Source organism: Cynocephalus volans, chromosome 6, assembly GCF_027409185.1.
Source record: "Cynocephalus volans isolate mCynVol1 chromosome 6, mCynVol1.pri, whole genome shotgun sequence".
Lineage (NCBI taxonomy): Eukaryota > Metazoa > Chordata > Mammalia > Dermoptera > Cynocephalidae > Cynocephalus > Cynocephalus volans.
The window spans coordinates 17,973,630-18,224,219 of record NC_084465.1 but is presented as its reverse complement, the minus strand read 5'-3'; the positions used below and the strand labels follow the sequence as shown (position 1 = coordinate 18,224,219).

The following is a 250,590-nucleotide window of genomic DNA, read 5'->3' as shown; positions in this document are numbered from 1 at the left end:
AGTTTCTTCCCCTGCTGTTTATGAGGTGTGTGGCTTTGAGGAATTTACCCTTTGCACGCCTGCGTTTCTTCATCTCTAAAATGGGGATAATATTATAACTGCACCTAACTCTCAAGGGTATTGTGGGGATTAAATGAGTTAGTTCATAGAAAGTGCTTAACCCGTGCCTGGCATGCACGGCAGTACTCTTAATGGGAGCTAGTATTATTATGATTACTGTTTATTGAGATGCCAATCATTGTGCTGAGCACTTAGCATATATGGATTATCTCCTTTAATCTTCACAGAAAACCTATGAGGTAGGTATTATAATTACAAATTAGCCTATGAGGAACCGAAGACATGGAGAGGTTAAATGACCAAATTAGACAATTGGTCCTCTGTGGCTAGTGACCACCCCACATGCAGGTCTTGATAATTTGACCAGTAGCATCCTCTGACAGAGTAAAGATGGCCTTTGCTACAGAAAAATGGTCACAATCGCCAGCACTTCCCACTCCCACAGATCCTGTGTTTACAGTGTGCTTTCTCATGTATTGGTTTTATTTTCATTCTGACAGAAACCCATGGAGTCCTTCCTTTTATTCCCCCCCGTTTGCATTTAACCCTAAAAAAGGATTCTTAACCTTGCAAACCAAGAGAAAAATAAAACAAAGAAATATAGGTATTAAATTAGTGGCTTAACCACCAGAATTTTTTTTCAAATGACTTTAATGCACAGTAATTTACTTATATATCCCTAGTGGAATAAACAAAAATCCTGTGTGTTCTCAGTAATTATATTGTTAGAAATAATATTGGTATTGATACGACAAGCAAACAGAAAGGACATTGTTGGGGGGGGAGGGAGAAGGGAGAGAGGTTTTGGTGATGGGGAGCAATAATCAGCCACAATGTATATCGACAAAATAAAATTTAAAATAATAATAATAATAATAATATTGGTATCATTATTTTGATACTAGTACATATGGTAGGATAAAGCAAGTAAGTAAGTATGTTAATATTAGCAATCAATATTTTCAGTGTAAGGGGCCGGCCCGTGGCTCACTCGGGAGAGTGCGGTGCTGATAACACCAAGGCCCCGGGTTCGGATCCCATATACGGATGGCCGGTTCGCTCACTGGCTGAGCGTGGTGCTGACAACACCAAGTCAAGGGTTAAGATCCCCTTACCGGTCATCTTAAAAAAAAAAAAAAAAAAAAAAATATTTTCAGTGTAAGAGGAAAAAGATATAAATATAAATCAAAGAAGTTATGTAAAAAACCTATAGTCCTAATTTTGAATTGGAAATATCAATACGAATCATTATGTATCTTACTATATGTAGTAAATATATAATAACCATAAGTAAACAAACAAACCCAAATGCCTTAGATAAATGGCTGATTCTGGTTTGGGAGCAGGAAATGTACAAATTAAGCCTGGAACATCTTGTCACATGATGCAGCGTGGAAGATATCAAAGCTGCTGGGATTGTTACAAAAAATTACAAGATTCATATTGAAAAGACTCCTACTGGCCAAAGATGGGACAATTTGAACATCAAAAAGAATAATGACTGCAAAAAAATTGAAACACATCAAAGATATTAAAATCCATTTGTTCATAATAATAGTAAAATGAAAACCTCATTGATCACCTTAGGTGAATGCTAAGAAACAAACTCATTATTCTGAAAACTAGTAAAATATCTTGACTTTCTTGTACACATTGTCTGCACATCAGGGTGACCAAATAGTTGATGAAAGAAAATTATTCTTGAATTGTAGCTAATACATGCAGAAATAAAGATGGAATTAAATTATCACCATTTTCCAACTCCTAATGAAATAATAGATGTAGGCAATAATCATCAATGGCTGATACACTATTAGGTGAACGGCTGGTGGAGAACTTTGCTCTGAGATGGATAGGCTGTTAACAAATGAACCCACTGAAAACTCCTAATGCCACTGAAAGGGAAACAGGTAGGTATTACTCACATGTGGCTCATGATAAGATGCGACAGGAAGTACACAATATTCCCTGTGAGCTATTCTCATAAAAAGAAATTGAAGCTGCATCCAATTAAGCCTCTAGCTCCATCTACCAGTTTATACAGAAAGATGAAGAAATACGTTAAACTATGCCATGTGGACGCAATAAGAAAAATCCAGAATGCAGGAAGTTCTATAGGATAAATAATCCAGCTTCTTCCATAAATAAATGGCAAGAATGAAAGAGGGAAGGGGGACCTATAGACTAAAGTAAAAGAGACACATCAACCAAATACTTGAGTGGATTTTGTCTGGACACTCATTCAAACAAATCAACTACTAAAAAATTAAAAACAAAAAAACAATAGAGAGAGAAAAATCAGTGAAATTTAAGCAAGTTTAGAAGTTTGATGATATTAAGGAATTATTGATGACATCATTAGTTGTGATGATGATACAGCTATGGTAGAAGAAAGAATTCTTATGTTTTAGAGATACGTACTAAAATATTTACCAATGAAATAGTGATGTCTGGGATCAGTTTTAAAATAATTAAATGGTGGGGTGGGAACTGTGCATGGGAAGTAGATGGGTGTATAAATGAAAAAGAAAATGGCCATATGTTGCAAATTATTGAAAGAGGATGACGGGGACATTGGGGTTCATTTTGCTATACTCCGCTTTTGAATATGTGTAATATTTTTCAAAATAATGGTTCAAAGAGTGAGGTTCCGAGATTCTTATGTAACCTTTCCCACGTCAGACCACTAGTAAGTAGTAGAACCAGAACTCATAAGGGGTTAATATACAAAATATAAAAGAGGCTCCTACAACTCACTAGTAAGAAAACAAATAACCTGATTAAATAGCAAAGAACTTGAATAGACAGTTTTCAAAAGAAGACATACAAACGGCCAGTCGGTACATGAAAGGTTTTCAACATAACTAATCATCAGGGAAATGCAAACCCAAACCACAATGAGACATTACCTCATACCTGTTAGGATAGCAATTATCAAAGAAACAAGAGAGAGAAGTGTTGGTGAGAATGTGGGAAAAAAGGAACAAACACTTGCATGTCGTTGGTGGGAATGCAGATTGGCGCAGCCACCGTGGAAAATAGTATAGAGGTTCCTAAAAAAATTTAAAATAGAACTGCCGTATGAACCAACAGTCCCACTTCCGGATATCTCAAAAGGAATTGAAAACCATTATCTCAAAGAGATATCTGTGCTGTCATGTTCATTGTAGCATTATTTACAACAGCCAAGACATGGAAGCAACCTCAGTGTCCATCAACAAATATATGCATAAAGAAAATGTGGTATGTACATACAATGGAATATTATTCAGCCATAAAAAAAGAAGGAAATCTTGCCTTCATTTGCAACAACATGGACGAAACTGGAGGACATGATGCTAAGTGAAATAAGCCAGACACAGGTAGACAAATACTACATTTTGTCACTTATATGATGAATCTAAAATAGTCAAACTCATAGAAGCATTGAAAGTGAAGTGACAGTTGTCAGGTGCTGGAGGGAAGGGCAAATGGAGAGGTATTAGTCAAAAGGTACAAAGTTGTGGTTATACACGATGAACAAGTCCTAGAAATCTTCTGTACAGCATAGTGCCTACAGTTAACAATACTGTATTATATACTTAAAATTTTGCCAGAAGGGTAGATCTTATGTTAAATGTTCTTCTCACAATAATAATGATAATAAATAAGAAGGTGGGAGGAAACTTTTGGAGCTGATGGATAGGTTTATGGCATAGACTGTGTTGGTAGTTTTATGGGTGTATACTTATCTCCAAATTCTAAGTTTGTATACATTAAATATGTACAGCTTTTTGTGCCTCAATAAAGTATTTAAAAAAAAAAAAAACTCAAACAAAAGTCTCCTTTTCCCAGAACATAAAAATAGTCACAGAGCAGTTACACAGTAGAACATCATGGTCATTAATGTTTGTCAAGTGCCAGCTCTGTATCTGGTGCTGTGCGGGCTTCTGTGAAGACTTCAAAGGAGGGTCTGTCATGTTCCCTGACCTAAGGAGCTTTTAAGCTAGGTGAGGACACAAAAAATACACATAAAAACAATTACACTACAGTGTATATATTTTTTGTTTCTTAAAACACTGTCACAGAGACACAAATATTCCCAGATGGAGAGAGATCAATAATGCTTAGAAATAACTCATGAAATCCTCTTTCCTAAGGGAGACCATGAAAAATATGAAAAGTTGTTATTTTGACATAGTAGAAAAAGTCAAAAGAATTGGCCTCTTGGCCCAGTTGAGAGCCTGAAAGTTATAAGGACAGACAATTTTTAAATTACTGCTCTCTTTCCAGACATTGTTGAAATACCCTTCTGAGGGGTGTTCTTTATTGGGTAACTTTTTATAAATAAAGTAGTTAGCAGGACAATCACCTTCTTTTGATTATGAAATGGACTTCAGTACACATTAAACATTAGCTATGACTAAACATATCCTAGATGGGAAGACAAACTATTAATGCAGACTTAATCAATATCTGAAAACAAGACCATTCAATGGGGAAAGGATAATCTTTTCAACAAATAGTTCTGGGAAAACTGGATATTCACAAGCATACATAAAAATTAACTCAAAGTGGATCAAAGACCTAAATTTAAGAGCTAAAACTATAAAACTCTTTGAAGAAAGCATAATTGAAAATCTTCATTATCTTGGATCAGGCAACGATTCTTAAGTATGATACCAAAACACAGATAATAAAAAAAAGATAAATTGGACTTGATCAAAATTTAAAACTTTTGTGCATAAAAGGTCACTGTCAAGAAAGTAAAAAAACCTACACAATGGGAAAAAAACATTTGCAAATCATATGTCTGGTAAGAATCTAGTATCCAGAATATATAAAGAACTCTCAAAACTTAACCATTAAAAGATAACTTTATTTTTTAAATGGGCAAATTATTTAATTGGACATTTCTCCAAAGAAGATATACAAATAGCCAATAAGCATATGAAAAGAAGTTCAACATCATTAGTCATTAGGAAAATGCAAATCAAAACCACGATGTAATACCACTTCCCACTCACCAGGATGGTTAGAATTAAAAAGGCAGACAATAACAAGTGTGTACATTCTTGGTGAGAATTTAAAATCATGCAGCCACAGTGGAAAATGGTCTGCCCATTACTCAAAAGGTAAACATACAATATTATTACATATTACTGTATGTACTGTACTACTCTAAAGTGTATATTCGTTTTTTTTTTTTGACATATGCATGGTTTTTAAAAAAATTTTTATTGAATCAAAATTGATTATACATATTTTGGGGGTTGAACATTGAGATATGTTGATCAAATCAATATTACTAACATATATATTGTTACAAATTGTAATTATTCTTTATGCCCTTTGACCAATCCCTCCCCATCTCCCTTTCCCTCCTCCTCCCCCTCTAATCACCCTAGATTTCTTCTCTCCTTCTGAAAGAATAATGGTTACTCTACTGATTTGCTGCCCAAATGATCTGCCCAATGCTGAGAGGGGTGATCGGGTCCCCCAATACTATCATACTTCCATCACTATGAAATGGGCTCGGTGGAGAGACATCCTCCTCCTTTCTTAATCTCTGCTGGTGACTCTCCTTGTGTCAACTCACTCCAGTGCCTGGCGGGCCATCTGCATGGTGGTTGTGGCATCTAGCTGCCTTTTTTTGTGGCAGCCATGGTTATCGTGGTGGCTGAGGTGTTCCGCCCACATGGAGGAGATATTTTTGGCCTGCTTCGTGGTGCTGGCAGTGTGCCTGGTTGTGGAGAGTGTCTGATCTCTGGTTCCATTCCCCAGTCCCCAAGTGGGTCCTGAGGAACTGGCACCGTGTGTCTGGTTGTGGGAGAGGGTCTGGTCCCCTTCTCCATGCCCCGGATCCCCAGGTGGGCCCCAAGGTGCTGGCAAGGTGTGCCTGGTTGTGGGAGGGAGGTCTGGTCCTTTCTCCATGCCCCGGGTCCCAGGGCAGGCCTGATGCACTGGCACGGGGTGCCTGGTATAGAAGGGGGGTCCAGTCCCCAGCTCCTTACCCTGGGTCCTTGAGTGGGCCCCAAGGAGCTGGTGCAGTGTTTCTGGTTGTGGGAGGGGGATCTGGTCCCCTTCTCAATACCCCAGATCCCTGGGTCGGCCCCGAGGTGCTGGCATGGTGTGCTTGGTTGTGGGAGGGGGGTCCAGTCCTCTTCTCCATGCCCCGGGTCCCAGGGCAGGCCCCAAGACACTGGTCTAAGCATATATTCAAGATAATTTAAGACATTCCTATGGGCTGAGTTGTGTACCCCCAAAATTCATATGTTGAGGACCTAGTTCCTAGTACCTCTGAATGTGACCTTATTTGGAATTAGGGTCATTGCAGATGTGATTAGTTAAGATGAGGTCACTGAATGTGACCTTATTTGGAATTAGGGTCATTGCAGATGTGATTAGTTAAGATGAGGTCATCCTGGAGTAGGGTGGGCTCCTCATCCAGTATGATTGGTGTGTTTATAAAAGGGGGGAATTTGGACACAGACACATACACAGAGAATGTCATGTGAACATGAAGGCAGAGGTCGGGTGATGCTTCGACAAGCTAAGGAACCCCAAAGACTGCCTGCAAACTGCCAGAAGCTAAGGGAGAGGCATAGAACAGATTCTCCCACAGCCCTCAGAAAGAACCAATCCCACCAACACCTTCATCCCAGACTTCTAGTTTCCAGAACCATGAAATGATAAATTTCTCCGGTGTAAGTCACTCTGTTTATGGTACTTTGTGATGGCAGCCTTAGGAAACTAATACCCGTATGTCCACACAGAAACCAGCACATGAATGTTCATAGATGCATTATTCATAATAGCCAAAAAGTGGGAACAATCCAGATGTCTATCAACTGACGAATGCTTAAATTAAATGTGGCATATCATACAATGGAATATTATTCAGCAATAAAAAGAAATGAAGTACTGACACATGCTACAACATAGATAAACCCAGAAAAATTATGCTGAGCAAAAGAAGCCAGACACAAAAGACCACATGTCATATGATTCCATTGATATGAAATCTCGAGGAAAATGACAGGAAAATCCATAGAGATCGAAGATAGATTAGTGGTTGCCAGGGGAAAAGAGAAGGAGTGACTGCTGATGGGTATGGGGTTTCTTCTGAGGGTGACGTTCTGGAGTTATATAGTGGTGATGGTTGCACAACCTTGTGAACATACAAAAGATCACTGAACTATACAACTGAAAGCGGTGTATCAATGATATATTTATTCCTATTTATCAATTATATATTTATTCCTTTTTTTTAAAAAAAAAGGAAAAATAAAAAGTAATGCAAATCACAGCAGCAGACTTCAAAGTCAAAACTGATGCCAGCCATTTACAGTGTTAGGGAATAAAACAATTCAGTTTGGTGGGAAAATAATTTTTTTTTATATCCCAATAAGTTCATTTTAAGTTCAGTTACAATCAAAATGCTTAATAGTAAGTTCAGTCTTCAATTAACATTCAGTCTCTTCTACCAGTCATGTTTTATTGCGTCTCATAACCATTGAAACATGTTTTACAATTTTAACAATCATAAAGGTTTACATTTTAGAGGGATCATAAAACCATTTCCAGCAACTCTCCTTGCTTTCTGTACTGAGCAGCAAGAAACCCAGGGAACCTGCCACTTCCTATTGAACAGAACGAGTTTTAATTTGATGTAAGTGTGTGTTTAACCTGGTTAGGTAGTTCCATGGGTCATAAATATTCGACATACTTCCCTTCTCTCATCAGCAAAGAGAAGTGATTTGTCACATAGGGCCTGGCAAAAGGTGGTAGGTCCAAGATATTTGCTTCACAGTTGCTCTTGAACTAAAGCTGGTCTGTAAAGGCAGAGACACATTTGTGATTTCATATTTTTTCTGGATTGAAGAGGAGATTCATAATACTTTGTTTCCATAATAGGAAGAAAACCCAAATGTGGCATGCTTCTAGACAATTGACAAGATAAAAGAAAAGAGAATTCCTTTTGGTCCTGACATTAGACCTCTAGACAAATAAAAGTAATCTTCACATACGACACTTGGTCCTAGATTAAGCAATATTTGCATGGTCATTTAAAAAAATTATTCCTTTTCAGGCTTCTTTTATTTTTTATTTTTCTTTCTTTTGTTTGTTTTTTGTCTTCAGGTTTATAGTCAACATTTGAATACAACACATAGACATGGTTGGGGTTGCAGAACTGAATGAAAATGTTAAGATCTTTGACAAGGGAAAAGGAAATCACACCTCACAAGGGTGAGAGTAGGGATCAGTAACGAAAGATGAGGGATAGTGTAAGGAAAGTAGAAAAAGTTTAGTCAGGATCTCTCACCTTTCATCTGTTACAAATGGGCAAGATTCAGCACATTCAAGAGAAACAAGTTATAAAGGTATTGTAACTGCACGTGTGCCCATTTACTGATTCAGCATGATTGTTGTAATTATGTAATGCTTGGCCTGTGGCCACTATTGTGTACTAAGAGTATAGAGGTAACTGCTCTGAACTGCTAGTCAGCAGAGCATGGAGGGTCAGTGCAGTAGAACTTGAGCTTGTGTCTAATAATAAAGCATGTCTGTGAGTCTCACATCTGAAGAATAAAGTATGTCTATCTTGCATAAAGCTGCCAGGTATCTTCTTTCAATTACCTGACTCACAACCTGCACAGGAAGTGGCAGAAGGATCTGAGATTCCTGCCCGACAGAGGGGCAGGCATCCTACCTAAAGGATCAATAGACTGACTAAAGCTTACAACATAAGAACTAGAGCTATAATTATACCATTTATAATTACCAAAATAGCTAACAGAATAACTAAAACTAAGATATGTATGAAATATTGGAAGAGTGGCAAAAAAGAAAGGCTATTATGTCCTAAATCATCATTGTTGTTAGTAATAGGCTGATACTGTCTTAAGTTGATAAGTCAGGAAATATAGTTGTGTTGTTTTAATTATAAAGGTAATCACCAGGAAAACTAAAAACAAGCACTAAAATAAATTTTTCTGGGGATGGGGAAAGTTGAAGCAGGAGATTGTTAACTTCTGTTTATGAACTCATCCATTTGATTTGTGGCCATGTGTACTTATTACTTCTATTAAAAAGTTACAAATTTATAGAAAGGTAAACAAAAAACAGAATAGGTAAAACATGTTTAACCAAAGCTCTTGTAGGTCAGGAAGAAAAAGATGGAGAGGCCAATGGCATGAAGTACCAACCCAGAAGAACAAACACAGTGGTTGCTCAATCTATGAAATCAAGTTCAACCTAGCTTGTAACCATACCTTCAGATTAGAATGAGTTGTGACTTCCTTCTGTCAAATTTGCAAAAAAGTTTAAAGAATGATTAAAACAAGTGTAAGGGAAATAGGCACTCCCGCTACTGGTGGGAGTGTAAATTGGTACAATCTTTCTAGAAGGCGATTGGGAAACAAATGACAGAATGTTGTCTGAACCGTTTCACTCCTAGGACCCATCCTAATGAGATAGTCAAATAGGTGGACAAAGATGTAGGTATGAGAAAGGTCACCACACTGTTGTTTTAGCAACAACAAAAGAATTGGGTACAACCTACATGCCCACGGGTAGAGAAACAGCCAAACAAATGATACTATATTCCTATAACAGAATACCGTTTAAATGCTCTTAAGTGTAAGGCTATTGAATGTTGAAAAGCATTTTCCTATATGTGTCTATATAACGATCCCAATTTATAAAACTTTATTTGAATACATTCCTTTATTAATGGAGAGATTTTAGATGAGATGCTGTCCAAAACTAAGTCTTTCAACAAATATTTGCTGAACACTGCTATGCCTCAGACAACAAAATATAATGAAAAGGTTCCTGCCCCCAAAGAACTGACAGTCTACTGAGGAATAGAGGCAGCAGTGGGTGTGGTAAACATGGCTACAGGGTGACATGGAGGGTGTGCTGGCATCAGAAGGTAGGTCCTTTGCTTCTGGGCGGTGTCTGGAGGCAAGTCTAAATGGAGACCTAGAAGATGGGGGAAAGGTGGCCGAGAGAAGGGTAGGGTAAGAACTACCTATGGGGGGGTTGAATGTAAGGTTTTTGTTTTCTTTTTTTTCTTTATACTTTTCCATATTGTCTACATTTTTAGAAAGACTATTTTCTTTTACCGTAAGGAAATTTTGGGGGGGAAAATCAACCAATGAGGATATGTAGTTGACATGTTTCTCATGGAGCTCCCTGTGCCAGGCAGGCCTACGTTGTTGCCCCACATGTCCCACCTGCCCTGCGTCACTGGCCAGGAACAGGCACTTGACCCACAGACGATCACCTCATTGACTGGCCAGAAGTCCACAAGGTGGCCTGGCACAGGAGGCCCTGTTTGACAGTGGTATGATTGCACAATATTGTGAATGTGCTAAATGCCACCGAATTGTACACCTTAAAATTGTTACAGTGGTCAATTTTATGTTATGTGTATTTTACCACATTTCAAAAATTAAAACAAGAAAAAATTTCCAAAAGAAAGAAATGATAGGCACCCCATAAATGTATGTAGCAGATATAAACCACAAATTACAAGAAAAAAATATTAAGATCTTAATAGAGTCACAGGCAAATGATATGAACAGACAGTTCACAAGAGGATATACACATTGTGAACGAAACTGGGAAATTGCTTCTTCTTCTGTCATCACTGACAAAATTGTAATAAAAAAAACTTTAGGTATCATTTCATACCATCTAAATTAAAAACATGGGAAGAAAGGAAGGAAGGAAAAACAGAGAGGGAGGGAAGAAGGAGATAAGGGCAGGAGGGCAGGGCAGGGTAAGGAAAAGGTGGGGAAGGTAGGAGGCTCGGGGAGAGACAGAGGGGACAGGAGGGACAGGAGGAAGGAAGTCAGCAGGCACGGCAAGACTGAGACTTAACCGATTCGGTTTCTTCTGTCTCAGTTTCCTGGTCTGGAAATAAAAATGACACTGGCTACCTGTGGGCGACATAGCTGACTGCCTGACCAGTAACAGGTCTTCCTTGCCCCTGGCTGATGGTGGTGGCCACTGAGATGCAGCTGGAGGTTTACTGGGGGACTTCTGGGAAAGCCCTTTTCTGTCCCAAACCTCTTCCTTCGGTTAGGCAGTTAGTCATGAGCAGGTAGAGGTAAATGGAAAATAAAACTTCCTCATTATTACACCCAGGCCTGGCCCCTTTGGGTAACTTAGCGGAAGCACCACCCAGAATCCAACCCTTTTGTGGGCAACTTGATAAAGAAAAAGTCACAACATGATCACAAAGGCCTGCTAGGGACTTTCCAGGTGTAAGAACATGCGCAGAAGGAACTTGAGACCTTAGGTGACCTTTGAACATGCTGATACTCATTAGGTGCTTACAAATATACAATCCACAAATACATGTCATTATAACAGACTGGATTATGGATAAGAACATGCACAGTAGGAAAAGATTATATAACCCTGTCCTGCCAATCAAAATGTCATGTACAAAATTAGTAAGATAAAAAACCCTAAACTTGTATGTAAGGGCCATTCTCTGCTCAGGGATTTGGCCCACTTCTCCTTTGAAGTGTACTTTCCTTTATGCTCTTTAAAACTTTGCTGTTGCTTTTGACTTGGGTCTCTGATTCTTCATTGACTTGGGGAAAGGACCGAGGCAAACGGGACCCTTATCCCTGGTAATATTTCTAACTCCTCCCTGCTCTAGAGATAGGGTGGCTGGCATTCCTCCTCTTGAGCAGTGACACCAAGAGAAAGATGCAAAGATGGAAAGGTGGAAACTTTGGGCTAAGTCTGGCAAGGCATAAAACAGGAAGAGGCCGGAACCACAGGGCGGCGGAGGCCTCCTGCAGCCCTGGACTGCTGCCTCCAGACATCTCGTAGGTGGGAAGACAATAAGCCCTCTCCAGTTTAAGCCACTATTCCTTCTGCTCTCTGTTACTTGCAGTTTTGTGCAACTGCCAACTGATAACCCTCTCTTACGTGTGTTATAAGAATTAAATGAGATGATGTTGGTAAAATACGGTACCGTCCTCTTTGTATTGTTAGCTCTCATGGTAGTACAGTTTCTCACCTCTGAATAAGGAAATCAAAGAAACTTCTATGATTTCACTACAATCACAAATCACTCACTCAGGGAAAGTGTTTAAATATCTACAGAGTTAGCAGATGTATGTATCTCCCAAAGGCATTTATTGCTAATATTCCACTAACATTAAAACACACATTACAACTAACATTAGAACACACTGGGCTCTAATGAAAAACTACCAAAAAGGGTAAAAAAGTTACTTGTTTTCTAAAATAGGTTGATTTTATTTCAAGGATAAACTTAAGTGGTGCTGGGAAACCCTCACTTGTGCTGCATCCTATCGGAAAATAAGACCTCAAAACCTCTCCCAAACCAGTCAATTCATCGTACTTAAGAGAACACAGCAAAATGAATGCTTTTCACTGCAAATGCTCCTGTTGTTCTACGTTGGTTTACATTGCAAAATTTTAGAGGAAGAAAAAGCTTCCAAAACTTCAGTTCTTCCAAAGGCCTACTTGGTGCAGAAAAGGGTTGGCAGTGAGGTGAGACTCACCCAAACCCCATCAGAGGAGCAGGCCCGGCCCTTGCCCCACCACTGAGGCAGTGCTCAGAGCCTGCCAGCTGTCACATCGATCCTCTTAGTGCACAGCCCTCGAGGATAGTCAGGCCTGGGTGGGTTCCCAGTGTCAGGGGAGGTTGCCAAGAGAAGGAAAAAACAAATGTCCAAATTACCTGCAACAGAGAAAGTTCTCATTCCTGCCTGATTAGGGTATGCAGGGTTTCCAACAACACGACTCCTTTGGTGGAGCATGTTGGAAAGGGGTGAGGATGGTAACAAGAGAACATCAGTATCATCTGCACATTGTGAAGGGGCTTGTGTTCCTTGTCATGAAGAGGACACTCAAACACTAACTCAAAGTTGGCGAGCATATATGGAAAATATTTTCTTAATATTTTCTAGAGTTTTAGTCAAAGTTTCATAAAGAAGAGGACACAATGTTTCAGAGATGGCTATGAGGAACATGACTGAGAGATCGACTTTGTGATTTTAACTTTGAAATGGAATGCTGGAAAGGCTGAGCGGACATCTCTGTTCCCTAAGTCATTCTAAATCCCTTCTAACCTAGGCAGAGGATGGATGCATGGATGAACAATTGGTCAGAACAACAGGGAATGACATGGGGAAGAACGCATTACATCTGTCACCAGCAGTTCCTAAAAACCACAGGGGAAAGTAATCCATGACCTACCTTCAAAAAACCTGATGAGAAACTGACCGATTGGAGATTTACTCTGAAACTCAAAGGCTCGGATGGAGTTCAAGCTTCACTAAAACTAATTCTAAGGGACTGGTTTTGCTCCACTGAATTTTTTAGCCAGAAATCATTGGGCCATTGCAGAACTTTTTAAAACTGAATTGCATGTGTGTGATGTAGTTTGTTCTGCAATGTCATCAATAAAAGAATGAAATGTTCATGTTCCATCCGCCGTCAGCCACAAATTGACTGAGTCAGAGTCAACTCCCTACCCCCTCCAACCGTCGACAGCAGCAGGAAAATTAAATCCAGATCTATGCTGCCCACAAGAGTTTCTTACCTCTGTATATTCCTTGGAAAGCTTTCCAGTTTCGGGCCCTTTTGTTCCCTCTTACCGCAGCAATGTCATGGAATTTTGACCATTGGTGGTTTCTCGGAGGCTTCCGAACTTGCCTTCCCAAGAAGCCTGGCCCCCTGGTCTTATCCTACACTTTCAGTTCAGTTCTCCAAACAGGGCTCTTTCAGGAACAAACTTGTATCCTGGGCAAGTGAGAGAGACTTAGGGAACACCTCCTTCTCAGTAGCCCTGCACCTGATCCCTTTTTAAAGGGGCAGTTACATCTCTGTGGGAGACAGAAAGTGGCTGTGAACCCTTGAAGGAAATTAGTATGTTGTTCTCAGGAAGGCTGGAGGGATTTCTGAAAGAGTAGGTCTAGGCAAGTGGCAGAGAAAGTGTTGCCATTGCAAACATTTTTACGTTGCTATTTAAAATTAAAGAACAAAAGGCTGGCGAGCCATCTGAGCACAGCACATTTGCAGACGGTTGTTGAGAAGGGCAGTAGTGAGCTGAGAACCTTGAAACTGTCCAGGGATCATGGCGGCATGGGGATTTACAGACTTATACCCACCACTGACATATTGCTTTAGTCTGTTCTTTCCTTCCGGCCATCACTGACTGAGCATCTCCTACATGCTCAGTGCTTTACAATCCAGAGACGTGCAGATTATCCGCACTTGGCAATGAGGGGAACAACTCCATTACTTGCCCAAGAGCACACATGATAGAGTAAGAGTTGGAAGTCAAACACATACATCTTCTGACCCCAACTATCATTCTTTGCTCAACTCCATTAAATATTTATTGAGCATCTAATATGTGCCCTAAACTGTGTTGGACAAGTCATGACATCGACGAGGAAGGTGACACAGAAGTTCCTTTTAGGTATGAGCAATACGACTTCCATGAGCAGCGGTCAATCCTACCACACCAAGGGCAGGCAGGGGCTAAAAACTAGAGTCCCATCCAAAAGGCAATTTTGAATTTGATCAGCTCCTTTGGAACTTTATTTACTAATGATGAAAACTTAGAGCTAAGTAGGATACTGTGTGAAAATACTTCAGAAACTGTAAAGCATGACAAAAATGTTAATTATACTTAATTCTACGAGTTTGGTTACCACAGATTATAATTCACTTGCACAAAGGCCATTCAGACAAAAAAGTTAATGAAATGAATCTTATGGGGGTCTTAGGAGTTTGCTGGTCCATGTACCCTAAGAAATGACCTTGGGACCCACAGACCTAGAGAGTAATGAGCCAGACTGTAAGGGGTTCCCTTCCCAGCCCATCATTTTCCAGAACTCGCCCAAGCCCATGCATCTCTTTCTCCAGTTACTCCAGCGTAATGTGCACTGACAGTGAACAAAGTCGCCTATAATAGGTTGTCAACGCTTCATTTCACAGGATTTAGCAAATGTAGAGAGCCACGCCGGGGGCAGCTCTCCCTCCAGAGAACGTTATCTGTTCTTCCTCATCTGGAGTGGAAATTCATGAGAAAGTTTCTAAGCTTGTAAGCTAAGCCCTAGACAAGAAAAAAAGGTGTTCGAGGAAGGGGGAAATGAGGGGATAAAACAAACACGATCCTTCTCTGGGATTAGATTGTGTAACTCTATTGTTCAGCATTGGCCGGTAATTGTCAATGTTAAGTGTTATGAAATAATTTTGAATAAAGACATCTTAAAGAGAAAGTGCATGACCCAGATGTTTATTTCTTTGAATATAATGTTGAAAATATTACAAGAAAACATCAGTTTGGTACTGCCCCTCACTTCCCAATCACGTTACTTGAAAATTAAGACCCCACATGAAAGAAAAATGTCTTGCCCACGTAATTCCTCTACAACGTGGTTAAGTCTTATCAAATCCCGAGGCTTGTAACCAAATACTACAGAGCTTCATGCTTCAGGTTAGCCACCGTGCCACTGGTCGCCCTGCACGGGCCGACAGCAAAGACGAGACAGCTTCTACTGGTGCAGACGCCCAGGCAGGAGGACAGACAGCACCTACTCCTCGGCTGTCCCATCCAGGATGTGTTTAAAGGAGAACGGAGAAAACTTGTAACCAGCCCCAATGTAGAACTTGTTCTGAAACTCCACCCTGTTGTTGGGGGTTGGTAAGAAAAATGAGGTTAAACACATCAGTGAAGGCTGGCAGGTGAAGAAAAGAAACAGAACATTTGTAAAATCAACACAGGGGCAGCCAAGGAAGGCACCCAGGTCTGCTGGCTGCTGTGGGAATCCTCTGAGGATGTTTTCAACCCTCCTCTCACCTCCCTCTTACCACCGTCCCCTGCCCTGCCCACCAGGCCTCACCTCCACCAGGCCCCTGCCAGTGGCCTCACACACTACAGCCTGACGCCTCTTCGCCACACAGTGACCTTTCCCAGCCCCCATCATAAGCAGAGACCCCCTCCCTGTGCAGCACTATCTGACATGGGCCCTGCAGGAGGTTATGCCTGGTTTCCATCTCCAGCCCGATTGCAGACGGTGGGGCTCACGCTACTGCAGAACAAACAGAGCCTTGACTCATTATTACGACTTACTTAACCGATGCCGTGTACGATCATTTACATGTCATTATGCTACAGAGTCCATGTCCTCAATGACATGGAGGGGAATGATGTCACCGTCAAGGCAGGGGATGCGGTGACTCTCTCCACTCCACACATCGAGTGTGAAAACAATTCCCTATGAATAGCGACCTGGAGGCAGGTGGAAAACAGCAGTGAAAGCTGAGGACAGCCCGGATGGCTCGAGGGCAGGCACAGCACACCCAAAATGCTTGGCTGAAATGTGACTTGGGAGAGGACCAGAAGCCTCAACAAATGTTTTCACAGTCATCAACCTAGTGACGGCCGATAGTCTCTGGACACGTCTGTAAATGTCAAGGGCTTCCTGTGAGCACCTTCCTCCCTGTTTCCGCTTTTGAGGGTTAGTAGCTTGTCTATTGTTCTAACTCCTGCACTCAGCAACATAAGCCACACATCCCAGATTTACTCATCACGCCCTGTAGGAACCTATTTCAGATCTCACCAGTACTTGGAGGTGGCACTTATTTTAAAGCTGATTATAATAACAAATGAACATTTGACATTTAAAAGAGAATAAATGAAAACCAACATTTATTCCAGGGCAGCTATTATGTATATATGTACACATCTATTACATCATTTAATGTTACTCCAACGGATGACCAAACTGAGATTCCAAAAAGGTACGTAGGTTGCTAATGTCATGCAACAGGTCAGGATTTGAATCCAGTCAGCTGGCCCTACAGCCCATCCTCTTTCCCTACACCATCCCGAGCTTCTGTGGGCCAGCTGTCCTTACCAGTGCAGTCGCAGGGCGTGCAGGAAAGCGGAGAGGCCCTCCATGATCAGAAGGATGGCTACCGTCAGAACAGCAAATACGGCAAAAATGATAAAAACCCCAATGAGTCCTCCCCAGCCTCGCAGGTGGAGGCCAATGTTCATCACCATGGTCCAGAGCACTTCAGACAGTTCTGTGAGATGCAAGACAAACATTCTCAACCACAGGGTCTATCTTGTAAACGCAGGTTATTTTTACACTGTCATCCTGAACCTGCTCACCCTGTAATTTAGCCACTGCCCTCTGAGGTGGAGAGTGCAGGCACGTGTGCCCCAGGGCGTGTGCACGAGATTGGCTACAGGAGCTTCGTTCACAGTGGTGGAATTTCCACAACAGGAAACCAGACAAACTTGGTGGCCTATTACTCGCCAATGAAAGTGAGAAAACTATAGGTACCAGCAGACACATGAATAAATCTGAGTAACAATATTACTCAAAAAAAAGCAAGATACATATAATATGATGTGTTATGGACTGAATGTTGGTGTCTCCCCAAAATCCACATATTAAAGCCCTAGCCCCCAATGTGATGGTATTTGGAGATGGGGATTTTAGGAAGTAGTTAGGGTTAGTTGAGGTTGTTAGGAGGCCCCATTATGGGATCAGTGACCTCATAAGAAAGGACATCAGGGAGCTTGCTCTCTCTCTTTCTTCCCGCATGTGAGGGCATAGCTAGAAGGCAGCCGACTATAAGCAAGGAAGAGAGCCCTCACCAGAACCCAACCAGGCTGGCATCCTCATCTTGGACTTCCAGCCTCCACAACCGTGAGAAATAAATTTCTGCTGCTTAAGCCACCCAATCTATAGCATTTTATTATAGCAACCCACGCTAAGACATGAGTCTATTCATATAAAATCAAAAACATGCAAAACTAGATTGCTTAGGGATGCATAGTGCATGGTAATACCACATTAAAATAGCATGAAAATTTTTATCCTAGGAGTCAGGAGTGTGGTTACTTCAAAGGAAGAAGGTTGGGTTTGGGAGGAGCACACAGGGGGCTGGCTTCACTCTCTCCTGACCGAGTGGTTACATGGGTATTTCTTTTACAAAAACTCATTAGACTGTATATATATTTTATGCATTTTTGTGAATATACTATATTTCACAATTAACAATGTTTTTTTAAAAATTAGGATCCTAATCATATTTCAAAAATGTTTTAGCAACATTTATTCATTTACTGTGATGTACGAGGCCCACGCTAGGTACTGAGAGCACAGGAGGGTTTAGTCCCACTCTCGAAAGCGTTGGCTGTTTCCTCTCACTGGGGGTCACGGATCCCTTTGAAAGTCCCCTTTCTTTTGTTTTGCTTTTTTCGTGTAACATTATGTTACTCAGATTTATTCATGTGTCTGCCGGTAACTATAGTTTTCTCACTTTCATTGCTGAGTAATAGGCCACCGTGTTTGTCTGGTTTCTTCTTGTGAAATTTCCACCACTGTGAACAAAGCTCCTGCAGACAATCTCGTGCACACGCCCTGGGGCACACGTGCCTGCACTCTCCACCTCAGAGGGCAGTTGCTGAATCATAGGGTGTGCAGGTTCAGGGTTACAGGGTAAAAATAATCTGCATTTACAGATCAGATTGAAAATCTGAAGAAAACTATGAATGCTTTCCCCAGAAAAATCCACACACAGATAACTAACACTTTGTATATAGTTCCAGGGGATTTACAGACTCCAGATTAAGGACTGCAAGTCTAGCGGAACACAAAGTAGTTTAATGTATTATCTCACGATTCCTCACTACAACCCTAAGAATTAGGTTTTATCATACCCACTCTCTAGATAAGGAAACTAAGACTCAAAGAAGCTGCAGAAGAAACATCACAGCCTCACCTGGCCTCTTTCTATCATGCCATCACCCCTCACTCACCTTCTCACCCCTCACGCCCTCAACTGTGTCTCATTCCCCATCGTTAAAGATCCTCTCTATACATTTCTTACTTATCTGCTCCATGGAGTCTCTCACAAGATGACAGGTAAAGGACATTCGAAATGTTCCCGAGAGGACTGAAATCCAGGAGGCAGCATGTCATGGAAGGGTACAAGAAAAACCTGGACTTGCAGCTGGGTTCCCACCCCCAACTACCCTGGGAGGGTTCTCACCCCCATGAGCTGCCTCTTAGACTTCCCCAGGGTCACTGCTTAGGTGTGCCGGGGCATGGAGCAAGTATGCATGTCTCTTCTCCAGTTATGATGTCCGACAGACTGGTAAGTGCACCTTCCAGAAAGATATTATCCTTACATCGTTGAGTGAAGACTTGAGGACCCCCATCTGAAAGGTCACAATGACCTGGCCCAGAGAGATAAAGACCTGCCACTTGCAAGTGGCCATCAGGACATGGTGAGGGCAGAGACATGGACACAAGGAAATACCCATGTTTGCTCTGTGCCTCCCGAGCTCTGGCTTTCTGACTGCTGGGTGATCCTTCACCCTTGGAAATAGCTTCACCCCTGTGTGGTTACACCTGCACCTGAGATTTAGGGGGTTAGTTGTTACTGCAACATATTTTAGCCTAGACTGACCATTGGTCACAGTAGGCTAGCTGCTGGAACCACAGATGAAAGTCACAGACAAAGTTACTCAGCCAAAAGTGGTAGAACAGGAACTAGAATTTAAGTTACTGTTTTTATTTTTCCTTGACTCTACCAAATTACCTCTTTAGGCAAGTTTGTTAATATAAAGTGAGAGGTACCTATGGGAGCCATAGCTGGCAGGAACTTCCAGAGTGACCCAATGGGTGAAACATGCCAGGCAGCCAGGAGCCATGTGGGCTCTCAGGAGTGAAATGTCACCCTCAGTGGGCATGGGCTGACCAGAGGGTACCCCAACACACAGTGCTAAATTCTGGCCCAGGCACTGAAAGTGCCAAAACTCCTCCTCCTGTCTATCTAGACTCAGTCCTATTTTGACCCAAGTCTTCCAACCCCCACTGAGTTGGAACTGAGGCTGATATTAACAGTCCTGATGACACAAAGCTCTGAGATCCACTCTGGGGAGAAGTGACAGTCCTGGCTAACCACTTCACATGAGTGCACATCCATGCACACAAGTAAATGTACACAGGTGCTCGTGAGTGTCTTTGCTGCAGGCTGAGTGTACGCATCTAAGCACTCATGTCCACGTGGAAGCGTGAGTGTGTGAGGGAAGCATGCACATTCAAGTGTTAGTTTGTGCAAGGAAACGAACCCAGCCTGAGCAGTGAAGATCACACTAATGCTAAGCACTGCGGTTCCTACTGTAAATCAATATCCAGGCACACTTTTATTGCTTTGGTTTCTTTTTTTGGCAGCTTCTTTTTTGGTGGATGGCTGCCAGTATGGAGATCCAAACCCTTGACCTTGGTGTTATCAGCACCATGCCCTACCAATGGAGCTTCTGTCTGTTGAGCTCACACCTTGGCCTGGCTTCTCTGTTCAGGCATTATGCTCAGTTCTGGGAATGCAGTGATAAAAATCAGTGTCTTTGCCTTAAAGGAGCTCACAGACTAGTAGGGAGACAGGCTAATCAAGACAGAATTACAATCAGTGCTAGGACTGGGGTGCCTCAGGATCAAGGGAAGGCACTCTCCATGCTGGGGGTCTAGGGAGGAAGATTTCTAGAGTTGCCACCATCTGAGCTGGGTCCTGAAGGCGGAATTAAATATCAGGTAGGGAGAGAGTTAAAGAAGGGAAGAATATTTCAGGCAAGAGAGCCACAGAGGCAAACAGAGACAGTGGCACCTTCAGAGACCCTGCGTGGTTCCTCACAAGCCACTGCATATGGGATGGGTGGGTCTAGGTGTTGGCGGGGCACTGAGGAAAACTGGCAAGAGATGGGACTGCAGGAGTGGGCAAAGAGCAAGACGGGTCTTACAAAGGGAGTCAGTGAGTCAGGATTCCTGACTTCAGTCAATGCCAGGGCTTGAGTCGATATTGGATTTCTGGGCCTGCCGGACCCTGTACTGCTATGAATTCATCAAAGTGGTGAGTACCCTCTGGGAGTCAGTTCAGAGGGCAGCCGAGTGGTCCCCACCAACACTACAATCAAGGCAGGCCTCTCTCAAAGGTCAGCACCTTGTAGGAGGGTGTGATCACCTGAAAAATGTACCTTTCACCCCCCCCAAATGGCCACATCCCCCCAAATGGCCACATCCTAACCCTGAGAACCAGTAAATGTTACATTATATGGTGAAAGGGGCTTTGCAGATGGGATTGAGTTAGGAGTGCTGAGAGAGGGAGAGGACCCAGGTTACCTGGCATACCCAGTGCATCACCAGGGTCCATGTAGAGGAAGACAGGACAGTCAGTGTCAGAGAAAAAGGAGACACAGAGATGGCAGCAAAGAGTGGAGCACTGCAGGGAGGGGTCACAACCGAGGGATGCAGGTGGCCTCCAGAAGCTGAGAAAGCCAAGGAAACAGGTTCTCCCCTAGGTTCCACAAGGAACACAGCCCTGCTGACACCTGGAGATTAGGACTTCTGGCTTCAAGAACTGTAAGACAGTAAGTCTGTTTTAAGCCACTTAGTTTGTGGCAATTTGTTACAGTAGCAATAGGAAACTAATACAGGGGGTAGCAATATCAAGCCAGACCTACTGGAAAAAGTCACCTCTTCCTGAGAAAGAAGAGCTACTCTTCTGCCAGACACACCACAAATAACCCAGAGAAGGCACTTTTGCCACAAATCATTGCCTCTGGCTCCCAGGGCAGATGTGACATGTGAGCCTGACGGACTGCTAACTTACGTGCGTGTGCCAGGCTGAGGGCCCAGAGCCGGAGGTAGGAGGCTGTGTTGGAAATGCAACCCAGGCAGTACTCGATGGTGTGGATGGCCTGATGGACAAAGACATCTCCGAAGTTGAACTGAAAGAGAGAATTCGCCATTTTACCCCATGAAGTACTTTCTACATGAAAGGCATTACAAATGATACACGGATGAGTGAGACAGGGGCCTTGCTGTTAAGACTTTTCCCGGCTAATGAGGGAAAATAATTACATACTTGGAGAAATATAATTAGCAGCACAAAGTAGGGTATGGTATGTGTGGAGGAACATTTTCCAGCAGTAGCTGAAAGCAGATCAGTCTGTAAAGGGAGACAGGATATGTGCTGTGCCATGACGGATGGGAAAGATCCGGCAGTAAGAGAAGCAAAGGGCTCCTGATGAGGAAAGTGGCCCCTGGTAAGGAAAAGGCAGTGGCTGGGAATATCATTAAGCCAAGTCAGGGAGAAAACAATTTGGCTGGAACTGGGAGCTTGTTTAGGTGAGGAACACAGGACAGTGCTCAGGTGTTAAAGTTTCTGGATAGACAAGCTCTGGGGATGGTTGAGAAAATAACCCAGAGTCTATGAGGAGCCATAAGAGGTATCTGAGTTGAAAGGAGCAGAGGGAATAACGAAACATTTGGGAGATTAATCTGGTAGCTTAATGGATTAGAGAAGGGACAGCCTATAAGCAGAAAAGCCAATTTGGTGTTTAGCTCAGTAATACAGGAATGAGGTGATGAGAAATGGCACAAAGACAGCCATAGCTCATTTTTCCTTCTGCACCTGATGGTGCAGGGGAAACTGTTTGACTGGTACTGTCCCTGCCCTTGAGTAGCTCACAGCCTAGCAGGGAGAATAGGCAAACAGAGAGCTACCTGGCACAGTATGGGAAGTGCAATATCACGACATGTGGTGGCACTGCGGGACACAGAGGAGGACCCCTTACCCAGATAGAGCCTGGGTCATGCAGGGCTCTGGGGCTCTTGCACCTGAGTAGCTAGAAGGATGGCATTGACAGAAATGGATACACTGGAGGGGGAGGTGAGTAGTTGACTCTCACACATGTTGAGTTTCTGGTGACAATAGGCCATACAAGTACTAGAACCTTCTGGTACATAGTAGTAGAGGTGGGACTGGTGCTCAGAAGAAAAGTTCAGGCTGGACAGGTATAGCTGGGACCTCATCTGCAGGAGGACTGAGAATATCCACAAGGGGACAATCACAGAGCTCCCAGCTTTGGGAAACATCTTCATCCACAAATAAGAAAAAAAGAATCTGATGAGGAAAAGAAAAGTTCCAAGAAGCTGGAAATATCACAGCTGCAGTCAAGGATATCAAAGATGGAGAGAGATCAGGAGGAATGAGGTTGCGGTCAAGCAAGTCAGAGGTTATGGAGAAAAGAAAAATCAGTGCCCTGTAAGTCAACAGTGCAACCTGCTGTGAGCAATTGAGGGCTGGACAGGGATGGAGTGAGCAGGCAGAGAGTCAAGGCAAAGGAGCAGAGGGTAGCGAAGGATTAATTTCACCCAGAGAGAAATCTGGCTTTGTCCTTGCTCCTGGAGATAACCTCTAAACTCTTGGCATTTCCCAGGTGAAAGTGTCTTTGTAATGCATGGTGGGCCCTGGGACCACACCTGGTAGCTTTTGCTAATGAGGTGACACTTGATGGGGCCCTGATGGTACAGGGGGCAAGGAGCTGGCCACACTAGGAAGACTGACCACGTGATTAGAGAGTTGGGACCAATCTCCAGGGATGGGAGGGAGCTGGAGGTTGAGGGCAGCACCACCTGGGCTGGGCTCAATCATTCCTGCCTATCAAATGAAACCCCAACAGAACTCTGGACACCAAAGCTCGGGCGAGCTTCCCGGGCTGGCAGTACTCTGGCCACACACTGCCACACAGCACTGCTGGGGGAGTAATGCGTCCCTAAGGACACAGAAGCTTCACATCTGAAACCCTCCCAGTCCCAGATTCTGCCCGATGCCTTTGACTGGTTCTGATTTGTATCCTTTTGCTGTAATAAAACTGTAATTTTAAGTATAGCACTTTCCTGAGTTCTGTGAGTCACTCTATGAATTATTGAATCTGAAGGAGTCTGAGGGGGTCCCCCAAATTTGCAGTCAGCTCATCTGAAGTGAAAGTGGCCCTGGGAACCCCCAAACTTGCAGCTGGCATCAAATGTCTTGAGCAGACTTGGCAGTCTGGGGGACTTGCCCTTAGCCTTGGGTTTGGCTAAGTCCTGGTGAGAAGTGGGATAGGAACTTGAGAGGGGAGCAGGGTGAAGCCTACATTTGCCTGGAGATGGGGGACCCATGCATGATTGTACCAGGGAAAGGGAGACTGAAGTTGCCCAGACAAGGGCGGCCAGGTCACGGAGGAGACAGCAGGTGGAAATCGCTGGAATGTACACTGAGGGCATGAGGAGATAGATGAGGGAGGCTGTACTGACTGGCAAAGACGTGATGAGCCAGAAGACGTGTGGGTTGGATTCTAAAACATTCCAGCAGGTCTGACGGACTTGGTAATATCAACAGCCGCTATTGCTGGTTACTCTCTGAACCTGGAATCTCATTGGAAAAAATTTTCATGATCCAGATTTTTTATGAATTCCAGTTGACCGTCCGTTAGTTCAAATGAATACTTTTTTTAGTAACTCACACCACTAATGGGGCCATTGATAGCATCTGTGGCCCTCGTGGGAACCCATTCCCCAGTCTAGAATTAGAAGAGAGCTCCAGAGAAAGCCTCCAGCCTGGGACTCAGGATTGCAGCTGACTTCAGTCATCATGTGAAAACAGCCAGCTGCCTTCATCTGGGAAAATGTGGCCCACATTCCTGGGGCGTGGGGAGGCAGGGAGTGGCTGCCCTTGGACAGACAGGCGGGAGGGAAGAGAAAGCAAAACCCCTGATGAATTCACGAGAGGCAGATAACATGGCAGAGATAAGTGAACAAAGCCAAGACAGAACAAAGGAGAGGCTGCAGCAGCCGCGCACGCTTATGGTGGAAAGGAGGCTGGGAGTAAAGAATCCATGTTTTGCTTCAATACCTAGGGCTAGATGTGGCTCTGCTTTCATGGTTCGAGGGGCACTGATGGGGTCGGTCATAATAAATGCAGCGGACTCCGAGGGGCATGGTTCTGCACCAAGGAGGCCTCAGTAGCATGCAGGGCCTTCCATGCCGCTAGATCTGAGGCTGGTATCAGTACAGATATAGCAGTACTTGGGCTAAAATGTTAGTCTTCCAGATTGGTCGGTAAATAGCTGTTCCGATTCTCTTAGATGTTTCTCCTTCCATAGGGCCTTCCTGAACTCCCACGACTCAGGAGCTACAGGGCTGCCACCCACTAGTGTCCTCCAGGGCCTCCCAGTGTAGACTCCAGGGCCTCCCTGTGTCCATGCTGATGGGTTGGTGCCCACACCCTAGAGGCTAAGGCAAGATCCCACTTCTAGAATCTGTGCAAACTGGGAAGTCTTCCTCGGGTGATCTAGTCCCAGATACCTCTTCCTTGTGGTCGTCCTGGGACCCGTGGGCACCTGCTGAAGTACTTTGACCAGAAGTGCTGGAAGGGCCAGAGGTGTGACCTTCAATGTCTTCCGCAGCATCTGCTTGGCTCATGGATAACTGCAGCTGTCAGCAAGCAAGGAAATGAAGAGAACAAAGGGTCTCATTACATATTGGCTACAGGTGCTGTTCTAAACTCTCCCTCTGTGATCTCATTTATCCTTCATAACAACTATTTTACATAACCACAGTGATCAGCCCATTTTACAGAGAAGTAAACTGCAGCACAGAGAGGTTAGGAAATGAGCCCAAGATCACACAGCTGGTAAGTCTAGTAAGAGGCAGGGCCAGGATTCAAATCCAGCCAGTCTGATTCCAGAGCATGTACTTTTCTCCACAGCGTCCAGAATGTGCCAAATTATGCACAGTCTTTACAGTAAACCAATGCATGTACGAAAGTGCCTTTCTATTGTTAAAAGAAATACACAGTCAGAAATTGTCAGTTGTGCCTTCGACATCATAGACTTCTGATCTTTAACAGCCAGATTTCTATGAGCAAAATTAACTAAGAGATTAATGACTTTTCCAACACAAATATATTTTTTAAATAAAAGCATCACTTTTTGTAAAAATAGCTTAGAGAAAAATTCAAGAAAAAAAATCTAGTATAGTCACCATTCAATTAGGCCTGGTTTTATCCCTCAGTTTGAATGGAATACTGTATTTCTTTCAATTCATTGCTAAGCTTACTGTCCCACATCTAAAGTTTTTCCTAGAATAATTTCATGGAAGTAATTTTGTAAATTAGGCATTAAAATGTCTTTACTTTTCTTTCTTTAGCAGGTCTGCACCTAATATTTGCAAGGCTCTGGGCAAGGGTAAAAATGGAAGCCCATACGCCATAAATTTAAATATTTTAAAGTTATAAATAAATCCAGCTGGTCCTAAATAAAATATGCTCTAGCCTCCTAGCTTGAGAAATAAATCCTCATAAGAACTTGGAAGGCCAGGTTCAAATTCAGTGTCCCATGCCATGCCACAGCAGCAAGGGGCAGCTGGCCCTGGAGCATAACACCCTCTCTTCTTCTCACTTGTGGTTTCATGTGTATTTCACACGACACCCCAGCCCACAGTGTCCAAGTGCCACCCACATCCCCCCAAACAGCCACCCCGTGGTCACCCCAGGGTCTAGTGATACCCATGCCAGTGGCATGTTCTGCCCTCAGAAAACCAAGGGAAAAGGCCTTTGTAGGACCGAGAAGTGGGCACAGATCCTTTGGACAGGAAGACTAGGGTGCCAGGTACTAAGAGGGGGCTCTGGGTGCGCCTTTCCCCCTGGCTTCGTGGTCCCTTCCCCATGGTGAGGGACATAGCTCAACTTGACATTATGTATGTTTGTCTTCTTGAAATCCTATTTTCTCTCTCCTTCAAATTAAAGAAGAAAATATCAAGAAGAGACAGAAAGTAGTTTCTTTATCTCCAAACCTGGTGTTTTTTGGAGGGGGCAGGCAGCTGGCCGGTACAGAGATCTGAACCCTTGACCTTGGTGTTACAATACCACGCTCTAACCAACCGAGCTAACTGGCCAGCCCTATCTCCAACTCTCAACTCTAGTCTTTTCTGCTCATCATCCTTGAATTGCTTTAAGTGAACATGAACAATTTGGTAGAAGTGTGATATTGGACTTTGTGAGTCCTAGTAACTATCTTCTTTCCAGACAAGATGAACTTGTAGTCCCCTTACCAAACATCTCACAATGCTTAAGCTGGGTGCCGTGTGAAATAAAATGTATAGCAATCAATTTTAAATTAGCTACTTTCTAAAAACACATGTGCCAAAAGATATATATACAAGGATGTTTATAGCATCACTGTCTATAATTACTAAAACTGGAAACAAGCCAAATAACTCTCAATATATGAATGGTGCGGTATTGAATATTCAATTATTGTGGCATGGGATGCTCGATGCTACATAGTATCTACACAGCAGGTAGCATCTATGCAGCAAACACACACATGCACAGAAAAATCTCTCAAATATAACATTGCACGAGAGAGGTCAGATCCAAAAGAGGACATTCTGGATGATTCCATTTCCATAAAGTTCAAGAACAGGTGAAATGAACATACAGTGTTTGAAGTCAGGACAACAGTTGCCCTTGGAGCGAGAGAATGAAAGGAAGGAGGCGCAAGGGGACTTTTGGGTTCTGATAATGATCTGTGTCTTGATTTGAGTGCTGGTGACATGAATGTGTTCACACTGTGGTTCTTCACTGATCTGTGTCCTCATTATCGGTGCACTTTCTGTATGTGCTCGTATGTTATATTTCAACGAAGTTTATCATAAAAAATGCACATGTCAACGTAAAGATTTAACTAGAAACACAAAGGCACTTCACTGTGACCTGAGATGCAGGAGTGTGAGGGGACCCAGGTCCACGGCAGCAAGTCAGAGGGGGAGGCCAAATGTGGGGTCGCATGAGGTCCAAGGGGCTGGCCTCTAGCGGCTCTCAGGAGAGGTGTCCTCACTGCTGCCTACTGGGCATAAGCCACAAGGCCACACCACAGGTGGCCCCCTCTAGTGACCACATTCTGCAAGGACCCAGGACTCTAGGGTTATAGCGGAGGCTGAATAGGTGGGATCTCTGCTCATATCCCCTGAGGTCCATCAGAACAAATTCATTTACAACCTCTGTGTATCGGGCTTCTAAGATTCCATTGGGGGAGGAGGTAGGAGCGGGACAAATAATGCCGTTACAGAATCATCTCTTAAATGGAGATGGTAATGCCTCTAATATGAGAAAGAACCACCAGGACCCTGCTGAGCAGCCTCAGGAGCCAACCACCAGCAAGCAAAGCATCTGTAGGGCCAAAGAGACAGGCCTCCAAGCAGTCTTCAGGGACATCACCCACAGTGCAGACCAGGTGAACCTCCCCACTTCCTTCCCTCCTGCTCAAGTCACCCCCGTGGGGAAAAGGAGAAATCGTCCAATTTGAGGTCAACAACTGTTTAAGCAGCTCTTGTGGTGCAAAGAAAGACAAGCTATGAGTTTAGAGTCCTGGGACTCAGGGAAGCCAGCAATTATCTGACCCTCAGCTTCTGAACACATTGAGTTTTTAGGAAAAAGAACCACATCTACTTCTCCACACAAATATCTGTCCCCTTCCTTTGAAACACCTGGTCACCTGTTTGGACAAGCATCCACGTCAACCACCTTTCACCACCTCGGTCTCTCACCAGTTAACCAAACAGTAAACAAGCATTCTTTGCTCTGTCTTCCTCTTGATGCACATGGCACATAAATTGTGTTTCAGCTGAGCTTTGGAACTAGTCAAGACTGGCAGGAAATAAAGAGACAGAGGGAAGAGAGGCAGGTTATAGAAAAAGAGGGTACCGTATCTTGTCACGACTAGGTCCCCAACTCTACCAGTAAGTTTCCAACAAAAATTTTAGAATGATAGAAGTTAATTGGAACATATCTACAACCACTTTAAACAATGGATCTCAGCACATTCCGCTTAATCCTTTGCACTAATGAAGGAAAGCAGATCATCTCCAGCAGCCTTTGTGTGTCATAGCTAGACTCAGATGTCCCCTGGAAGGTTCATCTTCCAACATCCTATTTGATTCGGGCTGACAGTAAATTCTTCCTCATTCCCTGAGTCAGTCTGAGGCTGAGGAGCAGTTTTAAACAAAAGGAAGAAACTGGTATTTGACAATAGGGGAAAAGTCACAAATAATCTCACACAGTCTGTAACATAACATAGTAAAATCTTACAACTTTAGAATACTAATGGAAAACAACTTTTAATATTCATTTAAAAAGACAATAGTAAAATACTCTTAATTTTCAACTAATAAAACAACCACATTCATTAACTACCACTAGACTCCGCACACACACACACACTGAGCAAAGTTTGAGGATTTAAGATTTAACTGATAGGCTGGCCGATGAGCTCAGTGGCTCAGTTGGTTACAGCGCAGCCTTATAACACAAAGGTCACGGGTTCAGATCCCCATACTGGCCAGGTGCCAAAAACAAAATTAAAATAAACCAAGAAGATTTAACTGTACTTGCCCTTAATAGAGCACTAAGCTGGAAATAAGAGGGCCAAGGGGGAAAGTCTAGCTTTACAGAAGGAAACAGACTTGGGACAGGCCAGTTCCTAACACCTCCCCACTGTCCTTCAGGCTCTGGAAGATCAGCATTCTCTCTAAACCCCAGATTTCTATCTGCAGGAACCCACATTTCTACCCACAGTGGGGGAATTGAAATGAACAGCCATACCTGGGATTTCCGATGATTGGCTCTAAGAACAAATGGCTTAATCAGAAGCATCCATGGCACAGAAATCAAAGCCATAATGACAAAGAAACTTTGGACTTCTTGCTGCAAAACCAGAAGGGTGAGATGAGATCCCATCATTTTAACATGACCACTTGGCATACTTTATATGACCACAATGATAAGGATGGGTTATTTCAGTAGCATTTTATTTTGAGAGCTCTAAAGCGTTTCAGTGACTCGATTCACCTTCACATCTGGAATATTCTCATTGCAGATAGAGAACATCAGTTCGGTGGTGCCCAGTGTCCCATGCAGGGTGGACACTGGAAACTTAATCTCTTTATTCCTACTCCCTAAATGGCCTCTAACTGCAAACTCATCTCACATGTAACCAGTCTTCAGAACAAAAAGTCCTCATGAGACACATTGTAAGGGCAACTTTATGCCTCCCTGGCTCCTTTCATTCTGTTTCATCCCCCGAGTCTGGATGACAACCGTGGCAGGTCCCATGACCTCCCTGGACACTCAGTAGCAACCAAAATCCTTAGGTCTCTATTAGTAACAAACATTGTTCCATCGGTATTTTATATTTCTGTACTAGACAATTACGTGAGCTCTCTTGCTCGCCTTTTCTCTCTTAAAAATAGAGTTCTTCACAATCTCCACCTGACTTTCATACCCTCAGGGCGGGCGGGTTGCCTAACAGGTCTGGGATACCCACTTTGAGCTCTTTCATGGTCCCTCTCACAGCTCACCCTGGAACTAGCTTCATGGCTCTGCTGAAACCCAGAAGGAGTCCCATTTTATCATCCTGCTAGGAAGGAAGAAATTAGCTCAGGACAATCTAAGAAATGCAAGTTCTGCTAAATTTCTCAGGCCCAGAAAGATATGAACATAGGGCCTCGGTCACATCCCCTCACCCTTATCTGAGATCATTGCTAAAAAGCACATTCTAGTGGCAGTTTCCAGACTAGGTGACGCCACTGCAGGTAGAGATTACCCTAATGTTATCACTAATTGTACAACGTGACCCGCACTTTTTTAGTTGCAATGTTCCTGGAATTTATGACGCAAAGAACAATGTATAGAAAATCAGTAGGGCCGGCTCGTGGCTCACTTGGGAGAGTGCAGTGCTAATAACACCAAGGCCCCGGGTTCGGATCCCATATACGGATGGCCGGTTCGCTCACTGGCTGAGCGTGGTGCTGACAACACCAAGTCAAGGGTTAAGATCCCCTTACCGGTCATCTTTAAAAAAAAAAAGAAAGAAAGAAAGAAAATCAGTAACTTATGTTATTTTGGGAAAAAAAAGGTAAGTCCTTAGAAAACAACTTGGGAACGTCTCCTTTTTCCTCTGAATATTAGACCTCTCTTTGTCCTCCAGAGCACAATTCCAGGCAACCTGAATTTGTGTTGCCCATGTTGCAATCCTTAAATTTGGCCCAAATAAAACTCTTTGTTTTATCTTTTTGCCTCAGTTTCTTCTTTTAGGTTTCCATTACATATTTCCTTCCACATCCTCATGCCCCAACCTCTTTTTTTTATACACTCCCCAGTTCCCAGTTTTGAGGAGGGACTCAGAGTTACTACTGTCTAAAGAACCAGAAAGCCTCAGAGGGCTCAATCAGAGCTACTGAAAAGGAGTGGAAACCAGGTGCTCGAAGGAAAAGGAGAAACATTTCTGGAAGCCTTGACATTGCAACTGTTCTGACCAAGCACTCAGGGAAAGCCGGGAGACAATTTATTATCCCGATTGTAACAAGATTTACTCCATAACAGTGAGGACATCTTATCTGTTCCATCTTCTATCCCCACTCCACTTTGTTTTCTTTTTGCCACCATGCTGATGAGAACATTCCACTGTTAAATGCTCAGAAGAGGGGGGAGACCAGGTGAAGGTGCACTGAACCTGTCCATCCTAGTCCCCTGCACACGATGCCACCTCACTGCCATTTGTCCGTTTTTATACAACAAGGCTTTTGTCCCCCGATAATGTACAAAGCAACCAGCGATATGTACACGTACATATTTCTGTTGCTATCCTTCCTTGATACAAGGTACTCAAAAAGTTTGTGGAAAAACAGAATTCAAAGATAGCACGAATCTTTCCCTGAGCTTTTCTGAAGACAGCCACGTCTGTGCTGAGAAGGGAATTTGCTAACTTCCTTTGTCTCTTACAGCTGCATGACCCCAGAATGAGGTGACAGAAACTTCAAACTGTGTCGAGAAAATTAATCTTCATACTGGGAGTGGGGAAACCAGCCAACTCCAAATAATGTTTCTGAATAATCTCCAGCAGGAGCAATCACTGGCAGGTAACGTTGGCACTGAGGGGCACCTGCCGTTGCCAAACTAGCCATTGAGCTTGATCCAGAGGAATCAGAGCGCATATAAGTGGGTCCTTCTTGAGTGAAAATGTACCCTCAAACAATATGATCAGGGAGAGGCCAGTGGAAAAGAACTATTTTTGTTATCAATGAACTACTCAGTGCATTATTTTTATATCCAGCTCCAATGGGACATTTATACTTTTTTTGAAATAAAATATTAAGTTGCAAAAGAGGCTGAAAGAAATGAAAGAAGTCAAAATGGTAATAAAGTCTAGCCTTTAGGATGTACTGTCCATGGAAGAAGAGCAAAAACTAAACAAAAAAAAAAAAAAGCATCTCTGCCTAGTTGTGCAAGCTCGCAGGACAGCATGAGTTTGGTTCATAGTCTTTCAGAACCTCATTGCCCATGTGTGAGGGATTCCTCTTCTTGATTCTATTTCAATTTTCATTCTTGTAAACCTTGGCTAGAGTTTACTTTTTGAATAAAAGACTATTAAACTTTAAGGTGCTACTCAGAGCATTTTACAGTTTCAGGCCAATCAGTTTGAAGGATTATTTTTTTCTTTCTTCATTGCCAATGTACAGCCCATTTTAAATTGTCCGCAAAAAGCTCTCTCGTGTTCTCCAATACGAGTGCTGGGGCCACATCATAACCGTCAGTACCTGTGCATCCATTGAATAAGAACCCTTTGCAATTGTGGGGGTGTAGAAAGCTACTACCCCAAAATACGGTGCTTTGACATACTTGAGTAAAGAAGCAGCCTCAAGGTCACTCTGACCTTCATCTCCCCTCCCATCTCTCAATTCTCTGTCTCTCTCCAAAGCACAGGATGAAACTGGTCCTTTATCTGCCTAAAGTCTCTACCCACCAAGGAAGACAACAATTACCTCTGGTCTTTTCCCTGAGTTCTCATTAACTTAATTCATATCACAGGAAGAAAGACTGAAGTGTGTGTCAACATTTTTTTGTTTTGTCACAGACTGTTGTCTTATATTTCAGACCCATTCAGTATTCTAAAGAAAATCATATACCAGTCATTACCTGCTCTGCAGGCCAAACAGACTTCGTCCCAGGCCACTGTATGTTCTCCAGGCCCACTAAACCCCCTGAGAACCATTTAGTCCTATACCCCATCTCCCCTTTCCCTATGGAGATGGGGAAAGTAGCTCGGTACCCCACTGGAAAATTGGGATATTGCTGTCTTGTGATTCTCCTATGCTTTGCCCCTTCCCATCATGTTAAATAATAAAATTTTTTATGCTTTTTCTTCATATTGCTCTAAATTTGTCAGTGATTTTTTTATTAATGAACCTTCAGGGGTAAAGAGAAAGTTTCCTCTTGGCCCCTGCAGAAAAAAAATTTTTTTTTTTTTAAAGATGACTGGTAAGGGGATCTTAACCTTTGACTTGGTGTTGTCAGCACCACGCTCTCCCAAGTGAGCCAACCGGCCATCCCTAAATAGGATCCGAACCCGTGGCCTTGGTGTTATCAGCACCACACTCTCCCAAGTGAGCCACACGCTGGCCCCTGGCCCCTGCAAAATTTAAGGAACTTAACACCCTTCACTGGGTGCTAAGGTGGCTGTCTTGCAAATAACTAATCTCTGCAGTCTCAAAGAGTATGAGAGAGATTTGACATAATCAAATGGATTAAAGAAGAATTTTAAAACAGAAATACCTGGTGTTTGTAGAGCGCTGCATTCGAAGCGTCCTCGTAGTTAAACAGAAACATGTTGATGAAGTGGACCAGGATGCTCGGAGCACGCTGGGACACGTGGGCGTCATAGTGGCACCATTTAAAAACGATCATGAACACCAGGTATCCAAACAGACACAGGATAAAAATCATCTCAGGGATAAATTGCAGAACGATGTTGACAGTTTTTCTGAAGTATCTGTGGGTGGAAAACACACACGCGCACACACACGAGATAGAACCCTGAGGGAACGTTAGGTTGTAATTATTCTCCCCAAAGCACAAAATGTTCATTTTTTAAAACAGTGCTGGCCAACAGCAGCACTCCCCTGATAAACCACAATCTCGCATGGATAGAAACGAAAAGAGAGGAAATACCAGAAAGTGCTTTTGCACAAATGACTCCAAGAGAGCCACGGTCTAGAAGGTAACTCTAAAGCAAAGGTCATACCCACATGGAGAGTTGGTGATTTGGCCACAGCTTCACAGACAGACTCAGCTCACATTTAAAAGCAAAAGGACTTACAATGGGGACTTGGAAGCTTTCCTCCTAAGCATGCTCCAAGACAGGGGTCGGCAAACTCTGGCCCGAAGGCCAAATAGAGCCCATTACCTGTTTTGGTACAGCCTGGAAGTTAAGAATGGTTTTCACATGTTTAAAGAGTCAGAGGCAAAAAAAAAAAAAAAGCAATATTTTATGATACGTGAAAATTATATGAAATTTGAATTTCGATGTTCATAAATGATGTTTTATCAGAACACAGCCATGCACGCTCATTTATGTATTGTCTGTGGCTGCTTTTGCGCTACGAGACCAGAATTGAGGAGGCACTGCAGAGACTGTGTGGCCTGCAAAGCCTGCAATACTTACTACCTGGCCCTTTACAAAGAAAGTGTGCCAATTCCTGCTCTAGCTTACAGAGTCCCAAGGCTAAGAAGGCTTCCAAGTGAGAATGTCACCTAGAAGGCCTTCACATCCCTTGTTAATTGCAAGAGTTATCTGAGAGAAAAGAGAAAATCCCATGACAAAACAGGACTCCTAGGGACAGTTGAGGCCAGCCTGACACATAATGATGCCAGTGATGGTCTAGTCCCCAAAGCACTTTCCAGTATTATCTTTCATTTAATTCTCATAGCACTTTCAAGTAGGCCATAGTAACAAGGTGCTTGAACGTTTGCTCACTAAATAATTTCTGGTTTTCCAAGTGCAATCATACTTCTATGGCCTCTCAAGTCAGAGGTCACCATGTGACTGGCTCTGGCCAAAGAAATGAAAATGGAAATGGCATGTGTCACTTCTGGATGGAGGTCTTGAAAGTTAATGCATAATTCACCACCCTCCTTCTGCCATGGCAACTGGCAGTGTTCCAGGTGGTGGCTGCCCATCAGCCCGGGTTCCAGGGTAAGGATGACAGAAGCAGAGCCCCAGTGGACCCATAGGGACATGTGTCATGGTCTTAAGCCACTGAGATATAGAGGCTGATTGTTATTACACAATAATCTAACCCATTCTGACTATGTAGTTCCATTCTATAAAATAATAATAATAATCTCAAAGATGTTAAGCAATGAGTCTACGACCGCACAGCTAGAGTCAGGACCAGGACTTACACTTCTGATTCTAAACCCTGCCTCTTTTCCATGGCACCGTGCCACACCTACTCACTCCTAACCTACCTGGCGGGTGGGACTTCGGCAACACCTGTAAGTCAGCTGCCATGACCGCACAGGCCCATGTGCACAGGCATAGTGGAAGCTGTTTTCAAACATCTATACATTTAGCATAAAAAAGTATAAGAAGGAAGCTTTCCAGTGACAGATCTCAATAGAAAAAAAAGGAACAGACCGGCCAACATCAATAGCCAAAGAAGTGACAGAGGCTGCTGCCAGTAGGAAGAAAGGACACCAAGTGGAATGCAGAATCGAAGGGCACCTTGGCCACAATTCACTCGTGTCCCCCTTTGCCCATTTGGTGGGAGCTAAGTCTGGATACAGCATCAACCCAGGCCTTTCAGGCTGGGGGATACAAGGTGTTATGGGCTTTCCAGTCTCTTTCTGAACCCTCAAATTCTTTTGAGGTGACAGGTGCACTTACCTTAGGGAGACTCTGCTCAGGAGAGACAGAGGTGCCACCCTTTCAGGCCAACTAGCTTGTTCTGGCTCAAGCCAGGAAACACAGGGAAGCACCCCTCCCCCCTCCATAGGAAGGAACCTTGTACAGAGGGATGCACGTCTGAACTGGTGGCTCCGTCCCTACTCATCATCAGTGTAATCAGACCGACAGGCAGAGAGTGAAGCAGGAAACTTACATGTGATTGAAAAGGCTGAGAATAACACCGAAAACCATCTGGACAATTCCCAGGATAACCGACATCTTCATTTTATAGGAGTTCAAAAATGTGAGTTTGTTCGAAGCCAAGTTCCAGATCTGGATGGGAAAGTGACAAGATGCACATGAGACAGAGTCTAGAAGTTCTGCTGGATTTGGGGGCTACAGCACCATTTCCCCTGAAGAAGTGGCTCTGGGAAGTGCATTTTCAAATTTCGGTCCAGTTCAGTGGGTGCATTTTAGGCTCAGAAAAGGGAAAGGCCCTTTATAGATGCAACTTTAATGACAGAAAGTGTCAGAACCATTAGTGCCATTACCGAGTTGCTGGAAGAAAACTGGGGAATCCTACGTGATTCTTCCTCTGTACGAAATGAAAATATAATCTGAAGTGTTATGGAGAGATCTCAAACTTGCTTCAGTTCCCTTAATAATGGCGGTAGATCGCCAGCCCATACATGTACTCAATCCCTTTGTAACAATACCACCTTTGAATTTCTGTGGCGCTTCACACTGCAAAGTAGTCCCCAGTAGTCTCCTTGAGAAGGGCCACTCCATCGCCAATAATTATGAGCACAGGGTAAGACATGGCCCCTGCCTTCTACATAGTCCCTATTCTAAACAGTCCCTATGGCTGCCAGGTTTGCACGGTGGAGGACACGTGTACCTGACCTGTCCCAAATGAAACTGACGCACAGAGCAAGCACACAGGGAGGTTGGGGGGCTCAACAGGGTCTCATGCTGGTAAATGACTCCATCACTAGTGTTCCTCTTCTGCACAAATGTAGAGGATATTGACTAAGAAGTTATTAATGAGATAGTATTAAGATACCTAAATTTTACAGGACCAAAGTCCTTAGTTTAGGAGACCAAAGTCTATAGTTAGGGGGCCAAAGCCCAACCTTTTAGGAAAGAATGTAGGAATGTTAAGATTGAGAAAGACCAGAAAGCTTACACCGGACTGAAGCCTTTGATGTAGATAAGAGAACTGAAGCAGAGCAGGAATGGTTCTGGGGGCAGGTGCCCTTCGTTCAGCTAACCCTAAACGATGGGAAAGTATGTGAGTTAAAATCTTCAAGGATGTTCTATTAGACTAGTTAGTGCCCGGGGGACGTTCCACATCTCGCCCTAGGCTGTTTCTTTGAATTTCTTAGGGAGTTAGGTGCTTTGGTGATTATCTAATTGTTTTTCTTTGTATGTCACATAGCTTAGTTCTAGGACTCCTTTTGATGGTAAATTGCTTGAAATATTTTAAGCTATACATGCTTAAGTGAAGTTTGCTAGGTAGCCAAGTTTACGTTTTCACTATGATTGATTAAACATTTGTTTTTCTTCTGTAACTTTCTTGTCTTTACAATAAAAGCTGAAGCAAAAACTGACTCAGGACTATGCCCAGGCTCTCCTCTCTTGGAGGAATTTCCTGGGTGCAGTCCCTTCGGGCTTCAAATTGCTCTTCATATTTAGGCTCTGAGTCATCTTTCACATCTCCATCACTCTGTGAGAGGTGACACACAAAAACCTGAACATCCCACGATCTCCACTCCCACACCCTTGCAAATGATATCAAGTTCTTGCTCCTACCCCTGAGCCCACATGAGCTTTAGGCACATCCCATACTACCTGCTAGACACGTCTTCAGAATTTGCTATGCAGCATCTCAAGGCGAACTAAGCCACAATGGCCTTCTCACCTTCCCTCCTCAATGACTTCTTCCTCCAGACTTCTTTGCCTCTATGAAGGGGCCAACATGCACCTTGGCACAGCTTCAATACCTAATTATCTTGGCCGCCGCCAAGTGTATATGCACACGAACACACATGCAGTCATGAACTACTTCTCACTGGTTCTTTTTTCACAACGTCCTGAGCAGCTACCAGCCAGGCAACCACTAAGGAGGGTGCTGGGAAGGTGGGAGAAGGGACTCCAGTACCAGGTGCCCAGACACCAGAGCTGCCTCCTCCACCCACCCATCTGCCCTGGCATCTACACCACACCAGACTTGCCCTCTGCCCTTGCCCTCTGCCTTTCCTTTGCCCACCTGCATGGCCAGTTCCTACAGGATCACTCAACATGATGTGGGCAGGGTTACCAGCATGCATAGCCCCAGCCAAATCTGATAAACTACAAATGTGAATAGTTATGTACCAGGCACATACCAAGCTCTTTACATATCTTCATCTCATTTAATTATTAAAAAAACTCTATGAGATTCATAGAATTATTTCCATTTTACAGATAAGGGAATTGATCATAATCTTGGAAAGATTAAGTTACTTACACACCTAGGAAAAAATAATGGCAACTAACATTCATGGAGGATTTACCATATTTAATGCACCCAACTCTGTTGTAGTGGCTTTACAAAAATTATTTCATATGCTGAGCAGCCCGAGGACTTAGGGCTGTTATTATATCCATTTTACAGGTAAGGAAACAGACATGGAGATGTTAACTTGCTCAAAATCACAGAGTAGGTAAATAGAAATGCATAGAAGAAATTTACATTATGTAAAAATTAAATCCTTCATTAATATACAGGACACAAGTACTAATATAGGCATAGAAATGTTGTGTTAAAGTAGTTATCTCTGAGGAGCAGGATTGCAGGAACAGGAGAGGTAGGAAAGGCTACTCCTGCTTTTCTTTTTTTATATAATATTCTGTATTATATAGATTTTTACCACATATGCATTATTTTATGATAAAAAGACCAGAAATTTTCAAAATTCTAAATATTACTAGGAAAAAATTTCATTATTTTCAACATCCCACCTTCTCTTTTACCCTGACATTCTTTCTGTCTTTTCTAACTTGTAGGCAGGTGGCAGAGCTGCACACAGAGTAGAAACTGGACCACGCAGTTCTGAAATGGGAAATACCAAGCCCCCACTCTGTCTGAGGAGCAGAACTGGGCAGACAGGATTTGCTGATGAATTCTCTGTGGGCTGTGAAGGGAAGAAAGTGGAAGGCAGGAGCAAGAAGAGTCAAAGCAAAAGGACATCAACCAGCCCCTAAAATTACCCCCCCCCCCCCCCCCGCCTGTACTCCACTTCTACCTGCTTACTGATCATGAAATTCCCTTGACCAAGGATAAAGCCTCCCAGTCTACAAAAATAACAATGCACATTTGGGTTTGTTTGTTTTTTTTTAACACTTTGCAGCTTACAAACCAGCTTTCAAGGACTTTACCTCTTTTGATAAAACTTGGAATGCAACTGCCCCTGGGTGGCACAGATAAACAAATTCTGGGCAAAGCTTTCTGATTTTACAAGGGGGGAGCGGGGAGCGGGAAGATAGTGGGAGAACCAAGGAAAACTAGAGATGATCCGCAAGACGGCAGAGACCAAAGAACAAATTTTAGGGCCAGTATTGTTCACTCTCAACTGTCAGCAAGTAAAACTGAGGTCTCTTCCAGAAAGAGAGAGCTTAGAAGAAACATTTATGGGCAGCATTTGCCAGGTTCAGTTCTAAACCACTCACGCGCATTTAGGGCACAAGGCCGCCACCTAGTGGCAGTAGGCGCTGGGCCATCACGTGTGCACGGCTTTAATGAATGGGCACCTGTATTTGCTCAAAAGCCCTTTATATCTAAAGGCTGCGCAAAGAAGCACCTTTGTTTTGCTTGGCTCAAATCTAGTTGACTGGGATAGAAATAACAAATACCGACAATACCAGGTCCAGAGTTCAATCCCTGTACCAGCCAGCCACCAAAAAACAAAACAAAACAAAACAAAAACAAATAAAAGGAAGCATACACCCTTAAAAACTTTTTTAAAAACCTTGTATCAATTCTATGCAGTAAAATAAAGCAAAAAAAAAAAAGCAAACCCGTACTTTTGTCAGGAAAAAGGAGATGTTACCCACAGCAAAAAAAAAAAAAAAAAATGCCAAAGTACAGAACTTGGCTAGGATGCTAAGTGCTGAATGCTTTCCAGGTAACCAAGGCCTTTTAAAAAACACTCATTAACCACCAAGGGTGTCATTGACGGAGGAAGAGGCAGATATTAGAGGACTGTATGGAAAATGACCCAGGCACTGGGTAGAGAGTGCAGGTAGGATATTTACTTAAATCCAGCTCTGTGTGTTTCACAAAAATCTCCAGTACAAGTTATTCTATCCCAAGAATAACTTTGCTGATTTGACAGGTTTGGGCATTTTCTTCTCCCCTATCCAGAGATCTCCTCAACAAGACATTTTACATAGTAAACACTTAACCCAAGAAGTCATTATTACCGGATCAATCCCAAATGGGTATGGATTTCCAGAATACACTCCTGGCATGGCTGGGTCCAGCTGTAAATATGGACTTGTCTCCATTACCTGAGTACTTCAGAGGGAGAAAGGGGAGAAAAACAAAAAACAATGATCAAACAGAGACAGAAAAAATACTATAGGGCCATCAGTCATAAATTTGCAGGCCAATCAAAGCCCAACAGCTGCTACAACTCATCAATTTGGTTCATTTAATTACTCCCTGGATGAGTATCAAATATCTACTATGTACCAAGTATTGTCCTAGGTGCAGAGGCTACAAAAATTACCATCTGGCCCTCAAGAAGTTCACAATCTGAGTTCCCAAAGAGCTCTCAGCCTGATGGGGAACAGCAAAGAAAATCAGAAGTAAAAAGAAAATCAGTTGTGTATCAGAAAAGAGATAGGGGGCAGGGATGACAGAAGTGTTCAGGGAAGAAATAACACCTAGCCCAGGGGCAAGGCTGACAAGTATCCCCGGGAACACATGGCTGATCCTGAATATTGAATTGACTTTTTACACATAGACCTCGATCTCTGTGAAACTTAGCCCTAAAAAATTGTAGTCTGCTGAATATTTTTAAATCTGTGTCCCATTTTCACCCAGAAGCATGGATGTCAATGGGAAGGAATCTCTTACTCTCTGCCTCTGAAAGCCTTCATTAAGGGATAACGTGGAAAAATAGTGCAAATAGAAAAATAAAATAAAAATATAAAAATAAAAATTTTAAAAAGGGTAGATAAGAATATTAGAGGATATATATATTTTGTTTGTTTGTTTGTTTGTTTGTTTGTGTACAAGCACACAGCTGTGGAAGGGCCCAAGGCATGAGTATTTGACATGATGAAGAACAGAGTTCTGGCAACCGTGACAGGCTGCCCAGAGGTACACGCCTTTCCTCTGCAACAAAGAGCCAGAGGTCTCAGGTAGGAGCTGAGAGATTCAGGACGCCCGATCATGCTGGCCAGGCCCTCAGTACACAGTGGAAACAGCTGGCCCTGACTGACTACCCCAGACACAGCCCTCTGTCCTACTGGTACGCTCAGTGCAGATGGCTGGATTTCATTCACAGAGAGGTGTTTGTGTGTTAACCAAAAGGAAAGCCATCCCCGACAGGGGGGACCCAGCCTAGCACCACAGCTAAGCGGTAGTGTCTCCTGCTGAGCATAAACAACTTCACAGAACAGCATCGGACAAGACCACCTTGGGACTATGGTGGAGCAAGAAAAAACAAGCTCATCCACAGTCATACACAAATACAGGCACAAGGAAGGACATTGTCCAAACCACAAAAATAACCAAACATCCCCCCATCCTCACACAGGCCAAATCCTTTCTAACACCCTCCTACTGAGATGCCTGTGGTTCCCAATACTGCACCATCTCCACCGTTGTCAATCAACACAACTTGGGTGACTATAGACAGGCTTCCTGTGGTCTTTGGCTGAAGAACACTGTCAATATCAGTGACAGCAGGCCCAAGACCCAGGTTGCGGCTGGTGACCAAAGTCAGCTTGCTGTGGACTTCAGCTCTGATGGACGACTGTCATTTCCTTCTGCCTCACTGAAAATGAGGTTCTGCTTTACTCTCTGGACGCTTGGGCATGTGGCTGAGCGTCTCTCAGGCCCCAGGCGCCAGCATCACTGAAGAGTCTCAAACTGGGGAAGAGGTCATTTGCCCGTGCACCAGGGGACAACATTCCTACCCACGTCCTCAGGCAAGACTTTCACAATCATACTCTGGAGGAAATGAAACTTCATGTTGGTGGTTTCATGAAGTGTGGATTTAACACATTTCCAAGCTCATCTCTATGCTTGTGAGTTTAAATCTCGAGGGCAGAACTAAGTAATTTGTCTTTACATTCAGAAGTTTTATTCTTCTAGGCATCTCTTCAGGATACTAATTGCAAAGTGAAAAAAAAAAAAAAAGAATCACAGATATAGCCATCTGCGTGCAATTCTGGAAATATTTTATCCTTGATTTTTCTTCATTTGTTTTAACATTCCCGTCCTCTACTGCAGGGAACTCAGGCCTAGCAGAGAAACTAAAGGGAATGCACTAGAACCTCCATGACCCACACTAAAAATTGTCACAATCCCTGAGATTCTACCTGTGCCTTCCATCAACAAAAGTCCTTAAAATGCCTCAGGGAAAGCTCCCAGCCAAAAGGAACCCTGGACTGAACCTTTTCTAAGTGAAAAATCTTTGGGTGAAATTGATTATTTTCTCCTCCCATTTACGATGTTTACTACAGATTTTGGTGAGCAAGTAAAACCCTTGGAGTTCCTTTTTTTTTTTTTTTCGGTGGAATAGGAAGGCAGCTTTTATTCAGGAATACCAGTGACCTGAGGAGCGATGTTGGGCTAACCCATCTCTCCAGTAAACCTGGAGAATGGCCAGACTAAAGCCATCTCAGAAACTCAGAGGGGTTTTTACTGAGGGGACTGAGGGAATGGAATGTGGAATGTGGGAAATGAAAAGCAGGAGGGAGGGGGACGTGAGCTGGGGGGGGCTCTGTGCAAGGAGCCAGGTGCGGGGTGTCACCAAGGCTCCGTCTGGTTTCTGCTCCCATCCTTGGTGTGTTTCCTTCTGGATGACCATTTGTCTGATTACCCGCATAGGAGAATTGCGGAGTGCATACAGCAGGCGTGGGTTGTGGGGATTTAGAGAGCTTCTGGACCTCTTCTTTCTGCAGCCCCCACATCTCTCACCAGCTGCTCCCCACCCCCCACCCCCCATGCTGTCAGCCACGGGGCAGATACAGGGAGCAGACATTGCAAAACTAGCCATCTCCTTTGCTTTTAATGTCAAAATCAAGCTGCCCTGAACAGCCAAAGAAAATGCCTTTCTGGAAAGTCTGGGGCCTTGAATACTGGAAATGGAAAATCTATATAGTTCCACATCTGCATTGGCCTTTGTTTTTTTGTTTATTTGTTTTTGTTTTTTGCTGCTGGCCTGTACAGGAATACGAACCCTTGTCCTTGGTTAACACCACACTCCAAACAACTGAGCATCGGTCGGCCTTTCTTAAAGCAAGGCCTCTGTCCTAAATGAGTGGATGTGTAATTTCACTCCATCTCTACTTCCCTGCCAGAGCAAAGTGTGCTTCAAATGCCACTTTCTGCTGCATGAAGCCTTTGCTCCTGCGATGCCAGATATGATGCCATTTACACCTGCGCTACCTCCTGTTTTCACAAGAGCGCTGGGCACGTGGTGTGTACTCCACAGCACAGATTCCACGGAGCTGGAACCTTGGAAATGATCTCCGTGCATGACAGTTACCAGCACAGGGACCGAAGAAGAGGCACAAGGTCTCACACACGGTAGATACAATGGAATTATTTGTTAAATCTACAGGTGCACCTCTGAGCAGAGCCGGTCATACACCCCCCCCCCAACTAAGAAAACAGTCATGAGGCCACCTGAATGGCCAACAAGTGAGCCATCTGTCTGTAAACTTACTTCCACGTGCCATTTCTGAACATGGGTTGGACACTCCAGGAAGAGCCAAAGATGTTGAAAGACTTGGAGAAGCAGTCGTTGTAGATCAGGCCCGTGTAGATGGAGAAGACGCCCATGAGTAAGATCAGGTAGCGCCCGTGGAAGAAGGTGTTCCAGATCTGGCCTCGGGAGACACAGAGACGATCATCAGGAGGCTCTGGACCAGACCCCAGAGGGACGTGTGTTATAGGCTGTCTCCAGCATCACTGGTGCAGACACCTTACAGAGGGGCCACGTGACCACGGCAGACATCAATAATCCAATGTGATGATTTTCCTGGACTTACCCAGGTCAATCAGGGAAGTCCTGGGCTGGAATTTGTTATCGTGGAAACAAAAACATATAAGCCCCACAGCCTTTCACTCAGCCTCGTTAGAAAATGAACTAAAGCCTAAGCCGAGGCCTCACCTGCTGAGGGACTTGACAGTGGGTGTCTGTTGTCTGTGGGTGTCTGTTGTCTCAGGGGCTTCCAGGAGACAGGCCCTGAGCTGGTCTCATTTGGCGGCTACATTTATGGCAAGTCAAATCTATTGACTCATTTGGGGTCTTGTCATTATGAAGTTGAGTCTGTCTCACTACATCTGCTAAGAGTAAAAGTGTTTTCCCGTAATACTGGGTGATATATGTCAATCATTCCAAGAAGTGCTGACATGTAACTATGAGACTTTGAGTGTTTACCATAGAAAACTACATCTGTTAAGCTTGTCGTGGAAAACTCTGTTGGTCACAGGTTGATTCTGCCCACTAACCTTGCTTATGATTAACTTATAATGACATCATCGAACTAGTTCTAATTAATGCAACCTGTAAAAAAAGAGATTGCAGATATTCTTAAAGTTCAGAACATAGCTGAAGGCATGTTTTTGCTTTGTAAAATGTATTACCGTGAACATAAAGTGATTAACTTAATTAACTGATAAACTGTGAACGAATGCAGACCCTCAGGTTGTCTCAGCCTTCACAGCACACTGTGAAGGGACCTCGAGGAAGGTGGGGAGACTGTAAGTGTAAAGAATGGGGACATGAAATTCAGGATTTCTCAGTGTTTCCCAAGAACACTGGTCACAGGCTTGTGGGAAAAGGGCTTTGCCACGAACAAATATTCATGATATTTTAAGCAAAAATAAATAAGTACATAAGGGAGGCCACAAACAATATAGACATTATTTGATGCCAATTTTTGAAAATTATATATTTGCATATAAGCACAAAAAAAAATTGGTAAGATATCCAAAAGCATTAATGGTGATTTTTCTCTAGGTGGTTAGATTGTTGTATTCTCCTCATTTTTACAATATTGCTTTTATAATCAGAGGGGAAAAAAATCAATGTTAGAAAAAAAAATAAAGGAAAAAATCAATGCCTTGTCAAGCCACAGACCAAAGACAAAACGCTGAAAGGAACTGCACCCAACATCCCCAGGAATTCTCCTCGGCCAGGAGTTTCGTGTTGAATTTTGGCTCTTTTTTTACTTTCCATCTTTGCCTTAATTTCATAAAAATGTGTTATTTCTATGGTGAAACCCCCCCACACACATTGTAATATTGTCTCAAGGAAATGAGATGAGACCGTCAGCGGACACCCACCTCATTGTCCGACTTCTGGGACAGCAAGCGTCGCTCATTAAGGACCATCCAGAGGGCTCCCAGGAGCATCACAATTCCATGCCCGCAGTCCCCGAACATCACAGCGAACAGGAAGGGGAAGGTGATGATGGTGTAGGGAGCTGCGGAGGCGAGACCCACGGCAGCCTGAGGCCTCTGAACATCCTTTGCCGCCCCCGCCCTCCTGTCACAGCTCCACAATCTCATGCTGGTTTCCCTGCGTCTTTCTGATTGTCCTGCTTCACCATCCCCACCCCCACCTGACACTTGCTCAGCTCCCGTGTACGAGCTCATCTGCAAGTGTTCCCCACCTTATAGAGGCACTAACTGGGTCTTAGAGAGGTAAAGAGACGAGTGCAGGGTCACAAAGTTTGATGGGAATTAAAACCAGTTTTCTATTTGGTTTTGGCAGCTGGCCGGTAGGGGATCCGAACCCTTGGCCTTGGTGTTATAACACTTCATTCCAACCAACGGAACTAGCTCTCAGTTTTCTATTTTTAAGTGCTTCCTAGGCTCTTTCCGCCACCTTCTTGTGTCTGTTTCTCCAGCACTGACATGCACCACACACCACCAGCAAACACTCACAGTGATCCTCAGCCTGCGAGGCCCCTGCGTTACAGGTCACAAGTTAGACTGAATCTTAAGCTAGAGAAAAGCACTATGCACCACTTGGCTATAGGACTTCTGGTCTACCCCTTTATTTTTTATCAATTAGGCCACCAAGATTCCACAGCTTAGGACACTAAGAATCCAGTCTTCTGACTCCAAGTTCTGTGTGTTCCTGTCTTTCCCACACGATAACTACATGATTGTCAAGATGCCCAGAGATGACCCCCATTGAATTGGTGAAGGAAACAAGAACAGGATTTGGTTGCCTGATGAGGCTGCAGTTTAAGGAAGAAAGTAAAGACAGAGAACGATTCTTGCACCAATCACCATTTATAGAGGATGACTCAGGGCATTAGGAGACTAAATAATGTTTTAGGAATGTCAAAGTTTTAACAAGTTCACCCCCTAGGTCACCTCAGTGCATCTCATCCAATTTTTCCTTTCAAGCTGTCCAGCTGTGCAACATTAGGTCTTTACCTGGGTTTATCTCCCGGTAACTGCCTACGCCATACGCGTCAACAATATTCTGGAAGCCAGCTGTGAATTTATTGGTCCTGTTAAACGTGGGAGGGGGTGTCTTAGATTGCACTGTGGTCATGATGGGGACCATGGAGGAGCCACTAAGTTCCTGCAAAAAGAACATGTGACAAAAATGTGAAGAAGAGAGTCACAGGCTGGATGTCAATACAGGGATCACAGTCCCAGCTCCTGCTGTAACTCTCTGAGTGAACTTGGGACAATCTCTTGACCTGTCTGAGACTCATAACCTAATTTTTATTCTTTTTTTTTTTTTTTTTTTTAAAGATAACCGGTAAGGGGATCTTCACCCTTGACTTGGTGATGTCAGCACCATGCTCAGTCAGTGAGCTAACCGGCCATCCCTACATGGGATCCGAACCCGTGGCCTTGGTGTTATCAGCACCGCACTCTCCCGAGTGACCCATGGGCCGGCCCCATAACCTCATTCTTAAAAAGGTAATACCCTTCTAACACTTATCTAATTCATGCTGCAGGAGAGCCATCAAGAGAACAGAGTCTCTCCTGATTTTCTGGCGATTTCCATTCTTCTGCTTCTGTAAATGTGTTCTTCAGGCCTCCGTTCTAAGCCCTCTACTCTTCCCTTTCTCTGTACTTTCTCCCTCAAGTGCTCATCCACGTTCCTCATTCATCCCTGTCTTCCAAATGGCCCTCCCCCAATCTCAACGCTTTTCTACCTGCATGCTTGGGCTTTCAAACGCCAGTGTCTCACCAATCCCACCAAACCCAGGAGCCTGGAACTGAACTCGACGACTCATCCCTGACCTCCCTGCTTCTTCATCAGAGCCTCCATTCTCCCAGATTCCTGATATTCATCATTACCAGGGTTTCCCCTCCCCTGACTCAGTCAATCGGCCATCAAAGCTTGCTGATTCTCCCTTCTGAATCCCTTCCTGTTCCCGCAGCTGCCCGCCCAGCTCAAGCCTCACCATCATCTCCAGCCTCCTTCCCTTCCATTTATCTTACACTCCAGACTACGTAATCACTCTTTTAACAAAACAGGCTGAAAGGACTACTTGATTCACATTACCCTCCTGCTTTAAAATCTTCTAAGGCTTCCTTAATCGTCCCTTTGCACCTTGACCCCCCCAACCCCCACTTCCCCATGGAAATCAGCCAAGTCTGCTGCCACCTTCTTCTCCACTTGCCTGAGTCTTAACAGTTCTCCAGGCTCCCTGCTCCAGGAGCCTTCCAGCCACTCCAAACCCTACAGCACCTGCTGTCTGCACGCTCGGTGGGACTTAGCGCCAGCTGAATGGGTGCTCATGGTTCTCGGCCTTTTCTAGGCATCAGTCCTCCTCACAATGCCATGAGGTGGGTATCACAACAAGTCCCATTTCAGAGATAAAGAAGCCAGGGCACAGGGAGGTTAAGTAACTCCCCCAAAGTCACAAAGCAAGTGCAGGAGTTCCTCACACCTTGTTACATCTTTTCATATGTGTGATTCTGACCTTGTAGTGCCTTTTTCTTTTTTCTTTCTTTCTTTTTTTTTTTTTTTTACATGACCTCAGCAGCTGCACAATGCCTGGCACAGGCAACAAGGCAACAATTGCTTATTGTTGATGACGATGCAACCAATCATGCTGCTGTCCCTTCACACTCTTTCTCCCCATCTCCTACCCACACAGGGCCTTCTACTTCTGGGGAAATTCCTTTGTTCTTTCAGGGGATGGAAGAAATTGTAAAGCCAGTCCTATGTAGTCTTGTAGGAAGTTTGACTCCTTCATGATCACTGCTGGGCTCCATGCAATTCAAAGCCCTGCATTCGGTCACCACCTCCCCAATGGCCCTGCTGTCTTCACACTGCAGCAAAGTATTTCTAAAATGCAAACTGGACCATGTCTCTCCAGCATGGGAGTAAAGGCAGCCCCCTTACACCACTGCAAGCCTCTCCCTGAGCCGCCTCCTGTTCTGTGAAATTGCCGCCCCCATGCTCCTCCCCACCTCTCTTCACCTGCGCACTGGCCAGTCCTCCATGGCTCAGCTCATGTACCGCTTCCTGCAGGAAGCACCTCTGCCCTCCCCGGTCTGGGTGGAATGCTCTTTTTAAGTGCCCCAGGAATTTGGGCAGTTTTTGGACCATGATGTGGGAACACAGTAGGGTATGGGGGTTAAGAGAAACACGTCTGCTTTCAAATCCTGTGTCCCATCTGCAGGACTGTGGTCAAGTTACTTGTACTCTCTGTGCCTCAGTTTCTTCATCTGTACAAAGGGAATAAAGATAGCTTCTACCTCCTAGTCCATTCACACCTCAAGGCCTTTACCTTCAGATGCCTCAGCCTGAAAGCCCTTCCTCCCACCCCACCCCCAGTCCTCCCATGGCCTTCAGGGAGGTCTGCTCCAATGGCACCTGCTCAGAGGGGCCTTCTCTGGCAACAGATGCCATGAGTTCCCCCGCTCTCACCAGATATGCCCCACCTCGCAGGAAAAGCTTCCTGCCCAGATATTCCTCTGGGAATATTACAGATATTTGGCCCAGCAGCACGCCACCCAGTCGTCACCCTGATGGGTTTCACCTCCCTGCCACCCTGGGAGATTAGTCAAACCAGCTAATCACATCCTCCTGCAGGAACCAAAGGTCACCCTGCCGTCTTGTCACTACAAAGCCTTCCCACATGCCTTGCTGGTTCACTGTGCTCCCAAGGTCCTGAGTGCAACCCCCTGTGGCCCTGCATGGCATGTGGTATCCACTCCCCCAGGCTATGAGTACATGTGACTGAAAAACAGCTGTCAATCTCATTTGTCTCGTGTTGGTGACATGTGCTCCCCCATCTTGTACTATTTAGGGCAGGGCATCCCTCCTTCATTAATGGGGTGATCAGGACAAGTCCCTACTCCCCACTCCAGCCCTCCCCATCCTCCTGCTTGAGTCCCTGCCCTCCCCTCATCACTGCCTGAAATCACATTAGTCAGGGACATGCTTACTGTCTGTCTCCCTTTCCTCGACAGTCTATCAGGACAGGGTCTTGGTCTGCCATTGTGCCCCTAGATCAGTTTCTGGTGCACAGTGAACGTCTAAGAGGAATGAAGACGGCTGTGAGAATTAAATAGGATGCATCGTGCTTAGCACATGGGCCCACAGCAAGCAGTGCGCGCATTTTAGCTACTGTTACAGGTGCTTGGTGATGTGTCTTTCCAGCTGGACTGTAACCTCTGTGAGGTCCTGGATGCTATCCATGGCTGTCCCGTGTATCTGCAGTCATAACCAGCCCAGTGGCTGGCACATTAGCGCTCCCTATATAGTCACTGAAGATCAAAGAAATGTTGAATATTTAGCAAATACCGGGGGGAAAAAAGGAGTTTCTTCTATGTGTCCTAGCACTGGGTTAAAAACTGAAGGTACAAAAATGGAGACAATCCTACCACCCAGTCACTTGGAAGTTCATGTGACTTAGGAGACTGTCAACCTTCAAGAGCCCCCGCAGAGGGGCTGACAAGGCCAGTTTGACTCCACCAGCCACTCACCACGCCTTGCTCCAATGCCCTCTGGATGCGTCCAGTGTCTGCCAGTGGGAACCAGATCTCGGCGATGACACACTGCTGGGTGACGTCAATGTTGCACATGTTCAGGATGTGGTAGATGGCCTTTATCTTCTGCACTTTGCTGACCCAGGTGTGCCAGTGGGCAGCTGCTTCCTGCAGCAGGCGCTGGCGATGCGACTCCGTTTGTGTTATGACCTAGACAAAAAACAACACACAGAAAACACGGAGCATTCACTGAGGTGTTTGACAATGTGGCAAAAATGGAGGTACATGAGCCATAATGGCTTCCTCTGCTCTGGGCTCCCTCCTGGCCTGCATCTCTCACCCAGCCTTTTACCCTCAGAACGGTTTATCTCCCCTAATAGAGGTTAAAACCCTTAGGCTTATATTATACCTTATGTTTCTTCTAAATTCCTTATAGTACCATTGTTATGGTTTAATTTGTTGAAGTCCTAACCCCCGGTACCTGTGAATATGACTTTATTTGGAATCCAGTTAAGATAAGGTCATATTGGACTAGGGTGGGCCCTAATCCCATACGCCTCATGTCCTTATAAGAAATTTGGACATGGAAGCACACAGGGGAGGCCATGTGACAATGGAGGCAGGACAGGAGTGATGCATCTACAAGCCGAGGAACACCGAGGGTTGCCAACAACCACCAGAAGCTGGAAGAGGCCAGGAAGGATCCTCCCTGAGCATCTTCAGAAGCAGCGTGGCTCTGCTAGCACCTTGATTTCAGACTTCCAGCCTCCACAACTGTGAGAGAATAAGTTTCTGTTGTTTTAAGCCACCCCGTTTGTGGTAATTTATTAGAGTAGCCTTAAGAAATTAATACACCTACCAAAATGCTTTACATACATAAGCTCTCCAATAAATGACAAGTGAATGAATGAAGGAAGGAATAAATGAATGATTTGGCCCACATAGAATTTACTTAATGGAAGTAGTTTTTGTTTTGATGATACAACAAACAGGGTAAACTTTTTCAGTAACTTTTATTTGTGGCTACTGTGGTACACTATGTTAACCTACAATAACTATGTTAGAGAAAAATATCCCCAAATGTGTTGAATGTATTCAGGAATAGAAATAAGATTATAATCTGGAATGCAGACTGTGGCAAGCCACAAATTCATTCACTGAAGGAAGGAAAGAGAAAGCTTCTATTGGCAAAAAGGGAGCAGTTCATGTAGTCTGCTTGGAAACAGAGTTCACTGGTGCTATAGGTTAAATGTGCCCCCCTAAGGTTCATGCACTGGAAACTTAATTCCCACTGTAACGATGTTAAGAGGGTGGGAATTGCTATTAAGGTAATTGAAAGATGAGCCCTTTAAGAGGTGTTTAGATTGTGAGGAGACTGTGCCCTTGTGAATAGATTAATCTATTGATGGCTTACTGGGTACTCATGGGCATGGTTCTGATGGCTTTAAAAGGAGAGGAAGTCCAGAGGTTAGCTTTCTTGCTTGCCATTTACCATGTGACAGACACCCTGCATTGCCAAAGAGCTGTCACCAGGAAAAGGCCTTCACCAGATGTGTTCCCTGGACTTTCAAATTCCCAGCTTCCAAAATTGGAAGAAATAAATTTATTTCTTACAAATTACTCAGTTTCAGGTATTCTGTTATAAGCAACAGAAACAGGCTAATACAACTGGTTTCAGAGGCTCAAAGTCAGAATTGTCATCAGTTCATTGATTGAGATGCTTTCACTGGGCAGTTTCTTCTTGGACCATCTTATCTGAATTACTGCAGTTCTAAAGAACATCTAATGATGAGCTTTATCTCAGAAAAGTGCATACACAAAAAAGAGGAGATGCATGAAGAATGTGAAAGATGTGAAGTGGATTCCTAATGGGTTTTTAGAAGGTCCTTGGAAATAGTTCTTATCTCAGAAAAGCAAGCATGAGCCCCCTTCCTTCATGCCTTTCCTAGTTCTGTTTTGTCTGGGTCTGACAGAAAGTGATTTCATCAAGTTTCACAACTGGAAGAGACATGTCATGGCTGTAGATTAATGGTAGCCATAAGTCCCACGTAAGCACCTTGAAGGACCAACACTACAAGTCATTTAGCAGCATGATGTGACCTGGCCCAGTGGTTTCCAGGAGGCAAGGCCACCTCAGCACAATGTAACTTTCAGCACAGATGAAACCTTAAAACAAAGCTTAACCTTCAATAGCTTAAATTAACAGACATGGACTAAACACTGGTATACAAAAGTAGAAGGATTTCCCAAACTTTGGGAATAATCTGTGGACGCAGACTCTCCTGGTCAGTCAGTCATCTGACCTCCAGCTGTATCTGGCCCATGACACTGGCTCACCATGGCTACCCGTCTTGGAAGAGTGCTGCCAGAATAAACTGCCTGAGCATCGAGCAGTGGCTAAGACCCATCACTGGCAGAGGCTGAACCGAAGGAGAGAAGCTAGGACCTGCTGGGGAAATCGGTCAACTAGGACCACCCAAAACCTCCAAATAGCTATGCAAGTTATTCTAACTGTAAGCATAAGTTTAACATATTTCTTTTCCATTCTTCTCTTGAGATTTTCATAAAATATAGCATGGAGTATTTGGGAAAAGGAGTACAAGGATAATGGCTTAAGGGAAACACAGTCTTCTTGACAAGTGACAAAGAATAGAGAGGATTAAAGAAGTTAAACACCGATTTTTCTGGGAAGGTGAACGTGTCTGCCAGCCTAAAGGTTGTGAATCACACACACCCCCATAATTTCTAAACACACTCCTTGAGGGTCTAAAACTGTGCTGACCTATATGGTAGCCACATGCAGCTACTAAAATTTAAATTTAATTAAAATTAAATAAAAATAAAAATTCAGTTCCCTGGTGGCACCAGCCATGTTTCAAGTGCGTAATAGCCATGTGGCTCATGACCACGGCATTGGACCGCGCAGGCTGCATAACATCCCCATCACCACAGACAGTTCCACGGACGGTGCTGATGGAGAATATACCATCCATCTGGTCAGGGCCCAGGTGATTTCAGGGATTACTTTCAATGCTGCTGTGATTGGAGAAAATGGTTTTGTTCATTTGTTTTTGTTTTGGTGGCTGGCTAGTAAGGGGATCCAAACCCTCGACCCTGTTATATAACACCATGCTGTACCCAACTGAGCTCACTGGCCAGCCTGAAGAAAGAGTTTTCATCATAAATGTATTCAGTGTCACCCTGGATGATGACAGACTTTACAAGGGAAATGAATTTGGAATGAATGTGTCCATGCGGTGAAACTAGACTCCCTGTTTTTACAAAATTAATTGATCGGCTTACACAACCAGGCAATTCAGTGGGAAGAGAATTGGTGAAACTGGTTGTTTGACTTAATTGGCTGGTTAGTTGTATCTTGGATTCATTCCTGCTAGGCCAGGGCTGGCAATAAAGGGCTTCTTTTATAAGATCGGAGCGGCGGCCTAAAGGCTGACTAGGACTGTGGTCAATTCTAAATTCGGGCAAAGCATTACTGACATGTAGAATCATCGCCTCTGGCTTATCGAACATTGTTTGCTAATTGTGAAATCTTCTGCAGCCCCAGCCAGAAGAGCATAGCAAGCATTCCAGCCAGCCTTCCAGCAAGGGCCCTGGGGGCAGGACTTAGAGGGAAGTGGGAGAGGCAGCCTCTCTGTAGCCCCGTCACTCACAGTGATTAAATCTTCTAGCCGCATGTTGACACCAGCCAACATCTCTCTGCGTTCCGCCGCAGGCTCTGGGCAGGGGTATACGGTGGCTCGAAACCTGTGTTGAAGACATTCCAAAGGACACACATGGGTTAGTGGTGAAATGCATTCTGCTAAGCCATCATTGGCTGACTTCACTCAGAGGGCCACCCTTTCCTCGAATAACTGAGTCCCAGTCATAAGGATTCCCAACACATCACTTAAACTGGGAACTGAAGCTGCGGTTCTGTTATATGATGTTATATGAATGAGCTTCATTCAAACCGTAAAACCTGTGAGCTGTTATATAAATAATTCTGCAGGCTTGACTTGTCTGTTTTTCCCACCAGAATCTGTTAATGCATTCATGTCCTGTACTGAGTAATTTCTGCGTCTAAGGGACTGCATATCAGACGATTCTGTAAAATCAGAAACAACTTAGCTGTGCATTTTGTCTACTTTTTTTTTTTAGGGGCTGGCTGGTATAGGAATCGAACCCTAGATCTTGGTGTTATAAGCACCAAGCTCTAACCAAGTGAGCCAACTGGCCAGCACTATTTGTCTACCCTTTAGCAGCTGATAGAGTGTAAGAAGGAATAAAATGAAATGGTTAACATGTCTATTTTTTGTTACCTTTAAATTTTGTCTATTCAAGTTTTCTCTGTTCATATTCCCACAACTATTAAAAGTCAGCTGCATTTTTAACTCCATCTTGTCAAGTGCGGGAAAGTTATTTTAAACCCTAAATGATGTCAAAGGAGCCCCAGTCGTGTGTATTTTGCATCGCAGATCCTTAATCCTGACCCAAATCACTGAGGAAAGAGCCATGAACCGTCTCGCTTACCCATCACAGATCTTCTTGATTTTCTGCCTGAGCTGCTCTCCTTGATAAAATATGATGAATATATTCTTTTTAATTTCTTCTTTCTGGAAAATCAGAACAAAGTTTTTTTTTAAAAAAAAGTTTTTCTTTCTGGTTAGAATGTAATAGGGAGAAATGTAAAGTCCTGTTTTTACGTTTTAAAAATGTACAAATTTAGAATTGGAAAACTTTAACTTTCCCCAGTTCATCCAAGTTCATAGTTGAGGACAAGACCAATGAGGCAGCTGTGCCTGGAACTCAGGGAGGCCGACGTGTCCGTAAAGTGACAGCCTCACTGTTCGCTAAACTGGCTGGACCACAGCTGGGCCTTGTGTACAGCTCTAAATACTGTACTACAGAGATGAGCTAATAAACAAGAAAACCTCCAGAGGGAACCAGGATATTGCAAGGTTTCAAACGAAAATAGCTGGCCTGGCTCCCCAGAGTTAACTCATACACAACATCCACATTTCAAAGATGACTGGGTGTTTGGTATTTAATCAAGGTAAAGCCACATCCAATTTTTGACTCACACAGCTCTTGCTGTGTACCCATAAGAACACTGTTTAAATTGCATTTTTCAAGTCTAAGTTGGACAAGTCACAGGAAAGGGAGAATGCATGTTCCACAGGCATATATAAAAATGTTCAGCTCTTCCTGTAAGCAAAGAAATATGAACAGAAAGAATGTGTTCTTTCACTCATTTAGTTTCAGGGGATCAACATAAAATTATAAAACTCATTGTTGGAAAAGTTATAACAAATCCAATGAACTCATCACAGACCCCTCCGGGCATTGGAACCAGGTCCAACCCCACTAAAAAGCCATTTATCAGGACCCATTAAGTGTCATAAAAATGCCCACACTCTCTAAGCCAGCAATCCTATTTCCCTCGAATTCGTATTACAGAAATAAGCCAAAAGAAAATAAAAATCCACATGCATGAAGATGTCTATATTCCAGAGAAAAATTGGAAATAAAGTGTTCAAAACTACATAGTTAGTACCACATCAACTCAATGGAAATATTAGGCATCCACGAAAATAACATCAGGTCTCAGTTCTTTGTGATTAAGACACAGCTCCTGCCTAGTGTGGCACTAGTATAGCCACGTTTCTAGAAATAATTATTGCTAAGTTTCTTGGAGGAATGAACTACCTAGGAAGTGTTAACAAAAATCAGTCCTTGAACTGACTTTTCAAATGTATTTTAAAGCAAGGAGACAAGTAAAAGAAAAGAAAGGAGGAAGGGGGCCAGCCCGTGGCTCACTCGGGAGAGTGCGGTGCTGATAACACCAGGGCCACGGGTTCGGATCCTATATAGGGATGGCCGGTTGGCTCACTGGCTGAGCGCGGTGCTGACAACACCAAGTCAAGGGTTAAGATCCCCTTACCGGTCATCTTTAAAAAAAAAAAAAAAAAAAGAAAGGAGGAAGGAACTACGAGATTTGTCGAACTAGAGACTTGGTGTTTTGAGAGAACGAAACTCTTCTGGTGAGGCCTATAGGAGAACTCAGAGAAAGTTCTCTGCAGCCTGAGACTCCCACCGTGACGGGATCCTCCAGAGCTGTGTCCATCTCACTGAACTTCAAGTAGACGTTTCCTCGGCAAACTCGCCACATCAGCCGTTCAAAGGAAGCCATCCTCTCCCTGTTTATCACACCGGCTGTGAACCTGGGGATTGGGGTGCAGAGAGAAGGCTCTGTAGGATGTGAAGACAGGCAACCATGAAACAAAGGACCGGGAGGTCCCTAGACACGGCTCTACGGACAGGGTCACAAGGCCACCCACCATCCCAGCCCCAACTTGCCCCGAGTCCTTTCTGACCTTCTGTCATCTTTAAAATTTTTGTTTCCTTAATCACCCCAACGCTATCTATTTACTTATCCTAATTAAAAATATGATAGACCATTCATTATAGCTTTGCAACTCATAGAAGCATACGTTCAACAATGGTCTTCTTGCATTTTTACAAAAAAATCTCAACAAACTAAGAGGGAAACGTATACATTGATTTCTATACATCTCTATTTTTCCCATCATCTAGGTACTTAGATAATTGCTGACCCAAACGTTTCATAATGAGAAGCCTCAAAATCGTGACTCATGATTGTTTTACTTTAAATGTACATTGATCTTGTATTGTCTTCTGATCCAATACTTTCAATAAATATTTTTGCTTTCCATTTCAAATTCAAGGCCTAGTGACTTAAAAGAGCAGGCTCTCAAATATCTATTGAATTAAAAATTAGAAATGCCAAACTCACAACTTTCAGAAATGCTTTAAAATTCATCAGTTTCACTTAGATCCTGAATAAAATCCCACCATTTTGAGTCGACACATATTTTCTTGTGCATAACACATCATATTACTGCTGCTTGGGGATGACTTGATGGCATAACTATCCCATTTCTAATCACATTTAAAAACTCAAACTCTAAATGCATTTTATTATGAAAGTAATACTTTATTTATTTATCTATTTATTTTTTATTTATTTTTTTTTTTTTAAGATAACCCTTGACTCGGTGTTGTCAGCACCACGCTCTACCAAGTGAGCCACAGGCCGGCCCTAAAAGTAGTATTTTAAAGATAAGGAAAATAACATGTCCTGTAGCCTTGTTCCAAAACAAGGGAAGAGTTGAGAAAACCCACCTAAACAATTATCCCCACATCCTTCCCGTGTGGGTGCAACACAAGCTTACTTCAAAACGTTTGTGGAAAAATAGAATTAAAAAATAATCCGAATCTTTTCATGAACTTTTTGAAGCCCCTCATTGAAACATTTGCACTCTTCAGGCTGAAGAACGTTAGTGTCACTGTTAACCAAAAGGTAACACTACTTCCAACTCCACCACCAACCTAACGAGGTTACACTTGGGGTTATTGCTGTGCCGAGGCCTTAGATTCACAGGAAACGGTCCTCATTCTAGCGGCTATTTGTTCTCCATTCATTCACTCAAACACTCAGGGAAATGTACTAGGGCACTCCAGAAAGTTCGTCGAAAAATAGAATGAAAAGATAATACAGATCTTTCCATGAACTTTTCAAAGTACCCTCACTTTTCAAGGTCGAGCTAAGGACCAGAGACCCATCTACACTAACCATCAGGACACGGGGTTCCACTTACCCCAACTTTCCAGACATGTACGCAGGCACAGCTTTCAACTCCAGAAGACCAGAAGTGTCTTCAGTAAAGAAATCGTCAGCTAAATTCGTTTCCGTCTGAAAGTCAAAGCACCTCTCCTTTCATTTCAATGTATTTAAAATAACTTAAAAAGCACCCCACACCTCAAGGGTTTGTCTGGTTTCAGTGAAGTTTTAATTTTCCACAAATAGTTAACGGAATTTTAAAAACAGAGTGTTCCTTACCTGATCAAAAACTTCCCCAGTCTCTTCCCACCCAAACCCTCTAAACCTGCTCAAACTACCTGCTCTGCTTTCTTCTGACTCCCCTTCTGTCTGGGCCATTTCGAGCACATACTTTTTAGTGAGCACCGTAATGTTTCTGCCTTCAATTCCTCCAGCACTACAGTTTCTCCACCTGGCTGCTCTCCCCTCACCAACAGCCTCACCACTGGACAGACACAGAGAGATTTATTCATATTCCAAACCCTCCAGTGTCCAAAATGGAAGATTGAGGCTCTGAGGAAAGAACTCTTCAATAAATAGTCCCTAAATAACGACCTCAAAGAAATCCTGGGTTTTCTTCAGGAGGTATTTGAGTTCTGTCAGCTCTAGGAAGCTTTTCTTCAAAGCTTGTTGGTTCTGGTTGGCTTCCTGTAACTCTCCTTCCAGTTTTTCCAGAATAGTCTATGCAGGAGGAAAAAAGAAAGTAAGCCAATCAGAAAGTGCTATGACATTCCTACTGTACATTAACCACAACAGACAGCTAAAAATCAGAGAAGCATTCGTGCTTCGTAATATAACTTGAAGTTGAGTGGCCTGTTCAGTCATAAACTCAGTGTAATCACAGAGCGTAAGGTACAGCCAGGGACACACACACCCAGGATTTCCATCTTCCAGTGGAGAGGATCAGGAGATACTCTAGGGAATGGAAGGCCACTTCAGGAAGAATCGAGGCATTTTGACAAATCGCATGTCTGTCCCCCATTTAAAACATGAAATAGTATAATAGTATGGGGTACTTCCAAAAGTTCATGGAAAAATAAAATTAAAAGATAATACAAATCATTCCACAAACTTTTGGAAGTACCTGCATATAATACAATAATATATAATAATATAATATAACGATGTATATAATATAAAAAGAGAAACCCAGTATCACTGCCAAACCATGACCAGTTCTAGGTCAGGGTCTGGAGAGCAGGTACAAGCAAGTAAAAAAAGGCTACGTAGAGAAGGGGGGAGCACAGAAGGGAAGAAGACGCACACACACAAAAATTCCCCCTTCCAAAACGAGTGTGCAAAGAGAGAAAGGCTCGTGAAGAAATCTAATGATGAGAAAAATCACTGACAAAATCCACAGTCAAACACAAAATCACATTGGGTGAAATTATGTTTACAGAATATTTTGAAAAAGTTTTGAAAGTTTTTGTTTGTTTTCTTGTGTTTTTTTGTAGAATGTTCAAAGAGATCAATGAAGGTATTACTTCCACTAAAAAGAAAAATAAGAAACTGTTAAACAAACATGTTCTAAAATAAAAGAACAGGTAGATATAAAAAGAAAACTATTTAGGGCCGACCCAGTGGCTCCCTCCGGAGAGTGCGGCGCTGGGAGCGCAGTGACGCTCCCGCCGCGGGTTCGGATCCTATATAGGGATGGCCGGTTCGCTCACTGGCTGAGCACGGTCACAAAAAAAAAAAAAAAAAAAGAAAAGAAAACTATTTAGAAATCTTGAAAATGTAAAATATAGCTATTGAAATTCAAAACCCGGGGCCGGCCCGTGGCTCACTCGGGAGAGTGTGGTGCTGAGAACACCAAGGCCCCGGGTTCGGATCCCATATACAGATGGCCGGTTCGCTCACTGGCTGAGCGTGGTGCTCACAACACCAAGTCAAGGGTTAAGATCCCCTTACCGGTTTAAAAAAAAAAAAAAGAAAGAAAAAAAGAAATTCAAAACCCAATAGATGAGATCAGCTCTATACTGGACACAATTTGTGAATGCAATACTGAGATTTCACAAATAACTTAAAAATATGAAAGATCACTTATCCAATGGTCCATCAGTAACACAGTGGACAAAATATGTTACATTCAATAAAAAGAATACTACACAGCAGGGAAAAGTAAATGTCAGAAACATAAAATAATATGGAGTCTTAAAATAAAATGATAACAGAAAATAGCAAGATGCAGAAAATAAACAATATGGTTATTTATATAAAATTTTTTAAATGTGTAAAGCTAAATCATATGCTATTTAGAAGAACAACTATGTGCTAAAACTATGCAGAAATAAGGAGAAAAAAATACAGAGTTCTGGATAGTGATTATTTTGGAGAGAAGAGAGTGCAGGTGAGGAAGGGCTCATGGAGGACTTTGTGGGCATCACTGTGGGTACATTTTATCTTACACAAGGCGATGGGCACTTGGTCTTTGCTGATTGTTGTTCTCTGTTTGTTTTTGTTTCTGTTTTGTTTTGTTTTGTTTTGTTTTGTTTTGGCGGCAGCCCAGTGCAGTGTTCAAACCCTGGACCTTGGCATTATCAGCCACATGCTCTAACCACTGAGCTGACCAGCCAGCCCTGATGGTTATGCTTTATACCTTACACATAGTTTATAAAAATTCTACTATATCTATTCAATATTTAATAAAAACAATAACAAATTCATATTTAAACACATTGTAGTGAAACAATAAAACCTTAAAGACTATCAGGAAAAAAAGAGACATATCATCCACAAACTAGTGGCAGGTTTTAAGATCAAAAGTTACTCTGTATGTGACTTGAAATGTTAAGTGTAACAGTGATCTATAGTTTTCAAACCAAGAGGGGCAGTGAGATGAGGGTGGGGGGTTGTGGGTGTGGGAGGGGAGTATTACAGAAAGTCAAGAAAGGAAAGAAAAAAACAAAGGGAATAGTAAACCAAAAAACCAGTGAAATCAGTAATCACAAGAAATGGAAATGGATTAAGGTCACCTACTAAAAAACAGAGATTATCATGCTAGATATTTTTTTAATCCATCTAAGAGACACCATTACTGCAGAGATAAAAAAATAAACAATAAGGATATCCATGCAAATGCTAGCCTTCCTCCCTAAAAAAGCTTATTAATATCAGACAAAACTGAATATTTTAAACTTTCCATTATGGGAAATTTCAAACACACGTAAGCCGAAAGAACTGCATGGGAACCCCATACACCCCTCAGCCAGCTCCAACCCCACTCTGTTCTCCCCTTCTCAGAGATCATCACTACCCTGAGTTTTGAACACTGGGAGAAAAATTAAATCCTCATTTCTTAATCATTTGCTCTATCCACTTAATGATTCCATTAAAAATAAAGTTGCCATTAAAAAATATTTTGGAGAAGGATGCAATAGCTAAGAAATGGTTTACAATATGATAGCTAATGTAAAAAGTAGGAAACTATAAGGCATATTATGGATATAATATTATATAAAAATATAACTGCATAAGAATAAAACCTGATAACAATGAAAAGTTGGGGCAGTTTTCACTGGGATGATTTTTTTTTTTTCCTGAATTAATATTTCCTCTAGGACTGTTTATAAAGTCTCTTTATAAATTCTACAAGGTAGGAGCCCAAAGGTAGCCCAAGGTAGGTATACTCTCGCCAGAATTCCCTCTCTAACAAGGCTGGAGGAACACTCAATAACTGCCAGACAAGCTGAATCGATCAATAATCAATCAATCCCAGTAATCAATGGCAAACCAGATATTACACTTACAATTCCATGCTGTTTTAATTTCATTTTTACAGCAAACAATATTCAGAAGAAAAACACTAAGGAAAGACTGTTGGCATACACATCTGATTGCCTCTTATCTAACCAGTTATTACTACAAATGTATGGGAGTATCGTGCTTCAGAAACTTAACTCAAAAGAGCATGCTAGTCATTTTTTTAATCCAGCTAAGATACATTCTTATCAGAGATAAAAAAATAAACAATAAAAAGGATACCCACACAAGCATTAGCTACGCCCCCTAAAAAATAAAACAACGCTTATGAATATTCAGACAAAATTAAATATTTTAAACTCGGAATGGTGAAATTTGGAAGGTGTGAGCCTTGGCATAGCTGGAGAAGGCTTTATAGAATAGGGAATTAAACCAGTCAGCCAATACTAAACTCAGTTGGATGAATTGCTTTTTTAAGGTAGTACCTGAAACAGACAACCAACTCAATTTGGAAACCAAAACACTTGTGGCTTGTTTAACAAAATCAGGAAAGTCTCCATGCTTGTCAAAGTAACATCAAAGAAGTATACCACAATTATTTGAAAAGGCTATTAAAATACTCCTCCCTTTTCCACTACATAAGGAAAGGATTATCTGTGTAAGGCTGCGTAAGGCTGGATTATCTTCATTTACTGTACTTAATGAAAGCAACATATTGTTAACAGATTCAAAGTGGAAGTAGACTAGTTTTTTATTTAGAGAATGTTAACATGTGATGAGATATTTTCAAATTAATTTTAAAATATTTTCCATTTTTTTCCACTTTAGTTCCTGATATCAATAAATATAGCCCACATAAATAAAGCTTTCTGCGATCCACAATACTAGTTGAGTATAAAGGAGCCTGACACCAAGATGCTTGAGAACTGCTGAATCAGAGGATAAATTATGAAAATGTAATATTGATCAGAGGCCCAATAGAAGTTCTGAGAAAGTGGAATGCGTGTGCTTTGGCATAGTCAGAGAAGGCAGTATGGAAGAGGTGGGATCTAACCTGAGTCTGGAGGCATGGCTGGACTTGCAAGTAGTGGTGGTGCACAGGCAAAGCACTCCAGGCATGAGGCGCTGCAGGAGCAAGAGCTTGGAGTTGAGAAATGAATAAGAGCAGAGAACAATCAAGGGACAAGCCCAGACAGGGCCGGGGGACAGCAGGCTTTGATGGTCAGAGAGGTGGTCGAGCCTGACCTGGTAAGAAGGGAGTCATGGTACATTCTTGAGCAGGGAGTGGCGAGATAGAGCATGACCAAAATTAATCTGGTGGTAGCAAGCAGGAGTGATTGGCGTGGTTAAGAAAACTAGAAAGCCTAGAAAACTTCCGCCCTAACTCAGAAGAGTAAAAGCATAAACCAGAACGTGTCTCACCGTCTGCATGAACAGGTGTATGTGCTCCTGCAGGTGAAGGGATAGAGGTGCGGGGAGCTGTTGCATCAACAGGGCAGGTATTAGAAGACAAGGGATAAGACAGAAACTGGAGGTGACTGGGGGATCCTATTCATATTGGTTAAAAGCTTTCTCTCCAAATATCCAGATTTTAATATGACAAGACCCAAAATATTTTCTAGGAGAGTTGGCAGTGTCTTATCTCTATTAGAGTATCAAGATTTATACTACTGATAGTGTCAACAATTTCAAGAATTTTGAGTTAACTTCAAGGAAAACAAAAAAACTGAGCCAGAGAAAAGTCTCAGCTCGGTGACGCCCTCCCCTACCTGCCACCCCCCTTAGTGAGCCCTTCCTCCTTCGAGGACAAAATATCCAGCTTTTTATCAAGACCCCATAGTCCTCCATGGTCTGGCTTTGACTTCCTCTCCCACCCGGCCTCTCACTCCTGTCCCCACTACCTGCTCTTCAAGCTCTCGGAAGGGCACGACCATGTTTATTTCTCTTGAAGGTGCCTTGCACATGGTAGGTACTCACTGCTTTATAAAAGACAGAGGGGGAGGAAGTAAGCAGAAGGGAAGGACAGGGAGGGCCCCACAGCCATAACATCCCTGGCTAAAGAAAAATGCTGTCTTCTCCCAGTTGGCCTACAGAGGTCAGTCTGCAAAGAGGCCTCCACCCAGAATGGATCCAACTCATTAGCTGCTTCCTACCAGAGAGGTAATTAGAAAACATCCCATTATGCCCACATTTGGCCTGTTCAGTGGCACTATATAGACAAGACTTCACTGCCTGTAAGAACCTTATGCCCACCAAGAAAATCACTCCTCAAGTAGGCGGAGCTTCCCTAGGGCCATGTTGAGAAAGGAAAACAGCTCTCCCCTGCAGCAGGAGTGGCTCTAAAAAGCGCACAGTAGGATTTTCCTGGCATAATAGTACTGAAAAGTGGTCAGCTACATAAATCTGCATCCACGCCTTCAGCAACTGCGTAAGGGACCCATGAGTGGCTCTCGGAGCTCCCAAGGAGACAAGCTTCAGGACTGTCTTTAGCTGGGGTGGCCAGCACAGTGGAGAGGAACTTACCTCCAGGGTGATCATTTCCCGTGGGAGAGGCGTCGGTGGGTACTTCTCAGGTAATTGAACCGCAATCTCATTTTTAATCTCATCTTCCAGAAAACCTGAGGGATGAAACCCCACCAGAGAGCCCAAGGTGACTGTGTTTTCTCCTGAGAAACGGGGTCAAGCAGGACAGCTGCCTTTCAGCCAGATCAGCTACCTGAATTGACCGAGGACCTGCCACCTGGATCCCACCCCCAACTTCCTCCATCCCATCTCCATGATCACCTCAAAAATTATTACAAATAGGGGGGCTGGCTGGTTAGCTCGGTTTGTTAGAGCATGGTGTTATAACACCAAGGTCAAGGGTTTGGATCCCCTAATCTGCCAGCAACCAATAAAAAATAGGGATGCATTTGTTAACTGAGTCCTGCAAACTATTTACCTCCTTGCCAGTTCACATTTAGACGGTGAGCAAAAAATTTACTTACGGAGGATTCTCTCCAGTGACTCACACCTTCTGACTTCATTCACAAATTTCCTTTGGAAGCTATTCACGTTTGCATTTAACTAGGGGGAAAAACACAAGGCACACATTTGTAGCAACAGCTTCCAACATATCCCTTTTGGTTATTGTACTATCTTTTTAATGCTGGAGAATATTGCTGGAATTGTCTTTCCATGCACAAGACATGTAAGTCACAGGCAAAACACACCAAGGTGGGGCCGGCCCGTGGCTCACTCGGGAGAGTGCGGTGCTGATAACACCAAGGCCCCGGGTTCGGATCCCATATATGGATGGCCGGTTTGCTCACTGGCTGAGTGTGGTGCTGACAACACCAAGTCAAGGGTTGAGATCCCCTTACCGGTCATCTTTTAAAAAAAAAAAAAAAAAAAAAAACACACCAAGGTGTTGTTAATACTCAATCCCCCAAATGCCTCAGCTTTGGCCCTCCCATTTCTAAGAGAAACAAAGTCCTCCAACATCTAAGGTTTCCTTATTTTTAGCCACATTGGCTATCCAAATGAGCCTCAAAATGCTCAGTGGGGTCACGAATATGACCAGACCTTGAAACTTCACAGCTCCATGCAACATATCACAGTCATCAACAAAAATTCAACTCTCGTGCTGGTGCCCTCAGCTCAGCCCAGTAAACTTTACTGAGGATCTGTCTCATGTCGGGTCCTGTGCTAGGGACTCGGCATGCAAAGGACAAGACATGATACTTTTTTGCAGGAGCTTAGCTTTGACCTTGACCTTGGTGAGGAAGTAAAGATGGATTGACTTTCTAATTGGGCTCAATAGGAGCTTGGTGAGGATCTAAACCACCCCAGGGAAATGATACCCTGACATCACACTCCAGAGTCTACCCCTAGGATGTCACTCTGGAACTCAGTCCTGGGTATCACAACCAACTGTGGACTCCAGAATACTTTGTCCTTAGTCAATCTAGTCAGGAAAAACAGGTTTTTGGTTTTGTTGTTGTTGTTGTTTGGGGGGTTTTTTGTTTGTTTTTGTTTTTTGTGTGTGTGTGACCGGTAAGGGGATCACAACCCTTGGCGTGGTGTCTCCCGCACTGCGCTCAGCCATTGAGCGCACCAGCCACCCCTATATGGGATCTGAACCTGTGGCCTCAGCACCAGTGCCACATTCTCCTGAGTGAGCCACAGGGTCGGCCCCAAAACAGGTTTTTGTCCACAGAACAAGATCTGGTAATCCATACACCCATTGGATATATCCAATGCTTTGAAGATGCTACACAGGAAATAAAATACAATGACATCCAACATACAGAGACTGCGTTAAAGCCTCAAACCACTCCTATACAGGAGACAGATATAGAGGGTGGGAGGACATGTTTGTGAATGAGTTGCCCAACGTCATTGCAAATGCTAGCCAGAAGGAAGAGGCACAGAATCCCATCTATTTTGTTTTAGCTCAGGGCTCCTCTCCCTACAGAATACATTTTGCTCCCTACAAGGAAGTGTTGTGAAAGGCCTGTCTACTCCCACCCCACCTTCCTCTTATCTCCAAAGAATGCGGTACCTACATCTTTGAACTGAACCAATCCGAGCTCTCCGAGCTCAGCTACACAGCAATACGCAGCCTCCACCTGCAGAAACAGCTGTGACAAACACATCTCCTCACTTCGAAACACGGACGCCATCGTGGCCTAGTCTTGGTCTGCAGCAGAAAAAGAGAAAGATATTTAAGGTAATAAATGGGTGAAAACTTTAGGATGAAAAACTTTTTTAATTAAATTAAAATTCAACAGGAAAGAAAAAAACCCAACAGGAATCACCCCTGATTTTAAAAATAGAAGCAAACACAAGATAGCACTTTTCACCGTCTATCAAATTCACAAAAGATTTAAAAATATGATGAAAGATGTGAGTTGGGAAGAGTATGAAGAAGCAGGCCTTTTCATACACTTAGTAGTTCAAGTATAAATTCTTGATTGCTTTTTCAGAGAGCAATTTGTCAATATCTATCAAATTTTCTATTACTCATACCCACAACCCAAGATTTTCACTGCTATTTATTCAGATAAACCTGTATATGTATCGAAAGATAAATCTGTATATGTACAGATGTTTCTTATAACATTGCATGTAATAATTATAATGAATGGCTCTAACTTACATGTCCATCAACGGAATGATTAAATAAACTGTGGTACAACAGAACCCTGTGGAGTCATCAGGGATGAAGTAAATCTGTACGTCCTGCATATGGAAGAAGATATTCATCCAGAGGGGGAAATAACCCCTGTGAGTTAGTTCAGCCTACCTGTAAGTTGCAGTTCCACCACGTATTCACAAGTAGGTGTTGACACTGCTGGTTTTTAAGAAATGAGTAAAACAACACACACCAAGAGGGGGTCATAGACATATAGAGTCAAATATAATAAAACATCCGACATGCTCTAACAGATGTATGTACAAAGCTTAACTGTGAAGCAGGCGGGAGAGCCACAAACACCACAGGCCTCAAAGCAATTGCCATCTGCCCCCACACAGCCAGGGAACAGAGCTCAGAGCGGTCAGAGGCCTCCTAGCAGATAAAATGCAGTCCAAACTAGGGGGCGTCACGGTTTGTGACTCCTGATAGACCCCCTCCCCAAATAGACCATCAAAGTCATACTGCCAATTGGACTGCTTTTAGGTCTGTTAGAACAGATGCCAAGGAGGGACATCTCCCAGGGGCCGGAGACAGTGAAGACCCTTCAATGTAAAATTGAAGACCATGGGAAAGCAAGTGGGAGGGGGTGGCTACAGCACCCATTCCCATCGAAGACCCTCTAGATGGCCCTCCTGCTGCCAAACTAAATTGTTTTCCGCCCAGTCAACCTTCTAGAAGAACTATCATGCCCCAGAGTGGCTTGCATTCTGTACAGTATAGAGTGTTTGTTATTTGACAGACATTGGGCCTTTCCATTGTCCCAATTTCTGGCAGGACAATCTAAAGCCCTTGAGCTGGTCAACAAAGGCTGCAGGACCTGGCCCATGTCTCCTGCGGCTTTGTCTGGCTTGACACTGCTGTCCAGATACCCTGCATTCCTCCCCAGACCCTGGCCACCTCAGGGCCTTTGCTCGTGCTTTTCCTGGATTTGGAGCCTCAACCTCTCCCTGCCCACCCTCCATCCCCATGTCCCACATAATCCTGCCATCCTTCCAGTCTCGGTCTCCTCTTCCACCACAAGCCTTCCCTGACCACCACCAACCCCTCTCCTCCGGTGAACTAAGCTCTGTCCTACATGCTCCCAGAATACCAATCATTTGTGATGACCTGTGTCATGCCTACCTGTGTACCCCCCAGCCAGCAAAATCCATGAGGTTAGAACTATGTCATGCTGCTCACTCTAGCACCAGGTTAGCTCAATACTGACCACAAAGTAGGTACTCAAAAAATATTTCCCAATTTATTGCCTAGAGGATAAACATCATCCCCACCCTCAGGGAGTGCTTAAGTCTGGACCTTTATGTTTGCCTTTTGACACCAAGTTGAATCAAACCTTTTCATACTGTCCTTTCTGATAAATAAGGCAACATGTTCATAGGTAAGCAACGTAAGACATTAGCTTCATGCAGACCAAAAGGCACAGTATAGAGACCCTGCTTACCCCAGCTTTGTCCAAGCCTGTCCCAAGCGAGGGTCTGGAGCTGACCCAAGGGCTGCGGCTCTGCAGTGGCCTCCTCCACCCGATGCACCGAGCAGGGAGCCCTGCAGTGGCCAAGCCTCAGCTGTGGCTTCAAAGTGGCCCAGGGCCCAAATAGGACGGGTCTGGCTGGTGGATTTGCAGGTGTCCTCCCTGCGGCAGGGCGCCCCTCCCGGCTCTTTCTCCTCCGAGGGAGGCGCCCGCCCGCAGGGACAGGAGGCAGCTCTGTTGTATCAACACCGCCTGTTGTGGGTGAGGACAAACCTGCCACACCGGCCAGCCCTGCTCAACCCCCGCCCCACCTGTGCCCTCTGCCATGACCTTGAGTCCCCACCAGGAAGCAGTGACTTCATTTTCCAATGAAAGTAAATTGCCCTTCAGTGAGCTGAGGGTTGGGGACAAGGTCTCTTGAGGGCTTAGAAGGGCCCTCTAGGCAACATTCCCATGTATCTACTAACACTCCTTCAAACTGTAAAAATGAAATAACATTAAAAAATAGCTTTGGAAAAGAAAAAGGTATCACACTCACCATCCTATCAACAACTATTTTCCAAAATACTTTCAAAGTTGAATAGACAGAGGAATCCTTCTAAATATCCAATGGCTAAAATTCAGCTTCTGATGTGGCCCAGGTAAAGAGAGACAGGGTCAAATGTGATATGCACCCCTTTCTTACTGAGGACTATTGTCTTTTCTATCTTTTTGGCACTGGGGGTGAGGGGCAGGAGAGCCATGATTAGATGCTACTCTCTCAGCTCAGGTCCACCCTGCAGCAGCCACCTGCACTTCCACCAACGAGCTTTCCAGAGCAGTTTCTCCAGACAGAGTGCATGGATTCCCCGCATGCACCCACTTAAGGGTGCCTGTAAAATGTACCCCAGAGTGAGGGGGGTGCTTTTATTTCCTTTTCATTATGGAAAAATCAAAACAATCTGCTAAAATACAAAGAACAGTATAAGGAACCTGCATGTACACATCACCCTACTTCAACAACTGTTGAATTTGTGTAATGTACACCCCCACCCACTTCCCCTACGCACCTGTGATTTTTTTTTCTTTTTTTTTTTTTTTGGCAGCTGGCCAGTACAGGGATCAAACCCCGGACCTTGATGTTATCATCACCACACTCTAACCAACTGAGCTAACCAGCCAACCCTCACCTGGTTACTTTAAAGCAAATCCCATGTATCATGCTATCTCTTCCAAAATATTTCAGCATGTGTCTCTCAAAGATTAGGATTCTTTCATCTACATACACACCCACATACATATAAAAAACACCATGGTCACTCCTAAAATTCAACAATAATTTCTTTTTTTTTTTTTTTTTAATAAAAAAGATGACCGGTAAGGGGATCTCAACCCTTGGCTTGGTGTTGTCAGCACCACGCTCAGCCAGTGAGCAAACCGGCCATCCCTATATAGGATCCGAACCCGTGGCCTTGGTGTTATCAGCACCGCACTCTACCGAGTGAGCCACGGGCCGGCCCTAACAATAATTTCATAATATCAAATATCCCATCAGGGTTCAAATTTCCTAAGTCGTCTGAGATTTGCATTTTATAAATCCCTCAGTAATCCTTGTGCATGATTAAATGAGAACCATAGCTTTTGAGAACACAGGGTGGAAAAGCAAACTTTGAGCTTGGGAGGCAGCAGAGAGGGGCAGGATATAGGCATTTGGGAAGGATCAGCTGAGAAGCTGCAGCCATTTGGGCCTGCGGCAGTGGAGGCAGGGGCCTCGGAGGGAGCAGGTGGTCTCTACCTAGGCCCGGCAGGAAAGGCGCTGCTTGGGCTTCTGGAGAAGCAGAGCTTGGCCACACCCACCCACCCACACAGGGCAGATCTGCCCAAGAGTCCAGACTCACCTGGACAAAGTTCCGAAGGCTGAACTCAGGATGTGCAAAGCAAAGCAGGAAGATAAGGGAAAACTGTGAAAGGAGTTACCACTGTGGATTCTGCCTCTCCAGAGGCAAAAGGAGCCCCTGCCCCAATTAGTGCCTCCTTTTGTCTCCCCTTCCCCTCCCACCTCTCATGCTGCTCTTCACCCTAGCAGGGGTTTGCTGGAATAGTTCTCAAGGAACAGTAGTGCCCAGGAACCCCTGAGGAGCACAGAGAGAAAAAGGTACATGTTAATGGTTAACAGCAGAGGCTGGAGCCGAAATCTGCCATTTACCACGTGTGACCTTGAAGAAGCTATTTAACCCCAAGGCCTCAGTGTCCTTATCCGTGCTTCTTTTTTGGGGGGGAAGGGAGGATGGTTGGCCAGTTCGGGGATCCAAACCCTCGACCTTGGTGTTACGACACCACGCTCTAATCAACTGAGCCAGACCCTCAGTGTCCTTGTCTGCAAAGTATAATAGGATATGAGATACTTATTGAGAATGTGGAGTATAGGAGAGGATATTTTAAGGTTGTTTTTCTCCTCCTAAAGCCCCACGTCAAACTTGCAGAAAGCTCGGTAGGTGCAGCTTTGGCCAGGAGGCTATTGGAGAATGTCGGCCCCATTTGAGAAATGCAGTGGGGTAGTTCCTTGCAGGACCCAGTGGAGCCAGTGGTACCAGACCTTGGTGGAGATGTTCATTGAGGTTCAAGTGCCACCAGGGACTCATGCACAGGACATCCAGTGTGGCCTGCAGAGCCAGCATGTGGTGCAGGCTGTGGATGGCCACAAGATCCTCAAGGTAGCGGTAAGGCAACTCTCTTTGATTCTTACTACAGCTGATGAGGGAACATGGACTTTGGAGGACAGAAAAATGGTTCATTGTTCTTACAAAGACAAAGAGAGATGAAGCAAATTGTTAGACTTCTCTTCTAGAATCCAGACTTGCAGCTGATCCTTGAGTGCAAGACCAAATGCAGAAAAAGCTTACATTATAGAAACTCCAGAAAGAAAATCCTGGTTTTGACCTCAGTGGAGCAGAAATCTCAGGAAAATACACTAAAAGTGGACCAGATTTCTCAAACTTGAGAAATAACTTCTATTTGGTTTTTGCTGCATTCTGGGGATCCTAGCAGATGTTGCCAACTTAATCAAAGGAACAGATTATGTGGTGGAAGAAAAATGCCAATGCCTGCAGTTAAAAAATTGCAAAATAAGGCTGGTGGGTTAGCTCAGTAGGTTAGAGCATGGTGGTGATAACACCTAGATCCAGGGTTCTATCCCTGCATCAGCCAGCTGCCAAAGCAAACAAGCAAAAACAAAAACAAAAACATTTGCAAAATATATTTAAATATAGTTCTAAAAATTTCATTCAAGGATGAATTACATAAAAAATATGTACAATGGGAACTATTCTATTGATATATGGTGAGCATTTTTTTTGGACTTGCTTTTGCCCAGCATGAAGTTTTATATGCTGCATTTTACTAATTTTATATTTAACCATATTTTTAATACAAAAACATTAGGGTATAGATCATGTCAAATGAAAGGGTGCCTGCAGGGAAAATTAAGTTTTTCTTTTGATAAATATGATGCAGAAATAAAGTTCAATAAACTTTTCTAAACAGGAAAAAAAAAAAAAAAGATGCAGAAAGCCAACACACTCACTGAAGCTGTCAGGACTGAAAATAATGCAATTTGTCTGAAAGGCAATGTGCATATCCTTTGATCCAACAGCCCCACTTTAGGAAGTTTATCCTAAAAAGAATTAAGGATGTAAACCAAAGTGTAACTACAGTCATGTCTATTGCAGCACTGTTTGTAATAAGTGCATAATTGAAAACCACCTACTTTCATCCATTCCATAAACCTTTATCGAGAACCTAGTATGTGCCCGCCCTGTTCTGGACTCTGTGGATAAGGCAATAAATTAGAGACATGGTCCCTCCCCTCTTGAAGTTTATGCCCGAGGGGAAGCAGAAAAACAGTAATCAGGTAATCAATCATCAGGGTATTGCAGATTATGGAAAGTGCAATAGGAGAATGGCAAGCTTTAGAGAAAGGAAGAGAGACTACTTTAGATAAATGGTCAGGGAAGTCCTCTCTTAGGAGGTGGCATTTACGTTAGGCTTGGAAGATTAAAAGGAGCAGGACTTGCAAAAAGAATCTGGGGGAAGGCTATCCCAGGTAGCAGGGCAGCAAAGCAGAGGCAGGGGTGTGAAAGCATCACAGCAGCTCACACGTCTCATCGTGTGCCCAGCATTGTTCCTGGTGACTTTAGAACTCGTTGTGATATGTGTATCCATCTGTTTAATCTTCTTAACAACTGTATAAGGTGAGGTAGGTACTATTCTTATTCTCATGTTACAGATGAGGAAACAGAGACACAAGAGGCTCAATAATTTGCCCAAGGTCACTCAGTCACACAATAGACCATTTGACACCAGGGTTCTTGCTCACAACCACGTATTGTCTTATTGTCTGAAAAAGCTGAACATGTTCAAGAAGCAGAAAGGAGGCCAAGGTGTCTGGGGCTCAGAGAGCGGTGGGAAGAGGTATGCATGAGGTGTGGCAGAGTGGCAGGATGAGTGGCAGGGCAAGGGCCATGGCCATGCCATGTGAGGTCTGATGGGCCAATAAGAAATTTGCATTTTATTCCAATAGCATTGGGAAGCCCTTAGAAAATTTTAAGCAGGGGAATGGCATTACTTGCTTCTCATTTAAAAAAATAATATTTTGGCTTCTGCTTCTGGAAAGATAGAGTAGAAATATTTTTCTTCCCAATAAATAAGAATAAAAACCCTGGACATTATATATACAGCAAACATAAGAAGTCTCTGAAAGATGGTGAGAAGAAAATCAACCTTCTAGGGACTTCGGGACCTGAGGAACAACACAGAGGTTCTCCCTGGACTTTCTTCTTCCCTCAGATATTTCAGACTTGGTGTTCCAGAAGCCAGTAACATATGCAGACAAATATGTTCCAGAGAAAGCCTGCTACCTCTAGCCAAAGGACCAGGAAAGAGGCAGCCTGGCAGGAAAGGAAAACTTTTAGACAACAGTCACTCTAATCCAGCCGAATACCATAGGGCAACAATGTCCATACTCATGCCTGCGAACCCAAGTGGGGAACCTAGACATCTACCCTCACCTATCTGTAACAAGGCGACACCCCCCAATGTGGTATCAGAGAAAGCCAGTGGGGAGCCAGGACTTCCAGCCCCACCCTGTGGTAACAAGGCCCCCCTCACACACCCCTGTTGGGAGATGACAGGAGAGACCTAATTAGAACTCTGCCACTGCCCATTGGTCATGAGGCCACCCCCTCACTGGAGGTTGGAGGTCACGTGGGGAGCAGCGGAGGTCAGCAGTGCAGGTCACTTAGGGAGCAGGAAGGAGGCGTTATTTTCCCCCCAGCCAGGGGGTATCAGCAGAGGTCCAGTAAATAGAAGGACACAGTGGAGGAAACCATTCTACCCACTTTGAGGCTTCCTGTACAGCTACAGTAACCAAGACTGTGGTACTGGTGGACAGACAGACACATAGAGGAATAGAAGAGAACAGAGAACCCAGAAATAGCCCCACACATCCAACCAACTGATTTTTAACAAAGGTGAGAAGGAAATTCAGTGAAGAGAGGCCAGTCTTTTCAACATGTGGTGCTGGGAACAATTGGATATCCACAGGCCAAAAACTGAACCGTGGCCTAATCCTCACGTTTTATACAAAACTTAACTCAAAATAGATCCTAGGTCAATTTTAAATGTAAAACTATAAAACTTTTAGAAGAAACATGTAGACCATTTTCAGAACCAAGGGCTTCGTGAAGAGTTCCTAGACATGACACCAAAAGTACCATTCATAAAAGGAAAAAATTGATTTAAAAAATAACACTTTTGCTGTGAAAAGATCCTGTTAGGAGGATTTTAAAAAATAATAATAAGCTAAAGACTGGAAGAAAACATTTGCAAGCCACATATTTGATAAATGACTCATATCTAGAATGTATAGAGTCCACAAACTTCAAAAGTATAAAATCAAACTATACAATTAGAAAATGGGCCAAAGTCATAAGTCCACAAACTTCAAAAGTATAAAATCAAACAATACAATTAGAAAATGGGCCAAAGTCATAAAGAGCCATTTTACCCAAGAGGACATAGAAATGGCAGAGGTATTAGTCAGGGTTCTCCAGAGAAGCAGAACAAATAGAATAGATGTATTAGTTCATTTCCATTGCTTATAACAAAATACTTGGAACTGGGTGATTGATAAAGAAAACAAAATTTAGGGCCAAGCCCGTGGCGCACTCGGTAGAGTGCTGCGCTGGGAGCACGGCGACGCTCCCGCCGCGGGTTCGGATCCTATATAAGAATGACCAGTGCACTCACTTGCTGAGTGCCGGTCACGAAAAAACGACAAAAAAAAAAAAAAAAAGAAAAGAAAATTTATTGTTTACAGTTTCCGAGGCTGGGAAGTCCATAGTCCAGGGAACATATTTGGTGAAGGCCTTGGTGGTGGCAACAGTGACAGTAGAGTATCACATTGCAAAATGGCAGAGCACAAACAGAGAAACTAACCTCTTATGCACTCTTCTTTTAAAGCCCTCAGAACCACACCCATGACCACCATTTTTAATCCATTCCCTACAGCATGATCTTATATTCTAATCACCTCTTCCAAGTCCCACCTTTCGATTACCATAATAGGATTTCCCACCCTCCCAACAGTCACAGTGGAGGCCAAGTTTCTAATACATAAAACTTAGGGGACACAATTCAAGTTTCAATGAGTTTGGGGAGACATTCAATCCACTACAATAGATACATTTGTAGGTAAAGACATAGATATAGATACACGAGGATTTATTACAGAAATTAGTGTGCACAATTACAGACCAAGAAGTCCCATGATAGACAGAAGTCTGCAAGCTGGAGAGCTGGAGGCGCTGGTCGTGTAATGCAGTCCAAGTCCAAAGGCCTGAGAACCAGGAGCACTGACGTCCAAGGGCAGGAAAAGAGGACATCCTGGCTCAAACAGGAAGCAAACTCCCTTTCCTTCCCCTTTTTGTTCTATTCAGTCCCTAATAGATGGTTAGATGGTCCCCATCCGCGTTGGTGAGGGAGATCTTCTTTACTCAATCTACCAGTTCAAATGCTAATCTCTTCCAGAAACACCCTCACAGACACACACAGAAATAATGTTTTACCAGCTACATGGGAATCCCTCAGCCCATTCAAGTAGACACATAAAATTAACCATCACGAGTCCACCCCTTGTCAACTTGGCACCCATACTTATCTCTTTAAACCATACTTAATCTCCAGATAAAGCCAATAACAGGGTCATAGTTCCACCTAATACAACATAACTAAAAATTCACTAATCCCTTCCCCAGAAGAGGAAGTAAACTCCTTGAGTGATAGTTACTCTTCTTCTGATATCCCATAATGTAAATACTATGATGTAAAATTAACAATACTTAAATACTGATATAAAATCAATACCTCTTATGTCACATGAGAAGGGAATAAAGGAGGAAAGAAAACAAATGTATTTGCTAATCTATGTATATATACACACAAATGTATTCATATCAAAATAAGGAGGAAATATTCATTGACAATTACAGTACTCTTTTCTGTAACTGGTCATGTGGTTGTAGCTGGTATGTACAACTACTTTCTTCTACTACCCATCCTGTACTCCCTTGCCTTCAGCAAGCACCTCAGCTAGTCATGGTTCCTCACCTGGCGGGGTAATCATTCTGAAGGGTTTGGATGATTAATAATCCTGCCTGAATTGAGTTGTACTTTCCCATTGACCTTAATCACAGGACACAGTAATACTGAAAGTTGGCCTAAGGGATCTCCTGCATTCCAGACATAATCTTCCTTACCTCCAATGTGCAGTAGTAGTCCAATTTTCCCTCGGTAGTCTGGCTCTGTCACCCCACTCAAGACCATAATTCCCTTCTTAGCCTGTTCACTCAGAGGTACGAGGAGCCCAAAGTGGCCAGGTGGCAGCCTTAAGTTCCAGTTCAATGCAATTACTGTTGTGTTTCCTTATGGAAGCATTCTTCCCTATGGAACTAAGACCTCTAGGCCAGCAGAACATAAAATTGCAGGACCAAAAAGCAAAAATTTTGCTAGTGGGTCACTAGAAGTAATAGCGAGTGTTCCCTCTCCTTTTTTCACCCCTTGATTCCTGGGCCTGTGAATGCTTGCTATGGGAGAAATAATATCATATATTGATCACGCTGATTCAGACAATATTCAGCCTTCTGGAAAACCTTGTCTTAAGCCTGCTAGGTACTACCACCTAGATGAATCTGTAACTCAGTCTTCAAAAGGCTATTCCACCTTTCAATCGAGCCAGCTGATTCAGGATTGTGGGGAACATGGTAAGACCATTGAATTCCATGAGCATGGACCCACTGCTCCTCTTATCTGCTGTGAAGTGAGTTCCTTGGTCAGAAGCAATGCTGTGTGGAATACTATGATGGTGGATTAGCCATTCTATAAGTCCACAGATGGTAGTTTTGGCAGAAGCATTGCACACAGGGAAGGCAAATTTGTATCCAGAGTATCTGTTCCAGTAAGAGCAAAATGCTGCCCCTTCCACGATGGAAACAGCCCAGTGTAATCATCCTGACACTAGGCAGCTGGCTTATCACTCTGGGCAATGGTGCCATATCAGGGGCTCAGTGTTGACCTCTGCTGCTGGCAGATTGGGCACCCGGCAGTGGCCGTAGCAAGCCTTGGTGAGTGGAAGTCCTTGGTGAGCTAAGTCCATGTATAACATCCATCGCTGCCACCACGGCCACTTTGTTCATAAGCCCATTGGCCAATGACAGGGGTGGCTGGGGAAAGACGCTGACTAGTATCCACAGACGAGTCGTCCTAACCATTTCATCATTAGAATCCTCCTGTACTGAGGTCACCCTTTGGTGAGCATTCACATGGAGCACAAATACCTTCAAGGTTTTTTTGCCCATTCAGACAGTTCCATCCACATGTTTCTTCTCTAAATTTATCACCAATTTTCTAATCATGTTCTTTTCAACTCCTTGACCATCAGCCAAATCTTTGGCCCCAGTATATAATCGCACATCTGGCCATTTCTCCTTCCTAGCAAAGTGCACAGCCAGGTGCATTACATGAAGCTCTGCCCACTGGGAGGACTTTCCTTTACCACTGCCCTACAAGGGTGTCTCAGAGAAGGACTGTAGTGCTACACGGTCCACTTCTGTGTGGTTCCTATACATTGTACAGAAGCATCTGTAAACCAGGCCCAAGTCTTCTCTTCTTCTGTCACCTGATGAGAGAGAACTCCCCATGAAGCCATAGGTACAGGCTGAGAGACAGAAGGCAATGTAGTAGCAGTGGGGACCATGGGCATTTGGGCCACTTCTTCATGTAACTTACTTGTGGCTTCAGGGCCTGCTCAGACCCAATCACATGCATACCACTTCCATTTGATGATGGAGTCTGGCTGTGCACACCCAACCTATGACTTGGTTAGTAAGATAACATCCAGTTCACGATGAGCAGCTCAGGCCACATGGTAACTTGACGGACCATGGTTAAGTATTTGATCTCTACCAAGACCCAGTGGCAGGCCAAGAACTGTTTCTCAAAAGTGAAGTGGTTCTCTGCAGAGGATGGCAGTGCTTTGTCCCAAAATCCTAAGGGCCTGTGCTGCAATTCACCTGTAGGAGCCTGCCAAGATCTCCATCCCTATCTGCCACTGACACCTCAGGCACCATTGAAATTGCAGGATCATATGGCCCAAGTGGCAGAGCAGATGGCAGAGCAGCCTAGACCTGTTGCAGAGCCTTCCATTCTGAGCCCCACTCAAAACTAGCAGTTTTTCGGGTCACTCAGTAAGCGGGCTGGTGTAACACACCCAAAGGAGAAATATATTGCCTCCAAAATCCAAAGAAGCCCACTAGGCATTGTGCCTCTTTTTTTTTTTGGTGATAGGAGAGATCAGATACAACAACTTGTCTTTCACCTTAGAAGGGATATTTCAACATGTCTTTTACCATTAGAACCCTCGAAATTTCACTGAAGTAGAAGGTCCCTGAGTTTTAGTCTGATTTATTTCCCAACCTCGGACATGCAACAGTTGCTTCTTCTTGCTCACTAGGTCCAGTCAGCATAATCTCATCAGTGTAAGGGACCAGCACGATCTCCTAGGGAAGGGAAAGGTGATCAAGGTCCTTGCAAACTAAATGATGACACAGGGCTGGAGAGGTGCTGTTCCCCTCAGGTAGGGCCACGAAGGTGCACCACTGGCCTTGCCAGCTAAATGCAAACCGCTTCTCATAGGCCTTGTGGACGTGGATGGAGAAAAGGGAATTTGCTATACAAAACCTCATTAGCTCCAGGAGTGTTTCGTTGATTCCTTCAGATTTTCTATATAGACAATTAAGTCATCTGTGAACAAAGGCAGTTTTATTTCTTCCTTCCCAATCAGTATTCATTTAATTTCCTTTTCTTATCCTATGGCTTTAGCTAGGACTTCAGTAGGATGTTGAAAAGGAGTGGTGAGAGGGGACATCCTTGTCTTGTTTCTAATCTGCTCAAAAATTTTTAAGAGTGTAAAGAGGCCCTGAGACCAAAACATTAGAGAACCACTTACCTGGAGAAAGTAGAAGGGTGCCTTCTTTGGCTAGGGCTGCCATAGCAAAGTAGTGCAAACTGGGGCCTTAAACGATAGAAATGTGCTGTCTCACAGTTCCGGAGGCCAGAAGTCTGAGATCAGGGGTCAGCAGGGTTGGTTCTTTTGAGGGCTGTGAGGAAGGATCTGTTCCTCGTCTCCTGTGTAGTTTCTGGAGGTTTGCTGGCCATCTTCAGCAATCCTTGGCTTGTAGAAGCATCACTCCAATCTCTTCCTTCGTCTTCACATGTGTATATCTGTGTCCGAATCTCTCCTTTTTGTAAGGACACCCGTGGATTAGGGTCCACTCTACTACAGTATGAACTCATTTTAACTAATTGTCTCTACAAAGATCCTGTTTCCAAATAAGGCCACATTCTGAGGTGCTGGGAATTAGGATTCAATATATGAATATTGACACAATTCAACCCATAACAAGGGGGGAGCAATGGAGATCCAGATCTAAAGATGGGGAACTCAGAGATTTCAAGGCCGGACAGAGGAAATGGACAAGGGACAGAGCAAGGAGGATAATCAGGAGGATGAGAACTCAAGAGCTGAAAGTCTCCGGAATCATGGAGTGGTCATAAAAAAGGAGGACTGAGAAGCATCTGGGGGTTACCAGGGACCCAATGGGCCTGCTTCAATGGAGTGAAGGGGACAGAATCCAAAGTAAGAGCTGGAAAATGCGGAAGTCAGTGGCTGGTGAAGAAAAGATAGGTACAGAAACCAAGTACAGGAAATTCTTTCAAAATATCAGGCAGTGAAGGGAAAGGAGGGAGCCAGGAAATAGCTGAAGAGAAAATGAAACATCATGGAAAGTTTTATTTTTATTTTTATTTTTTATTTTTTGAGCGAAGAGAGTTGATTAGCCCCAAAATTCCATGAGTTCTAGTTGCATAGCTCACCTAGAAAATGGGAATTTCTTCTTTTCCTTACCCATTAGGTACATTTGTGACAGTCCCTTTGAATCATGCAAAGACGTCTTTTACATTTCTCTGCAAGTTTCCTGTGTTTATGTGCAGCATTTCATAACATTGCTGATTCACGGGAGGTGGCGGCAGGGAACGTGTCAGCAACCACAGTCTAGTTTGTCCACAACCAAAGTAAATGTCTTAAGTACTCTCCTGTCAATCTCAAAGGTAAAGAGAGAGTGAACAACCAGACACGGCTCTGGCCCCCAAAAGGGTTTCCGGTGACTAGTGGGAAATAAAAAAAGACTTAGTTCAACCCACCCTTTTGCAGAAAAGTGAAGCACAGTGAAGCTAAATGAGGTGCCCAAAGCCAGATAGTACACTCTTATTTCCTTGATTATTCGCGTAACTCATTTTTTTAAGTGCAAGTGATTCGTCTATTAATCATTAAATATATGTGTCTATTTTTATGTACTCTCAAGATTCTCAACTCAATCAATACTTTGAAGGAAAATAACAGTTGCATTGGGTGTTAGGTCTTGAGAGAAACAACTTCCTTAGAGCAGAATCGATCTTCTATATTATTCAAAAGAACATTATTGTTGACATTTAGGGCTTAACACACTGTTTTCATTCTGCAGACAAGTCTGGGGCACAGTGCAAGTTGCAACCACTTTATACTTGTGCTGGAAGGTCTCTGGCAAGGCACTCTCATGCCCTGAGAACCTTCTATGAAATGGCTCTTAGGTTGCTGAGAGAGGAGCATTCCACTTACACCCCTTTAAAGTGAGCATTCCTTTAAACACAGGGCCTCCTGTGTTCTCATATCCTTGTACCCAGAACCAGGAAGAAACAGCACACAATCACATGTTCACTGGTACAAGATCAATTTACAGGAGATCATAACTTAGAAAATGAAAAGGGATGAGTAGAGAGCAAGCTAAAATGCTTACAAGGAATTTAATCCAAAAATAATCATCTAGGGCTGGCCGGTTAGCTCAGTCAGTTAGAGCACAGCCTTACAACATCAGCGTTATGGGTTTGGATCCCCATATTGGCCAGCCACCAAAAGAAAAAACCAAAAACAAAGACAAAAATAAGAGTCTAGCTGGAAAAGTAACAATCTGGCTTTTCTAAAAACAGCCTCTAATTTTTCTGAACTGAATTACAGCCAGATCACCTTTCTTCAAATAGTTGATTTTACTGTCCACTCAAGCCTAACACGTCCTCACCATTGGCCAGGCACTGACCCCACCATCCACAATCCTTTAAAATATGCACTAATAGAGAAAGTGCTCAAGACAGAAGACAATGACTTGAGGTTGCCAAAAAGAAAAAAAATGCCATTCACCTTCCTCCACCACACACACACACACACACACACACACACACACACACACACACACACACACACACTTACACTTAAATGCAATCCACTGACAGTAATGTCCAAGAGTTGGTTTATCAGCACACTGAGATCAAATTTATGTTTGCTGGAACCAGGATCATCCCTGCCGTGTGCAGTCCCACTTCCTCCTGGCCATGGACTTTCTCCAGCAATATGACTCTGTGCATTGGTGCCATCCAACTTCGGTGCAGCCCTCACTGTTGTCCTGCAGCTTTCTGTCCTCTAGATCACGCCTTGGGACACAGAACTCTCCCAGTAGCTCTCACAGATGCAACGTTCTCCTCCAGTCTCCATCTCATCCCACCTCCTCCCCTCGGTGCACGACCACCTCATTCCGTAGGAGGATCCTCCATCGTGGAGCACTTCAGCTTCCCTCTTCTCCACCTCAACATACCTTGGTCGTGTCTCTGTTTCTCTTCCTCTCTTCAGAGCGGAGCTGCTTTACATCCCTTCTATTCTTGTCTTCACTCGCCACATCAATTTCATCATAAGGAGAACAGAATGCCCCAGAGTTTGTCATGGATGGATTTTTACCTACAGCGCCTCTAAGTTTTCACTTGGGAGTATCTCCCCAGTTATTTGCCTTTTTTATAATAATATTTAGTCTAAACTACACTGGTGAGTTAATTTTTATAATTTCCAGCTCACTCCACTTGCTAAAAAAAAAAAAAAAAGAATTTAAATCTACTAGCTTGTTTCTCTTCTTTCTCCATTTAATATTCTGCACTGAGCACAGAGTCAAAGAATTGCACCACTGGAAGAAAACTTAGAGATCATCTCATCCAATCCTTTTACTTTAGAGGTGAGAAAACCAAACCCTATGGAGGTAAAGTGATTTGCCTGAGGCCCTGCAGTTAATGGGGGCAGTGCCGAAAACAGAACACAGGGCTCCTGACCCTGGGTCTTTTCACTTCTTCACTGCAACTTTCCAGCTGGCTTCACACAGGTCTTAACATGCCTTTGTGTTAGGCACAACACACAGCAGAACTCCTGGGGAACATCTATCTCCTCCACGGAGTCCCTAACTCTAGGCTTCCCACAAAGGACTGAAGGCACCATTGCCCTTGATTTTTCCCCTTGCATCCTCCTCTGCTGTCGATAGAATGTCCCCCCCACCAAATTCACCGAAGCTTAAATTGTGTTCCCCAAAGTTCCAGGTATTAGAAACTTGGCCCCCACTGTGACAGTATTGAGAGGGTGGGAAATCCTATTATGATGATTGAAAGGTGGGACCTTGGGGAGGTGACTGGATTGCAAGGGCTATGCCCTATTCATGGGTATGGTTCTGAGGGCTTTAAAAAGAGAGCACATGAGAGTCTCTCTCTGCTCCACCATTTTCTGCCATGTGAGACCCCTGCATTGCTGTAAAGCCACCACCAAAGAAGACCCTCACCAGATGTGTTCCCTGCACTTTGGACTTCCCAGCCTCTGAAACTGTAAGCAATAAATTTCATTTTCTTAAAAATTACTCAGTTCCATGTATTTTATTATAAGCAACAGAAATGGACTAATACAACCTCCTAGAGATTCGTCCCCATATGTCTTGTGTAGCATCAACACCAAGGTTATATAACTTCTCCAAGGTCACAGAAGTGACAATATGAAAACTGGAATCCAAGATTCCTGACTCAGGATTATGTTCCCAACCAACCAACCAACCTATGGGCAGCCTGGACAAGGAAAGTTATAGAAGAGGCCAGAAGGACATAGGAGGGAAGAAGGTGGTGTTGGTAAGACATGGCCAACAATCTCTGGCTTGACTATCTGGTCCCATTCACTTTTATGTGAGCAGAACTGGAAAAGAAAAACACGCTGAGTGTTTATCACCAACATGCAGCTTATTTCCTGAAAACCTTAGCTTAAAGTTTCTCTTTAAGAACACACATCTCTGTTTATTAAACAAAAAAAAATTCTGGCCATAAGCATTGTTGTGCCAACAGAAATATTTTGCACAAACTGTAAGACTGGGAACTATAGAGAGCCAGAAATTGCCAATCGGAGAGTTGCAGAGCTGAAAAGGCCATTCCCTCTAATTGTTCATTAACTTTACCTTAGAATGTTCTTACCTGTTTGATGCTAGTTACTCACTTTTCTAATGCTTAGACTATCTCACAGACGAACTGGCTGCCTTCAAGACTGGTGAAAAAATGGTCATCAGAGGCATTTAAGCAGGAGTCCAAGTAACAGCCTTGAGAGGCAGGAGAGGTTAAATGCAGCCAAACCAAACTCTATAACATACTACTTTCTTTTAGGCGGGCATTCTCACTAGGTTAAGGATTGGGCCAGATGGCCTCTGAGGTCCCTTTCCAACACCCAGATTGTAACTGAGATGCTAAGGTTTTTTGTGTTTTGTTTCTACTCTTTTTTAAGTCCTAAATATTCCTGGGTGTGTCTGTACATTCTGCTGTAGACTTTGAGCACCCCAAGAGCAACATATGAAACTTGAAACTTAGGACATACGGGTTAGTCATAAAAGTGGATTAGACATGGATGACAAGAGATTTAATAAAAGACAGGGCAGAAGAAAATATCCAGAACAAAGCACAGGAAAACAAAGAGATGGAGGATAAAGAAGAGGGTAGGAGAATTAGAGGACACGGTGGAAAGGTCTAACCCACGTGTAACTGTAGTCCCCAAGAAAGAGCAGAGAATGGGACAGAAGAAGTATTTGATGGTTGAGAACTTTTCAAAACTCATGGAAGACATCAAACTCCATATTCAATTGCCTACAAACCCCAAGCAGGACAAATAAAAAGAAACCCTTCTCTGTGCACATTAGAGTAAAACTGCTGAAAACTAAAGACAAAGCAAAAATCTTTAAAAAACCAAAGGAAAAAAAGGACAAATTGCCTACAAGGGACCACCAATTAGGAGGATAGTTCTCAAGAGAAACAACGGAAGTTGAAAGAAATAGAATTTTATCTTTAAAGCTCTGAAAGAAAAGATCTGCCCATCTTGAATACAACACCCAATGAAAATATTTTTCAAGAATGAAGGAAGAATAAAAACATCCAGACAAACAAAATCTGAGAGCATTGATCACTCCACTGAGGGAATATTAAAAAGTGTTCTGCAAGGAGACGAATGATCTCAGAGGGAAGCCCAGACAAGCAGAAAGGAATCTTGGTAAACGTGGATAAATTTAAATAAATATTCACTTACAAAATAATAAGAAGAAAGACTTATTGAGTTAAAAACAAGTACATACCTGACTACAATGACATAAAAATCAGGAGTGGATAAAGAGTTTTAAAGTTCCAGTGTCTTCACATTATCTGTGAAGATAGCAAAAGTATCGATTTATATTAGACTTTGATATGTCACAAATGCATGTTGTAAGCTCTAAAACATGGAATACCAAAAAACTCTCTCCAAAAGCAGAGAGGAAAAAGAAAATAGGAACATAAGACAGATGGTAATGCTAGAGAGCACTTGGTGAGATGATAGTTTTACTATCTTTGCAGATAATGTGAAGGCGCTGGAACTTTAGAACTCTTTATCCACTCCTGATTTTTATGTCATTGAAGTCATGAATGTTAGCAATGTACCTATGTTTAACTCAATATGTACCTATTTTTAAACCTAAACACGTCAGTAAATACATTCAATGTAAATAGATTAAATGGCAAAATTAAAGACAAAAATTGATTTTCAGATGGGGTTTTTTAAAAATCCAATACTTTTTTTTTTTTATAGGATGCACATGTGAAACATAACCTAAGGATTTAGGAAAGTTGAAACTAAAATGATGGGATATGATTTAGCATGAAAAACAAAGCAAAAAGGGCTGGTGTAGGTATAGCAACATCAGACAAAGTAAACTTTATGGCAAAAAAAATTACTAGAGATAAAGAGGGATATGACAGGGATTTTTTTCTTTTAAAGAAGGTTCAATTCACCAAGAAGGTGCCACAATTCTATATTTGCACCTACCTCAATTACAACCTCAAATATTTAATGGAAAAATTGACATAGCTACAGGGAAGAGAAACCCACAATTGTTTGTCTCAGTAGTTAATAGAATAAGCAGACCAGATTTAAACCAGGAAAAACAAAGAAGTTCTGAACCTCACAATTAGCACTCTTGATCTAGTGGACTCACCTGAACCGCGTGACATATTCTTTTCAAGCACGGCCAAACCTTTATAAAAAGTGGCATATGACGGCTCTTAAGGAACATCAAAAACTAGAAGTTATCCAAGTATATTCGCAGATCGCAGCACAATTAGGCTAGAAATCAGTAACAAAAAGATAACTAGCAAATTTCCATATGTTTGGAAATTAAGAAATACAGTTCAGAGACGATGGAAGGGAATGGGACCCCGGGCGCAGGTGGAAGGTGGCCTTAGTCAAGGGGAAAGCCGCATTCAGCCTGGGCCTGGGCCATGGTCCTACCGCCTCCTACAGCAATTATGGATTAAGAACAAGCTGAATGAGCTGGCGGCTTAGCTCAGTTGGTCAGAGCGTGGTGTTGATGGCACCAAGGTCCAGGGTTTGATCCCTGCACCAGACAGCCACCCACAAAAAAGAACAAGCTGAATGATTTACCCTGGGAGTTGTTCAAAGGAGTTCCAAATGGTGAGCTGCAGGCCCTGCTGACTTTTTTTGCTTTGATTGACTCTATGGCATGACCTCAAGGCTGGACTCCATTTTTCTTAAAAGGGCATTTCTCATTTTCTCCAAATTATAGACTCATCACCGAGGCACTGAGTGAAGTTCAGCTCCTCCACAAACTGAGTGCTGCTCAGGTTCAGGTCTAGATGTTTCAGTCTCATGAGCTCCCAGAGCATGACATTTTTTGTGAAAACAGATCCTGACAAAGCTACACGTAGGAAGAGCCATCAATCCCATCCCTGCTCAGAAGTTAGAGAATAGCAGAAACAGTCGTGTTTAGGGCCATGATTCTTCTCAGAGTGGATTTTGGGCTGACTGGCGATGGAAACCCCAAGTTCAAGGCCAGTGGTCTTCTCCCAGGGATGGACAGGTGGCAGAAGGGCCTATTGGAATCACAAAGGAGGCCTCTTCATAAAACATTCTTCCCACGGACTTCTGCTATTCCAGGCCACAGATGGCTGGCTTTCAATCTTTTAGCACAAAAAATACTGTCACCTCCTTTTTTTTTCAAATGAAAACTTATCAGGGACAACAGGTAAAATTGGAGGCAGTGAGGGCACTGGAACCCCACCCTCTTGGCCACCTCCACCCCAGCCACCATCATGAAGCCTGGCCACAGACATTTTAACCTGGGCTTTTTTTTACTATATGTGTAATCAAATACCTAGCTCAACCATTAAAAAAAAAAAAATCTTGAGAAAGTTCCCACAGAATGTCTAGCTCTGAGCAATGCAACTTCCTGGTACACCCTCCAAAGTAAACCTGATGTAAACTGTATGACAGAGGTAGAGTGAGGTAACCAGCCACATGGAGTTATTAGTTGTGGACCTGTTAAGAACAGCTAATACTGTGACACTCATGCAAGAGTCACCTTGCAGCCCTTTCCTTGGGAATTGATAAGTGACCAGTGACCATCCTAGTTTAGAATAACAAATCTATCCTACTTTAGGATAACAAAATTCTTTAATCTGTTGATAAGAGAATGGTTGTCTTTTAATTGTCTTGCAAACAGCTAATCTGAAACAGTCCCAGATCAAATGACAATGACAAAAGGAAAGACAGAACACTATCCTTCCCCTCCACATCCACTGCTTCCCAGAAAAGCTTTCACTGATATGATCTGATAGGATGCTGACTGTTTAGGTCTGTAGATGCTATAAAATCTGCCACTACCACGCCCCAGGCAGGGCCATTTTAAATCTTTGTGTGTCCCAGCTCTCGTTTTGGAGGGACACACTCTGCTCACATCAAACATGTTAAAATGCACCCAGCATCTTACATTAAATTGTTTCTCTTTAAACGTTTCAAATGAATTGTATACACTTGTTTTTGAAATAATTATTTGTTTGCCCAGTTTTTTGTTATTGTTCTTATTTTCGATCTGAGAACATTTTCTCAGGTCTCAAACAGTTTTGGATCCTTGAAAATCTTGTAGATTCCACACACTGCTGTTATCTGCAGTGACCATTAGATAAACCAGCCCTGGCCCATGAAGCTCACTGCAGGGTTTACTGTGAAGAAAATGTTGCCAACAGTGTTTGTTCTATGAGGGATCCTCAAAAAGTTCGTGGAAGGACTCGTATTATCTTTCACTTCTATTTTTTCCATGAATATTTTGAAGTATCCTCGTATTAAGCAATGTCCTCTCGGTGGGGATGTCACAGGGAAAATTCTTCTCTGGTTTTGGTATCAGGAGCAGTTGTGCTTCTATTGTTTTTATCTTGGGAGCCCATGAACCACGTACGTGATCAGGTTACCCTCTTCACACTGGCCACCAGAAAGCTCAGAAAACATGCATAGCATTTTGTGCTTTGAACTCACTCATGACCCATCTTTCCTACCCTAAATTTCTCTTTGCCTTGTTTCTTCTCATTTATTTTAAATTCATTTTATCTAGATCAATTAATTGTAGTTAGGCTTCCTTAAATCCTTTGTGGACCAAGGCAGGATATAAATAAACCAATATGAGGGGTGGCCGCTTAGCTCACTTGGTCAGAACATGGTGCTGATAACACTAAGGCCCAGGGATCGATCCCTGTACTGGCCAGTTGCTAAGTAAACACATACACACATAAATAACATTATTTTTCCCTAGAACTGGCTTTCTCCCACTTCTCTGGTATTTCCTATTTATGATGACCCTCTATTAAAATGGTAGTTTACGGGCCAACCCCGTGGCGCACTCGGGAGAGTGCGGCGCTGGGAGCGCAGCAGTGCTCCCGCCGCGGGTTGGGATCCTATATAAGGATCCTATATAGGGATCCTATATAAGCTGGTGTGCTCACTAGCTGAGCGTGATACAGCCGGTCACAAAAAGACAAAAAAAAAAAAAAATGGTAGTTTACATTTACTGAGTACTCCCCAACTGCTTGCACTGTGCTAAATGCTTTTTTTTTCTTTTCTTTTGCATGTTTTTATTTTTAATTGACATGTAATAACTGTACATGCTTATGGGGTGCAGAGTTATATTTTAATACATGTATACAATGTGTATCCATGCTTTATGTGGATCATTTCATTGAGTCACAACAACTCCCGAGATAAGTGCTATCATCCTATTACTTTTCAGATAGAGAAACTGAGGCATTGAGTTACTTGCCAGGGCCTGCCAACCAATGAGAGGTGGGACTGGAATCCATCACCGGCTGGCCCCACGGCCACCCCCTCATCCCAGACAAAACTGCCTTCCTTGTGGGTGCCTTTTTCTGGATTCCCTTCTGTTGATTTGGTCTCCTAAATTTAGCCTCTTCTGTTCCTCTCCTCTCCGTCCTTGGTTCAACTCATTTCAGGGCCCTGGTGATCTCTGGTGGGACTTCCACGGAAGCTTCTTAGGTGATCTCCCTGAATCCAGTCCTGTCCTCCTCAGATCTAACCTTCATGTTTCTGATATTCGAATTCATCCACATCTAGAAGCTCCACATCTAGATGCACTCAGGACCATTGTGATCTGTCCTTAGCCTACCTAGACAAACTGTGACCCCACCCATGCCCCCAGGACAACAAATTATTCACTCCCCAAAACAAGGAGCACGTGCGACGCCTTGGAGGCCATGCACGTACTGTTCCTTCCTTCTGTACCTGGTGAACCACACGTCTTTTATGTTGCAGGTCAAAACACCATCTCCATTGTGAAATGTTCTCTGACTCCTGAGGCTCAACCCTCTTCCCTCGGTAGAGACCTCCTCGGCACACTTCTCTCACTGTATGGTCACTATTGACTTGTCCTTCTCCTTGTGCTGGACCCTGAGCTCCTTAAGGACAAAGGGCTGTGTTGTCCTACTCACTTTGGAGTCCCTATCCCAAGGGTCCCCTTCCAGCAGCTATTTGCTAATTGTTGGCTGTTCAACCAGTGATGATCCTGAATAGGACTGTCACCCACTGCCTGAAGATTACCCTTCCTAAGGCACTTCAGTCCCCATCCCCAAATCCTTTTGGCAAATTAGAAAAAAGTGTCCCTCTGGGCTGCAGTAATGGCTTATGTGTCTGTCCCCATGGCTTTGCAGGAGCTGGTTGCCACCGCCCACCCTCTTCCCAGGCCATACCCATGCGGGACACAGTGCACGACCCACACCGCAGGGCTGCGTGCACAGACGGTGTCCCACCCATGTACGTGCTGTTCCTTTTCCTTGAAAGGCCCACCAGCTCCCACCGCACAGGCCATCTTCAACACCAGCCCAAATGTCGTTTCCTCTGTGAGTCCTTCCCCTGTACCTCTCAGGTAGATTTACTCACTCCCTCCTCTGTATTCCCGTGTGTGCAGAAGATGCCCATATGTGAGTTTTGACCTGTGACATTACAACCCTTTCTTTGCTGCTGGACTGTGCTTTGCTCAAGGGCAGGGACCATGTCTCAGTCATCCCGAGTCTCAAAGGCCTAGGATGATGCTTTTCATATATGGGTTGGGCATTCAATAAATGTCTTAGACCAAAGGCAGAGCTCTAATCAAGTTATTTCTCAGCTCAAAATCTTCACAAAACCTCCCCTTTTGCCTCCTGAGTCAAACTGCCTGCCTGGCACACAGCAGCTCAGCCTCGGGGCTCTGCAAGGCTGTCCTTTCTCCTCCCCCACTCCACCCTCCTCCGCTCACCTGCACCTGCCTGCGCTGCGGTCACAGTGTACCTCTGAGCACCAGCTTACCTCTGGGCCCTTGCTCACCTGTCCCTTCTACCTCCAATGCCCATTCTGGTCTCCACCTGTCAAAATTCTATCCACACTTCAAAGCCCGATTCAAATGCCATTTTCTTCGTAAAGCATCCCATCAGCAGATGTGGCTTTTTGCTGCTGAGAGCCAAAGTACTTGGTCCTTCTCAAGTCATTCCTGAAACACTCTGCTGGGTTTCAATGGTGTGTGTGTGTGTGTGTGTGTGTGTGTGTGTGTGTGTGTGTGTGTGTGTGTGTGTGTGTGTGATTAAAGTATTTTGAGGGCAGGTATTCCCAGACTTTGTCATCGTGCAGTGCATGCAGTAGGCGCTCAGTAAATATTGGACTAAATGGAATAGGGAATCCATGCTTCACCTGCGGATGGAAAAGGCAGTAAACTGATCTCCAAGGAAGCAGCAGGACACAAATATCCTCTCCTGTCCTCTTTTTTCTCAATAGGGACAAAATCTGAGCCTGAGGAAGACTGGCACAAATTGCCCCTCCTTTCCTCCCCCGGACAACATAGTTCAGCTTCCTTTCTAGGGAGGTGAGAGCAGGTGTGACCGGTGAGGCCTCCTTTGCTCCACCCCACGCTTTCCCCCAACACAGAGCAACGTTCACCTCTGGCAGAGTCGCCTTCCAGCTCCTGCAGGAGCGGCGCTGGCTCCGCACTCGGCCGGATGGTGCGGGCAGGGGCCCGGCCCTCGGGCATGCGGCGCCTGGCCTCTGCCACCCGGGCTGCCCTGGTCCTCAGCCTGCTCGCTGCCTCCTTCCACTCAGCCTGCCGGGCAGGTAGAACTGTGAGCTTTATTCTTGGCCACACTGGGAAGAAGGAGGGAGGGAGGGACGGTAGGAGGAAGGGGAGGGGGCGGGCGAGGATTCCTTGGCCAGGGTTGGTCCGGCACCAAAGGAAAGAGGAAAGGGGACCTTCTCATCGGAAGGACTAGGCAGGGAATGGGGACTGGGAGCGGGGTGGGGTGTCTTAGCTTTGCCCCAAACCGAGATCGAATACCCAACTCCTCAGCTAGGACAGGAGCAGCCACCTGTGTTGGCCTCTGCCACAAAGAAAGAGGAAAAGGCACTTTGCCTGAGTGCCATCCATCAGAGGGCCAGACTGGCCGGAGACGCCACCACAGCGTGTGCTGTTTCCCAGCGGCTCCTTCTCAGCTGCCCTGGCCGTCGTGAGCAGCAATCCTGCCTTTGCACCTCTGTGTCTAACCTTCCCTTACCTAAGGTCCTCCGTCCCTCCTGCCCCCTGCACTTTCTCTGCAACTTTCCCAAAACCCAACCCCGTGGAAGCTGCCGTTCCCTGCTGTCCTCTACTCTCCTGCCTCCCCGGGCTCTGGAAGTGTGGGGCCACCACCCCACTTTCCCGTGGAGGCCTGAGCATTGACTGGCATCCCCAGCCTCGCTCTGCAGGGCTAGGCTCTGCCTCTCACGGCACAGGCACCTCGGTCACACTCTGGTGCTCCTGGCCTCTGCCTCTGGCTTGGATCTTGTCCTCAGCTCCCTCAGAACACTGTCCACCCTGCTCCCTGACGGACTCTCCCCAGCTCAACCCCGTCCCCCGAGTGTGCATCTGTCTCTCTCATCATAGTCTCACCTCTAGCCACTGCCAGGTGACTCAGTGTGGCGGTTCAGAGCGTGGGCTCTCGGAGCCACCAGGCCTCAACCCAGCTCCAGCTTCCACAACTTACTAGCTGTATGACCTTGAGCAAATGACTTCACCTCTCTGTCCAGTGTCCTCATTTGTAAGGTGGAGATAACCATAGTGCTTATTTACAGGGATGTTGTAAAGAGGAAACGAGATGACGGCCTGTAAGGAACTTACGGTGAAATAGCACGTGGTAAACATGCAACGAATGTTAGCAACTATGGTCAGCGTGCTCGGTTTGATTGTCCAATTCCACCCCTCCCCAAATAAAAGTGTTTAATTTCTTTCTGTTTACGCTCACGGTGCCTAGCTTATGACAGTGGCTCTAAAAAAATTGAATTGACCAATTTAGCAGCACTGAATTGTTGAGTCTTCTCAGAAGCCTTCACTTTGGGAGTGATCCCAAGTGCGACCAGTCCCTGACTGGCTCTGCTTACAAGGGAGAAGGGTGATGTTTAAAATTCTTAGGAGTTTTCACCTGGGCTATCCCATTTGAACCATATAAAATTGATGGTATTGAGCAATTTTTGACCTTAAAAAAATGGCAATTATGTATGGTTTAACCTAATACTAGTATCCAGGGCCAAGGAAGTTATTTGTGTTATAAGGAAATTTTAAATGTTGAGGAATCAATTTCTCCAAAACAAATAAAGACCAAGCTCTAAGTCATTTAGTTGTAAATAATTTACAGTAATAATCAGATTGCATCAAGGTAATTACTATACTTTAAGCAGGACATTGGAGTGGTTTGGGGGTTGGGTGGTATAAAATTAGCCTGGGCAGCAACAATTTCATAGCTTTGGCTAAACAAGTTTCCTCCTAACTTGTCCTGCCCATGTGACAACAAGCACCTTTGAAGGACAGGCCGACCTACAGTCAGTGGGGCCTTGAGAGTTTCAGACTTTTTTTTTGCATTGCCAAAGAAGTAGATAGAACAGCAATATAATCGTCAGAAAGATCCTTCAAAATCAATCTTTTGGTTTTGATCTACCTAGATTAGTGTTAGCACTGACAGTCCTTTCTTTGATGGTGAAAATTTCCATATTTGCCCCATGCTTCCACTGTGGTAGCCACTGGCCAAATGTGGCGATTGAAAGCTTGAAATGTGGCTAATGTGACCGAGAAGCTGAATTTTTAACTTAATTTAATTTTAATGAATTTAAATAGCCACAAGTGGCTACTGGCTGCTGTATTGGATAGTGTGGACCTTGACCCTCTATGTTCCTATACTCAGTTAAGGAGGGCACATGCAGAACGGCCTTTGTTGCTGGCATCCTTAACCCAAACCCCACCCCTACCCCCTCTAACTCTGAGAGAGCTTTAAGAATTCCTGCTAAAGTTCTTTTTTATCTTTCTGCTCTTTGTTTATGAATCAAGGGACAATTCTAAGCACTGCATATTCCAGCAAACTCTGGACCTGTTTGTATGATGTTTCATACAGATGGTTTTTTGACAACCATCTGCCTGGGTAACAACATCACAACCATCCCAAATAAAGAATCAGGGTCAGATTTCAATGTCTAGTTGTTCAAGTTTTTGAAGGGAAGTGAAGATAGTTATGAAAAGACATTCCAGATTTTTCAGTGATTGTTTTAATATGTACTGAGAAAGCAATATTAGAGCTCTATCTGTCTGCATAGAAAACAGCTAAAATAGTGTGTTTGGAAAGCTACGTACGAGGGTACTTCAAAAAGTTAGTGGGAAAATAGAATTCAAAAATGATACAAATCTTTCGATGAGCTTTAGAGTACCCTCATAGAGCAGGCCCTTCGTCACTGGATGGCAATGAGAAATGAAGATACAGGGTCTCTGAATGAGAATGAAGTGACAGGAAAAAGGGAGTGTGTTAGTTTGTTCAGGCTGCCTTAATAGATACCAACCAAGTGGCTTAAACAACAGAAATTTATTTTCTCACAGTTCTGGAGGCTAGAAGACCAAGGTCAAGGTGTTGGCAGGTTTGATTTTTCTCAAGGTCTGTCTCCTTGGGTTGGGCGTCTCCCTTCTCACAAGGGCTCCACCCATATGACTTCATTTAACCTTAATTACCTCTTTAAAGGTCCCATCTCCAAATACAGTCACATTGGGGGTTAGGACTTCAATATACAAAGCTGGAGGTCATAGTTCTGTCCATAACAGGGAGTTGGCTTTGTTGAATAAAGCTTCCACATACCTATTGTTAACTTAGGAAAAATGCATTAGAGAAAAATGTCTCCAAATGTGTTGAGTTTATTTGGGAATAGAAATAGGATGATAATCTGGAATGCAGACCATGGCAAGCCACAGTTGCATTTGGTGAGGGAAGGTAAGAGAAAGCTGTTATTGGCAAAAAGGGAGCAGTTCACGTGGGCTGCTTGGAAACAGTTCATTGGTCTCAGAGGCTCCAAGTTTCAGATTTGTCATCAGTTCATCGGTTGACATGGCATCACAGGGCACGTTCTTCTCGGAGCATCTTATGTGAATTATTGCAGTTGTAAAGAACGTCTAATGATGAACTTTGTCACAGAAACGTGTTCATATGTGCAGAGCCAGAGATATGTGAAAGGATTTCCGGTGGATTTTTAGAAAGTCCTTGGAAATAGTTCTTAGCCCAGACAAGCAAGCATGAGCCCCCCTCCTTCCTGCCTTTCCTGGCTCTATTTTGTCTGGGTCTGACAGAAAGTGATTCCATCAAATTTTACATTATAAAGGAATTTTTTTTTCTGGACTTATTTAGGTATTTACAACTAGAAAACTTGTTTGGAATTCTTTTTTTTTTTTAATTAAATTGGATTGAGGATTGATTATACATATTTGTGGGGTACAGAATCATATTTCAATACATGTATATAATGTATGATGATCAAATCAGGATAATTAGCATATTCAGCATTATGAAACTTAATCATTTCTTTGTGATGAGGACATTCGATCCCTCTCTTCTAGCCATTTGATAATATGTAAATTATTATTAATTATAGATGCCTAGTTCGATGGTACACCAATAGAACTTATTTTTCCTATCTAGTCATTTTGTGTCCATGAACCAAGCTCTCACTATCTCTCTCCCCTTCCCCTTTCCTGCCTCCAGTAACCACAGCTCTGCTCTCTTCTTCTGAAAGCTCGAGTTAGTATACGATGGAACTTTTATAACACTTCCATAATACTGACTACCAATTTACAAAAAGGATTTCAAACTCTATGCCTGGGAATGGCTTTTCCTACTGCCTAAGACTACCTCCTGTCTTTTCTTCCAGAAGCAAGCAACAGCAACAACTCAGCCTTGACTGCCCACCACCCAGACCTCGGGACCCTGGAACAGTGCCCCAGTAAGCTTCACCTGACGATGGCCCTAACCCCAGAGCTGGCCCTGGATCTGGGAGGAAACTTAAGCCTCTGTGCTTTCTGTTGGTCAGCATCAGGTGGCCAGGGGTCTTCCTGACCTTCCTGTGCACCAGTGTGGTTTGTCCCAGAACTGTATGCAGAGTTGGCTTTGATCCTGAGCTAGGCTCACAATCTTTGGTACAAGTGGCTTTAATGACCCGTCCCCCAGGTCAGCAACCAAAGATGCCCTGGGTTCAAATGCTTTTAGTTTGAGGTGGAGAAGCCATTAAAACCACCTAGTCCACTTCTACCCAATGCAGGAGCTTGGTCTTGGTACTCTTAGCATTTTTTTCCTTCTTTTTTATTTTTGCGGCTGGCAGGTAAGAGGATCTGAACCTTTGCATATTTCTGTTCAGCCTCTATTTGAATACTTCCAGTGGCAAAGAGCTCAGTAATTCATAAAGGAACCACTGTTATGCATGCCTAATTAATAGAAGGTTTTGCTTTATTTTAAGTCTGGCTCCTTTATCCTGCCCTCATTGAATGACCGTATATGTTTACTTCTGGGAACTGGCAGAGGAGGATACCAGGCAATATTATGCAGAGGTTAAGCACATGGTTTTGGAGTCCTACGGACTTGGGTTTGACTTCTACTTCTGCCATCTTGTGACCGGGGGCAGCCTCAGAGTCTTCATGTAAAATGAGAATAATCATTGTACCTATCACTTTGTAAAGAATGGGTAATGCAATGTGTGCAAGCACGTAGCACAGCACCTGGCACATAGTGGGTGCTGATAAATGTTAGCTCCGGCATGGTTGTTGCTGTGGTCATAATACTGGAGGAAGAGCCGGGCAGGCTGATGTGATGTCCCCTGTCCTTCTTGCTTCCTTCCCCGCCAGATGTGGACTTCTGCCCGCAGGCAGCCCGGTGCTGCCACGCTGGGGTGGACGAGTACGGCTGGGTGGCTGCGGCTGTGGGCTGGAGCCTGTGGTTTCTCACCCTCATTCTGCTCTGCGTGAACAAGCTGATGACACTGACACCAGAGGAGCCCAAGGACTTGCCGGCGTGAGCCACAGGAGCAGCCCCGAGAGGGGCGTCACCACCATCCGTGGATGAGGGGCGGGGAGGAGGGCTGAAGCCCGTTGTTACTTTAAGTCATTTCACCTTAAAGCTGCAGTAACTTCTACAAGGGAAGGAAGGAAAAAAGGACAACCAGGGGAGGCAAGGCCAGTGCTGCCTTCACGCCTAAGGGCAAAAGTGCCCGGGCCTTGCATCTGGCGAACCCCTTTCCCACGCTGGTCCCCACGGGCACTGCCCCTGTTTCAACCCTCTCCTTCCTCCCAGCACCAGGGGGTGAATAAGAAGCATAGGGCTTAGTCTTATAGTCAACACGTTCAAAACCAAGCTCAGAACCGTCTCACCGAACACCGGTCACTGTCTCTTCCTTTACTCCAGTCCAGGGTGTCACTGTCATTTCAAAGTGGGGGACTCACTGTGGCACTCCCACCTTCTTCGTCCCCCCTGCTCTCCGCCTTCATACCTTCCACGGCTCTCCTGTCCCACTCACTGTCCCTGTCAGCAGCACCCTGATACTGGCCCTCACTGCATGACCCTGGGCTAGTGGGGGACATCTCACTCTGTTTGCGCTGCCTTTACAAGCTTCCTCCCTGGCTCCTGCTGTCACCCCCCTGCTGACAACTGTCATTAGCTCCTAATGGTGAAAACTTTTCAGCCTGTCATTCAGTTCTCTGTGTGAATCCGCCCATCTTTCCAGGTCTGTCCCCCAGCACATCTGGGAATGAGGGCTGTGACTGGCTCACTCCTCATCCTGGTGTCTTCGATTTCTTTGCTGACGTTTCCTCTGCTGGGATGACAGCCTTCCAACTCCACCTCAGAATGACGGCCATGCCCCAAAGCCTAGCTCAAATACCTGATCTGCTGGAGTCTCCCCTAGTCATCCTCGGGTGACCTGGAGCTGGTCCTCTTCATAATCAGTTTATACTTACTTGCACACCTAGGGCACAGTACACTCTGCATATGTGTGTCCAATGGATGGAAAGATGGACAGATGGATGGGTGGATGGATGGATGGATGGATGGATGGATGGATGGATGGATGGACAAGTGGATGGATGGATGGATGGATGGATGGATGGATGGATGGATGGATGGATGGATGGATGAACAAGTGGATGGATGGATGGATGGATAGATGAACAAGTGGATGGATGGATGGATAGATGAACAAGTGGATGGATGGATGGATGGATGGATGGATGGATGGATGGATGGATGGATGGATGGATGGATGAACAAGTGGATGGATGGATGGATGGGTAAACGGATGGATGGATGGATGGATGGATGGATGGATGGATGGATGGATGGATGGATGGATGGATGAAAGGATGGATGGAAGGATGGACAGATGGACGGGTGGATGGGTGGATGGATGGATGGATGGATGGGTAAACAAATGGATGGATGGATGGATGGATGGATGGATGGATGGATGGATGAAAGGATGGATGGAAGGATGGACAGATGGACGGGTGGATGGGTGGATGGATGGATGGATAGATGAGCAAGTGGATGGATGGATGGATGGATGGATGGATAGATGGATGGAAGGATGGACAGATGGATGGATGGATGGATGAATGGACAAATGGGTCCTTGCCCTAGACGACTTATGATCATCGCTCTGTACTCAGAACCTCCATTTTTCTCCAAATGGTTGAAATAACCAACTTCTGAAGAAGCGAATGATTTGGTCACTGCTCTCTCAGCAGATGACAGACATCATCACCAAGCATGGAGGGTGGACATTTCATGTCACTGTGAACTCTTCCAGTGGAGGTTGAGAGGAAGGAAGGGTGGGTGAATCAGAGGGAAGAAAGGACAAAATGACTTTTTATGAAATAATTTCTTCCCTTTGTGAGAAAACATGTATTTAGATTAGATAAACTCTAATTAGTCAAAATACAAAAAGAAAAATGAGAGGGCTCTGAAACAGGAAGAAATATATTCTAGAGGTGACAAATAACTCAAAGCTGCTCAACTGCTTTTCCAGAAAATCAAAATAAATTTCCTGACCATGAGAACTGAAGGGATCACTGGCTCATCCTGCCATCTTCTAAAAAGCCAGATAATTCTGAATCTCCAGTGTTTAATCAGCACAGTGGGATGAGTTGATCGTTCCTAAGTGTTAAAAGATCTCCTGAGTGTATAAATGCCTGCATAATTCCCGCTGCATTGTTGTGGACATACATGCAAGGACGTGTTCCATTCTTTTAGAAATTCAAGGAAGGAGTTTCTACAATATGTGATGGTTTATTTCCTAAGAGATTAAAAGATTCCTTAAGAATCACACTTTGATTTAATATCTGTAAACATTTAAAAAATAAAACAGTATGGGACATAGCAGTAAGAGTACTCATTTTAAAATAAGGGACATTAACATTTCTGGCTAATGCAACAGAAATAAGTCACTTTGTCTTGTTGGGCATCAATTTTCCAGGTAGAAAATGCGAAAATTGGACCACATCAGTGGTTTTAAGCTCAGTTGCAAAAGCTCATGGAACTATTTGAGCAGCTTCGTGGAAAGGGGGTGGACATGAGACCCGTTGTCCTTTCAACCTGAGCAGTGGGGCTCCCACCTCTTATATATCACACCTCCCTGGTAAGATTGCATTTGTGCTTTAACGAGTCAGAGCACCCGTGGATGTCGGAGATCCCCTCCAGTCTGGGACGACAGGTAGAGTCTTAGACTATACTGAAGCGAAGCATGTATAGTCACTGCCATGTCACATTGAAACATAGGGATTTTGTGAATTCCGCTGCTTTCACCTGCACAAGAGGAAGGATAGACTGAATCTAAACAACCACACCCTGCTTTGAGACTGGAAAAAAAGACGATCATCTAGTTAGATGGTTCTACTTCCCAGATGCTACATCTCAGATTTATTCTTGGCATGGAATCTCTTAATTATAGAGGAGCAAAGATCTGTCAGTGAGTTAAAAAAGACGATCTGAGAGGGGAAAACAAGCATCAATTTCCAGAGATCTAAGAGCTTCCTGGTTAGACAATAGGAATTGCCTAGCAGCAGGTGGAATGTTCATTTTAAAATTTTGCCATTAGTAGTCAACATTGTCCTCAGTAGCTTGCAGACTATGTGACACAGAGCTGCAGACTATGTGACACAGAGTCGATACAGTACAGGGCATTTCTCTATCAAAATGTCAGGTGCAGAAATAAAATGCTAAACATTAAGGTGTGGCACAATTATCTGACTTGTAAGTATGCATGGTACCCAAGAACGAATAAACCAAATACATAATTTTCTATTAAAAATTAAATGGTATAGCATGTAAGAGTAATAGAAAACAAGTCTTAGGATAGCTTGGGCCTTGTCTTAGTTTGGACTGCTATAACAAATTATCAAAGATTGGGTGGCTTATAAACAAGGGACCTTTATTCCTTGCAGTTCTGGAGGCTGGAAGTCTAAGACCAGGGTGCCAGCAGAGTTGAGTTCTGGTGACAGCCTTCTTCCTGGTTCACAGACAGCCATCTTCTCACTGTGTCCCGATGTGCTGGAAGGAACCAAGGAGCTCTCAGGGGTGTCTGTTATAAGGGCACTAATCCCATTCATGAGGGCTCCACCCTCATGGAACGAATCACCTCCCAAAGGACCCATCTCTTAATTCCCTCACCGTGAGGGTTAGGATTTAACATGAGTTTTGGGGGACACATTTCCACAAAGATATATGTAAGCATATTTTTAAACTTAGAGAAATAATCTAGAAGTTTTTGATGAAGAAACTGCTCTCTCTGGACTCTGGCATTTGTTTTGAAGTCATGTATAAACATACAGCGTGACTGCATGGGTTGTCGCTGGTGTGTGGCTGAAGTGCCTCGTAGACAACCTCTACCTGGTATCTACTTCCAGCCCCACCTGGCTCCATGTCATCCTCCTCACTTCTTCCAGAGTGATCTTCCTAATTCAGTACTCCCCTTGTACCATGGGGATGTGTTCCAAGACTTCCAATGGATACCTGAAACCGTGAATAGTACTGAACCCCATGTATACTGTGTTTTTTCCTATAGATACCTACTTATGATAAAGTTTAATTTATAAATTAGGCACAGCATTCTTGTGCTTTGAGGCCATTATTAGGTAAAATAACAGTGACGTGGACAAAAGTAGTGAGATGCCAAAGACAGCTAGTACATGACTCCCAGGCTGGTATCATACACGGTGTGGATACACTGGACAGAGGGATGGTTCATGTCCTGGGTGGGGTGGAACTGGATGGCACAAGATTTCATCACATTATTCAGAACAGCGCACAACTTAAAAATTACAAGTTGTTTATGTCTAGAATTTTCCATTTAATATTTTTCGATCTTGTTTGACCACAGAAAATTGAAACCATGGAAAGCAAAACCGTGGATAAGGAGGACTACTGTATAAGTGGCTCCTTTGCTCTTTTATTTTAGAAAAATGTATGACAGACTGCCAATGTCAGACCCAGCTCTTCTTCACGTGAAGTTTTATTCATTTATAAACGGTACTTCCCTCTGGGGTTTTCTGAATGTGCGTGCAGAGGAGATCATCATACCTCGAGTTCATGTTCCTCTGTCACCACTGTCTCTGCCAGTTCCACTCATTTTACTCTTTATTCCCTTTTATCCCCATTCCCCTCTCTCAGTCCCCTGCTGCCACTCCCTAAGGCAACCATATGGTCCCTGTACATGCTCTTATAAAAAGTGAATATCATTATAAGTTCAGGCATTTGACTTCGCATTAGCTCTCGTCCTGTTTTGCTCACTCGGTAGTAGTGTTTGCAGCATCTGCGTGCACGGCCACGTACAATTGTGCACAGGGTTCTATGGAGTGGGCACACCATGGTTCACTTCTCCATTTCCTGGGAGATGGATTCCTCCCAGCTTGTCTGCAAATCCCATTTCCACATCAAAGTGGGGCGAAAATCCTCATTCTCTCCTTTCAGGGGCCTGTGATTATACATCACTGGAAAATATTGCCAGGTGCAGTATTGCTGCATCACAGAAGCAAAACTTTTTTTTTTTTTTTTTTGGCAGCTGGCCAGTACAGAGATTGAACCCTAGACCTTGATGTTATCAGCACTATGCTCTAACCAACTGAGCTAACTGGCCAGACAGAGAAACACATTCTTAATTAAACTAGACACTACACTACAAGATAACCTGTTTCTCAAATTGGCATATCGATATTTCATTCAGTTAACCCAAAAGTTGAAATTGGCTTTTCATTGTTTCTTTCTATTTCCCTATTTCAAGATAGACATCAATCATGTCCATGCCTCCACCTAGGAATAATACGCACAGCATTCCCACTGTTAGACATTGAATTTGATACACTAAATTAAATTTTATTTTGAATCTGAAGTCAGCATTCATATTGATTTGCAGCAGAGGTAGCATTTTTCTTTTAATGCAATTTTCTTTTCAAGATGGCTATAAATGAAATTCTAGGGAGTGTACATTTTGGCTGAATTAAAAAATAAAATTTAATCCTCCTTTACTATATTTTTGGCTATGGGTAGAATTTTATACCTGCAGGTATGCCAGGGTCATTCCAGGTTTGGGGAGATGCAAAGAAAGGAAATGAGTTCAAGAGATCAACTTTATGATTGACTTTTTTGAAACTATGAGTGAGACCGCAGTGTATTTTTCCCAAGTATAAACCAAAATGTACAGACTACCATTCAGTCCAAAAAATCCATCCTAGGGCCGAGCCCGTGGCGCACTTGGTAGAGTGCTGCGCTGGGAGCGCGGCGACGCTCCCGCCGCGGGTTCGGATCCTATATAGGACTGACCGGTGCACTCACTGGCTGAGTGCCGGTCATGAAAAAACGACAAAAAAACAAACAAACAAACAACAACAAAAAAAATCCATCCTAGCAATGAGAACAAACAACAGAACCAGGTTATGAGGCTGGATAACAGCACGTTATGCATCAAGCTGGTGAGAAAAACCCCTAACATTGTGCCCTATAGGATTTTACCGAAGATATTTTGTACCATTCTTATTTTATAAAACACTAGAATGGACATGCCAGGTAGGTAGGGGTTTTTAATAATCTTTAAGTTACTTTAAATATTTTAAAATAATTGCACAGACTTGATATGCCGTTACAAAAGCTGAATTTTTCGGGAGATGAACAGAACCTCCCATCGTCTCCCAGCATCTCCCATGTGCGCTCAGAGATGGCAGGTTTCCAACCACCTCTGGATGGAAGGCACAGCCCACCTGGAAGACAGCCAGATCAATAGGAGCAAACAAACCTCTCACCCCCCAACTTTCTCAGGGTGATTTCCTTTGGAAAATCCTGGGGTGAAGGTGGCGATGAGAGAGGTGGTCACAAAAGGTCATCTGGATGAGATGTGTATGACGGGAGGAATTTGCATGGAAGGCAAATTAGAATTCAGCGATGGTCTAAGGTTAATAACATTTTAAAATCTTTTGCCCAGAAATGTTTAGCTGAATATTTAATGTTATTTACATAAATTATTTTTACTTGCAACTATGGGTTTACATGAAACCCAAGGAGATAATATGAGTTGGCCAAATTTCACATCAGATTAAGCAGATCAGCTTGGATTTATTTTTTTTTTTTTATTTTTTTTTTTTTTAAAGATGACCGGTAAGGGGATCTTAACCCTTGACTTGGTGTTGGCAGCACCACGCTCAGCCAGTGAGTGAACCGGCCATCCGTATATGGGATCCGAACCCGTGGCCTTGGTGTTATCAGCACCGCACTCTCCCGAGTGAGCCACGGGCCGGCCCCGATCAGCTTGGATTTAAACACAAAAGCTGATCCTCTCTAGGCTAGAAATTTTCTGCTTTAAATCATTATCAGCAAGACCCCCTTGGACAGTCAGTGAGTACAGAATCGAAGTAGAAAGGGACCTCAGAGGTGTAGAAGGACAAAACTATAACAATTTAAAGATCTCAATTGGCTTTAGTTGTGATTCTAGAATCGGGCAACACTTCATTCCACAAAACAGAATAAATGCTCCAATGAGCTGAGCAAAAGAGGTTGGCCTTATAGACAGAAAAAGGGCTGAAGAAAGCAGAAAAAACAAAAAGCGGATTGGTCATTTCAAAGTTTTTTCCTTGTCAGGTGGAAAGAGGGAGACAGAACAATGGAAAAATAACTGATGGGTTAATGTCAGGTTACTTCTTGTGTATAAGGATTAAAGCAGAAGGAACTTCATTATCATGCCTATTGAAGATTTAAACTGGCCTGTTTGGGAAATTGACTGTTATTTCTCTCTACTGATTTCTCATAAGGTCAAAAAAAACTTAGTTTGGATTTGGTGACGTGGAACTTTAGCTGGGGTGGTTCCATTTTGACTTTAGTCTTGTCTGTTGAGGCCTTCTGTAGAAACTTAGTCCAAAACAATGGCCTCCTATAATTTTTATTTAACAGGCCAATGAGTTCCATCTCCTCTCTCTCACACACACACACACACACAGACATACATCTCCATTTAACCATACCTCAAAAAGGATGACCTGTCTCTGCTTAGAGACCAATGAATGTTGCTCGTTACGCTGAGAGGGCCTCTTAAAATTCATATATCCTGAAAATGTACACATCTTATGACCTATTTCTGATAATTTGCCTAATGGAAAAATAATGCAATGGGGAAAAAAAGCTAGGAAGGTAGTCTGGAAAAATAATAGTTGTTTCCAATAATTTGCTATTCTAGATAGTGCAACATATTGGGGGGAAAAACCTAAATATCAAACAATAAGGTAATGGTAAAATAATATTTCTATGAGATATTATATAGCTGTAAAAGATAACTGTGAAACTAAGTAGAAACTTTTATTGGTCAAATTATTAGTTATTTAAAAATATATAAGTATAGTCCTAATGCTGGTGAAGGTACAATGAGTTGTATTCTCAAATATGGACATTCAGGGTATAAATTTAACCAAGATCTCTCAAAAATAATGGAAAACACGGAATAAAACCCTTTAAATCTGTTCAGACCATTTGCCTCAGTAATTTCACCTCTAGAAATTTATTCTAAAGAAATAATCTGAAAACTAGACAATTTATACGGAGGTCTTTAGCACACCATTATTTACAATAGCAAAACATTAGAAACACCCAAATGTTTAATATTAGAGGAATGATTAAATTATAGTAGATCCATAGAAAGGAATATTATGCAGAAAAAAATAGAGGGAGATCTATAGCTATAGTTTTATGGATATCTACGTAGGCATAAAACGACAGATACAAATGGGTCTTTTTTATTTCTTTAAAAAGCTATTTGTTAGATTTAATGAACCTCCCTCCATGTAATTTCAAGCCACCAGGACACAGGGCCCCCTCCCTGACACACACACCCTTAATCTCCTCAGTTCTTCTGCTGAAGAATTTAGCCTTCATAATGACAGGCTGCTTTGGGAGCTTTCCCTTCCCCAGAACTTTGTAGTAGCCCGATCGCACCACATCAATGACTAGAGCCGCTCCAGTCTTGTTTTTAGCAGCATTTACCCATGTCTGTTCACTAACCAAGGTCCACAATTTATCAAGGTTGACAGTTGGGCAGAAACTCTGCTTCCTCTTTAAGTGGTAATGCCTCATACCAACTTTCCCAAAGTAACCTGGGTGATATTTGTCGAAGTTGATCCTGTGATGATGCATGCCACCAGTAATGCATGCATGCATGCATTACTGCATGCATTACCCTGGCCTCCCGGATGCTTCCAGTGCTTGCTGATAAGGCCATGGCCGTGGTTCACATGGCCCCTTAGTTTCCAGGTTTTCCTCAGTCTGGATGGCATGGCGGTGGCCGAGACGAAATACCAAATGGGTCTTCAATAACATGAGAAAATGTTTATGACAATGCTAAAGAAAAAAAATAGGATAGAAGATTGAATCTATAATATGTCCTTCAATTAGGTAAGATAAAATGCATAGGAAAAAAGCCTGGAAGGGATTTCACCAAAATGTTGAGGGCTGTTTCAAATGGTTAGTTAACCCAGGGATTTTTTTTTTTTTTTTTTCTGTACTTGAATGTACTTTCCAAGATCTCTACATATCATGACTTCATAATAAAACCATATTTTTAAGAAAACAAAATAGAGGAGACAAAATGACCCTCTGGGATATTCTAAGACCTCAGAAAGCAAACACCAATTTCTGAGATACTGTCTTTGCCTATAAAGGTCCACAGGATTCCTCCTAAGATCCATCCTCCAGTTATGGCAATGGAGGTTGAAAGAGGTTAAATAACTTACCCAAGGTCATATATACAGTAAGAAGCAAAGGTGGATCCAAGTTCAGGTGCTGTGACTACAAAGTTAATGCCTGATTCTCCTATTGTATACTTTGTTATTATTACCATTACTACTATTACTGCCACTACTGGTACTACTACTATTATTATTAGGATGTAACATATTGTAATACATTTTAACAATTATTTAAAAATCATTCTAACAAAATCAGCCACTCAATTTTATTTCTTAATGTTTTTGTTTTTAATCAAATCTCAAGTTACCCAAGGTCATGTATATAATAAGAAGCATAGGCAAATGTAAACTCAGGTGTTGTGACTGCAAAGTTAATGCCTGATTCGACTATTCCATACTTTATTATTTTTACCATTACTAATACTACCACTACTACTGCTGTTATTATTAGGGTGTACCATACCATAATACACTTTAACATTTATTTTTAAAGCATTCTAACAAAACCACACCACTCAATTTTATTTCTCTATAAGTCTGTGTTTTTAATCAACTCTTGAGCTTTGACCCTTAAGGAAAAAGTGTTTTCAATTATAAAGCATTTAGGTTACACAGCCCATTGGTTTGAGTAAGTTGTGCAACAACCTGGGGCAACACTATGTGGGAATGAGTATGTCTGGGTGGGTACGTGTGTGTGATTAATTGTGAGTTGTGACTGGGTTTCAGTCTGACATGTAAAGAGCTTGGAACTCTGTTATAAGGGATTTGCACTAACCCATGAAGCAGTATAATGCTATCTGCAAGTGGACTTAGATTAGTCATAAATGTATATTGCAAACTCTAGGGCAATCACTAAAAAAAGTAATATGCTAAGAGAGGGGAGAAAACGAAATGATATAAAATGTTCATAAAATCAGAGAAGGCAGAAAATGAGGGGAAGGGGAAAAAAAGAAATGAAAAGAAAGGATAATGAATAGAAAACAGGAACAAACATGGTAGACATTAATCCAACCAAATAAAAATCACTTTAAATGTGAATGGTTTAAATACACCAGTTAAAAGACAGAGACTATCCAAATGGATTAAAAAAATAAGACAATTATATGTTGTCCATAAGAAACCCACTTTAAATATAAAGATACAGGTAGATTAAAAGTAAAGGGATGGAGAAATATATACCATACTAACACTAAGCAAAAGAAAGCTGGAGTAGCTAGATTAATTTCAGACAAAGTAGACTTCAGAGCAAGGAAATTTATCAGGGATAAAGAGGGGTATTACATAATGTTAAAGGGGCCAATTCTCCAAGAAGACATAACAATCCTCAATGTGTATTTATCAAAATACGAGAGGCAAAAACTGATAGAACTCTAAGGAAAATAGATGAATCCACTATTGTGGTTGAAAACTTCAACACCCCTGTATCAGTGACTGACAGATCCAGCAGGCAGAAAATCAGAAAGGACATAGTTGAACTGAAGAGCAATATCAATCACCTGGATTTAATTGACATTTATAGAACATTTCATTCAACAACAGCAAAATACACATTCTTCTCAAGCTCACATTCATAAAGATAGACCACATTCTGAACCATAAAATACACCTTAATACATTTAAAAGGATAAATAGTGTCATTTCACTAAGTCATTATCTTACAATAAACAACAGACACCATTAATCTGATTGTGTCTTACTAACCATGGAAAATGAAGCAGAGTCCGTCTTTTAAAAAGCACACAATTAGACAATTCACTGTGAAATAATGTTTTTGTTGCCTATTAAAAAAGAAAGAAAACAAACAAACAAACAAAAAAAACACCCAGAACTTATAAGGCTGAAGAAATGGTAACATATTCACTTGGAATTACTTTGTTCAGAATTGAAAAGGCTGTTGGTTTTTGCATATCAACAGACTGATCTGAATCTTTGCTGGTGTTTTATGTTTTCTCTCCTTTGAGCAATGGGAAAATATCCCTGTTCCACTGAATAGGCCAGTTTCCCTATTATGCTCTGAATCCAAGCCCCTCCTTTCTTCTCTGTCTTCTGCATTATCCATAAGCTCCCCTGCTCCATGGATTATCCCCATCAGCACATGAAAATCTGGTATCTATTATTTTAAGGTTGCCAGATTTTGCAGATAAAAATACAGATGCGTAGGTAAACTTGAATTTCAGATAAATGACAAATATTTTGGTATTTGCGCCCCATGCAATATTTGGGACATACTTAAAATTTAAAAAGTACTCCTTGTTTATCTGAAACTCAAATTTAACTGGTGACCTGTATCTTATCCGGCAACCCTAGTCTTTTACCCTCTATCCTACCTTCCAGTTACCACCCATTTGTTTCCTTTCTCAGTAAAACTTCTGAAATCGTTGTCTCAGCTCACTTCTCTCTGTCCTCACCCCCTAGTCCTTCATCCCTGGTCCACGCTGGCTTCTTTCTCCAGCACTCCACTGACTTGCTCTCATCAAGGTCACTGGTGTGGGGCTGGCTAGTAGCTCAGTTGGTTAGAGTGCAGCCTTATAACCCCAAGGTCATGGGTTTGGATCCCCGGATTGGCCAGCCTCCAAAAAAATAAAAGTCACTGATGGCCTCCACATTTAGTCTACAGCCCAACCCCCATCCCACCCCCAGCTGGAACAGGAGCTTTGTCTGTCTTATACCCCAGTATATTCCAAATCCCCAGTGCTTACAACAGTATCTATCATATTGCTGGTACTCCACAAATATTTGTTTACCGAATGCATTCATGTATCAGTAGTGTTACCAAATCATCTAGTGAGTTTTTAGTGAATTTATTTGCTGGAATTATTTCCATGAGATTCTCAGCATTCGAACTGAGATCATTTGCTCTTATGTATAAGCAACATCATGTTGTTCTAACTGTAGAAACACATTTAAAGATCATTCATCTTTATTCCTAGCTACTTTTGAAGACATACCAAGAATACTTTTTATCACCCTTTATTTTATGGCATAGTTAGGCATAATGGGGTGGGGGGATTGACTATTTCCCCATTGTACTGACTTGGTGGACAGCCTGAGCTGACTTTGTTCAGTCCCACCCATAGCATCATCTCCCCTCTAGGTGTTCCAGTACTCACCTTTCACCTGACAGGTTCGTGAGAGTCTTGGAAAAGAAACAGGTAAGGATGGGAGGTCTCGGGCCTGGGTAGGCAGCCCTTCTGGTGGAGGATATGCAAGTGACAAGCTTAGTGCCATGGCAGGGAAGTCCTCACCGGAGGACTTCCAGGGAATGGCTTTTCTGTGTTGAACTGCTGAGATAATTGTTAACTTTAAAAAACTGGGCAAAACCTGCTTTCTATGAGGTATTAGCTCTGTCCTCCAGAGTACCATAAAGGAGGTCAACCCCCTTTGTCATGGCAACACTTCAGATATTTGAAGACAACTTTGTCTCCTTCAGACCTTTATTCCTTACAGCAAAGACCTGGATTCTCAGTTTCTTCCTCAAGTGCAATGGTTCCCAGTCCTGCCGTGCTGGCTCCCTTTCTCTCAGTCAATCCTTCCAAGTCACAACACTCTTTTTAAATGTGGAATCCAAATTCTTCATTAACCAATAGGAGAGATAGAAATTCTTATATCCCCTCGCTGGGGCACTATATTTTTCCTAAGCCTGGTTGATCTTTTAAATACCCCCAATGGTCCTAATGATCCCCAGCACATCGGTTAACATCCTCAAATCTTTTCTTATAAAGTCCTCTTAGGACATATTCCCTTTATCCTGTATGCATATTATAGATTTTTTTTTTTTACCTTGGACTTTAAATTTAATAGAAATAAGTGCAATTTTGTTGATTTTTGACCCTGTGTTTTAACCTGTCAATATTTTGAATTCAGATTTTGTCACTCATCACAATACCATCTATCTAAAATTGTGACGCATCTGCAAACTCAGTAACTCTGAACCCATTGATGTGACAAGCATATAAATACTTAGCCCAACTTCTGACGTCCAGGGGCCGGTAACCTCTGATGGTGAAACCTTAATTATCCGGAAAGGGGTTGAGGCATGGAGGACTTTGTCACAGGCCAGAGCATACTTTTGGCCCTACAGAAACAGCTGGGATGCTACTCCTGGTTCATCCTGTCCGGTCAATGGATGGGGGAGTCGGAGGGGGCCAGGCCTGAGCAGGAAATGCATCATGAGCTGTTGTTATGTCTGTCCAGTCAGCAGTTAAGGAAAGCCACACAGTCAAGGAAAGGACATGGAGGCAGACATTTTTCACAAGGGTCCTTCAAGGCAGCTTGTGAGCTGAAGTCTCACGGTTGCCTAGCATTAAAAACAAAGACTAGATGCTGGACCTGGCCTCCCTTGCCACCAAGTCTTTTACAGCAGCTACAAACACTGGGAAGTCCCTGTCAAGTCCCACCACTCGTCAGGAGGTCAGTTGGGCATTGCCCCCCAGTGGGGTGCAGAATTAGACACAAAGGGACAGGCCTCTCAAGATGACGGTAGAACTAGAGCTACCAGGTGCCACCTTGCTCCAGTAGTTAGAAAAATTGCTGCTGGGGGTTCTCAAGAATATCTGATCCTTTCTTGCAGATTAAATCTCATGTAAATTCTAATCCTTTTGCTCCCCCTGCCTCCTGTAGGCTCTGGAATCCAAATCGATAGTTTACTGTGAGTTCAATTAGAAAGTAAATCATCCCAATCAGTCCCAATCGCCAAACAAGATTAGATGAGCTGAGATTTATTTTTTTTTTTTTTAATCAAAATTTACTAAATTTTGATGCCTGTATCTCTGGTGGGAGAACGATACTGGTTTTTATTTCCTTCAGCTTTGCTAATCTGCATTTTGTCCAGGAAAGGTAGAACAAAAAGGTGAAAGTTAATAGGTTACTATGGAATGTTCTGATTTAAGTTTGGCTGTGTCTTTCTTAAACTTTACTCCTAATTTGTGGAGCAAATTTGTCTCACAAGGAATCCAGAAAGAACAATATTTGGGAAAAGTATCTGAGATCTAAACACACTGGTTCTCGGACTTCAAACCGAGGTGGCGATAACTTCTTTTTCACTTACCGCTTCAGGAGGCTCCAAGGGGAGTAGCTACTTTTGGATTCTACTAAAAATAGAACATGCCTGCTGTTCTTCAAAAGCAGCCACAGTACAAAACTACTGTTGGAAAAAAGACCAACACTCATTTGTACTGAAATGCAGCAACCTGATTTTAGATTTTAAGCCCTTTGTTATTTAACCCTTTGTACTAATGTTTTCTTTAAAATAATCTCAGCATTTTAAAACTCTGAATTAAAGAAACCATTGATTTGAGGTATATTAGCACATCACAGAATCAAAATCCAAATACTTACACTAACGCATAATTTCAAAATACAAAGAAACCATCCATGACCCACGTGCTCTGAAACAACTTTATAATGAGTTTTCCAAATAGGTTGTGTGTTTTACTCTTCTGTAATGCTATATACTTCGACACATGTGCAACAAACAACACTTTAACTATACACATGTGGTTTACCTAGACCTGGGGCGGTAATTTTCCAAGTCCTTAACACTGGTTAAATCAAATACATACTACCCCCATTTATTCTGGAATGGGCAGAAGGGTGAGGCAGATCTTTAGGGCTGGAGTTATTTAGAGGAAGCAAATTACTAGGTAAATAGGGCACCATGAAACAACAATAAGAAATTTCATGAGTTTAATTATCTTATTCAGGCACTGGATCAAAGGCTCTCTCTTCTTGTTATGCTTTCTTGTTTTCTTTCTACCATAAGCTGTGCTTGGCAGGTACAAAGTGGAAGAGGAGAGAGAACAAAAAATGCCAATTATTGTCCGTCTCATTTCAACTCAGTATTCAGGCGTGGGACCCGCCTGGTCTTTCATCGAAGCCTCAGCTGCTTCTAGCAACTCACTATTCTTCCATCACTTTGAACTTATTTACATTCAGAGCACATAAAATCTCATAGGGTAACGAGTTCTACCAGTTAGTTTCCACCGCATTTTTGTTGTTTTGTTTACCTAATATATTTATTAAAACATAATATAAAGACATATTAAAACTTATTATAATTTCTCCAGCCATGTCTAAAATACTGGAATACCTCACCATTGCGTATATATGTATTTTTTAAATTCCTTTTTCTTTTGAATTTATTTTTAGTTTTGTCAAATTTGTTTAAACTTTCATAATATCCTGTTCTCCTGGGTTTTTTTTTTAACCTCTTTAAACATCTGAAATATTCTTTAAGTTCTCCATATATTGGTCTACTTTCTCTAATTTTTCTTAAACTTTTCCCCTCCAAACTCTCCTTCTTGAAGGCTTATTTTCTGCCAAGACTTGCAATCATTAACCTTGTTGTCAACATTAGTAGGATCTGTTTGCTGTGAGAAGTCTGCAGAGGCTGGGTTGTGGATGCACAAGACAGGAACATATTAACCTCTGCAGATGTCCTGTGGGCTTTATTGGTATCAGATTAGTTTGTTTTTATACTTTTTAAAAATGTTAGATTTAGAGAAAAGCTGCAAAAACAATGTAGAGGGTTTCTGTATACCTTTTATATAGCTTCCCCTAATAGCAAAGCCTTAATAACCATAACCAATAAATTAACCTGTGTACAATATTGCTAACTAAACTACAGGCTGCATTTGGATTTCACCAGTTTTTCCACTAGTGTCTTTTGTGCTGTCATTCCAGGATCCTACAAGGATGCACGTTTCATTTCGTTATGTTCCACTGTGTTTCGAGTTCCTTTTTCTTTTCTAAGTTTCAAAGGGTTTTTATTTTCTTGGGTTTCATAAACAACTACAGATTTACCTTATTACCTTTCAAGATTGTATGGACTTTGATCTTCTCACTTGTCTTCGTAAATTGTAGAGTCCTAATCTTTTAATTCCAAAATGAATCTGCTCTCATTAGATGCATTCATTTCGTTAGTGGGCAGCAGCAAGACAAAGCAGCAAGTGGAAGGGAGTGGCACCAGTAAATGTCAGTGAAAACAATTCTGCAAATCCCACACACCGAATACAATACTGTCAACTTAGTTTCTCAGAAAATGAAAGTACTAGGTGTTCTCCCCAGGGACACAAAACTGGAGAACCAAAGGATTATCTCATCCAACTTTTCACATTCTACAAATGAGAAAACATTCATGGTGCAAAGGAAATGAACAGAAAATATCACATTGACACCAATTCATAGCATTTATTGACATTTCCATTTAAAATGCTAGGAAAGCTGTATAAATTGTAAACATGGAAACCAAACACTTGCATAAATTATTCAAAAACTCTACAGCACATTAGAAAACAGTGCAGCTAATTGAAGGGTAGAAACATAACCAACAAATAGAAGAGAGGGTTCATTACTAAATCATATACCCATACGGAGACTCAAGTGCCCGTTTGAGACCAGCAAACCATGATTGTCAAGTTCGAGTTGCAGTATCGACGCCACTGGTGGCCTCAATTTGCTCTGCACATTTTCGTACATCAACACTTATAATCTAGGAACGAGGGTGCAGCAAGAGTGAGAACACGGACCTTGACAAAATAGGAGGAAAGTCAGCACCCAGAGCAGCTCTGCTGAGCAACCCTTCTTGTCAACACTAGCCCGACCCCCAACACCCCGCATGATGCACTAGAGGTGGGCAGGGGAGGGCGTTTCTACTCCCCTTTTCTGAAAAGAGTCCTCTGGTGCTTAGAACAACTGAATTAAGGAGCAGAGCCCTCAATTCCTCTACTACTTCCCTCTTCTCTCCCCACATCTGCAGGCAGAACAGCACAGGGTGTCTGTCTTGACCTGGGCCCTGTACTATTCCCAACTTGCACACGTAGGGAATCAAGTTATGAATACTTGAAATCTGGTGGGCACAAGAAAAGACTATTCACAATGCTCCAAGTAGTCCAAAAAGGTTCCGTGCAATCGGGGGCTCGATTATTCTAATGTTTCTCTCTGTCCTTTCTACCTTTTCACTCTTTAAGTGTGAAGTGGCCCCAGAGCAGAAAAACCTGGAGGAAGAAGGAAAAGTACGGAGCCTGGATAATTATCCACCCTGTGGGAAACTAATTTGGACTGGAGTGCTTCAGATTAAGACATTCATTGCTGCTCCCCCTTCGCACTGGTTCCTGGTGTCGTTTCATGTTTCCAAAGGCATTTAATATTCTTTTCCTAAATTTCAGTGCTTCCGTGTGTTCTTAAGATAAACTGTCAAGTGTACTGTTACACACAAGCTTGGAATTAGCAGTGTACCATGACGTCTTGGTTTTCATGTCTTTTCAACAATGGAAAAAGAAGTCCTAGTTTAAACACCAATGATCACCCCCAAGAATATCAAAAGAAATCTGAAATGCACACACTCCTTGTTCATTAGGGAACAAGTGTAAGTCTATTTTGTTACAGAACTTGCTCACACAAACCCCTCTCACCTGTTACAAGGATGCCTGTTAACATGTTGGGTTCAATGTAAATACAAAGTTCAACACTGTCCCATAGAAATGTTCTGTGTTCACACCGTCTATCTGCAAGTACAGACTGGACTTCCTCACGCTCCTACCCAGGGCACATGTGCATAAGCAGGCTCTGCAGACTGGCCTTGGAGCCTTGCTCTGGAGGTAGAAATGACATGGCAAAAACTCAAGTAGAGCTGAAGTTAGTGTGGGACCTAAGATTGGAGTCCCTCTGCCCCCATGCCCAGAACCTTAACCAGCTTTCCTTCCAACCAACACACTCACTCACGTCTGGGAACCTAGTATGATAGGGATAACAGGTTTTTCTAATGAATAATGTGTGGGTTACTGCCAATGCAGGTCGGTGTCCGAGTGACTGGTTTGGTCACTGGAGCACTCACGAACAGGCTGTGCAAATGCAGTACAACTGACCCTGTGCATGGGAAATAGACTTGTAAAGCACAGAATTACTTGTTTTAGCCCAAAGCCTTTTGGGCATACCTTCACCTATAAAATCTGGTTGGCAAAAACCCACAGTTTAAAAGCCATGTGCCACCAAAATCAAAACACACTCTGAAATTAAATAAGATCTGGAGGAAAATGTGTAGGTAACTGTAAAGAAGTCTAACAGATGTATTTATAACCTATCTTCCACAAAGGATTTTACATAGCTGAATGGCTGACTGTTGAGACCTGCTCTAAGCAGTGACCCTCAGTGTCATTCTCATCACTATTTTCACACTTTACATTGGTCGTTCAGCAGTTCTTGGCACGTTCCCTCCCTTCCCCCACACCAGAGCTCTTCCTCTGTAGTTCACACACCTGGTCATTTCCTCACTGTATTACTGCAAACATATCCTCCTCTTCTAAAACCCCCTAAATAGTGCAGTGAGGGATTTTGTCCCCATGGCAGCAGATCAGGATCGAGCTCATTTTCAATGATAGCTTCACCCAATTTCTACTTCCTCCCCGGCCCAGTCTCAGCTCTCCCCACACCATCTCACCATTTGCCTGGGCAGTTCCTCCGTCTTCATCGAAGTCGCTTCTGCAGTTGACTTCTCCCCCATATCCACCATTTCCAAGTGTGCAACTCCCATGATTTCTTCTGAGTACCTAATGCACTTGTGTACTTTGAATACATTTTATTGATGTTTAAAGCATGTTATTTATCTTCCATCTTTTATACCTAGCTGTACTATCTGACTTAGATTCTAAGATCTTGGAAGGCTGGGCCCATGTCTGCTGATTTGTTCGGTGCCACAAACAGCAGAAAATCAGGAGCAGAAAGATGCTCAATAAATGTGGTTTGAAAGTCAGTGGAGAAGGAAGTGAATTTAAAGCAAAACAGGAGGGAGGAGGAGGAGACACACTGGGCTCTTAGTTTTGCTCCAGTCACCCACGTGGGGCTCCAGTCACTGGTAGATCATGAATATCACATCGTCCTCCCATACCATTCACACAGACAGCACTTTACATGTTCACAATGCTTTTTGCTCCCTCCTCAAGGGATGTTTGCACACATAATCGCATCTGATTCTCACAACTACAGACCCCAGGAAGTGGGCAGGGGTGGTCTGCTCTCATTTGGCTGACAGGGAGAATGAAATTCAGAGAAGGAACTTGACACAGTAAGTAACAAAGTAGACTCTGCAAGGAATCATCTCTCCAGTCTTGTCTAAAATTCTGACTTACAGTCTGTTACCACTAGAACTTTTACAATAGGAAAAGAATACACATAAAATTTAACTTTTCATCTAGAGTGCTTCCATAAATGGAACTCCAAAGCCACACATGATCAACTTGAGGACCTTCCTTTTAAGTAGAGCACGTGAATCGAGTGCCTGAAGATCCGCTGGGCATGGTGCTACCCACAACAGCTGGTTCATTCTGAGTCTGGTGACTGATGAAACCATTGCAGCAAGTACTTAAAGGAAACAAATGCAAACTTAGTGTGCTTTACAACCAACAACAGCATGCTGCGGCCCCATGGGGCTTGCTCACACCACACCACACACCACCGGTTGCTTCTTATATGTCATCTTTGGTCTTGGCATGTGTTTACAGGTGTATCAGTTCTAAGAAAAAAAATACAGGTAGAAATCCCTTAAGGGTAGTTTGAAAGGCATCAAAATTGCTGTTGCTGTCAACCCTCTTTGAAACAGAGACCCGTTTCTGCAACGTAAGGAGGTAACCATTTTTAGTACACTCTACTCACAAACACTTAAGACACTGAGCAGAATGAGAGGAGAGGCCGTTTATTCCATCTGCTGTCACACGACTTAAATTCATTGTAAGGGGTCCATAATAGAATTCTGTTCACAAATCGGAAATTCTTATTACTATATTCAAAAAACCTGGTATTTCTGAGTGACAGCAAAAAGAATCCTACACTCTGGGGGAGTTTGATAGTAAACAAGACCAAGAGGGAAGAAATCAAGCCGAGAAGGTGGCCTTCTCTCTCACGCTCTTTGGAGATTCTGAGGTTTGCCTGGAAAGGAGCTGCCAGTCCTTTTTTTTTTTTTTTTTAACACCCTTGAGAGACCTATTCTCCTGCGGCCCTTCCCTTTCAAAGGTGCACAGATGAAAAATGGCTGTATTTTCACTTCCCAGAATCAACCTTCCCTGTACTGTAAGATTAAGTCTATACGACAGGCTTAATTAAGGAAGTGCTGAAACGTGATTCTGGAACCCAATGATTATACTTTGGAAAACTGTTTTATGTATTTCAGAGTTCTTAACTTGACACAGGTTTTGATTAAAGCCCCAATTTCTACCCATTTATCTGTTATTTGAAAGTATTCATTGATCTAATAAAAAGAGGTTATAATGGAAATCTCTTAATCTAAGCCTATTTTTCTCCTGAGTTTCACTCAGGCACCAGGAAACACAATGGCCCTTGTCACTATATTCCTTACTATAATTTGGGAAGTGGGGAAACGTTTACTTGAGGAATAAATCTTAAGTGAGATGATCCCCTCTCTCAGGCCCAAAGTGCCTAAGATACTTTTAATAGTCACTCAACAGAGTGATAACACAATAAAATCAAAACTGAGAAGCAATCTCTCCTTTCCCTTGTGGGCTCAAAGCTCTTCTTTACATTTCTTAATTCGCTGCAGAGAGGCTGAACTGAACTCAATTTTACTCCAGGTCTTGAGCACAGGGAATGTGATTACCAGGGATGTACTCATCACAGTTTGGTGGACCTAGGAATTTTTATAAATAATTTTTGCTTACATAAAATTTCTCACCCAGACATAATTTGTGAGCAAATCATTGGCAAAGTGCAAGGATCCGTTAGGACCTCCTGATAGCCGCCTTCTAGAGGACCGGGCTTAACGATATGTGTTGAAATGGAATGCTGCCAGGAGTTGCACGTGCCCCATTAATTAACAGCAAATACAATCAAGAAAGTAAACCTAAACTTCGATATGTATTTTGAATAACCAAATAAATACTAAGCTTTTCCCTTGATTTGGGAGTGTTGCTTTTTTTTTTTTTTTTCCTAGAACAAAATGAGACCTTCAACATATTCTTCCACTGAAAAAGCAAGTTGCATTTCACAGACATGAAGGTGGGGGGGCCCTCAGAGCTCTAGCACCAGAAGGAAAAATGCAGGTGATGGCTTCATTTGGAATCATCAGGCTCTAGAACCTATCATTTGGTTTCTCACTAGTAGCTTTTTAAATTCCCAAACAGTCTTAGTATTCCTGCTGTTAATATTACAATTAAAATAAGTTCCTACGGAGAAAAAGAGGGAGATCAATCTGCTAACAAAATGTCTTCAAATTTCTTTTCTCAGAAAACAAAGCAGCAACTTCAATCACACACATCAGTCTGAGTCCCACAGAAGCGTTTGATTCCTTGCATCCCTACACCATCTACACACTTTAATCTTTTGCCTTTAAAATGGAGACTAACTTAATACTTTTGTTAGCTTAGGTTTGTGTGTTGTTTTTGTGAAGTGCTGCTGGCTTTTGGCCAAAAGTACATAAAATTCAACTGAACCGAAGAGGTCACAAAATTGCCAACACAGTAAAAGTATCATGAGCTGTCATGTGACTTATGGCATCTTCTAAAATCGCAACTCATTCCCTTACTGGGGCCGCTTGCCCGGCAGTTGCTCATTCGTCTTACAAACAGCCACTCAGTTGATTTCCTTTCGGTCTTGCTTCCACGGGAAGCAGATACTTGGCAACTCTGCAAGGCCAGACCGATCAGCTGTGGAAGTTCTGCACGGTGCTCTGTTTCTGAGAGAGCCTCAGGAGCTCCTCGCGGATTGCTTTGATGAGAGAGGCTGAGGAGTGGCTGGGCTGGAGGTCTTCTGTGGAGCTGGTGGGGTAACCCAGCCCGGGGCCCTGCAGTCCTCGGTGGGGGAGGTTCCTGGGAGGGGCTGAGGGCTCCCTGCCTGAAGTCCTTGGCACCTGATAGAGTGGTGAAGAATACTCTTGCTGTCCAAGCATGTGTGTCTGAAAAACATGGCAAACATTACTGTACTTCCCACGTAAGAACAAGAAGGAAAATCAAATTCAAACTGGCATTGGGAATGTTCCTAAGACTTTCTCGGCTCATCACCCACCTAACAACTTGGCTCTCCAACAGGGACCCTACTGCCCATGTCCCTGTGCCACCATGCATAGGAGGGAGTGGGTGAAGACAGGAGTTGGTCTGGGCTCCCGGTCCACAGGGAGAACAGGAAAGGACCTGGGGAGCTAGAAAGGAAGGCGGGTGGAGTCCCCCATGGAGGTGAAAGGTCAGATGGTATCTGGGAGCTGCAGGAGGTAAGCAATGCTGGTAAAGGGACTGACAAGGACCACCACCTCTTCCCTGGATGGGGGAGTGTGCATGGGAACACACAATGGGACCCCGGAACCCCAACAAGGTCACATCATTTCCATTTTATCTGTCATCCATCTCTCCATCTGTGTGTCTGTTGAGCTGCCTCTTTACCAACTTATCTGCACTCAAGTAGATAACAGTTTAACTGATATTTGCAGAATACAGATTCATTTGGCATTAGTTTGACAAGAATTATTACACCTTTCAGTGATTTTTTTCATATTTTTTCCAGTAAAAAAACCCTCTCCTTGCATTTATATGTAAGAGTACTAAAGCTGTGTACTAAAAAACTTAACGCTAATAGCAAGTTATTAGTGACGTAAACATGTCATTCCAGCCCTAGATTATATCTACATTTCATTGCTCCAAAGAGGCACTCCAAAGTGAACATTATTGGATTTCAAAGGAAAACCCAAAATACCTCATGACACTAAGCTGGGCACAATGAAGGCAGACAAAAGAAAATATCAGCAAACTTAAAGAAAATACTTGAGATTATAACAATGCCTCTTTTAGGGAAAAGTCATATTCTAAAGTTAATTTCCTTTCACTGAGCAAAAGCATCCAGTCATGAAAGGAATTTAGTGTGACTGCTGGAAAGGCACAGAATTGCAATGCATAGTGGATAAGGATAAAACAAAAAGTAATATTTTGGTTTGTATTTTCAAACTTCATGAATTTATCCCTCAAGAATATAAAATGCTTGAAAAAAAAAAAAAAAAGAAAGTACTTGTGGAAATTACCTATACCCATATTGAGATTAGAAGCCTCAAAAAGAAAACTTGTGCCTTAAAAAGCCCCCAACTGTGTGCTTACTGCAAAATCATCTACTACTCATGGTGGTCACAATGGAAATGATGTTAATATTCCCACAATGAAGCACACGTGGTATATAAGATCATAAATATTTACACAGTGATCACACCAAAGATGCAGTACACAATTTAGTCACCTACAGGTTCAAATTACTTAACACCTGAAATCTGCCCCAAGAAAAATTATATACTTTCTAAGAGTTTGACGTCAATTCCCTTCCTCTTGGGGCAAGAGGGAATTTACCATCTAAAATCTACAAGCAAAAAACACAAGCAAGAGGGAAAGAATGACGGAGACTAAAACTTTTTTTTTTTAAATACAAGTTTTAAAAAGGGATCCCCAAAGGCAAACAGCTAAATTATGCATGATTATGTCTAAATTCTAAATGAGGGCCCATGACAAGATACTCACAGCCTCTCGTCGCCCTGCTTCATCCTCCCCGTACGAAGGCCAGCCTGGTCCCCCATACTGGCTGCCTCTGCTCGGTGGGATTTCCACGGGCTGAGCTCCGATTCTGCTAGCAATTCCCACCTGCGTCAGGTGCTGGATCTGGGAGCCTAGAAGGGACACGGTGGAGTGGCCTGGTCAACATTTACAGGAAAGTGCTACTGCGAAGGGAGACACCTGCGGTTCTGACCACTGCACTCCTTTAAGGATGAGGGATAATGGGCGTTGTTCAAACATGCCATCAACTCTATGTCCAGAAATGACTTTTTCTAAGAAAAACAGACCGTGAGCTTCTTGGTTCATGGGGTTTTATTTCCTTTTAATACAGAGACGGATAGTCATGCTCTTATTTTCCTGGCTAAACATCAAAGGCCCAGGGATGAAGGGTAGAATAGAGGGTACTTCCATTCATTTCCGTAGAGGTTACAAAGATGATCTTACTTATTGAGAAGAAAGGAGGAAAATATTTTGCAACCATAAAGAAGCCAAAACCTGGCTCCTTCTTGCTTGTGGCTTTGAGATTCACAAGGAACTGAACATACACTATGCTTTCTTTCTTAAAAGACAGAGTATAGGTTGATTTGCATTCACAATATTAACGTTTTCATTATACTCACATTGTTTCCGTAAGTTAGCTATAGCACAATGAAAACCACTCCCCTAGCCTCATCAGGAGGTGTACTGATGGCAAAGGCAGAGGCCTCTATAGAGCTAATCCACCTGCACTCAGACATCTGCGGCCTCTGTGGCTACGAGAGCCAGGAGTTAAACAGCAAATTTTTCTCCCTCCTCAACATATGGCATCTGGAAATATCCCTACACTGCAAATTAAGGGAGAAAAAAGAGATCTTTAAGTATTGTGAAATAAAACAGTTATTATCCAAATGTTCCTAGGAACATCAAATTCATCCGTGATGCTCAGACTGGTACTGCCAAGGTTCCGAGAGTTCCACAGGTATGAAAGGTGGCCCTCTCCGTGTCTGAGTGTACGCCTACTTTAGCTGTCGAATTAACTTCAATTAATCAACTGCATTTTAAAAGAAAGAACTCCTATGGTTTTATTTGGATATTTAATTATACCTAAAGGTCAGGAAAAACTGTCCAGGCTCCTGCGAGAGCAATGTACTCTACTGGCGCACTTGTCAGTTACTAGAAATTCCTAACAGTATTAAAATTATCAGGACTATGCGTATTGTTTGCGCAGCACACATAGTTTGAGCAAATCTTGCAAAGAGCTATCAATGCAGCAAGAGTTCCCCATCATTTCCGAAAGGTCAAACAGCTGCACAGGGAGAAAAGCATACTTTTGTGTTAAACCACAACAGCAGTTGAAATCATAACTCAGACATGATTTTGTGTCCTCCTGTGTTCATTTAACAACCATGACTCAAGCTCCAGCCCAGCAAGCCTGGGTTTGTGTTCCAGCTCAGCCACCAACAAGCCATGTGACCTTGAGCTACGGCTCCTACTGAGCCTCAATACTCACTTCTCCAGTGGGGATAAAAAATCTACCTCAGAGGGTTATTTCAAGGATTAAAAGAGAAAAAAATAGACCAATTACCAAACACACGAGAGGCAGCTGGTAAATCTCAAATTCCCTTTTTTGGCTTTTGGTGACCTCTTCATTTTAAATAGCTGCACAGTTTACTCACTGATGCCCTTATGAATGGCATTTAGGGAGGTAAACATTTTTTGCCATATGAATAATGCTGCAAAAAACATCTTGGCACATGTAGTTCTTCCCTAATACTTTGGATTTGTGGGGGAGGGGAGATTACCAAATCAAAGGCTCAGGAGACCTATTGCCAAACTGCTTTCCCAAAATTTAACGATTTATATAGTGATCACACCAAACATGAAGTTTAGATTTCAGTTACCTACAGGTTCAAATTACTTAACGCCTGAAATCTGCCTCAAGAAAAATTATATACTTTGCAAGAGTTTGATGTCAATTTCCTTCTACTTTGGGTGGGAGGGAATAATATAATGGTAATAATAATAATAGTGGCAGCTAATATTTATTGAAAGTTTATACATCAGGCACTATTTTGAGCACTTCACATCTGTTATCTTCTTTAATCAGCAAACAACCACAGGAGATTAAGTACTAATATCCCAGTTGTACAGATGAAGAAAACAGATGCTAATTTTACCACACCACATTATTATGACAATAATTTAATGACTTAAATAGTGCCTTATTGTGGTTTTGAGTTATTTAATCCTTTTCAAAACTGGGCCTTTTCCCTACATTTACTTTTATATGATACACACACACTCTCATACACACACAGATATATACGAGTATTTCTTTTTCCCATCTTTGCCCATTTATCTATTTATATGAGCTATGCTCTGTAATAAAAGCACCTCTCAGTCATAATATGGTGTCGAATTTTTCCTAGGTATTATTTTCTTTTTGTTTTTGGTAATTTTTAGGCATATACATGTTTGATAATTTTTTATAGTCAAAAAGGCAACTCTTCTAATAGATCTTAACATTTTCCATTACTAATTTTTACAGAATTTTGTCTCTTATTAGAAAACAAATTCCTCTTTAAAAGTCTGATACGTCATTTCTATGTGCATCTAGATTTTTTAATTAAAAATTAATACATGGGCTGGCCAGTCAGCTCAGTTGGTTAGAGCATGGTGCTGATAACACCAAGGTCAGGAGTCCAGATCCCTGGACCAGCCAGCTGCCAGAAATAAATAAATAAAAATAATGATTATACATCTAAATTTTGTTTAGTATGCACACTGTGCAGCAAGGTTCAAATATGCAACAATTAACAGGAGCAACAAGACTCCTCTCAAAGCACAACACCTATAAAGTATTTGAAATATCCTGTTGGATATCAGGATACATTATTTGTTTTGTTGATTAATAGACTATGTAAAACATAAGAATATCCTAGAAGACCATATTGGAAAAATATCCATCAATCACTGAAAATCTGAAATTGGCCTAAGCTACTTTCTTGATGACATCAGAAGTTAGAATATAGCAAAATAAATTATTTAACATGTAGTGGTTCCTCTCATTAAGGCTTAAGTCTTCAGAAAGGAGGGTGAAGAAATACATGGGGAAAATAAAAGGGACATTGAGCTTTGCAATAAAACACAGTAAGATGATAATGAACTTTAAGAATTTTCCCAGGTATACAGAGCTATACTAGAAACAAAGAACTCAGGGTCTTAAACTACACAGATGTTTTAGGAACTCTGAACGGCATTCATGAGCATAGCTTTCACAGTTTCAGCTATTCATTCATCAAAGTTTTATGAAATGAAACAGCAGCTTGTAATTTTAGGGTCCAACTTTGAGTCGCACGTATTGATGAGGCAGACCAGGCAAGTGCCACATGAGAATCTCAGCTCAGCCGCATCAGCTTGTCAATCTACAAGCAGTGTCTCTCGTTATGGGTCTGAAAGGGTTCTCAGCTCTTCCACTGATGCTTCTGTTGGCTCAGTTAGGGAAATGAATTGTAAGGTATCTGTAGCTATATTTGAAAATTGGGGGGTTTACAAAGATCTCAGGACAAATCCCTCAAAAATGTCAATGAGGATTTGTTCCGGGTTCAACAATTAACACAAAGACTCTAAGACAAATATATTTTCTTCTTTTCCTCTCCACTCGTTTTCTGACAATAAATTCATTGCTAATCTAACTGTAATTATTGAGGACATTCCATTCAGAAAACATTACTTCTTTTTTGCTTTACCAAAATTCAGACAGCACTCCTTTTCTCAACTATTTACGTACATCTCAAAAACTAACAAAAACTAAGAGCAGTCAGATTGGTAAAATACAGGTGCTTATAACTATTTCTAAAAAAACCAAAAGTGAATACAGGCATGCCTTGTTTTATTGCGCTTCACAGATACAGCATTTTTTACAAATCAATGGTTTGTGTCCGGCCGCCAAAAAAACAAACTAACTGAAGGCTTGTGGCAACCCTGCATCAAGCAAGTGACTGGTGCCACTTTCCCAACAGCATGTGCTCACTTCATGTTTCTGTGTCATATTTTGGTAATTTTCACATTTCAGATTTTTTTCATATCATTTCATCTGTTATATGATCAGTGATCTCTGGTGTTACCGCTGTAATTGTTTTAGGGTACCCACATGAGACGGCAAAGTTAACTGATAACTGTTGTGTGTGTTCTGACTGCTTCACCGACTGGCCGTTCCCCGTCTCTCTTTCTCTCCTTGGGCCTTCCTATTCCTTGAGACACTACAATATTGAAATTGGGCCAGTTAATAGCCCTAGCATGGCCTCTAAGTGATCAAGTGAAAGGAAGAGTTGCACGTTTCCCACGTTAAATCACAAGCTGGAAATGATTGAGCTTAGTGAGGAAGGCATCCTGAAAGCTCAGCCTCTTGTGCCAAATCGTTAGCCAAGGTGAGAATGCAAGGAAAAAGTTCTTGAAGGAAATTATAAGTGCTACTCCAGTGAACACAGGAATGATAAGAAAGTGAAACAGCCTCACTGCTGAGATGGAGAAAGTTTAGTGGTCTGGATAGAAGACCAAACCAGACACAGCATTACCTTAAGCCAAAGACTAATCCAGAGCAAAGCCCTAACTCTCTTCAATTCTATGAGGGCTGAGAGAGGTGAGGAAACTGCAGAAGAAAAGTCTGAAGGCTAGTAGAGGTTGGTTCATGAAGTTTAAGGAGAGCATCCATCTCCATAACATCAAAGTGCAGGTGAAGCAGCAAGTGCTGATGTAGAGGCCACAGCGAGCGATCCAGAAGATCCAGCTAAGATCATTGATGGAGATGAACGCACTAAACAGATTTTCAATGCAGACACTACGGCCTTCTACTGGAAGAAGATGCCATCTAGGACTTTCATAGCTAGAGAGGAAAAGTCAACACCTGGACTGAGAGCTTCAAAGGACAGGCTGACTCTCTTGTTAGGGGCCAATGCAGCTGGTGACTTTAAGTGGAAGCCAGTGCTCATTTTCCATTCTAAAAATGCTAGAGCTCTTAAGAATTACGCTAACTCTGCCCTGCCTGTGCTCTATAAATAGAACAACAAAGCGCAGATGACGACACATCTGTTTACAGCATGGTTTACAAAATATTTTAACCCCCCTGTTGAGACTAACTGCTCAGAAATAAAGATTCCTTTCAGAACATCACTGCTCATTGACAATGCACCTGGTCACCCATGAGCTCTGATGGACATGTACAAGGAGATTAGCGTTGCTTTTATGCCTGCTAACACAACATCCATTCTGCAGCCATAGATCAGGGAGTCACTTTGACTCCTTATTTTTTTATTATTTAAGAAATACATTTCATAAGGCTACAAGGTGCCACAGACAGTGATTTCTCTGATGGATATGGGCAAAGTAAATTGAAAACCTGGAAAGGATTCACCACTCTGGATGCCATTAAGAACATTCGTAATTTATGGGAGGAAAGCAAAATATCAACATTAATGTGAGTTTGAAAGAAGTTGATTCCATCCCTCATGGGTGACTTTGAGGGGTTCAAGACTTCACTGGAGAAAGTATCTACAGGTATGGTGGAAAGAGCAAGAGAACTAGCATTAGAATTGGAGCCTGAAGATGTGACTGAATTGCTGCAATCTCATGATGAAACTTTAACAGATAAGGAGTTGCTTCTCCTGGATGAGCAAAGAAAGTGGTTTCTTGAGATGGAATCTACTCCTGGTGAAGATACTGTGAACATTGTCAAAATGACAACAAAGGATTTAGAATCTTACATAAACTTAGTGGATAAAGCAGTGGCAGGGTTTGAGAGGACTGACTGCAATTTTGAAAGAAGTTCTGCTATGGGTAAAACACTATCAAATAGCATCTCATGCTACAGGAAATCTTTCATGAAGGGAAGAGTCAGTTGATGCGGCAAACTTCACTGCTGTCTTATTTCAAGAAATTGCCTCAGTCACCCCAGCCTTCAGCAACCACCATCCTGAACAGTCAGCAGCCATCAGTACTGAGGCAAGACCCTCCACCAGCAAAGAAACCATGACTCCCTGAAGACTCAGATGATTGCTAGCATTTTTTAGCAATAGGGAATTTTCTAATTAAGGTATACATGTTGTTTTTTCAGACATAATTCTATTGCACATTTAACTGACTATAATATAGTGTAAACATAACTTTATATGCACTGGGAAACCAGAAAATTCGTGTGACTCGCTTTATTGTGTTGGTCCGGAACCAAACCCCCAATATCACCAAGGTATGCCTGTACATGAAAAAAAATTTAATTCCTAAATTTTAACTGTGATCTTCCTTGGACACTTTAAACTATGTTCATTCAAGAACATAAACTGGAAACTTTATTTCTTATGTGGAGATATTCTAGTATAGACTTTTATTTTAATTCCAACAGGTAATTAAAGGAAAACCCTTTAAATGCAGGCTGAGTATTCCTAATCCAAAAATTCAAAATCCAAAATGTTCCCAAATCTGAAACTTTTTAAGTGCCAATGTGACACTCAAAGAAAATTTTCATTGAAGCATTTGCAATTTCAGATTCTCGGGTTAGGGATGCTCAACTGGTAAGTATAACATAAATATTCCAAAATCCAAAAAATCTGAAATTTGAAGGACTTTTGGTCCCAAGCATTTGGATATACTCAACCTGTACTGAAAGTAAAAAAAAGCTGTGCTTGTGTAAATATGTAATAAAATGTAAAAGTGTAATAATGATTAGAAGACCACTTTAGAAAACGTGATCATTCACTGTTGAATTATCAAGTAAAAGCTGCACTGCTTACCCAGGAATGAGACTAAGACTATTCTCTTAATGAGGGCTTGAAAGTGGAGCAGAAAGGAGCTAGACAGTTCCACATGGCCAACTCTGCCCAAGTCTGTGATGGCAGAGAGGGGACAGCAAGACGAGGGGACAGCAAGACTCAGGCACAGGGACATGAAACACAGACAAAAGAATAGGAAAAGGGAAGATGCTATTAACAAAGGAGAAAGGGAAAAACTGAGGGAGGTAAGGCTCCAGGAGAACACAGTGCTTGTACCTTCTCAGAAGTGACCAAACAAAACTAAAATCTCCCTTCTGTCACTGTCCAGCAACTTTGCTGCAAAAGCACCTTCTTTAAAACAAACACTTGTTTTACTGCCATACCAAGTGCTCAGAAATAGACCTTTCCGTTTACTGCAAGAACTTAGGGATTTTTCCCTGGAGGAACGTGAAAGGGCAGACTCAGGAACAGATCGGTGGCACAGGTCCCAGGGGACCACAGCAGCTCCACCTTTCCACCTCCCTGTCCTCCGTCTCTACTAAGATCCCCAGAAAAACGGCTCTGGCCAGTGGAAGAGGCCGCTGACCACTTGGACAGTGATACTCTGGGAAGCCTAAAATAGTCTTTTCTAGTTTAGCCCCAAAACAAATGTCCTAGAGTGCAGAAATGCAAGCTAAATAGCCACATGTACCTGTGGTGCCCCCAACAGGCCGTGGCCGGGCCACCGACGGCATCTCCTCTGAATAGATCCCTCGGGCAGCAAACGGGGCTTCGGCCGATGCCTGTGGCTGCTGGGGTTCAGGGGGCACCAGCTCCGAGGACTGCAGCACACCGGGGCTGAAACTTGGTCTGAAGGCAAAGCACACCCAAGTATCAGGACGGCATGTAACCCTGGCTCTGGAACGTTATGAAGTCCACCCTCAACCCCACAGAAAAATAAGACATATTTGTCTTCTTGCTTATCCACCTCCTCTGCCGGGACACCGGGAGCTGTCCCTCCTGCTCCCTGGGGACAGAGATCTTTTCCATTTGTTCACTACTCCATCTCCAGCACAAAGTACTTGCCTGGAAGACAGCTGAGGTTGGCAAACCTTTGTCGGATGATTCAATGCATTTTTTTCCATTATAGAAAAAGAAATGCTTCAGTTTCCAGGCCAAAATTAGGCACAGGGAAAGTTCCAGGGCCTGTTAATCTAGAGCTGGGCTCTCAACCATGGCTGCACCACCTGGAGAGCTTTTAAACATCCCAATGGCCACGCTGCACCCCAGACAAATTCAACAGACTCTCTAGAGGTGGGGCCCAGACACTGGCATTTTTAAAAACTCCACAGATGATCGTGCTGTCCACCAAGGCTGAAACCCATGTTCTATAGCAGTATTCGCAAACTTTTTGGTCTCTTTGGACTCATAAAAATTTCTGAAGATTCTCAAGGGCTTTTGTTCAGGTGGATTATATCTATTGACACTTACCATATTAGAAATTAAAACCGAAAAAATCTTTAAGTACTTACTTTAAAAATTCATCTTAAAAAACAATATTAAACCTATTACATATTAACATTTTTCATTAACTATATTCTCCAACACCCCATCCCCCCAAAATTAGTGAGATGAGTGACACTCTTTTGTATTTTGTTCCAATTTCATTAATGGAAGACACCTCCAGATTCTCATATACTTTGCATTCAATCAATCGCCTTGTGTTATTTTCGGAAGAAAATCTGGCCTCACAGAATATATAATTAGAAAAGGAAGGCATGTTTTAATAGCGCTTTCCAATAACATTCTAGTAATACTTCAGATATTCTTCTTGATACCACACCAACACTCAACAGATGCTAGCTCCTAAAGGGTTAGTTGCAGTGTGGAATCTGAAAACAGTATCAATAAACTCTTCATGCCCCTGTACATTACAGCTTACTGCTCTATCCTGCACTTTGAATGGATCTTTAACCCAGGCATGATCTTATGACATTCGTCATTTAGAAAACACAAGTTCACTGAGTTATATTCTAGATATTGATATCATCCATTTTACGGTATCAAAAAATCCCACTCATTAATATCTCCACTGAGCTCATCCACAAAAGTTTTTAAGTACTAGGAAGGTGTCAAGTTCATGGTATCAGACTGAAGTTGCCAAAATTCCAATTTTCACTTGAAAGCTCCACTTTACCACTGGCAACAAATACTGTCAGTTATTTTTCCTGAAGCGACAGGCTCACTTGGTACATTTTCCAGACAGTATCTGCCAAACATCCAAGTCTGAATAACGATTGTCTGTCAGTTGCTTATTGAGTAAAAAGCACGGAAGCAGTTGGTTCAGTTCAGTCTCAACTCAAACAGCTGAGCAAGTGCTTTTCCTTCCAAATTCTGTATTCAGCAGAAGTGTTCTACCCACATTTCCTCTTTTGTCACACAGACTATTAAACACTCGAGGGTCTGTGTTTAATAAAGTTAATACTTTTTACTACTCTATCAAGGATATATATAAAACTGACTTTTTTTTTTTTTTTTTTTTTAAAGCTGCGATTGCACAGCAGTGAAGAATATGGTAACTCCTCATACAATCTGGTGGCACTGCCCTGATTCATATTAAGGACCAGCAGCTATACCATCCACTGCTTTTGCACCTCAGCACACACGTTGACACAACTAAAACAGCGAATAACATCTTAATATTATTATGAACATAGTTTTGATCTCATAGATCCCCTAAAAGGGTCTCAAGGATCCACTAGGGATCTGAGAATCCCACCTTGAGAACCACTCTTCTAAAGAAATTTAAGGATTAAAAAAAAAAAGATTATAGCCTAATAGTTCTTTACAAATGACAGTCAACCAGTAATTAATAGATTAAACCAGTTTGATGAGAATGTAGACTGACCTGCACTTCTTCTATAGTGTGATTTCTGGACTATATCTCATAAACTCACACCCAGACTACCTGTATCACTCTCCTTGAATAATTCCTGCTGTTTTAGACTGACCTCACAGAGCGATCCCTGACTTTACAGACCTAATGAGGCACAATCCTCCTTCAAGATCTGTAAATTGGAACCCGCCCCTAACCTAACCGCAATCTCTGCACCTTCTACCCACAAATTAGCTCTTCCCTTCACTTAATTCTTCCTACTTTCCCCCCCTCCTGCCTTCATTTGCATCCCTTTTATTCTTCAGTGTGTGCTGAGAAAGTTCAGTGTAATCCAAGCATTACAGAATCCTTTAACGTGGATGATCATAAAATTTCTCATCCAAACCAGAACACTTTTGGGAGTGAAAGTTATTAATAACTGGGGCTCAATGGGGAAAGCAGATCACACAGTCCCCTTATCTTTAACTTCTACTCTGGATCTCCAAAGCTCCCCTTGCCACTTTTACCTTTGTTGCTTTTGGACCACCAAGCAGTGCCTGGGTGGGGGCTGAAGACTGGGGGAAAATAAAGCAAATCCCTGTAAAAATGAGGAAGATAAAGAAAAGTAACAGAAAAACTAAGGAGGAAGCAGGTAATATTCCTACTTCTGTACGAATTCTGGTCATTGAAGGGGTAGTTGAAAATGATTTCTGAGACTTTGATTTCAAATTATTTATATCTATGTTCATGAGGGAAACTGGCCCTTAATGTTTCCTTTCCTGCCATGTCCTTGTCCTTCTTGCCCTTGTCCTTGGTATCAAGGTGATGCTGGTCTTGTAAACTGGGTTGAGGAGTTTTCTCTCCTCTGTTCTATCTATAGAACAGTTTGTATATCAGTGGCCCTTTCCCTCCTTCAGTGTTGGCAGAATTCACTGTTGAAGCCACCAGGGCCTGGAGTTTTCTTCATGGGAAAAATTTCAAAAGAGAATTAAAAGACAATACAAATCTTTCCATGTACTTTTTGAAGTACCCTCATAGGACTGACTATTCAGGTTTTTTCATTCTAGAAACTTTTCCATTTCAAAATTATTAACAAAAATGTGTTAATAAAATCTTAATGTCTGTGAGATCTGGATTAACGTATTCATTCCTCTTATTGACAATCTGTTATACAGGTTATTTAATCAAGCTTGCCAGAGGTTTATCAATTTTATTAGTTTTCTAAGAACTAAGTTTTGGCTTTACTGCTCCTCTTTATTATGGTATTATTTTCTATTCCATTAGTTTATATTCTTACTTTTATTATTTCCTTCCTTCTACTTTCTTTAAGTTTAACTGGATCTTTTTTTTTTACATCTTGAAATGGATTCTTGGATTGATTTTCAGCCATTTTTCTTTTTAAATATATGAATTTAAAGCAACAAATTTCTCCCCTAAACACTGCTATAGCTGTATATAACAACTTTTGATATGTTGTATTTTCATTACTCATTTTATCTTCTTTTTTTTTTTTTTTTTTTTTTTAAAGATGACCCGTAAGGGGATCTCAACCCTTGGCTTGGTGTTGTCAGCACCACACTCAGCCAGTGAGCTAACCGGCCATCCCTATATAGGATCTGAACCTGTGGCCTTGGTGTTATCAGCACCACACTCTCCTGAGTGAGCCACGGGCCGGCCCTTCATTACTCATTTTAGAATATGTTTTATTTCCCATTGTGATTTCTTCAGTGTACCATGGGTTATTTAGAAGGGTACTAATTAATTTAAAACATATAGGGATTTTCTAGTTATCTTTTGATGTTGGTTTCTAACTTAATTTTACTAGGATTAGCAAATACACTCTGACTGATTTCACTTCTTTGAAATTTGTTAAGATGTGTTAGGGCCCAACATACGGTCAATTTTTTAAATGTATTTTAGAAGAAAATGTATTTTGCAAATTACTGAGTCCAGTATTCTATATATGTACTTAGGTCAAATCAATTATTAATGTTGCCTGAATCTTCTATATCCTTTCTGTATCTTTATATTTTTGATGTGTCTCTCATAGACCAAATATAGTTTTTAAAAATCCAATCTAACAATCTTTGTCTTTTAATCAGAATATTTATTATTAATATTTAAGGTAATTACTTACATATCTGAATTCAGATCTCTACCATCTTATATTTGCTTCCCAAATGTCCTGCCAATTCTATGTTGCCTTTTCCTCCCATTTCCTACATGCTTTTGTATTACTTTTAAATTATTTTATTTCTCGTTATCTTAATATTTTAAGCATTCTTTTGGTGAGTTATCCTAAAAACTACAACAGAATCCTTGACTTATTACATACAGTGTAACATTAATTAGTACTTTTACACCTTCATGGAAAATGGGCTTTAACTCCATATTAAGCATATTAAGTGTAATTATTTTAAAGTGTGTGTTTGATACATCAATATCTGGCTCCCCTGTGGTTCCATTTCTATTGCCTATTTCTCTTGATTTTTAAAAATGTTATCTTCTTTTGTGCTCATATGCTGTGTGTGTGTGTCTGTGTGTGTGTGTGTGCGTGACGTACTGTAGCAATAATGTAAGGCCCAGAATGATATTATTTTCCTCTAAAGGAGATTTACATTTATGTCTGCTATGCAGCAATCTCTGATCACCTTTCGAGCCTGGGCTTTAGTTCCTGCAGGGACCAATCTACTTCAATTCCTCTTCACTCATACAGTGAAGGGTACTAATCCAAAACCTTTGGTTGTTTACAAGGGTCTTCTCCCCTTATTCTCCCAGCCCCATGAGTCTGTCAAAAGTTTTGCCCAGCTTCTCAGCCACTCAGCTGACTCTTTGAAAGGCAGCAATTGTCTGCTGTGGGGTTGACTGAACTGTGTCCCCCTAAGTCCATATATTAGAAGCTTAATTCTCACCGTAACTGTTGAGGGTGGAAAATCCTATTATGGTAACTGAAAGATGAGGCCTTGAAGAGGTGATTAGATTGTAGGACCCTGCCATAATGAATGGATTAAAAATGGTGGTCATGGGCATGGTTTGGAGGGTTTTAAAAAGAGAGTGAATGAGGAGGTTACTCTCTGCTCTGCTCCACCAGTTCACAATGTGACACCCTGCCATCACTGAAGTCACCATGAAAGAAAGCTTTCACCAGATGTGTTCCCTGGACTTCAGACTTCCTTGCCTCTGGAACTGTAAGCAATAAATTTCATTATCTTTATAAATTACCCAGTAAAATGTATTTTGTTACATCAACAGAAATAGACTAATACAATGTCCCTGGGAGAATGGAGTTTCCTGGATCTTGGCCCCATGCTTTACTGACCTGTTAGCTCTCTAGGGCTTCTTTTTTTTTTTAATGATCAGTAAGGGGATCTTAACCCTTGACTTGCTGTTGTCAGCACCACGCTCACCCAGGGAGCGAACCGGCCATCCCTATATGGGATCTGAACCCATGGCCTTGGTGTTATCAGCACCACACTCTCCCAAGTGAGCCACGGGCCGGCCCTCTAGGGTTTCTTAAATTTTAATATCTTGTATCACTTTTCCAGCTGTCCTCAACAGAAGGGATGGTCCAGATTATCCAGTGTGAAAGTTAATGAAATCACTTTCTATCAGACCCAAATATATTTGGGAGCTCATACTTGCTTATCTGAGATCAGAACTGTTTCCAAGGACCTTCTAAGAACCCACCAGAAATCCTTTCGTGTCTTTCACGTCCTTCACGTATCTCCTGCTTTGCACATATGCACATGTTTCTGTGACAAAATCCACCAGGAGACATTCTTTACAACTGCAGTAATTCAGATAAGATGCTCCAAGAAGAAACTGCCTAGTGATGCCATGTCAACTGATGAACTGACCACAAATCTGACTTTGAGCCTCTGAAACCAGTGAACTCTGTTTCCAAGTAGCCCACATGAACTGCTCCCTTTTTGCCAATAAAAGCTTTCTTTTACCTTCTCTCACCAAATGCATTCATCACTTGCCATGGTCTGCATTTCAAATTATAATCCTATTTCTATTCCCAAATAAACTCAACATATTTGAAGATACTTTTCTCTAATGGATTTCTTCTAGGTTAACACTAGTCTGTCATTACTAGAAGCAGAACTTAAATTCCAGCTTTTTTCCATTCTCTTCTGATTAGATCAAGAGAATATACAACTCAGAGTTTTGCATCTATTCATATTAGCTAACATAAATGAATTTACAAAATTTTAAAAAACAGCTTATGTGAGAAAGTCATTATACATTCTAAAACCTTTACCTTGGCAATGGGCCTGATGGGGGAGTCATTCCATAGTCTTCATATCTCTGGAAGAAATTCAAAAGAACATGAAGATTAATATTCAATACTTATTATAAAGTGACAACAGCAAACTTATAAATTTAGGTTTGCAGGATCAACTTTCAAAAGAATTATTTTTTCATTAAAACTGAGTATGCCACTGGGGCATTCTGTCATCAAATAATGCTACAAGTTTCAGTTTGGGAAACTTGACAACCAGACTTTGGAAAACATACAACTAATTTCTAGATCTTTCCTTTTTTTTGTATAATATAACTCAAAATATGAATAATAGTCAGGCTTTCTGTGCCTGCTCTTTCCTGCAGGCTCATTCTCAACAAAGCTGTATCTTCTGCTAAAATGAAAGGCCTCGGTGGCCACAGTTAGCACAAACAACTCCACCATCAAGAGCTACAATTGTTACCAGATTGAGTGGGTGCCCAACACCAATTCACAACCTCAGGAAACTAATCTATCAAAAGCTGTACCGTGTTGCAATGCCGTAAAAAGAAAAGCAATACAAAGCAAACCAGAAATTAGAGAGACTCTAAAAAATGAAGTCAACACCTTCTGTTTCTCAGCATTTTCTGGTTCCGAGAAGACTAGCTATAATTCCTGCCCCTCAGTTCCATAAAGCGCCCCTATATCCTTCAATCAACTCTTTTTACTTGAACTAATCTGAACTAACCGAGTACTCTTTAACTAAAACAATATGCCACATGATTGAAAGAAACAGGGCTGTCTGGTTAGCTCAGTTAGTTACAGCATGGTGCTGATGACACTAAGGTCAAGGGTTCGGATCACTGCACCAGCCAGCTGCCAAAAAAAAAAAAAAAGAAGAAGAAACATCTAAGAAATCTGCTGTATTCTTCATGAAATCTACATATCCTAACTCTAACATGGGACTTTTATTTTCAACATTTCTTTTAAACAGTTAGGAAAAGCAATCAGCTATTTTAGCAGAACAGTAGCTCTGGATAGAGTCCACCCAAATCCAGTCAGTTTGAGCCAAAATTGTTTGTCCAGGATCAGGAGTTCCAAGCTGAGGACTAAGTCAGTCTTGTTTCTGGAGCTACTCTAGAATTCAATCTTTCTTTTTGTAAGCTGTCATTTATTGAATTAGTATTTTGTGTTAAATACTGTGTGAGCATTAACTCAGGCCCACAATAACACTAAAAATGTACTCACTACCTCCACTTTGTAGATGAAACCAGTTCACGAGGAAGCTGGGCAATTTCCTCCTTAGAAGGTCTTTCCGGCTCCAGAAACTATGCTCCCCACTGCTCCGTAACACTGCTCACGGTCCCCCAAAACCGGACTCTCCCCCATGAACAAATCTTTACTTTGTGGGGAGAAAAGTAGAGGCTTTGGAGTCCAACAGACTGGCCAAGCTATCCAACTTCCCTGGGCATTCTTTATGCCGAGAAGGATACAACGATCTTTACATCTCATAGAGTTCTGAGGGATTATAAAATATGACACTGTGCTCAAATTACTTCAACCTCTGACCCTCTCTGCTTCCATCCCCTTGGCAGGGGGACAGCAACTGGAATCTTACAGATATCCCCAGCTGAGGTGAAATAAGCTAGAAGGGATTATGAAAAGAGAGAAGAAAAGAAGCTTCAATTCTTTTCCTGATAATTAAAGGGAAATCTGAGACTGGATAAAGATTATTCACAGTGGCCCTCATGTTTTCAGCATAGTATGGACTTTAAAAACATATTCATATGCAAAATATATATATTTTTTTAAAAAATCAAGGCTTGTCAATTTACCGACCAGAATTTCAGGAGTTCTAAGCGATAGACTAAAAGAAAAATAGTGAAAACTGGCTGCCCACTTTTCATCTGTTTTATTATTATAGTGCCAGGTAATCTAACACTACTGTAGTCAGACAAAGAATATCACATTTCTGGGGACTGCATGCCCCAATGAAAAGGTTTTTTTTTTTTTAAAAAAAAAAAAAAAAAAAAAAAACCCACACAGAATTTCTGTGATTCTGTTGCAGGCATTTACTTTAAATGGGTTGCACCTATATAAAAATTTGGGGTACAAAATTGGACTTTAAGGTTTCGATCAGCTATGTCAACAAAAATCCCATTTTAATGCATTCCTACTTTTTATTCAGTGTAAAACACAGGCCAATAGCATGAGAAAAGCAAGTGAGGTGATGGAATGTCAGGCAGGCCTGAGGTGAGAGCGGAAGGTCTTGTAAAATATTTTAGCTCAGGTATCCATACCTGCTACTTAGAAGACTACTCCACAGTTTGACTTTTCTCAGGGAAGAGAAATGCCACCTCTCAAGTGGCCCCACTCACTGATGCATAACTAATACCCTTCCATTGGCAAAAAGGAGCAGGAATGTCATCAGATGGTAAACAAAGGCTCCTGTGGCAACTGAAGGCACCTTGAAATCCACATTCCTGTGGTTTTCACTGTAGTCAGAAGAAGTAAATAAAGGGTGATCGGGTTCCTTCTGGCAACAAACAGTAACTTTACAACCAATTTTTACCAGATACTCACAGGCACAGTCAATGATTCTGGTTTTCCACTAGATTAACTTGCTACAATTCACATCAAAATACACAGGGGAACTCCAAAAGTCCACGACGAGAAAACCACTGAATGGCAGTGTTTATAAAAATGGATTGAATTCATGGTTAAGATGGTAGGTTAAGGCATTACCATGGAATCATTAACCCCCAACACCTATAAACAAAGAATAATAAAAATAATACAGATCTGTTAAAAAAGACTGCTAAAACTCATCAACAGAAACCAACAAGGAAAGGAGCAGAATCATGCTATAAACTGAGAAAAGTGGTGGCCAAGGGGAAAAACAGAGGACGCTGGCAGCAGGATGTGTCTCCTAACCCCATCCCCAGAATGTGCAGAATGACATTCCCATTTAGAGAGAAGGTGGCTGAGGTGTTCACTGGCAGTCGGGGTGGAAATCAAGGAAAAGCCTGAGAGCAGAGAGAAGTAGCAACCTGACATCCTGCATTCCAGACCAGAGGCAGGGTAAGAACTAGGAAACTGCTGGGATAATCCTGAGAGAGATGACGGTGGCTCCAGGTAGTGAAAGGCAGTAGACGGATTCAAGAGCAGGAACCGACAAAGCTCTGGTGCCTGCTTTCCACACCTTTCCTTCTCGGTAGATGGTCTGCCATCACTCAAGCTGCACCTCTCACTGGCACATCTCCTGCCAGTTGGTGGTCCTTTCATCAGCTCTGCCTGATGAAGCTCTAGTCCTGAATCAATCCCACTGCCTGTCTTCCCACTGTCTATACCTGGTATCTGAATGCTGAGCAGCAAAACTAGAGAATTTTAATCTGTGCCACTATAATCTCATGTTAGCCAATCTCAACAGGGGCCTCAATGTGAAGAAATTATTCCTGTGTCCCTCATCTGTTTTCACCCATTCTCCACAACACATATTTCAAATCTCTACTCTCCCTCAAACCTCCCGCCCTGCCACACTTCTCCCCTCACTCTCAATAGATGACTTACCTTCTCTACTGTGAGGACACAAGCTGGGTGGTCCCTCAACTTCCTGCCACCCAACTTTAAATTTGATTTTGTCTGTACCCAACCTTTCCTTTCTCCTTTGGAAAATATATTAGATAGAAATATATCTCCTGATTTCTAAAGATATTCCTCCATTGCTCTGTATCATCAAGCTCCTCTTCCACACCGGCTCAGTGCCACCAGCAACAGGCTGAAGCCTTGCTGATTCTTCTTCTCGAGGCTGTCCACCGGTTTACACTAGTTACGAGTCACCAACTCTCTCAGCAAGAGCATTGCAACAGCTTCCTAATGGTCCCCCGCCTCGTCTTGCATTCTGTCAACCATTCTCCAGTCTAAAATAGGACTAATCTTTCAAAAAAGCACACCCAATTATGTCCTCAGCCTGCTCAAAACCATTCGGTGTACAGCCATTACCCTCAAGATGATGTGGGGACCCTGTAACGATCAGCTTCTCATGTTTCTTCTCCTGCCTCAAGGCCCACCATTTTACTGCCTGCTCTGTAACTTCACTGTTAAGAACATACTGAGATGGTTAATTTTAGGTACTAACTTGAGTGGGCCAGAGGATGCCCAGATATCTAGTGTAGCATTATTTCTGAGCATGTCTGTAAGGGTGTTTGCAAAATAGATTAGCATTTGACTTGGTGGGCTGAGTGAAACAGGTCACCCTCCCCAACATGAGTGGGCATCGTCCAAACTGTTGAGGACCTGAATAGAAAAAAGGCAGAGGAAGGTTGGATGCGTGTTCCCTCTGCCTGACTGCTTGAGCTGGGAAACCAATCTTCTCCTGCCCTTGGAGCTCCTGGTTCTCAGGCTCTCACGTTCAAACGAAAATCCGGCTCTCGGGCCTTCGAACTTCACCACTGGCTTTCCTGAGTCTCTAGCTTACAGATGGCAGAACACAGGACTTGTCAGCCTCCATAACAGCTGAGAACTGCAATTCCACATAATAAATCCGTCTCCCCCCGCGCCCCCAGGCCCTGACCCTACACATCCTATTGGTTCTGTTTCTCTGGAGAACCCTAATACATACATGCACATTTGGGAAGGAAGTGTTTAGCAGCTTTATTGACTTATAATTGACATACAATAAATTGCACACATTTAAAGAATTCAATTTTGTAAAAGTTTTGACATGTCTATACCCACAAGCCATCACTACAATCAAGATAGTGAACACATTCATCACCCCCAAAGTTTCTTGGTACCTCTTCATAATCCCTCCATCCCATACCCCCTCCCACCTCCACCCCATCCTAGGCAACCACTGATCTGTTTTCTGTAACTACAAATTTGCATTTCCTAGAATTGTATATAAATGGAATCATACTATATGCACTCTTTTTCTTTAGTCTGGCTTCTTTCACTCAGCATAATGATTCTGAGATACAACCATGTTTTTGTGTCAGTCAATAATTCATTCCTTTTTATTACCGAGTGGTATTCCACCACATTTGTTTATCCATTCACCTGTAGATGGGTATTTAGGTTGTTTCCAGTTTCGGTCTGTTACAAATAAAGCTGCTATGATGTACAAGTCTTTGTATGGAAATATGCTTTCATTTCTCCTGGGGAAATACTTAGGAACAGAATGGCTGGTTCGTATGGTAGGAGTATCTTTAATTTTTTTTTTAATTAATATTTTTTACCTTCTATGATGATGTTGTAGAGTAGTTGGGAGGGAGAAGGGAAAGGGGAAGGAAATGGGGAGGAAGGAGAAAAGGGATTGAAGCCTGTGGCACCCCCGCATTCCCACAGGGGAGACCCACGGGCTTCCAGCGGTGGCTTGGTTCTTGCTGGGCTGGGTACACATGTCAAGGGGGTGTGGCAATAGCCCTCGCCCCCCACACCCCAGCTCAGGAACCTGGGGCCTTGCTTGTTGAGGCTTGCTGGTCGCCGCTGCACTGGTTGAGTATGAGGAGGGCGGTGTGGTTGAAACCCACGGCTCCCCCATCGCCCCAGCTCAGGAGAGTCCGGGGCGCCTCCTGCAGCAGCTCATTAGTCACTGCTGGGCTAGATGCTCATGTGGGGGGTCATGGACAAGGCCCACAGCCCCGCACCGCTCTGGCTTGGGAGAGCCCGGGGCCCTTCCTGCAGTGGGTAGGTGGTTGTCACTGGGGTGATTGCTCTTGTTGGAGGGTGTGGCCAAGGCCCTCGGCTCCCACCCTCGGGACTGGTTCTGGGTGTTGGCAGGGCATGGCTGAGGTCCCCAGCCCTCCCCACTTGTTGGCCTGGTAGCCCAGGGGACTTCCAGTCCTTCTAGGTGTCATAAGTGTTCTTTGGTGAAACGAGACCTTTACTAGTTATCAAACTTTGTCTCTGGTTGTGGGTATTTTGTTTTTCCCTTTCAGTTCTGTGTTGGATTATTGCTGTTCCCACCACTTAAACTCTTCACTGGAACTAATTTGATGTCCTTTGGTTACTTCCAAAATGGGGGAGCTTCCTGTGGGGACCAGCACTTGAGCTCTGTGGTTGAGCTAAATTGCTTCATTGCTGCTGATTCCCTGGGGAAGGCTTTTCGTGCAGCTCAGGTTTTAACAGTTGACTTTATAGGTACTTCTGGATCTGGTGAAATCTGATGCACCTGGGTTGTGTAGAAACACTGGTCTGGGCATGTCTTTTCATCAAACCACACCCTCTGAGTGGTCCTGAACTGACTGGGGGGCAGATAAGCTGTCCTTGCTGTGCCCCAGTGTTCCCCTGGTGGGCCTATCTCCCCCACCGCCTGGGCTACAAACACTTCCATGGAACAGGCTGTGCAATGGTCCCTTGTGATGACTCACTGGCCTCTGAGTGGCTCCTTTTTTTCATTTGTTGTGGCTCCTCGGTTTTATGTGGGTCCCCAGAAACCCTGTTGGTGGTACCGTTGGCCACCAAGGCCCTCTTCTACCCCACCTCCTCCAAGCAACTTCATCCAAAAGGTACAGCTGCAGCTTTTTGCCAGATCCATGCACTCAGCAGCTCCAGCCTTAAAGCAGTCGGAGCAGTTTACCTTCATACACTCGGTAGGACTCTCCTCCTCTTCCCCGAGCTCTAGCGGCCCCAGCTTGGCTGTCGTAGCTTTTTAATAGCTGCAAATTTGTTGATTTGTGGGACAGAGTGATGCTGGGGACCATCTACTCGGACTGTTTAATTTTTTCAGAGACTACTAAACTGTTTTCCGAAGTGGCTGTGCTATTTTACATTCCCAGCAATAGGTCATGAGAGTTTCAGATGTTCACATCCTCGCCCTTGCCAACATCGGGTGTGATCAATCTTCTGAATTTTAAACGTTCCAGTAGGGGTGCAGTGGCACCTCACTGGGGTTCACTTTGCATTTCCCTAATGACTAATGATGCTGAGCATCTCCCCACCTGCTTATTCCGTGTATTCATCTGTTTATTATCTGTTCATCTTCGGTGAAGGTTTTTATTGGGTCGTTCATATAATTTGAATCTTTTAAAATTTATTGAGATTAGCTTTATGTCCCAAAATATGGTCTATCATGGTAAATGTTCCATTTACTATTGAAATAATGTATATTCTGCTCTTCTTGAGTGGAGTGCTCTATATATGTCAATTGTTTCAAGTCGGTAGTGTTGTTCAAGTCTTTTCTATCTTACTTTTTCTGTACACTGATTCTATTAATTATCGAGAAAGGTGTGCTGAAATCTCCACTTATAATTGTGGATTTTATTTCTACATGCAGTGCTATCAGCTCTTGCTTCACATTTTTCAAAACTCTATTACTAGGCACTAGGCACTTAGTTCATCAAGAAGACTTAAAAAATGTTTACATCTTGATGAACTAATGGTTTATCTTGATGAACTAACTGCCTTATTATTATGAAATGATCCTCTCTATCCCTGATAATATTCTTTACTATAAGATCTACTTTGGATGATATTAATACAGCCACTCCAGATTGCTGTGATTAGTGTTAGGGTGGCATATCTTTCTCCATACTTTTACTACTAACCTATTTGTACCTTTATATTTAATGCGGGAATCTTATAGGCAGTAGAAAGTTGGATCTAGCATTTTATCCAATCTGACAAGCTCTGCTCTTTAATAGGGATGTTTAGACAATTAACATTTAATATGCTTATTGATAGGGCTGGATTTAAACCAACCATCTTGGTGTCTCTTTTCTATTTTCACCATCTGTTCTTCGTTCCTTTTTTCTTCTTTTTCTGCCTTCTTTTGGACTATTTTTTATTATTTCATTTTTACTCCTTTATTGGCTAGTAACAGGTTGCTTTAGAGTTTATGTTACACATTTTGCATTTATCACAGTCTATCATTAAGCACTATTATTCCACTTCATGTATGGTGTAAGAATGTTAAAACAGCAAACTCCAACTTGCCCCCTCTTGGCCTTTTTGCTGTTGTTTTCATACATTTTACTTCTATTTATATGATAAACTCCACAATATATTGCTATTACTTTTGCTTTAAACAGTCATCTTTTTTTTTTTTTTTTTTGGTGGTACAAGATCTGAACCCTTGACCTTGGCATTGTATCAATTATCTTCTTAAAAGCTTTAAGTAACGAATAAAGGTTTCTTTATAATTACCCAAATATTTACATCTCCGGTGCTTTTCATTTAGTTATGAAGATCTAGATCTTCACCTGGTATCATTTTACTTCTGCCTGAAGAACTTCCTGTAACATTTCAGGTCTCTACAACACAGGTCTCTGGTGATGCACTCTTTCAGCTTTTCTGTGTCTGAAAAAGTTTTTATTTCACCTTAGTTTTTGAAAGATATTTTTGCTGGGTATAGAATTCTAGTTGACCAGTTTTTCCTATTAGTTCTTTAAAGATTTGTTCCACTGTCTTCTGGACAATGAGAACTCTGCTATAATCCCTACCTTTGTTTCACTATATGCAATTTGTCCTTCTCTGGCTGCTTTTAAGATCTTTATCACCTGTTTCTAACAATTTGATTAAAATGTTTCTTGGTATATCTTCCTTCATGTTTCTTGTGCATAGGATTCATCAAGCTTTGTGAATCTGTAAGTTTATGGTTTCCATCAAATTAGGAAATTTTTTGGCAATTTATTTTTTAATAAATTTTATTTTGTATTTTTGAAACTTACAACATGATACTATGGATACATATAAAGAGTAAAGTGGTTACTACACTGAATCAAATTAACATATCATCTCATATACATTTTTTTTGGTGACAAGAGCAAGTAAAACCTACTTATTTTTTTAAAATCCCTACTACAATACAATTTTATGAACTATAGTCTTCCTGTAGTACACTAGATCTCTAGATTTGTTCATTCTACATACAAGGGTACTGCAAAAAGTTCATGGAAAAACCGAATTAAAAGATAATACTAATCTTTCCATGAACTTTTTGAAGTACCTTCATATCTGCTACATTGTATCCTTTGACCCATACTCCCACCCCCACCCCCACATACCACTCCTGGTAACCACTAGTTTATTCTCTATCTCTGTATATTTGACTTTGTTTTTTTTTTTTTTAATGATTCCACGTGTAAGTGAGATCATTCAATATTTTTTTCCGTGTCTGACTTATTTCACCTAGCATAATGTCCTCCAGGTCCATCCGTGTGGTGGGAAATGGCAGGATCTCCTTCTTTAAGGCTGAATAATAATCCTTTGTATATATACCACATTTTCTGTATCCATTCATCTGCTGATGGACATTTAGGTTGTGTCCACATCTTGGCTACTGTGAACAGTGCTGCAATGAACAAGGGGGTGCAGATATCTCTTTGACTTACTCATTTCCTTTCCCGTGGATATGTACCCAGCGGTGTGATTGCTGGATCATATGGTATTCTATTTTTAGTTTCTGGAGGAACCTCCATACTGTTTTCCATAACAGCTATACTATTTTACATTCCCACCAACAGTGTACCAGAGTTCCCGTTTCTCCAAATCCTCACCAGCATTTGTTATTTTCTGTCTTTTTTGATAATAGCTATGTTAACTGGGTGAGATATCTTATTGTGGTTTTGATTGGCATTTCCCTGATGATTAGGGAGAATTAATGCTAATTCTTTTCAAACTATTCCAAAATACTGAAGAGGAGGGAACTCTTCCAAACTCACTCTACAATGCCAGCATTTCTGTAATACTAAAACCCAGTAAGAACACAATAACAACAAACCACAGGCCAATATCCCTAATGAACACAGATGCAAAAACCCTGAACAAAATACTAGCAAACAAAATCCAGCAGCACATTAAAAAGATCATTCACTGTAATCAAGAGGATTGATCCCAGGAATGCAAGGATAGTTCAACATATGCAAATCAATAAGTGTGACTCATCACATCAACAGAATGAAGGATAAAAACTATTTGAACATCTCAACAGATGCAGAAAAAGCTTCTGATAAAATTCAACAATGCTTCATGATAAAAACACTTGACAAATTAGGCATAGAAGGAACATACCTCAAAATGATAAAGGCCATCTATAGAGAACCCACAGCTAACATCATATTCAATGGGGAAAAACTGAAAGCCTTTCCTGTAAGATCTGGAATACGACAAGGATGTCCACTTTCACTACTTTCATTCACCATAGTACTGGAAGTCCTAGTCAGAGTAATTAGGGAAAAGAAAGAAATAAAGGGCATCCAAACTGGAAAGGAAGAAGTCAAACTGTACCTGTTTGCAGACAACATGATCTTATATTAAGAAAAATCCAAAGACTCCCCAAAAAACTGTTAGAACTGATAAACAAATTCAGTAAACAGGCATAAGAAAAAACGTTCTCTCTCAATATTTTTGATAACAGCCATTCTAATTAGTGTGACATATCTCATAGTGTTTTAAATTTGCATTTCCCTGATGATTAGTGATGTTGAACACCTCTTCATATACCTCTATTTGTATGCCTTCTCTGGAGAAATGTCTGTTCAAGTTTTTTTTTGGTTTTTTTTTTTTTGAGACTGGCCAGTACAGGGATCTGAACCTTGCTCATTTTTTAATCAGGTTATTTGTTTTTCTGCTACTGAGTTGTAAGCATTCTTTATAAATTCTGGATATTAACCCCTTATCAGATTGTAGTTTGCAAATATTTTATGCCAGTCCATAAGTTGTCTTTTCATTTTGTTGACTGTTTCCTATGCTGTGCAGAAACTTTTTAGTTTGATGTGGTCTATTTATTTATTTTCGCTTTTGTATCCTGAGCTTTTGCTGTGATATCCAAAAAATTGTTGCCAAGGCCAATGTTAAGGAGTTTTCCATTCTGAGGAGCTTTTCCATCTTGAGTTGATTTTTGTGTATAATGTAAGATAAGGGTCCAATTTCATTCTTTATTGTAGAAATTCAGTTTTCTTAGCACTGTTTATTGAAGAGACAATCCTTTCCCCATTGTGTATTCTTGGTGTCCTTGTCAAAAATTAGTTCATCATATATGTTTGGGTTTATTTCTGGGCTCTCCATTGGTCTGTATTTCTGTTTTTATGCCAGTACCACAGTGTTTTGATTATTACAGCTTTGTAATACAAGTTAAATCAGGAAGTATGATGCCTGCAACCTTGTTTTCCTTTCTTAATATTACTTTGGCCATTATTTAATTATTCTTTCTGTCTCTCCTTCTTTGGGAACTCCAATTACATGTATATTAATCTACTTGAAGTTGCTCCACAACTCACTAATGCTATATTCATTTTTTTAATCCATTTCCTATCTTTTTTTCATGTTGTATAGTTTTTATTACTAAGTATTCAACCCCGCCCACTAATCTGTTCTTCTGCAATATGTAATTTGCCATTAATCCCATCTAGTATATTTTTTATCTCAGACACTGCTGTTTTCATCTCTAATTTGATTTGTGTCTTTTAATATCTTACGCAACTAATTAAAATGTTCAGTCTTTCCTCTAGCTTTGTGAACATATGGAACTTCATTATAATAATTCTTTTAATATCCTTGTCTAATAATTCTATCATCTTTGTCATTTTTCTTCTTTGTCTGGTTAGTTTCGATCTGATGTCATACTTTATTCTATGCTAGATATTTTTGTGTTTCTATAAGTATTCTTTATCTTTGTTTAGGTTCAGGCTTTATGTTTTCATGCTTTGGTAGGCAGAACCAGAAGAGATTTAATTTGGGGCTAATTTTGCCCCACTACTGAGGCAAAACTATTCTGAGTACTGTACACTAACCAATGTTACATGAATTATGAGGTTTTCTACTTGAACTGGTGAGAAAGGAACTGTATTGGTCTGCTCAGGCTGCCCTAACAAAATATAGAAAGGGTAGCTTACACAACACAAATTATTTTCTCACAGTTCTGGAGGCTGGAAAATCCTAGATCAAGATCTGGCAGGGTTCAATTTTTGGTGAGGGCTCCCTCTTCCTGGCTCGCAGGCAGCCACCTTCTCACTGTGTCTTCACATGGTGGAGAGAGAGCTCTGGTGTCTCTTCCTCTTCTTGTAAGAGCAACAGTTCTATCGGATCAGGGCTCCACCCCTATGGCTTCATTTAACCTTAATCACCTACTTAAAGGTCCTATCTCCAATATAGTCACATGGGGGTTTACAGATTCGATATTTGAATTTTGGGGGGACACAGTTCAGTCCATAGCAAGAACTTATTCCCGGGCCTGTGTGAGCTCTGAGGATTGCTCCCTCTAATTCTTGTGGGTGGTTCTTTCCCCAGTCTTGGATAATTTCTTCATACCTTTAAACTAATCAGTATTCAGATAAAGATTCTCTGCAGATCTCTAGAATTCCTTCTTGGTTCATCTCTCTGCTCTCCTGCACTCTCTATTGTGAACTCTAGCTGCCTTTTCCTCCTCAGACTTCTGACGCTGTCTCCTCAACTCAGGAAGACCACTGAGCTCTGCCTGGGGACCTCCTCTCTGCACTGAGGCTAGAAACTCTCTCCAGACTAAACTGGGCAACTGTAGGGTTCAACACATTTCTCAGTGATCCCTGTCCTTTGTTGCCTAATGTTCAGTGTTATAAAAACCCATATATTTTGCTCATTTTTTGGTTATTTTAGGAGGGAAGGTAAATCTAGACCCCGTTTCTCCACTTTATCCAGAAGAGGAAGTCCAATACATTTCTATTTCTGTCTCTGCTATCTTTCCCACTACCTGAAACATTCCTCTTCTTTAACTAATAACCACTAATTATCCTTTAGACTTCCACTTAGATGTCATTTTTGTCAAGAAAATCCCTCCCAAACACCTCAAGGCTGAGTGAAGAATCCTCCCACATAACTTCCTCTGCCATAGCACCTACCACGTTGTAGTGGAATCACTCTTTTAATTGTCCACATATCCTCTTTGGAATGCAAGAGCTAGAGAACAGGGACCCAAGTTGTCCATCACTATATCCCCAACACCTGGCACAGTGTGCAGGCATAGCAAGTGCTCCGTAAATATATTTGAATAAACAAATGTGAGCAGCTTAAGTGACCAGACAGCAGCTGTATCCACATTCATTTTATCAGTTTTGTTCTGTATAATCATTTTCTGAAAGAGTATAAACCATCATTTGTAATTTTGAAGTAGTTTAACATTTATTGTTGAAACAAGCTATATTTTAAAATTAAAAGCAATAATGATGAGACTGAATGGTATTTTTCCCCTAATGGTAGTGGTTACCCACACTGCACACAATGTGCCTATTCATAAGGACCTACTTTGAAAATTCAAACCAATTTCAGAGGTAAAAATTCTTTCAACATATGCTTACTGTCACCCAATTTCACCTTATGGGTAACAAAATCAGAGGAACCCAGTATAAACACTCCCTGACTAGTAAATTTAAATTGTGACCTATTAACGTCTCACCAGAGTCAAATCTTTTAGTCTAATCATTTTATCTGGAATTAGTATAAAATAATATTAGTGTTACTTCCTTGAGTTTTACTTCTTTTCCCAGCCTTGAGAAGGTAAATTTGAAAGGACTGACTATGAAAAACAAAAATGATAACAAAGGCTGAAATGCTGAAATGCCAACTCCCAAGATGACATTTGAAAGGTGACATTTGAAAATGGTTGTCCTTTCCCACGTGTGGACTGGCTGCCTGCACTCCCAGAGCCTCAGGGACTTCTCTACCCAGGTGGCCATACAAGAAGTTAAACGATTTGGGTACATTCTAAACTGCACGTTTTATGAAGACATCAATGAAAATATGTTTTGACAGTTACCCTACCTTTATTTCATGACATTGTGAGGTGCCCAGGGAGATGTTTCCATAAAATCCTCCTCCATTCCTCAACAAAATATCAGATATCAGAGCTGCACAAAAGGATGCTTCCAGCATTAAGAATTAATTTATCAGAAGATAATAAGAACTAAGAACCATCATCCAAGCTTTAATTCTTATCAAATGCAACCAGAGTTTTGCGGGGAGCCTGAAAGTGAGACAATTAGAAAGCAAAACTCCAGCATCTTGCCCCCAAGAGAATTCTAGCCTAAGTCCAATACTTACACTGCACGGGTTGTTGGCCGTCTGGGCTGGGCTGTAGAAGGACCCCCACTGGGTGGCTCGCCTGTCTTCCCGGGAAGGGGTGCTGTTCACAGGCAGGCCGGCTGGGACCCCAGGGCCTGCACCCGAGGCGTTGGTGGGCTGGCTGCTGGGCGCAACAAGGGCAAAGGCGTCATCCAGGAGGGAATGCATGGTCTGGCGCGCCTCCTCAATGGACGGCTGGGGCGGGATGTACTGGGAGGCTGAGAAGGGCAGGCCAGGATACCTCCCCAGCTCAGTGGAGGACGGCGTCTGCACATCTGCTGGGAGGTCAGGATCGGACTGCAGTGGGGGAAGAGGCAAAGGAAAGAAGAATCAGATACAATCTTTTGTGGCAACCCTAAAACAAAACTAAACTCTGGCACCAATTCAACAATTTTCCTGACAATGAGGAAGAGGCATATCATAAGAACTAAAAAATGACAAAAATAAATTTAAAAATGACAGCTGAGGGATATGCATTACATTTGATGGGGGAGAAAGGCTTGAATCAGGAAAAAAGAAAGAAGGTGGGAATATTCAACAATTTTTTTTAGCAAAACTCAACTACCTGAAATGCATTTCAGTACCTACAGATACACATTTTTACTAAAAACCCCTAAGCAGCCAAAAAACATGTTTTGATGTACATATACTTAAAAACCCACTCAACTTTCCATAGATATAGAAATGAAAAAGCTAAGCAGTCTACCTACTATAAATAGTAGGAAAAACACGGCTCTACATACCCGTACAAGAGGTCAAAGTTACCACCATATTAAAACTGTGTGTGTGTAAAAACAATCATAATGCCTAATTATAATACTTACTTCAATAACTACTTATGGTCGTAAATAGTGACAATTATTTATTTGGAAACCATCTGTCTTTTAAATGAAGGTATCTCTAGATAACATGAGTCATTAAAAAAGGTTTAAGTTATATTGTATACCCACTGCTTAAGATGCAGGAATATAGGTAACAATTAAGATTTTTTTTAAATCTTATTTCCTGATACTGTACTATGAATAAAATACTGTCATAATATGCACAGGATAAACTGGAAGTGACAAAACAGGGAACCAACAGAAGAGGAGCCCTTTCTGGTCTCAGAGGCTGCATGATTCCAAATATCATGGTTACTGCAGTGGACACACTGAAAAGACAAGAGTTCTGCCCACAGGCTGGGGACCCAGTACCCTCGAGGAGGAAGGCAGACTCCTTCTATCGAATCCTTTATTCACTATTGAGCAGTTTAGCTCAGCTGGTTGGATCACCCTACTTAAGGGGCCAAGGAAGACATTCCCATATCTGTTTGGATCAGTGAGTCTATTACAAACAAAAACTCTATTCCACAGGCACATCCTTAACCTTAGCCAACTGTCTGGAAAATGCTTCTGTCTAATGGATGATAGGTTATTATTCATGCCAGTACAAAGGGCAGTGGTTGCATAACTCCAAACAGATAGAAAACCACACTACAAACTGGCAAACCCACAAACAGCCCACAGACCGGTTTTGCTTGGCCTGCAGTTTTCTTATAAAAATAGAGCCAATATTTTTTAAATCTAAAAATTTCATATTAACGCTTAGATTTCTGGATTCTCTCAGCAGAACCTGAAGCTCTGACATGACCGGGCTCTCACTCCTGCGAGAAACAACCAACTGTTGAGCTGCGACTGCCCCCTTGAGAGGGGGCAGGTGCTCTTTTCTCCATGACAGTTCCTGTTGGTGACCTCATTCTTATGCATGACCCACACCTGGTCTTATAAATCTGTTTCTCCAAATTGCAATATCCCTGTTAGGGTTCTACTAAGTGACTTTTCTCATCTAGAAATTCTAAGTAAGGATTTGGGGCCCCAAAGGGGGCCTCTGGCTTATGATAGGACACTGGAAGGAACCTGTATTCCTTTCCTTATGAGGTGGATAAAGGTCCACTCACGCCCCTTTCCAATTCTTGGTTTTCTTCTTTTTTTTTTTTTTTTTGTCGTTTTCGTGACCGGCACTCAGCCAGTGAGTGCACCGGCCACTCCTATACAGGATCCGAACCCGCGGCGGGAGCGTCGCCGCGCTCCCAGGGCCGCACTCTCCCCAGTGCGCCACGGGCTTGGCCCCCAATTCTTGGTTTTCTTAAGGAACAGATAAGAAGACTGGTCAGTAGGGCCCCAACAATCTAACAGTTCACTGGTGGGGAGAAGGAAAAGCATGTCTGGAAGAACATCTTTGGGTAAATAAGAGGGTTGCTGCAAAAACAGAGGTGATTTTCCTGCAGTGACTCTGGAGCCCACTGTGTAGCTGTACTGCAAGGAAGCAAGAAATGTGGTCTCATAAAAACTATAAGTGCAAACAGATTCCATGCAGGGAAAGGATCTCACACGCACTTAGGAGAGTCCCAACAGCCATAGCCACCGAATCTCATCCTTACCGGTTGTAACTTTAGAGAAGGTTTAAGTTTTACAGCAAGAGAAATGTATTCTGAAGATGGGAAGGATAGTTCCCTTGGATTCGCACTGGTCCCCCATGAATCCCACCAGGAAGGCCAAGAGCCTCAAAGTCATGATGTTAAAGCTTCCTGGTCTTTCGTTTTCTTGTTGCCCCCTCATTTCACAGGCTGGACTATCGGAATTTGGAGGCCAACTAAAGGTCTTATTCATGTTTCTATATCCCAACATTTAGTGCAATGTTTCATACAGACAGTATTTAATAAGTGAAAAACTGGGATCTATACAAGTCAAGATTTACCCAGGATCCCTGAGCTGGAATTTGAATTCCATTCGCCTGAATCCCAGTCTGATAATTCTATTATTATTCAGTGTTGTTTCTTTTGTACATATGTGCTCATCTATCATTCTTCAGAAATACATATGAACCTTTTAACCTTCAGTCATCAAAGATGATGTACTCCGGTGCCTATTTTGCAATCCTCTGTGGGTAATAAAGAGTGATCATACATCCTGGTTTGCCGAGGACAACTTCAGTTTATGCCTGCTGATCCAGTATAATTAACAGCATCCCCTTTCACTTCCAAAAGTATCTGGTTTAAATGATAAATTACATCCGGGGCCAAAAACTTTCTTCTGCAAAGGACCAGACCATACATATTTTAGGTGTTATGATTCACACAGTCTCTGTCACAGTCACTCAGCTCTGCCTCACAGCAAAAGCAGCCATGCAAACAAATGGGCATGGCTGTGTTGCAATAAAACTTTATTCACAGAAGCAGGCAGTTGACTTGAGGGCCACAGTCTGCCGAGACCTGATATCATGGTGACACTTGATTAATAATGGTAACCCTAGTTACAAAGAACCAAGGGATATTTCTCTCATCTCAGAAGAATAGAGCCATTTCCTTTGAAGGAAAAGCAGAAAATTCAACATAATCCAAAAACATGTAGTACATCCACAGTGTGACCTTGAAGATGAAAGAAAAGGTGAGTTCCGAGAAAGGCATTATCTTTGAAAGCATGTATTTCAAAATTTGGGGGGAGAGAAAGTGAAAAGTCCACCCATCTGAGGAAGATTTTCATTTTAGGGAATCTTTGAAAACAGGAGCCACTGGAGACAAGCCCCAGCTGCAGCGGCATTCCCCAGGGAAGGCCTCTTTCCACCCACCGAGGAGGGCCTGCTGTACTTCCTGCTACGGAAGAGGGGAAGAAAGAAAAGCTGGTCCAGGCCACCACGAAAGAAGCCTGATTTAGCGTCATCCATGAAAGTGAATGAAGGCACAAGGGGAAGACAGGTTATTCCCCACACATGACTCAACAGTACTGGAGGATGGAACTGAGGGCTATTTTTAAAAGAAGGGACAGGAACGAAAAGGCGCTCCTACAGCTTCCTGCCAGAGAAGGAGCCCAGGCTGGCTCTAGAAGTGGAGGGAAGAAGGAATGTTCCCTCTTCTTCTACTGTTAATTCCACGCCACAGGAAGTCCCTGGTTCAGACAAACAGAAGTTCCAGGTGACTATCCTGGGGAGCCAAGGGGACAGTGCTCCCCAGATCAAGCCAAACACCACAGATGCCCAGACAAATGCCTTTCTAAAAACACAACGGCAGCACGAGAGCACCATCTACTGTAAGGCCTGCCAGCGAGCGTTCCTCTAACCGAGGGGCACAGCTTCCAGAAAGCAACAGAAACTGCCGGACTCATCCCACTAGGAGAGCAGTCCGATCTGCAGAACTTCCAGCTCTCTGGAATCCCACCATCCCTCATGAGCTAGGTTAGGAAGGTTGCAGTCAGTCTTTAGGACACTAGAAATACTGTAATGCCCAAGGGAAAGCCTGGTTCTTTCAGATGATCGTCATTCAGTTATACTCAGTCATGTCAATTATAGTGTTCGGCACATCTGTGTAACTATAGTTAATGTCTTTCTGTGTTCATTATTTATGTGGCTTAGGAGAAAAATACCTCAAATAAGAGATGGCTGATTGCATACGCTCTATTTAAAGTGATCACGTACATCACAAATCCCTTCTCTCTTCAATAAGTATGGCTCTGTAAGTTTGCTTCCAGAAGGAGGAAGAGGCCTCATGCGACATAGCAGGGCTGTTCCCCTTGCACGGGGCTTTAGGAGTCCGCTGTATCTCCCAGGTGCTGCGTCTTGGCTATATCTGGCTCCCCCTCTGTCTCGGGGTGTCTTTGTGTCCATATTTCTCATGGCCCCTCAGTGAGCCTGGGTCTGTCTTCTCTGCTCAATGGGGTCTGTGTCTGTGAGTCTTACGCTATCAGTGTCTGCCTTTAACACTTCAAGCAAGTCTGTCTATGCCCTTTTCAGTTTGAAAAAAATGTTTAATTCCTTATTTCTTAATTTCAATTAAGCTCTTTCTCCCATAAAAATAAAAAATATATATATTAGCAAATGCACTATCTTCTTAGCACTTAAGGGCAGGATGGGAGAATAAAACCTAAACACCCCTCCTGTCACCAAGGAACCCAAACAACCCTCTGACCGTGGGGAAGAAGAAAAAACCCCTGGACACGTCTCTGTCTCTGATTTCCACTTAACCTCAAGAGTTCTCATTCTGAAGCCTGAGAGGGCAGGGCTGGAAAAGAAAGAACATGGGGTATGCTTCCAGAGGCACCACCCAGCAGCCCTCTTGTTAGTATGACTCAAGTGTCTCTCAGAAGGAGTGGCCACCCCCTGCCCACGAGCTTCACGTCCCAGCCAGCCCTGGAGCATCAGCCATCAGGCATCAACTGTCCCCACCCCCGGGGCAGCAGCCACCACTGTTCATTGTTCATTGTCCTCTCCCATCAATGCATTTTCCTAACAGCCTCCCCACCCTGATTCCAGGTGCGCGAGTCAGCAGTACGCACTGGGCATCCCATATAGGCAGAGTTGTGGACTCCGGGTGGCCTTTTGTAGGTGCCGTCACTGTCTGTGGTGATGAGTCTGTCCTTCTCAGCGTCAGCAGGGCAGCCATTGACCTGGTGTTTCCGGCGTGGCTTAGGAGAACGCTTTATCCGTGAGCTGCCAGGAAAAAAAGAAATTAGCTTGGTAGGGATAAACCATCTTGCTTATCAACTGAACACTAAGTATTTCTGGAGGACCTACAAGGTGCTGGCCATGGTCATAAACACCCCATAAGGATACAAACAACATGTGAGACACTGTCTGCTCAAAGGAAGCTCAGAGCCTAAGGACAGGCCCCTTAGCACACATGGAACAACGGAGAATAACACAGGGCAATCTATAACCACGACGTTATGTAGTTATATAGACGTTCAGAAAAGGGAGAGGCCAAGCAAGGCGGGCTGTTACCGTCACCACCGGCTGCTCGGGGCCTGAGCTGGGGCTGGAAGTGCGTGGGCTCTGGAGCCAGGAGGGCCACGGAGGAGGATGTTAACCAACGTGCCAAGGCCAGAAGCGGGGGCACAGGGGAATGCCTGAGGGACAAGGAGGGACCATCCACCGGTGTGGCAGCTCTATCTCTGTGGCTGACCAGTGGAAAAGAGCGGGAACGGCAGGCAGGCCCCACCTGCCACAGGAGCACAGATGCCGCATGGCAGCAGGCAACAGAGGCCACCTCAGGTTTTGAGCAGAGACACACACATGAGAAAAGCGTCTAAAAAAATACATCCTAGGAGGCAGGAGTCTGGGGGACCCGGGGAAGGTAAGCCCCAAGGCTCTGCAGGGGGCCGTGGGAAAACAAGTGCAGCGTCCACAGACGCCAACCCGGGCGGCTGCCGGGACATGAAAACCCTGAGGTGACAGAGCAGGAGAGAGAGAGCTGGGGGAGGAGCCGGGGGGAGAAGCGGCTTCGGACACGCTGCACTAGAACAGACGAACTGAGCACAGAGCAAACGCTCCGCGGCGAGTGGAGGCGCAGAGGCGACCCAGGGGACCGTGGTCCCCCCGCAGCCCACGCGGCCGCTCTGTGCACAGAGAAGCGCCCGAGAGAGGACCGGCCCTTGCGCCCCCGGCCCCACGACGGGGAGGCCCCACCTCTTCCTGGGCTCTATGAACACCGAGGGCACGCTGGCCGTGGGGTCCAGGATCTTGTCGATCTGCATCTGCGCCCGGCGGTACACCCGGTGGCGCTCCTTGGTGTCGCCCGGGGACAGGTCGTCCACCACGGGGAACTCGTAGTGGCCGCGGCGCTTGGCGCGCAGCCGGATCTTGTTGCGATGGTGCTCGATCTCGGACTTGTGTCGCAGCGCCGTCTGAATCTGAGCAGGGCGACAAGAGGACAGTCACGGTGTCCCCGGGGGGCTCTTGAGCAGGGCGACAAGAGGACCGTCACGGTGTCCCCGGGGGGCTCTCAGCAGCGCCTTCCCGCGCCCTCCCAAGCCCCGCCCGCCTTGCTGTCTGCAGGCACCAGGGGACAGGAAGGCAGGCACAGCCCACACCGAGGAGCAGGGACCCTGCCACCCAACAGTGCACGGTGTATACTGGGGGTTGGGGGGTGTCAATGTTACTGTCCCCCAAAGCACAAGGGAAAAAAATCTCTCAAACTTGGAAGTGAGCCAGGGTCGACTCTGAAGACACATCTGCCTAATAACTATATACTATACGCCTTAAGGAAAGAATATTTTCCATACCCAGTAACATCACTACTTTAGATATTTTTAAAGACGGACAGATGCGAAGATATTTTGCGTTATACAGCAGAATACCCATTTACTGCTAATTACCTAGTGGTACCAGACAAGCTCTCTGGCAGGAGACCCCCCGCAAGAGCGGCACCCACACTGATGGGAAAATGTCATCGGGGGGATCTGAACTCGGTCTTAAAGACTGAGGAGGAACAGAAGAAGGGACACTGCGGGGGACTTCCTAAGGGTGGCAGCCTTGGGTTTGCTATGCTAACTCTTTCCTGCGCAACTGCCAATGCACCTAACAGTGTCCTGAACAGTATCTGATCTAAAAACAAAAAGAGAGCAGCATGTTTTGGATTATGAACACTTGTCGCAGTTCTTACCTCCAGTAAGTGACACCGCACTTTTCACTCATTTTTAAGCTGCCCACATTGGAACGGTGAGGGTTTTTTCACTCACACAGATTTTAATAAGAATACCTCTTTGTTCATTTTGTTGGCTTCTGCTACTCGGTCGGCCAGCACAGAGTGCTGGACTGGGGGTGCTGGGATCGGCTGCATGGCAATCAGCTGGACTTTACTGGGGACCCTCCGACTGGCCTCCGAGGAGCGGGAAATCCTGTCCACGTGCTCAAAGATGGAGGCCGAGGACTGCTGCTCATTCCCTGAACTGGGCAGTGGTGGCCCTGGAACAGAGGAAAGCAAAACAAATAATAAAGTCATCTTAAAGACATAGCAAATAATGAAAATGATGGGTTATTTTTTAAAGAATCCTCAGACGGGCCACTGACCAAAAAATACATCCCCACTCCAGTGGTCTGGGCTGAATAATGTCTCTTTCAGCTTCCCTAAAAAGTATAAATACCCTTAGAAAAGACGTAAGAAAATCATGATGATATTGTGCCAAAAATTGCCCTGTTTTGTCTAAATGTGGTTTAAATTGTTCAGTAAGAAAAGGTAAAGGACAGGAGGAGTCTGAAGTTGCTCAGTTCATCAATTCACAGAACTTTTAGAAACAAACATTTACAGCAGCGCGGAACTTTCACTAGCATCTGGGAGGGAGGGAGCTGGGGTGATATGAACCTAATTGCCAAGGCGATGTTATGCTACTGAGCAAACAAAAGAGAAGGGGACTTGGGGCATAGCCTTCACTGGCTAACAACTGGCTTTTCAGCTCTGATGTACAAAGAAAACAAACAAAGAAACGTGAAAGAAGAAGCAGTTGCCTGTAGGTAATTAAATCCCACTTTAAAAAGAGATGAAGAGTACACTTAAAAATGGCTAAGAGGGTAAATTTTATGTTATGTATATTTCGCCACATTAATTTTTGATGTTTGTTTGCTTGTTTGTTTTGGCAGCTGGCTGGTAAGGGGATCCAAACCCTTGACCCTGGTGTTACAACACCACACTCTGACCAACTGAGCTAACTGGCCAGCCCACCACATTAATTTTTTTAGAAAGTAAAGTAAAAAGACCCGTGAAAAAGAAGAAATTTAAATGTGTAGAAAAAAGACAGAAAAGAAACATTTCAAAATGTTAACAGAGATTGGATCTGGGTATAATAGGTGATTTTCTCCAATTTGTTGTATTTTCTATAATAAGGGTTTTCTCTAATGAGTAATTTTTTATAGTAAAAATAATCACAATAAACTTTAATTTTAAAAAGAGAGAGGGAAAGATGAAGAGGGGCTGAAGAGACAGAAAGCTAGTGAATCACGCTCTGATGATCAACTGATACCCTCTAACGAGCCACAGTCACCTCAGGATGCTGCTTTAAAATAAATGGCCAACAGGCCAACAGAAAAAGACAGCGTGTGCACAAACTGTTTTTATACAAAAGCCTAAGGTTTGAAACCTCAAGCATAAAGGAAAAACGGAGAGGTTTCTCCTCAGTGCAAAAAAGATAGAGCTAAGCAAAGCAGTAAGACATAGTAGTTATATCTTACATAAGGAATGCATACCAGGGGTATGCAGGTTTTTGTATTTTCTCTCAATTTGAATTATATTTGATAGTTATCCCAAGTATTTAGAAATTATGTAAAAGACTGAATGAACAACATCTCTCTTAGCAAGGAGACAGTTGTCTGGATTCCAGCTATTCTCAGGCTTTCTTTCCCTGCCCCAAACCTAAAAGGAGCCTGACGACTTGTGCAACGCAAGCACAGCCATGCACGGCCATTCATCCAGTGACAGCCACTACAGCTGCAGGCATAATGCCTAAAAGGAGATCATTAGCTTTGTCAGATAGGCTAGCCTTGCTAACCCAAACTTATAAAGTAACAGCAAATGTCACAAAGGGTAGCCCATTAAGCTACTGATACCCAGAGGTAAGATCACTTTTCCTCCAGGGTGGCAGAGAGCTCCAAGTTGCGGGGATGCAAAGGCAGTGGAGGAAAAAAAAAAAGCCCCTCCACACCATGCTGCCAGCCCTGCCTGGGCACCCCTGGAGCTGCAGCCTGTGACTGGGCTCTTGTCCCCATCCCCAGCCCACCCCCTCCCCACTGCAGTCACAGATCCTTGCATCATCATTCACTGACTGCAATGGAGAAGCTGGGGATGCACAGGCCTCTGGCCTCTCTGCAGAGCTAAGCAGAGGAGAGGAACATAGGAAATACAGAAAATACTCAACTGCGGCACTGCCTAGACCCCAGCCCTTTGATGTGGCTGAAAGGAGGAGTTTCTATTTGGTTTTATATATATATATACCTCTCTCTCTTATTGTTTGATATGCATTGCACAATTTTTTGTTTTAAACTACCTGAATCATCGGGCCGAGCCCGTGGCGCACTCGGGAGAGTGCAGCGCTGGGAGCGCAGCGACGCTCCCTCTGCGGGTTCGGATCCTATGTAGGAATGGCCGGTGCACTCACTGGCTGAGTACCGGTCACAAAAAAGACAAAAAAAAAAAAAAAAACTACCTGAATCATAATGGTCAATGGAAAGTAGGATGGACACAGAGAGATTTACGCTGTGTGAATCCTGCCTTAAGGCAAGCAGGGATTAAAACTCCTTTCCCTTTAAATATTATTTTTACAAAGTAATGATAGAAATTACACTATATAGTCAAGAGATCTATTGTACAGCATGGTGACTACAATTAATAACAACATATTGTATATTTGAAAGCGTAGAATGTTCTCACGACAAAAAATGATAAGTATGTGAGATAGCACATGTTAAATAGCTTGATTTTAGCCCTTCCACAATGTACACATATATCAAAACATCATATAGTGCACCAAAATATATACAATTTTTACCTGTCAATTAAATAAAAATTTTAAAAAGGAAATAAATTTTTGTTTAAGCAAAAAAGAAAGTACACATATGTAGTATCATATAGGATAATGTCATGAAAGCAGAATGACAGAGGAAAGGGCAGGCTGAATTACTGAAATGCCAAAGCCATAGAACATTTTTAAAGAAATGTCACATCATTATGGATAGGTAAACACAGTCAACCACACCATTACTACTGCACGTGACCCATGTTAATATCCTGTGAGGCAGCAATCACATTTATCTCGTTTTCATTGTCCCCCCAGAACCTTACACATCACAGGCACTTAGGAAGCAGATGACTCAATGACTACCGTCGCCTCAACTAAGTTTATAAAATTTCACCTTGAAGAGGCCTCTAGTAATCTGCCTTAATGAAAAGATGAGATTCGCACTTCATGATCACGATCACTTTATGAACGGGTGCTCCAAAATCACTTGAAAAACTCCCATGTTATATGCAGTCAATCCTGTTAAAACTATGAATATGCTTTGCAAACTCTTCAGCATATGCAAAGTAAATGTCAGCTTAGTGAAATTCTAGAATTTGGAATTTGTAGAATGCAAATGAATGAAGTTCTAAGTACTTAAAAATCACTTGCACACATGCAATCTAAGGAGAACATAATGAAAATACTCAGCATTTCACAATCCTTACCTACTTGGTATATTCCTGATGATAAACAGGAGAGAGAAAAAAACTACAATTATGCACAGACAGAGCCACAGCCCCAGAATAACACCCTGAGCGTCGCTACCCTACTCGAGGAAGGTGTTACCCCGTCCCTCCCTTCACGTCTTCCTTAAGGGAAACCAGCAGTAATGATGTGACTTATTGTAAAGCTACAGTAACTGTGCACACAGTGACCTTTGAGTAAATGATGTCTTAAGGGTCCACAGGTGACCCTCGTGAGAGTATGCATTACCTTCCAAACACAGTCAGCTAGGGAGGGAATTAAGCACAACCTCGAGTTTACCAAAACGGAAGCAATGGTCTTTAGTCAGCTTCTGTTTCCAGATGGTCCTTAAAATGCCAGATTACTTGGGATAATCTTGCCAAGTAGCCTAAAGAAGCTGGTGGTCACACCATCCCCAGCAGTGAGAGGGAACACTGGTCCTAGAGTGACATGGAGGAGGGTTCCAGAATGGTTCTCAAGCAACCTCTTACCACCATTGATTTTTATTTCATTATGACTTGCAATAAAAAAAGATTTTTATATGAATTATATAATTCAAAACCTATGATAAAAACTCAGAATCTTCTCTAGAGGGTACTTAAGTTCTATACAAACAATAAAATACCTTTACGGCAGCATGAAAGCTACCTTATGGTGCCTTTTAAGAAGTAAACAAAGTTTTAAAAGTGAATTGATATTTGTAGTGCAAAAACTATCTTTCTAAAACATGAAAATAACATGCAGATTCTGGTGTCTTTTCAGATTATAACGGCAGCACCCGAGCTTCTAGTACTCAGAAAAATGTCTGATTCCCTTCTCTCCTACACAGTCAACTCTCAGTCCCAGAGCTGAAATGATTACTACTTTGGGTTCTGAATACATGTTGAGAGTGGTATTTGATTTTTGTTATCCTTGTAGAATAGACCAGTTGTAATACTATCCAAAGGAGTTAAATGCAAGCACTAAAAGCAAGATTATCTCGGATAAGCAATTAATAGAAATTGAGAAAATGTAGAGCTTTTTGTTTTTTCCCACATATTTCTTTCCCAGGATCAAAACTAGATTTTAATCCTGTCTATGTGTAACAGTGCACCTGTTACCATGGTGCTAAATAATTTTTAAGATTCTGTGAAACTGAATCCAGAGAAAAACTGCTTCCTTTATTCTAAGGGGGCATTTCTCTAACATTATAAAAGAACCAACTGGAAGGAGCTAGAAGAAATCTCAAAGATTGGCCAGTTTAGCCCCACAGGAGTCTCAAAAGCTAAGGGACTTGCAAGGCCACAAGTATGTCAGTGACAGAAGCGATCCTTGGGTTTCCGTCCAGAATTTGTTCATTTATAGAATACAGTTCACACTGTACTGCATTTTCATTCAGAGAAATTTATGATTAAAAAATGTACAAAAATTACTATAAAAAAGAATATCTTGAGGCTCCCCAATTATCTTGGCATTGCTAAAACACAATCCTGAAATATAAATAAAAACTCCAGCAAATACAATAGCTGTACTAGCACATTTAATAGAATCTATTAAACTAAACCAAGCTACCAAGCTACTTTGCCATCACTGCAAAAAATGCTCCCAAGGCTAGTAAGACCTGTGGGCACAGTTTCATTCTCGGACACGAGCCTCATAGTAATACGCCTTAGAATGGACTGAAGTTCATTTTATACCTGGCCTACAATGCTGGATATGACTCTTAATGCAAATATGATAAACCATCAGATTACACTAAACTACCTGCTGGATGGAAGACGTAGGAACAGGACCAAGCGTAATGGGCTTGGGCCTAGGAAAAATAAAAAAACACTTTCTGACAGTGACATCTATGAAATCCTTGAATGGGTTCCTAAGAAAGTCACTGTATCCTGGGGGCAGCTTTTGAGACTAGGGTTTCCAGTTGATTCCTCCTTGTCCCTCAGGCAGGAAGATCATTAGGACTCTAAACTGGAATGAAACAAGGCTCTTAGCCTTAATGCATACCTCAGTGAATCCCTAACCTCTAGCACAGCCCCTCGCCTCAAAACAGAAACCGGTACAATGTTAGGTGGTGACAACTGATGCTGAGAAATTCACCATACGAATGGTGAATATTGTTCTACAGAGTTTCTCAAAAAAGGCTTAGCATTGGAAGTAGAGTGAAACCCTAGGCTGTGGGAATCTCATGATGGCTAATTTTAACGTGGACGAGAAGAGTCACAGACCGCTCTGTGGGGCTCTGTGTGACTTGCCATCGTGGACCACTCCTGGTGTCTTATCGCCTGCATCCCTGTCACTGGACTCTTCACTGACGGTAGAGTCAGCATCAGAGGGAGAAACTCTGCAGACACAAAACAAATTGCAAACATTAGAAACAAGAACGAACGAAAAGAAGAAGGTCACATTAATTGGGATGTGGAAGTCAGGTAGAAATGAAACGGTCTAAAAAATTATTTCATGGCACAGCACCTTCAAGGGTCACATTAATATCACATAGCCACCTCCCGAAGACAGATCAACACGGCCTGCTAAATGGCTCAGCAGGCTGCATTTCAACAAATGCTAGAAAATTAAGTGCCAGACTGGAAGACGGACCTGCAGCTACTAGGGCGCAAGGCCTGACTTCTGGGCCTGGGTCATTTCTGGACCAGCAGGCTGGGTGCAGCATGAGTTGGATCAAAGAGGACCCAGGGTTCTGGCCTGGTTCAGGGTTAGCTTGGTCTACAGAATCCCTTGGAGTCCAGGGTAGCTCTGCAGTTGCCCTAAATAACTCCAGATCTTTGGAAGATGCCTTCACTTACAACAGTAAGGCAATGATCACTACTGAGATTTGATTCTATATGTAAAAAGCAAGGATATCACAGCATCCAGGGTGCACCAGGCTAGCGAAAATCCTTAATCAGTTAGCACCCTGTCTCCTTGGGATTCCTGGCTTCAATGGCAACATGAAATGCCAAGACATTCTTGTGCCCCTGATGGATGCTAAGATATTATATTAACCATGCAAACCACTGCAATGTTGTGACTAGATGTTTATGATGAGGAGACTACCAGGAAAGAAGAAAAATACTTTGCAAAATCTTATTAGTGTATTAAATAATCTTTAATGATTCAATTTATTCTTAGCCTGAAAAATAATTAAGCAAATAGCATCGCTCTACACAATTCATTTTCCTTTGTAAAGATCATACTCTAACATCCATTACATTCTTAAAACTAGGTCAGCACCTCTGGGGTAGGTTTTCTGATGAGACGGATACTATGACATAGTTTCAAATATTGGTATGATCACACACTTTTTCATTCTTAGCAGAAAATCAGGACTTAGCATTCCAAAGCTCAAAGGCAGGCTGGTAGTCTGAGGCTTCGGTAGCCAAAACCTGATGATATTATGACTGAAAGTCAACTTAACAAAACCTGATTCAGGAACTTTGTCTTCTTTAGCATGGCTGCAGACCTTCTCCCAGGATCTGAGGGCAACGAGGGACTTCCAGGTAGTTTGGAAAATTAATAAGCAATTCTCCATGTGCTTTACTTTGATAGGAGGAATGGAAATAAATTGGGAATGGGGGGCTGAGCAGGGAGGGGGCCGTGAAGAGCCCCGTGCAATCTGCTAACAAAGGTGACACATGGGTCGCTGGAGAAAAACACACAGGAGGACGCGAGTAGGGTGGCCTGCAGACAAAGCGATGAAATCACAGCCAGCCGCTGGCATAGCAGGCCAGGACAAAGAAGCCAACAGCGGCTGCGTGTGTGGCGTGTGCTCTGCACATTTTATACGTGACTTCTGGTATTACCTCCACAGGGCGTAGCACGCTCAACTCAGAATCTATACACTTGAGCTGGTTAAAACCTAATCAAGTCTGAGGGGGACTGCCAAACCATCCCAGGTATTGATTCATAATGTTACACACTTTGGGGAAAGAAATCACACAGCCTCCTTTGGCAGCCCACTACAGTGGATCGAGAACACTCTTGGGTTTGTGTGCGACTCTGGGCAAGTCACCATCCTCCGGGGCTGCAGACACAGGGCAGTACTCACCCTTAGCCCTTCCACTATTGGACACTGACAACCTGAAAACAGAAAACATGCTCCGCAATAGAAAACAATACCAAAAGCCCAATAATAACCTTCCTCTGTGGCGGATGCTCTTAGAAGGCATCTTGGACTTGGGGCTTGGCACATCTCCATTTTCAGAGGGCGTGGCGTGGTCCTTTATGGGTCCTGGCAGTGGCGCTGGCTCGTGAATGATCAATATGTCGTCTTTATTGTGCTGCCCCAGATGCTGCTTAGCAAAATCAAAGCCCTTCACGCTAGGGATCTGCAGCTAAAACAAACACACAGGCACACGACAAACAAGGTCATTAACCCGACATCTGAGAACTATAAGAGCGATGATGAGGGCTGACAAGAACAACCCAGCTCCTGACCCAAGACAGTCAAGTAGATGGCAGAATCTGATGGCAATTCCACCATCCAATCCAACAAGCATCTGCAAATATCAATGTGCGCAAGGTTCTGTTGCCCCAGAGTCTGAGGAAAAGACAGATACTTGTGAAAGATGAAACGAGTACTAGGATTAAATAGCTAGACCATAATGAAAAGACAACCCCTGACCCGTTGTCACAGTAGCGTACCATGGGATTCCAGAGACAGCAGCATGAGCAAGATATTCTTCACAGGGCAATGGGGACATGAGCAGGCCCTGAGGACAGAAGGACTTGGAAATAACAAAAAGAAGAGGCTACACAGACACGTTCTAGATCATGTCAGGGATGAGAGAGATCACATTAGCTGCACTACAAGGGTCAGAATGAAGGGGAGTGGGAGAGAAGGCCAGCCTGTATACAGACGATATATACAGGCTTGCCCCCTGGGCAATCTCAGAGAAAAACCACGAGATTCAATCTCCAAACAGGCAGATTTCTAAAATCCAAGGAGACAGGACACAAAGGGACCAGTAAGAGAGACCAGCAATGCCATGTGCATGAAATCGCGAAGACCTGAGCCCAAAACCTTAGCAATGAAAATGGGAAGGAATGAACAACTCTAGGAATCAGGCAGAAGGATCTGGAAGCCAAATAGACATGAGAGGCAAGGAAGAGAAAGAAGCAGGTGATGACCTGAAAGTGTCAGGCGGGGCATTCTGACCAGTGGAAGTGACATTAAGAGAAAAAGGTGAGTTGTGAAGGAATGACGACTCAAGGAGATAAAACAACAGGTTTCCCTCCAGACATGATTAGTTTGAGAAGACAGAAAAGGCCCCAAAGGAAAGTGGCATGGTGTAGCTGGAGATGGAAGACAATAGCTTGGGGGAACTTTCAGGCTGAGATGTGACTTTGAGAACCATTTGCATAGAAGGTGACATGCAGGAGAGTTGAGATTTTTCAAGATGAATACAGATTCTACCGATAAAGTGTTAAAGGACATCTAACAGTTTGGGGCTAAGAAGAGGAACGGGAAGCAAGGATGAAATAGAAGGTGACTTCAAAGAAACAGGAGAATTTGGAAAGCTCAGCATAACAGAAACCAAAGAAATAGAAAGGAGTGGTCAACAAAAGCTGAAGGAGAAAGGGGTCTTCAGAACAAGTCCGCCACTCAGTCTGGTGGACACAGGCATCCTCCCCAGGGATTCACAGCACCAACCAACGCCAAACCCACAACCGAGGCCCGTGAGCCTGCAACCATGGAGTCCAGGCCTCAGCTTCTAGGCTGCGGCAGGACAGGAAAAACACTCCGAGGTACATAAAAATACGGCAGTAAAGGGAGGGCACCAGTTTTCTGACACCATTTTGATGACACTAAAAGGACCAAGGGTGGATATTAAGTTTCCTTAATTCAAGCTTGCAGAGTATAGAAAAATGAACTGCATATACATAGTTGTCCCAAGAGGTGTCCTCAGCAAGAACGTCATCTGAAAACCAAGGCCCTCCTAGTCACGACGTATTCCACACCTATAACAAAGGCCTATCAGTCAAGACAAAGGCCAAAAAGATCTAAGGAGTGATTTTAGACAACATACTACATATAGAACAAAAAGGTTTTGTCATATTTGTGCTACCTTTACGGAAAAATGAGGGACATCACCAGTGGCTTAGGTCTGTGACCTAAGGACTTTTTAACACTAAAAATCTAGGATCAACAGGAAGAAAAGTAGTCTGCAATAATGATCTCCGCCAGCAGAGGGAGACAAAACTTACTGTAAATATAGTTTACAGCGATGTTGCTTGGAAACAAAAGGTAAAGACGGACCTGCCTATATTTTCTAATTAATGAGATCATGTTGCAAGAACAGGCCACTCCACCACATGTGCAGTTTGTGAGTGCACACTCCCCTGGCTCAGGAACACTATTTGGCAAACAATAATCCCAAACTGGCCGCTCCTCGGTCCCCTTCCATCCCCCTCTAGTTTATTTCCTCATCGGTGGGACGTGGATGAATGAGCACAATGATCCCCAGCTGATCTACCCAAACCTCTGGGGGCAAACACTTGCCTGGAGTAGGCAGCTCTTGAAGGAGATCAAATTCCACATGCACAACCTCTGTCTACACTCTCACCGACAAGTGATGCTCCCCTCTCCCAGCCACTTTTCCTAAGAGTCCTCCACTTTACATAAGAGGGGCCCACCTCTCATCCATGCAGCAGCTTCCTGGGGTGCTGTGTCCAGAGGTGCAGAAACCTCTGGGACAGCAAATGAAAAGACAATACAAAATGCTGGTATTGACAAACCTGCCCCCCCCACCCCAACTGAGGCACAATAAACCTGCGATATGGCTTCCTTTCTTTCCCTATTTTGTACAAGGATACTTCAAAAAGTCCATAGAAAAATAAAATTAAAAGATAATACAAATCTTTCCATGCATTTTTTGAAGCACCCTTGTATGTATTTCTTTAGGGAAGAGATGTGGCCAAGAAACAGGATAATTCGGTCCATGCTGGGATGATGTGCATTCAGTTATTCAGCCAAGGGGGCGGCAGGAGCACTGATGTTTTTATTTAACAACTTCACCTCTGCCATCTCCCAGCTATCAAAGAAAGATTCCTCCACTGCTGTGGAAAAATCCAGTGAGAGCGAAGCAAAGAGGATGGCAGTGAGAAACCCAGAAGGCACGGTCTCATTTCATCCAGCGACAGATTCCCAAGGCTCTGTGCTTTATCTGTCTTTGAAGTGGAACGTTCAAAAACTGTTCAACAGCACACTGGAAAACACCAACATGCACGCTTTCTGCAAGTTCACCATTCTCAGGAATGAAAGAGTGTGGGAAGCACCCCTGCTTGCCAGGCCTCAGTTGGGGTCTTAATGCCCTATTTTGCATCAAAAGGACAAAGAAGTAAAAATGTCCATGTTTATGTCTGCAAGAGGAAAATTACAACTTCAAATCAAAGGCATAAATGATCGAGCTAAGTTAGTATTATATACTTTCTTGAACATTTATTCAGACTTGCAGGATACTTTCATTAACTTCTTTCAAATGATTACTGGACAGTGAAGTCTTGTTCAGGTCACTTGAATGCAAGTCCCCCTTTCTGCTCATTTATTCAATATCCCTGCGTACTTATTAGATTTAGATTCACTGCACAGCAAAATGTTTGGATTCTACCATAAATAATATACTTAATGGCAATCATCAATATGGCTTTTGTAAAACCCACATTTACTAGTCCAATACTTTTACCTCTTTTCATTATGAATTTCCACAGATTTAACTGCACTCTTAAAAACAAAGCATCTATACATGCATGGGTCAAAGAAAAATTAGGCAAGCTAGAAGGTAACTCCTGAATTATAAAAAACACATTTCATATGATTAGGATGGATTCCTCTCTCTCTCAGACTTCGATATGCTATCCTAACTTATGATACGTAATTATTAATATTACCTTTACCTTGAAATGAAATTACTAATCCATCTGTATAATTCTCAAGTGTCCATCTGTCAAGCCTTTTGTTTTTCTGGCAGCTGCCCGTATGGAGATCCAAACCCTTGACCTTGGTGTTATCAACACCACATTCTAACCAATTAAGTCCCCTCAAGCATTTTTAAGACGGCTGAGAAAACTGAAATTTGACAATTATTCACAGCTGATGATAAAAATCCTAACAAGCCATTTCCAATTTTAGTGGGTTGCTTTTACGCCAGGTGTACCTCATTTTAGCTCCACAAACAAGGTGCCTCTAAGTGAAAGAATAACAGATATAATCAACAGTCGTTTAATCACCACCACTATCATTTAATAAATTGCAGGAAAATCCTTTTTGGTATATTTTCCAGCAAGAAAACGAATGCCTCTAATGACTGGTCAATAACCTCTTTTACACGTTACAGGGTCTGCTTTAACAAAACTGAAGGCGAGGTTATAAACTAACTGCCTCCTCTAAGCAAAGGCCTCCAAAGTGCAAGACATGAAAATACAAACAGTATTGCCTCTACAGTGCCATCTGCGTGGCCCACGTCTAGGCACTATTTGTCTTCCTTGACAAACTTTCAGGGCTCATGTAAGAAAGAAACATGACGATGTATGTGAAAATACTTTATAAATGCCAAAGTACCATACAAATGAGACTGATAGCATCATTGTTGCTGTGGGTTGACGGAACATCAAGCAGTTAATACAAATAGCTAACAGTTCTCAGGCATCAGATATAGCTAGAGATATAAATTCAGATATAATATTTTGTAAGTCAGCAACAGGATGTTTCACATGGTAGACCCTCCATCAATATTTAATGACTGAATGAATTTCAAAAAGGTCAGCTGAAACACCAAGCTTACTGGATTTTACAGGTAATCGAGAAAAGGGTATATGTCATGAATGAGGGCACAAGTCCTGTTGACTTATTGTTATTCCAGCTAACGTCTTTAAATATATCCATTAGACCCTTGCACTTCTCACAGGCTGGGTGAGTCATCACCTTCTGTAACAATAGAAATGTGGTAACTAATCTGTGCTTATGCACAAAACAAAAGCCGTCTGTACAAAGAAGGAAAAAATTAGTGGAAACACTGCCCCCCGCCCTGTACGGAATTAGCTCCTTTTGTTTCATCCCTACTTTCTGGACCACTTTTTCTAGTTTTCCCACTTCTTAAAAAAAAAAAAAAAGTCAAGTCTGGCTGATATTATGTCTCCAGCTTCCATATGCAGAATAGGCTTCAATCGGTATCTTATAAAAGAAGAGATTAATTAGAGTTTTCAATATTCATATTAGGACTCGGTTATTTCTGAAGAAGGATGGCTCTTTTGTCCTTTCTTGCTTTAATATATCACAGTGGGGACAGGCCACATTGTCCGTCCCCCAAGTACCGAGGCAGACGCCTGATGAATTTTATGAATTTTAAAATGCGTGGGCCATAATTACGAGTTTAATAAGACCCAGATGAAAAAAGACACAGTCAAGTCCCCAGTGCTCAGGTTAGCCTGAGCCCCTGGGAAGGAGCAGTTAAGATGACAAAAGAAACCACAGAGCAAATCCCAAAAGTGTCTGAATAAAAATTTGCAATCATGTAGAGAGCGCTATTAGAAGCATTTATTATTATTTGATTGAAGAATCACCACAACCACCACGCTGTTTCCATTCTGGAGGTGAAGAAAAGGTAAAGTTACTGCCACCTGTTTGTCTTCAGTGTGGCCCATGCGGGGACTCTGGTAACCCTGTGGTGTGGAAGTCTGGGAGAGCAGAACTCAGATTCTCCCATCGCAGGCTGCAGCAGGGCACGGTCAGCCGCCTGCGGGTGAACTGAGACCATCTACACGTTGGATGGGACAGGGACCCCCACAGAGACTCAACAGCACCCGCAAGGTGAACTGAATTTGGCAGAGATGGAAGAAATGCCCATCGAGTTTCTCTTCAAGCCACTGCCCACGTGGCTCCTGAAGTGATCGCTCCAAACATAAATATGTTCAAGCTGCTGAAAACCCGTCGATGGTTGCCCACTGCCTACAGCATGGTTTCCAAGCCCTTCTGTGTCCTGAAAATCTCCCAGAGCCTGGGTATACGCTGTGCCCTTCCTTACAACCTCTGCTCCAGCCTTTCTGAGCTCCTCGCCGTTTCCTCTGCTGGACCCGTGTCATCTGGCTTCATCTCCCCAACTTTTAAGCTTCAGTGCCAGCATCACCTCCTCTCAGAAGGCAGAGGGTTCCCACGACGTGCAGCAGGGTGCTGTGCCGCCTCTGTGCTCCCACAACACGTTAGATGCTCTCACACTCCTCTGCATCAGCTCCTGGTTACCTGTCCTTTCCCTTACTAAAGCCCTTGAAGGTGGAGGTCACGTGTCATTGTGTTTGTAACTTAGCCCAGTCCTGCCTGGCTCACTATCTGGTGAGTGAACATCCAGTGGCTACGGTAGCTACACCTGGCTGCCTGCCGTGCCGACTTTAGGAGCACCCCAGGGTGCCAGCTGGTCAGCAGCTATGGTCCCACACCAACAATGAGGTGTGGCCTGTCCCCATCAGAAGGAGCAAGTTTCCATGGGGCCAGCAGCATCCAGCCAGAGCCATTCATATCTATAAAGAGAACTTCAACAGGGTGAGAAGGGTCCAAGCTGGAGCTTTTTAGGTCCTAATAACAAATAATGACTTTGGACTACAGATTAAAGAGAATACAGATAAAAGAAAGACACAGAGGATTTTTAAAAATTTATTATTGGAAATAAGAAAGGGCCATGACTCAAAACATGACAGAATGGTCTCTCCCTCTTATCATATTTCAAAACTAATCTACTCCCAGACAATATGAAGAGGTTTCTTTCTCGTTACAAGGGGAAGGGGGTGTGGATTTTAGGTCAGCAGATTTATTGTTTCCAGATGTTTGCAGCTCTGGGATTTGCTAAAGGATTTCGGAGAGTAGTGACGAGGCAGCATCGGGGGAGGGGTGAGCAGGAGGGAGAGAGGATCAGAAAGCCACATAAGCAGGAAAAAGAACTTACAGTCACAGGGGAGGCTAGCATCTCTGTAAATTACCCTGCGCAACAGGCTAAAGGCCCTTCACTACTGCCACATAACCTTAGAAGAAATTTTGCTTGTGGAGTAGAGACTCTTGTTTTTAAACTCAATGACGGTCATCTTTTTTTTCTTTTTTTTTTTATCATAAACATGACAAGATCTGTACAGTGGGTTACTACTGTACCAGCAAAACGAGACCAAGCTTCTGAAATGCTGGCGAGGTTCTGCCCTCCTAACAGAGTCAACAGACAGTCATTCCTTCGGGGAATCCTCCAAGTGGAAGACCTTTCCTATAAACATGTTGTAGAATTGTATGCACAGATCCTTGCAGCACTTGCAGGAAAGGGCTGGAAGTTCTATTTGAAACTCTGTCCATTTGATTTATAGCAACATCTTATTTCGGAAGTAAAAGTGAGAGAAGGAGAGAGTTTGGGGAATATCCTGTTTTGTTTTGTTTTTTTGTTTGTTTGTTTGTTTTTTTAAAAGATGACCGGTAAGGGGATCTTAACCCTTGACTTGGTGGTGTGAGCACCACGCTCAGCCAGTGAGCGAACCGGCCATCCGTATATGGGATCCGAACCTGGGGCCTTGGTGTTATCATCACCACACTCTCCCGAGTGAGCCACGGGCCGGCCCGAATATCCTGTTTTGAACCCAAGAGATACTGTTCTCAGACAGTTTATTAAAGTCACAGATTAATAGATGGGCTTCTGCAAGGAGTGTTTATGTTAGGACATACGGACCATAAGAGAGCTAAATACATAACCATCTATACTGGTTAAGTCTCTCTGTAACAATACTCTTCCACCAGAACAAAAACATTGCCAAACCTATTGTTGATCTTACTATAATGAAATTCACACTATGAATCATTTAGTATATTAAGTACTTTTTCCCAGTTTTTTTCCATGCCAGTCACTAACAACAAAAAGCCTTTAGCAGATTTATATAAATAATAAATAGGTAATACAATATTAATGTATAAAATACTCCTAATATACATGATAACCATGAGCTTTCAATTTAATGAAGATTTTTGCTTTTTTTTTTTTTTTTTTTTGGTTAATTCATAGGAAAAAAGAATACTCTTCATTTACAAAAGTAAAATAAATTTTAGAAATAGTACAGTATTTATTTTTTCATTTCACAGGTCTAGGTTTATAATCTGCATAATTTTTTTTTGTTTTGTTTTTTGTTTTTGGTCTTTTTCGTGACCTGCACTCAGCCAGCGAGTGCACCAGCCATTCCTATATAGGATCCGAACCCGCGGCGGGAGCGTCGCTGCGCTCCCAGCCCACACTCTCCCGAGTGCGCCACGGGCTCGGCCCTCCATAATTTTCTATACCAAGATAATCACAACAAAATTAAAAGATCAACAGGGCAATCCTTCATTCCTTGTTATTTTGCCTTTTGCTTGCTTGTTCTCAAACTTTTCTAGTAGAGGGAGCCCTCTAAATTTGTAAGACCCATAGAGGGTACATGCTAATAAACACCATAGTAGCCGACTACCACTTTCCATTCCTTTGGCAAACACGCTGACTGACAGTCACACTGTGCTACAAGTCAGCAGCTAGGGAGTTCTCTAGTACTCTGGCATGTTTTTGCTCACACTAGGTGTGCTAGATGCTGAGCAAAACTCAATTTCTTTGCTCTAAAACCCAATGTGACAGTCAAATATTTTAGAAACCACTGAAACACACGTGTGAAAAGAGAATTGCTGTTTCTATAAAAACTAAGTCGAATGCTTTGGAAAGACACATGAAAGATGGCTGCTAAAAAAATTTACTGTCAGTGTAGGTGAATTAATTCTAAAACACTGCAGAGTTGGGTGGGGGGGTAGGGGAAGTACTAAAAGAAAAATCTAGAGAATTGTGCACTCAGGTTGCTTTGCTCTTTTCTAAAAAAACTCATACTAGAAATTGTAGCTGATACATTATGGGTGCTGTTTATTACAAGAAAGACCATACAGAATTCCTCTTAACAGATCAACACTCAAAATAAAACAAGAGACTTGGGATACATCAAAAGACTGGCAAATAAATGTCCATTTATATATTTTAAGTTAAAATGTTTAAGGCATATAATACCAGTTTTTAATGATTAAGTGTTTTTGATAAAGGTGGATAAGTGGGTTTCCAATATGGTGCACAGAAAACAAAAAAGCTATCCAATGGAGCTGTGTATAAAAGAGATAGATACAGAGGTCTGATAAAACCTCCCTTGGCTCCTGTTCTCTGAAAATATCTTTTACAACAGATCAGAATTCATACTCGGAATGAATGTGATCTTCCAACTGACCCTCTCAAAAGTAAAGTCACAGTGGATTCCAGAGTTCATGTCATATCTGAGTCTTTATACAGCTTCATGTTCTTGGACTATATTTATTGCTACAGAAGAAACGGGGTTCCAGTGATAGACATGAAGGCAAACGGAGACCACATGACAGCCAGAAGATTTCCTTAACAGCCCTCTCCCCCGTCTTGAAGTATCAAGAGCCTAAACTCATCCTATCCCTGCCCCAGAAGATTGCTCCTGTGAGCATGGGCGAAGAGTCTTACCTTCTGACGCTGCTGAATGTTGGCTACAGTGTCAGGCTGAAAGTCCAGCTTGTCGGTGCGGCAGAGTTTCCAGTAGAGGATGACAACGATCACCATCACCACCAGTACCGGGATGACCACGCCAACAATGACCCACAGGTTGTTGCTCTGGGACTCCGGGGACGGCCTCTTCACCCTGTCCACAGCTGCAAATGAGGAAGAAAGGTCTTTAAATAGTTCCTTTGCATCTCATTTACTAGACTAAATGTGTCTTCTTCTATGAGAAACTCATAAAGTCCCTGACATTTCAGCTCAAGACAACTGGTTATAGATTATAATCTCCTGATGACAGGAAACGTGACCAAGCAAACAAACAGAATATCACATGTGGAATACATTAGGGATCATAATGACAGGCACAATGTGTCTGCAGGCACACGGCTAGTTTAACGGCAAAGCTTGGTTAATTTCAAGTTTTCTGACTTCCAGTTTATTTTACTAGCTCACCCCTAAATTCTCACTGCACAATGTTTCCATACCAAAAATGGTTCTGTACAACTTTTTTCAAAAGTGGTTATCTTCAAAAGTGAAGAGAAAAGCAGCTACATCTCCAGAACTCAGTCATGACCACGTGTTAAGCACAGCAGTGAGTACAGGACTCACGCCCTCCCAGACGGCACGAAAGCACGAGTCTGAGCTAGCCGACCTGCAGGAGGAAGACCTTCCCTCTTCCACCTTCCCTCACTACTCAAGTCTCCTACTTCACAAATGGTGAAGTGTACTGGACACAGTTCTGAAGTCGGGACACAACAGTGAACAAGCAGACAAAGTCCCTGCGGGAAGGAGAGGGAAAACTATCAAGTACATGAGTCACTAAACAGTTTTATATAGTTCTAGTGCTATCTAGAAGCAAAGAGCCACGAGACAGAGCATGTGCACAAATGCAATCGGTTATTTCCACGTCAGTGATTTCGAAATGATGAAGATGGCAATGTCCACAGCAGTGTCATTCACAATGGCCAAACGACGGAATCCCCTCCATGTCCAGCAACAGAAGAACAGATAAACAAAAGGTGGTTTGTACATACAACTGAATATCATTCAGCTTTCAAACGGAAGGACATCCGGACACACGCGGCATCACGGATGAACTGTGAAGACACTATGCTAAGTGAAAGAAGCCAGTCACAAAAGGACAAATATTGTATGATTCCACCTACATGAGGTCCCTAGAACAAGCAAATTCATAGCGACAGAAAGAAGAACGGTGGTTACCACGGGCTGGGGGGAGGAGGAATGTGGAGTTATCATTTGGTGGGTACAAAGTTTCTGTGTGGGACGATGAAAAAGTTCTGGAAATGGAAAGTGGTCATGGTTGCACCACACTGTGAATATCCTTCATGCCACTGAATTGTACACTTAAAAATAGTTAAAATGGTAAATTTTATAGTATGTATATTTCACAATTTTAAAAAATGATAAAAATGATTCTTAAGTTTTTCTAAATGAAGCTCCACTGTGCTAACTTGACATGTGAAGTCCTAAGAAGTGGTCTATGGGCATCGCCTCCATTTCCCCACCTGTGTCCCTCCCTAAGCCCTGGAAACACAGCTTTGAATCAAAACTCCTTTATCTAAAGCAATTTAAAAACAAAGCAATTATTAAATTACATTTTTAAATTGCAACTACATTAACTTTTATTATATTTTTAATAAATGCAATAAACGCCCATCCTTCATAAGCTCCTTGCCCTCCCGTGCTCCCCGTGCTGGGCCTCACCCCTTCACTCTGTGCTCATCCTCCACAGGACTCAGCTCCTCTCAAGATTCAATTGCTTCTCCCACAAATGTTCCAGCAACGAAGCACCCTAACCCCAAATGCCCCTTTCTCCTCTCTGCCCAACCTTCTCATCCCTTAGGCCATTTCATACAAACCTCCCCCAAGACAACATTAATTTCTCCTCGTCTAAGTTCTTTTGTTCTTGTTTTGTTTTGCAAATGGTGCCTTACTATTCTTTTTAAATGCCTTTTATTACATAAATGTATCATCTTGATATACTACCCTACTTTGCTCATTAGTCTGGTCATGACACCAAGTCTCGTCTTTGCAAATACATCTTCTTCATCACGGTCAGGGGCTAAGGCTTAGGCTCTCTTCATATCCTGTAATGGTTAATACCTCCTATGGAATCAGACTGTACCTGCTCAAGACATCATAACAAAAATGATGTGTGGTTTGAAACCCCTGAGAAATTGCCGAGGGAGGGAGGAAGCATTCGAAATCAAATGCTCTATAAAGAGAGCACAAATGAGAGCAGAGACTGCATAGGACATGGGAAATAGTGACAGAGTGTTACGTTTTCCTCTTTCTAAATTTGGCCTAAATATATAGTATATATAGGTAGTTCATTTTGCATAAAAACAACTGACAGCATAGAAGTAGTGACAGCATCGAACCACAGAGCTGAGAGAACTGGAAACTCTCCTTAGTTCTAACCTGGTAAAACAGGTTAGGCAGAGACTGTTCAAACCTGGGCCCTGCTGTTGGCTGAGGCTTCCTTCTGCCACCAACCCTGAAACCCCAGGATTGTCACCCATATGGTTTCAGTCCAAAACTGAGGAAAGAGCGGTGCAAGACCAGATGAAAGTAGCTTTGAAGGGTGCCCGTATCCTATGGCAAATAACCTTTTTTAAAACGTCAAGTGCATAGCTAGAGTGGGGCACCTCTCTCCAACAGTCAGAAATGTCATACATGATGAAATGTAAGGAAGTGTTCCTGTTATGTTTTTCTCACTGCTTTGAAACAGAACACATTAATGTGCAATCATATCTCAAATACACAGACACAAACTGCCAATGGTTATTTGCTTAAACTCCCGTCCTCTTCCGTAAAAGGGAGAACGTGTGCCCATCAGCCCTGTCCTGGTTCGTCTCCAGGGACAAGTATAGATTTCATAAAGAACCTTCTGCTACTGACAATAATTGCAAAGCTGTGATTTTTAAAAACTGCCTTTGTCTCCTACATATTCTCTCTGAGGGATTTTTCAATATTCTCAGATGCTGAATTCCTTCTCACCATTTACTTATCCCTTTATTGCTGGGAGCAAGTTTCACCTCATTCTTACTGCTCTCTGGATCATAAAGGGAAAAACATCCATATGAGAACAGCACTCTGATTTGTAAAGGTTTATTTAAAGAAATACACTCTTCCATGCCTCACCTTTTCCTTGACTTTAAACACTCAAAAATCTGTGAGTTGGAAAAGAAGGCACAGACAGCAGCCACTGCCAGGGGGCAGGAGCCAAGTACCTTCCAACAATAACAAAGAAATAGCAAAACACCTTCTAAACTGTGCAGTGGGTGAGGATAGGGTGGGACAGAAACAGGACTGAAAAGAGTCAGGATCAAGGACTTCTTTGTGTTGAGATCCAGAAGGAAGCCAATAAATCCAGGGTGCACCTCCAAGCTTCCTGTGTGACTCACTGTCCCCACCAACACTCAAAATACGACACAGAAGATTTTGGAATAAATACAGAGCAAACACATTATTTTACCCAAGACAAAATTTCTAAAAAGAGAAAGAGTACAGGAGTAGGGGGAAAATATTAAAGTTGATGCAAGTTGCCATAATTCACAATAACACCACGAATACAAAATGCTAGGCAGAAAAAACAGCAGTGAAGGCTACAGTGACAGGCAATTGAAATCCATAATCAAAAAGTCACAGCGAATGAATTTTAACAAGTGGCATCTTATATAAGTGCCACTTCATAATAAGGGTTTCAGAAATAAATCTTCTATGCACACATCAGGATGCTTTCAACTCAGAGCTCCCTATCAGAACAAGACCGGCTTTGGACCCCAGCACAGCACAGGTGACCACCCTCACGGACTTACGCTGGGCAATGGCGCCTTGAATTCGGTAACCCAGGATAATGGCTGCTCTCTGGAGATCTATCTTGTTAATCAGGTCTGAAGACCTGACCGCGCTGAGTCTTTCTCCATCTTGATCCTCCACAAAGTAGATGAGCTGCACAGGATTGTCATCTCCCTCCAGCCTCGACACATTTACCACCTGAAAGGTAACAGAAACTGGGCATTTTAGAAGCTTGTGTTTCCAGATGCCCTTTCTCAGGTCACTCAGTCCTGACTTCATTCCTCAGGATTTATTCCAATCCTCACAATAAGCTCCTTCTACCATTCAGAGTCCCAGAATCACCATGGTTCTTTCTCTTGATGGGAAGAGGGACCGTAAAAATGAAGGTTCCTCTGGGCAGAATAACAAATGTGCTTCTTCTTGCTCAACATCTTCGCTGAGACAAGGGGCATGTGAGATACACAGAACACAGGGTGGGCAGCCCAGCAGTCTCGAATCGCTGCCAACCAGCTGCAGTGCGGCCCCCGTGTCGTGGGAAGGCGCTGCTGAACTCCCAACGTCAACTAGCAGGGTGAGGTACATCCCTGGTTCTCCGACAGGACTCACGGGTCTACCCAATCCCTCCCTGAGTCTATTACCATTTCCTCCCTGTTTTGCTGGGGCAGGGTTTCTCAACCTTGGTTCTACGGACAGTTTGGGCCAGAAAGTTCTTTGACCTGGGGAGCATTACAGGATGGTTAGTAGCATCCCTGTCCTCCACCCTCCCAGTGCCCAATATGACAATCAAAAATGTCTCCAGACATCCCACTGTGGAGACGTGGAGGCAAAATCACCCCGACCCCACCGCCATTAAGAACCGCCGGTCTAGGGATAATAAGCCTCATAAATTCATAATCTTGTGGGTCAAATATTACTTTGATTTATCCCAAAACTTCTCTGTCTCTGGTGTTACAAGGCAGTCTCATAATGTTAGTAGTTCAGAATCCAGTACATCTGACATGTAACAGTGCTGCATAAATATAGCTTTTTATTTTGTTGCTCTTTCTCTTAATATGCAACCATTTTATTATTGCTCCTTTAGACTCCAGCAAAACACTGGACTACTGTGCTGAGAAAAGGATCAACAATTACTCTGAGGCTTTTATTTTACACAGGCAATTTGAATTTTTGGTCTCTACATTTGCAGTTGGCAAAATGCAGCTGCTACTTCTGCATCCACATGTGTGGATTTGTAACACCCCCCCCCCATGCTCTGGACTTGGCTGCTAGACTCCTCCTTCACCATAGGAAACTTCTGGCAAATCAACAATTTCATGATTTCACCGTGAACTCCTTCTTCCAAATCATGTCTAAAGATCCTTAAGAACACAGGTCCAAACTCTCGCCCCTTGAGAATCTGTTCTCTTTTTTTGCTTGCTGTTTTGAGGGCAGTTTCCTGAACACTTCTGCTCTCCAACCACCTACTCCCTCCCCAACAACTGTGCTGCACTGATGAATTTTTTCTTAGCCATTAGAACAGAATACTATCAAAGGGCTACTGAAAAGTAAATTATGCCCACCTGTCTCTCTACCTATATGCCTATTTATCCCATTCAAAAGTTCTAATAAATTTTAAAATGTTTTCTTCTTGTAGAAATCACAACCCCACATATCCAGTGATACTCACCCTCGATTACAAGATTCTACAAGCTTGTCCAGTCTGAACGTACTAGTCAGTAAATCTAATGCCAGCATCCTTTCTATGTGCCTGCTAATCAGATTCATATCTGGAACCCATATAAACATGGTATCATGGAGTTATCACTTTGGGTAACATTCCCAATTTTTTTTAAACATTTTTCACTATAGAAATTATAGGACTCGTAGAAATTTTGAAAAACACATGTAAAAAAGTATAAAGAATAAAAGGAAAATCATCTGAAATTCAACCAAAGAAAATCACTGTAAACATCTTGGCATATTTCCTTCCACTCTTTTTTTCCCCTATGAATTTTATAATAATATTTGGACTATACTGCATACATCCTTTTGTATCCTCCCTTCCCTTAAGCATCTTTCTATATCACTCATTAATTCAAAAAAAAAGGGTGCATTAATATTCCAACATATAAAGATTTACTATTCAACCATTCTCCAACTGCTGCACATTTAGGTTGTTTCAACATTTGCACTCTACAAACTAGGTTTTGATGAAGAGCTCTGTACACCTGTACACAAATCCTTGTCTACATCTTCCTGTTGGGTTACTCAAAGGGGGAAGAGAAGCAGAACAGAGTTTATAAGCAATCTAGTCCAGGTAGCTTGGTTAACTTTCACAAACACGATATTCCTACCTTAGGGAGTTTGCGTATCTAATTTAGCACCTTATTACATAGTTTTATGGTGCTCTATAACTGTTTTATGTGCATAAATTAACACACACCCAGATCCTGAACTCTATGAAGCCACAGGCTGTTGAATAAGGCAAACCTTTTATAATTCATTTTCATTTTTATTCTTTGTTTTATACTTATTTAATGGTTATTCTCAATTTTAATTAGTTTTAAATTTTCTCTATATTTACTGCATCTGGCAAAGGAACTATTTTAGAAACCTAAGAACCACATTTCTAAAGAGCAAAGTTGAGAGGGAAAAACTTGGTAAAAGGGTTGGAGGATGATGATGCGAATTCTAGGCAAAACTGCCACCCTCCCCTTACCCAATGTCATTGTCACATCTTTTTCTCTAATGCCTCTAAGCCACCTGCATTCCCACCCCTGCCCATAAACCCCACACTCTGAACTTCAGAGTTTCACCCTGGTTTCCTGTTTCTGAAATGACATAGCTCGAAATATCCCGTTTTCCTAGCTCTACAAGTCAGCAGTTAGTAAAGAAAAAAAATCCACTTAATTCATATGGAGAATGAAATAAATGACAGCCCCAACCATCAGCTTTCTGTGAGTGCAGTCAGTTCTCCACATCCACGGGTTCCACATCTGTGGATTCAACCAATCATGGATCGAAAATATTTGAAAAAAAAAATTGCACCTGTTCTGAACATGTGCAGACTTTTTCTTTCCTTGTCATTACTCTCTAAACAATACACTATAACAACCATTTACATGGCATTTACACTGTATTCAGTATTATAAGTAACCTGGAAATGATGTAAAGTATACAGGAGGATGTGCGTAGGTCATATGCAAATGCCACACCATTTTATATCACAGACTTGAGCATCTGCAGATCTCGGAATCTGTGGGGATCCTGGAACCAATGCCCAATAGATACTGAGGGACAACTGTATGTGCATTTTAAAATGGGTCCCTTTTCAATTCAAACAAATCTGTTTAGTGTAACCTGTCTGCCAGTTTACCGAAGTGGAGATTTTGAGTAATATGAGACAAGTGGGCTGGTTGGAGGCAGAGAGGATGCAATGCCAGAATACAGGACAGAAAACTTTCCTCTTTTTGAAGGCCTCTTCCAGAACAATTTATCTCTACGATGCTATCAATAATACTTCCCATTTCTTAAAATAGGATACATTTTTGGTAATTACAAAGCGACCTTATGAAAAATAGGAACGTGTGAGAGTAAGGCAACCCAGTAACACAATGCTTCTGCCATGCTCCCCAAGGCCTCCTGCGATACCCACCACTTACTAAGGCCTCTGTGCATGTGTCCAGACTCTAGCTGAACTGAAATGCAGCCACATCCCGCAGCTACCTAACACCGTAATCAGTCGAAATCAGAATTTTCTCATGGCGCTTTCCATTTGCATGGAAACACAGCAGGTTTTCACAGGTCTCTCTCTCCCTTCTCCCCTCCTCCTCTGACCTCCTGGAGTACCTGCACCACGCTGTTCCCGGCGGTGACGGTGGCCCTTCTCCACATGCGCCTTCTGGAGGAAACCTCACTGAGCAGCTGGGCCAGTTTGCGCTCCATCTCAGCCTGGAACACCTCATTCTGGAGCTGCTTCTCCACCACGCCCAGGAGGACTGTGCGTTGAAAGGAAACACATGCAGCACCCAACACACAGTCAGTGGTGGAGAGGAATAGAGTGTGTGTGTGTGCGTGTGTGCGCGTGTGCGCGTGTGCGCGTGTGCGCGCGTGCGTGCGTGCGTGTGCATGAGAAAATAATACAGGATTAAAGGTGGAAAAGGTGACGGTGAGAGCTCAGGAAGTGGAGCTTGTAAGTCTTATCTACAGCTCCAAGCAGACTGGTGGCCTGAAGTCCCAGGAACTCAGCACTGCAGGAGCTTGGGAGCAAAGAGCCCCTACAGAAGATCAAGCATTTTGTCTGTACTCATCTCCAAACTTCATGAAAGAGTGAGTTCATCTCATCTTCAGACAGACTCACAAACTAACTTGAGGAAAGGGTGCCTGCCTGTCTTCAGTTACCTGCCATAAGATCAAGATCTTCTAAGCAGATAATTGGCTTATCAGCACAGTCGAGGGGGAAACAGCAAGTGCTTTTCGGCCAGAACTGGTTCCAATCCACTTTTGAGACACAAGCACGGGCAAGTCACCTAATCGCTATGAAAATTACCTGGAAAATGGGGCCAGAGCACCATGCAAAGAGGTGGGGCCTTTACAAAGGAGACTGTATGTTAAGCAAGGAGAACTCACCAGGTACGGGAACCCCGTAAACGGTGACTTCTGCTCCTCTACATGCGCTCTCCCCACAACCAGTTTCTGTGCTGCTTACACGCTGGGCACACAGTGAGTCTGGAAGACTTTTGTGTAACAGGTCAGAAAGCCTTTTTCTGAAACGCCATAGCTCTAAATATCTGACCCAGGCCCTCAAGACAAAAACAAAAAAACCGTCCTATTTGCTCACTGAGCTACCTTACTTGTCCTTATAAAACCAAACAAATAATATATTTAGAAAATAAAAGCAATCTTTGCTTCTGAACTTCATCCTGTTCTGGGTTGGAAGATTGTGAGTTCCTGTTAGACTCTGCCCTGGACTTGATGTATGAATTTTAAAGAAAGTCAGTCCTTTTTGTGCCATAACTCAGTGGGATGCATTCCCACAGCCAAATTGGAATCCCTTTCTCATTCATTCTTTGCCAAGAGTTCAAGGTACCTTTTGCCCTAAATTTAGGAAACAGAAAAGGCGTTATCATTCCCAATACGACGCATAGACTTCTTCTTAACGATTCTCAAAACGTTACATAAGTCAAACATACCTGTTCTGACCCAAGAGGACTTCAACAGCTGAGATAAGTTGAGCTGTGGGTACTGGAAGGCTACAAAAAAGGAAAGAGGGAAGGAGAAAACTCTGTGAAAAAACATGTTTGCAACAGTCAGAAAGGTTCTGGGGAGTAGTGGGTACATCACAACACACTGTCTTTCCTCCACCACTCAGCTCTGATTATGGAAGAACAAAATACCAGATGAGCATGAAGACACAGAGAGCCAGCAGCTTCTGAACACACTAGTCTCAAGGCGAAAGAGAGGGACAGGAAGAAATACAGGGGCTGCTCCGGCCAAGTCATGGGACACTGCTTCAAAGAGAGATCACCCACGAGTTCTCCTTGAAATGTCACTGTTCTAGAGCAATGCACTTCCACACCGTGCTCTTCAAAGCCCTCGGCTTTCCCAGCAATGACTCAGGGTGAAGTGACCGCACGTCCTGGCTTGCTCCGGACAGTCCCAGTGTGCCCCTGTTGCCTGGCATACTTATTATGTTAGTCATACATGCATCCCACATAACCAAAAGTTGCTATTTGTAAATAACAGCTTTATCCCTGTCTACTTTTGCATTTTACAAGTTATTCTCTTTAATTAACAGTACACTGAAATACATTCAGTACCATAAGGCCATGTGGCTGTTCCATTTTGAAAAACAATTCAATTTATTTTTCGCTTGTCTTCAATTCTGTAATCTACTATTTTTTGAAATAAACATTCTCCCCAACACCTCCCCCTACCACCTCCATTTGCACTGTGAATCTAATTGCTTCAGCTGGGGAGAAAGGTTTTGCTTATTTTCGTTTATTATCTTTTTTACTTTTAAATTTACAAACAGTAAAATTCACTTTTTTTGGCATACAGTTTTATGGATTTTGATAAATGCATTTGGTTGCATAATCACTACTACAATGAAGATACTGAACAGTTTCCTCGCCCCCCGGAAACTGTCCTCCGCTACCCTCTACAGTCAAACTTTCCTCCCACCCTTAACCTCTGACAACACTTCTCCACCTCTACAGTTTTGCCTTGCCCAGAATTGGCGTACTTTTTAATAGTGCCCCTTTACTCTCAAAAGAGAATAAAAGCGAGACACATGCATGAGGAGGACCTGGAAGCCCACCCTGGCTTGAATCTGACAAGTTCCAATTTATCTGATTTATACTCTGGAGTTCAGTCAAGTATTTCATTTGAAAAAAAAGAGGTCCCAGTGAAAATATGCTGTATGATACTACAGTGGTAGATACATAGCATCACACATTTGTCCAAACCCATAGAAGGCACAACACCACGTGTGGACTCTAACATACACTATGGACTCTGGGTGATAATGATGTGTTATGTTAATGCAGGCTCTCCAGCTGTAACAAATGCACCACTCTGCTGGGAGATGCTGATAACGGTGGAGGTTACACATGTATGGGGGCAGGGGGTCCATGGGAAACATCTGTACCTTCAGATCAAATTTGCTGTGAACCCAAAAATCACTCTAAAAAAATTAGTCTTTAAAAAAGATTTTACAATTTTTAAAAAAATGTTAAAAGTTCCACCAACAAAAACATCCACAGCCACTTCCCCAACACTTCAAAGGCGTGCAGTACTTACGTTCCGCGATCTGCAGCACCGGGTACCCCAGATAGAAACTGAACTCCACCACACTCAAGTTCCTGAGCAGCTCACTCACTTCTGACCCGTTCAAATATCCGTGTGTGCTTTTAACAGCAAAGATAATCTTCACTGGGCCCCGCCGAGGAGCCAGCCTTGAGGATCCCACGGTGATATTCAAGATCTGAAAGAATGAAATTAGAATAAGTTTCTAAAATACTTTAAAACATTCAGCTGAAAGCCTGGCTATAATTTCCCTCTTACAAGTTCCCCCATGGATTTTTTTAAAAGGAGGTATAAAGTTTTTAAAGGAAGAGTAAATGGCTTTCTAACTTGGTTCCCTCTTGCAAGACTTTAAATGCTCAGTTTATTGAAAATATTTTTTACATTAAGTGATGAACTGAACACATGTATCTATAGCCTCTCTCTCTCCCCCTCCCACCCCAAATCCCACTGAAATAACAATAACTTGAACAAAGGAGAATAAATCCACAGCAGCACTGAGAATAGAAGAAAACCAGAGATTCTGTCAAATTTCTGGAAGATGGAGAAAGGACAGGATCATGTTGACATAAACCAGAACTAGGGGAAGTGAGACCCAAACGTACACAGGCACAGACCACAGCAGAGCTGAGAGCCATTCTCCCAAAGACGGCCAGAGAGACTCCCTGGTAGAGATCACAGGAAGGAGACCAAGGGTAGAATACAGATGGAGACCAGAATAATTAATGAAAAGAATGTGCCAGAGAGCTGAGTCAACTGCCCTCCCTCCTCTTTCCTCTCTAACAGCCACACCCAGGCCAATGCAGAGGCGCTATAGCAGCTACCGCATCTTCACCCAGAAGAGCCCAAAGAACTGCTCCCCTAGGAAAGTAAACCCCTGCCTAAGAGGACAAAAAGACCTTCTATGGGTCTGGGCCCTAAGCAAGAGTGGGCAGAGCCTGAGATGTCCAGTGCACACCAGTGCACACAAGACAAAGAGGGAAAGAAAACGAGAGAAAGGGCAGCTCTGCCATGAAAAACACACTGAGGCGCTCCATCCCCAAAGGAAAAACCTCCTTATCTGGACACTGGGGGTTGGTGGGGGTCCCAGTCTGCCAGTCTCTGACCACAGCCTGCTCTGACAGAGAAGCCTGTACGATATACTCCACCAGTGCTCCGATGAGTTCTCCCATCAGGAGACAGGGTTGACATAGAACCAGTCCACAGTTGAAGGAGAAAGTCGGACATGCTACCGAAATGAACAACCTGGTTCTTATTCCTAACGAGCAATGGTCTCCAGACATTTACGGAAATCTAGCAAGCAAAGGACCAAGATCAACACACAGAACAATGGCTGCAGAGAAAACAGAGTTAACTCAGGAAACGGAAGACAAATTTTTGAAAGTTCTAATTAATGTCTTTTTTTTAGAGTCTTTTTTTTTCTGGCAGCTGGCTGCTAAGGGGATCCAAACCATTGACACTGGTGTTGTAACACTGCACTCTAACCAACTGAGCTAGGTCCTCAGAGACCTTCAAGGAGACATCACATCACCATTCGAGATGATGCTACCTCACCGCAGGAAAGGCTGCAAGGAAAAGGCAGCAAAGAACAACGAAAAAAATGATGGCTTAAAAAAAAATTCACTAGACAGATTCAATAACATAATGGACACAGCTGAAGAATAAATTAATGACTTGGAGGACAAAATTTAGAAAATCTGTAAAATAAAGAACAGAAAAAAGAGAGATGGAAAATATGAGGAAAAGATAAGAAACATGGAAGGTGCATCCAGGAGTGCCAAAATCTTAGAGAGAACAAAGAATACGTAGGAAAAACAAAAAAACAAAGAAATATAAAGACAGTGGTAGTTTCCATACAATACATACAAAGCCAGTTCTTTGATTAGAAACTATATCCTCTGTGTTTAGAGTGAAGCACTGCACCTCATGGTGTCCATAATGTGAAAACGCCAATGCAGTTAGGCATCCCCCATTGGATATGCACGTTGAAACCATTCCTTTTCAGAACATTCTTGAATTTCCTGCATATGGTCATCTCTCCTCCACTCACCATATCTGAGCTCCCTTGCTATAAGCTACTCTGCAATCCTCAAAGATGCTCAGCCATTCATGCTGTGTAGACACCATGCCATGACCCAGAGGAACCGGATTTCCTCCACTGGAGGGAATAAGTGTTGAATGCATCTTACATGTAACACTGTGAAGCAATTTCCCCTTTAAAGGAAAAAGCATTCTGCTCTGCATGCACTGATATTCTCACCTGCACTGTGAGGTTATACGTCCCCAGGTGGTGTTTTCTCACTTCATAGAGGGCTGTCATCAGACCTTTCTCGATTCGCTGGGTGAAGTTGCAGAAGCCAGTATCCACACTCGGAGGCACAAACTGAAGTACTGAAAAGAAGGACAGCCATCAAAGTCCCATGAACTAGGCACTTCTTAAGTATTAAGGAATGAAGAGAGGGAAAAACGGTATCTAAGTTATTATGAATTAGTATCTAAACAGTTTCTAAATTACTAGATAATTCACCCATAGCATGGGAATAAGTACTATGATGTATTATTTCTATGTGTCATCTCATGGAAATATAGGAAGCCAACTTTGCACTAAATAAATACAGGCAAAGTGAAGGTGACTGGTATTGAAAAAGACCTAGGATAACAATTTGAGCATCAAAAGACTCAACTGACTGAAATATTTCAAATTTATATAAATTCATTTGAGATGAATTCTTAAGTATTAATTGGTGAAATGACATGATATCTGGAATTGCTCTAAAACAAGAATGCCCTCAAAAGAATTCATGGGGGATAGACAAAACAAAATTAGTAAAATGTTGATCATTTTTGAAGCTTAGTGACAGGCATATGTTTGATTGTTCTGTTATTCTCTCTACTTTTGCATATGTTTGAAAATGTTCATAATAAAAAGTTAAATATGATATCATCGACTCACTGTTAATTTTAGAGCATGTGATATATTAAGGATAGGTGTGTGTGTGTATGCATATATATGTATATATGTATGTGTATGTGTGTGTGTCTATATGTGTTTAGTAGTTCTTAAATTTGAGAAGCATAGGCTGAAATATTTACAGGTGAGATGATACGATGCCTGAGATTTACTACAAAACAACGTGAGAGGAAGACAAGTAGATGGGAGTGCAGCTGTGACAAGACTGGCGGAGAGCTGGAAATTGTTGAAGCCCACGATGGATACATGCAGCGTCATTAAACTATTCTGTGTATTTTTGCATACAGTTGAAATTCTCCATAACTAGGGGGCCGAGCCCGTGGCGCACTCGGGAGAGTGCGGCACTGGGAGCGCAGCGACGCTCCCGCCGCTGCGGGTTCGGATCCTATATAGGAATGGCCGGTGCACTCACTGGCTGAGTGCCAGTCACGAAAAAGAAATTCTCCATAACTATAAAGTTTTTAATTAAATAATAAATTCAAAAAGTAATACTCCCCTAAATTTTAAAATGAATTCTATTCACAAATCAAAACAATGCTCAGTCATCTCACCTGTTTGAACTTGGAACCTGGACTCTGGCACGAGGAAAGAAGGTTTCACAGACAGAATTAAAGGAGTTTGGTCACGCACAAGTTTACTATTTATAAGTACATTGATGACTGATATTGCCGTGTAAACAAAAGGACCAGATGTTACCAGAAAAGTGAAGTCAGTGAATAGTTCATAAACCTAGGGAAATAAAAAATACAAAAGACAATTCAAACTTAGAGGGAGCTGTGTTGAATAGAAAAATAATAAAACCATTAAAAAAAAGTTAAAAAAAAATTAATTGGTAGTTGAAAGTGAAGGGGTAGTGTTTCACAGATAATGAAAATTTTGACTATCCCTTTAGGGAGACAGACTTTAGGGAGACAGACTACTATCCCAGTAGTCTGTCAACCTTCTCAAAAATCACACAAAATGACAAGAGCATCAAAAAAAGAAAAATAGCCAATAATATTAACTAAATAATGAGTTATGGAAAATTCAAGGTTTTTGTTGTATTTAAATCACATAGAAAGGAGCACTTATTCTATCGAGCAGTACTGTCCAAAATAAATATAACAGGAGCCACATACACAACTTTAAAATTTCTAGCAGCCATATTAAAAAACATAAGAAGAAACAGGTGAAATTAATTTTAAATATATTTTATTTAACCCAGTATGACGGTACTTCAAAAAGTTCATGGTAAAACAGAATTAACATATAATCTAAATCTTTCCATAAACTTTTGAAGATCCCTCATATATCTGAAATATTATTTCAACTTGTAGTCAAAAAAACTATTAATGAGATATTTTACATTCCTTTGTTCACTGTCACTGCGCTTTTGAAAGCTGGGGAGCATTTTACACTTAGAGCACATCTCAATTCCAAGCAGCCCTGTTTCTCGTGCCCCACAACTACAGGTAGCTCACGGAACTGGTCCTGGATGGTGCACATAGAGCTTGGCTTGCTGAGCTCTTGGGAGGAGGAGGCATCTGCATGGGGTCCAGTACAGAGATGTGGAAATCTACCTCTATCTCACTGCATGTACAGAAAGACACATAAGGACTCACTCTAAAATCTAATTTAACTCCAATCCATGTCTGTTAATGTAAACCAAGGGAAGCAAAATCATGCAGGTCATCACCCCAGACTCTGCTGCCTCTGGTCTGACAGCCCCTTTGTTCCAACTCTGTCAACACCCTCCCTCCCCCACCCACCCCCAGACTAAACCTAACCTCACCTGGGGTCAGGAAAGGCGTCCCTGATGCAGTGAACTTTGAGTGAAGACACAGAGTTTGAGTGGGAGTTAACCAGGAAAAGAGAAGGAAGAGAGGAAAGAAAATGATTCCACAGCCATCATCCCTGCCTTCAACCCAGGATCTTGCATCAGCCTCGGTAGTGACAGACGTCAGACTTCCGAGCTGCAGGGACTCACCTTCAGCTCCACCATACGGTTGAAGTGAACCCTCAACACTTCTTTGATCGATGTAATGATGTACTCCTGCACAGCTCTTCGGGCCAGCACTACAAATTAAAGCCAACCACCAAATACATTTTAGTGTCATTATGAATAACGAAGGCATCACACTTCTGGGCCCCAGGCAGAGCCTGTGCCCAAGTGTGCTAGTGGCTTATTTTGTAAAATAAGGCCCACATTAGAACAGAACAGATGCTGCTATCTACCTACAGTGGAATAACAGTGGAGACTTTGAAGGTACCAGGTAAACTGTGCACAGCCTCAGCTCAACATGCTAAGGAAACCCTCTTTACCCTGGTGGGTGAGATCAGGAATCAGCAGCTATGACCTAGCCAGTGGACATAGCTTCAAGTTTTCATTTGCACCTGGACAAAATAGTAGGTTGTCTCTTGGCTATGCCCCTAATGGCAAAACATGAGGCTTTAAAAGCCCTCAGAAGTAGTATGTTAAAAGGCCCGAAGAGGGCCGAGCCCGTGGCGCACTCGGGAGAGTGCAGCACTGGGAGCGCGGTGACGCCTCCCACTGCGGGTTCGGATCCTATATGGGACTGGCCGGTGCACTCACTGGCTGAGTGCCGGTCACGAAAAAGACAAAATAAATAAATAAATAAATAAATAAAAGGCCCTAAGATATAACTCAACAAAACTAGACGACATCTTCCTCTATAACATGAGATCTCCTACCCCAACTTTTCAAAACAGCTGGCAAAGAGTTTTTATCACTAATAATGGGGAAAAATAGATGTTCACAATTCCCATGTATTAAAATTTTATGTAGGAAATAAAATCTTTCTCCTACTAAAAGTCTAGTTCTGTTTAACTTGTTTTACATCTAAAAAGTTCCATTTAAAAATCTGTATTACTAGGTAACCCTGTTTCTCAGTGCTTAGTAAGCATTTAATAAGCTCACCCTACTTTTCCCTGTTATTTTTTCTTTCCTCTTCCATCAATTTCCCATAATGCAGAATGAGAATACATTCGATATTATTCAGTTTTCCATTTCCTGATCTTAATTTTTAAATCTGGAGACGGAATCACTCTGCATTCTTCATTCTTTAAAAAACAAATGTTTAAGTTATATTGGATTGTTTCTTCTATGAATCAGTGACCTGGATATTTTTTTAAAAGGCAGGTTTGGGGGAGGTGTTTCTTTAGTTCATAAGACCATTGGAACAAATCACGGCCAGCAGAGCCCACAAGTGAACCAACTACACCATCGATTTTAAAGGGAAAGACAAAATGGGAAGAAAAAGAAAAGGGGAAGAGTGGAAAGAAGGAAAGACACCTTATTTAAGAAAGGAAATGAGATGGGAGGGGACGGAAGAGGAAGGGGGCGGGAGAGTCTCAGAGCTAAACTTGGGGAAAGTAGAGGCAGAATGCAAAGCCAGGAACAGAAAAATCCTAGAGAGGAAACCAGGAAGTGCATATTGTAAGAAGCCCCATACAGCTAAAGAAATCACTCAGTAGATCCATCCAAGCACTGCTCTAAATAGTCCCCACGGCCCACCACTATAATCTCCACCTTCTCTAACTAATCTGAGTAAGACAGAAAACTGCAACACTGGCATAGGAGGACATGAGACTTCGGAAAAAAGGAAGCATCAGCAAACAAATATCTTACAGATGTTTTTCCAAACATCTACAGTTTCCCTAGAGCCAAGAGAGGCGAGGTGAGAGTTCCTCCAGAGGAGGCAGGGAGGCAGAAAGGCCCCGGCTGGGAAGCACAGCTCACCCCTTACTGGGTGACATGGTCCAGGGCCTTCCTAAGAGGCTGTCATGGATCAACAACCTCTAGAGTGGTCCTGCAGAGCTCCATAAAAAAAAAAAAAAAAACCCTTCAGAGGACAAGGAATCACCTCAATACCCCTCTGGACTTTTTCATTGATAAATAATTACTAAAAAAAATCCACAGTCAAATCTAAATGAAGATTGAAAATGAGCTGACACTTCCTCTGGGTCAAACAACAAAAGATGGCATTATCTCCACTAAAAAATACAATACAGCAGTATGGATCCCTACGCACAACTCTGTGCATTTACTAAAACTGTTGAGTGTGCAATTACAATAGGTGAATCTCATTCCAGAAAGTGGTTAAAATATATGGATACCTAACAACGGGCAACAAATGTCATTAAACATATGTCATAAATGAAAGTTAAATCCATGTTATATGATATGTGATATTCTTGGAGATACTTCTAAAATGGTTTCTCATTATATATAGAAACATTCTAAAAGACATATAGCAACTGTAAGTATCATAAATATTGAATCCCTGAGATAAAGAAGTATCCAGCAACTCTTTGAATAAACTCCTTATTACTAACCACTTTATAGCTTCCTTCCAATCATGGTGTAAGAAGGAAGAAAAGTAGCTTGTTCATGAGAAACTCGGTTCTCTCTCCTCTGGGCTACTCTAATCCTGCAGATTAAAGCTCGTAATTTTGTTCCAACCTAATTTCCTAGCATGATTCCCTATTCTTCCCATTACATAGTCTAATTTCCAGCCAAGCTGAAAGTCCCATCCACCTGGAGGTTACCTTCCATCCATCTCCAGACAACAACACTCTACTCTTCCTTTAATGTGAATCTCCAATTTCACATTCTTCCAGACCCATCCTCGATCATCCCAAGTATCACTCTCAGAGAACTCTGCTTTAATCATTCTTATCACAGCGACCAAGAAAGCATGGCTTCATCCTCACCATACTCAGCTCTAAGTTCTAGAAGGACAGGACCTGTCTTAGTCACCTGCATATCCCTTAAAGCTTCTAGAAGCACCTCTACACATGCTAAGTGCTCAAAAAGTACCTGTCACATGAATCAATATGTGGTCACCTTTGGAGTGGGGGAAGCAAAAGCCCCAGCTGCTCCCTCCCCCGCTGCAACAGCGAGCAGAGGCTCCAGGGCCCAGCTCACTCTGCATGGAGAGGAGAAGACCAAGCCTGTTCTCACCTCCACCTTTCCCTGTTCCTCTCCTCCTCTGTCCACTCCACTCCTCCTCTACCTCTCCTGCCATTTCCCCCTCTTTTTCATTTCTGTCCCTACCCCCACCACAACCAACACACCCCAATACTAGGCTGTAGATAAGCTTCTATGAACAGCTCACGAGCCTCCATGCACACCTAAGTACTCCTCGTGAAGGAAAACATGGAGACCCTGATCAAGCAGGCCACAGTCACTGAATGTGACTCTTGAAATAAGTCTCCCTTGGATGGGCATGCCATCAGATGCACCCCGGCTTCCTGTAGCTACAGCAGCCACGTGCCTGCAAGAGAAGCTACTGCTGGCTGGCGAGCAGCTCAGGCTGCGGGCTGGGGAGAGGATCGAATTCTGTGACTGAACTCAGAGGATATGTGGTCACTCCATTTTTCTTTCTTTAGGATCCAAGTGACATTTACAGGAATCTATAAAAGTGCACCCTCCTTTCAAGGAAAATACTAAATTAGTAAGAAATTGCAAGAGTTGCCCAACTCACTACTTGAAGTAAACATGAAAGTGTTTTTTTTCAACCATGTTGTCTATGCATCCACCGTGTTAGGAGTTCCAAGGACAAAGATCCTACCAGAAATTTCTAAGGCCCCTTTAAATCTCTTATTTGTTCTTACAGTGACTATTAACTAATATGCAATATTTTGTGGGTACTTCCTGTGTACCAGGCAATGGGCTAAGTATTTTATGTGCACTAATGCATCTAAATCCTCACAATAACCATGAAGTAGGTGCCACCATCATTCTTGTTCAATAGTTGAGGAAACAGAGGCTTAAGAGAAGCTAAATAACTGTCCAGAGAACTCGCAGGAGGAGGCAGAAGACTGAGGATTACTACCTGGGAGACAGGTGAGCCCAGCACCTGCACTCCAAGTCCCTTAAGCACTGCATAAAAGCAGCTTAGAAAGGTCGCCCCAACCCAGAGAGGCGACTGGAAGCAGAGCCTTACCTGCTGTGATCAAATAGGCATCGGGAACTGTAATATCGCACACATATGGCGGCCTGGCCGTGGCCGGTGCTGGAGTAGCAACCGCTGCTTGGAGAGTAGAGGTGGTCACAGGATGCAGGGACGGCAGGGGGCGAGCAGTGCTGCTGTCATGGGGGTTCTGATGCGCAGGTTTGCTGTTCAGGGCAGTGTCAACGGTATCGTCACCACTGGCACTGGACGCGCTCAGTTCAGTGGAGGTGTTGAGGGGTAAATCTGTGGTCGTGAACGATGGGCCCACGATCACTGGCTCTGTCGGCAGAGGCGAGGGGATCGCCTCGAAAACAAATGAGGATGCTGATGACAGGTCCATGTCGGTGATCAATACTGTACTGGTAGGAATGGCTTTGGAGAAAGAGGACAAGACAGATGTGTGACCATCAGCAGCACTGATATGGTCGTCAGAGGGTGTCAGAGTTGAAGACAGAGAAGACTCAGTTAAAACAGGTGTCATACGGAAAGCAGTCAGTAGTGATGTGACGTGAGTCCCAGGAGCCAAGATGTCAAGGACGGGGTCAGATCTGGTGGGCACCAGCATAGAGATGGCAGATTCATGGGAAATGAGTGAAAACTCAAAATAGGAGGTAGTTTCAGTGAAAGCTGAGGTAAAATGAGCTTCAGAATCTGTCAGTGAAACCACCGATGCTTCAGCGAACTTGAGAGAATCAGAGGAGAAGCTTGAGAGCGGTGACATTTCAGAATGACTAGGCAGAGAAGTGACTGTATTGAAAGGAAGGCTCGGACTTGGCCACAGCTGAGAAAACTCAACATCTGTGGAATTAGGAACAGAAAGCTGAGGTGACTGCAACATGACAGAGTCAGACAATGTAAATGTCTCGACCACGGTGGAAAAAGACTGAGACGCGAAGGCTGACAAATCGCTTGACACCAGAGACAGGGAAGCAAGTGCTTCTGAAGACGAAGTGACCGAGTCGCTGGATTCCAGCGGTGGAGTTGAGAAAAAGCTGGACACAAAGTCCAACCGACTTCCAGGTTCATGCTTGAAAAACTGGGCAGTGTCTTGGTCGGAGAAAAGCAAAGACACTACTAAGGGAACCAAACCGTAAGACGTAAAAGGACTTGGGTCTCTGATCACAAGCGATGGCATGTTTTTGTTTGCTGTGACAGAGAAAGAGGAGTCAAGAACACTGGTGATGACCGAGAAAAACACCGTGGTTACACCAGATGGCATCGCTTGGGCTTCAGCGACAGAAGAGGAGCCAAAACTAGGATCAAGTGACACCGGAACAGAGAGGTGGCCGTGGGAAGGGTACACTTGTGTGGTCATCGCGCTACTCATATCCACTCCAGCAGAAATGCCAAAGCTCATTTCTGAGACTTCCACAGATCTAGAAGAAAGGGAGACCATAGGTCTTGAAGGGAAAAGTGTGTTAAATTCTTGAGCATCTTCCTCAAACTCAGAGAAGTCCGCCACCACGCTGCTCAGGGGAGGGAGGCTGCTCGCGTCCAACGCGGTCCTGGACAGGGGCTCGGCACCATCCCCCGACCCCGTGTCTTTCTCCGTGAAGCTCGTGGCCTCAGCGTGCCGTGGCGACGCCACACTGCAGGACACGCACCACGTGTACGGTCTGAATGAAGCCACTGGGCTCAGGCTGTGAGTGTTGTCTGCATGCCTGGGGACCCCTGAATTGCCAGGCAATTGTGACATTTCTCTGGAGTTGCTGGGAAGAAAGGGGTTATACAAAATATCAGCCGATCGAGTAGAAAAGGTCACGAGCGCAAGGGGAGTTGAACACAAAGCAGAAAGCGTGCTGGTGAGAGCCAGGACCGGATGCACTGGAGTGACAGCTGGGTATGTGCTTAGAGAGGCGGTTTCTTCTAGACGTTGACTCAAAGCAGTGGTCACATCAGTGTACGTGTCTGTACTTGTGGCCAAAACATCCTCTGGAGGCTGCGAGACCTCCCCTGAGGGGGAAAATGGCTGTTGAGTAATGCCATTGCCTATCGGCCGAGGCACAAAAAACCGAGAGCTGGCAAGGAGTGTTTCCCCATCCCCTACGACTGAAGCCACAATCTCCGGCAAAGTCCTGCTTGAAAACTCACTGTAAGTGTCAGTAGGATAAAGCACCAAATTCCTACTAGGAGTTGGAATTATGCCCTTGGAGGTGGGAAAAGCTGACCAAAAAGCACTGGAATGACTGGGAGATTCAGCATTTGTTGTTGGTCGTTGAATTGTGCTTTGCCAGGCTGATGTCACTTCTATATCTTGTAAAGAAATCATGGGTATTGATGGAATAAGCACAGGCTCCCACATTTCTTTGGGCAGCCCTGGTGGGCTGACTGTGACATGCTCTAGTGGGGAAACCAGCCGGGAAGTGGCCCAGTGAGTATCTGGCAAAAAGTTATCCATTTCATCGTCATCAATGGCCACCTCATTACTTGTCACCGACACGCCATTTGCCACAAAGAGGCTGTGATCTGCTGTACTTTGGGTCTTTTCTCCTTGCTTAAAAAAGGTTGTATCAAAAGTAGTGGCAGATGGAGAGGGAATGACAGGGAGAGAACTGCTGTGCAGGGACCCTGGAGAAGTTTCTGTTAAGGCCACATGTGCAGCGCTGTGCATGGTGCTTTTCTTCAGGATGAGCTCCACGGGGTACAAAGAGAGGTTGTGCTGTTCCAGAGAGAGCTCATCTACCAAGAAAATCAAAGCCAGGTTAGCTGTAATGCAATGAAAGTCACACACACTGCCAACGTTCTGTTTCAGGCATAAAAATTCACTCATTCCACAAACATCCGTCACTGTAAATATCCACAGTTCACAGATAGAAGTGAAACAGCTAATTGAAAGCCAGAATTTGCCAGAATTGACATCAGGACAATATCTGCAAATATTCATAAACCTGAGCACCGAGCTGTGTGTGTGTCATGTTGACATGTTTTCTCTTGTTTTCTAACAACGTACACTCATAGCCACAGAAGCTCAGAATACTGGAAATGGAGGAGGCCTTCGAAAGCTGTCGAGGCCATCCTCTCTCATTGATCACATAAGTAAAGAGAGGTTCAGAGAAGATAGATAAGTCAACTACAAGATCACCCACATGCTGTGAAGCTAGAATCTGAATACAAGGCTGTCTTGACTCCAAAGCCCACGTGTTTTCTCTTCCATGACAAAAGCTCACTCCTGAGAGGAATGAACATGACACTCTGACAGAATCACTCACTACCCTAGCAGGGAGTTCCACGGTTTCCCAGTTGTGTTCCCAGACATAGCTTCTGAGGCCTTCCACCTGTAGGCCCAAGACTACCTCCAGGCTCAGCTTTCATTCTTCTCTGACCCACTCTCAGGCCTCCCCAGCTGCATTCTGGCCAGAAAAGCTATCTGCAGTTCCCCAAACCAAAATATTCTCTGGCCTCGGTGACTGTGCACGCTCTTCTTCCGCTGTCTGGAATGCCCTTCCCTGGCTCTCCACCTGGATTACTCCTGCTGGTCCTGCAGATGCAGCCTGGATAGAACCTCCTTCCACAATACTCTACAGGTGGGTTAGTGCCTCTCGCTAAGCTTCTACCTGTCACATCCCTTAACAAGCCATCCTGAAATGAATCATGTGCACACTAGACTTCAAGCTTCTTGAGGACAGGCACTGTCCACTGTGCCTAGTTTCCCCAGTGCCTAGGTCAGTGAATGACATACAGAAGGAGCTCAATAAGCCTCTGTCCAATGAATGAATAAATGGTGTCTGATATGTGCCTAAAGCACCCTATCATCAGCTCAAACTTCCGTATTACTTATCCTTGTGGCAGCTATCGTCATCACTTCATAAGTTTAGGTGTCCCCCACCTATAATTCAGATTCGCTGCCTAGAGGACAACAAGTGACAGCCCAGCTGCTGGTGAAGGCCCAGGCACTGTCCACTGTGGCCCAGGCTGGGGACTTCAGCCCTCACAAGCCACAGCAACACTCTCCTCTCACTTATCCCAGCAGTCCATCAGCATACAGTATGGGAAACAGTATAGGGATAATCATGAATTCACTCTATTTTATTTTTCAAAAGTAACTCATTTCTGTTCTATTTCTGGCAATGTGGCAGACTAGAGAGCTTTTAACCCTCCCACTTCAAAAGAATTAAGAATGCTTAATAAATGTTTTAAAACATCCTTTTAAGTGACTGATGAGCCTGCAAGACAATAAGCGGAATGTGCTGAGGGAAAGAATAAAGCAGGAGCTGGGCTCGGGAGATGACAGAGCTCAGAAGTAACCAGACAGCTGAGGGGGATACCTGGCCAGATGGCCTCATGCTTAGGCCACAGGGCAAGAAGTGACGAGTGCTAGGTCCAGACAAGTAGAGAACCCAGTTGCAGACCATCTTCCGAAAGTGGAAACTCAGGAAGTACTATATTCTCAGGGAAAAAGTGAATTAGGAAGAAAAACATCCACCCCTCAGAGGACAGCAGGAAAAAGTATCTGCCTCACAGTGTCTGGCTTGACAACACCATGGACTGACTTTCCCTCTTCCCTGTCAAACTTTCCCCAGGCTCCCCCATCTTTTCCTCGGAATCACGTCCTGGAATAAACTATCTGTACATAAAACCTTGTCTCAGGCTCTGCTTTTGGAGAAAACCCAGGCTAAAACACTGTTATGGGTTGAACTGTGTCCCCCACATATTCCTACTTTGAAGTCCTAACCCCCAGGACTTCACCATGCAACCACATTCAGAAATTGCAGATGTAATTAGTTAAGATGAGGTCATATTGGAGTAGAGTGGGTCCTCAATCCAATATGACTGGTGTCCTTATAAAAGGGGAAAATTTTGACACAGACACACACAGAAAGAGAACACCATGTGAAAACGAAGACAGAGATTGAGGTAATACATCTACAAGTCAAGGAACACCAAAGACTGCCAGCAAACCACCAGAAGCTAGGAGAGCAGCATGGAACAGATTCCCCCTCACAGCCCTAAGAAGAAACCAATGCTACCAACACCTTAATCATGGATTTCTAGCCTCCAGAACTGTGACAAAATAAAGTCCTGTTTTTTAAGCCAAAAACAAGAGAGAGAGAAAAGTATCTGTTAGAACTTTGACTTTGTGCAGCTATTGTACAAAAAGTCTCCCCAAGTTTGGAACCTATACTACTTGTACGGTTCTAATAACTACATGCTGCAAATCATAATTTAAAGAGGACCAGGTCTCCAATGGCTGTCAGAAGCTAACATAAATCCCCAGAAGAACACATTCTCAAACCAGGTACCAAAGTATTCCTGCAGCTAGGGTTGCAGCCAATGAGGACAGAATTAAAAATTACAGAACATGTAGGGAAATAAGGTAACATGAACAAAATCAAGAGAAACTCCATGAAAAAAGTCAAAAGAAACCCACACAGACAGTACCAGATCTGTAAAAGATTTCAGATATTGGAGTATGAGATACATATTTTTAAGTATATTTAATTCATCTAACATAATGAAGAGGAGACTAAAATATGAGTAATGAGCAAGAGACTACAAAAACTTACCAGAAATATTTGAAAAAGAAACAAAGAACATTTAGAAATGAAAACTGGTACAATTAAAACATCAATTTAATGATAGCTGAAGCAAGATTTAGTAAACTGGAGGACAGATTTTTTTTTTTTTTTTTTTTTTTTGTCTTTTTGTGACCGGTAAGGGGATCGCAACCCTTGGCGTGGGGTCGCCCGCACCGTGCTCAGCCAGTGAGAGCACCGGCCATTCCTATATAGGATCCGAACCTGCGGCGGGAGCGCCACTGCACTCCCAAGCGCTGCACTCTCCCGAGTGCGCCACGGGGCCAGCCCCAGATTTTAAGAAATTACTAAGAATGAGGTGCAGAGAAACAAAGAGATGTGAAATGTAAAAAAGACAAATTAAAAGATATGGAAGATAGAATGAGACAGTCCAACACACATTCGATCAAAGTTTTAGGAAAAAAATAGAGAGAACAGGGTAATGACAATATTCAAAGAGACAGTGCTAGAATTTTCCAAAATTATTAAGAGACATGAGTCCTTCAGCTCAGCAAGACCAAGAAATCCCCAGCAGAGTGAATTTAAAAACAAACAAACAAAAAAACCCAACCCTACATACATGATGATACCACAAACACCAAAGACAAGGAGACATCATAAAAGCAATCAGATAAAAGGATGGCAAATAGACCAGCAGATAACTCCCTCACAGAACAAGAAGCCAGATGGCAATGAAACAAAATCTTCACTGTGCTGAGAGAAAATGTCTGACATCTTAGATTTTAATAAGCAGCAAAACTCCCTATCAAGAAGACACATAAAATAAAGACATTTTCAGATAAACAAAAAGGAATTATACCAACAAAAGATCTTCTTTAAGGACCTTCTAACAAGAATATCCTTCAAGAAGGGTAATTATCCCAGAAGGAAGATCTGAGAAGGAGGAACAAGGAATAAAAAAATGACATACACATGGTTAAATCTAAACAAATACTGATGGTATAAATGAACAATGATATTACCATGCAATTGGTGAGTTTACAAAAGATATGTGATTAAAATAGACATTATAATTGCATAGAAGCTGAGAGAGGGGCAGCCAAAGATATTTGTGACTAACAGGGGTGGAATCAAGAGTTAAGACAAAATTCTGTGGATAGATTTTGTGTGTCTACACTCAAATTTGTAAACAATATTTAGTCCTACACATTTATAGCTGGTGTTCTTAGCATCTGAAAGTCACAAACCTATACCACATAACTGCTTACTTTAATGGGTCATACTCCTTCGTAATATGCCTTTTAAAAATGAATAAACAATAAAAGGAGACCATTTCTTATTGTTAGGCATTTGTTGTCTTCCATACAACCTGGCTCTTGGATTCTTTGTCTAAGCGCTTTTATCACTTACCTATCACATTCCGAATACTGGTAAAAGAAAACATGATACTTTACTACAATCACAATACAACAGGAGTTGTTCTTTCCTATAGTAAAGGTTTAGAAGTTATAAATGTAAGAAGTAATAAAATCACAATTCTGTCAAACTGTATAGCATATAATTTGAATGTTTTCCTAAGGATAAATCATTTTATGTCTGTTTTAAAACTCTACTGAGATATAATTTGCTTTGAAATACAAGATCTGAAGAGGGAGCAAGATCCCTTTTAAAATGAATCAGAGACACATTTGCAAGAAGGAAGACTGCAGGAGATAAAGAAAAGCAATGGTTAGTGGCAAATTATGATCCCATGTATCAGATGCAAGATAGAATTAAATTGACTCTGCTTTTCAAGGACAGGGAACAGGGAAGGCAAAGCAGTCAGAAGGACATAAAATTCTCCTGGCCAGAAAAGTACAGGAACGAAAACCTCACATTCAGAAATGTAAGGTGCGCCAAGCTGAAAGGTTTTTCTTTCTTTGTTTTCTCCAAGCCCTGGGGGAGAGAAAGCAGCTAGGAAGAAACAGCAACAGCAATGCGACGGGGAATTACTTCTGTAGTTAATTCAGAAAGAAGTGAGAAAACCCAGGTGAGTCTCCCTCACCGTATAAAAGGCATCAGGGACTCTAAATTCCAAGCCCTGGAGATCAATTTTCAAGCTCTAAAGCGACAGTTCACCTCCTCGGAAGGCTGGCCTGGGAAACCCAAGGAACAGCAGTGTCAGAAATCTCTAAAGAGCTGCAGCCCAGACAGAACCTATTTTTGCTTCTTTGGTAAACTGTGGAGTTTTCAAAACATGGTGAGTCATTTTAACTCTCTGTGAATATTAAACTACTACGAAACAAGACACCACCTCCCCTCTCCGAATTTCTAAGAGTTGAAAAACAAAAGTAGTCAGGTGACTGAACCGCTACCCAACTTGGCAAATCTTCAGCAACTTTTAATCTTCTAGTTCTCAGGTTGTCCTATGAAGAGTTTTTAATGCATTATTAAAACCATCCTTCCCCCTTTCCCCACCTTTCACTTTTCTCCCTAGTTGAGAAAACAGTGTCCTCCTTCCTTCCTCCAACTCTAAATGTATACCTGTATCTTCTACCAGGTTAGTCTCTCCTCTGACTGGTACTGCCTTTATTATTATCAAATTTCAAATAGGTAAAATACTATTTATAAAATACACACACAAACACACATATAGATAACACAAAGAACACCTGAGTGCCCACCACCCAGCATAAGAAGAGAGTATTATCCTTGCCTCTGATGTCCCCAGTGTACCCTTTTTCAATCGCCTGCCTTCCCTTCCCACTGAGGTAACCAACATTTTGAATTATGCATCTGTCATATCTTTGCTTTTCTTTATGATCTTACCACATGCATGTATCCCCAAAGAAGATATTCTTCTGCTCTGTATGTCTTCAAACTTTATCAAAATGGAATTACACTGCGCGTATTCTACTGCAATTTATTTTTTTCACTCCACGTTATTCAGATTCATCCTGGGATTTTTTTGTATGTAGTTGTGATGCTTTCATTTTCACTTTGACATGAATTCCATCATATGAACAGACCAAAATGTACTTATCCACTGCTGTGGACGAAGAGTTGGACTACTGCCAATTCTTGTTATTACAAACATTTCTCATATGAACTTTCTTGCCCATTTCTGGGGCAGAAATGTATATGCAAAATATGTATGTACATGTGTATGTATGTATGTCTAAGAATGGAACTGCTGGGTCAGAGAATATGTTCACCTGCAACTTTACTACACTGTTGCTTTGCCACCCAATGGATTTTTCACCTTTTCCCCTGGGTGACAGAGCCACCAAAGGTTACTCAAAGCCCATCTCTTCTGAGCAGTGAGAAGCCTCAAAAAGGGTTAATCTCCCAGAACCCTCAAGAGCGAGGCATTCCTTCCATTTGGGAAATTAACCACCAGTTGGGGTTCTCTTCCCGCATTTATTCTCCAGCCCAGGAAGTTACAGGAAGAGAACACAGGTGGGGGTTTTTCTAAGTACCGTTTAACAAGTTTAACAATAGAAGCTGGTAACATGCAATTAAGTCGATCCACTAACAAAAGTTTGATTTTAACAAACATTCTTTTCTTACAGCAATTTCCCAGTATCTTTACATATCAATCAGTAACCTGTCTGCCTTTGAGCCAGCAACCTTGCTGTGTTACAACTCTTTATCTTACAACAGAGATTCAATAGGCTGGGAAAATTTTCCTGTGTTTTGTAAGGTCAATATTTGAAAATGCAAGGCTTTGGAAAACCAGGCCCTGTGAAGTACATTTGCTTTATGCATATTCTACACTACACAACACAAAATAATTTTTCAAAGTAGGTGAGCCAATTTATACTCCCACTAGCAATACATGAGAGCTTGATCACTGCAAATCTTCACCAATACTTGATATCACCAGACTACCAAATTTTTACCAACCTGGCTGGTGTGAAACCTTATGGTTTTTATTTGCATTTCCCTGATAATAGGCAGGGCACCTTTTCCGTATCTGCCAGCCAGTGGTGTTGCCTCTTCTAGTGTCTTCTCAATTCTACTGTCGATTTTTCTATTGGGTTGTCTTGTCTTTTTCTTCCTGATTTAAAAGAATTCTTGATATATTTTTGATCCTAATAACAGTTATAACTTCTCCCAGTTTGTGGCTTATTGCTTAACTCTCTTTATGGTGTCTTTTTTTTTTTTTTTTTTTTTTGTCTTTTTCGTGACCGGCACTCAGCCAGTGAGTGCACCGGCCAGTCCTATATAGGATCCGAACCCGCGGCGGGAGCGTCGCTGTGCTCCCAGCGCCGCACTCTCCCGAGTGCACCACGGGCTCAGCCCTATGGTGTCTTTTGATGAACAGAAGGTCTCAATTTTAACATAGTCAAATACATCAGTCTTTTGTTATTGTTTGAGATACATGTGAATATGCCTTAAGATAGAAGGTTTAAGAATTAGTTCCCTTCACTAAAAGGCATAAACATTATTATTCTATATTGTCTTCTGAAAGTTTTAAGGTTTGGCCTTTCATATTTAAGAACAGATGTGCCTGGAAGTGTAGGGATGGGTGCATGTGTGGCACGTGTGTGGTGTGTGTGTGTGTGTGTGTGTGTCCGCACGCGCACGCACGCACACATGCACACAAGATGTGACCATGGTCAAGTGTCCCTGACCACTGTTTAAGTCAAAGTGTGGGCCACGAGCTTTTTGTTACTGGTTTGCAATCACATAAGGCACTTGAGCCAGCATGCAAATCCAGGCAGCACTTCTTCAGCGAGTAGGCCATGGTACAACAACATGTCAGATGAACCAGACAGCAGACTCGTTAAGGGGTCCATGCACACTCTCATGTGAATTCCTTATCTCATCTTGGATGGAAAACAATAGACCAGCATGCTGTGTGGCACTGTCTGGGCAGAGGATGTAAGATCTGTACCCAACCCAGTGGGGTGGGGGTAGGGAGGCAGTATTGGTGATGCAGCCCTCTGAAGAACACAGAAGGCCAGTATGTCTGGAAAGGAGGGAAAGAAAGATTAAAAACTCCAAGCTGGGGTCAGAGGGAGATTAGGGGATCAGAACACCCAAGGTTTAGAAGCCATGATGCTGAGGATACTGAATAATATCATAAATGCAATGGGAAGATACTAAAGAAGGCATTTAAGAGCATGAGAATGACATGATCAGAATAACAGCTTTTTAAAGTCCCTCCTGCTGCTGTGTAAAGAAGAAGTTAACAGCGAGCCTGAAGAGAGAGAGATCAGTTACGTGATTGCGGAAGGTGAACTGAGAGACAGTGGCTTAGTGGTGTATTTGCAACTTTGCTACTCAGTGTGGTCCACAGACCATCAGCATCACCCAGAAGTGCTTTAGAATCAGCACCTGAGGCCTGCTCAAGACCCTCCAGAAGTAGAAACTGCTTTTCACAAGACCCCCACTTGATCTGTGTGCTCATTAAAGTTTGAGAAGTACTAGCCCTAGACTTAGTTGGGGGCAATCCACGTGGTGCTATCAAGTAAGCACGTGGATAGATGAGCCTGGGATGAACCTGCAAACATGAGGATGAGAAGCCAGAGAGGCAGAGGAAAACCAGGAAAGTGAGGTGACAAGAACTCAGAAAAACTGTTTAGTAATGAGGAAGGGTCACCTGTGCTTGAACAACCCTGTGAGATCAAGAACATGAAGGCTGGAAGTACCCCCTAGATGTGACAGCAGGTTTCTTTTGGTGGCAGAAGCCAGCTGCCATGGGTTGAACAGTGAATGACAGATGAGGACACAGGGGCTATGTGCAGACAACTTTTCTGAGAGGGTTAGTTGTAGAGGGCAGACAGAGAGAAGACGGACACTGGAAGATGGGTCCAAGGAGGGCGTTTGGGTCTTAGACAATAGGTAAGCATCACCAAGGAGCTGGTTAAAGATGCATCAGACAAACCCAGGGATGTTCTATAAAATACCTGACTCTTCAAAAATGTCAAGGTCATAAAGGGGAGACTGAGGAACTGTTACAGACTCGAGAAGACTGAGGAGACGTGACAACTAAATGTGACTTGGGCTTCTGAATTGGATTCCAGAAGAGAGGAAGGGGAAAATGTAGTGAAACCCTGTAAAGTCTGTAGTTTAGTTCATAGTATCACACCATTGTTAATTTCTTAGTTTTGATGACTCTACTGTGATCATGTAAAGATGTTAATATTAGGGGAAGCTGAATGAAGAGTATATGGAAACTGTGAATTAATTTTGCAACTTTGCTAAATGTCTAAAATTCTTTCAAAATAAAAACAAAAATAAGACTGGCCAGTTATCTCAGTTGGTCAGAGTGTGGTGCTGATAACACCAAGGTCCAGGTTCAATCCCTGTACCAGCCAGCTGCCAAAAAACAAAATAAAAACTAAAATAACTCAGGTTCTCATGCGGCAGGTTGGCCGTGGGGCTCGAGAATCAGTGTACATGTGTTTGTTGCTATTGTTGATGTTTTGAACCAACACCGTAGGTCCAGTTAGTTAAAGTGCAGGGAACTTTCTTGAAAAACGAGTCCAGGACGTCCACTGAGAATAGGGCGTGGGTGGGGATGGGGCAGAGTGTACCAGGAGAGGGGAGAATCTCTCCTCTGGAGAGGAGGGAAGAGGGAGCTGCCTGCAGAAATGAAATACAATAAAACCAGAAGGCAGGTTTCACAGGTCCCCTGGGAAGAAAAACTGCAGCTCCTGAAGCAGTCTTTTAGGCTGCACTTGGATATGGGGACTTCAACAAAGAACAATCACTGATAAGCTCACTACACAGAACACTATCAGCCTAAGAGTGAATGAAAAGTAACTGATTGCATATCTCCCATACTTTAAGTTCACAGCTATTTAAAAACTTCTATTTGAAATCTTCCTTTGACATCCTTTGTTTCTTGACTTTTGCTAAGTCACAGGTAACATTAAAATGTCTGAACTGCCCTAGATCACATCTTTGATTCCTGGCTCTAAGAGAGGCCCGTGATGTAGCAGAGACTACTGGAAGCAAGAGCCTGCAGGCCTCAGCTCTCCTCCAGGTCCACCACGACTACCCACCTTAAGTAGCTCACTTCATATTCCTGGGTCTCAGTTCCTCATCTGCTACGAAGATACATCATCCCTGAAAACCACTATCTGAAAATAGGTACTGAAGTGTGACTTTCCAAGTAGAACTGAAACATGACCCTGCACTTCCACTGTGAGGGTTTTCTCAGTATTCTCTATTGTTTGCAATGGAAACAACTCTGGCTGCATAAGCAGGAGGGAGATTCAATGGAAGGATACGGGAGGATCCACAGAACATACCAAAAGGCTCAGGTTCAAAAAGCAGTCACAAGCCAAGAGAGGCTGGGCAGCTGAGCAGCTGTCTGGGGTCTCGCTGCAGGGACAGTCCCTGACCGTGCCACAGCTGGGACTGCCCCTGGCACAGCTCCCAATGGATTCTCTGCTCCTCTCCCTCAAAACTCAAGATCCAGGAGGGAGCATCCAACTGGCCAAGCCTAAGTCACATGCCACGTTGTCCCATCAACCCTGTGGCCCTCTGACCCTCACACAATGAGAGATTTCCCAGGAAGAGAAAGCGGGAACCCCACAAGATGACAAATGACCACTACATGAGAGTGGTGGGCTGCTTCAGTTTTACCTGTAAAAAATCCCAGCTAATAAAAAGCACAGCTCTTCAGAACTTGTACAATACAACCCCATCCAGAGAGGGAGACAAGGGGACCAAAGTATCCAGAACATTCCACAGAGAACAGAGTTAGGTGCTATTCTATCTCTGACTTGCTAAGTTCCCCTGGAGAAATCCCTAGTAATTACTCACATCTTCCATTTCCTCCTCTAGAAATAGGGGCACAGATAACAATGACTTCACTGAAATGCAAAGAGAACTCACATGTAACTTTAGAAAACAACAATGCAACCAAACAATACTAAAATAATGGCACTGCAAAGCTTTTTAAAAATCATACTATTAGAGTTAAAACATCAGTCTAGGCTTCGTGTTGGGAGTTAAGGACTCTTTCCATGATTTTCTCATTTGAGGAGATAAGGACGTTAAAATGCAAGGTATAGCGTATTTATTGGAAGATGTTCTGTTTTGCTTTGTTTTATTCTCTTCTAAATAAAATGCAATCTTTTTTTACCAACCTGGAAAGCAAGACTGTCTGCACTTTGAGTAATCAAAACAAACTAAACTAAATACTCCATTCACTAAGAACAAAGGGGAAAAAATTCTCTGTCAACCATCTGTTTCTAAAATAATTTAATTCAAAACACAGTCCCATAACAACAGGGAAAAGGACACCACTAACTTCAAGATAATCTTCTGTCTCCGATTACACTGGAATGGCACACGACATCCCATGACGAAGCATGAGGAGGCAATTTCCCAAACACGGGAGCCAGTGGCAATTAATGTCCACACCAACACACAAGCGACAAGCTGGCAACAAGTGACCAGAGACAGTGCTGCCTCCCAGCGTGGGTCTAATCCCAACAAACAGTAAACAGCTTATGCTCCAGGCTCCGTTCCTTAATTCAGCTCTAAATTCAGCTTTTATTTTAAATCAAGGGAGCAGGAGGCTTAAAAGAGAGAGCAGGGTCATTCTGGCTTGGAAGAAGCAGCAAGGACAAAGCCCCGAGCCTGGACAATGTGGGATGTGTGTGCAGCAGTCAGTAGTGGCCCAGTTGGGTGGGGAGAAGACTAGAAAAGCTGGCTCAGGAGCGTGAGAATGTCAGTGGACAATGGGGAGCCATCGGATATTCTGAGAAAGGCAGCCTTTTTATTCTGAGAAAGGCAGCCTTTTAATCAAAATTATCCTGCAGAGAAATCAACCTGGTAGGATGGAGAGAGGCGCAAAACAATGCTCCATCTGAAGCACAGACACACAGCATGGTCAGGACAGTGAAGGGAATAAAAACAAGCTCCAAGTCAGTGACCGCATGCAGGTAACACAGACGATAAAACTGAGCAGCTGATGGGTGGATGTGGTACAAGAGCGCAAAAAGGCAAAGGTGATTTGGCGTTACACTTTCAACTGCCCATGAGACAACTCCACTTGAGTATCCAACAAGCCCCTAAAAAACCCTGATGTTCCCCATGTGCCTGTTAATCATAACTCACGCTCACATCCAGGCCCTTCCAGTGCTGCTGGCCTTTTGCAACCCCTGCTCCCCACCACCACTGCTTACTGTGGGGCCTTCTGATGACCTGCTCAGAACTCTGCCTGGCACGGCCTCCATCGGAGAGGGGCTTTCTGGGGCGCTGGAAAGTGCAAGGCATAGGTGTTCTGAGCCCACAGGTAAGACCCTGCTTCCTGGCTCACTCTGAGTTTGATTCAAGAACCAAGAGAGCCCAGAGCATCCACAAACACTTCTTCAAATGGCTTCTAGAGTGCTTCTTGAATGGGTCGTAAGCCCCGAGGACAAAGGGTGGTGGCACCTCCAACACGACAATTCCCAGCCTTATGCAGACAGTGTCACTAGTGCACGCTGCCATGCCCCCACCCCTGGGGATGTGGACTGAGGGAAGCTGCCCTGAGCAATGCTGTAACTGCCCCAGCCCCCATCAGAGGTGTGTGTATTCCTGGCCATGGAAGTCTGTCGGGGCTGGGGTCTCACCCCACAACCCACCCTAACCTCTGTAGCCTCCTGTAGCCCTTCCAATCCACCTGGAGTTTTCTAACATGCAGATCCAATCAATCCATTTCTGTATGTCTGAGGTTTATCTAAAGGAAGAAAAATTAAAATCTTGCCATGTCATCCCATCCTGGAAATCCTTCACTGGTTCTTAGCCTTTGGAAATCACAAGAGCCCTCATCTCTCAGTGAGCACCTGTCCTGCTGGTAGCACCATCCCCCGCAGCCAGCCACGCTCTCTGACCTTCACGCTTTCGCAAGGGCTCTTCCCTCTACTGGCCTCTCCTTCCTTCTCTAGTTGCCACCATATCCAGACTTCCCTTTACCGTCCCCCGCAGAACCCTGCCTGTGTTTTTCTCATAAAACTTACATTGTATTCTTGGTTTACTCCTCTGCCTCCCCTAGCAGACCGTGAACTACTTGAAGAGAGAGGCTCTTTCATCAGTCTGTCTCCCATGCCCACCCCAAAGCCTAATATGTTCATTCACTCATTCAATCATTCATGTGTAAGCTAAGTGCAGGGTATGAAGTGCCAACCAAGACAGAAAGGGCCCCTGCTCACGGACCATACACTCCAGAAGAGGGGACAGACAATAATTATACATCGAGAAGATTGCTAAGGAAATGAGCAAGGTGCTGCGATACAGAAGGAAGGTCAAGAAAGGATGAGGAGCCAAAAGAAAAAGAGCAGACGGCTGCTCCAGGCAGAGGGGCAGTGTGTGCACAGGCCTGGGGCGGGAAGACCCGGACAGATGAGAAAGAGGCTGGCGTGGGTAGAGTGTGCCAGCCAGGGGAGGCTGGTGCCGTGAGGCTCCCATGGGAGGCAGCGAGCCAACTCGTGGTGGATGAAAAGTGATTCTGGTGCTCAAGGGAGCAATTTGGGCCAAGGATAAAGGCTGGTGATTAACTGCAAAAAGATGATAATTGAAGTCAAATGACACCATCAAGGAAGAGAGAGGGGAAAAAGTTTGACGTCTAAACCCTATAGTGATACGTTCATTAAGGGTGTTCTGCCAAAGTCAGGAGGGGCCATGTTTTTAGCAATCACACTGCTATGGTCTGAATATCTGTGTCCCCCCAAAATTCATACATTGAAACCTAACCCCCAAGGTGATGGTGTTAAGAGGTGGAGCCTTTGAGAGGTGATTAAGTCATCAGGGCTCTGCCCTCATGAATGGGATTAGTGTCTTTATAAAAGAGGCCTGAGGGAGCTTGTTTGCCCCTTCCACCCTGTAAGGACACAAACAAGGCACCATCTCTGAGGAACGAGCCCTCATCACACACCAAATCTGCCAGCACCTTGACCTTGGACTTCCCGGCTTCCAGACTGTCAGTGATAATTTTCTATTATTTATAAATTCCCCCACCTAAGGTATATTTTGTTATAGCAGCCTGAACGAACTAAGTAGCAAATTGAGTGCTACAAAGGTACTTCAAAAAAAAGTTCATGGAAAAATAAAATTAAAAGATAATATGAATCTTTCCATGAACTTGTTGAAGTACCCTCATATTTATACATACTCCTACAATCCAATTCAATCAAGCACACAAATTATTCTCATCCTTACTTAATTTCCATTCACTGGCAATCTTTCCCAGACCCCTTCTTCTGCCTGCTTACTGGCATGTAGAGCTTACTGATTAGCAATTATCCATAGCATTAACTCTCTAAGTATCTATAATTATGACTTTTCTTCGTTTATTTGAGGGCTCCTTGGGACTCCAGGATGAGGAATAACATGAAGCTAACGTAAATACTAATCTGCCATGAAACTAACCAGATCAAATGTATAGATAAGCCAAAAAGCAATTTTCTAAAACAGAAGTTCCATAAGTATAGCAAGTCCTACATTTGTTTTTGCTGTTTACAGTAAAATATTTAAATGCTGCCAATAAGCCAACTTCAGCATATTTAACTTTTGATTATGAAATTGTCAGACACACAAAACTTGAATGACAAGAACCCCTAACCCAGCTTCGACACCATCGACTTCTTTTTCCAAACAAAAGTAAAGCAAATCCCAGACACCATTCATTTCAACAAATACCTCAGATCTCTGATAAAGACTTTAAAAAAAAATCATAACCACAATATAACTATCACACCCAACAAAATTAAAAATAAGTCCTAATATCATGTAATTATCCCTTTCATACTTAGTTTTATTTGATGGCCTCAAAATATTTTTGTACAGTTGCTTTTTTCCAAATTGGGATCCAAACAAGCTGCACACATTGCCTTGGTTCTTATGTGTCTTAAGCCTCTTTTACTTTATAACAGCTTTCCCCTTCTCCTTTTCTCTTCTTAAGCACTATTTACTTGTTAAAGAAAGCAGGTCATTTTTCCCTTGACAGCCTACATTCCCGTCTTTGGCTGACCACATTCTCATGGTGTCATTTAACAAGTTTTTCTAATGCCCAAATTTCCAATAAACTGGTAGTTAGGTCAAGAGGCTTCATGAGATTCAGGATCAATGTTTTTTGTTTTCTAGGTGGTCCCCTGTACTTCCTACTGCATCACAGCAGGAGGTGCCTAATTTCTGGCTATCTCGCTTTGAGTGATACTAAAATTTACCAAGGCTTAGGTGGTGACAGCCTGCTCCATCCATTTCCGCATCAGCCTTTCACCTAATGATAAACAGTCACTGATGATCATTGCCTACGTGGTTATTTAACTAGGAGTTTGGGTTTTTTCAGACTGCATTAATCAAAGGTATTCCCATGCTCAAAGATACAATTATAGAAAAAATATAATAATAATTTGGTATCTGAAACAATAACAAATTTGTGTGTTTTTTAGAACATTTCGTAAGTCACCTGATTAGGAATTTAATACAAAGATGCTGATTACTCTACTGTTCTTTAAAAAGATTACAGATGAATCACTGACTCTGTGAATGTATTTGAGAATACAGAGGAATAAACAAACTCAGTTTCTCCTCCTATACGCTCACAACATGTATCTGACACCAGATGTGTGGGAGAAAAAACCCACACGTCAAGCAAGTAATTCTGCAGCGGACACCAGCTGGGTGTCCTGTGATTCCATTAAATTCTGACACTAGCTGTCTGGAAACAGCATCAGATCACACAGGTTGAGGCCCCAGTCCCATAAGACTGCTCCCAACTACCAGTGCCAATCACAAGCCCCAGGTTTTTCACCTATGCTTCTGACCAACCAGCTATAAATTGAGGTTCCCGTGACCCCCCTCCTTGGGTTCGATAAATTTGCTAGGACAGCTCAAAAGAACTCAGAGAAACACTTACTTACGTTTACCAGTTTATTACAAAGGATACAGATGAAGAGATGCACAGGGCAAGGCATGTGGAAGGGCCGCGGAGCTCGCATGCCCTCCCTGGTCACACTACCTTCCCGGAACCTCCAAGTTCGGCTATCCAGAAGCTTCCCAAAAACTGTCCCTTTGGGGTTTTTATGGAAGCTTCATTACGTAGGCATGATTGACTAAACCACTAGCCACTGGTGATCAACTTAACCTTCAGCCCTCTCCTCACCGGAGACTGGGGGGTGGGGCTAAAAAATCCCAACCCTCTAATCCTGCTTTGGTCTTTCCAGTGACCATCCCCCATCCTGAAGTTACCTAGGGGCTGCCAGCCATCAGTCATCTCATTAGTATACAAAAAGACACATCACTTTGGAGATTCCAAGGATTTTAGGAGTTCTCTGCCAGGAAGCAGGAAGACCAAATACATATTTCACACTACCACAGTATTAAAGCCCCCCTTCCCCTCTCGCTGAGGTTCAAAGTTCCTAAGAGATAGTGAATAATGAATAAAGTAGATCTTGAAATAATGACACTTATAAAGAAGGAGGGGAGAAGGAAATAGAAATGTCAGAGTATGTACAGAACAGAACACTTATTCCAGTCCCTTTCCAAAGGATAGATTAATGAAGTACTAAAATAACCTTAAAACACGATGATTAAACAGTTTCAATTTCCTCTTCGTCCCAAATCCCTTGACTAGAGTTTCCAGAAAACAGGAAAAAAATAATCTGCATCCTTTCCTTCCCTATCCCATACTCAGAGAGGTGGTAATAAACAGTACAATACCTGTGTGAACAGAAGCAACAATCTTCCGCTCTCCAAAAACAGAGACGAGTTAATGCCTTCCCATAATCATTTAATGACCCGGAGAAATCCTCTATTAATAGCCAAGCCTCACAGGCGCCTACATTTCCCTCTGGATTAGGGAACTTCCAGCTCAGAAGAGCAATTAGCCTCCACTGAAATGCCCAGCCTGGAGCAAGCAGAAGGTAGGGAAAGAAAGGGCAGACCAGCAGTCATGGGTAACCTTCAGGGGTCGGTAAGACAAGGGAGCTTAAACTCCTCCAAAAAAGAAATAAGGAAACATTTTAAATGTTGCAATGAATACCACTGAACTGTAGGCTTAAAAATGATGCAAACGGTAAATTTTATGTTATGTATGTTTTATCACATAAAAAATGTTTCGAAGGTTTATAAGTTCGTGTCGACAATAGCCACCACTTTACCAGGTGCTGTGCTTATTAAAGTCCCACAACTAGCTAGAGGTGGGCCCAGGGTTTGAACCTGGATCCATCTGCTGTCAAAACCCCTGGCTCTGGGCACGACACCACACTGCCTCTCTGGAACAGTGTGATGAGGCTTTTCAAGAGAAATATCTAAATTATCATTCTCGAACAGCTATGAACAAAAATTTTCATAATTACAAGGCAAACAAGAATTGCATATATTAAAAAAAACTTTGTTATTAAACCTGTTCCATCTTGGGCAAGTAGCAGGGAGACAGGGCTGGGAGCCCTTTGGCTTGGAAAGGCAGAGATAGAACAGCAAAGTTGAAAATGGAATGGTTCAATTAAAAAAAAATAAACAGCTTAACAATTTGAAAATTATGCTCACTGCATCTCAACACAGAACCAACAATTTGAGGAACGTTAAACAGTGTTTAAAAGAGCAATAGAGTAAAAATAACATCTCAGACACTAGAACCAGAGGGAACTAAGGCTAGCTCCTGTGGTCACCTCTGCACCATGACCACATGTGGGTTCTGCCACAGGAGGACCCTGAACTTGGTTAATTGCTTAGGCCCAGGGAGAGGGAAATTTCCCAGGGACCTGCTTTCCTAGGCACTGGACTGGTGACATATTCACTACCTTAACCTGCAAGTGTAAGTTGGAGGTTGGGCCAGAAGGAAGAAAACTCCAGCAAAGAGAACAATGGACCAAAGACCTGCCTGCTACCCCTAGCAACCTACTAAAGGCTGTCTGGGACCTCACACAACAGATGTGCGACTGTGACCCACCACACCGCCCATCCTCCACCACTGAGGACGCTAAGGCACTTGCTAAACCCATGGGAAAGAAATAGGGGGCTGGCCGGTTAGCTCAGTTGGTTAGAGCGTGGTGCTAATGACACCAAGGTCCAGGGTTTAATCCCTGCATCGGCTAGCTGCCAAAAAAAAGAAAGAAGCAAAGATAAAATAATAAATATCCTCATTTCTGTCAACAATGACAACACTGACTCCACAGTGCTCGCTTTGTGCCTACATGCTTTATGGGTACCACTCAACTCTCACAACATCCTAAGAGAGAGATACTGCTATCATCACCATTTACAACAGGTCAGGGAGTTTTGGTTTGCTTGAAACCTGGCAATAGAGTCAGGACAAGTACCCTCGTCTGGCTCCCGGCAATAGAGTCTGGACAAGTACCCTCATCTGGCTCCTGGCAATAGAGTCTGGACAAGTACCCTCATCTGGCTCCTGGCAATAGAGTCTGGACAAGTACCCTCATCTGGCTCCTGGCAATAGAGTCTGGACAAGTACCCTCATCTGGCTCCTGGCAATAGAGTCTGGACAAGTACCCTCGTCTGGCTCCCGGCAATAGAGTCTGGACAAGTACCCTCATCTGGCTCCTGGCAATAGAGTCTGGACAAGTACCCTCATCTGGCTCCTGGCAATAGAGTCTGGACAAGTACCCTCATCTGGCTCCCGGCAATAGAGTCAGGACAAGTACCCTCATCTGGCTCCTGGCAATAGAGTCAGGACAAGTACCCTCGTCTGGCTCCAGCACCTGCAAGTCTATCACAACATATAAAACTAATACCTGCATTAAGAAAACACCACCCATCTGAATAACTTTATCATTTTTTTATTCTTTTTTAATTGACAAAACTGTATATATTTATCATGTACAATATGATGTTTTAAAATATATACACTTTGTAAAATGGCTAAATCCAGTTGATTAACAAATGTATTACCTAGTTATCATCTACTGTTTTTTATAGTAGGAACACTTAAAACCTACTCTCATAGCATTTTTCCAGATTATAACATATTGTTATTAACTACAGTCACCATTTGTACAATAGATGTCTTCAACTTACTGCTCCCAAATGAAATTTTGTATCCTTGAATCAACATCTTCCCAATTCCCCCACATGGCCCCAGCATCTAAATAACTTTTAACTCAAAAGCAATATAATTGCCAACAAGCACAGGAAAAGATGTTCAACATCTTTCATCATTAGGGAAATGCAAATGAAAACCACAATAAAATACCAATTCACATCCATAAGATGGCCATATTTTAAAAAATGGAAAATAACTGTTGGCAAGGATGTAGAGAAATTGGTACCCTCACACAGTGCTCGCGTGGGAAAGAGTTGGCAGTTTCTCAACAAGTTAAACAATCTACCATATGACGCAGTACCACTCCTAGGTATCTATCTAAAAACACTGAAAACAGGTGTTCAAACAAAAACTTGTACATGTATGTTCATAGCAGCACTATTCATAATAGCCATCAGGTGGAAACAACCCAAATGCCCATCAACTAATAATGGATAAACAGAGTGTGGTATATCCATACAATGTAATACTACTCAACCATAAAAAATGATGAAAGACTGACACATGCTTCAACAAAGATGAACCTTGAAAACTTTATGCTAAATGAAAGTCCGACACACACACACACACACACACACACACACACACACAAAAGAACACATATTGTATGATTCCATTTACTTGCAGTATCCAGAACAGGCAAACCCACAGAGACAGAGAGCAGATGAGAGGCTGCCAGGGTCAAGGGGGAGGGGGCAGCGGAACTAGATAGTGGTGATGGTTGCACAATATTGTGGATGTACTTAATGACACAGAATTGTATACTTTAAAAGGCTTAAAATGGTAAATTTTATGTTATGTGTATTTTGCCAAAAAAAAAATTTTTTTTAAGGCAGTCCACTGAAGAGCTCAAATACAAAAACTAGGTAAAAATTAAATATCCTTATCCCAATTTAACTTGGGTAAGCTATTATTTTTCTAAAGGTGACTTTCCTTTCTACCAGTATAGTGTTCCTCAAGGAGGGGTTCTACTCTAAGAAACACCTGAGGATCTTGTGAAAACATGGATTCCCAGGCCTCTCCCCAGACTATGCAGGGTGGGACCCAGGAATGCACATTTTAACGAGTGCCCCAGGTGCCTCAGCCACCCTAGGACATCACATTCTTGTCCTTCCAGGCAGTTCCCAGAACTGCTCGAAAAGAGGGTGTTAATCACCTCCTTATTAACTTCCCAATCCACCCTGCTGACAGCTGCCGTCTAGGTACCAGCCCTGAGCTGTCACATCTGCTGCATTCAGCTCTGCCAGCCAAGCCCATCCACCTGGCAGAAGCTGACCCTGGTCCCTGCTAACCATGCTGCTGCTCTGTTCCACTTCTGGTCCACAGGGGTGATTACTTGCTTTTCAGACCGATGAGACTTCTGGCTTTCTATGTTTGTATTTCATCTACCAATTTCATGTACTTAAAGCATAAAGTCACTCGTGCCATCCTGCCCAAAGACTGACTGACCTCTGACCACTTCCACCTTAAAACCAGGTTGCCAATATGTTTTCTTCTAGGCATATTAAAATCATCCTTTAAAACAGACTGCTTTTTAAATAAGATTAAGGTTGGGTTTTTTTTTTTTTTTCATATGATGTGGCAATTTAAAAATATATCTACAGTCTAGGTCAAACAGCAAACTTGGCAAAGAGGGTGTTTAAGCTGGTTCTTTCATCTCTGACCTTACCAACCTCCCTCCCCTCCATCCTTTGCCTACCCCCCCTCAGTCCCTGCGTTCCTATCCGCCTCTCATCTTCTCTCTTTCCTCCTTAACTGGTTTAATATATAACAATAACATGAAACCAAATATTATTTATATTCATTGCTACATTTAATGAGTGAGTCTTTTTATTCTCTTTTTTTAAACACTGGTTATAATTTGTTCTCTAAAAATAAATGTTTTCTGCATGTATGTAAGCCTTAGTTGATTCCTCCAGAGGAATCAGTGGCCTTTAAGAGAAAAAGACTCTTGATTACTGGTGCTATTAAAATAAGAAACACAGGGCATCTTCAGAGCATTTTAAACCACTCTACTGTCACGATACAATTACTCTTTCTTTTGCTGGGCTATTATAGGGACAGGAAGAAAAGTCTCTCACAGACCAGAAATATTCTAAAACAGAACTTTTTTTTTTTTTTTTTTTAAAGGCCTAATAGCAGTTCTATATGGAGGCACGTAGAGGTTCCAAGTTCTTTGGAATCCCTGACCCCACCCACTGTCTGTCATGCCCACTCCACTCTGAGAACCAACAATACACACCCGCAGGCATTTCCAGATGCCCTTGCAGGTCACACTGCCTAGCTGAGAACCACTGAGGCACACTGAATCTTTATGGGGCAGCCTGGGGAACAGGTAAACACCCCCAGCTGACCTGGCACCCCCGCTGCCAACTGGTATAGGAAACCCACAGTAGTGCATTTGCCGGGATTTTATCAACATGTTCACACCAGGCAGCAGAGAATCAATGTAAACTCTCACTCCCATGCCCATCTCACCCTTCTAAATCCATTAGTACAGAATCATGATTTATCTAGTTGAGTTTCTTGTATAATTTGTGGCCCTGTGTTGAACAATTTCTTCTAGATGAAATGTTAAATAAAATAAACTATCATGGCCAGTTAGCTCAGTTGGTTAGAGCACACTGTTGTAACACCAAGATCAAGAGTTTGGATCCATATCGGCCGGCCACCAAAATAAATAAATAAATAAATAAGCTACCATGGCAAACAACAAAAATCAAATTATTAACATCTATGATAGCTTATATTTATTGACTACCTACTATATGCCAAGATCTGTGCTAAGCACCTTTCAGGTATTATTATTTGTATCACTTAATTTCCCCAACAACTCATTTTACAAATGAGAAAACAGCAAGAGAGTTTTAGGAACCTTCAAAGGCCGCATGTTATTAAGATATGCAGCAGGGATTTGCAAGCACCTGACCCGGCTCGTCAGACAGCCCGGGTGGTGGTCTCCAAACTGACTGGGCCACATACCCATTAATAAAAAAAATTCCCAAGCACACCTCCACACAAATACTTAAAAACTGTACACACAGCCCACTGTTTTCACATTATGAATCTTATAAACAACACACAAAACCAAATTTTAAAAGAAGAAAATAAACATGCAATAAGTAACCTCATAATTGCACTTGCTAACATCTGAAGGCAAAACTCACCTGGGGTTCCTTGATAATAACTGTAGATGTAAACTATATTTCCAATCACCTTAATGAATTTCAATATTTAGGGGCCAACTTATCACATCTCAACTTCTTATCACATCTCATGGGAGGAACTGTGTCCCCCCAAAAAAAGATATTTTGAAGTTCTAACCCCCAGTATCTCAGAATGTGACCTTATCTGGAAATAGGGCCTTTCTAAAGGCAATCAAGTTAAAATGAAGTCCTTAGGGTGGGCCCTAACCCACTATGACAGTGTCCTCATAAAAGGGCAAAATTTGGACATGGCTCTGCCAACACCCTGAATTCAGACTTCTGGCCTCCAACACATCAGAAGAATAAACTGTTGTCTTAAGCCACCCAGCTGGTGATACTCTGTTACACAGCCCTCGCAACCTAATACAGACACTGTCAGTGTTTTTATCTGTAATGAGGTTCACAAAGCTCATCCTAGGAGTAAGAGCTGTCATTTCTTACTTACTTGTGTTTGCACTGTTAAAACTATAGTCAATCCACCCTCTAAAAAAAATCATTTTAAGCCATTTGTCTACTAAGGGAAAATTCGATTATATAAAACTTCTAATTATCTATATAATTAGAAAATCCACTTAATGGAGAACTCATCACCTCTATTGATTCCAAGTCACTGAAAGACAACACACAGATGAAAAACCCACTGTCAAGCTCTCCATGTCACAGGATTCCTGTTTGTCCTTTTATTCTCCATATGTGACATCAAACCCTCTGTCACACAGACCAAGTGAGGGTGTTAGTCAACCCATATATTACAGATTAGTAAAACTTAGTTTTATTTTTATATAAAAAATAGATATTTTAAAAAGCAAATAGAAATTTTAATGTTTTCTTTCTAAGCTCCACTGTGGAGACCAAGAGCCTATTCTGCTGTCCATCTCATCACACAGTGAAGAGACAGGACTCTAGTCCAAACCTACAGAACTCTGCTAACACTGTAACCAGTATTCAAGGGGCCAACCAACTCCAAGTAATGCTCATTGAGTCAAAATTGATTTGTCTACTAGGCACCAAGCAGACTGCCAGGTTCTATAGAAACATAAAAGGAGAGCCACAAAGAACTTGTAAATTCTTGGAGTGAAAATTAAGTGCAATAGCAAGAGTGACAGAATTTCCAAAAATAATATAGGATACACTTGGGGAAGGCCTTCCTAGTGTAAGCAGAACTTAGGTGGGTATTGAAGGATGGCCAGGACTTGCAGAGCAAACACACATGTCAATAGGGTCCAGACAGGAAGCACACACTGACATAAAGCTGCAGAGGAGAGACTCTGGGGAGTCATGGGGCTGCGGGTGAACGAGAAGTGCACACCTGACTCCAGCATCCAACTTCAATCTTAAAATTTCCTTTAGAAGTGCCAGTATACACAACAGAATATGAGGAATGCTGGCAATGGAATAATAATCTAGGAATAATCTCAGGAAATGATATTAAATGGAAAAAGAAAGATACAGAATAGTGAGCAAGCTAAGTCCTTTGTATAAAAGGAACACACACACGCATATAGTTTTGTTGTATGTGCATTAAATATTCCTGGAAGGATACACAAGACACTTCAAGGAGAGGAATTAGGTGGCTGGATAACAGGGTGGAAGGGATACTTCACTATCTATAATTTTGTGCCTCATGAATTTTGAACGATGTGAAAGTATGACCTAGTCAATAAATGTCAGATTAATAAACAAAAATAATAACAAACTACAATATCGTGCCTGCTGATTCTGGATGAAGCCTGTGACCCATGATTTAGATAATATATTTTGCTGGAAAGCTAGGTTGCTCAGTCCTGAGAAAACCCTAAATCACAGATATAAACAGTTGCCAAGTTTGTTAAAGCCCTGCCTTTGCAATTTCAGGAGACTCTTAAAACACAAATGCCTACAGAAACCAGGGACAGAAGAGGCCCAGGAGTAAACCTTGCAAAAGAGAGGGCACACGTTGAAGGAACGCACACTACCTCACTTTAGCAAAGTGGGGTCCACGTGGCCAGGTATTCAGTTATTCCAAGAGAAGACAGAAACTCCCAATTATTAAATTTTGACAACTCTTTCAACATTAAAACATTGATAAATAAATGTACAGGTCAACTAAACTACTTCTTCAGGCTCAAGCTTAAAAGAAGCATAGTAGGAAACATTAGCCTCGAGATTAAGAGTTCCTAAAGTCACCTAACAATTGCATGCATGCCCTAGCATAAAAGCAGAGCCCAGGGGCACCAAAGACTTACAGCAGATGCCAGGGCTGCCCATGAAACACAAAGACCCATGGGATTAGGGGGGTCCACACACACCAAGTCAAGCAAATATGCCTGAGCCAACCCCCAGCAGGGAACCAGGTGCAGCTTGTGCAAAGTCATGGAAGCAGTGAACACACCTGAATTCAAAAGACTGTGCCAAGCCACAATCTTCCTAATGAATACCATATGTTCAAGAAGATGGCTGAGACATTTTATTTCAACATCAGCACAAGAACAAGTTACCACAGCGATGTAAGCTAGCACTTTGGGGGTCTCGTTTGTGTTAAAATTTGTGTATGACATGACTGTACGTGTTAATTTAATATTTCAGCTATTACAAGCCAGGATAGCCGTGACTGTAGCGGGGGGTAGTGACTGGAAGGGGGGACAAAAGGGGAGCTTCTGAGGGGCACATAATGTCTGTTTCTTGATCTTGGCATTTTTATACAGCTGTAATCAGTTTGTGGAAATTCATTAAGCTGTATACTCATGGTACGAGTACTTTTATATATATTATACTTGTATTTTTGAAGTTATAAATTATGAATATATATATAATTTCTAAAAGTAAATTTACATTAAACCTGCAAAATCCTGAAAACACTTCTTTTTTTTTTTTTTTTTTTTTTTTTAAAGATGACCGGTAAGGGGATCTTAACCCTTGGCTTGGTGTTGTCAGCACCAAGCTCAGCCAGTGAGCGAACCGGCCATCCCTATATGGGATCTGAACCTGTGGCCTTGGTGTTATCAGCACCACACTCTCCCGAGTGAGCCACGGGCCGGCCCCTCTGAAAACACTTCTAACAGATCCACCCAACCTGGTTTGAAAGCCACTCACCTAAGCTGATCAAAAAAGGAAGGTTGCCTGTAATCTTCCATCTAGCCTTACTATTCTTCAAAAAAGAATATGCTTTGTGAGCCTCAATTTGTGTGATGAGATGAATTCCTGAAAAGCTGCCTGAAAACCACCTCTGGAATCTGAATTATATTTAGGTGCCTTAGGGGACCCTTGTCATTTAAAGACTAGCTGGTACAAGAATAACCACTTTCAATTTATCTTTCACATTAATGGCAACCCTCACATGAATTCAGTTTGCTTAAAAAGGGACACGTCTTCCCATGCTGCTCCCAGACACTGCTGAGGGCAAGGGCAGCCATGGCCACCAGCTCTCCCCCAATCCCGTGTTCATGTCACCACTTGTGGAGTTCCTTCCTTAGTCACTGCAGCTACTGGACTCCTGCTCTCCCCTGGGGCTGAAACCTTACACTCATCAGATACTGTCCCCAACTTTGCTGCCGCTATCGGCACCATCGCACGAGGTCCCCAACCACCATCACCCTCACCTCAGCCTGGCTGTCACCACAGTTACCTCCCTATCCATCATTCCTTCACCCCCAAGGTCAGGCACGCCTCTCCCCTCCCCCACCTACACATTCCCTTCTGAGTAACCTGAATCCCAAACAAGGATCACAGAATGCAGGGCTCACCGGAAGCTTCCCTCCACCTGCATTTTTCTCTCTCACCTTCAAACACCAAAGGCCTTCTCTCCCTAAAACATCTTCTCCTTAACCCTGCTGCTGTCCCAGCCACTATTTGTCTTTTAACCTTCTCTTCCTTGGCCATTTCCCTGAGGGCACAGCGGACATCCCTTCCCTGCATTTTCTCCCTGACAGGTCTGCACACACAGGGCTGGCCCTAGAGACTGTTTATGTCTATCTTTGCAGTTCAGTGATGAGTTGCCAGATGAACAACTGGGCTGGCTTAGGCGACAGACCCACTTGTTAGATAACACCTGCTTTCCCCACAAAACTACTGATTTAAAATGAACACAGATTTTAATAAAGTACCAAAAGCTTAACGAGTCATTCCTCTAGGATCATTCAAGGACAATCTGAGTTCATAAAATGCTAATTTGGCAATGACTCCGAAGCCAGTGCAGATTCTACATGTCGAGATGAGCAAATTACATGAGGATAAAACACAAATACAGACATATGCACAACAGCCAGGAATTTAAAAGCACTTTATGAACTGATGTTAACGAGCTGCCTATAAATATTACAGAATGCAACTGCTCTGTTTTAATAAGTCTGGCTCCAGTATCTAACTAGTTTGTACAGAAAGAATGGCCTCTGGAATTAGACAAACTGGGCTGGAATCTCCACTAATGCTGGGTCAGTGTTTTCCTTCTATAAAATGAGGACTAGAATGCCTGCCTCCCAGAGTCATGACATGGATTAAATGAGATAATGCATGGAAAAGGATAGCTTTGGCTGCGTGTAGAACCACTTGGGGCACTTTACTGATGCCTGGATCCCAGCCCCAGAGCTTCTGACTTAACTGGGCTGGGTGTGGTCTGGAATTTTAAAACTTCCCTGGTGATTCTATTGTACACAAGGTGGAAAGCCACAGGACTCTTAAGTGCCAGCAATTAACATCATAACATTTGACCCTTTGAGGTAAGAGGTACTCAGTTTCCTTGGATGGGTTTCAGACACACCTCTGGGTTTCAAGCCACTCCCTAAGGGCTCAGGCCCCTCCTCTGTCCCGTAGAGAAGAGTTATTGTTGCTGGTTAGACCTACATCGACCATCAACACCCAGAAAACTGAGACCTCAGGGGGCTGATTTATGCAAATCTTCCCCGGCTGAGGTGTGTGTGCTCTTTTGTATCAAAATTACTTTCAGCAGGTGGCTGCTCACTCTCTTGAGCCAACCTGCACTCTGTGCTAAACTTTAAGTGTGTATTTCTTACTTTTGTATTAAACCTGATGCGGGTCTCTGGAGCTAGGTCACACACTGTGAAATCTGTATCTCTTATTCGTTATATTAAATCTGTTCCCACTTTCTACCGTGACTGCCCTTGAATCCTTTCCTGTGGCAAAGTCAAGAACCTGGTAAGAGGACGAGATGGGTTGAGGCCAGCTATAGAGCCCCCCAGACCCTTTCTCCCCTGGCATCACCTCGAACAATACGGTTTGAACGGCACAAGTCCACTTATACGCAGATGTTTTTCAAAAAATATATTGGAAAAGCTTTTGGAGACTTCTCCAGCTTTTTTTTTTTTTCTCTAGCTTACTTTATTGTGATAAAGTATATAATACATATAGCATACAAAATATGTGTGAATCGACTGTGTATGATATTGGTGAGGCTTCCCATCAACAGTAGGTTATTGGTAGTTAAGTTCTGGGGAAGTCAAAGGTAACATCCAGATTTTCCACTGGGGGCGCAGGGCAGGAAGGGTTGGACCCCTAACCCCCACACTGCTCAAGGGTCAACTGTATTAACAATATAGACTGGAAAAATAGGAATTCAGAGTTCTAGTTCTAAACAACATTAAATACATAAATCAGGATAAGTGAATGTGTTAATAATCAGGAAGCTTAGGGGGAAATAGGTGTGAGGGGACACAAAAACAAACATTTCTTGTTCTTGCTCTTCTCAGCTAGTAAAAATCAGAAAAAATGTAGTTCCCTGGAGTAAACTGAGGACTCCACCTGTCCAGTGATGTTCATGAAGGTCACTCACAGTTAAGCAGTAGGAGCTGTAATCCCAGGACCTGAAGCCCTAACCAGCTGCTACTAAAATAATTGCTTAATGGTCCGTCTTTAGCAAAATATTTATACTCTAGTCTAAAAAGGCATTATTTATGCACTGAAATTTGCACTTGGCATTAGAGACACTAGCTCATGAACTTATCACTTCTGTTACTTTGTGATCATCTTGAGAAGACTGTCAGATCCTGAGGAAGTATTCTAGAAGGTTCTAAAAGGCCTTTAAAACAAGGGTCACCCTAAATAAGCAAACCCTTGGCAAGTAATGTCCAATAAGGAGAAGAGAGAATAGCCAGGCAAGGAGAGGCTTTGAGGGGGAAAACAAAAAGAGTGAGCAAGTCTAGAATGAATATTTAGGCGGAGACCAAGAATCACAGCGATGGGAGTAAAAGGACAAATGAGTCAGCTACCCTTTAAGACAAGAAGCAATCAAATTTTATTACATCAAAGTTCTGTTCAGAATCACTCTTGTTTTGAAAGCAGCTTTATCTCTACTTTTCTTTCAGGTACCGTAGTAATGGGAAAAAGCAATAATAAAAATAATGAATTCTATAGAAAATAACCAAGGGTCATCCCTCCTACACAAAACACTGCCCCAAAAAACCCAACAACAAAAAAACCCACAACATACAAGCTGAAAAATCTATAGTGAAAAACAAAAATATGAAAGAAAACATGAGTGAAATAAAAGGAAAAGCGCCACCTTAGGAAAGAACATACACTACAGAAAATGTGCTAAATTCAAACAGGTAAGCTGTGATCACATTCCCAAGACTCAATGGGAATTTTAATTAGGAATTTTTAAGAAACAAAATTTTAAGATCTTTTCCTGCAATGTTTATAAACTTTCTCATCTATCTTCCATACAGTGCAAATCACTATGCTCAGTACAATAAAACAAAACAAACTAAAAAAGCACTTATTTCACACCTATGTGATTCATCCATTCTAAGACATTTTTCCCCCACATTTTAATATATTTGAAATCAGGATGCGTTTACAATCAATGGTGTGTCATGTTTAAATGACAATTTTTTTCTTTGAGATTTTTCCTCCTCAGAAGTACAAAAAATAAATGGTGCATTACATTATCAATGGCATCTTATCTTCAACAAAATACTATATTAGCAATCAGCAGTAATATTACTATATGTAATACGCTGGCAAGGGACTAACCATCCAGTTAGGGAGACAGGACATATGGATAAAAAAGTTGATTAATAATGATAATTAGCTCCTGACAAGAACAAATGCATGTAGTAGACAGAAACTGCTAAAAGCACGTGAAGCAGAGTGCGTTCGTGCAATTTAATTCTATCAGTAAAAATAAGGGCTGAACTTTGCTGTGAAGATAGCGAGAATTTAGAAAGCTGGGAAACTCAGGCAGGCACTGCCCGCTTCGGGGAAAGCAGCATGAGTAGGGTGTTAAAGAATGAATACAGACGGCCTCCCAGGCACGACTGGAGGGTGGGTGGGTGGGAGTGCAGGGACCATGGGGAGCCCGGGTGGGCAGGGGTAGACTACAGAGGACCTGAACTGCCCAACGAAGCAGCTTGGATTTTACTGAGCAGGCTGGCATCCTTAACACCCACCCCGGCCCAAATGCAGGCTGTCAACGACAGCCAGGAAAAACTCCCGAGGCTCCTGCCCTCCTGCCACTGAGGGTCTGGTTCCTCCCTCTGTCCATCAGGAATTCCTCTGCCTTGGAGTCTCTACCTCAGCAGGTGCCACAGTCAGTCTTCCATTTCTGTCCCCCCTCCAGATGCTATTTCAGACCACCCTCCATGGCTCCCTGAAGACCCTGCCTCTCCTGGAAGGGTATGTGGCCTGGGCAGAGCTACTGAAGTTCTGGGAGAAGGGTGACCCTGTGCAAGAACTGCAAGGGGATTCATGTGGTGCAGAAGAGACTGACCGGTCTCGGGACTTGGTGGGGAGGACTGAGGGGGTGGCAAGGAAAAGAAAAGCAGCCGCAGATGTGAGGAGCATCTGGAAGGCAGACCCAGACACTGAAGGTGAGAAGGACAGGGAGGCAGCACGTCACAGAACAGGTGAGCCATGCCACCCAAGAAGGTGATGGAGTAGCAGAGAACAGTGGGACTTGGATTAAGTCACCACACACACAGCTTCCTCTGAAGTGCACATGGGTGGCTCCGCCATCTCTTCATCCAAATGCTGACTGAACTACTGTGTGCCAGAGACAGCACTAGATTTCCAGGACCCTGAGATGAATCAAACACTGTCCCTGACCCTGCATTGGTCATCACCTGGTAATAAATTATAAAAACAATCACAGTAACACATGGAAGTTTTAGAAGGCGCAAACATAACTGTGGTTACTAGAAGTGGAGAGGGAGAAGGGGGTTAATGAGAAATTAATGAAAAATTGGTTAACAGACACAAAGAACAATTACGTATTGTAATGATGAATAAGCTAATTATCCTGATTTGACCATCACATATTACATAAAACTACGGATAGTCAACTTTGCACCCCACAAATTTATTTATAATCAATAATGCTTCAATAAAAGTAAGTAAATAAATAAATGTCACTTTAATTCACAATAGCCAAAAAGTAGAAGCAACCCAAGTCCATTGACAGATGAAAGGATAAGAAAATGTGGTACATACATTCAATGAAATATTTTCCAGCCTTAAAAAGGAAGGAAATTCTGGGCCTGCCTGTGGCTCACTTGGGAGAGTGTGGTGCTGATGGCACCAAGGCCAAAGGTTCGGATCCCATATAGGGATGGCCGGTTGGCTCACTGGGTGAGTGTGGTGCTGACAACACCAAGTCAAGGGTTGAGATCCCCTCACCAGTCATCTTTTAGAAAAAAAAAAAAGGAAGGAAATTCTGACTTATGCTTTGGCATGGATAAACCTTGAGGTCATTAGGCTAAGTGAAATGAGCCAGTTACAAAAAGACAAATACTACATGATTCCACTTATATGAGGTACCAGAGGAGTCAGATTCATAGAGACAGAAAGTAGAATGGTGGCTGACAGGAGCTGGAGGGAGGGGAGGATGAGGAGTTGTTTATTGGGTATAGATGGGTATAGAGTTTTGATTCTGCAAAGTGAAAGAGTTCTGGAGATTGATTTTACAACAATGTGAAGATACTTCTGAACCATACACTTAAAAATAGTTAAGATGGTAAATTTTTATGCTATATGATTTGTTTTTTAAATTGTGGTAAAATACAATCTGTCATCCATATAACAATTCAACAAATATTTATTGAGGGCCTCTTCTGTGCCAGGCACGGTGCTGGTGGTGAGGATACAGAGTAAATAAGGCAAGATCTCTGCCCTCAAGAAGTTTCCAATCTAGTTAGGAACAACCACAACACAGTGGTCAGTGCAATGATAGGGGTGCACATGGACAAGAGGCACCTAAACTGTTCTGGGATTTCCAGGAGTCCTCCTGAAGGAGGTGATGCCTGTGCTGAGATTTTTGAGGGAAGAGGAGAACCAGGCAAATGTGGAGGAGAAAGGACATTCCAGGCAGAACTGCACGTGCAAGGGCACTGTGGCACAAAAACAGCTCAACACAGTTCCCCATATAGGGAGCAACCACACAGCCAGAGAGACGTGATAGGAGGAGAGGCAGGAAATGAGGCTGAAAACAAGGGAAGAGGCTGTTCCACACACACAGATCAGGGAAAACAGAGACTCAGCAAACCAGAGACCTTGCCATCTGTGATGTCACACTGTCCTTCTGACCAAATGAACTTAGTGAACACAAGGGCAGGAAAAGAGCCAAGAGGCCCATCAGTAAGAACACAAGCAGAAACCCAAGGTCAAATTACAAATCTCAGCCAACCGCTTTGTTAAAACACCTAACTACGGACCCAACTGGTGTCCCCTGGTCCCTTGCTGACTCCTCCTTATCACTATTGTCCCCTACTCTCTCTCCTTTCTCCACCCTCTACTACTCAGCCTTCCTTCCTCGCCAAGCACCCATGATTTTTGCTATGGGTATGTACTCATGAGTCAGTCTGTCTATCCTTATGTGTGTAGTCCTTTATATATCCACATGTGCATCTCTGTTTACACTGCCATTAACCCATATACTTGTACACACCATACTTCTTTATGTACTCATGGGTCTTGGTGTGTTTTGTATTTTTCTGTGAAAATATCTGTTAACACACATTTCTACCTTTCATCATCTTTGCCCAGATATACGCACATGTTCATCTGTGATTACATGTGTGCATGTGTACGTATGCTTAGCATAAGTGGCATGTGACCCAAATGCATATGCTGCAGGAGTGGACATCTGTGGTTCTGGCCTGCCTGACACCCACTCCGCCAGTCTCGCTTTGGGAAACGCTCCTCCCATGGCACGTGATCTAGGCACCACTGTCACTCAAGACACCCATTCTCTCCTGGGCAATAGACGGGCACCTATCTCAAGCCCAGGACTCTCTAGCCAGAATTTGAATATCAAACAGAATAATGAAAGACTGAAATTCATCCTGTTGGCTATGCCCTGAAGGAATAGTCTCCATCTCCTACAGCCTGGATCCCCAAGCTACAGGCACTGTGGCATCTTGTCAGGGACACAGAAGTAGAAACCGACGTGTATATGAATATTTATATAACTTCCCCGCTGTAAAGCTCTATGATTTAGGAGCTATTTAGCATCTCTCCCCTTCTTCCCATGATGACAGCCTTGCCTGGGACTGTCATTTAAAACTGCATTTCTGGGCCGAGCCCGTGGCGCACTCGGTAGAGTGCAGCGCTGGGAGCGCGGCGACGCTCCCGCTGCGGGTTCGGATCCTATATAGGAATGACCGGTGCACTCACTGGCTGGGTGCCGGTCACGAAAAAAACGACAAAAAATAAAAAATAAAATAAAATAAAAACATCCCCATCAACATTTGAAAAAAAAAAAAAAAAAAAAAAACTGCATTTCTCCTTCCCTGGTTCAGGTTATTGCTCTTACGCTGTCCCCCATCAGCTTCTCTTCCTCTCCCCCGTCTAGAGAGAACTGGTTTCTGCCCAGTCACCCTTAACAGTAGATGGCAGGTACTTCCTCAGGATCATTCAGCGACCACCCAAGATGATCCAAACTGTAGGACACAAAAACTGTTCCTATCCAGCTAGGTGCACAAATTACGCTGTTAGAGAAATACAGATTTGTTTCTTCACTATGGCCAAAAGTTCTCATGCATAGTTTTTAACCAAATCACCTTAATACTACTATTCTAAAAAATCAGGTGTATATTAATTTATTCCCTCACAGCAACTAACCAAACATCAAAACTAAAAGACCACCACAAATCGTGACCATAAACCACTAGAAAAAGTACTATTCATCCATTCCTTCACTCATTCATCTACTCATGCCATGCACTGGGTTGGGCATTGTGGAGTAACACATGATTCTAACAGGGTTCCCACCACTAGAAAGAGGGAGTGGGGATTTACAGTGGAAAGGCTCAAACTGCATGGGACAAAGGGTCTTTATGTTTATTTCCCACAAAAAGCCTGCAATGAACAGAACCCAGATTTTATGAACGGAGAAAATATAACCTTTGTTAAGATCATTTTTAACCCCGATGTTGGTTATCAATTATTTCAGCATAAAACATGACGGTACTTCAGATTCGTGAAAAAAAAAATAGAATTAAAAGATAATATAAATCCTTCCCTGAGCTTTTTGAAGTACCCTCATATGTCATGAAAGTTCAGTGATAAATAAAATGTATTTAAATTTGTGTTAAGTTACAAACATTACTTTTCTCTTGACTACAAGATCCATTAACAAATCTCTTTATAAATTTATGTAAATTTTACTGTCAAAGAGTTGTAACTTGGTAAATTCCTAAGAGCCGAACTGCTGGGTCACAAGGTATGAACTTAAAACCTCACTTGTGAAGATCAGAGAGCAACAGTGCCTGTGAATCAGATATGACCCTTTTTTAAACACTGCTCTCAAAGATTAACAATTTTCAATTCCAAATGTCCTGACTGTGTTGTTTGGGGTCAGTTCTCAGGACAAGAGGGCAAAAGATAGAGAAGACTGCCGTCCCCTGACATGGATAAGATCTGGTCTGGTTAGAGGCTTCAGTTTACCCCACAAAATACTCCAAGATAAGGTGAATCAAAGCAAGATTAGACTGATGACCCAATTTCAACTGGCCAAAGACTGACGGAGCCACTAGGGTCCAGAACAAAAAGAACTTGTCCCCTGAAGCTCTGTAGCAGAGAAATCAGTGCAAATGATGTGTCAAAAGTATACACGAACATGTTTCCAATGCCAGCAAAGGGCTGAATCCCCAGACACCCCAGGCTGGAGCCCAGGTGCAATGGCAGGCACCTCACAGGAGTTTATCTGGAACCTCTGGGAGTAAAGCTGTTCTTTCCATATTGAATGTGCTTTTCTCAAGAAATGCTTTCTTAATGCACTGTAAGAATAGAAAGACAAGAGGCAGTGTCTTCTGGATTTTCCAAGGAGATCAAGCTATTATGAAACAAAGTCTCCAGGAGCATAAATGATCCGAGTGCTAGGAAACTGCAGGAACACTGCAAACCCCACATAATACGGGCAGTTAAAAGGGATGATGAGATACAACACAGCGTCTTTCCCCCCACATGCCCTCTTCCCGAGCGGTTCTGTAGATGGATGGGCCCCTTGCAGGCCATTGGACAGTACAGCCCAAGGAGCAGCAGCCATCTGCCCCTCACTCTGACCTGGATGCCCACCAAAGAGTGGGATCTCTTCTGGGGGCACACTGGGTAGATAAAATCCCATTCTAAGATGTCCCAGGAGCAGTGGCAAGACTTGAAGTTTGGCACTTGCAAATAAAGTTTCTAGGTCCACGCAAGGGGATTCTTGGAGCTCTTCTCTGATGGAAATGCTGCTTTTTGAGAGCTACCAGGGGAAAACTTGTGAGACTGAGGCAATCATAGCAGCTGGGCAGAAAACAGATCTGCTAGACTCTTATTGTGGGCTAAGAGCCGCTTTGGGATCAGCCCCATAATGAATCTTCTAGACCACTCAACAGTCCTTTCATAGCTTCCTGCTCTATTCCTCTTCTATGATCTACAGACCCTATAATTACAAACCACTTTTTTCAGAGCCCAATCTGCTCTTGCCCCATCTCACTTAAGTGATGACCCTGCTACCATCAAAAAGAAAAAAGAGCCTATCAGACATCACATTCCTCAACAACATCATCCTCCCAGCCTCTTACCTGCCTGCATCCACCCACACCTGTACTCCCTCTCTCCCCCCTCAGTAGAAGAGACACCTTTGTTCCCATCCAAGGATGCTCTGGAGTTTGAATCCCTCATCTCTCTCTCTCTTACTAGCTGTGTGACCTAAGCCAAGTTACTTCACCTCCTTGTATATCAGTTTCCTCATCTGTAAAATGGGGTCAATAATTGAACCTGAGAACTGCCGTCAGGATTAAATGGCTTAATACAATGAATACCTTAAGAGCCTAGAATGCCTGGCATATGGTAAATGCACATTCAATTTTAGTTACCTATTATCATGCCTATTATTATCATCATTTATTCCTATCTCCTCTGAGAACTTGCTCCAGGAATTGTCTCTTTCTATCTATTCACGTCAACCCTTTGTGCTTGTGGTGGCTAGTGGCCAAAGATGACTACCATCAATTCATAAGTGCATGCTATTCTACCCATCAATAGGTAGCTCCTATTCCTTCCCACCCCTTAAATCTGAGCTGGCCTTGTGACTTGCCCTGACCAGCAGAATGCAGCAAAGGCAATGTTCTGATTGATCCATTCAGGAACTTTCAAGCCCAGGATCTTAAGAGGACTGGTAGCTTCTGCTACATCCTTCTTGGAAGCCAATGGCCCAACATGAAGTCTTACTACCTTGAGACCACTATGCTGTGAGAAAGCCCATGCTAGCCACATGGGAAGACAGAGGGAGGGCATGTGGAATACCAAGATATTAACCATGTGAGTGACACCCTCTCACACCTTCCAGCCCAGTCCTAGTGCCAGCTAAATGCAGCCAAGTGAGTGACCCCAACTGAGTTTCATGGGGCAGGAGAATCACCCATCCGAGCCCTGTCCAAATTCCTGATCACATCATCATGAGAAATAATAAATCATTGTTGTTTGAAGCTATTTGGCTTTGGGGTGATTTCTTATGCAGCAATAGGTAACTGAGACAATGCTCCCCTTCAGCATTACAAGAATGCTCCATCTTAAAACAAAATATCCCCCACAGATCTTTGATTCTACATCTACACCAGTTACTGCCCTCTGTGTCTCCCCTGCAGTCCTTTATTACGGCACTTAGCATACTGTCGGAGAGTTATTGTGCACAGAACCATCTCTCCTACTAGACTGGGTTCCTGGAGGCCCATGACTGACTGCCATACTTATCTGAGTATCCCAACATCTAGCAAGGTGCTCAGCGCGTGGTAGTGAGCGCTCAATAAACGTGAGATGAATAATGCACGCATGCAGAGGACCTCCACACAACTGCTCTGCCTGCAGGCATGCATTCTGGCACTGGAAAAGCCAAGACAAAGATGGAAGAATTAAAACATCAGATCCAGGTAAGCAAAATTTCCATACCCAGACAAAATTCGATAGGTGCAGGAAAGAGAAGAAGGGACGCCACAAGTTGAAAACCACTGAGATTTGGGAGTTGTTTCTGCAGCATAACTGATTTATGCTGACCAACAGGGTACATATTCTACAGTATATCTTGTTTTCCTCTCATGGGAGCAGAGAAATTTGAAGGTTGTCAATGAGTAAAGTCAATATAAACCACAATGAAAAAAAATAGAACAGTTGCAGCAGGCCTACGCTTTCTGGAAATTATTTAGAAAGTTAAACTTTAACACCAGATCTAGGCAAGAACTCAAGGTATTAATACCCTATGTTTTGTGAAGAATTAAAAAGGATCAAGGAGCATACAAAAGCAATAGAAGTAGGACAGCTTGCCATACTGGTCGGGTTCTGAACTAGGTACTTATTTTAAGGCACTGACTTCCTCCCACCAAAATTTCAAAGATAATGAGAAATTGATTTTAAGCCACTGGTATACACTAATTTATTAACAAAGCAGATATATTACAACCACACACATTGCTATCAGAAACAAACCACAGAAAAATAGGATAGTCAAAACAAAGTAGAAATGTTATCAAAACCACAAGGATATGATCCAGGACATGATAAAAGAGGAAAGGCAGTAAGAAAATGTCATTCGGTATTAAGAAAAATATTATCCTATGTGCTAGAGGAAATGGAATATGACTCACAGTATGAATTTTTTGACATTTTTTACTGTTAAAATATTTAATCTGCTGAAATACAACAAAATGGCACCTGCACACTATGCTGTAGCTTTCAAAAGCCTGTTTCATTCATTTCTCTTAACCAGCATTTGCAGCACCTGATATGTGCCAGGCCTCGGTGTGCCTTTACAATCAGAGCTTCTGACAGTGGCAGGGGACTGGCAGGAGCCACAGATGCCCCTGACTCTGGTTCTCTATCCACAGAGCTCACTCCACCGAGCCAGCAAAGCCTGTGATTGGGCACCTCAATGGCAGAGATCGTAGAGTCATTCTCTAACATGGACCCAGAACAGAGGAAACCCTGGCTGGGGGGTGCGCATGCCCACCCTCAGCATTAGTCAGATTCAAACTAGGTTTGTGACCTTGAGCAAGTTAGCGAACTTCTCTAGGCTTTATTTTCCTCATCTATAAAATGGGGATAGTAACAGTACCTACCTCATAGAATTATTGTATAGATTCAGCAAGAGACAATGTGCCTCGCGTAGCGTTTGGCACATGGCAAGCCCTCTGTAACTGTTCGATATTATTATTATTCCCAGGTAAGCACTGAGATTTCTTCAAGAGAGGACCAGAGAAGAAATGCAAAGGGGACCTCAATCAAAGGCCCCAATGCCAATCAAAGAAATACACCTTTTATAGGAGATATTCTTCACCTATGAGTTTGGCAAAAATAATAAAGATTGGTAATAGCCTGTATTATGCAGGACAGAAGAAAAATGGCACTCTGATTCACTGCTAGAGAGAATGCAGCTTGCTCCAACCTTTCTAGAGAGCAATTTGGCACTCTACATCAAAATTTAATATATGCATACTGCCTAGTCCAGCAATTCTATTTCTGGAAATTTGCACTAAGGAAATAATTTAGAAAAGTGTATGAAGATGTATGTACCATGATGCTCATAGCAGTGTTTTTTAATAACAGCAAAAGTTGAAAGCAATACTATTATCCATTAATAGAGAACTAGTTATATAGAACATTCAGTACGGAACATCAAATAAAATCATGACGTGGATCTATATTTCCTGACAGCGTAAAGATCCCATGATAAAGTGTGAAGTGAAAAAAAGCACGTTGCCAAACACATAGCGTATGATACTCTGCTTTGTGTGTACGTGTATGCGCTAGTATGTGTGAAGAAAGCCTGAGATGCCAAAATGTCACAACAGTTATCTCTGAGTGGTAGGATTTGGGGTAATTTTTTGCTTTCTAATTTACACCTTTTTTGTAGTGTCTGAATTCATTCAACGTGCAACGAATTTTACATTCTAAGTCTCACCACATCACCCTCTGATCAAATCCCTCCTACCACCCTCCATGCCCAGCACCCACTTTCCTCTCACACCTGCGCTCCTGCTGTGCCTCTCCCACACCCCAGCCTCCCTGCTTCAGGCACGCAGGTCTCGTCTGCATCCCCTAGCACAAGCACACTCCTGCCTTCAGGCCTCTGCACTGGCTACCTCATCGGCTGGGAATATTGTTCCCCCAAATTCCTGCTTGGCTCACCCCCCTGCCTCCTTCAAACCTTAGTTTAAACGTCCCTGTTATGGGTTGAATGCTGTCCCTTAAAAATTCCTGTGTTCAAGTCCTAACCTGTAGAACCACAGAATGTGACCTATCATAGAAATAGGATCATTGAAGATGTAATTAGTTGAGATGAGGTCATACTGAAGTAGGGTGGGTCCCTAAAACCAATATGACTGTCCTTATAAAAAAGGGAAATGTGAACAGACACACACAGGGAGAACATCATGTAAAGATTGGAGTCATGGGAGAGAGGCCTGGAATAGATCCTTTTCTAGTGCCTTCAGAGGAAGCGTGGCCCTGCCACCACCTTGATCTCGGACTCCAGAACTATGAAACAATAAACATGTTATTTAAGCCACTCAGTTTGTGGCACTTTGCTGTGCAGGCAACGCTAGCAAACTCATACAGCAACCTCTCAATGAGGCTCCCTAAGCACCCAGATAAAAATGCAACTCCCCAGTCCCAAGCTGTTTACCTGCTCCACATATTCATGGCACCCACCGCCCAGGACCACATCATGGAATTCACTTTGTTCACTGATGAATCCCAAGGTCCCAGCACAGTGCCTGCACAAAGCAGGCACTCCAGAAAGACCTAATGAATAAATGGACAGACAATACTGAACAAAACAGAGAAAGTCTGCCTTGGCAGAGCTTCAAGTCTAGTGGAGGGAGACAGAGAATAAACAGACAGATATATACATAAGAGGACAGTAAGTGTCATGGAGAAAAATAAAGCAGGCAGGAGCACAAGAATTATGGAGGTGGTTACTTTTTTTTTTCAAATGGGGTTAAGGAAGGCCTCTCTGATAATATGAGATGTGAGCAGAGACCTGAAGGAAGGGGAGTACACTGTGCAGATAATATCTGAGATAAGAATGTTCTAGGCAAAGAGAACAGCAAGTACACATTATTGCAATGAACACGTATCATTTTTATAATCGGGGAAAAAGCAATAAAGCTATTATAATGCTCAAAATGCATAAAAATATTTAAACGCCCAGTTCCAAGGGCTAAAGGAAGAAGAATCTAATTTTACAAATTCCTAAGACTCTCCTCAGCCTCTACTCAGGCCCAGGTTGAAGACTCCAACCGCTTCCCAGCCCAGACCCCATCCCATCCTCCATCAAATGCTGTCCAGGAGACACAAGGACTTTGAGGCAAGGTGAGGTAGAGCAGTCCTGAGGCGAAGAGGCCTGGAGATCTTTGTTGGTGCCACAGAGCCAGGGGCAGTGATTGTGGCTGCTGCCCTGGCCGCCAGTGACTGGCTTGCCCCCCACTCCTGTCCAGATCTGGCCTGCGACGGTCTGCAGAAACATCCCTCCATCCCAGCCTGTCACCTGCCTCAGCCAGATCGTTCCCAAGGCAAGCACCTGCCATGTGCCCTGCCCTTCACCCAGACCACAGTGGCTCCCAGCTCTGGCCAGTGTTCAGTCCTGCTACCCTACCAGCTAGTTCCCACTCCACGGCAGTTGTTATTTTTTAAAACAATTATGGTAAAAAAAAAAAAAAAAAAAAAAAAAACATAAAATTTACCATCTTACCCATTTCTAAGTGTACAGCTCTGTAGTGTTGAGTATATTCCCACTGTTGTGCAACCGATCCCCAGAAGTCTTTTCATCTTGCAAAACTGAAGCTCTGCACCCATTAAACAATAACTCCCCATATCTCCTACCCCAGGCCCTGGCAACTCCCATTCTACTTTCTGTCTCTATGGTACTGACTACTCTAGGGACCTCATATAAGTGGAATTATACAAGTATTTGTCCTCTCATGACTGGCTTATTTCATTCAGCATAGTGTCTTCAAGATTCATCCATGCTGTAGCATATCTCAGAATCCTTCCTTTTTAAGGCTGAATAATATTCTATTGTATGTACATACCACATTCTGTTTACCCATGCACCTGTCAATGGACACTTGGGTTTGGTTGTTTCCACTTCTACCTCAGTCTTGACACCTGTTTGCTTCAGCTATCTTCAGGTGCTGGGTAGTCAGCCAGCCTGACTCCTGCTGAGATCAGTGCAGGCAAATCGGACCTGGACAAAAGACTTGGGAACATGCTCAGCGCACATGGGAAACGCGCAGCAGAAGCAGTTCTCTGAGCAGCACATCCAGCACGAAGCCAGCTCAGTTCTGAACCTCTACTGCTCTTCCTCTCGTTTTCCCAATGGACTTGAAATGTGGGTTGGATTTTTACGAGTTAGAACTCCCTTTAATTAGGTAACAACCAAATGTCATTGAAATATACCCAATCTCAGTGAGGAACTGCATAGGCTGGAGCTTCCCAGTCCTTAGTGTCCACACAAATCATCTGGAGATGCTTCCAGCAGGGCTGGGTGGGACCTGAGATTCTGCATTTCTAACAAGCTCCCAGGTAGCACTGATGCTGCTGGTCTTCTGTGGACCACACCTGGAGTAGCAAAGACCTAGCAACTTCCCACCAGTTCATACCTGTCTCCCAGCTTTGCCCTTGTTCCCCCCCAAGCTGGCTCCACAAGATCGTCTGTTTTGTACATTTGAAGCTTCCCCCTTTGGAAGCTTACACAGTGTTTTAAAGCAACCCTTCAGACTATCTGGCTTCAAAGTTAATCCTAGCATCTGAAATGGTAAGTGATGAAGGGTTCCTTCCACAGGCCCAAACATGAGACAAGAGAACAAAGAAGAAGGAAAAAGCAAGAAGAGTTTCCAAACGACTCCACAGGGCTGTGAACTGCAACCACCAGGGGCAAGGAGACTTCCAATCACCTCTGCCCTTGACAACCCCAAACTAGTCTCCTGCTCATTTTCCGCCAAGGCTCTGGGCCATCCAGGGCTGCTGGCGGGGCAAGGAGAGTCCCCGCCTGGCCCGCCACCAACACTGGCCTTACAGCTTCACCTGGGCCCTTGCCACTGCCTGGCGTTCCTCCATTCATCTCTTCTCCATCTCCTGTGGCACCAGTTGTGCACCAGATCCACCCCACACATGCCCGCCTCTCAACCTGTCTCCTCGCCTACCACCCTCCACGAATAGTCCCCCGCTCCTCCGTGCATCTCTGCCCCCAGAACCGGCCACCCCCTTCCCCTCTGTCTTCCTCCTCTCTGAAACCCTGGATCCCAGCCCTCCCCAACCCGCAGACCTCGCTCCTGCCCACTCAGCCTCCCTTTCCAGCAATGCTGCTGGTCTCCTCTGCCGCCCCACGTCCCATATTGGCTTCCTCCTCTCTATTCCTCACCTGCATGGTGGTCCCTATCTCACCACTCCCCCTTTTATCACCCCCTAACTTACTACCTTATTTCACTCCCTGAACAAACACAGCACCCCCAACACAGCAGAAGCTGGACCTCTCAGGGGCCGGGCCCTCTTGTCAGCTGCCAGTCTGTCATCACAAAACACACCTCTCTCTGCTGCTGGACCTCGACTACGGGGGGCAAAACCCAGTCTTTGAGTCACATCACTTGCCTCTCTTGCTGGAAAGATCTTCTTGAATACTCTGTACCCACTGTGTCCATTTCGACTACGGGGGGCAAAACCCAGTCTTTGAGTCACATCACTTCCCTCTCTTGCTGGAAAGATCTTCTTGAATACTCTGTACCCACTGTGTCCATTTTCCCACATCTAGATCCCTACTCCCACCCAGCCCCATAAACCCGGTATTGGGGAGCACAGGCTCTGACTCAGACCCAGAGTATAATGAAACCCCTGCGGAGCCCTACAGACTTTTAAGCAAGAAGCAATGGATGTGACCAGATTTGCTTCTAGCAGGTCCCACCAGCTGACAGTGCAGGACGAAATGGACAGAGCGAGAGTAGAAGTGGGGGCCAGGACAGTAACCAGAAGCAGGGGTGGGAGTTCAAGCGAGGACGGTGGCGGTGGGGATGGTAGGGAAAAGTGGAGGGGTTCAAGCGAGATTTCCTCCCCCATCATGCACAGTCCTCTGGCCACTTTCCTTCGTTCACTGAGGATTTGGTGCCTGGCTCACAGTCCTTTCTACCTCACTCCTGGCAAGTTCAACATCCATAGAAATAATTTGTCCAAAATCCTTCATCCACATTCCTCTTCAACAACTGACTTCCACAGCTGCACCCTACCCTGGGTCATCACCCAAGACCAAACCAGAGTTGATCCGCTTCTGACACCTTGAACACCAACACGCCAATCCTTCTGACCCTCTCCTACTTCCCTCCTAATACCCCTGCTCTGGGAGCTCATCGGGACCCCCCTGCTCCCAGTCCTTCTCCCGCAGCCCCAGCCACCGTTCACGTCCTTCCTCGTGCAGCCCAGACCCCACACTGCACCATCCAGACCACCTCCTGCCAGCTCCCTCCAATCCCCTTGGCTCTTCACACCTGCCCTGTGATTCCCCAATCCTGACTTGTGCCAATAGCTCACTTTTCCCCAGCCACATTGGCATGTCAAATGCTACAGGACAGAATCACATGGCACGTGCCCCGGCATCACTACAAATGTCTCCCATCACCTGAGACTTCACCCCCAACCTTCCACTGGTTCCCTCCAATTCCTTCTCCCATTAATACTTCTCCCCAACCTCTCCTATGGTGATCCTGCCTGCCCACATGAACATCCCCACCATTGGTGAATTATCTATCCATCAGTTACTTAAACTTTTTCTTAAGTTTTTAACCACTGTCTCTGTACCAATTCTTCCTTGAAGCCTATAAACACATGTTTTTAAACTTCCATCAACGCCATGCCACCATTAAGTTATAGGGAGAACTCAAACCTCAGCATGCGTAAGAATAACTTAAAAGAGCTCACTGAACGTTTCAAAAATACAAATCCTCAGACATCACCCGTTTCAGTAGATGCAGCTTGACCATGAGTCTAGGAGTTTAACAAGTATCCCAGGTGGTTCTGATCAAGTGGTCCCCACACCATCCTTCAAGGAACAGTTTGGTACAGCAGCACTTGACACAATGGATCACTCACCTATATAAGAGCCCTCTCCGGGCTTTCACAACACTACTTTGTCAGGGGGTCAGTTTCCTTTGTGGGCTCCTATTTCTCTTCCCCTCTCCTTAACATCAGTTTCCTGGGCCTCTGTCCTTGGCCCTCTTCTAACTCTACATGCTCTCTTTCGGTAGCGTCTTCCAGGCTATGACTCCAACTACCATAAAATTCACAAACTTTCTCTTTAAGTGCTGGATCTGGATAGAGGAATAAGTGAATGAAGGTATGGGTGATACTCAACACAGTTAGCAGCAGGAGGGCATGAGCACTGACCAGTGGGAAGGGGTGCAGTTCTAAAGCAGAGTCCTAGAGGCATCTGCTGTTCTGAGCATTAACCCTTTCATTGCTGGATCTCTGGGAAGCTGGGGGAGGGGGTCCTGGGAGAAGAGTCCTGAGGGAGGGCTGGCAGGCCTAGTATAGCAGCTATTTACAAATGAGTATAGTAGTATTTCGATATTTTAACAAGCCAAATGTTCATACTGAATGAACGGGTTATGAATCAGGGAAGGCCTAGAGGAGCATTCTATTCTGAAGTTGCCTAGTCAGATGGAATGGGACTCTTGTACACTATTCACATAGATTCAGTCCCAAAGACAGAGATACTTCAAGGTATCTGAATCTGGATTAGCTCCAGACTCAGTCTGGGCTGACTCAGGCTCCAGTGTCCCAACACTACTTATTTCCAGAAGGCTGGAACAGGAGGCATTACCTTCTAGCCTAGAGCTTCTCAAACTTCAACTGTGTGTTCAAAATCACTCCAGGATCTTGTTAAATGCAGATTTTGACTCAGAGGGTCAGGGAGGGACTTGAGATTCTGCATTTTCTTTCTTTCTTTTTTTTTTTTTTAAAGATGACCAGTAAGGGGATCTTAACCCTTGACTTGGTGTTGTCAGCACCACGCTCTCCCGAGTGAGCCACGGGCCGGCCCTAGAGATTCTGCATTTTCTAACAAGCCACCAGGTAGTGATGATGCTGTGGGTGTGTGGACAACAGTTTGGGCAGCAACATTAGATTTTCCCTAATGAGAATTAGTGCCTGAAGCTATAAACCGCAGCACAAGCATACCTAAACCATTATCAAAGGAGGTGGAAAAAAGGAAAAGACAAAAAGAAAGAATAAGAGAAGGCAAAGTATGTGTCCTGGGTGTGGGGATGCAGGAGGCAAGAATAGAGGGGGATTTTTAAAAAGGAAGAACTGAACACAATGGTGAGAGTGAACAGCCTTCTGCAGGTCACTGGCCTAGAACGTCTACCTGGCAAAGAGAAGCGACACTCATAAAAACCCAAGAGAAACAGGACAGTTGCTACCTAAGCATTCCAAGGCATCCAAGATGTTGACTTGAAAAATAGGAGCTAAAAGGAAACTTAGAGCTAATCTCATTAACCCCTTCTTACACTGATGAGGAAGCCCAGGACAAGACAAGGTAACTTGTTCTCTGTCACCAAGTAACTTATGGGCAGAAATGCACACATCCACATTTTCTAACTCACTGTTTGGACATACTGCTGCCTAAGCACAAGAAAGAGAAATCACATCATTGGGAGCTCCAGATGAAAGGTGGGTGTCACGACTTGAAAACAAGTTAGAACAGCATCTTCCTATCTGGGAAAATCAACCTAGTGTAATTATAATGACAGTAATTAGCTGCTTCTATCACCCAGAGCACTGATAGAAAACCTGTGGCTCCCAGGTCCCTAGTGACGTTTAACAACTCCCAGGCTGGGTTTTGTTTTCAGGATTAAGTGAGGCATTTCCTGACAAGGACTGCAGCAGCTGTTCCCAAAAGGCCAGGAGTGAGAATTTAAAATGCAGTCCTCTGTGCCCTTTTACTCCCAACCCAAAGGAAATCAAGCAAACAAGATATAAGAAAAAACGGTTTCAATGTAATGATTTAACATCAACTGTTCTAGCAATGAAAGGATAATTGCAAGATTCTCCAAAATACTATCCTCCAAAATGCTATTAATTTTCAGCTACTGGGTGGGTTTACAGTATCTGGATCAATGGTTCCAAAGTGTAAAGTGCTTAAAAATGATCTTGTAAACTTGTTAAAATCAAGATTCCCAGGCACCACCACTAAAAATTCTAATTTAGGTTAAGGGTGAGCCCAAGAAATCCAAATTCTTAAGAACACCCCCACATTCCCAAATGATGTTGATGCAGGAGACCTAAGGACCACACTTTTGAAACATTTAATTTACCTAAGTCTTTGTTTATAGGACACTAAACCACTCACAAAGTATAACAAACACGCCCCTTGAAATGGCCAATAATAAAATAGCACATTGAGTTAGATAAAAACTTAACATGCCATAAAGCATAAATTTTTTTAAATTATTAAAAAAACCAAAATGGCATATTTTGCTAATCAAAATAACCAAAAACTTCTGAGTTTCAAAATTATGTAAAATTTAAAAGACAATCCAACAAATGGAAGGAAAAATTACTGTTATCCTTATAATATATACAATATATAAAGATTTAAATACATATACCACAACAAATAAATGAACAAAAATACAGAGAAAATTCACAGAATACAAATACAAAACAGACAAAAAAATTCAACTCTAAAGTAATAAAAAAAATAAAAATTAAAACAATGTACTACAAATTTATTTAACAAGCGTTTTATCTGCACCGCACTCTCCCGAGTGAGCCACAGGCCGGCCCATAACAAGCATTTTAAAAATAATATTCAATGCAAGTGATGAAGGCAACCACTTAAACTTCAAGGGTTTATCTCAGCATTACAACTTTCAAAAAATTGATTCATTCAACAACCATGTCCTGAGCACCTATGGTAGCCCAGCACTCTGAACAGAACACACAGAAATCCTAATTCCCCTTCTACAAATGTGTACTTGAAAAAAAACCTACACACAGAAAGAAATATAGACAAAGCTATTCATCATATCATTTACAGAAGCCCAAAACCTGCAAATAAAAGAATAATTAAACCATTAGGATAGAAAATCATGCTTTCAAATACTACTTAATGAATAGAGAAGTGTTTAAGTTAAATATTGAGTGAAAAATACAATTGTGTGTATAATTCAATTCTCTTTTTTTAATGTTAACAACAAAAACAAAAAAGACAAAGCTATTTAGCATTATCTATGGGCTGTGAGATCATGGGTGACTGTTTTCTGTACCTTTCCGTAATTACTTTCAGTAATTTCGAAACGCTCTGCAAGGCTATCAATGTCATAATAACTATTATTTTTAAAAGACTTATCTCTGAATAAGGTGAAGCAACAGGGCTTGATTCTTTCTTTTTATATTGTGGATGGCTGACTTCCTAAAAAAAAACTGCATTCAAAAGTAAATCCAAAGTATTACAAATTGTTTCCACAACAGAGAACAGTCAAGTCCAAACTTATAAATGCTTTAAAAAAAAAAAAAAAAGCACATTCAAAATGCTGAATGAAACAAAAATAGACAAGAAATCAATACAACATAGAAATGTAACTAAAGACCGTAATAAGGGGACTAACTGGATAGTGGAGTCTATTGAACGAAAGTTAGAAACCTGTTGAAGGAAGAGCTAGTTTTCAGACAGCCCCAGAAGGGACAGCTGCTTCACAGAGGAAATCCAAAACAGTATTAAGACAAGCCATTTTCTAACACTGCTTACTCTTCAGAAAATGAACCAAACTCTCTCCCTCTCCCCAGTCTGCTGGTGGAAATGCAACGCTCAGGACTGGGAGCAAGAGGGTCCTGGTGGCAGAAAGAAGAGACATGGGCCAAATGACTGGAATGCAACCTCTTCCCAGGATCGGCAGCTCCTGACGCTCACCCGGCTTCCTACAAGCAGCCTGACTACATCAGGAAGGGTCACCAAGGTCCTTCCTCACAGCCTCCAAGAAGCGCTTCAGGGGCAACCTTCATCCCTGAGGAACCCCTGCCTAGCATGTCACTCACTGCCCTTCCTGCCCGTGACAGTCTCTGCAAGAGTCCTTACATGCTTTGTGTTTCCAATCGGATCCTTCAGGACAGGGCCCATGTCCCCTACCTCTCAGTTCCTAGTCTATTACCCAGCCTGGAAGCAACTGTGCAAACCAGGAGTCCAATGTACAAATGAGTGAAAGGACGCTGTCGCTGCTTCCATGATGTCAGCTCTAGAAAGGAAATATAATTAAGTGCATGTCTCCAGTATGAATATTTGTACTGGAGGTAGAGGGGAAACAGGAAAGGACTTCGAAAGAAGCGAAAGTTATTAGAGACAGTACAAACAGCTCCACGACTTATTTTAAATTTATCAAAGAAGTACTTATAATCTCCACAACCTCTGCTCTATGTCTGGATGGCCACATTCATATGCAGAAACTGTAGAGTACAGAGGTTGAGTGTATCACAGAGTCTGGAGTAAAACCAGCCTACACTCCTGAAGCCTTAGTTTCCTCATCTGAGAAACGAGGACAATAATGCCTAATTCATAACGTGATGGGATCATGTACATAAAAGGCAGCACCTGGCACATGAGAAGCACCCTGTCAATGGAAATGATTGGTCTGCTGTGTCCCACAGCAGATGAATCATTAGTATCAGATGAGCTTTTGTATTGACTAAAGCCAAGAGCACACTCCACGATGATCTCCTCTCACAGAAAGCCCAGGGGCTCCTTCCTCTCCTCTGGACATACAGGGCTGGAACTTTCAGGGAGCAGGACTGAGACCTAAGGTACCAGATTAGGTGAAGTTGTGGGCATTAGATGTATACTGCCTAAGAGACCCATTGGGTCAACCCCAGCTCTGGAGTGGCTCCCTGAGGCCAGGTTCCACCCAGTTACGGGAAATCTCTGTCCAGTGTCTACCAGCCAAGAGCAGTGGGGGGAATGGTAAAGTGATGACTCTGCACCAACTAGCCTGTGACCATGAGCAAGTCACTTCTCTGCCTTAGTTTCCTCTATAGTAAGTAGAGTGACCAACCCCATTCTATGACCCTGAAGTCCTTCCTGTGCTTCTATTGTACCAGCCCCTACGTGGCACTGGTTACAGTTCCAACAACGAGGTCTGAGGGACACCTTCAAATGTGTTCCAGTTCCTTCCAAAGCCACTTGGCAGTCCTTTGGCCCTGCTCCCACAAGAAGGGAGGATTCCGAGCAGCTTTCATGGCTTTCTGCTTTTTGTGTGCAGTAGCTCCCCACCCCTAGCTGCTCAATCCACCTTTCCTTTTCCACCCTCAAAGTGGCCAACTGTGTGTGCCCGGGCAATCACCAGCGTGTCAGCTCAGAGATGGTTTCCAGGCCATCCTGTGTGTACGCGCGGGGTGGACAAATAAACAATTCAGAGAAGCAATATGAATTAAATCATTTCCTGAAGAACAAAACCCACCCACATGCTTCTTCATAAATCATGCCTCTTAATTCCATACTGATGAACAGTCACTAAATTACATCTATTATGAAAACAACCCTTATGCCCTGACACTTAAGAATCAAAATATTTTCGCACTCCATTGTACTAATATTGCCTTTGCAGAAGTGATACCAATAGCTATTTCCCTGGAAAGATCCATGGCCAGGGCGCTTTCCAAGAGATTTTCTTTGAATGTTCTTTGTGTCCCGGTGCACTGGGAGACACGGCCAGCCTGCCTGCGTGGGGGGGACGCCCGGCTACTCACGGTCATGCAATACCGTTCTAAAGCACACGCACCGAACGCCCTTCGCCCCGACAATAAAGTGTCCCAAAACGTTCGATATGCCACATTCATACAACCATGCACAAATACAATTCCACTGCCTGCACGTTGGAGGAAAAACAAGGCACACTCCGAGACGAAGCCACCAGAGCCGCCTCGAGCTCCATGGATGACAGAGAATAGCCTTGCAGACCCTCAGCAAGGCTGGCCAGAAGCCGCTCGCCTTGTCGTTTTATCGATTTATTTCCCCCGTGCCTTTATTTGCTGGGCCCAAGAAGGATGGAAAAGCATCCCCAGAAAGGAGGGCGAGGGAGCCGTGGAGAATAACAGCGGGTGGGAGGGGAGAGCCGGGGTTTTGAAAACAGCAGCAATGACGGCGGCGGGGTCGCGGCCGCGTCCCGAGGGTCTCGGGGGCTTACCTGGGGCGCACGAGGCCGGCCGGGCCAGCAGCAGCAGCCAGAGGCCGGGGAGCAGCAGCCCCGGGCGGCGGCGGCGGCGGGCGCGGCGGGCGGAAGGCCCGCGGCCGCTCGGCCCCGGGACCAGCGCGACCCCGGCGCGGGGCTTCCCCTCCATGGCCGCGCCTCGGCGTCGGCGCCGCGCCCCCGGCATTCCCGGCCCGGCCTCGCGAGGCCCGGAGGGGCGGCCGCCGCGGCTGCGGATGGGACGGGGCGCCGCGCACCGGCGCGTCGGGAGGCCGGCGAGGCGGGGGCGGGCCGGGAGCCGGAACCGCGGACAGGGGCCGCCGGGCGCCGCACGCCGGCCTCGCCGCTCCGCCCCCTCCCGAGCCTCGGAGCCGCTGCCCGGCAACGCGCGGCCCGGGCGCGGGGCGGCGAGCACCCCCTCCCGGCCGGCCGGGCGCCTGCCCGCCTGCCTGCCTGCCTGCGGGGCGGCCCCGGCGGCGCGGCGGGCGCGGGCCGGTGCCCAGCCCTCCCCCGGGACCCGCCCCTAACGCCGGTCCCGCCGCCCCGGGGCGCCCGGAGCGGGGGAGGCCCGCGAGGAGGGTCAGAGCCGGGGACGCCGGGCAGCCCGGAGAGCGGCGGGCCTCTCGCTCCTCCTCGCCCGCCGGGCGGTGCGGGGCAGCAGGTGTGCGTGGAGCCGGAGGGGACAAAGCCGGGACAAGCCGAGCTCCGGCCCCAGAGCCCAGCGTGCAGTCGAGCGCGAGGACGCGCGCGCACAGCCCGACCCTCCCGCCGCCTCTCCGGGGCCTGGGGAAGCGCCCCGGCGCTCCGGGCCGGGGTTGGCTGGGGGCGCGGGGCCCCGCACGCAGTAGGCCTTCGGAAGGCGGCTGCCGAAGAGGCCCCCCGCACGGCCAGGCCCTTTGGAAGGGAGGCGGACAGGATAGAGAGCGGTTGGGGGTTAGAGACCCCCGGGGACGTGTGCAACGTGAGGAAGAGTCAACGTCTGTCGCGTACCTACTGTGTGCCAGGCATCTAACTCTGCAGACGCCCGGTGATTTCAAGGTCTTGGAACGAGGAATTGGCAGTTTGGGATGGTGGCATCCTGGTAGGGGACACTATCTCCCTGTCCAAAAGACTGTGGTGGACAGTGGAAAGTGTGGCTCGTCTACTCTGGCCAGAGGACCCTGGTGGCTCCTCTGGTCGGGTTCCCCTGCCAGGCCTAGCCGGAGGGGGTGCTGCCCAGACTTGCAGCTCCAACCCCTCTGGGCGGCTTGCTCTGAGTAAGATCACTGCAGAATCAATAAAAGTTCCTCAGAATGAGACTGGGGCACCCTTCTGTAAGTATCTACCTGTTAGTTTCAAGGAAGATGATTGTGAATAGAGGTTAAAGATAGCTTTTGTTGGTGTTCCATTTTTTTTTTTTTTTTTTTTTACCTTATCCCCGCATCATACAGTCCCTGTTCTTAGCAATTGCTCCCCTCCTGCACCCACCCTTTACCTCCCCCCCGCCCCCAAACAGGGCTTTGCATACCTTGTCTGGAGCTTATACACTCAGGTAAGTACCTCAGTGGAGACACTGCTTGTCAGGGCATGTCTGGTCCCTGGATACCATGGCCCTAGATCTGGGACCTCTTATTCACGTGCTTTTCTTCAGTCTCTGAACTCGTTGTATAAACACCTGATCTGACCACAAACTGTTGCCTTGGAGCAATACTTGAATTGTCTTGTCCTCTTGTATTATTTTATCTTTTATGAAATTATGCTTTGCCTCCCCCACTAAATTAATATGAAATTCAAATATGGTGCCATCCTGCTTAGGATTTCCCATAGCACCAGTAAACTCTCTTATGCATTTTTTAATTTGAACCAGGCCATTCACTCCCCCAGTGAAGAGGTTCAGCCTTTCAGATTTGGCCCTTGTCTCCAGCAAGCTCCTACCTACACTAGATCCCAGGGTCAGAGAAAGGGGTCTCTCTCTCTCATTCTCAGCCAACTCAAGGACAATGAAATGTTTGCCCCACCATTAAGAGATTGACATTGGTTTGAAGTAAAAATAAAAATCACAACTTTGAGGTAATAGAAATGACTCATAGGCACCAACTCTCTAAGGAAAGTGAGATTCCCTAGGGTGCCTTAGCCTCCCAGCTCTGAAGATATAAAACTAAACCTTACCTTTGTTGGGGTTTAGAGCATTCTGCCTGAGTGTCTAGGAAAATGTCTCCCAGGGCTCTCTCTAATGGTTCAGCCGTAGGTATGACTGCAGACCGAGAGGAAATCTACAAGGTAGGTAGGGGGATGTATGTGCATGCAGCAACATACACGTGCCCCCACATGTATAAACACACACTCCTACACACGTGTGTCTGAGAAGAAAAGGGATTAAGACAAAGCCCAAGAGTTTTCATACCACATTATGTAACAAATCTAGCCAACACTGCTGAGCACCTGCTCTGACCTACTAGTGCTGTGGGGGGATATAAAAGAAGATAAAAGAATCGATTTTAGAGATTACCTCATCCAGTTCTCGTTTTATAAAGAAGCCAGAGAGGGTAGTTTATTTCCCTAAGTCTGGGTCCCAACTGAAATCCTCGGCTCGTTTTCTAGTTAAACCATACGACCTCGGGGGGAGAGGGAGAATTAGCCTCATCGGCAGGAGGCTTACAATCTGGTTTGGGGAGGGGGAAAAGGTAGGATCAGTACAACCTTAGACGTAGGCAAAATGGGTCCTAGTTTTAGAAGGTTCCTCTGGGCCGCCTCCAACTGCGCCTCTCCCCACAGGATGAGGAATCTGTGAGGCCAAGGAAACACCCCACCAGCAGCCCATTTTTCCCATCCTTGGGTGCCCAGGACCCCAGAATTCCCTGCCCATTCAGTCCCAGGCTTACTTCCAAGGCCTGTGTGGCTTCTTCCTCAAAGGTAGACCAACAGCTGGTGTATCTGGTCTCAAGGGGTGCCTAAGGGGTAGTTGTTTGCAGGTGAGTGGTGTAACTTGGACATGCAGGTAGGGTGTCTACCGATGTGCACATGAAGCGTATAGGAATGAAGCAAAGAACCAGGGGTGGGAAGACAAGTTTGGGCAAGCTCCATATTCATATGGCAACCTGGCTGCCATGTTCCTGCTCACAACTCTAAGGAGTCAAGAATTCTGCCTTTGAACCTGGCCTGCCCAGTCATTATGAAGGTATATTTGTCAAGAGAGGAGAAAAGACTTATTTAATAGCTTGCTCCCTTGGTGTGTAACTTCCTGTTATTTCAGTGTGTGGTGCGTGAGCTTCTGTTTGCATTCTGGACCTGGGCCCTTCAATTCTTAGGGGTGGGCCTGGATGAGGATGGGAAGGAAGGACTGACAAACTGAGCAGTTAGATGACAGCTGGAAGGCAGTAGGGGGTAGTACTGAGAGCTCTGGACCAGGAATCAGAACAGCTGAGTCCTGTGCTCTGCTCTGTCACATAAAAGTTTATAAATGGGCAAAATACTTAACCCTACTCTCAAATTTCAAATTTTCTTATCTGATGATGGACTTGATATGGCCACCTTGCCTAGCTGTGGGTTGCTATAAGTATTATACAAAATAAGATAAATGTCCATAAAGTTCATTCATTAAATTTAATGGATATTTTTTGAGCACTTACTATATGCCAGGCACTGCAGTGGGCACTGGAGGTACAAAAGCAAATAAAACAAGGGCTTTTCCTTATGGAGCTTACATTCTAGAGAGAGGAGACAGGCAATAAAAAAATAAGTGAACATTTAGCTGATAACAGCTATTTGGAGATTAATAAAGAGGGAAAAGTGCATGGGGAGGGACAGTGTTACCAGGTTAAATAGAGTGAACAGGGATGATCACTCTAATAAGGTGACATTTAGCTATGGGAACACCTGGGGGAAAGGGTGTCAGGCAGAGGGAACAACTGTGCAAAATGAAGAAGAAGCTAGAATAAACATTCAAAAAATATTCACTGAGCCCCTGCTGAGCAAAAGCCCCCCCCCATAGGGTAGTGTGCTAAGTGATGATGCGATCAATTAGCTTCAGTTTCTTCAAAGAGCTTACTTACATTCTTATAAGAAAAAAATAAGTTAAAAAATAACTATATTACAAAGCAGAACATGATAAAGATCAGAAGGAAGTTACAAAATGTTCAAAGAAGGGAGAAATCACATTTGGTTGGAGGGATCCAGGAAAGCTTCACTGTGGAGTTGCATATGAGCTGGACCTTAGGGGGTCCTGAAAGATGAGGAGGATTTGAACAGCTAAAGAGGGCAGGACAGGTGTTTCAGGTGGAGGAAATGAACATATGAACATAGACGAAAAGGCAGGAAAGCAAGAAATTTTTCTACCTAGTGAGTCAGGCCAGCTGGAGCATGGTTCACAGCGCTGGTTGCATAATTAAAATCACCTGGACTCCAAAAACCAAAACAAAACAAACCACCCCCCAGGCCACACCTCAGACAAACTAAATCCAAATCTCTGCAGACAAGCCTTGGCAACCATGTCTTTAAAAAGCTCCCCAGGATTCGGAGGTGCAGTTAGGGTCAAAACCATTGAACTAGAAGTTTGAGTCAGCTTTTCTACTAAAGGTGATAAGACAGCTACCTAGAGTGGTATGTGTAGTAGAGAAAAGAGAAAAGGGAAGCTAGGGTAGAACAAGGAGGGCTTAAATAGCAGGTTAAAGGATCTGGACTTAATTTTGTAGGCAGTGGGGTATGAGTAAAGACTTTTTTTGAGATATTATTAGAACTAAGCACAAGATGGGCCGAGCCGGTGGCGCACTCGGTAGCGTGCTGCGCTAGCAGCGCGGCGACGCTCCCGCCGCGGGTTCGGATCCTATATAGGAATGGCCGGTGCACTCACTGACTGAGTGCCGGTCACGAAAAAGACAAAAAAAAAAAAAAAAAAAAAAGAACTAAGCACAAGAAAGATTACTCTATTAACAATATATAAGATGATTTGGAGAGAAAAAAGACTGCAAGTGAGGAGACCAATTAGGACAAGATCTTAACACTGTATGCATGAGGTATCAAGAATCATCACATTTTTCACCATCAAATAGACAAAGCTTTTAAAACTGTGATCATATCCATTGCAAGAGTGTGGGGATATAGGCACTCTCGTATCCTACTGGTGGGAGTGTAAATTGGTATAGCCAATTTTCAGGACAATTTGGCCTTATCCATCAAAATTTAAAACCAGTTCACCATTTGGTCTAGAAAGTCCACTTCAAAATACATATGCTTTTTCTTTTTCTTTTCCTTTTTCCTTTTCTTTTCTTTTCTTTTTTTTTTTTATAAAGTTTAATTCAGCCAGGCAAATTCAGTCAGGTAATTCAATCAGGTAATATTCACCTTTTTAAAGTGTTAGATGAGTTTTGACACATCTATGGAATTCTATGACCACCACCACATTGAAGATATAGAACGTTTCCATTGCCCTGAAAAGTTCTCATGTTCTAGCTCGCAGTCTATCTTCTACCCTACCCCCAATTCCTGACAACCACTGATCTGATTTCTATTTCTACAGCTTTGCCTCTTCCAGAATATCATATAAATGAAATCATACAGTACATAGCCTTTTGCATCTGGTTTCTTTTACTTAGAGTAACGTCTTAGATTCATCCAAGTTGTTGCAAGTATAGGTAATTTGTTCCTTTCTATTGCTGAGTAGTACTCCATTGAATGGACATACCAAAAATTGTTTGTCCATTCACCAATCAATGGACATTTGGGTTGTTTCCAGTTTTTTGGCTACCATGAATAATGCTGCTAACTTGTTTTTAGATCTTTGAACATATGTTTTCATTTCTCTTGGGTAAATACCTAGGAGTGAAATTTCTGGGTCATGTAGTAAATGCATATTTAACTCTGCAAGAAACTGCCAAACTGTCTTCCAAAATGGAATATAATATTTTACGTTGTTATCAGCAATGTATGAAAGTTCCAGTTGTTCTGCATTCTTGTTAGCACTTGGTCCTGTTAGTCTTTTTTTTGTTGTTTTCTTTCTTTCTTTTTTTAAATTCTACTTTCTTCCCTGACCAGGAATCAAACCTGGGCTTCTACAAATCCTAACAACTAGACCACCAGGGAAGAGCGTTAGTCTTTTTAATTAGAACCATTCTGGTAGGTGTCCAGTGATATCTCATTGTGGTCTTAGTTTGCATTTTCCCAATGACTAATGCTGTTGAGCACATTTTCATGTGTTTATTCACCATCAGTATATCTTCTTTTGTTAAGTGTCTATTCAAATCTTTTACCTATTTTATAACTGGGTTGCTTTTCTTCCTATTACCAAGTTGTAACTATCTTTATATGTTCTGGATACAAATATTTTATCAGATATGTGTTTTGCAAATATTTTCTCCTAGTCCGTAGTTTGTCTTTTCATTCTCTTCATGGTATATTTCAAAGAACAGAAGTTTGGGGCCAGGCTATGGCTCACTTGGGAGAGTGTAGTGCTGATAACACCAAAGCCACGGGTTCAGATCCCTACGTAGGGATGGCCGATTAGCTCACTTGGGAGAGCGTGGTGCTGACAGCAACAAGTCAAGGGTTAAGATCCCCTTACTGGTCATCTTTTAAAAAAAAAAAAAAAAAAAAAAAAACCCAAAGAACAGAAGTTTTTAACTTTGATGAAATCCATTTTTGTTTTTCCTTTGGCTCATGCTTTTTGTGTCCTAAGAGATATTTGCCTAATTTAAGGTCACAAGTATTTTCTCCTTATGTTCCCTTCCAGAAACATAATGTTTTAGCTTTTATGCTTAGGTCTATGATCCATTTGAGTCAACTTTTAAATGTTTCACAAGATAAGGATTAAAGTACATTTTTTGTGTGTGACATTTGGTTGTTACAGCTCCATTTATTGCAAAGACTATCCTTTTGCCGTTGAATTGACTTTATATGTTCTCAAAATTAATTTTTCTGTACTTTCTATTCCCTTCCATGGAAGACTCGCATATTATATGGAGTGGGGGGGCTAAAATACTATATGGCGTAATCTCATTAATTAAAAAAAGTGTCATTGTGATTGTAAATCTACTTTTTAAAAACATATGGCTGTAAATAGTGTTCACCACTGGGAAAAGAACTCAAATTTGGAGAGGAGTTAGGGAGTAAATGTATGAAGAGGAATGTTTACTTTTATGAAGA

At 43.0% G+C, this 250,590-nt stretch overlaps 3 protein-coding genes, 1 non-coding gene and 1 pseudogene across 5 annotated transcripts; 3 read left to right on the top strand and 2 right to left on the bottom strand.

Moving 5' to 3' along the window:
* Nucleotides 1–15,582: 15,582 nt before the first annotated feature.
* Nucleotides 15,583–90,224, bottom strand: ATP6V0A4 (ATPase H+ transporting V0 subunit a4). The gene is made up of 21 exons (XM_063098531.1): nucleotides 90,166–90,224; nucleotides 65,811–65,944; nucleotides 64,251–64,329; nucleotides 63,787–63,881; nucleotides 58,117–58,242; nucleotides 57,560–57,654; nucleotides 55,975–56,101; nucleotides 54,411–54,493; nucleotides 53,552–53,645; nucleotides 49,878–50,090; nucleotides 46,353–46,503; nucleotides 45,249–45,388; nucleotides 43,624–43,781; nucleotides 40,142–40,235; nucleotides 35,892–36,010; nucleotides 33,565–33,781; nucleotides 29,557–29,658; nucleotides 25,260–25,388; nucleotides 21,739–21,856; nucleotides 16,968–17,139; nucleotides 15,583–15,735 (listed from the first exon to the last, which is right to left on the bottom strand). The coding sequence occupies exons 2-21, from the start codon at nucleotides 65,925–65,927 to the stop codon at nucleotides 15,642–15,644; spliced, it is 2,523 nt and encodes an 840-aa protein (XP_062954601.1). The 5' UTR covers nucleotides 65,928–65,944; nucleotides 90,166–90,224; the 3' UTR covers nucleotides 15,583–15,641.
* Nucleotides 70,415–70,934, top strand: LOC134380873 (nudC domain-containing protein 2-like; annotated as a pseudogene).
* Nucleotides 90,225–90,254: 30 nt separating the features above from the next.
* On the top strand, nucleotides 90,255–95,568 carry TMEM213 (transmembrane protein 213). The gene is made up of 3 exons (XM_063098746.1): nucleotides 90,255–90,336; nucleotides 94,432–94,503; nucleotides 95,399–95,568. Exons 1-3 carry the CDS (start codon nucleotides 90,255–90,257, stop codon nucleotides 95,566–95,568), a joined length of 324 nt encoding a protein of 107 aa, XP_062954816.1.
* A 21,839-nt stretch (nucleotides 95,569–117,407) lies between these two features.
* KIAA1549 (KIAA1549 ortholog) lies at nucleotides 117,408–243,661 on the bottom strand. Of its 2 annotated transcripts, none has more exons than XM_063101193.1 (20): nucleotides 243,472–243,661; nucleotides 191,169–193,856; nucleotides 187,187–187,275; nucleotides 185,772–185,949; nucleotides 184,510–184,640; nucleotides 182,247–182,430; nucleotides 180,638–180,697; nucleotides 179,295–179,443; nucleotides 175,487–175,664; nucleotides 171,612–171,796; nucleotides 162,241–162,437; nucleotides 160,335–160,450; nucleotides 154,653–154,858; nucleotides 153,581–153,804; nucleotides 152,452–152,605; nucleotides 147,125–147,442; nucleotides 133,151–133,197; nucleotides 126,724–126,881; nucleotides 119,257–119,402; nucleotides 117,408–117,659 (listed from the first exon to the last, which is right to left on the bottom strand). In XM_063101193.1, the coding sequence occupies exons 1-20, from the start codon at nucleotides 243,659–243,661 to the stop codon at nucleotides 117,408–117,410; spliced, it is 5,850 nt and encodes a 1,949-aa protein (XP_062957263.1). The 2 variants fall into 2 exon arrangements, with proteins under 2 accessions (XP_062957263.1, XP_062957264.1); XM_063101194.1 differs by having other exon boundaries at nucleotides 117,408–117,614.
* Nucleotides 211,601–211,674, top strand: TRNAI-AAU (transfer RNA isoleucine (anticodon AAU)). The gene has a single exon. It is a non-coding gene; the product is annotated as a tRNA-Ile (tRNA).
* Nucleotides 243,662–250,590: the final 6,929 nt, after the last annotated feature.

Bases quoted from the DNA above. Each gene is read 5' to 3' on its own strand.
- ATP6V0A4 (XM_063098531.1), bottom strand. From the start codon at position 65,927: ATGGCGTCCGTGTTTCGAAGTGAGGAGATGTGTTTGTCACAGCTGTTT. The intron at 58,243-63,786 runs GTAAGTTCCTCT...CCTCCTGCATAG, and splicing joins GGGAAATGATCACCCTGGAG to ACTATTCTGGAAAAACTGGA. The intron at 53,646-54,410 runs GTAAGCGAGACG...TCTTCAACACAG, and splicing joins ATCAAGAAGATCTGTGATGG to GTTTCGAGCCACCGTATACC.
- TMEM213 (XM_063098746.1), top strand. From the start codon at position 90,255: ATGCGGCGCCTGGCCTCTGCCACCCGGGCTGCCCTGGTCCTCAGCCTG. The intron at 90,337-94,431 runs GTAGAACTGTGA...CTTTTCTTCCAG, and splicing joins CCACTCAGCCTGCCGGGCAG to AAGCAAGCAACAGCAACAAC. The intron at 94,504-95,398 runs GTAAGCTTCACC...CTTCCCCGCCAG, and splicing joins GACCCTGGAACAGTGCCCCA to ATGTGGACTTCTGCCCGCAG.
- KIAA1549 (XM_063101193.1), bottom strand. From the start codon at position 243,661: ATGCCGGGGGCGCGGCGCCGACGCCGAGGCGCGGCCATGGAGGGGAAG. The intron at 182,431-184,509 runs GTGAGAATATCA...TCATTCTTTCAG, and splicing joins CGTATAACCTCACAGTGCAG to ATCTTGAATATCACCGTGGG. The intron at 147,443-152,451 runs GTGCGTACTGCT...CCCCCACTGCAG, and splicing joins CTGCCTATATGGGATGCCCA to TCCGATCCTGACCTCCCAGC.